This window comes from Oryctolagus cuniculus, chromosome 12, assembly GCF_964237555.1.
Source record: "Oryctolagus cuniculus chromosome 12, mOryCun1.1, whole genome shotgun sequence".
Lineage (NCBI taxonomy): Eukaryota > Metazoa > Chordata > Mammalia > Lagomorpha > Leporidae > Oryctolagus > Oryctolagus cuniculus.
Window position 1 is genome coordinate 61,488,133 of NC_091443.1, and position 288,358 is coordinate 61,776,490.

Genomic DNA, 288,358 nt, shown 5'->3' on the forward strand with positions numbered 1-288,358 from the left:
GACTCTGCCACCTTATTCTAGAAAACATTTTATCAAAGGCTTAAGGATGGGGAATGAACTAGTGAACTGATTGTTTCTCAAATTCAGTTTCTCAAGAAGATCTTACCAGTTTTGCATTAATATTAAGGCTGGGGCCAACATTACATTGCAGTGTGTTAGGCTGCTGCTTGTGACACTGGCATCCCATATTGGAAGGCTGGTTCACATCTTGGCTACTCTGCTTCCAATCCACCCGTCTGCTAAGGTGCCTGGGAAGTTGGCAAGGCAGCAGAAGATGAATCAAGTACTTGGGTCCCTGCCACCCACATGGGAGACCAGCATAGGGCTCCTGGCTCCTGAATTTGGCCTGGTCCAGACTTCACTGTTGAGGGCATTTGGGAAGTGTACCACTGGATGAAAGCCCTCTTTCTCATTATTTAATGGTTTTTTTTTTTAAAAAAAAGATTTATATATTTATTTGAAAGGCAAAGTCACAGAGAGGCAGAGGCAGAGAGAGAGGTCTTCTATCCGCTGGTTCACTCCCCTAGTGGCCTCAACAGCCAGAGCTGCACCGATCCAAAGCCAGGAGCCAGGAGCTTCTTCCAAGTCTCCCATGCGGGTGCATGGACCCAAGGACTTGGGCCATCTTCTACTGCTTTCCCAGATCATAGCAGAGAGCTGGATCGGAAGTAGAGATGCCGGGACTCAAACTGGCACCTACATGAAATGCCTTCATTGAGGTGGCAGCCCTACCGGCTACCTCATAGCACCAACCCCTATTTAATGTTAAAATTTAATAATTTTTTTTTCTGACAGGCAGAGTGGACAGTGAGAGAGAGACAGAGAGAAAGATCTTCCTTTGCCGTTGGTTCACCCTCCAATGGCCGCCGCGGCCGGCGCACTGTGCTGATCCGATGGCAGGAGCCAGGAGCCAGGTGCTTTTTTCCTGGTCTCCCATGGGGTGCAGGGCCCAAGCACTTGGGCCATCCTCCACTGCACTCTCTGGCAACAGCAGAGAGCTGGCCTGGAAGAGGGGCAACCGGGACAGAATCCGGCGCCCCAACCGGGACTAGAACCCGGTGTGCCAGCGCTGCTAGGCAGAGGATTAGCCTAGTGAGCCACGGCGCCGGAAAAATTTAATAATTTTAAAAAACATTTTGCCATAATCACTGCAAATGTAGACATTGTATACATATAGACTATCTTTTCTTGAAAACAAAGATATTAATATCACAAAGTGATTGATTCATGACAATGATCATAGCATGGGGAAAGAACAGTATGTTATTTACATGGTATGAGTTAATGAAGCACTATTTATAACTCTATACCAAATGATATAACATCCACATAATTTTTATACTCTCTATATATTAACTTCCACAAATAAGAGAAAGCATTTACGTTTATCTTTTTGAGATTGGCTTATTTCAGTTAGCACAATGATCTCCAGTTCTATCTATTTGTTGAAAGTATCAGGATTTCATTCTTTTTTTGACTAATATTACTTTAGGTATATATACCACATTTATATTATCCAGTCATCAGTTGATGGACATCTAGATTGATTCCATATCTTTGCTACTGTGAATTGAGTGGACATAAACATGGGACTGCAGGTAATTCTTTCATGTGCTGATTTCCTTTTCTTTGGATATATTACCAGGAGTGGGATACCTGGTTCATATGGTAGATCTATTTTGAGATTTCTGAGGAATTCCATACTGTTTTCTGTAATGCTTGTATCAATTTGCATTCCTACCAGAAGTGTATTAGAGTACCTTTTCTCCACAACCTCATCAGCGTTTGTGATTTTTTTATTTTAATGATAGCCATTCTAACTGGAGTGAGGTGATACCTCATTGTGGTTTTTATTTTCTTTTACTGAAGGCTAGTGATCCTGAGCATTTTGTCATGTGTCTGTTGGCCATTTGTACTTCATCCTTTGAAAAATGTATCCTTTGCCCATTTCTTAACTCGATTGTTTTGTCATTGTGGAGTTTCTTGAGCTCCTTATATACTCTGGTTATTAATCCTTTATCAGATGCGTAATTAGCAAATATTTTCTGCCATTCTGTTGGTTGCCTCTTCACCTTGTTGAGTGTTTCCTTTGCTGTGCAGAAGCTTCTTAGCTTGATTACTCCCATTTGTGTATTTTTGCTTTTATTGCCAGTGCTTCTGAGGTCTTACCCAAGAAGTCTTTGCCAAAGTTGATGTCTTCAAATGTTTCCCCTATGTTTTCCTCTAGGAGTTTGATGGTTTTAGGTTTTAAGTTTAGATCTTTAATCCATTTTGATTGGATTTTGTATAAGGTATAAGGTAGGGGTCTTGTTTCAAACTTCTGCATGTGGAAATCCAATTTTCCCAACACCATTTTTTGAAAAGACAGTTCTTTTTCTGGGGAGTGATTTTAGATCATTTGCAAAGGATCAGTTGATTGTAGAGGCGAGGATTAATTTCTGGGACTTTGTTCTGTTCCAGTGGTCTATATTTGTATTTTTATGCCTATATCAAGCTGTTTTGATTATAATAACAGCCTGGAGTATGTCTCAAAATCTCATATCATGATGCCTCTGGCTTTGTTTTTATTATTTATGATTGCATTGGCTATTCAATTTCTTTTGTGTTTCTGTATGAATTTAGGATTTTTAAAAAATTCCATGGTGAATTATCTTGGAATTTTCATTGGGATTGCATTGAATGTGTATGTTGTTGTGGATAGTATGGATGGACATTTTTATTATATTCTTCCAATCAATGAACATGAAATATTTTTCCATTTATGTGCATTCTTCTATTTCTTCCATTAGTGTTTTATAATTTTCATTGTAGAGAACTATCACATCTTGGTTAAATTTATCCCAAAGTATTTAAAACTCTTTTGTGTCTATTTTAAATGGGACTGATCTTACAAGTTCATTCTCAGCTAGAACATTGTTGGTGTATAAGAATGATGTTGATTTTTGTGTGTTGATTTATGAAAGATCTCTTGCTGTTTTTCCCTGTCACTCTGCCTTTCAAATAAATAAATACATTTTAAATTAAAATACAATAAGCTAAAAATAATAATGATTACAATGAGTCATTAAAGACTGTGGAAGACATTACAGTTTTTTTAGCTCAAAATATTTCTCATGTGTAGGACATAACAAAATTAAACTTACCAGGTGAATACTGATAATCTTCAAAATAAGCTCAAATAGCTATTCTATCTTTTTTCTTTCTTTCATCTATTCTTTTTTCTTTATTTCTTCCTTTTAAAGAATTATTACTTCATGATTTATTTCTTTAGAAGTTAAAGAGACAAACACAGAGAGATCTTCTGTCATTGGTTCACTTCCCAAATACCTGCAAAAGCCAGGACTAGATCAGGCTGATTCCAGGATCCAGGAGCTCCATCGTGGTCTCCCACATGGATGGCAGGGACTCAAGTACTTGCACTCTCACCTGATGCTCCCCAGGGTGTGCATTAGTAGGAACCTAAAACTAAAGGAAGGACTCAAACCCAGGCACTATAACAAAGAGTATGGTATCCTAGGAGACATCTTAACTGCCACACAAAAGTTTAGAGAGTGTGGTTAAATACACATGACATAACATTTACCATCTTAGCTATTTTAATTGTACAGTTCAATGGAATTAAGTACATTCAAGCTGTCAAGCACCCATAATCACCTACCATCTCCAGACTCTTTTTATCTTGCAAACTGAAATTGTACATCCTTTAAACAATAACTTCCCATTCTCTGTCTCCCCAGCTCCTGGCGACCTGCAGTCTACGTTTTATCTCTATGATTTAACTTCTCTAGGTATTTTAATAAGTAAAATCACACTGTATTTGTTCTTTGGTTACTGGCTTATTTCACTAAGCATTATGCCTTCAAGGTTCATCCATGGTGTAGCATGTGTCAGAATTTCCTTCTTTTTAAGACTCAATGATATTCGATATATTTATCAATGGACACTTGGGTTCCTTCCACATTTTGACTATCATGAATAATATTGCTATGAAAATTATTGTAAAAATACACATTTTCAAAGATTTATTTATTTACTTGAGAGGCAGTCACAGACAGAAAGAGGGAGAGACAGAGGGAGAGGTCTTCCATCTACTGATTCACTCCCCAAATGGCTGCAATGGCCAGAGCTGGGCTGATCCAAAGCCAGGAGCCAGGAGTTTTCTGGGTATTCCAAGTAGGTGCAGGGGCCCAAGCACTTGGGCCATCTTCCACTGCTTTCCCAGGCCATTAGAGCTGGAATGGAAGTGGAACAGCCAAGACTTGAACCAGCACCCATATGGGATGCCAGCGCCGCAGGTGGAGATTGAACCTACTATACCACAGTGCCAGCCCCACGCATATCTTTTTGAGACACTGCTTTTGATTCTTTTGAATCTATAACCAGAAATAGAATTGATGGATATGATAATTTTGTATTTCATGTACTGAGGAATTGCCATGTTGTTTTCTAACATGTTTCTAAAATGTGATCTCATATTAAGGAGGAATTCACTCTGAATTTGGATTTATAAAGGGCTGGTGAAAACGGAGTCTAGATGTTAGCAATTTACTGGTAATTCTAAGTTGGAAGAATTGTATGGCAATTAAAATCAACCTAATGAACAAAAGGTACTGAGGGTATGACATAATGAATAGTAGGTCTGGCATAGGGTCAGTGCTCTCTCCCTATTTGGAACTGTCCTGTGCATAGTGCCCTCTACCCCTGCTTTCCTTTCAGGTGTTCCCGAGGAGGCTCTGGGTGAGGAGCACTTGACAGAGCCTGGGGGGCTCTCCCAGGGAGGCATTTCCATGGGAGGGACCTGGAAATGGTTTGGAATCAATTCACTGTGGCTTGGTAGCCTGTGCTTTCACTGCAGGGAATCATTGCATTGGGCTTCCAGAATGCTACCCTGAGAAAAGTGGGCAGAGCCCTTTCTGAATTAAAAAATAAAAAGCAAGGGTCTGGAACACATCTTGTGTCCCCTGCCAGGAGGCGGAGTCTGTGGCGTGGTGGGCTTGCTTCCCATAGCTGCTAACAGAGCTTTCTGGGAAACGAGAGAACATGCTTGCCCAGACGTCACACTTGTCACTCTTCACTGGCTGACAGGGTGGGCCTCATGGTGCCTTTTTTTCGGGTTCTAGGCTTAGATTTTATTAATCGAATGTAACTTCCAGTTTCAGAAAATGAGGATGGGGTGGGAAAGGATGTGCTTCTAGAGGGTCTGTTTAGGGTGGAGAGGGGGGATACATATCAGGCTCCTTAGGCAGCAAATGGTTTTTTTTAAAACTATATTTTGATGGTTAAGTACAAATAATCCCGAAGCATGTGGATTAAATTTTCCAAGAAGCACACACGGATTTAAAAATCAGAAGAAAGATCTTGGTAATGTTAGTCTGGGGTTTTCTCAGACTCCAGATGCTTTGCTGTTCCTGGTGCCTAGTGGGTTTCCACGGTCAGACTCGGGATTTTGTGCTGGTGACTCAGAGGACGGTTGACTGAACAACTGCACGATGTACCTCTGCGAGGGGCCAAGTTACGCAGCTCAGACTGAAGAGTCTACTTGAGCTCGGATCACTCAGGTTGTCTTTCTGTGTCACCAGATACATCGTGACTCGGCCATTCTTACCTTCTTTATCGCCTGGCTCATCAACACCGTGCACACATCTCCACCTCCCCACTCAAAGGGCCGTGTGCAGATGGGGGAGAGCTCTTCCTCACCCTCCCCTGCTTCTCTCAAGTGACACGGTGAAGGAGGCATCACAGAAAGGAAGAGCACAGGCACTGGACTCCAACTGAGCACCATCACACACCAGTGTCCTCCCCGAGGCTCTGTGGCCTGAGTTGTTTCATGGTTTTATGCCGATTTAAAAATCGACATATATGAAGTTCCTAAAAGAACCTGGGTGTCTATGAGGTGCTTAAGAAGTGGAAGTTGGCCGGTGCCGCGGCTCAATAGGCTAATCCTCCACTTGCAGCACTGGCACACCAGGTTCTAGTCCTGGTCGGGGCGCCGGATTCTGTCCCGATTGCCCCTCTTCCAGTCCAGCTCTCTGCTGTGGCCCGGGAAGACAGTGGAGGATGGCCCAGGTGCTTGGGTCCTGCACCCCATGGGAGACCAGGAGAAGCACCTGGCTCTTGGCTTCGGATCTGTGTAGCTCCAGCCATCGCGGCCTTTTGGCGGGTGAACCAATGGAAGGAAGACCTTTCTCTCTGTCTCTCTCTCTCACTGTCCACTCTGCCTGTCAAAAAAGAAAAAAAAAAAGTAGAAGTTGGCAGTGGTAGGCAGCCTTTCTTTCAGTTTCTTTGTTCCTTTTCATGTGCTATTCCCTGCTTCCAGAGGCTTCCTGATCAAACCACTACCTTAGTGGTTTTTCAGTGGTCTTCCTTAGTGGTGTCTCAGTCCTCTGCATCACAGACCAGAATTATAGCATGGAAGGGTACATAAAAATGACCTTGGGTGCTTCTTAAAATTATTTATTTTCACTTATTTCCATTTTTTTAAAAAAAGAGACAAGACGGGCCGGCGCCTGGCTCACTAGGCTAATCCTCCACCTTGCGGCGCCGGCACACCGGGTTCTAGTCCCGGTCGGGGCGCCGGATTCTGTCCTGGTTGCCCCTCTTCCAGGCCAGCTCTCTGCTATGGCCAGGGATTGCAGTGGAGGATGGCCCAGGTGCTTGGGCCCTGCACCCCATGGGAGACCAGGAAAAGCACCTGGCTCCTGGCTCCTGCCATCGGATCAGCGCGGTGCGCCGGCTGCAGCGGCGGCCATTGGAGGGTGAACCAACGGCAAAGGAAGACCTTTCTCTCTCTGTCTCTCTCTCTCACTGTCCACTCTGCCTGTCAAAAAAAAAAAAAAAAAAGAGAGAGACAAGACTCACACAGAGTTTCTGTCTTCTAGTTTACTCCCCAGATGCCACGGCTGGTACAGGCCAAAGCCAGGAGCCTGGAACTGCATCCAGGTCTCCCATGAGTGGCAGGGACCCAAGTCCTTGAGCGTCATCTGCTGCCTCCCTGAGTGCACAGTAGCAGGAAGCTGGAATCTGAAACGGAGCCAGAACTTGAACACAGGCACTCCAACATGGCATGTGAGTGTCCCCAGCGACATCCCGCTGTGCAAAACAGCCACCCCTACCTTGACTGCTGTTGAAAAATGCGGACTCCTGGATCCCATGTCCAGGAGCTCTGGATTCCCCAGGTGGAGTGGGAGTCTGTCTTTCACAAGTGTTTCCAGTGATGCTGATGTGGGTCTGAGGTCTGCACTTTGCAAGCAGCAGACCTCCGAACCCTCGCCTTTGCAACCATGGGCAAGTTGCTCCCGCGCACAAGCGCATGTGGCCATGGATGATCATGGCTTAAATTTATAGCTCTGGTAACATTTTAGCACTCAATTATACAACAGGGTTGTATAACCAGAAAATAAATGAGTAACACTGTGTGCCTGGGTGTCAGTTTAGAAGGTGGTTTTCAGTAGGAAGAGGGGGCTGGCTGGTAGTCACAGTCCAGGGAATTCTTTAGTAGATCATACTACATCAGTGGCTGCTTTTCATTCCAGAGTCTGGTCCTCTTTAACAAACAGGCTTGAATGGGGGCCATTACTCTCAGACTTTGAAATAATCATTTAGAGAAATAATTCCCAAAGTATGGTCACCAGCCAGCAGGATCAGCAACACCAAGGAACTTGTTAAAAATGCAGTTTCCTTGGGGGTGGGCATTAGGCCCAGCAATTAAAACACTGCTCAGAATGCCTGCATTCCATAACAGAATCCCTGGGTTCAAGTGCTGACACTACTGATCCAGCGTCCTGCTAATATGCACCCTGGGAGGAAGCAGGTAATGGCTCAAGTGGTTGGGTCCCTGCCACCCACAAGGAAGACCTGGATGGAGTTCCTGACTCCTGTCTTTGGCCTGGCCTAACCCAAGCTGTTGTGGGCATTTGGGGAGTGAACCAGCAGATGGAAAATCTCTCTCTCTCTCTCTAATTTTCTTTCAAATAAATAAAAATAAATTAATTAAAAACTAAATTCTGGGACAGCTTCCCAGGCTTGCAGAAATAGAAACATTTGGGTTGAGCCCAGAGCTGTGTTTTAATAAAATGTCACAGTTGATTTTGTTGCATGTTAAAGTTTGAGAATTACGGGGCCGGTGCCATGGCTCACTTGGTCAATCCTCCACTGCAGCGCCAGCATCCCATATGGGCGCCAGGTTCTAGTCCTGGCTGTTCCTCTTCCAGTCCAGCTCTCTGCTGTGGCCCGGGAGTGCAGTGGAGCATAGCCCAAGTGCTTGGGCCCTGCACCCGCATGGGAGACTAGGAGGAAGCACCTGGCTCCTGGCTTCAGATCGGTGTAGTTCTGGCTGTCGCAGCAATTTGGTGGGGGGGTGAATCAACGGAAGGAAGACCTTTCTTTCTCTCTCTCTCGCACTAACTCTGTCTGTCAAAAAAAAAAATAAATAAATAAAGTTTGAGAATTACTAACTTGGCTGGCACTGTGGCTCACTTGGCTAATCCTCCACCTGCAGTGCTGGCACACCGGATTCTAGTCCCGGTCGGGGCACCGGATTCTGTCCCAGTTGCTCCTCTTCCAGTCCAGCTCTCTGCTGTGGCCTGGGAAGGCAGTGGAGGATGGCCCAAGTGCTTGGGCCCTGCACCCCATGGGAGACCAGGAGGAAGCACCTGGCTCCTGGCTTCAGACTGGCGCAGCGTGCTGGCCGTAGCGGCCATTTGGAGGGTGAATCAACGGAAGGAAGACCTTTCTGTCTCTCTCTCACTGTCTAACTGCCTGTCAAAAAAAAAAAAAAAAAAAAAAAAATTACTAACTTAGAAGAACAAAAGCATTCCTGTGAGCAAATATCTAAAGACTATCAGCATGTGAATATATAGGTAGTATTTAGAACTGTGACTGTTCAAAAATGTTAAAATAATTTATACTGTAAGTGGTATACACACACACACACACACACACACACACATGCACACACCCCACATACTGGTCTGTATGGAAATGTATCCTGGTCTGTATGGAAATGTATCCTGGATATACACAGGAGTACTCAGGAATTCCTGAAAAGTGAAACTGGAGTTGTGGTGAAGAGAGAGAGAATTTTTCTTTGCAATTATTTCTTTCTAAACTATTTGATATAATTCTGAACAGATATGTGTATATGTTGTTATGTTATTTGAAACTTCCAATTACTACAAATGAAATGAAAAACAACTAAAAAATACAGATACTTACCAGATTGCGAGGAGAAAACATACAAAGAAGCAAGTCTTAAAAGAAAAAAAAGATAACTCTACATAACAATATAAAACTTTGATATATTAACACACCACCCATACAAGTACATATAAAGCAAAGTGACTAAAAAATGTTCAGTTCCCTCACAATATTAATCAAGGACGTAAAAAGTGTCACAAATTACAACAGCAGTGCAAAGGAGGACATTGCTAAATATCCTATAAATTAAAGACAAAGAGAGGCAGGAAAGTTGACATCTTTTCATTTGATTATTGTTATAGCCCTTGCCTGTATTCCTGCTGAACGAAGTTACTTGACTTTTTACTTGTTGAGTTCTTTATTTAGTGGAGCATCAAGCCCTTGACTACAATGTAAATTTAACTATTTTCTCAAAAACTAAGAAAGGAGGAAGGAAGGAAGCAAGCAAGGAAGGAAGGAAGGAAGTGGGTGGAAGGGAGGAAGGGAAGTATCATTCTTAGAAATGTATCTATGAATGACATGGAGTCTGTTCTCTTTGTATTAATATCATAAAACATAATATCATAAAACACTAACAGCAAAAATTTTCTTAGGATGAGATGAAAAGAGATTACTTCCTAATTTGTTGATGAGGCCAGCCTAATCATGATATCAAAACCTGACAAAGATATTACCAAAATACTTATAGGCCAATTTCTCTCATAAGAACATGCAAAAATCATAAATAAAACATTACTAACACCAAGGCTAAAACATCTCTAAAGGATTTATTTCAGGAATACAAGTTTTGCAAAGAGTCCCAAAAAATCAGTTAAGTATAATTCACCACATTAACAGAAAAATGAGGAAAAGCATATGACTGTTCTCATAGATGCAGAGAAAGTATTGATAAAATGTAGCATTCCTTCATGAAAAACTTCATAAAGTAAGACTAGAAGTGACCTTCCTCAGTCTGAGAAATGAAGACTGTATTTGGAAAACCATCTCCAGATGTTGATTGATAACTGGGTAACCCAGTGCCAGAATCTGGAAGAATTTTACAATATTCAAAAAAACTTTACTTATGTTCATCTACTTGAAAGGCAGAGGAGTGGGGAGACACACACATACACACACACACACACACACACACACACACACACACAGAGAGAGAGAGAAAGAGAATTTCTGTCAGCTGGTTCACTCCTCAAATGCCCACAATAGCCTGATATGGGTTAGGCTGAAGATAAGACCTGGGAACTCCATCTGAGTCTCCCACGTGGGTGTCAAGGATCCAAATACTTGGGCCACCATCTGCTCTCTACAGAAATATTAGCAGGGAGCTGGATTGGAAGCAGAGCAACTGAGACTTAAACCAGGCACTAGGATATGGGATGCCAGCATCCCACAAGTGGGACATAACCCACTGCCCCACAATACCTGTCCTGACTTTTACTTTTTTTTTTTTTTTTTTTTGGAACAGGCAGAGTTAGAGAGAGAGAGACAGAGAGAAAGGTCTTCCTTCTGTTGGTTCACTCCGCAAATGGCCACTACAGCCGGCGCTGCGCCCATCCGAAGCCAGGAGCTAGGTGCTTCTCCTGGTCTCCCATGTGGGTGCAGGGCCCAAGCACTTGGGCCATCCTCCACTGCACTCCCGGGCCACAGCAGAGAGCTGGACAGGAAGAGGGGCAACCGGGACTAGAACCCGGCGCCCATATGGGATACTAGCGCAGCAAGGCAGAGGATTAACCAAGTGAGCCACGGTGCAGGCCCCATCTTTTACAGTTTTAAAGCCCAAGAAATGATTTGCTCTCATTAGAACAAATTTGGAATGAACGACTGGCTTTTTTTTTTTTTTCTCCTGTCTTTCAGAATCAAAATGCTCTAGGAATGAGCAACCTTCCCTTTCCTGTGAGAGCGCTTTTCCTTGAAGCAGCTGGCATTGCCCTGTTTCCCGTCTGAACCGTTTAAACTTTTTTCTGTACTCAGCAGAATAAAATAGTTTCAAGAAAGGACTGGGCAGGAAGTGGGGGGGGGGTGAATTTCATCCTGGGAGGTTTGATTCCCACAAGTGGGGCCCTGCGGTGGAGGCAGGCGGGAAGCGCTGGCGGCCGCGGGGACCCCGGTGCTTTATGAGCTCCATGTGTGCTGAGCACACGCGGGTCCCGCAGAGGGGCGGGGCCAGGTTCTGGTGACAGCCCGCTGCACACCGGCAAGCAGCTCCGCGTTGAGTGCGTCAGCTCATCGCCCACAGACGTGAGACCCGGCCGGAGAAGAAGACTCTGTCCACGCAAATAGATGGCAGGTGACTCGGTCAATTCACCTGGCTCTGAGCGGGGCCGAGTGTGAAGCATTCGCTCCGGAGACATCGGAATGGCACTCAGTTCATTGCAGGATGAGCAAACGGGGGCAGAGTGAGGCTTACAGGGAAACACTGATGTGGCCAAACAGGACACGTTTTTCTCAAGACTCAAAGTGAGGACGCAGCTCTGAAAAAGGAGCTTATCACAGGACCAGAACATTGTTTGGCCTTCCCCTGGGATGCGGGAAGACAATTCCAGGAGTGCATTCTATAAAATGAGTCCAAGAAGCCAAAAAGAATGTAGGTGAGATTAAAAACCAACCAACCAACCAATGACATTAAATTAAAAAGTGGTGCATGAGAGAAAAAAAAAGAGATGAGAAAAACTACAAACCTCGTAGTCATTATTCATGTTAGTTACTCAGAAAACATTTATTGAATATGTATTATGTGCCAAGCAGTGGAGGCAGGATTAACATGGTAAGAAGGGAGCCAGACATGTGGAGGGCAAACTTAAGATTCTCAAAAAGGCAAGAATAGGACCAAGGTGAAAATGGGAGAGGAGCTGATCAACTGAGAGTGTTAGATGCTTCTGGGGATAAAAACAAGAACATTGGGTGTGCAAACCGTGATCCAAGACAAAGACATTCCCTGAAATTTTAAAGGTAAACACAACTAAATATGACATATAAGTGGAGCTAGCTCCTCCATACAATTCAGGCAGAATCAATGAAAAAAAGAACCACCTCCAGCCATAACCAGAAATTTTAAAATTAAAAATGATTTTTTAAAACTGGCTCAAGCGTTCAAACAGGAGGAAAAATTATCTTCCTAGAAATAGCACCCAGGCTGACCGCAGACTGTTCCCTTGTCAAACAGCATTCCAGTAGAAAATGCAGCAAGATTGCTCAAGTTGTGAAGGTAAATGGTTGTAAATAAGTAGTTTATGCACAGCACAACTATGTATAAAATTACAAAATTTAAATATGTGAGAGTTTGGAAAATATCATGAAATACTATTATAAATATTCCAACTGACTGAGGGCTTAAGATATGGTAAGCAGCATCCAAATTCTGAACCAATGGAAAAACAGTCAGGAGTTAGACAGATGAGCCCAGATACTCTCCTTCTATTGTAGATAAAACTCACGTTGGAGGATGGGTCTTATCTGTAGATGACTGGATTTCCTAATTGAGCTTTGGTACCTGGCTGCCGTCCTCCTCAGTGTATCCACCATGTGAGCGTCTGTCCTGGTTAACATTTGGCACAGAGGTGCTGAGCACAGCAGGCGCTTCTTGGTCTAGAAATGATGGTGCAACTCCAAACATGTCTGGGTGTTACCCAGGTAAGACACGGCTCCTGTCCCACTCCTATGCAGCAAATGTGAATGAGGGCTTGGAAAAGGAGCCAGGAGTGTTCTCTGATGCCATCCAGAGTGGGGAAGAAGCACCCCCTTCTTCTTACTGCATCCACCCACACCTCCCATCACGGCCTCTCCCTGCCCCCCAACCCTTCCCCCAATAATGCAGCTGCCTCAGAAACTGGAAGTTAGGAAAATTGTGATATAGCAGATATGACTTTTATGCTCCCTCCCTATGCCAAGGAGGGGAAAAAAATCAGAAATAAAAACAAAATTGCATCATTCATGATATCATCATATATTAGCTAGAAGAGCTTGGTACTAGTTAAAATAGCAAAATACCACAAATGACTTGAACGAGTATATTCCAGAAATGTAAAAATCCTTAGACCTTAAAAATTATGCTTTTAAAATGTTTCTAACAACACAGGGAAATGCAGGACTCCTACTGAGATGTAGTACACATATTATAGCTAGGCTTCATCTCATATGCCAAGCCTCACCCCAGCCCTATGCATTTGGAGGCCACATCCCAGCTTCAAAGAAAGGAAGAGGAAGGCAGAGTGTGGACAAATGTTGATTTGGGCTGTGGTGGTGTGGGGTGGAGTGGGGATCTGGGGAGAGTACGGGGTGCTACCTGCCAAATACTTGCCATCTACTTTATGGGAGACTTTGAACTGTGTAAGAGGAATGCAAATTTTAAAGACAGATGAGAGGACGATTTACCAAAAGGTAAGTTGGTGTGGCCTCAGGGAGTCAGAAGGATGCATGCAAGAAGCCCCACTCATGGTTTAGACATAATTTTCCCCCTGCTTTCCTCCGGCTGCTGCCCCTTGTGATTCGAGAGCCAGGCTCCCTGGGCCTGAACCCCAGCTCTGCCACTTGCTAGGATGCGTTACTTAACTTCTCTGTGCCTCAGCTTCACCTTCCAAAGAAGTGGTGATGCTACAGTTTGAATATGATTTGGCTCCCAAATTCGTGTAGTAGTTCAGTCTCCAAAGTCAGATGTTAATGGCATCAAGAAGTGGAAACTTAATCTAATTATGGTGTTTCGGAGCAAGGCTTTTTTTTTTTTTTAACTTTTATTTAATGAATATAAATTTCCAAAGTACAGAATATGGATTACAATGGCTTCCCCCCCATAACGTCCCTCCCACCCGCAACCCTCCCCTTTCCTACTCCCTCTCCCCTTCCATTCACATCAAGATTCATTTTCGTTTCTCTTTATCTACAGAAGATCAGTTTAGCATACATTAAGTAAAGATTTCAACAGTTTGCTCCCACACAGAAACATAAAGTGAAAAATACTGTTTGAGTACTAGTTATAGCATTAAATCTCAATGTACAGCACACTAAGGACAAAGATCCTACATGAGGAGTAAGTGCACAGTGACTCCTGTTGTTGACTTAAACTGACACTCTTGTTTATGGCATCAGTAATCAACCTAGGCTCTTGTCATGAGCTGCCAACGCTATAGAAGCCCCCTGAGTTCACTGACTCTGATCATATTTAGACAAGGCCATGGTCAAAGTGGAAGTTCTTTCCTCCCTTCAGAGAAAGGTACCTCCTTCTTTGATGGCCCGTTCTTTCCACTGGGATCTCACTCGCGGAGATCTTTCATTTAGGTTTTTTTTTTTTTTTTTTTTTTTTCCCAGAGTGTCTCATGGGCTTTTCAGCCGGATCCGCATGCCTTAAGGGTTGATTCTGAGGCCAGAGTGCTGTTTAGGACATCTGCCATTCTATGGGTCTGCTGTGTATCTCACTTACCATGTTGGATCATTCTCTCCCTTTTTGATTCTATCAGCTAGTATTTGCAGACACTATTCTTGTTTATGTGATCCCTTTGGTTCTTAGTCCTATCGTTATGATCAATTGTGAACAGAAATTGATCACTGGGACTAGTGAGATGGCATTGGTACATGCCACCTTGATGGGATTGAATTGGAATCCCCTGGTATGTTTCTGACTCTACCATTTGAGGTAAGTCAGCTTGAGCATGTCCCGAATTGCACATCTCTTCCCTCTCTTTGCCTTTGCAAAGAGATTAGAGTAGGTCATTAGGGTGGAGCCCCATAATTGAATTTTTTTTTTTTTGACAGGCAGAATGGACAGTGAGAGAGAGAGAGAGAGACAGAGAGAAAGGTCTTCCTTTTGCCATTGGTTCACCCTCCAATGGCCGCCGCAGCCGGCGCATTATGCTGATCTGAAGCCAGGAGCCAGGTGCTTCTCCTGGTCTCCCATGCGGGTGCAGGGCCCAAGGAGTTGGGCCATCCTCCACTGCACTCCTGGACCATAGCAGAGAGCTGGCCTGGAAGAGGGGCAACCGGGACAGAATCTGGCGTCCTGACCAGGACTAGAACCCAGTGTGCCGGCGCCGCAAGGCAAAGGATTAGCCTATTGAGCCACAGCGCCGGCCGACCATAATTGAATCTTGATGACTTTCTAAAAAGAGACTACAGTTTGACAGAGACAGAAACAGGCAGGTGTGCCCTCTGTCTCTTTCCTTGTGACACCCTGTGCCAACTCACAACTCTGCCAGCAAGAACCATAGGCCAACTCAGTGGGGACTGCCTGATCTTGGACTATGATCCTCCAGAACCATGACCCCAAATAAACCTCTCCCCTTTGTAAAGACAGCCTCTCTCAGCTATCACCTTATAGCGACAAAAAGGTGACTATTATGGGTGATGGTCAAACCTAACTCATAAGGTCAGGACTCAGGCAGATGGGTCAAAATTAAATATATTGAAATACATAATGTGCCTAGGACAATACCCAACAAACAGGAAACCCCATTCGGGGTTTAGCCATTATTATTATTTGTAGTAGTATTGTGAACAAATCCTATTTTATAATGAGATAAAAAGAACAGGAAAGATAATGCAGAAGTGTGAATAGGTGTTTGCAAACATAGTGGCTAAAGTCTTAACTTTTTTATTTAATTGGAATGTAACTGTGTAAAACTATATAATTAAAACTATGCATGTGGGAAAATGTTTGAAAAGGATATCAAATATGGAAAGGCTCAACAGACTGAACTTATTATTTTAAAAATGATTCTCCTGTTTGTCTTTATTATTTTTAAATATGCATATTGATTAACCCCCTATGCCCTGTCCTGAGCCCTTACAAATAGCTCCATCTGCAGTAGGGGTCTGTTGTTTTGTTTGCTCAGCCATCTCTCTGCGCTTGTTCTTGGAAGAACATCCCCCTTGACTCAGCTGAGCCAATTGGAGCCCTTCTTTGGGGGAACTTTGGACTTGGGAGTAGATACTATGATTCAGTGTCTCTGTCTGGTGGTGGGAGGGTGGGATCATGGTTTGAGAGCACTGACATTCATGTAGAGTGAGTCTTTTCTAGTGAGAAAGTCTGATGCTTATACAGAGAGAAAAAGAAACACGTGAGCATTTTTAATATGTGTGAACATGAAAGGGAACTTCAAAAGGTTCATGAAAATGGAATGAAAAGATAAGTTTATTTTTGCACACACACACAAAAACCTGAAGTCCATACATAGTTTCTTCATAATTTCTTTCCATTAACTTTTTGAAGACCCCATGCATGTGTGAATTCCAAAATTTTTTCAATAAACATATCTTTTAATTCAATTTTTCCAAGGCATTTTTGAAGTATCCTCATACATATGTGTGCATGTGTGTGTATATATGTGTGATCTCTCGCTCTCTCCCCAGACAGATATGTATTAAAAAGTCAGTCCTCTGATACCATTTATATCATTGATCCTGTCTTTTCTTCTATCATTGCCCTTTCTGCAGTTTCATTGTTTGCCATTTTATTTATAGGGAAATCTCAGTATTATTCCAATAAATTTCCACTTCAACCTGAGATAGTTTGTGTTGATTGCAACCAGAAACCATAACTCATTCATTAATATGGTTTTATTAATAACAGCAAAAAAGAGGGAACAGTCTAAATGTACGAGAGTAGGGAATAGTTAAATCACAGCACAACATGATGAGAAATTATGCAGTCATGAAAACAGTCCTTTCAATGAGTATTTGAGAACTCATTCAGAATATTGTTTTTTTTTTTTAAAAAAAGATTTATTTATTTATTTGAAAGTCAGAGTTACACAGAAAGAGGAGAATGCAGAGAGAGAGAGGTCTTCCATCTTCTGGTTCACTCCCCAGTTGGCCACAACGGCCGGAGCTGCACCCATCCGAAGCCAGGAGCCAGAATCTTCTTCCGGGTCTCCCACGTGAGTGCAGGGGCCCAAGGACCTGGGCCATCCTCCACTGCCTTCCCAGGCCATAGCAGAGAGCTGGATCGGAAGTGGAGCAGCAGGGTCTCGAATCGGCACCCGTATGGGATGCCGGTGCTTCAGGCCAGGGTGTTAACCCACTGTGCCAGAGCGCCGGCCCCTCAGAATATTGTTATCTGAACAGAGAGAGACTAGTTGGCTCTGGAAGAAAGATGAGACTGCCCACAGTCCAGGAAAGACCCACCTCTGCCGAGGCTGTGAGGGCAGCTGAACTTGGCTTGTGAGGCACTGACCGGTGGACACTGTGCTTGAAACGGAGAAATAAGGAGGAAAATGGAATGTGGTGAAGATAGAAAGCGAGGCACTGATGGTCCTTGTGAGTGGTTTGAGTTTCATCGCAGAGCAGTGCAAAATCATTCAGGAGTTTTCAAGAAGAGCAGGAGCATGGGTGATGTGCGTTGTCCCTGTGAGGAGGGAACACGCTGAGATGGGCAAACATCAAAGCAGGGGAAATGACTAGGGAGGCTCACAGTTAGAAAAGAAACCTGGGCCATTTCATGCTAGTGCAGGGGGACCTTTCACCATTACGTTGGAACACAAGTGCAAGCCAGGACTCCCCTGGCAAGTGGGACAGATGCCCACCCCAGCTGTCAGAGCAGTCCAGTGAGAAACAGTGGGGACCTCGGTTAGAGTGGGAGGCTGGTAGCAGTTGTAGCCATGGGTGACTTGGGTTGAATCTCAGCCTTCCTTGTCTGCATTTGGTGTTATCTTCTGTTGCCTTTCATTCCTTTCCCTCACTGCATTTGCTAGGCAGCTTTTCCTGGAGATTTGAATAGTTCTGAGTCGATGGTCTCAAAATTGAGCATGCAGCAAAATCACCTGGTGGCTTTGTGGCTTTTCTTAATTTCTTTTTATTTATTTGAGAGGCAGAGAGAAACAGAGATACACACAGAGAGAAAGAAAGTACAGACAGACAGAAAGCTCCTGTCTGCTGCCTCACTTCCCAGATGCCTGCGATGGCAGAGGTTCGGCAGGGCTAGAGCCAGGAGCTGGGAGTGCAACCCAGGCCTCCCCTATGTGTGACAGGGACCCAGTCACTTGAACCATGACCTGCTGCCTCCCAGAGTCAGCATTGGTGAGAAGCTGGAACGAGGAGCTGGGGATGGAAGCCAGGCACTCTGATGTGCGATGCAGGCACGCTGACCAGTAGGACAAACGTCTGCTCTGTGGAGGCCTTGGTAAAACACAGGTTCCTGGGCCTCACCCCCTGGACCTTACAGTTGAGTAGTTCTGGACGTAGTCTAGGAATCTGCATGTCCAGCAAACGCCTGGGTGATGCAGGTGCCGCTGGTTTGGGGACATTTTGAGAACCACAGATTTAGCTGTGTGCTGGCCGTGAAGCCTGCTCAGGCTCTCAGTGCCAGCTTATACCTGGTTTCCAATGTGTGTGTTTCTCTGCCTCTTCTTGTGAGTTTCTGGGTTTTGCGTTTTGTATCTCTAAGATACCTCTGCTGTGTTATGTCCATGCATTCATAGCTTGCATACATGCGTCGCTTTTCGGCAATCAAGTCAGTAAAGCTATGACCATTTTTATCTGTTGCATTTTGGTTTAAATTATGTTTGGCTTCCTTATCTTATTTGCCTTTGTGGGGAATGGTGATGACTGTAGAGCTGCTCACTCCTAGATCATTCCTAGTCTCCCGTTTTCAATACCCACTTTAAAAATGACTACACTTTTCCTGGGGTGCCCAATCGCAGAGGAAGCTCACCTTGCCTTTGGACTGTCCCTTGAAGCTGCACTTGTCCTTTAGCCACAGTCCCTGAGGTCTTGGGCCCCCTCGGATAGGAGGAACCTCCTCAGACTCAGTGGCCCTCTGGTCCTGCCTTCCCATGGAGCCCTGCAGGTCCCTGGGCTGCACTGCTGTGCTCTGCGCATGACATTTCTCTGGCTGCTTTGTTTCAGAGTTTGCCACGTCTCTGTGGACTTTGAGTTAAACCTCTGGGTTTATCACTCATCAGTCCCATCAAGTCCACATAGGAAGACACAGCTCCTGAGAACAGTGTTGCCAGGGAGACGTTAGCCTAGAAATAGCATCCACTTTTCTCTGTAGTCTTTTCCTGTTCCTGCTTTCACAATCTTTCCCCTTTTTCACAGCTTCAGGGAAAGAGACGAAACAGCTGTGCTTTATGTTTCAAAACTGCAACTCACAATCAAAATGCAGTGATCCCAGCAGAACTCCTGTTCTCAGCACTTTTTGTTAGAGAAGTAGGCAAGGCTTATTCTTTTATTTTAATGTAACTTTGTGTGTTTTCAGTGCACAAGTAACACTTCTTTGTTGTCAAAATTCTGAAAGTTACAGAAAGCAAAATCAGTTGGCTATTTAGCCAACAGTCATCCAAGAAAAAAAAATAAGAGGTAACCATTTTAGCACTTGTAAGCCTTCTAATTCACATTTTAAGTTATTTATTTATTTAATTAATTTCAGAGGCACAGAGACAGGGTGGGGGGCAGACATCTGTATGTACTGGTTCACTTCCTGCAAATGGTCACAACAGCCAGGGCTGGGCCAGGCTGAAGCCAGGAGCCTGGAATCTATCCAGGCCTCCTATGTGGGTAGCCGGATCCAACTACTTGAGCTATTACCTTCTACCTCTCAGGGTTCGCATTATCAGGAGCATGGAATCAGGAGAATATCAGGGACTTGAACCCAGGAACTCCACTATGGGACCTAGGCATCCGAAATAGCATCTTAGCTACTACACCTGCCCCTAATGCAGTTTTGTTTTCATTTCCTTTTTGGCAGCAAAAATTTTCCTCCAAATAAAATCTTAGTCAGAAGCCCAAAATGTAAATAGAAGATGCTGCCTGGGTAGAAAGGAGGCAGGAGACTTGGGGCCCAGCTGCTCAACTTGACCCTTGCTTGCCACAAGAGAACCTCGGGCCCCTTTGCTGGATGCTTAGGCTCCCAAGGCCCAGGAGAAGACAGCTGCTCTGCGTGGTTCCTTTGCAAGGCTTAAGCACTGCGGCCAAGCTGCCACAGGCATTCCAGGCTTAGCACTGAGGATGCTGGGGGATTGGATCAGGTGCTATTTTTGAGTCAATGGACCTTTCAACCTCCACCGATTTCATCTTTTCCTAGAGCCCAGTCGTCTTCACTCTGAAGCAGAGGTGATACACCTGAGGCTCAAACACTCCCTGAAAAACATGCAGCACATCAGTATTCATAACGGTAAGTTGTGTTGGGTCCATGCAACACAGCTGGATTCAGAAATACAGTTGAAAACCTTGAATCGAACTAGTTAAGTGATTGACATGTTCAACACTGGGAAACAAAGGAGAACCCAACTTGGGCAGATTTTTCATTGCTTTTAAGCTCGCCCTGGGCATTTCTATCATATTTTTTTTTAATTCAGTGACAGCCCCAAAATTTGAATTGAAAATGTTGTCTAACATCTAATGTTCTAACCACCAGCAATATGAAATAATTGCATTACATGTACACCTGACTTCAGAATAAAAAATTGAAGGAAATGGCGCTGATTTCTTACCAAGATTATGCTGGTTCCCCCCATTTTTCCAGTAGGTCATAAACATATTGCTGAGTAGTTATTTTTCTAAAATTTTGTTAATTTCACGGACACTGATAGTCCTGAGTGAGCCGGGATCAGCTCTCTCTGCTCCCTGAGCTGTGGTCCCCCTAGTGGTTCCACAGCGATTTCTCCTCCAAATGCTTAGGGCGCTGCACCAGCGCCTGCCAGCTGGTCGCTCCATTATTGTGTGTGTCATAGCAAGTTCTGCATCTCTTTGAAATCAGTTGATTTCAGGGCTTTTTATTCCACAATGACAGAGGGCCCCTTGTGCAGAGGAACAGTAGGTAATTAAAATTCTTCATTTCCTCTTGTTCGCCGCCTGCTCTCTGCAGATGAATCCTTTCCATGTTTGGGCAGAGACAGTGCTGTGAGGTCAGGCATGCAGAAACGTGAAGAGAGCCCGGCCAGGGCACAGCACCTCCAATGGATGGTCTCAGAGCACACCTCTGAACACCTGCACCAAAGTGCTTACGCTGTAAGATAACCCAGCACTCCTCTTCATGTCTCGAAGCAGTTTGGATGTACCTTAGCAGTCCCAGAGCCCCAGGAATTTATTCTGTGCAAGTGTAGACTAGCCCACTGAGTGCTGGACCCCTTTTTCTATGTAATGTTGGTGCTGAGCAGTAAGTCTTGCACACAGTATACGTTTAATAAACCTCGAATGACTAAATCAGTGATAGGCATGGGTGTGCATATGGCATCCCATATCAACTCTAGTTTCATAGGGCAAATTCATTATTAGCACCCCTTTCCTCCAGAATTGCTGAAGCCTTGGGAATCCTCCTGGAAGAGATGAACATTGTGTTTAATAACAGAGTATTCCTAACTGTCCCCTTCTTGGGGATCAGGAGGAAATTCTCTAGGTATAGAACATGCAGCTCATAGGCTATAATATTGTTTGTGTCAATTTAGCATACAGACCTGTCCACAGTAGAGAGATGTGAGGATGTAGATTCTGCTCATTTGGGATTGTAACGGACAGCTTCACAACCTGGCCCATGCACAGCGGGGTGTGCTACCACTGAGGGGCTGATATCCACAAAAGCTTTCAGAGCCTCTGCCAGGGATGCTGTAAAGGAATTCAGCACAGGAGTTAGCCCGGAATTGGTTGTAGTCTATTGTCCCCTATAACTCTAATGATATAGGAGTCTGTGATTCTTATCCTAAACTTTAGAATGTTCTGGTCTCATGGGCTGATTTTCATTATTTTGGTTTGAAATTTTTTTTTATTTAAGTGGAAGTGGGGCTACATTTTGGCACAGGTAAAGCCACTGCCTGCAATGCTGACATCCCATGTGGGCACCAGTTCAAGTCCCGGCTGATCCATTTTTGATCTGGGTTTCTGCTAATGTTCCTGGGAAAACATTGGAAGATGGCCCTGCTACCTATCTGGGAGACCCTGAAGAAGCTTCTGGCTTCTGGCTTTGATCTGGCCAGCCCTGGCCGTTGTGACTACCCGGGTAATGAACCAGTGGATGGAAGATCTCTTTCTCTTTTTCTCCCTCTCTCTGTAACTCTACCTTTATAATGAATAAAATAAATCTTTAAAAATAAAAAAAATGAAATAATTTAACTGGAGGGCTATGGATCATTGCAACTGAGCAGAAGCCTCTGATTCAGTCTCCCCTAAGAAAAATGTTCCCTTGTTGTGCTTGAATATCTCATGTGTCCTCCTACAACTCCAAAACCCTCTTCCTACCCCTTAACATCCCTCTCTTCTTCTGTTCCATCGTATGGATCTCAAATCATTGCCAGGGGTTGCTTTTCCCAGATGAGATGCTGCACTCCTGAGTTGACACAGTTCTTCCCCAAATGCTCTTGCTGCAGCCGCTTCTGTATCTCTGACATTGTCTCGATCATCTGCTCCAAACTGTGGGGAGCAACTGGGAGCAACTTGGACTAGACTAAGTTACTGGAATTAAGACTTATTCTATGCATCTGCTTTCCCACAATATGGCGCTGAGAAGGGAAACAGCTTCTACACAGCTGCCTCCAGTTCAACCAATAAACAGCAGGACCTGCTCCTGATTGGAGGAGGGCAGCGTACTCGGCGTGTGGGTAGCAGAGTTGGGATTGGTGGAAGAGGACTATAAAGGAGGAGAGAGACAACATGCACCAGGAACATCTAAGGGGAACATCTATCTGAAGGAACACCTGTGCAGCCCCCGAGAGAGCCGGCCGGCGGTGTGCCGCTCCCCCGCGGAAGTGGGGAATGTGGCAGGGGGAACCGCCCTTCCACAGAGGTGGAAGGGACGGTAGCCAACCCGGGAAGGACCAGCAGCCAACCCGGGAAGGACCAGCAGCCAACCCGGGAAGAACCAGCAGCAAACCCGGGGAGGGCCGAGCAGACAAAAGAACAGTGCAGGGTTTGGTGTCGTTCCTCCACGAAGACGGGGAGCGACACAAACCAACTCCCTGCCAACATAGAATCAGTGTGGGTAAGACAAGAAGTGCCTAGCGTGGATACGAATAGAAAGAATACCCCCTACTATCAGATAACTTGGTTCCCCAGCTGCCCGTCCACAGCACTCCCTGCATCTTTTGATAGAGCTCTTCCCTCTGATTGGATATCTTTGTTCTTGTTCTTTGCAGTCTGGGAAGCAATCTGAACTAGAAAACTAGTGGAAGGTAGCACCCTGTACTCTCTTCAAATGCCAATCCAGCCTTGTATGTCCTGACATTTTTTTTGTCTTCCTAGGATGAGTTCCTTCCCCATCTTCCTGGGAGGATGGTTGATTAGTCATTGTGTCCTGGCCACTTGGGCCAGCTGGGAGTCTGAGCCCTGGGGGTCAGCTAGCAGTCCTGACAGAGCCAATTTCTGGTTCTGCTCTTCCCAAGGACTTACAAGGCCATCCGTGTAAAGAGACCTCAGCTGAACAGGCTCAGTGCCACTGTGATGTGGCTGCATTTGTAGTGAATCTATGTGTCACATAGGCACTGACTGATGTAACTATCAGTGTGTATATACACACACATATTTGACAGGCAAGTGTCTGTAGCTGAACTGAGCTGTATATGCATATGAAGAGAATTGGTGGAGGGGGGAGTTGGAAGCTGCTGAAATGTTGCTCCCGAGCTAAGTGCTCACGCTGCATCTCTTGTGTGGGTGGGGCAGCACACGGACTCAAGCTCTGCCACGATGGACTCACCCGGAGTTAGAGAGCCTCACAGGCTGTTAGGAGAAGTAGATGTAAAGTGCCTGGCCACTCAGCAAGGCCCAGAGTCATTCCCTGCTAAATTGAAGTGACTACTGGTGGTTGCAGTAATTAGCTACAAACTGTGTAAGTGCTTTAAGCGCTTTTTAATTACATGATTTAAAATGTATAATGTCAAGTGGAAAATAACACTAATATAGCAGGATCTTCTATCCAAATTTTCACTGTTTTTGGTGAGGAGGTTAGGGAGAAGATTGTCCCAGTTTTCATTCAGAACTGAAAAATAATCATCTTGGAGCAGATTTTCCCATCACTTGAATGGTCTTAATATGAAGATTTAAGGTCCAGAATTCCCAGTGGGAATGTTGGAATTACGTTGTCCTTTAAAATATTTTTACTTATTTATTTTTATTAGTTTGAACAGCACACACATACACACACACAGAGATAGATGGATGGATGGATAGATAGATAGATAGATAGATCTCTCGCAAATGCCCACAATAACCAGGGTTAGGCCGGGCCCAGTCCAGGAGACTGAACTCAATCTGAAACTCCCACTTGGGTGCAGAGACCCAACTACTTGGGCCATCATCTGCTGTCTCCCCTGGTGTCCATTAGCAAGAAGCTGGAACTGGAAGCAAGCTGGGACTCAAGCCTGGGCTCTGTGGTATGGGCTGTGGGCATCCCAAGCAGCGTCTTTTTTTTTTTTTTTTTTTAATTTATTTATTTATTTATTTTTTTTTGACAGGCAGAGTGGACAGTGAGAGAGAGAGACAGAGAGAAAGGTCTTCCTTTGCCGTTGGTTCACCCTCCAATGGCCGCCGCGGCCGGCGCGCTGCGGCCGGCGCACCGCGCTGATCCGATGGCAGGAGCCAGGAGCCAGGTGCTTTTTTCCTGGTCTCCCATGGGGTGCAGGGCCCAAGCACCTGGGCCATCCTCCACTGCACTCCCTGGCCACAGCAGAGGGCTGGCCTGGAAGAAGGGCAACCGGGACAGAATCCGGCGCCCCGACCGGGACTAGAACCCGGTGTGCCGGCGCCGCTAGGCGGAGGATTAGCCTAGTGAGCCGCGGCGCCGGCCTACCAAGCAGCGTCTTAACCGCTGCTCCAAATGCCCACCACCTACTGCCTTGGCCCTTTGGAGTGCATGGACAGGAGAAAAAGCATTGCCTGAATTTGCAGAGCGAGTCCTTGGGGAGGAGATGGACCAACTGGCACAAGGAGACAGGATCTCTGGAACAGATGTACCTGAAAGAGTCACAGTCCCATTCAAGTGCACCACTGAGGTGACCCTTGGCTAAGGGTCCTTTGAAATAAATTTGTCCTAGAGTGACAGGGAGATGGGATTATTGGATGAGTCTGCTCTGGCCTAGTGACTGCCTAGCCTTCCAAAACCCAGTTGGGCAATCAGCAGTTTAATATTCTTTGCTTAAGAAACTTAGATGCAGCCCGATCACAATAGCTAAGATGTGGAATCAATCCAAATGCCCATCAAGTGAAGACTGGCTAAAGAAATTATGGAATATGTACACCATGGAAAAAAAATCCTGACCTTTGCAACAAAATGAATGAAACTGGAAAACATCATGCTTAGTGAAATAAGCCAGTCTCAAAAGGACAAATATCATATGTTCTCTCTGATCTGTGATAACTAGTAGACCACCTAAAAGGTAATCTATAGAATTGAGATGCAATGACTTTGAATAGCCCTCGTCTCGATTATTGAGGAACAGTTTTTTTAGTATTATTTGCTGAACTCTTTACTTAGTATAGAGTTAATCATATGTGTATAAAGTTAATTGAAATTAAATCTTAGTAAAAAAATATGAATCGGAATAGGAGAGGGTGGAGGAAGAGGGGTAGGAGTGTGGATGGGAGGGCAAGTACAGTGGGAAGAATCACTGTGTTCCTAAAGTTGTACTTATGAAATGCATGAAGTTTGTACTCCTTAAATAAAAGGTTTCTGTGGTGGGGGTGGGGAAAGAAACCTTGAGCTTGGTAGCGTCTGTGCATAACAAGACTCAAAACAGTTCCCCAGAATTCCTCTCTGATCTGTATCCATAACATCCTTTCAGTCTTCTCTTTTTTGTTCCCAACACCCGGGTTTCAGCAAGCAAGGCCATGTGACTTTATTGCTCTTAGCACTAACTTCTATCTCAGTATTTCAAGAAAACATATTTGCTGACAATTGATCGTACCTTGTATAAGAAATAGACTAGGAAAACATACTTTTGCTCACTTCCATTGTAAAGACACTAATTCTGTTTTGAGAGATTATTTCAGTTCCAACAGTGCTAAATCTTACTTACCTAAGAACATGAATTTTTCTTAGCATGTACTTTAGAATGACATGAAAATTACTTGGTTCTTAAAAATAGCTTTAAATGATGATTTATTGGATCAAGGAGTAATTTGGTGCTATTTCTTTGGGGGCAGAAAACAGTGTATTTTAAAGACCTGAGCTACAAGTACAATTAGCCTACTTTCAGAAATCACAGTCATGCTCACTTCTAGCTTGTGGATCATCACATTTGTCTTCCGATCCATTTGAAATACCCCTCAAAACAATGACGAATAGAACTCATTATAACTTAGGGAACACATGTCATGCCAAGCTAATAATAACAGGATCTATGACAATGGCATTGAAAAGTATTCCTGCTGTCATCAGTTCATGGTTTACATAGGACTTGGGCTCCAGGGTGTTTTGAAATGACAGTTAAGCTAAGGAACTCTCTTTCCTTCCCTCCCTCCCTCCCTCCCCCCTCCTCCACCTCCCTCCCTCCCTCCCTCCTTCCCTTCCTTCCTTCCTCCCTTCCTTCCTTCCTTCCTTCTGCCTTCCTGTCTTGCTCTGTTTGCTTTCTTAAAATCAGAGAACGAGAGTATTCCATCTGCTGATTCAGTTCCTAAAGCCCACTTGTGCTGGGTCAGGGCTGCACCTGGGAGAGAGTAACTCAATCCAGTTCCTCCATGTTGGTGGCAGGAACCCAATTACTTTAGCATTCACTAGCATTGAAGAAAGTGGGGTCAGGGAACAGAAGCAGGAGGCAAGCTCAGGTACTCTCCAGTGTGGAACACGAGCATCTTAACCACTAGGCTAAGAATTAAAGCAAAAGCTAAAAATCCATGCGGGAGTTTTAAGGGTCTGTAGATAATCTCTCTTTCTTCCTCTCCAGAGTTTGGCAGCAAGTGAGAGGCATATCTAGGATTTATAAAAGTGAAGATTTAAAAATAAGCCAACTTTATTACCCAACAAGCTGATCGAGCAGTGCTTCTTGAAATCTGTGGCCGAGTGGACTTGCGGATACATCACCCAAGTATTACACCTTGAGGAGCAGTTGTGAGCAGAGCTGCCCAGCTGCAGGCCTCCCTCGAACAGGCAGGCTCCTTACCACAGGGCAGGGAGCAAACGGAATGCACTCTGCCTGTATGCAAAGCCGAAAGGATGAAGGAAAGCGGCTGACTGGGACACAGAGGGCTCCTTCTATAATTTCAAATAACTCACTCTGGCAGCAAAATGAGTGCAGAAGAGCCCAGACACTACTCTGCTCTTCACTCTGCTCCATGTGTTAGTTCTAGAGTTTGATTAGCACATAGATTTACAACTTGCACTAAATTCCATCAGATCTTTCACCAGCCAAGCTCAAAATATTTTTTTTACTTTGTACAATATTTAAAAAAAAATCTTCACACCTTTTTTCTTCTTCCTGAATGTGGTGGCGTTTTAATTGAGGGGAATCAATTTGTTTATTTTTTATTAAAATCTATAGTTTCTGGGACCGATGCAGTGGTATGGCAGGTAAAGCTGCCACCTGCAGTGCTGGCATCCCACATGGATGCCGGTTCTATCCTGGCTGCTTCACTTCCCATCTAGCTCTCTGCTACGGCCTGGGACATCAGTAGAAGATGGCCCAGGTCCTTGGCCCCTGCACCTGCATGTGAGGCCCAAAAGAAGCTCCTGACTTGGGATCTGCCCAGCTCTGGCCATTGTAGCCATCTGGGGAGTGAACCAGCAGATGGAAGATTTCTCTCTCTGTCTCTCTGTCTCTCCTTCTCTCTTTGTGTAATTCTGACTTTCAAGAAAATAAATAAATATTGAAAAAAAAGCCTCTAGTTTCTTTTACATTCTAGAAGCTGAAAGTATTTGTTTAGACACATTAACCCTCCAAGAACACAAAACTCCCCTCAATGATGTTCTTCCAATCAGAAGTTTCACTTTGCTCTAATAAGTGTGAGTGCTCTAATAAGCCGGCCCCAAAAATGTATTTCTTTTTCTAAAGGTGTATTTAATTTATTTGAAAGGCAGATTTACAGAGAGAGAGAGAGAGATGGAAAGACAGAGAAATCGTCCATCCTCTGGTTTATTCCCCAAATGGCTACAAAGATAGATTGAGGCCAGGAGCCAGGAGCTTCTCCCAGGTCTCCCACGTGGGTGCAAGGGCCCAAGCACTGGGGTTGTCCTCCACTGCTTTTCCAAGTTAAAGCAGAGAGCTGGTTAGGAAGAGGAGCAACTGAGACTTGAATGGGCACCCATATGGAATGCTCATGTTGGAGGCAGTGGCTTTACCTTCTATGCTACAATGACAAAATTTTAAAAAGTACATGATGCTATTTGTTTTGTTAAAGAATTTTCAGGTATAAATGCAACCAGAGGGGCCGGCGCTGTGACGTAGTGAACACCTGTACTCTGAACGTAGCTTCGTGGGACAGTGGTTTTATTTATTTATTTTTAAGCTGTATTTATTTATTTGAAAGCAGAGTTACAGAGTAGGAGAAGGAGAGACAGAAAGAGATCTTCTGTCTGCTGGTTCACTCCCCAAATGGCCACAACAACCAGGACTAGATCAGGCTGAAGACAGGAGCCTGGAGCTTCTTCCAGGTCTCCCATGTGGGTGCAGGGGCCCAAGGACCCTTTGCTCCCCTCCTTTTAGCAGGGAGCTGGATCAGAAGTGGAGCAGCCGGGACTCAAACCGGTGCTAATATGGAATGCCAACGCTGCAGGCTGAGGCTTAACTCGCTGTGCCACAGGGCCGGCCCCAGGACAATGGGTTTTAGAAGCCAAAGACATTGCATGTGGGGGCTGGTGTTGTGGTACAGTGGATTAAGCAACCCCTGGGAAAGCAGAGGAAGATGGCCCAAGTACTTGGGCCCCTGCTATCCATGTGGGAGACCCGGATGAAACATCAGGTTCCTGGTTTCAGCCTGGCCCAGTACTGGCTGTTGCAGCTGTCTGGGGAAGATGGACAATCTCTCTGTCTCTCCTTCTGTCTGTCACTTTGCCTTTCAAATAAAAAATAATAATTTAAAAAAATTTTGCATGTTATGACCAATTAGTGAAAGAATGGTACATACATGCATATCTTGATATTGAAAAGACTGGAGCGAAATGCAAGATATCTGCTCATCCCCACTTCCCCTCTGCTGCATCATTCACACCCATGAAATCTCTCCTTTGATTGCATTATCATTTTAAGTGCACAGCTCAAAGGCAGAAGTTTGCTGAATTGTGTCCTATTGTCCAAATTCTAAATATATTCAATTATTTAGTGCAGAAGTGGTTTCCAAACCTTCCTCTTCATCCATATCATGTGAGGGATTTTTTTTTTTTTTTGGGACAGGCAGAGTTAGACAGTGAGAGAGAGAGAGAAACAGAGAGAGAAAGGTCTTTCTTCCATTGGTTCACCCACCAAATGGCTGCCACGGCCGGCACACTGCGCCAATCCAAAGCCAGGAGCCAGATGCTTCCTCCTGGAATCCCTTGCGGGTGCAGGGCCCAAGCACTTGGGCCATCCTCCACTGCACTCCTGGGACACAGCAGAGAGCTGGACCGGAAGAGGAGCAACCGGGACAGAAGTGGTGCCCCAACCAGGACTAGAACCCCGGGTGCTGGCGCCGCAGGTGGAGAATTAGCCTGGTGAGCCACAGCACTGGCCAAGGGATTTTAAAATATGTATCCTTGCCAGTGAATCAGGCTCTCTGAGGGTGGAGTCTGGAAATGTCTGTCTGGAGAGCTCTCCCTGTGGTTCTGACATCCCTGTTTCTGGGCCAGCTGCAGGTGAAGTGAGCCAGATCCTCATGTTTTTGTATTCTTAATACAGAAAAGGGAGGACCCCAGATAAATCTGGAATGAGATCGTGCAGCAGCTGTTCCAAATAATAATTTCTGAGTTAAAATCTTTGTGCAAAGAAAGCTGGCCTGGGGTGTGGATGCTGAGAACAAGAGGATGAGTTAATTACTCCAGGTGGTGGTGCTGTGGGAAGTAGAAGTACGGGAGAGATTAGCCGGGTCCTCCCTTTGGCTAAATGGCTCTTTGACACTTTTATCACTTTATGTCTCGACAAGAGCAACAGCATCCAGTGTTCTCCATTTGTTTCTCCAGGCAAAAATATTGAATTGCTAAAAACATTTTCCTGGCCGGCGCCGCGGCTCACTAGGCTAATCCTCCGCCTAGCGGCGCCGGCACACCAGGTTCTAGTCCTGGTCGGGGCGCCGGATTCTGTCCCGGTTGCCCCTCTTCCAGGCCAGCTCTCTGCTGTGGCCAGGGAGTGCAGTGGAGGATGGCCCAAGTCCTTGGGCCCTGCACCCCATGGGAGACCAGGATAAGCACCTGGCTCCTGCCATCGGATCAGCACGGTGCGCCGGCCGCGGCGGTCATTGGAGGGTGAACCAACGGCAAAAGGAAGACCTTTCTGTCTCTCTCTCTCACTGTCCACTCTGCCTGTCAAAAAAAATTTTTTTTCTTAAAAATTCTTCTTTTTTTAAAAAAAATTACCTGTTTTATTTGAAAGAATTACAGAGAAAGAGAGAGCAAGCACTCTTCCATTCCACTGGTTCACTCCCCAAATGACCGCAATGGCCGGAGCTGAGCTGATCTGAAGCCAGGAGCCAGGAGCTTCTTCTGAGTCTCCTATGCGGGTGCGGGGCCCAAGCACTTGGGCTATCTTCCACTGCTTTCCCAGACCACAAGAGAGAGCTGGACTGGAAGAGGAGCAGCTGGGACCAGAATCTGGCGCCCATATGGGATGCTGGCACCGCAGGCGGAGGATTAACCAAGTGAGCCACAGCGCCGGCCCCATGAGCCTTTCTTTCCAAGAGCACTGAGTCCTGCTCTAAGTGACCCCGGTTTTCTTACCAGTGTCCTGGGCCTACCTTGCCACACCTGTGCAATGTGTGGAATGCACCTTATGTGGGGAGCAACTCGGACTAGACTAAGTTACTGGAATTAAGACTTATTCTATGCATCTGCTTTCCCACAATATGGCGCTGAGAAGGGAAACAGCTTCTACACAGCTGCCTCCAGTTCAACCAATAAACTGTAGGACCTGCTCCTGATTGGAGGAGAGCAGCGTACTCGGCGTGTGGGCAGCCGAGTTGGGATTGGCGGAAGAGGACTATAAAGGAGGAGAGAGACAACATGCACCAAGAACATCTATCTGAAGGAACACCTGTGCAGCCCCCGAGAGAGCCGGCCGGCGGTGTGCCGCTCCCCCGTGGAAGTGGGGAAAGTGGCTAGGGGGAACCGCCCTTCCATGGAGGTGGAAGGGACGGTAGCCAACCCGGGAAGAACCAGCAGCAAACCCGGGGAGGGCCGAGCAGACAAAAGAACAGCGCAGGGTCCTATGTCGTTCCTCCACGAAGACGGGGAGCGACACCTCACAACAGATCTAGTCCCGAGTTAATCCCCAGTTCCATAATCCCAACTCAGAAACAGCTGCCAATCTAGAACTGACCCAGACTCTCCTCAGAATCCTTCAGGGGAACTCAAACTGTACAAAAGACATTTCATTTTCCTTCTTGTTGCGTGGTATATGACACTGTGCTCCCTCATTTGCAGTGTGCTCCCTCACTATAGATCTGATCTGTCAGCTTATAAATTGATGCCTGGTGGCCTTTGTTGATTAAGTTTTAACAAACACTTGGGAAGAATGCCATAAATTAATTCTTAGAGGTTACTTTCTGATCATATTAGCTTTACTTCATTGTTAAACAGTTCCTGTTTATTCACTGAAAATTCTCCAGATGAATCTGAATGGTTTTGACCTTGTGTGACCAAGAACATCTCCCCCTTAATATCTTATATCGCATAAAAGCCAAGGTTTCCTGAGTCCTAGGAGTTTTGATTCCATATGATTAATTCTCAGCATGTGTGAGTAGGAATATAGAAACATAGGTATTGAAGATAAAATGGAAAAGGCACTATGGCAGACTGAGACAGAGTGACAGACAGCTGGTGGCCCAATGCAGATCATATCTTTTTCTTTTATATAGATTTTATTTATTTATTTGAGAGTTAGAGTTACAGACAGTGAGAGGGAGAGACAGAGAGAAAGGTCTCCCTTCTGTTGGTTCACTCCTCAAATGGCTGCAGTGGCCGGAGCTGCGCCCATCTGAAGCCAGGAGCCAGGCACTTCTTCCTGGTCTCTCTCATGGGTGCAGGGGCACAAGGACTTGGGCCATCTTCTACTGCTTTCCCAGGCCATAGCAGAGAGCTGGATTGGAAGAGGGGCAGCCAGGACTAGAACCAGCACCCATATGGGATGCTGGTGTTGCAGACAGAGGATTAACCTGGTGCACCATGGCACTGGCCCCGATCATATTCTTTTGATTGTCTTCCCTTTAGAAATGTCTTCCTATATCATTAAGATCACATTTTCTGTGCTGCTTAAACATCACCCATGTGGATTCTAGAATTCAGAAATGAAATGGTGGAGAAGGCTTATGCATTTGGGACCTCAGCCAAGGTGGCACAAAATCTAGGAGCAGTGATGGCTGGGAACAAATAGGATTAGCCTATTGAGCCACGGTGCCAGCTAAAATATATTTCTTTAAAATAATACAATTTGGAGAGCAGAGAGGAAGAGTGGATAGGAGGACCCCCGGAGACTTGGTTTTTAGCTTGTCTGGCAATTGATGCTGACTGCTGGGACATCTGCTGTAGCTTTAGGCCAGTACACCTACATGGGGACACTTTAGCTGGACTGTGCTCCCTCCTAGCATGGTGGCTTCACACTCTTTGCCTGGAAAATTAGAGCACCAAAAGGCAGGATCTCAAGAAGTCTAGTTGTGAGCTGCGTTGCCTTTGGTGACTTAGCTTAGGGTATAGCATCACTTCCACTGTGCTCTGCGGGTCCTCCAATCACATGTCCTTCCACGTTCCAGGGAAGCTACATAGAGCTCACTTCTCAGTGGAAAGTGTATCAAAGAATTTGTAGGCATGTTTTAAAACTGTCACAAGTAATAAAATGCATTCTCTCTCTCTCTCTCTCTCTCTCTCAAGCTCTTCTCTCCTCCTCTCTTCCCCCCATCCTCACCTCCCCACATCTGTCTTCCTGTATAAACATCTCAGTGCTATCTACAATGCTTTTATGTAATGGTATAGTGGTATAAATATAGGGATTCTTTCTGGAACACATTTCTTGTTTGGGGACACACCAGATTTGGGGTACTTTTATATTTGGATACAACAAAACAGCTTACTGAAAAAAGAATTCTGTCAAAGAGTTGAGTTCATTTCATACTAACTAACTGAGTTAGGACACAACTGAGAAAGTTGTGTCCTATAGAGAAATCTGAGCAATGGCTTGGACATCCATTGTGAGGCCCTGCAATGCACTTTCAGCTGGGCATTGCGATTGTGTCTGGGAAAAATGAAAGTTGCTCTTTACTGTTAGAAAAGCACCAGAGAAGATTGAAAGCACTTGCTTATCAGTAACTCTGCCACTTTGAGCCAACAGCCTCTGGGCAGTGGGAGATTACTGAAGGATAGGACCTTATTAGTGGTTTCAGATTTGAATTATACAAGAAATTAAAGGAGAAAGATAATTAGATGTCAGCACTGATAATAATTCAGGCTAATTGTTTCTGCTAGTCCAAATATATTTATAGGGGCCAGCGCTGTAGCATAGCGGGTAAAGCTGCCACCTTCAATGCTGGTATTCCGTATGGGTGCCAGTTCAAGTCCTGGCTGTTCCACTTCCGATCCAGCTCTCTGCTATGGCCTGGGAAAGCAGTAGAGGATGGCCCAAGTACTTGGAACCCTGTACCTGCATGGGAGACCCAGAAGAAGCTCTTGGCTCCTGGCTTCAGATAGGCACAGCTCCGGCCTTTGCAGCCAATTGGGGAGTGAACTATCGGATAGAAAACCTCTCTCTCTCTCTCTCTCTCTCTACCTCTACCTCTACCTCTCCTTCTCTCTCTGTGTAACTCTGACTTTCAAATAAATAAATAAATAAATCTTTAAAAAATATATATTTATAATACCAGTAAAGACAAAAAGGGGAGAAATAGTCAATGAGGCTTCCAGGGTGTTCTCATAGGAGTATCTACTTTATGTCAAAGGAAATTTTATTGGTCTTCATTCAAAAACATTTGAAACAAGACAGGCTTTTGAATCTTAAACATAAGGCTAAGCATTATTATGGGGGGGGGGGATAGACTTTTGTTTTCACAAAGATAACCAAATCATTTCCTTCTGGAAAACAACCCAGACATGATCAGATATAAGATATTTGTTTTTTTTTTCCTTTATAATTTCTTGTTAGTTTTAATTGCTCACAAGATGGACATAACAATTGAGTTTTTATTTTAATTGAGTTTTTTTATTTTTTTATTTTATTATTATTATTTTTTTTTTTGACAGGCAGAGTGGATAGTGAGAGAGAGAGAGACAGGGAGAAAGGTCTTCCTTTACCGTTGGTTCACACTCCAGTGGCCGCCGCAGCCAGCGCGCTGCGGCAGGCGCACTGCACTGATCCGATGGCAGGAGCCAGGTACTTATCCTGGTCTCCCATGGGGTGCAGGGCCCAAGTACTTGGGCCATCCTCCACTGCACTCCCTGGCCACAGCAGAGAGCTGGCCTGGAAGAGGGGCAACCGGGACAGAGGGACAGAATCCGGCGCCTCGACCGGGACTAGAACCCGGTGTGCCGGCGCCGCAAGGCGGAGGATTAGCTTAGTGAGCCACGGCGACGGCTTAATTGAGTTTTTTTTTTTTTTTTAAAGATTGATTTATTTATTTGAAAGGCAGAGTTACAGAGAGTAGCCACAGTGGCCAGAGCTGTGCAATCTGAAGCCAGGAGCCTGGAGCTTCTTCCGGGTCTCCCACATGGGTGCAGGGGACCCAAGGACTTGGGCCATCTTCTACTGCTTTCCCAGGCCATAGCAGAGAGCCGGATCAGAAGTGGAGCATCGGGGACTTGAATCTACACCCATATGGGATGCCTACACTGCAGGTAGTGGCTTTACCTGCTACACCATAGCTTAATTGAGTTTTAATTGCTCACGAGGTAGACATCACGGCTCACCAAAGTCCCTAGTGGGATGGCAGTCACACAATGCGGTGTGCCATCACAACATTGCCTGTAAAGATTTTCTATCATTGGATCCAGACAGAGAGAATGTCATCTTCCTTAAAATGCAGCTTTGAGATTTTTGAACTCATACAATTTATTTGTAGCAAGGTACAAAACATGGCATAATACTTTATTTTTCATGATCACGATTATCTTCTTCAACATAAATGCTTGGAACTAATAAAATATGAAGCTGCTGTTAATGAATTAGGTAGCTTTTAGTATTTTCTGGCTGTGGGTTACCATGCCTACCATTTAAAATAAGCCTGTTCTCCTAGCATTTTATATGGATCAAGAAAAGGGACTATTTGTAGTTTGAATTGGACGAATATGAATGCAAAGTCAGTTATTCACATCTTCCTATATAAAATAAAACAAGACGGGGCTGGTGCAGTGGCAAAGCGGGTAAGGCCGCCACCTGCAGTGCCGGCATCCCATGTGGGCACCGATTCAAGTCCTGGCTGCTCCACTTCTGATCCAGCTCTCTGCTACAGCCTGGAAAAGCAGTAGAAGATGGCCCAAATCCTTGGGCCCCTGCACCCATGTGGGAGACCCAGAAGAAGCTCCTGGCTCCTGGCTTTGGATTTGCGCAGCTCTGGCCATTGCTGCCATCTGGGGAGTGAACCAGCAGATGGAAGACCTCTGTCTCTGTCTCTGTCTCTCTCTCTCTCTCTCTCTCTCTGCCTCTCCTTCTCTCTCTGTATAATTCCAACTTTCAAATAAATAAATAAATAAATATTTTTAAACAATAAAACAGGACAAAGATTACCCTTAACTTTATGATGTGTTTAACACCTCAAAGAAACACAAGATAATGCCTTAAAATTATCTACCTGATGTTTACTCATGTAACAGTTGATTTCATGTATGAATCTAAGTATGTTTACATATTCTATTTTTGCACTAGAATGTAACATGAGAGAGTAAATACAAAATTATTAAGGTAGACATTTGCTGTCTGGGTTGCTCAACACGTGTTCCCCTTCTTCTCAGTTCCCCAGTTGTTTGGGTATCTCCTTTTTACCTCCTTGTGTTCAGAGGATGCTAACCTTACTGCCAGCTGCCAGGATGAGTCTAGATAGTATTTTTCTTTTTTAAAGATTTATTTATTTACTTGAAAGTCAGAGTTGCACAGAGAGAGAAGGAGAGGCAGAGACAGAGAGAGAGAAAGAGAGAGAGAAAAGTCTTCCATTTGTTTGCTCACTCCCTAGATGGCCACAACGGCTGGAGCTGCACCAATCTGAAGCCAGGAGCCAGGAGCTTCTTCCATGTCTCCCACATGGGTGCAGGGGCCCAGCAGCTTGGGTCATCTTCTACTGCTTTCCCAGGCCATAGCAAAGAGCTGGATCAGAAGTGGAGCAGCTGGGATTTGAACCAACAACTATGTAGGATGACAGCACGGCAGGTGGTGGCTTTACCCGCTATGCCACAGCGCCGGCCCTTAGATAGTCTTAAATTATGGTGGTCAGCCTCTCCTGGCCACAGTGAAAGTGGTCACAGGACCGGCCTTGATTCAAGTAGAGAAATAAACTGTACCTCTTGATGGGGGAGTGGCAAAGTCATTTGCCAGTGAGCACATGGAATTGATGACATTGCCATGACCATCATTGGAAATATAGTGTGCCACACAGTCCCACTGAACACTTCATGAGAGTATGACATGAATGAGGCAAAAATGTGCATTATCTTAACCCACTGAAACTTTGGGGTTATAGTAGTTATTTAATCCTATGACACATAATATTGAAATCAATTGAGTGGAAAACCCTCTTGTCTCCTAGATTCACCGTAATTATTCTTCACAGCTGGAATAGGAAGTAGCATTTTCTCTTAAAATAAGTAAAACTTTATTTCAAACAGAATGTTTAGTCCTAGGTGGAAGGAAGTATCTCCTATATCCCCTCTCAAGGATATTTATTGGACCAAGTTCCAGCCAACAAGGTGAAGGTATCTCTGGATACTGTGGTTCTGTTCTACTCTGTTCTATCCATTCATTCCACAAGTAACTACTGAACACTCAGGGAACTTGTGACAGGGCTCCATAGAGAAACTGATCAGAAGCCAGTGTTGTAAATGGTGTGGGGGAATGTTGATGGATGAATTTGGAAATATGTATGCTGGAGCCAGATCAGGCTTGGATTTTGGGCCATGTATATGTTGAACACTAAATTTATGTGTCTCCTTCTTCTGAACACTTAAGGGCTTGCTCCATCGCAGCCACCAAGGTACCACTTGACTTTTCTTACACCCTGTCAGGCCCGCTGATGTCTTACTCTGAGAGTCTGTATGCTTCTCCTTTGCCATTGCATACAGCTTAGCCAGTCAGCCACGCATACCTGGAGTTTCTGCCTCCTCTGCTTCGTCTGCACTTGGAGAAATCCCAGGATGAAGAACACGGGATCTGGGATCCAGAAAAGTTGTCAAAGAGGCAAAATGATGCAACTCTAAGAACAGGGATTTTTTTTTTTTTTTGACCAATATAAAACAGGTAGAGCTAAGCAGATAGATTATCTCCTCTTTCTTCAGCTGAGGGACTGCCTCCAAGACAGATCTTCCTTGCAGTTCTGTATGTTGGAGATATGGATACACATTGAATCCTTGGAAAACAAATGGCTTGGCTGGACAGTTAGAGACAAGGAAGCCCAGGCGAGAGACATATGATTAGATCCAAGAGAATGGGCACAAAGGTATGTGAGGGGCAAAAGACACTCAGTGACCGGGAGGACTGATGGTCTGTCCCAGGGATGTCAGCCAGACTCTGTGCTCAGCTACCCCTGAGCGTTCATAAAGGGCCCATGAGTAGGGCAGGCTTGGTATTAAGCATAGACTATGCATTGACCCAACAATGAGTATTCTTCATGGTGGGTGGATTCTGTCCACACTTTTCTGTACATGTATTTTACTTTAATTTCTTTTAAAAGTTTACTTTCAAAATAAGTAAGCAATCTAAAGTTTAAAAAAAGAGTGTCAGGTCCTTAATAAATACTTAATAACTGGTATCAATTATCTTAGCCTGGGTTCCCTGGAAAACAGAATTCGAGACAGATGCTCATGCGGTAAGCCATTACTGGTGAGGACAATCCCAGGGAACAAAGCATGATGGAAGAGATCAGTGAGGCAGAAGTGGGGTGAGCATATGGGCATGCATACTGTACTGCTGAAGGCTAGCCTGCTGGCAGGGGAGACCTCCATGTGGCGTTTTCCTCAGGGATTGTACCAGTCACCTGGTAGAAGGTTGCATTACACTCTGTCTTTTTTTTTTTGACAGGAAGAGTGGACAGTGAGAGAGAGAGAAAGGTCTTCCTTTTTGCCATTGGTTCACCCTCCAATGGCCACCACAGCCGGTGCGCTGCAGCCGGTGCACCGCGCTGATCCGAAGCCAGGAACCAGGTGCTTCTCCTGGTCTCCCATGCAGGTGCTAGGCCCAAGCACTTGGGCCATCCTCCACTGCACTCCCTGGCCACAGCAGAGAGCTGGCCTGGAAGAGGGGCAACCGGGACAATCCGACGCCCAGACCGGGGCTAGAACTCGGTGTGCCGGCGCCGCAAGGCGGAGGATTAGCCTAGTGAGCTGCGACACTCTGTCTTGAAGGGAACACTGACTTTGCATGGACGTTTGCCTTTTCTGCCCACAGTCTCTTCACCAGCTCCCCAAGAGAAGGTTCACAAAACGGCTCATCTATCACATTGCCTTTTCATAAAAAGGACCCATTTTATGGTCCAGGCGGTGTGAAATTACATGTGTGATCACAATGTGCACATCTCCAGGTGCTGCTTGGCACGCACCCTCTTGAAGCTGTCCCTGCGGAAGACTCTGATCAATGCCAGCTGGGCCCAGCATCCCGCAGGTTGAAGAGCTGATCTCCAGCACCCTCTCTGCATTGGTATGTTGTATTTGTGTTATCAACCGGTTCAGGGCATTCTCCAGTTCCCATTTTCATTGCTGTTTTGATGCCTTAATATTTAGAATTGTATTGCTTCAATTCCAGACTCAAATATTTGGGGATTTGTAAAGTTGTCTTCTTAGTGATTCCTCGTTTAATTCTGCTTTAGTTACAGGACATGCTGTATGATTTCAACCTTCTCATGTGATGAGACTGCCTTTAGGCTTTGCTGTAAGGTCAACTGTTTTTTTTTTTTTTAAAGAAAGCTTTTATTTAGTAAATACAAATTTCATAGGTACAGCTTTAGGAATATAGCGGTTCTTCCCCCCATACCCACCCTCCCACCCCCACTCCCATCCCACCTCTTACTCCCTCTCCCATCCCATTCTTCATTAAGATTCATTTTTAATTACCTTTATATACAGAAGGCCAACTCTATACTAAGTAAATATTTTAACAGTTTGCACTCACAGAGACACACAACATGTAAAGTACTGTTTGAAGACAAGTTTTACCATTAATTCGCATAGTACAACACATTAAGGACAGAGATCCTACTTCCAGAGATGGGGAGTAAGTGCACAGTGACTCTTGTTGTTGATTCAACAATTGGCACTCTTATTTATGACGTCAGTGATCACCCAAGGTTCTTGTCATGAGCTGCCAAGGCTATGGAAGCCTTTTGAGTCCACGAACTCTGTCAGTGTTTAGAGAGGGCCATAATCAAAGTGGAAGTTCTTTCCTCTCTTCAGATAAAAGTATAAGGTCAACTTTTATAAGTGATATGTGTGCTTGAAAAAATATATTCTGAAGTTTTAGGGAGTGGTGATGTATGTATATCCATTAAGTCAAATTTATAAACTACATTTTATAATCTTGTATATGTCTACTGATTTTTGACTGCTTATTATATTATTTCATGAGAGATGCATCTTAAAATCTTCTGTGATTTTAGCTTTACTGATTTCTCATGTAATTTGTTGGATTATTTATTTACTTATTTTGAGACCAAAAATAAGCATTTAAGATTGTTATAGCGTTATGCTGTCTTGACCCTTTTATCATTATGAAATGTTCCTATTATCTCTATAATATTTCTTGCACTTTTAGCTATTTTTTTAAACAGAGATTATTTTTTAAAAATATTATATCTGTTTGCGTTACACACACAGAGAGAAGTAGAGGCAGAGAGAGAGAGAAAGAGAAAGAGAGAGAGAGAGAGAAAGACAGGTCTTCCACCCACTGGTTCACTCCCCAATTGGCTGCAACCTCCAGAGCTATGCTGATCTGAAGCCAGGAGCCAGGAGCTTCTTCTGGGTCTCCCACATGAGTGCAGGGGCCCAGGAACTTGGGCCATTTTCTATTTATTTATTTATTTATTTGACAGGCAGAGTGGACAGTGAGAGAGAGAGAGACAGAGAGAAAGGTCTTCCTTTCACCGTTGGTTCACCCTCCAATGGCCGCCGCAGCCGGCGCGCTGTGGCTGGCGCATCGCGTTGATTCGAAGCCAGGAGCCAGGTGTTTCTCCTGGTCTCCCATGGGGTACAGGACCCAAGGACTTGGGCCATCCTCCCCTGCACTCCCAGGCCACAGCAGAGAGCTGGCCTGGAAGAGGGGCAACCGAGACAGAATCTGGCGCCCTGACCGGGACTAGAACTCAGTGTGCTGGTGCCGCAAGGCAGAGGATTAGCCTATTGAGCCATGGCGCCGGCCTACTTGGGCCATTTTCTACTGCTTTCCCAGGCCATAGCAGAGAGCTGGATGGGAAGTGGAGCAGCCAGGACTCGAATCGGCACCCATATGGGATGCCAACACTGCAGGTGGTGGCTTTACCTACTACGACACAGCCCCGGTCCCTGATAGCTATTTTTCTGATACTAATATTGCTACTCGGCTATCTTATGATTTAACATGTTGTTTTGCATTTTTGTTTTGTTTTATATTTATTTTATTTTACAGAGAGAGAGAGAGAGAGAGAGAGAGAGAGAGGAGAAAGAGAGAGAGAGGTCTTCCATCTGCCGGTTCACTCCCCAAATGGCCCTCAGGGCTGGAGCTGGGCGGATCCGAAGCCAGGAGCCAGGAGCTTCTTCCGGGTATCCCACACAGGTGCATCTTTTAGATGGTAGTTACATAATATTTGATTATTTCTTTACTGATTACCCTAATTATGGAAATGAGCAACCTTGATTCATTACTATAAATTAGATACTTCACTACTTGCATGATGATGGAAGAAACTTAGAGTTCTTTAATTCAGTCCCCACCCCAACTCCAAATTCTTTCCATATTTCAAATTTCATAACACATCACTATTATGTTCTGAACAGTCAGTACTTCTCTAGTTTCTCACATATTCACCCTTTCCAATAGTACTCTTCATTCTTGTTGTACTATTGGACTTCATTTACTTTTTTTCTCTGCCATCATTTTCTTTTTACCTGAAGACATTTTTTTAAATATTTCTTTTGATGTGGATCTGCTGGAAACAATTTATATAATTTTTTATTTAATTGAAAACATCTTTATTTTGAATTCAGTTCTTAAGGATATTTCCACTGCATATAAAATTCTAAATTTGCTCTTATTTAAAATATGTTAAAGATACTATTTCATTATTTTCTTGTTTCCATTATTTCTCCTGAAATGTCAGTTTATGATTTTTTTCTCGAACTTCTTTTACAATTTTATTTTATCTTTTGTTTTCAATTTGTTTTACTACAATTTTCCTAAATTGTGATTTTCTTTGTTTATCCTGTTTGGTGTTAGTCTTGAATCAGTGCTTGTTTTGTTAAAAAATTCTTTGCTGGATTTTTTTTTTTTTTTTTGCCTCCGTTCTTATTTTCTCATGGTCTCCATGTTATAGTCCAATGACTACATTTACAATGTTAGACTTTTTCATCTTTTCTGGATATCTGTCATGCTTTAAAAAAGCCTTTCTTTTTCCTGTGCTTCAGTTTTGTTGTTTGCTTATTTATTTTTAAAGGAAAAACGGCAGCAGAATACCCTAGGTCAACACTGATGAAGAGCAGGCACCTCATTCTGTTTGTTTTTTAAAGGCTTTTTGCCGATGCCCCATAAGACTAGCACCTTCTCTGACTCTCTTTGATGGAGGCAGTATCACTGAGAATATGTATTATCCAACCTCTTGGTTGGGGATGAATTCAGATTCATTGAATGGCAAATAATTTACTTTAAGGCATTTTGTACTTACTGTGCAAATTTATGGGTAAGCTTTTTGTTTGTAACAATGGTTAGGGAGGTGAGAGCATTACTGACTTTTGGACTGGGGCTAGGGTTACCATGTATTCTACGATGCAGGGGACAGGACAGTCTTTTATAGGGATCAAGTTATACTTGCACCTCTTGAACTCATTCCAGCGGTTATTCGTGCAGGTGATGGACCTACTGGCCAACAATGATCTGATCCCATACCCTGATTCCTTTTTATGTATGAACCTTACATTTTTTGCATTGTTTAGAGATTGAAATTCTCACAGAAAGAATATTATGTTTCATTTGTTTAGAACTTTATGAGGAGCTAGTCACAATTTTGGAAAATCACATCAACTACTTTTCTCATGGTATTTGCATTGCTTATGCAACTCCTATTTTATTACTACAACACATAGTCCGCATATGTATTTAAGAGGATTCTCCGCATTAATGCAAGCACCTGATAACCTCATTGGTTTGAAACGTGAAATTATTTTGTTATGTTGCATTTCTTTTATTTCTTTAAAGCTAAAGAATTCCTGTACATGTTGATTTAAAAATTATGTCTGCAAGTACATGATCGTACTAATTTCAGCTTAAGATAATCATAATTGTGTGTCAGGATTTTTGTTATAAAAAGAGGTCTGGAATCCGGTAGGTTGAGATCAACTCTGGTAAAATCCTATTTGTGAAGATTGATTTCAATACATAGGACTCAGCATAAGAAAACCCTTTTAATATCATTATTTCTTATTTTTATTTTAAAACATTACTTCCATTACATAAAGCGGTTTCAAGTGCGATCAAGAGTCGATTGCTCTCGCCTGGAACATCTGCCCTGGGTTGGAAGTGCTCTGCATTCGAGGCCGGACCGGAACCTTGGCGCTCTGCAATGTTGGTTTCCGGCGGGCTCTTTAGAGCGCTGAACGGCTTTGGGCCCAAGGACCATGAGAGGGCCCGAGCCGGGTCCGGAACCTACGATGGAGGGAGACGTGCTGGATACACTAGAGGCGTTGGGGTGAGTGTTGTTGGGGGACATTTTCCCCCGGAAAACCTAACCTCTCCCACCGCTTGGCTGCCGCAGCCTCCTACCCGCGGGCCTCCGCAAAGCCTGGACTGCGGGTTGTAGGCCTCTCTCCCCGCCTCGCTCCCTCCGGCGCCGACGGAGTTAAGCAGAAGGCGGGAGAGAAATCCGTTTTGGGGGTGGAGCAAGGCCGGAGAGCTGGGTCGCGTGGCCCCCTCTTCCAGACTCCTGGCCTCGAAACCCTGCAGCCGGGAAGGCGCCGAGCGGCCCGCCCAGCTTCGGTCCCCGAGCGAGCCCACGGCGGCGGGGGTTACTTAGAATAAAGTGTGGCGGCCCCCAGGGCGGTGCTGGGTCCGAACGGCGGGCTTGGACTATTGTCGCCTGCGGTGTGCCACTCGCGCCGTTCTTGAGGCTCGGGATTTAGTTTAGGAGGGAGCCCATTTCGTCGTCTCGTTAGTGCGTGTTTGCGTGCTAGGCTGGGAGGAAAGCGTTCGCAGATGACTGTTAGCTTACATGGTCGGGGGCGGGTACCTAGAGTCGACTGCTGTTCACAGTCGTTGAGGACTGGGGTGGGAGATGGGGGTGCCGTTTAGACTTCCAGATGCGGGGATCCATATCTGCAACACAGTCTCCCCTCAGCCTCCTCACGGACTTTGTACTTATCCCGGAGTATTTTGTGCTGCCAATTTATTTGTCTCTGAACTTCCTCGTCTTGTTCAAGTCAGCTCTTAGAAATCAGGTACCTTGGTTGTTAGTGATATTTCCAGCAACACCTTAGAACCGGCTCTCACCACTGCAAATGACTAGTAGCTGAATAAATAACCTTGTAGATGATTGTGGCAATTAATTGCTGTAATATACCTCAAGTATTTCGTGTTGGCCTACTATACAATACGTTTACAAATGTTAGCTGCTATTACGATTGTTATTAGATGTTAAGGTTTAGTAAATGCACTTTTCCCGCTTTTTACCTCTTGATGAGATAAGGCATTAAAGATTGTGAATTTTTTCCTTTAAACTTAGCATTTTTAGTGATTTGATTTTTTTTAAACTTTGTAATTCGCATGACAATGAGAAATGACTTACCACCGATATGAACTAGTTAAATTTATTCAAGAGTTTATAGTTATTGCTTTCTTGCAGAAGTGAAAGTTGATGGGGGAAGTTAAATGTTTACTGTTAAATCAATGAGTAGGGCCAGTGCTGTGGTGCCGCCGGTTAAAGCCCTGGCCTGCAGTATCCCATATGGGCTCTGGTTCCAGTCCTGGCTGCTCCACTTCCCATCCAGCTCCCTGTTAATGTACCTGGGAAAGCAGCAGAGGATGGCCCAAGACCTTGGGCTCCTACATCCACGTGGGTGACCCGGAAGAAGCTCCTGGCTTCTGATAGCCCCAGCTGCAGTGTTGCAGCCGTTTGAGGAGTGAACCAGCAAATGGAAGACCTCTTTCTCTTTCTCTTCCTGTCTCTGCCTCTGTGTAACTCTGTCTTTCAAATAAACGAAGTAAAATTGTAAAAATCTCAATGAGAAGCACTATTGGACATGGAGGAAAGATAGCAGAGAAACCATCCTTGGGCTGCTGGTGCGGGGTCAATATTTCACTTGCAGCCAAACCTGTGCCTCGCCGTATCATTTGGGTCTTATTTTTTTGATTAGTTTCCTTACAAGTGTGGAGAGAGGTTTAAGAGTTCAAATGGTTTGAAGTCAAATTTGTACTTAAATCATAGTGCCATCACTTAATTATCTTCTGATCCTATAGAATTAGAATAATAATCACTTTAAAGCACTATAAATACTAAATGAGTTACAGATATATATGCTAAGCACCATGCCTGCCCTGCTACTTAAGTAGGTGGTTGTCCTAACATTGTTAAGTCCTAATTTCTGTACCTGCAAAATGGGTATTTCACTCTTCATGAAATACAGCCAGAAAATTCAGAGAGAAAAATAAAAGCAAATGGTCTTAAAGCACTTGCAAAGGTGCATAACAGAGGCTCATAACATAACTCATAGTTGAAATGCAAGTTAAAACTATACTGAACTACCGGATGGTCACAAATCCAGGATTGATAACTTTGGTGAGCTATGGGAGGGGGGTACTCCCTTATTTTGATGTTACAGTCCTGTGGAGGAAAATTTAAGTATATCTAATAAAGTTACATTTCCATTTGCCTTTTACTCAGGAATCCTACTTCTAGGAATATCTCAGACACACACTGACAAAAAAGTTGCCAAACTGTAATAGCACACATTGGAAACAACCCAAATATCCTTTACTAGAGGCTGATTAAAAAAAATATGGTCAATGAAGACAGTTGAGTAACTCCAAATACTGGATAGGTAAATTAGAACATGTATGTGTTGCCTTTTTAAATTTTATTTTTAAAGAAATTTATTAATACATTAGATTTTCAGGTCACAGTAAATGTATGATAATTACTACAATGGAGTTATCAATTCTCATGTTGATGTGTTATTTTAATACAAAGACAACAGATTCTTTGTAGTTCTTAAATACAGTTCTGAGAATATAACGATACTTTCTCCCTTCATCCTCCCTTTCTTTTCATCTTTCCTTTCTTAATTTTTGAGATAACATTTTGGTTTACATTATAGTCAGAGGCTTAATGCTCCACTAAATAATGAATTCAACAACTGAAAAGCAAAAAGACCCTAGTCAGCTGGAGTATAGGCAAGGGCTATAAGCAGTAATCAGATGAAAATATGGAATTCCACTCATATACAGTAAATTTAAAAATAATCACAGATTTTTTTTAAAGATTTATTTATTTTACTTGAAACTCAAGAGTTACAGAGAGAGAGGAGAGGCAGGGAGAGAGAGAAAGAGGTCTTCCATCCGATGGTTCACTGCCCAAATGGCCGCCATGGCCGGAGCTGTGCCGATTTGAAGCCAGGAGCCAGGACTTCTTCCAGGTCTCCCACGCAGGTGCAGGGGCCCAAGGACTTGGGCCATCCTCTACTGCTATCCAGGCCACAGTAGAGAGTGGGATTGGAAGGAGAGCAGCTGGGACTAGAACCGGCGCCCATATGGGATGCCGGCGCTTCAGGCCAGAGCGTTAACCCGCTGTGCCACAGCGCTGGCCCCGTATTCACAGATCATTAACACTGTAGTAGTAGATCTTTTTTTAGGAGATTTATTTTTATTTATTTGAAAGGCAGATTAACAGAGGAAGAGAGAGAAATTTTCTATTGTCTGGTTCACTCCTCATATGGCTGCAGTGGCTGGGGCTGGGCCAGGCCAAAGCTAGGAGCCAGGAACTTTATCCAGGTCTCCCACGTGGGTGCAGGGGTCCAAGGACTTGGACCATCTTCTGCTGCTTTCCCAGGTTCATTAGCAGGAAGCTGGATTGGAAGTGGAGCAGCTGAGACTTCAGCTGGCACCCATAGTCACAGGTGGTGGCTTACCCCATTTTGCCTCAATGCCAGTCCCCAATATATCATTCTTAGACCTTGGTTTGACAAAGATATACGACAAAGCTTCACAAAACTATAATTGCAGCAGTACTGTTACATACACAGGCATTTCTTGCCTTTTTTTTTTTTTGTCTATTTTTTTAAATTTTAGTGCCCACAAATAAGGGACAACATATGGTATTTGTCTTTCTGTGTCCTGGTTATTTCACTAAGTGTGATGTCCTCCAGTTGCATCCTTTTTGATGCAAGTAGTAGAATTTCATTCTTTTTTTAATAGTGGAATAATACTCCATTGTGGGGTTGTGAGTGTGTACATACCACATTTTCTTAATCCATTTATGTGATGATGATGGACACTGTGGATGATTCCATGTTTTGGCAGTTGTGAGCACTGTTACTATAAACATTGTGGTACAGGTATCTCTTTGATACAACACGTTAATGTCTTTTGGCTAAATACCCAAAAGTGGGGTTGCTTGAGATATGTTGTCTATTTCTAGTTTTTAAAAAAATCTCCTGGACTGGCTTTGTGGTGTAGCGGGTAAAGCTCTTGCTTGCAAGGTTCCAGTCCTGGCTGCTCCATTTCCAATCCAGCTGTCTGCTAATGACCTGGGAAAAGCCGCGGAAGATGGTCAGCCACTTGGGCCCCTGCCACCCATGTGGGAGACTCGGATGAAGGTCCTGGCTCCTGGCTTCTGGCTTTAGCCTGGCTCAACTCTGGCTGTTGTGGCCACTTGAGAAGTGAGCTAGAGTCTGGAAGATATCTCTCTCTGTCTTTCCCTCTCTTTCTGTAACTCTGACTTTCAAATAAATAAATTAAAAAAAAAAAAGTTCATACTGTTTTCCACAATAGCTACGTTAATTTACATTCCCACCAGCAGTGTATAGGAGTTCCCCTTTCTCCACATCCTTGCCAGCTTTTGTAACCACATGGGAAGGAATTATACTTCCTTACTGGAATGCATTGTTTTTCTAGATGTTTTTAAAGTTTCTATGTGGAAGGAAGTAGTATTTATATATTTTTATGGGGTCCAGTGCAATGTTTCAATGCATATAGCAGCATAAACCACTTTTTTGTGTGTGTTTGTGAGCTCCTCTCTTTTGGTCTTTTTATTATTATTATTATTAAATATTTAAAAGGCAGGGTGATGTGGGGGAGGGAAGGAAGGAAAAGGAGAGAGAGAGATCTTCCATATGCTGGGTCACTTGTGCTGGACCAGCCTGAAGCTAAGAGCCAAGAACTCCTCCTGGGTCTCCCATGTGAGTGGCAGGGACTCAAGTACTTGAACCATCATCTTCTAGCCTCCCAGGTGCACATTAGCAGGAAGCTGTATCTAAAGTGGAGTAGCCAGGATTCAAACCAGTCTCTCTAGTATGGGATGCAGGCATCCCAAGTGGGCAGCTTACTCTACTCTGCCACAAAATCTACCCTTCTTCAGTTCTTTGAACAGTGTGTAATACCTTATTGTGAACTATAGTGACTCCGCTGTGCTGTGGAACACTAGAACTCGTTTCCTACTGTTTGGTATTTTTTTTTTTTTTTTTTGACAGGCAGAGTGGACAGTGAGAGAGAGAGACAGAGAGAAAGGTCTTCCTTTGCCGTTGGTTCACCCTCCAATGGCCGCCGCGGCCGGCGCGCTGCGGCCGGCGCACCGCGCTGATCGATGGCAGGAGCCAGGAGCCAGGTGCTTTTCCTGGTCTCCCATGGGGTGCAGGGCCCAAGCACCTGGGCCATCCTCCACTGCACTCCCTGGCCACAGCAGAGAGCTGGCCTGGAAGAGGGGCAACCGGGACAGAATCCGGCGCCCCAACCGGGACTAGAACCCGGTGTGCCGGCGCCGCAAGGTGGAGGATTAGCCTAGTGAGCCGCGGCGCCGGCCTACTGTTTGGTATTGTTATCTATCCTTCCTCACCCCACTTCGTCTTCTTACCAGACTCTGGTAATTACTGTTTAAGTTCAGATCATATGAAAGAGGGCGTATTGTGTTTGTCCTTCTGCAGCTGACTTATTTCATTTACCAAAATGACCTCCAGTTCCATCTGTTTTTTGGCAGTTCTCAGGATTTCCTCCTTTTTATGCTCAAATAATATTCCATTGTGTGTAAATACCACCTTTTCTTTATCCATTTGTCCATTGATGGACATTAAAAGTTGATATTATGAATAGTGCTGCAATGAACATGGGGGTACAGGTTTTCTCTGTATATACACCCAGAAGTGGGATAGATGGTCATATTGTAGATCTAATTTTAGATTTTTTGAGAAATGTCCATACTGTTCTCCATAATGACTGTATTGGTTTGTATTCCCACCAGCATTGTATAAAGGTTTCCTTTTCTCTACATCCTTCATTCTAACTGGAGTAAGAAGATAGCCCATTGTGATTTTTGATAGCTAGTGATACTGAGCTTTTTTCATGTATTTGTTGGCCATGTGTATTTCTGCTTTTGAGAAATCTCTATTCAGAATCTTTGATTTTTGTTGAGTTTGTGTACCCTCTATATTCTAGATATTAATGCTTTGTCAGATAAGTATCTTGCAAAAAGTATTCTCTATTCCATCAGTTGTCTCTTTACTGTGTTGATTGTTTGCTGTGCAGAAGCTTCTTAATTTGATACAATTCCATTTGTCTAGTTTTACTTTTGATGCCTGTGCTTTTGGGGTCCTATCCAAAAAATTATTGCTGAGGCCAAAAACTTTTGGGTCGATGGTCCATTTTGAGTTGATTTTTGTGCAGTGTGAGAGGTGGGAGGAGCACATCTTCTGCACATAGGTATCTAATTTCCCCAGCCCTGTTTATTAAATTGACTGTCCTTCAGTGAATGTTTTGGGTGCCTTTGTTGAGAATTAGTTGAGAATTGTTGAGAAATAGTTGAATTAGATGCTTAGATTCATGTATGGGGTCTCTGTTCTATTGGTCAGTGTGTCTTTTTTGGTGCCCTTACTGTTCTGTTTTGGTTAGCTCTGTAGTATGTCTTAAAATCAGGTACTACGATGCCTTCAGCTTTTTTCTTTCTGGTTAAGATTGGTTTGACAGTTAAGATACTTTTCTGTTTCCCTGTGAATTTTAGGATTGTTTCCAGTTCTGTGAAAGATGTCATTGCTATTTGGATGAGGATTGTGTAATTGCTTTGGGTGGTATGGACGTTTTAGTAATATTAACTCTTGGGACTGGCATTGTCGCACAGCAGGTTAAGCTGGTACTTGGGATGCCCACATCCCTTATTGGAATGTCTGGTTTGAGTTTTGGCTACTCTGCGCTTCAGGTCCAGTTACCTGCTGTTGTACATCCTGGGAGATAGCAGATGATGGCTTAAATATTTGGGTCCCTCTCACCCATGTGGGAGACACAGATGGAGCTCCTTGCCTTGGTCTGATCCAGCCCTAGCTGTTGCAGGCTTTTGGGAAGACTCAGTGGATGGAAGATCTTCTCTTTGTCTCCTTCCCTCCCTCCCTCCCTCTCTTTTTCTCTCTCCCCCTCCCTTCTTCCCTCCCTCCCTTCCTTCCTCTCTCTCCTTCCCTCCCTCTCTCTCTCTCTCCCTCCTTTCCTCCCTCCTCCTCTCTCTCCCTCTGTCATTTCGTGTGTGTGTGTGTGTGTGTGTTGCTCTGCCTTTCAAACAAATAAATGATGAAACTTTTAAAACATTTTTTGAATCCATGAACATGGGAAATGTTTCTGTTTTTTTCTATGTCTTCACTTTCTTTCATTACTGGTTTGTATCTTTTATTGTAGAGGCCTTTCACGTCCCTGGTTAAATTTATTACAAGGTATTTTATTTTTTTGTAGCTATCGTGCTACCATATTGAATAGGACATCCTTGTTTGGTTCTAGTTCCTAAATACTTTCAACTTTCTGCCATTCACTATGATGTTGGTTGTGGGTTTGTCATATATAGGCATTATTATTTTGAGGTATGTTCCCTCTATACACATAATTTTTTCCAGATTTTTATGAATGAATACTAAATTTTATCAAATGCTTTTTTCTGTGTCTGTTGAGGTATTCATATGATTCTTGTCCTTTGTTCTTTTGATACTATGCATTATGTTTACTGATTTGTGTATCCCTTCAAGCTTGCATAAATCTCATTTAATAATGGTGAATGATTTTTTTGATGTTTTATTGAATTTGATTTGCTAGTGTTTTGTTAAGAATTTTTGCATATATGTGTTCGCTGGGTGTATTGGTCAGTATTTTTCTTTCTGATGTGTCCGTGTCTGGTTCTAGAATCAAGATAATGATGCTTCATTGAATGAGTTTGAAAGGGTTCCTTCCCTTTCAAGGTTTTGAAATGGATTGGGAATTCGTATTAATTTTTCCTTAACAGTTAGGAGACTTTAACTTCTGATTCAGTCTAATTACTCATTTTTGGTCTGTTCAGATTTGTTGTCTTCATTCATCTTTAGTAAATAATGTGTATCCAAATACGTACATATTTCTTCCAGGTATTTTAGTTAGTTGATGTGTAAGTTGTTCATAGTAAATCCTAATGGTTCTTTATATTTCTGTGTTATCAGTTGTATCTCTTGTTTCATCTCTGCTGTCGAGTCACTTTTTTTTTTTTTTTTTTTTTTTTTTTTTAGCTTAGGGAAAGGTTTGTTGGGTTTGCTTATCTTTTCACAAAAAAAAAAAAAACACCAGCTTTTCAGTTCATTGACCTTTTGTATTGTATTTTTCTCTATTTTATTTATCTCTCTTTGTTATTTCCTTTTACTAAGTTTGGATTTGATTTGTTCTTGCTTTCATAAGTCCTCGAGATATGCTGTTAGGTTGTTTGTTATCTTTATATTTTTTTGATACAGGCACATGTTGCTATAAACTTTCCTTTTAGTGCTGCTTTTGCTGTATCCCCTAATTGTCTTGTCTTTAGCTCAAGGAATTTTATCTTACCTCATGATTTCTTCAGTAAGTTACTGTTCATTCAGAAGCGTATTATTCAGTCTACATGTAGATATATACTTTCTGAAGCTTATTTTTAATAATTTCAGGTTTTGTTCATTGTGGTTAGAAAGGATACATGATAAGATTTTGATTTCTTTGACTTTCTTGATAATTGTTTTGTGGCCTTAATATAATGGTCCATCCTAGAAAAATGTTGCATGCACTAATAAAAAGAGTATATATTCTACATGTAGTTGTTTCATGGAATGTTCTGAAACTGGTAGGTCCATTCATTCTGTGGTATAGTTTAACTTAGTTTAACTCTGATGTTTGTTGATTTTTTTTTTTTGGGCTGGATAATTTGTCCATTGGGTGAAAGTGGGGTGTTGAAGTCTCCCACTGTTATTATTCTGGAGCTTAACTTTCCTGTTCATCTAATATTTCTTTTATAAAATTGGATATACTGAAATTAGTTGTATTATTTTGTAATTATTATATCTTCTTGTTGAATTAATCTCTTGATCATTATATGATGACGTTATTTGTCTTTTTAAGTTTCTGTGTTAAAGTCTATTTTGTCTGATAAAAGTATAGCTATTCTTGCTCACTTTTGATTTATGTTTTCCATCCATTTACTTTTAGTCTATGTCTGTCATTTTTTAATTGAATTTATTTATTTGAAAGGCAGAATTAGATATAGAGAGGGAACCCACAGGTTCACTCTCCAAATGGCCACAACATCCGGGGCTGGCCAAAACCAGGAGCTGGGTACTTCAACCAGGTGTCCCCTGTGGGTGGCAGGGACCCAAGTACTTGGGTCATCTTTGCTTTCTCAGGCCATTAGCAGGGAATAGGAACAGAAGTGGAGCAGCCAGGACTTGAACCAGTGCCCAATGTGATGCTCAAGTTGCAGGTGTCAGCCACAACACTGGCCCCCTATGTGTGTCTTCACTAGTGAAGTTGGATGTTTATGTTCAGCCAGTCTGGATCTTTTGTTTGGGGAATTTAGTCCATTTACCTTCAAGGCTATTATAGAGTAATGACTTAATTATTATTTTTAATAATATTAAATAATGACTTAAATCCTACCATTTTAAAGTTATTTCTTCTGCTGATTTCAAATATTCTTTTTCTGGTGAATTTTATACTTTCATTTGATGCATGATAGTTTTTTATCTTCCTTTGTTTCTCTATACAGGACTTACTTAAGCATCTTTGTAAGGCAAGTCTGGTGATGATGAATTCTCTTAGTTTTTGCTTGTTTTGGAAAATCTTTATCCTTGATTTATGAAGGAGAGCTTTACTGGGTATAGTATTCTTTTCCTTTAGAACTTGGAGCATAAACTTGGATTTCCTCTGTCCTATAATGTTACTGCTGAGAAATCTTCGAGTCATCTAATTCCCCTTAAGTGTGACTTGGTGCTTTTCTCATGCAAATTTTAGAATTATGTTTGTGCTATCCTTTATGAGAATTTAACTATATAGTGCTTTATTGTGATACCTATTCAGAATCCAAAGGGTCTCCTGTGCTTGGATGACCAGATCTTTCTTAATAGTGGGGAAATGTTCAGTTATTACTTCATTGAATAAGTTTATTGCTTATTGTGTTTATTCTTCCTCTGAAATTTCCAAAATTCATGTATTTATACATTTACTGGTATTATGAGGTTGTGCATTCATTCTGGGGTTTGATCTGATCTAGGACCTGTCTTCAAATTCAGATATTCTTTATTTTGTTTGATTTAGTCTTGTTTTTCAGGAGGCTATCAACTCTTTGTTTGAACTGTTGAACTAAGATTTCTTCTTGGTTCTTTTCAAAGATTATGTCTCTTTGTTAATTTTCTCATTCTTATGCTTTAATTTCCTAATTTCTTTTAATTATCTGTCTATTCTCTTATTGTATCTTTGAATATGGTTATAATCATTCTTTTGAAGTCTGATCAGTCAACCTCCTTTTCTTAGGAGTCTGATACTAAAGCATGATTGTGTTCCCTTGGGGCAAATCATGTTGCCTTGTTTCTTTGTTCTTGTGCTCCTATGTTGACTTGCATATCCAGCAGATTAGTTGTCTCTTGCTGTCATACAGTAACTTTTGTGAATTGAAGGCTGTTTCCTGAAAGTGTATCTTTAGAAGTCAGTTTGATACGTTACTTTGGCTTCAGTTCCAGCTGAACACTGAATTGTCTCCATATGTCTTCCATGATAATCAGTGGTAGCAGCAGTAAGTGTGTGGGAGACTGCTTTCGGTCCCAGCAGAGGTTGGTGGATTCCAGTGGCTTGGGTTGGGCCATGCTTGGCTCTAAGTCTGGGGTGGCTGTGCACAGCTGAATCTCTGAGTTTGTGCACTACACAGTCTCTGGAAACCAGGGATGGGGATATACAGGGCTGCCATTTCTTAGGGAAGTTTGGATTCTGACAGTGACTCCTTTCTCCAGATGACATTGTACTCCTGCATCCTGTGCTCTGGAGCTTGCAGGGAAGACAATGTGAGTTCCTTCTCTGAAGCAAGCTACTTTGTGTATACCAGGTGGCTCCCCTTGCTGGGCTCCAAGCCCCTGTAGATTCCTCCTGTAGCTAAAATTGCCAGCATTCAGCATCTGGGGAGGTGGAATCTGCTGGAAATCTCGTTGACACTTTCCGCTGAAATGAGGATTCTACCCAGCTGTTTGGCCCAGATTTCAGTTGCCTGTGCTGCCACCCGAGTTCTGTGTCCTATGAAGTTTCTCTGTCTCTCTTGCTGAATTCTGGTATCCTCCCTCAGGCACTCACCTCAAAATGCAGTTACTTGCTTCTTTGATTCTTCTCTGTTGGCACTTGGAGAATCATCTGGATTATATTTTAAATATAAAAAGTGATTCATTGTTCCATATTGGACTAGTTGAATAATTTGTCTCCCATGTGTGTTCAACTGAAAAATTTGTCCCTGGATATTTGTATTAATACAAAAAGTCAAGAGTATATTAGTTAACAGGAAATTGTCCTGATATCTGTAGTAAAAAGAATTGAAAGCATTATTCCAAATCAGTTGTTTGCGTAAAACTTCATCAAATATGCAATAGTTGTAATTAACTCACCTCTTGGTCTTGCACTTGGCTTTATATTTGCTCTAATAGGACTTGATGTTTTGGGTGTACATGCCAAGAGATGACACAAAACAGAAGTTGGGATCATTGTGGTTAGCCTGGGGACATTAGCCATGTGGTTAGCCTGGAAACCAAGCAGAGGCTAAATGATATTTGCAGCCCATGAATCAGGGTGAATGGTTAGAACCACACTGAACTAAGAGTTGCAAAATATGTAGCTAAATTTTGCCAGAACAATGGCCAACAATTTCCAAATAACCAGTAATTAATTGATCGGTAGTATGCACAATAAAACCTGTATTTCTTTCTTTAGAGTGTGGCTGCAATGATAGTGTATCTTGAAATGAACATCTATCCATTGGGAGAGATGGAATGAAAAATTTTTGAAAAGCTACTAAAAAAATTCAAATTTGACTCAGAGGGTTTGATCATAATTGAGGAATCTGACCCATACTAAAATCTCAACAATGACAACTCATTGGCCACTGTTCAAAAAATAAATAAGTTGTTAGAGGGAAAAAAAAAAAACATTGTTCCAATGATCCAAAAAAACCTGTTCAGTGGTTTTATTGTTAGTTAATAATGCTGGATTTCATCTTTTGAAATTGTATATAATTTATATCATTTTATATAAAATAGAATCATGGAAATGTAATTAGAAACAAAAATTTTCATTTTAACAGAAAATTGTAGATATAGAAGTAAAACAAAAACAAGTGAACACTCTAATTCTAAATTCTACTCAGAAATAGCAGTTTGAACTCTAGATACTTTTTCTCTTAAAAAAAGCATTGAAACAGTGACTAGCATTTAGTACCAGATTGTATACTCTGAAAAGCATTAAAAGGAACCAAGACTTCTTGGAGAAATGCGTGATTACAGGTCTGGGGGAGGAGTATTTTGTCATAGGAAAAAAGAAATGATTTCAAAGAATATTGGGAATAAGTCAGAAGACTCTCTGGCCAACATGAATTAGCTCCTACTAAACAGAGATACTGAGTAATTTGAGTATCAGAAGAATAGTAACTCTGGATTAAAATACATTGCAGATGTTAAACATCTATGAGTTTATAGTGTTTTGTAAAAGCTCAGTTACAGAACAATAAAATTGGTATCTTGGGCAATTAAAATAATATGTAAAGTTTTGAAAATTTAAGGTTCTAGTCACATATATTTGCAGAAGTACTTGAAAGTATGAAATTATTAAATGATTTAGTTTAAAAATGATCTCCGCCGGTGCCGCGACTCACTAGGCTAATCCTCCACCTGCGGCGCCGGCACTCCGGGTTCTAGTTCCGGTTGGGGCGCCGGATTCTATCCCGGTTGCTCCTCTTCCAGCCCAGCTCTCTGCTGTGGCCTGGGAGTGCAGGGAAGGATGGCCCAAGTGCTTGGGCCCTGTACCCGCATGGGAGACCAGGAGGAAGCACCTGGCTCCTGGCTTCGGAACAGCGTAACACGCCGGCTGTAGCGGCCACTTGGGGGGTGAACCAACGGAAAAAGGAAGACCTTTCTCTCTGTCTCTCTCTCTCTCTCACTGTCTAATTCTGCCTATCCGAAAAGAAAAAAAAAGATCTCAGGCTCTATTCAGCTTTAATTTTTTAAAGTTATAAACTTGCAGCTATACCTTTTCCACTGTAGTTCTTATTCTTATAACTAAAATGGAGATATTAGACTTTCTTTCTCATTATACTTTCTGTTATTTATAGTATTTTCTTAAAATGGGTGGTTTTACTATAAAATGTGGTGATGTAGAAAAGAAGTTAAATGTTGATTAGAAGAGGTCTCAGAGATTTCTGTAAAAGGCCGCCTGGTTCGACTGAAGGCTTTTCTGGCCATTTTACCTTTCTTTCAGCTACTCATCTCTGCATAGACAGTCTGAAAAGTAATATGTTTATTAGCTTTGTTCCAGCAACGTTTTATTTACAAAAGCAGCAAGTGTTGATACACAGAGTATTGGAGGAGTTTCTTGTTTTTTTAACTTTCATGTCTTCTTTTGTAGGTATAAGGGACCACTGTTAGAAGAGCAAATCCTTACCAAAGCAGCAGAGGCTGGACTGTCTTCCCCTGAATTTTCAGAGCTATGTGTTTGGTTAGGCTCTCAGATAAAGTCGTTATGCAACTTGGAAGAAAGTATCACTTCAGCTGGTATTGCCATTATGTTTTCTTACCTTTTGGTTTTATGATGAAATGAACTAATATCTCATAATATAATTTTACTGTGTGCACTGTACAAAGAAAATCACTAATATTATCAAGAACTTTAGTATGAGATATTAATATCTTTTTGATTAATTTTATATGAATTCAAAATGGATTCTTAAATTTGCTATAAAAATATAAGCAATTACTATTTATCTGCTGTCTTAACTTTAGTATTATCCTTAGAAAAAACAGAGCTGCATTAGCTTATTTATTATTTTTTAAAAGATTTGTTTGTTTGAAATGCAAATGACAGAGATGGACAAGGAGAGATATCTTCCATCTCGTGGTTCACTCCCCAAATGCCTGCAACAGCCAGAGCTGGGCCAGGTTGAAGTCAGAAATCAGGAATTCCCTCTGAGTCTCTATATGGGTGGTAGTAACCATGTAGTTGGGCCATAATCTGTTGCTTCTTTTGCACATAAACAGGAAGTTGGGTTGGAAAATAGAGGCAAGACTCTAGGCACTCTGATAAGGCATGCAGTAGTCCCAAGCCTTGACTTAACCCACAGCACCACAATATCTGTCCCTGTACTTATTTAAAAATTAAATTTTTGGCCGGCGCCGCGGCTCACTAGGCTAATCCTCCGCCTTGCGGCGCTGGCACACCGGGTTCAAGTCCCGGTCGGGGCACCGGATTCTGTCCCGGTTGCCCCTCTTCCAGGCCAGCTCTCTGCTGTGGCCAGGGAGTGCAGTGGAGGATGGCCCAAGTGCTTGGGCCCTGCACCCGATGGGAGATCAGGAGAAGCACCTGGCTCCTGCCTTCGGATCAGCGCGGTGCACCGGCCGTAGCGCGCTGGCCGCGGTGGCCATTGGAGGGTGAACCAATGGCAAAGGAAGACCTTTCTCTCTGTCTCTCTCTCTGTCTACTCTGCCTGTCAAAAAATTAAACAAACAAAAAAAAAAAATTAAATTTTTGACTGCTGCTTATTTTGAATTGAAGTTCTTTATAAATATATATACTTGCTAATTTAAGTTTTATTCCCAGGTCCTTAATTTAGCGCATGGATTCATATAGAAATACCTTTATAAAAAACTTCTGTACTAGCTCATACAGTTTGTGTAGTTCATCACCATCTCAGTAACAAAGTCCTTGTGAGTCTTTGATTGAGTTTAAGATAGTATGATAAGTGAAGAATTATTGAGTGTTGCTAGGGGGTAACAAAAGGGAAAACTACCATTATTTTTAAAATTATTATTTTGCCAAATCTAACAACTTACTTGAAGCAGAGTAAAATAATCTAAATTCAAAACATATGATACAAATTCCTATATAATTATATTATGAAATGAAAAGCAGTGAAGCTTAATTAGATAATTGTACTTACTATGTGAATGCAAAGAAATGCAACAGAAAAGAATCAGCCAAATAATTGTGGGCATAAACTTTTAATATTTCAGTGGCTAACATGAAAATTTTCTGATGTACCTGATTTTATGTACAGTCCATTGGAAGAAGCATGTCAGGGATTTAAATATAAAAATATTTAAAGTTTCATGTTTAGATATTTCTTAAATGGATATCTATTTTCTTAAGTTTAAAAATACTTTATGTCGAAACAATTTGATTGCCTTTCCCTAAATTTTGTGTTCCTACATCTAAGGATTAGATGTGAAAGTGAAAACTTAGAACTCAATGTAAAATTGAAATCAACTAGTAGTGTATTTGATAGTATCAGATTATATGTAAGTTTTCAGTAAATGTTTTATGATTTATCTTTTTAAAGGACGAGATGATTTGGAGAGCTTCCAGCTTGAGATAAGTGGTTTTCTAAAAGAAATGGCATGTCCGTATTCTGTACTTGTGTCAGGAGATATTAAAGATCGTTTAAAAAACAAGGACGACTGTTTGAAACTTCTGTGTAAGTTGTCTTTCCTTGTACATTTAAATGCATGTATTTAATATGTTTTTTGTTATTACAAGTAGGATTTATGCAGTTTCATTAGTGCAGCATTAGACACTTTATTCAAAAGGTTTTAATATTTGAACTAAAATTTGAAGGTGTTTATATATACACATATATATAGTATAAATTCTTTAAATAAATTTCTTTTTATGTGTGCTTTATTTGGCCAGTATAGAATATCCTGTGTTTGTGATTTATAATTGTACTTTAGTATTTTTTCCTTAGCCTGGTTCATATCTTGGCATTTATAACTGTATGGTTACAGTTGGTGACCTCAAAAGTCCTATTCAGTTTTAAGATCTGAAATTAGGCTTCCAAGATTATTAGATCTTGTTACTATTGTTAGGAACTGAATTTGTTCAAAATAATTTATTGATTACCTACTCTTGAACTGCTCTAGCACTAGCAGTTTATCAGTTAAAAAGAAACAGAATACAATTTGTGCCTTCAGTGCTCTCTGGTATGGCCTGTTTTTATCAGAGGATATGGAGTGTAGATAAACCTATATTCAAACAGTTACTGTAAATAATAGTTTTGTGTTGGGTCTCTTCAAAATGTTTATTTTATGCTATTTTTTAAGTTCTATAAGCAATAGATATTTTAAATATTTATTTGAAAGGCAGCGATATGGGGAGAGAGAAAGAGAAAGAGAGGGAGGAAGAGAGAGAGCGAGAGAGAGATCTACCATCCATCCGCTGGTTCATACCTTAGATGGCCACAACGGCCAGAGCTAGGCCAAACCTCAGGCAGGAGCCAGGAGCTTTTTCCAGGTCTCCTATGTGGGTGCAGGGGCCCAAGTACTTGGGTCATCTTCCGTGGCTTTCCCAGGTGCATTAGGAGGGAGCTGGATTGGAAGTGGAGCAGCCGGGACTTGACCCAGCGTCCATATAGGCTGCTGACCCTGCAGGTGGAGGCTTAACCTTCTATGCCACAGCACTGGCCCCAAAATAATTTTTTAAGATCTCTTTTTGAAGATTCTGGCAGTTCAGTTGAGCCTTTTGTAAGATCCATGCAATGTATTCTTCCTGGGTTCTAGCATTAGTACAGTTTTTTTCCTAGATAGAGATGTTGGCATTTGAATTACTTTGTGGCAGTTGAGAGGGAATAACAATAATGTGCGTCTTCCCCAGTGTTTGCTCTATTTCCATCTTCCTTCCATTTGGTGGGAGTTGCTGATTTAAAGAACCACTGTTATTAATGGGAGGTCGCAGTAACCTTTAGGTTTGATGGACAGAAAGGAAGCTATGAAGCACTGGCCTGGAGTAGCTTATGTCCTCTTAATGTCAGTCAGTGAGACCTATGTAATCCATCATGTTTTCCTTTTTGTCTTAGCTACTAAGAAGCTAAGTGATACAGGTTTCTGGTACAAATAAAAATAAAAGAGAAGAAGTAAGAAAAATTTGTATAGTTCTTTCTGATCATAAAAATGATACCTGGGCTTATGATGATGGGGAGTTAGTGTTTATGGGTACATAGTTTCAGTAGGGAAGAATGAATAAGCTCTGCAGATGTATGGTGGTGATGGTTGCACAATAGTACAAGTTGTTTTTTTTTTTTTTTTTAAAGATTTATTTGAAAAGCAGAGTTGCAAAGAGAGAGAGGGAGAGAGAGAGAGAGAGAGGTCTTCCATCTGCTGGTTCACTCCCCAGATGGCCGCAATGGCTGGAGCTGTGCCGATCTGAAGCCAGGAGCCAGGAGCTTCTTCCGGGTCTCCCACATGGGTGCAGGGGCCCAAGCACTTGGGCCATTTTCTACTGCTGTCCCAGGCCATAACAGAGAGCTGGATTGGAAGTGGAGCAGCCATATGGTATGCCAGCACTGCAGGCAGTGGCTTTACCTAATATGCCACAGTGCCGGGCCCACAGGTGTTCTTAATGCCAGAGGATTGTACACTTTAAAAAGGTTACAGTGGTTAATTTTATATGTTTAAAAGTTACCTGCTCATCACTGAAGTTCTGGAAAGTTAGGTGAAATTGTAAAGAATAAAATCATTAATAATCTTACTTCCCAGTGAGGATTGTAAATAACCTTTGAGATATATTCTTTTCTTTCTTTCTTTTTTTTTTTTTTTTTTTTTAATTTTTTGACAGGCAGAGTGGACAGTGAGAGAGAGAGACAGAGAGAAAGTCTTCCTTTGCCGTTGGTTCACCCCACAATGGCTGCTGCGGCCGCGCAACGTGGCTGGTGCACCGTGCTGATCCGAAGCCAGGAGCCAGGTGCTTCTCCTGGTCTCCCATGCAGGTGCAGGGCCCAAGCACTTTGGGCCATCCTCCACTGCACTCACGGGCCATAGCAGAGAGCTGGCCTGGAAGAGGGGCAACTGGGACAGAATCCAGCACCCCAACCGGGACTAGAACCCGGTGTGCCGGCGCCGCAAGGCGGAGGATTAGCCTAGTGAGCCGTGGCGCCGGCCGAGATATATTCTTTTTCCCCCGTGTTCTCCTTTCTCTCTCTCTCTCTCTCTCTCTCTGTCTGTCTCTCTCTCTCTCTCAAGAAAGGTTGAGGTCCTGTTACAGATGTGGTTCATTCTCCTCCCCTTTAATGTATTGTTCTCTTTTCCCCAACATAAATATTTTTTGAAAAAATAGTTTATGTTGTCTACATTACATTATATTTATTGGCATAATTTTTTTTTTTGACAGGCAGAGTGGACAATGAGAGAGAGAGACAGAGAGAGGCATAATGTTTTATTTAATAGATTGCAAATTTGGAGGCATTTGAATTTTTTTGTTTTAAAATTCTTTTATTTGTGATTACTCTTTATTTTTTTATTTATTTTTTTTAAAGATTTATTTATTTGAAAGTCAGAGTAAAACACAGAGAGGAGAGGCAGAGAAAGAGAGAGAGGTCTTCCATCGATGGTTCACCCAAATTGGCCAGAGCTGTGCTGATCTGAAGCCAGGAGCAGGAGCTTCTTCTGGGTCTCCCACATGGGTGCAGTGACCCAAGGACTTGGGCCATCTTCCACTGCTTTCCCAGGCCATAGCAGAGAGCTAGATCGGAAGTGGAGCAGCCGACTCTCAAATTGGCGCCCAGATGGGATGCCGGCGCTTCAGGTCAGCACATTAACCTGCTGTACCACAGCACCAGCCCTGCTTACTCTTAGACAGTGACTTTCAACATTTAAAAAAATCTCATCTAGATATTGCCCTGTTTTGTTCCAGAAAAGTTAAACTGTTTCACAGTCTTACCAGCATCTTTAGTTTAAATATTTCCATCATAACCATAGCTAATTGTTTTAATCATATTATAAGCTACTGATGATTCTTCTTAGATATGGTTGTAACATGTATGAAATAAAAAGAAGCAAATTCCTTACTATGTAACAGATTTTACAAATCAAGAAGAAAAATATGAAAACCCCTTGGAAAAATTATTCTAGTACTTAATATGTGAAGTTCATTTTACAGGAAAAAATTTTTTAAATTGTTTCCAACATGAAAAGATGCAGTATCAACCAATATTAAAATGACAGGATACCATTTCTCACTTCAGATCTACTGGTTCAGAATCTCTGGGGGTCCTGCCATCTACATTTTTGACAATCAGTTGAAACTTTTGTATGTTTGTGTGTTTTTGTGATTTTAACTAAACATGCCAAAATAAAACCCCTAATGGTTAAAATAAAGAAAAAAAAGAAAAGGGGAAAACAAACCTTAATGGTTTACTTATTGTAAGGAAAAGTTAATTTAAAACAAGACTATGACCATCAAAGGTTTTTGGGTAATTTTCTTAAATTGAATGGATTGAATGTTGTGGAGAAAGTAGTGGGACTTGTTAATAGCCTAGGGCAATCTTGATTCAAATTACTCTGCTTATGGATCACATAGAGTTATTTCTTATCTCATACCCTGAGTGCTCTGTACATGTGAGAGAGATATTTTGTCAGAGTCTTACACATTCTAAACTTGTTGATTTGCTGGTGAGTCTGATCTACTGGGCTGAGGATAGGTGCTCTCTTATTTGGGTTTGTGTCCCATTGTCACCATAGTACCTGATTCAGAGCAGGCCCTTGGTAAATGTGGATTTACTGAAAGAGCAATCTAGATAATTTAAAATTAATTCAAATAGAACTGAAACAAGCTAATATGAAATCAAGGGGAGTAAGTCATTCTTCTTTGGCCTGATAGTATTAAATAAATTCATTTTAGTTTTTAAAACTTTTTTTTAATTTCTATTGCCCAACTTGTACTTGTTTATCTGTTTCCAAATAAGCTTTAGACTAACTCTGTTTTGATAAAGTACATGAAAGTGAAGCTGCTGTGTTGAGATCCTGGATCCTAGACTGCCTAAATCAGTACTTCACTCTTTTGAGGTTGGAAACTATCAGGCCAGCACTGTGACATATTGGGTAAATATTTTTAAGTACATGTGCAATGCTGGCATCCTGTATGGGTGCTAGTTTGAGTCCTGGATGCTCTACTTCCCACCTACCTCCCTGCTATGGCTTGGGGAAGCAGTGGAAGATGGCCTAAGTCCAATTCCTCTTAATTGCATGTAATGCTGGCTTCAGATTGGCCTAGATCCTGCCATTTTGTCCATTTGAGGAGTGAACTTGCAGATGGAAGACCTCTCCCTCTCTCTGTGTCTCTGTCTCTCTCTCTCTAATTCTGCCTTTCCAATAAAGAAATAATTCTTTTGAAAAAAGAAAGCAAGCAGCCATTTAAAATACAGTATGAATGCATTCACAGGAGTAGCTATTTCATATTGTATTAGCTCTTTCCTCCCTTCATTTTATTTTGAAGTTTATGGTTTCTATTCTATAACTATTGACATTGTTATTTGTAAGTTGATAGTATTCTTGATATTATTGATATTTATTTTAAGTGACTTATTTCAATAAAATATCTTAAATTCTTATGCATGTATTAATATTTTTCCTCTTTTTTTATTACAGTATTTTTAAGTACAGAACTTCAAGCTTTACAGATATTACAGAACAAGAAACATAAAAATTCTCAATTAGATAAAAATAGTGAAATCTGTCAGGAAGTTCAAGCTATGTGTGATACCCTTGGTGTACCCAAGTCACCCACTTCTGACATTCCACTTATGCTAAACCAAGTGGAATCAAAGGTACTATATTTTTCTTATTTTTTATTTTCTCCCTAATTAAATTAACTGTTAACATATAAATGCTATGTAAGTATTAATAATGAAAATATTCCCTTTAACTATAAGGTCCATATTCCATTTCTAGAAAAAAATTATTTCCATATAAACTAAATTTTGGCTTTAGCCTTAATAAGCATGTAACTGTAGGAATGTAATATTCAGGAATAGTTCTTAGTGAATACACTTAGACATTGCCAGAGTTCTCCATGATAAAGATCACTTTGCAAATTTCAGGATTGCTTTCGTAATTAGAGTTGTAATACAGTATAGTGAAAAAAGTAGAGGTATCCTACAAAGTCAAAAAGCAAGCTAAATGCTATTTATTTGCTTATTGTATATTTTTTCTAACATTTTATTTATTTGAGAGATGGAGACAAGAGGTGCTTCCAATTGCTAGTCTACTTCAAGCTGAACCTAGCCAAAATTGGGAGCCAGGAACCCAGTCCAGGTCTCAGGTACGGGTGGTGGGAATCCAGTTATTTGAGCCATCATGTGCCTCCCAGTGTCTATATTTGCAGGAAGCTAGAGTCAGGAGCCAGGTTTTGAACCCAGGTATTCTGATACGAGATATTGTCATTTTAACTGCTAGGCCAAACTTCTACCCCTAAAATTTATTTTAATGGATATTGTTAATAGTATTGCAGTGTGATTAATTTGACAGTGAGCAAGCACAGGTTTTTTTGTTATTTAAAATGGTGTGTGTTTTATAGTGAATGAATGAATAAGTACTCTTAGAGTAGTTATAAACAACCACAGCTTATACCTCATTCATGTTACTTTATAATGTCCCTCTTGGCCAAATATTTACCTTAAAGGACTTCCTACTCCTTTCAATTCCTGTCAAAAGTAAAACTTTCTGTATTTTCTTTCTTCTAGTTGTGGTATATTCAGGAGACACTTTTTCACCACTGAGGGAAAACATACTTTGTAGCTTGAAGCTGTTCAGATGTGTAAAGAAATCATAGTAATATTAACAGCAGATATTTAGCATTACTTTTCAGAATGTTTGCATGCAATGACTCCTTTCATTCTCACATTACCCATATGAGGTAGGCATTGTTATTATCTGTAACAACCATGTAAGGAAACTGATGTACTGAAATATTTAATAACAAATAAGTTTCTAAGTAGTTGGCGACCTTGGCCAGCGCCGCGGTTCTAGTCCCGGTCGGGGTGCTGGATTCTGTCCCAGTTGCCCCTCTTCCAGGCCAGCTCTCTGCTGTGGCCTGGGAGTGCAGTGGAGGATGGCCCAAGTGCTTGGGCCCTGCACCTGCATGGGAGACCAGGAGAAGCACCTGGCTCCTGCCATGGTGGGATCAGCGCGGTGCGCCGGCCGCAGTGCGCTGGCCACGGCGGCCATTGGAGGGTGAACCAACGGCAAAAGGAAGACCTTTCTCTGTCTCTCTCTCACACTGTCCACTCTGCCTGTCAAAAAAAAAAAAAAAAAATGTTTACAAAACATGGAATTAAAAGATAAAAAAAAAAAAAGTAGTTGGCGACCTGAGGTTTGAACCCACACAGGCACCTTGCAGAGTTTGTGCTCTTAACTCATTCTATAGCAAGTACTTATCTAATGTTGACTCTTTAGAAGTGGAGCTGAGCAAGATTACATGTAATACACTGTACCTATGTATTCAAAATTCCTCTTAATTGCACATAACACTTTAGTAACGCATGAAATAACATAAAATGGGAGATACCCAAATAACTGGGAAGTCTACAGAAATGGTGTTTTGTTTTTGTTTGTTTTAAAGATTTAATTTCTTTTTGAAAGGCCGAGTTAGAGACATAGAAAGAGAGAGGGAGAGACAGAGAGAGGTCTTCCATATGCTGGTTCACTCCTAAAATGGCTGTAGCAGCGAGGGCTGGGCCAGGCCAAAGCCTGGAGCTTCTGCTAGGTCTCCCACATGGGTGCACTACTCCTCCACTGCTTTTCTAGGTGCATTAGCAGGAAGCTGGATCAGAAGTGAAGCATGTTTTATGGAAATAAATAATTCCATAAAATATATATAGACATTGTATCAGTAATTATATCATTATTTTAGAGGTACATTGGCTATGAAGCTAACCAAGAATAAGCTTTGGGGCCTTTCATTTGTACAGGTTCTTTCTAAGCTAATTTTAAAAAATAGGTTTCTTGAGATACGATTTGTGTGCCATAAAATTTACCCATTTTAAGTGTGTGATTCAATGAATTTTAGTATATTTAGAGTTGTACAGTCATCACAAAAATGTAGTTTTAGAACATTTCTGTTATTCTGAAAAAAAAACCTTATGTCCATTTACAATCGCTCCTCAGCACTGCCCCAGCTTCTCAGCTGAGTTTGAATTACTGTGTTTAAAGAATATCCTCAATGCTAAATAAGCTTAATGTTCCTCAGAATCTGAACTATTCATGATTGTTTGCTCTGACTACCTTAAAACCAAAAAATTAAGTATTTCATTGGGCTTTGAAATGATTTTTTTAGCGAGTGAAGGATTCTTCAGTTAGGAGGGTAGCTCATTCATTTTCTTCAGGATACATTGCTTTTATTGGAATGACTCCTGGTACTGCTAAAGGAAAGATAAATGCCCAGTGTTTTGTTTACCAAAGTAAAAATGTGTCAGGTTATTTAAATTGGTGGATTTGCAAATGTAATAAAAATTTGTATGTAGTGATTATAATTGAGAGGGAAGTTTCTGCTGTGTTTCTTTGAACAGTGAAGCCAGAATAATTACATTTGGCATATGTATGTAATATTTATTGGAGAAAGAGCAATATGTTTGTCAAAGGTTTTAGTGTCTCATTTGAGAATTTACCAGGAAGTAAGAGATGTCATTTTAAGAAGAAACTCCCAAATTATTTGACTTAACACAAGAGATTCCCAATAGTAGAATCTTTTAATAGGTGCTTCTTAGGTTGTCTGTGTATTCTTGGAAAGGAGGTGTTCTGTAGCTTGAATTAATAAAAGTAATACTTCTTTGTAGAAGATACTCTGCCCTGTAGTGATATTTTTTTCCTGCTGTGGGAAGATATATTTTAATTATTTTGCTTGAACATTTTAGTTACTCTCTAGTGTTCAAAACAGTACTTCAGGCCGGCGCCGCGGCTCACTAGGCTAATCCTCCACCTTGCGGCACCGGCACACCGGGTTCTAGTCCCGGTTGAGGCGCCAGATTCTGTCCCGGTTGCCCCTCTTCCAATCCAGCTCTCTGCTGTGGCCAGGGAGTGCAGTGGAGGATGGCCCAAGTCCTTGGGCCCTGCACCCCATGGGAGACCAGGGTAAGTACCTGGCTCCTGCCATGGGATCAACGCGGTGCGCCAGCCGCAGCGTGCCAGCTGTGGCAGCCATTGGAGGGTGAACCAATGGCAAAGGAAGACCTTTCTCTCTGTCTCTCTCTCATTATCCACTCTGCCTGTCAAAAAAAAAAAAAAAAAAAAAAAAAAAAAAAAAAAAAACCAAAAAACAAAAACACAGTACTCAAACAAGAATAATATAATTGCTTTAACTTAAATCTATATGTTTTCACAATCTTTGATATTTACTTTCAGGTAAAGGATATTCTCTCTAAAGTCCAGAAAAATCATGTGGGGAAACCACTGCTGAAAATTGATTTAAATCCAGAACAGGCGGTAAATACTCCTTTCTTAATAGTTGTGATTAAATTAGTGGTTGTGGCTGGCTTATGTGAATGGATATTCAGATTTTACAATGTGTAACATGCATGTATCATTCTGGAGAATTAAGCTGAACTGATATGTAGAATACTACATTGTAACCTTTTTTTCAATGATTATTTATTAGTTAGAAACACCTGGTCGAGAATATTTATAGTGCCCAACATGTTAATGCAGTTCTGATTTGAAAGGATAATGCCTCAAAACCAACAAGATGAGAAATTACTGATACTTTCCTTCTTATTGGTCCAGACTAGTTAATAAGTAAATATTTTACTTAACATGTTTGAAAATAAGGCAGACTCTACCAGTAGCAGAGTCTGTGTCTGATGTCTTCTGGATATCCTACCTGTTCTTTTAAATACTCAGTTCTTTAAAGAATTTACTGTAATGTCTCATGAGATGAGAAAATGGTCAAGTTTACCACTATTTTTAAATTTAGTTTCTGTGCAGAATGATGGAATCTAAAGTTTAGGATTTTTGTTCTCAAATTCTTTAGGAAAAACTGGAAAGAATCAATGATGCCCTTTCCTGTGAATATGAATGCCGCCGGCGAATGTTAATGAAACGATTAGATGTGACAGTGCAGTCCTTCGGGTGGTCTGATAGAGCAAAGGTAAGGCTGTTTCTCCATTTGTGTCCTGTAGGTGGTAGCCTCTGACAGCTCTTCAGGCCCTCTTATCTGCAATTATGTAACTGCCACATTCGCACTTTATTATCTCTGAACCAGATAACTAGGCCAGCTGCTGGTCTTATATAATGATTCCAGTCATGTGTGAATCCTTGTTTGCAAATAATTTTTCCCCAGTTTTTCACATTTCTTTTAAACTCATAGATGTTGTAATTTGTATCCGGATATTCATAGAAGAAGGGGCATTGTTTGAGATAAGTGAGATAGATACAATGAGCAACCAATCAACAAAGCAGGGTATGGGAATGGGAACTGATAATACTGGTGTTTGTACAGGTCTTCTTAAAAGTGGCTAAAGGCTGGGGAAGTGTGGAGTCTGTTCTAATTGAAGAGGGGTTGGGGTTAGGGGTTAGGAGTTAGCGGCATTCCTAAATGTGAGTGTCTTCAGGTAGCTTTCCAGAGAGTTAGCTCCCATTTTATGCCTTTAATATAGGCTCATGCTTGGTCTGGGATCTGCCTTGCTCCATCCTGCATCATAGCCTGGAGTCTGTCCAGGCAGTGAGTAGACTTCCCTTCTTACAGAGATTACTGTTCTGGGCTCCTTGATGTTCAGTGTCTGAAAAATCATTGGTTTGCCTGGGTTGTCTAGTTTTTTTGTTGTTTCAAATGGGAGGATAAATCTGATACCTATTGTTCTATCGTGTCTGCAAGGAGAAATGCAGGTATTACCACATTTTTTTTTTTTAGATCAAATGGATACCTCTTCTGCTTTTTTGGTTGGGGTCACTTAGGTAGTGCTGTGGTTTGGATATGATTTGTCTCCCAAAGTTTCAAGTGCTGGAACCTTAGCCCCTCTGTGGCACTGTTGAGGTGGTGCAATGTTGAAGAGGTGGGTGTTAATGGAAGATGATTAGGTCTTGGGAACTGGATGGAGTAATGCTAGTTTTGAGGAGCGGGGTGGTCTTGCAGGAGGGAATTAGTTCTCAGGAGATCGGGTTGTTATATTGGGTCCAGCACACTTGATTCCTCTTTAAGCCAGCTTCTTTCCTTTGTGCTTCTCTGCCATGTTGTGACACAGCCAGGGAGGTCCTTGTCAAGGTGTTGTGCCATGTTCTTGATAATCCCAGCCACCAAAATCATGAGCCAAGTAACCTCTTTATGAGTTACCCACTCTCAGGTATTTGAATACAGCAAGACAAAACTGATGAATCCCTGCAGCTTCTTTCAGCTCATGCCTGGAACTTCCAAGATGCTTCTTGTCGCTCCCCTACTCGCGGAGGAACGACACCGGACCCTGCGCTGTTCTTTTTACCTGGCCCTTCCTGGGTTTGCTGCCGACCAGACCCTGCGCTGGTCTCTTTCCCTGGCCCTTCCCGGGTTTGCTGCCCCCCCCCCCCCCCCCGCCTCTGCGGAGGGGCGGCACCCCCGCCGCTTTCCCCGCTTCTGCTTCCGTGGAGGAGCGGCACACTGCCGGCCGGCTCTCTCAGGGGTTGCTCAGATGTTCCTCAGATGTTCCTGGTGCATGTTGTCTCTCTCCTCCTTTATAGTCCTCTTCCACCAATCCCAACTCTCCTGGTGTTGTCTCCCCATGCGCTGAGCACGCTGCTCTCCTCCAATCAGGAGCAGGATCAGCTCCTGCAGCTTGTCAGTCGAATTGGTGAGGCAGCTGTGTGGAAGTTGTTTATTCTCTCTCAGCACCATATGGTGGGAGATCAGATGCATAGAATTAGTTTTAGCAGTTCCAGTAATTTAGTCTAGTCTCGGTTGCTCCCCACACTTCTCTTATAGGTCTGGGTTTTTTACTTATTTTTTTAAAAAGATTTATTGATTGATTTGAAAGTCAGAGTTATACAAAGAGAGGAAGAGACATAGAGACACACACATAGAGAAAGAGAGAGGGGGAGAGAGAAGGAGAGACATCTTCCATCCTCTGGTTCACTTCCCAAATGGCTGCAATGGCCAGGCCTAGGCCAGGCTGAAGCCAGGAGTCACGAGTTTCTTCTAGGTCTCCCACATGGATGCAGGGGCCAAGCACTTGGGCCATCTTCTGCTGCTTTCCCAGGCGCATTACAGGGAGCTGGATAGGAAGTGGAGCAGCCTGGATTTGAATTTGCACCTAAATGGGATGCTGTTGGCGGCAGCTTTACTGACTAGACCACAGCACTGGCCCCTAGGCCTGGGTTCTTAATGTTGACTCTACTATGGTGCCTCCATTCTCTTCTTGGCTCTCATGGTCTCTTTCCAAATAAGCAATATTATATTCGTTTCCTATAACTGTTGTAATAAATTACCGCAAACTTAGCTTAAAGAATACATATTTATCACCTATGTTTCTGGAGGTCAGCAGTCCTAATCTGAAGGCATTGGCAGGATTGCATTCCTCTCAGATACTACAGGGAGAATCCATTTTCTTGAGTTTCCTGACTTCTTGATACCACCTGCATATTTTGGCCCTCAGACTATTGTTTTCAAAGATAGTCACATAATGGAATTTTTTTAAAAGATTTATTTTATTTATTTGAAAGACAGAGTTATAGAGAGAGGTAGAGACAGAGAGAAAGGTTTTCCATCTGCTGGTGCACTCCCCAGATGGCCACAACAGCCAGAGCTGTGCTGATCTGAAGCCAGGAGCCAGGAGCTTCTTCTGGGTCTCCCACATGAGTGCAGGGGCCCAAGGACTTGGGCCATCTTCTACTGCTATCCCAGGCCATAGCAGAGAATGGGATCGAAGAGGAGCAGCTGGGACTAGGACCGGTGCCCATATGGGATGCTGGTGCTTCAGGCCAGAGCTTTATCCCGCTGTGCCACAACACTGGCCCTGCACATGATAGAATTTTCCAGTCTTTTTGTCTCTGCTTCTGTTGTCATATTTCTTCCTGTCTCTGGCATTCTTCTGTCTCCCTATTATAAAAATCTTGGTGATTATATTGGACTCATCCAGATAACAGGTTAATCTTTCCATCTCAACATGCTTAGTTTAATACATATGCATCTACAGATAACACTCATGAGTTCTGGGGTTATGATGTAGGAGAGATAACACTCATGGGTTCTGGGGTTATGATGTAGATAGATATCTTTGGTCATCTTTCAATCTACAGAGGGCTCATCTTTCTTTTAATTGAATTTTATTTTTTTCTTGCATCGTACTTCCACAATATGATGTATGATACGCTGTCTACTTCTAGGGTGAGTGTTTGGCCTAGTACCTAGTGGTTAAGATGGTTGTGTCTCATATCATAGTGATTGAGTTCATGTCCCAACTCTGTTTCTGAATCTGCCTTCCTGCTAATGCACCTCATAGGAAGCAGCAGGTGTTGGCTCAAGTAGTCAGGGCTCTGCCACTTAGGTTGGAGACCTGGATTGAATTCCAGGTTCCTGGCTTTTGCCTGGCCCCCTTGTTATTATTGTTGGCTTGTGGAGAGTGAAGCAGTGAATGTGAGCATGTGTTTTTTCTCTTTCTCTTGCATTATCTCTGTCTTTGAAAAATAAGAAAAAGATTTTCAAAAGATTAAAAACTGGGTGTTCTAATGAGTTCTCCATTTCTGTATCCCCCCCCCCCCAGTAACTTGCATTCCTCTCCCTTCTCTATTTTTTAAAAAGATTTATTTATTTATTTGAAAGGCAGAATTACAGAGAGAGAGAGAGAGAGAGAGAGAGAGAGAGAGTCTTCCATCCTCTGGTTCATTCTCCAAATGGCCACAAAGGCTGGAACTGGGCCGATCTGAAGCCAGGAGCCTGGAGCCTCTTCCGGGTCTCCATGTGGTTGCAGGGGCCTAAGGACTTGGGCCATCCTCCACTGCTTTCCTAGGCCATAGCAGAGAGCTGGACTGGAAGTGGAGCAACCGGCACTTCAACTGGCACCCATGTGGGGATGTTGGTACTGCAGGCAGCGGCTTTACATACTACGCCACAGTGATGGGCCCTGGTAATGTTCTTATGAAAGAAAGGAATTCAGGAATATAAGACACGTTGTGAGAGGTAACGGCACTGAAATTGTCTTAGTATACTAACAACGATGTTTTCAATGTTGACTTTAAGATTACAGAGAGATCCAAAACAAATGAGTTTTGACATGCTCTATTTAACATTTAGTGTCATGAATTGATAGACATGTTGCTCTGAAAGTAGACTTGAACAGGGGCTTTGAGGAAAATATGCATTCAAAATACAGTTCAAAATATTTTGATATTTTGTCATCTTTTCATCTTGGTCTTTTTTCAACATTTTTTGTCCTTTTTTACTTAGTCTGGAAGATTGTGTAAAATATTACTTTAGACTATTTGTAACTCAATTTTGGCCTTTTTTGGGAGGGATACTCTGCTTTCTTGTTAAAGTCAGTATATCTTTATCATTTTTCCCTTATTGTCATCCTAGAAAATGTCTTGTTGAGTGCTTGTCATCAAATATTATTTTACAGAAGTTTAAATCTTTGCATATATTTTATCATATAGGTAGATATACACTATTGCTAGACATTGCGGTTTCCTCTAACTTTGTTGGTTTCACTCTTTAATGAAACCTTTGGCATCAAGTAGAATTTCTTGATTAAAAAATAAATATGATTTTTAAGGCTTTTGACTGGGACACAAACTCCAGAGTTTTCTGTCAGAAAGATTATATACCTATTTGTACCTATTTGTTAGTAAGGTTAATAATCTAATTTATTATTTTGCTAATATTGAGATGATAATGTAAGTATAATTTTATAGTTTGACTTTTTCCACTAAATATATTGTGACCATTGCCTTGTAACTCTAAATACTTTATTATACCTTTTTAAAAATTGGTCTTATTTTTTGAGATATAATTCATATAACATAAAATTTCAAAGTGTCTAATTTAGTCATTTTTAGTATATTTGCTATGTTGTAAAATCCTTACAACTACCTAATTCCAGAATGTTTCTGTCACCCCAAAATGAAATATACCTCCATTACCAGTCCTTGCCAACACTGTTCCATTCTCTGGAAACTATTTCTATAATCAGTCTACTTTCTTTCTGTGAATTTACCTGTTCTGGACGCTTCATGTAATTGGAATCATGCAGTGTATGCCTTTTTGTGTCCAGCTTTTTTCAGGTACCATAATGCTTTCAAGGTGTATCCATGTTGTAGCATAAAATCACTTCATTCGTTTCAGTTTCCTTCTTATGACTGCATTATATTTTATCATTTAGTGATGTTCATAATTTACTTAACTCTTCTTTTATACATTTTTCTATATTAACTAACACCAAAAATGTTTATGTGTAATTTTTACCTTTGAAACCATAGGTTTATGGTGGATTTCTGAAAGGAAATTTACTGTGTAATGGGTTAGTACTTTTTTTTTTTTTTTAATTTATTTATTTGCAACACAGAGTTACAGAGGGAGAGAGAGAGGAAGAGACAGACAATTCTTCCATCTGCTGATTCACTCCCCAGATGACAGGTCAAAGCCAGGAGTTTCGTTGGGGTCTCCCACATGGGTTTTAGGGGCCCAAGGACTTGGGCCATCTGTGCTTCCTTCCCAGGCATATTAGCTGGAAACTGGATTGGAAGTAAAGCAGCTGGGACACAAACTTGCACCCATATGGGATGCTGGCATTTCAGACTGCAACTTTGCCTGCTACACCACAGTGCCAGCCCCCGGGTCTTACTCTTAATACTCTTAATCTCTATTGCCAAATTGTTTTCAGGAAAGTTTGTATGAATTTACATTCCTACCAGTAGAATAAATGAAATTTTGTCTCATTTTAGTCTTTTTAATATTTATTTAGAATATTATCAATTTTCTTGATAAAAGACTTCTTTTAAATTGTGTATTCTTATTATTGATAAAGTTGAACTTTTTTCACAAGCTTATTAGTCATTTAAATATTCTCTTTTTTTGAAACTTCTATTTGTGTTTTGTCTTTTTCCTGTTGAGTCTTCCTGTTTTCTTTTTAATTGAGTTTCTTATATGTTAAGGAAATTTTTGGTTGCTTTATTTGTTAAAAATATTTTTTCTAATTGTCTTTTGATTTTGCTTTATCTTTTAATGTATAAAAATTTAATCTTTATAATGAGTTAAATTTTTTTATTTAACGTAAAACTTAAGACAACCTTTGATTCTCGTTGGAATTTCCTGTGTATGTAATGTGCTTTATGATAATTGTTGTATTTTTACAAATAACTCCAGCTTCATTTTAAAAAATATTATTTCTCCTTTGTTGATTTGGGATACCTTCTTTGTTAATTGTATCTGTACATTTATGAGATTCTGAGTCTCAGTTGCCAGTTTTGTTTCGTCTGTGTTTTTCTTCTCCCAAGTTCTTGTGACTTAGACTAGAGTAAGGCAGTGTATTGTTCTCTATGCACTTGTGTTTAGGAGTCAAGCAGGCAAAGCTGGATTTCTTCTTTGTATTTTGGTGAAGTAACATCAGCCTTCAGGCCTCATTTTTTTCCCCCTTTCTGTAGAAGGGAATAATAAAAATTAGTAATTCTAAAAGGATGATTTGAGGATTAAATAAATAATGCCTGCCAAGTGAACGATATTTCAACACATTGAATAAGTGCTCAATAAGTATTAGCAGTTAAGACAATGAGATAATTTCATATTTTTAAAAAAAAAAAAATTTATTTATGGGGCCGGCGCCGTGGCTCACTTGGTTAATCCTCTGCCTGCTGCGCCGACATCCCATTTGGGCACCGGGTTCTAGTCCTGGTTGCTCCTCTTCCAGGCCAGCTCTCTGCTGTGGCCCAGGAGGGCAGTGGAGGATGGCCCAAGTGCTTGGGCCCCTGTACCTGCATGGAAGACTGAGAGGAAGCTCCTGGCTCCTGGCTTCAGATTGACACAGCACCGTCCGTAGCAGCCATTTGGTGAGTGAACCAACGGAAGGAAGACCTTTCTGTCTATTTATTTATTTGACAGGCAGAGTTACAGAGAAGCAGAGGCAAAGAGAGAGTGGTCTTCTATCTACTGGTTCACTCCCCAAGTTTCTGGAGCTGAGCTGATCCTAAGCTAGGAGCCTGGAACAACTTCTGGGTCTCCCATGCAGTTGCAGGTGCCCAAGGACTTGGGCCATCTCTTAGTAATTTCCCAGGCCATAGCAGAAAGCTGGATCAGAAGTGGGGCATCCAGGCTTCAAACCAGCGCCCATGTGGAATGCTGGCACTGCGGGCAGCGGCTTAACTTACTAAGCCACAGTGCTGGCTCCAGTAATTTCAGAAATTTGGTGTTTTTAACCATTTATTCCAGTTTTCCTTTTGTTTTTACAAGGTGTACTGATATTTCATTTTAAAAGTCTTCCATATGTTTTAGTTAACACTATTTTTAGATGTTTTGTGTGTTTAAGATTTATTTATTTATAAGGTAGAGTTACAGAGGGGCAGAGGCAAAGAGAAATCTTACATCCGCTGGTTTACTCCTGAAATGGCCGCAACGGCTGGAGCTGGGGGCTGATCTGAATGAAGGCAGGAGCCAGGAGCCTCTTCCAGGTCTCCTGTGCGGGTTCAGGGGCCCAAGCACTTCGACCACCTTCCATTGCTTTCCCTGGCCATAGCAGAGAGTTGGATTGGAAGTGGAGCCAGCTGGGTCTCGAAGTGGCCCCCATATGGAGTTGCCAGCACTGCAGGCGGCAGTTTTACCCATGTACCACAGCGCCAGCCCAATGTTGAGTGTTTTTAAGATAAGAATAGAATCTTTTTGTGTCACATTTTTAAATGAGTTATTGCTGGTAGTAATGTATTCTTTCAGCTTGTTGGTCTATTTTTTTTCATTCTACATATAAATTATCTGATTATTTAGATGTTGTTGCTCTTTTCTGTTACCTTGCTTGTGCACTTTTTTCTTTCTGGAGACTGATTGTTATTGCCATTTCATTAAAATTTACTTCTCCTTTTTTGTCATTTAGGTAAAAACAGATGATATAGCAAGAATTTACCAACCCAAGCGTTATGCTTTGTCACCCAAGACAACAGTTACTTTGGCACATCTACTTGCTGCTCGTGAAGATCTGTCCAAGATTATCAGGACAAGTAGTGGTACCAGCCGTGAGAAGACGGCATGTGCCATTAATAAGGTTAGTTTTTCTTTTAGCACACTGGAGAATGAATTTACATTACCCTCATCTCATGATTTTACAGATTCTGATCCATTTTTTCTTTTATTTCATGGTGAATTTATAGAAAAGAGAATGGCGGAGAGTCTTCACTTCACTTAGTTATAGTTTGTGTTCATTTGAATATCATATTCATGAATTAAATAAAAGGTTATAGCATCTTTTACTGCCTTCCTAGGCCACAGCAGGGAGCTGGATCGGAAGTGGAGCAGCTGAGTCTCGAACTTGTGCCCATATGGGATGCTAGTGCTTCAGGCCAGGGCATTAACCCACTGCACCACAGTGCCGGCCCCGGGATTCAGATATTTTTAAAACACTGTCTCACTCAGTGGATTTTGAATAGAATACCCTGCCAGAGGATGGTTATTTTTTTTTTTTTAATTTTATAAAGGGAACAAATTTCCTATATATCGTTTTAAGAGCATAATGATACTATTTCCCTCCCATACTCCCTCTCCCCCTCCTTTTCTTTTTTTTTTTTAAGATTTATTTTTATTATTTATTTGAAAGAGTTACACAGAGCGCGTGCGCGTGAGAGAGAGAGGTCTTCCATCCAATGGTTCACTCCCAATTGGCTGCAGCAGCCTGAGCTGCACCAGTCTGAAGCCAGGAGCTTCTTCCGGGTCTCCCATGTAGGTGCAGGGGCCCAAGAACTTGGGCCATACTCTACTGCTTTCCCAGGCCATAGCAGGGAGCTGGATTGGAAGTGGAGCAACCAGGTCTCTAACTGGTGCCCCTATGGGATGCTGGTGCTTCAGGCCAGGGTGTTAACCTGCTGCACCACAGTGCTTGCACCCTTACTTTTAGTTTAATTTGTACAATGGCATACTTTTTTTTTTATTTTTAAAGATTTATTTATTTGAAAGGCAGAGTTACAGAGAGGCAGACAGAGAGAGAGAGAGAGAAAGTCTTTCATCTGCTGGTTCGCTCCCTAGATGGCCACAATGGCCAGAGCTGCGCTGATGCAAAGCCAGGAGCCAGGAGCTTCTTCCGGGTCTCCCGCGCAGGTGTGGGGCCCAAGGACTTGGGCCATCTTCCACTGCTTTCCCAGGCCATAGCAGAGAGCTGGATCGGAAGTGGAGCAGCTGGGACTAGAACCGGTGCCCATATGGGATGCCAGCACTGCAGGTGGCAGCATTACCTGCAGTGCCTCAGTGCTGGCCCTGTACTTTGAATTTACTTTATAATCACGAGCTTAATCCTCCCCTAATTAAATAATTTAACTAGTAGACAGTAGAAAAACTACTCTTCTTCAAGAAAAGACAAGGGCTGTAAACAATAATCACATCTCAGAATTTTGCTCATATGATTACTTTTTTTGTATATTAGTATAAATCAGGGAAAACATGATACTTGTCTTTCTGGGACTGGTTTATTTCACTAAGCATAATGATCTCCAGTTACATCCATTTTGTTGTGAAAGACAGGATTTCATTCAGTTTGCTAATTTTTGCTAAATTAGGCATCATGAATATTTGCTGCTATGCTTCTGATTTGGATCAACCCCCTTTATCTTCTGCATGAATTCTGTCTTTAAATATGTTACTTAATATCTTGCATGGGTTATAATATAAATCTGTGGCTACTAGATTGAGAGTTTTATTTCTGATGTGACACTGCCCATTTCTTTTCTGAATTTATAATTTACAGTCTGATTATCTGAGGGTAATCTTAGCATCAGCTCTTGGAGTAGCATCTCTACGTGCCCACCTACGTAACTTGTGTGGTGGAGTGATCACTGAGACTAGCAACCAAGAAAAGCTATTTTTTTTTATGGCTTTGGTTATGAGACATTATTGCTGGCATTAAAAGAATATTTATATACTTTGAAGCATGTCCCACAGTGAGTATGTTGTACTTTTTGTTTTTTTTATATGACCTACATTCCTAAACATAGCTTTGATCAGAGGATCAATGGAAGTAGAATCCAGTAGATTGATAGGTCATTTTAGTTGTGGCAATGTTTTGCCTCCTTTCTTGAAATGGACCAACAAGAAGTTAGCTTTGGCTTCTCGGCTGTCTATCTTTCCCTCTGTTCATGAAGTATATGGTAGTTCCTTTCTGCAGTTTGGGGACTTAAGCTCTTCCATCTTTATTCTCAAAGTATTATAAAACATGGTTAGGAAGTACAGAAATTCTTTATTTTCTTTGTGCAGTTTAGGACCAGAAGTGTTTTGGAATTTGGATTTTTTTTTCAGATTCTGGAATATTGCCATACATATCTTAGGATAAGCTCCAGAAATGTAAACACTGAACTCATTCATGTTTCTTACACATTTTATATACATAGCCTGAAAGTAGTTTTGAGCCATATTTTTAGTGTGCTTGTATTTTGATTGAGAACAATCATCCGAGGTCAGTTATGGAATTTTCTACTTTTGAGGTTATGTTGGCTCTCAAAAAGTTGGATTTTGGAGCATTTTGGATTTTTAGATTAGGAATACTTGACCATGTGGCCAGTGCTGTGGCTCAGCAGCTTAATACCTTGGCCTGAAGTGCAGGCATCCCATATGGGCACCAATAGGAGACCCAGCTGCTCCACTTCCGATCGTGCTCTCTGCTGTGGCCTGGGAAAGCAGTGGAAGATGATTCAATCCTTGGGCCCCTGCACTGATATGGGTGACCTGAAAGAAGCTCCTGGCTCCTGCCTTCAGATTGGCACAGCTCAGGCCATTGCAGTCAATTGGGGAATGAACCATCAGATGGAAGACCTTTCTCTTTTTCTCTCTCTCTGCCTCTCCTCTCTCTCTGCGTAATCCTGACTTTCAAATAAATAAATAAATCTTAAAAAAAAAAAAAAAAGGAATACTTGACCTATAATAGTATAATAATTGAATCATTATTCAGTGTAAGTGAGTTTAAATTTCTAGAAAGAAAAGTATAGTTAATTTCTTATTTTGGACAGGAATAGTTAATTGAAAATTCTTATCTCTCTTCAGTGATAAGAATGATAACCTGGGATTAGTTACTAAATTCAACTCTAACCTCATTACATCCACATTACACATACTTCAAACTTTTGAAATAAAGTATGCTTAGAGGTATAATCTTTTATTGGATAGTATCATATCAATGGCATTGGAAAATAGAGTTGTTAGATAAATGGATATGAAGTTAATATAGGGTATATAGTTTATATATGCTGAAAATGTTTTCACTATGTAATTTTTTTAGTGTGATGGGTACTACATTTGTTATAGAATTTGCTAAATAAATTTAAATGAGAGAAGGTTAACAAGGGGCCTGCACTGGAGTCCAGCAGGTTAAGCCACCATCTGCAATGCTGGCATGCCATATAGGCATTGGTTCCAGTCCTGGCTGCTCCACTTCCAATCCAGCTCCCTGTTAATGTGCCTGGGAGAACAACGGAAAATGGTCCAAGTTCTTGGGCCCATTCACCTGTGTGGAAGACCTGGAAGAAACTCCTGGCCCAGCCTTGGCCATTGTGGCTGTTAGGGGAGTGAACCAGCAGATGGGAGATTTCTGTCTATCCCTCTCTCTCTCTCTGTAATTCTGCCTTTCAAACAAATACAAATAAATCTTAAAATAAAATTAACATGTCCTTAAGCTTTAGAAATACTCCCCTAGATTGTTTTAAAATAGTACCACATTTGAGGAATTTGTCATACATAATTTATTTTTCCAGTATTTGTGCTGCCATGTCTGATCCATTCTTGTCCTTAAATATTTGGCTTTTTTCTTTGTTAGAAACAATAACTAATGTCATTTGAAACCTTTATGTAAATTTTAACTTTTAAAATATTAGAAACTGAAAGAAAGTGTTTCTTCACACAGGTGCTGATGGGAAGGGTGCCTGACAGAGGAGGACGGCCGAATGAAATTGAACCACCACCACCTGAAATGCCCCCTTGGCAAAAGAGACAAGAAGGGGGCGGAAGGGGTGGTTGGGGTGGTGGTGGTGGTGGAGGTGGTGGTAGAGGAGGCGGTGGGGGTGGAAGAGGTGGCTGGGGAGGTGGTGGAGGTTGGGGAGGCGGTGGAGGAGGGGGTGGAGGGTGGGGGGGAGGAGGAGGTGGGGGAGGAGGTGGTAGAGGTGGTTTCCAAGGCAGGGGAGATTATGGTGGGAGGGGAGATTATGGTGGAAGAGGAGGCTATGGTGGAAGAGGGGGCTATGGTGGAAGAGGGTATGGAGATCCATATGGAGGAGGTGGTGGTGGAGGATATAGAAGGTACTAAAAACTACATGAATTAGATAGCAGTGCTTACTTTCTTGTTAGATATATTAGGCATAGTATTCTAAGTAACATACTTGAATATCATCTTTGAAGTGAACACGAGGTTAGACTCCCTGATAATATTGTTGAATTTGGTTAATATGTAAGAACATTGTTTTATACTACCAGTTGATCTCTCAATGATTTTTTTCCATATTCTATGTATCCTTGAGCATGTTATATCTTTTTAAAAAAAAGAAAAGAAAAAAAATTTTTAAGTGTAAATATTTATTACCATCAAATTTGGAAATGGAAAGTATTTTATTGTCATGATTGAATTTAGACTGTTACCTGTATTTTGTTGAGGTTTGAAACACATGAAAGACCCTGCCTGTAATGAAAAGGAATATAGACTCTTGCCTCATCTGTATTCCTGTGGATGTCTTTTATATTTGCTAATTCTATTTTGCAAAATAAGGAAAGGGACAGATTGATAATTGTGTTCAGTAAGTGGTAGTTGTGGTTTGTGTTTTCTTTTACAGTATGAGACTCTTTCCAGTTTTCTGTTAAAATTCCACTAATTGAAGCCCAAGTCTACCTTTTTTATTTTATTCTTTTCTGACTTATTTATTTGACAGTTAGAGAGATACAGAGAGAGCGTTCATCTGCTGGTTCACTTTACAGATGCCTGCAACTGCCAGGACTGGACTCAGCTGGGCTGGGCCATAGCCAGGAGCTGGGAATGCAGAACTGGTTTTCCACATGGGTGACAGGAACTCAACTACTTGAGTAACTGCTGCCTTCCAGCAGGAGGCTGGAGTCAGTCTGGAACTAAAAGTTGGACCCAGGTACTCTGATGTGGAGTCTGATTGTATGGACATCCTAACCACTAGGCTAATTGTCTGCCGACCCCCACTTCCCAAATCTGCTTTTTAACATGTATATTTGATTTATTTTTCAATTAGATTTGAAACCTTGGTAATTTTATCTGACTGAAAGAGTGAAGCTAAAGAATGAAGTGGGGCAAGTGTTTGGCTCATGCCTGCATCCCGTAGAACCTGGCTCAAGTCTTGGTTCCGCTTTCAATACAGCTTCCTGCTAATGTGCATCCCAGAGACAGCAGGTGATGGCTCAAGTACTTTGCTGCATGCCACCCACAAGGGAGACTCAGATTGGGATCTGTGCTCCTGGTAGGGCAGCTCAGGCTGTTCCAGGTATTTGGAGAATGAACTGTCAGACAGGAGGTTGTGTGCTCTCTCTCTGCCTTTCAAGTAGAAGCAAAAATAAAACAATTTTTTGAATTAAAAGATTGATGTCAAAATTACTTTGAAAGGACAAAGACATGTACCAATTTTATATGATGGTATGAAAAATATTCCTGTAAACTGGCCTCTTCATCATTAGTTTGGACATCTGAATATTACAAGTCAGGCCGAGCTGTTTTACACAGGATTTAGGCAATAATTTACAGCTTCCATAGAGCAGGGGTAAGGCTGTTCTGATTCACAGTTAGATTTGGGAACCACAGGGATGTGGAATGGCCATAGGTGGTTTGGTGGTTGAAGCGAAGGATACAACTTGTGAATTCCAGTCATGACACCAGGCCAATGGTGCTGAAATTACCTTAGCTAGCTTTCAAGGATTGATTAGTCCTCATTTGTCAGGAATAAGGTACTTGCCCCTTCTCTGTTTCATAAACTACAAATACAATTTATTGAAAATTAATAGAGGGCCTACTTTGAATGTTTTAAGAGGTAGGCCAAGTAGTGTTTTTTTCTCCTAGTCTAGAGGGTTAGAGAAAAAGAACTGGTCACAGAAATTTGTTTCAATCCCACTGTAAAATCTATGTCAGACTGGGCTCCTGGTCAACACATATGCATAATAACTTCTTGTGATATAACCAACTCCTCAGATAAAAGAATGAATTGTTACTAGAGGACAGATTGTGGCAGGAGTTTTTGTTGTTGTTTTTTTTTTTTTTTTTTTTTTGACAGGCAGAGTGGACAGTGAGAGAGAGAGAGAGACAGAGAGAAAGATCTTCCTTTGCTGCCGGTTCACCCTCCAATGGCCCGCCACGGCCGGCGCGCTGCGGCCGGTGCACCGTGCTGATCCGATGGCAGGAGCCAGGTGCTTTTCCTGGTCTCCCATGGGGTGCAGGGCCCAAGCACTTGGGCCATCCTCCACTGCACTCCCTGGCCACAGCAGAGAGCTGGCCTGGAAGAGGGGCAACAGGGACAGAATGCGGCGCCCTGACCGGGACTAGAACCCGGTGTGCCGGCACCGCAAGGCGGAGGATTAGCCTAGTGAGCTGCAGCGCCGGCCTGTTTTGTTTTACAGTTGAACTCTGTGGTGGAATCTTAAAATGTTAAAATTTTAAAGGTAAATGTTATGTATGCTTCAGTCTTAGACATGTGATTTTCAAGCCAACCATTTAAAGGAGTGGTGTTAACGATAGAAAAACATAAAATTATTTGGTTATTTGTAAACAGGTGTATTTGTGTTTATATTTAATGAAAAGAATTTTATGTGATAGTTGAAGAAAAAGCCTTTCCATAATTAAGAAAGCAACTTTTTCAGTAGCTATGAACTCTGCAAAAAACTTTTAAAAATACGTAAGTGTAAGACTACATCAGTAAAATATTTTAAGAGTTACTATGTAAAAAAAGAGTTCATCTAAAACTTCTACATTTCTGCTTTATTTCCTTTTTGGGGCATTTGTTGCTGATATAAAAAGAATTTACAACTACTTTCAGCTTCTTTGCCACAAGTTTAAATACCACCACAAGGTAAATACGGCAGCAACATTAGTTTATCAGTTTTATAAGATTTCTTTGTATTTTCATAGGAATGTTGTTTGGGTTATCTACTTCAATCACTATAGATTTGCTTCTGCAATCTTGTTGGAACTAGACCCACTCCTGTTTACACATTTCTATAAACCTCATTTGAATGAAAACCTAAATTGTTGAGATGCTAATAACATTCTTTCCTCTAAGGTAGGGTTTTCCTAATAATTTTCTTTCAGTAAAAATTTCTTTTGTAGGACACTTTGCTGAGCAATATCTGGAATGTCCTTAAAGTGATTTGGGACCTTAATGTGAAAGGCATAATGTGAAAATGTTTTATAAATTGAGTGTACTATATAAATGTGTAATATAAAGATGGCACTTTACTGCTTCTCAAATCTAACACTTTACCCAGTACCTCCTTCTTTATTCTTTTTGTCTGGTTCTCAGTTTCATCTTTTATCCTTTTACCTCATTTTCTTTCCTTCTCCTTGTTTGTGTATTCCCTGAAACCCCGTTAGTACATACAGGCAGCATCTTACTGAGAAGTTTGGGATTAAAATAGTAAATAACCTTTGTTCATTGCCATATAAAGAATGTACAGACACAAAAGCATGTACAGAATACTTCAAAAATTCATGGAGGAAATTGGAATTAAAAGAAATACGTTTATAGTGATACAAAAAATTTGAAATCCATGCATTGAGGGATTCTTTGAAAAGTCCATAACAATGCACACTATGAAAAATAGAGACCCTCGTGTACATGGATTCAAAATTTTTCCACAAACAATCTGTTAATTTCACTTTCCACAGACTTTTTGAAGTATTCTCCTATATCCTGTCTATACATGATCACTTCATTATTACTCTTGAACTCTCATTAAAAGGGAAAGTAGGCATTTGCATTGAACCTATTTCCTTGTGTTCTACAAATTAGGGAAAACTTGCCTCATTAAAACAGAAGAAAAAAAATGTTAAACTGAAAACATTTTATTACCTGTAATTGTGACAAAAAGAGGACAACCTTAAAAAGGTATGCTGCAAAAAAATGTTCTGAGCAATAATACCACCTATACCTTGTAAGCAGCACAGGGTAGATATTTTGGGATGCAGAATCGGGGTGAATATAGGGCAGTTTAATCTTCTTTAGGGTCAGGTTGTCATTATGACTTCATTGTTGTATGTGAAGTATTAATTGCCAAAATGGTAGACCCCTATCAAAATGTACCAGAATGTGTTCCACAGTGGATATTGAAAAATCACCCCCAGATCCTCTTCATTTGTCTGTTTATTTAAAAAAAAATTGAGGATAAAGGGGATTCTGTGGTTATCTTTAATTACCGTCAATAATCATAACCAAAAATGAATTGGCTGTATTTCGATCAGTACACTAGACTGAACCATCTTCTGCTAGTTTTAAACAAAGCTGCAAGATGTCTCTTCACTTGCTAATTTGGTCAGAGGGAACTGGAATTAAAGATGAAAGCCACAGAAAAAATGACAATTTCAAGTCAGTCTTTAGTGTTTACAGACTTAACATTTGGAAGTCACTCTAGGCATTATGAACAAGATGGGAAAAGGCTGAATATTTCTGTACTGTTAACTTTATGTTGTAAAAAGATGTGTAAAACTATAACTGTATAGTTTAGCTACTCTGCTTCTCCTTCTAAGAAACTCAGTTTGGTTAACAGAATATGGAAGTTGTCTCAATTGTGGATTATAGTACAAATCCAGGTGAATTATCTACATATTCATGAAGTAGAAGACACGCAAGACATACTGTAGGCATCCTAATGACTTTTTATCATATAAATATTACACAAAGAAAACTTACACTAAGTATCAAAAAAACTTTACAATCTGTACATTTTTTCTTGCAGTTCGTTTACAGCATTCATCTTTAGACAAATTCACAAATGATCAATAAAAAAAGGAAGTCCATTAACAAAATGACAGATGACATCACTATTAAAATAAGATTTGTCCTTGTTTTTGGCAGAGAAATATTTACCCAAACTTAAGTCAGAGGGAGACACAAATTTACATTCTTGGCTTGATAACAAAAAACTTCTTTCACATTATTTCTTAGATTCCACTAAGTCTCTAGATCAACATAAATAATAATAATTTATCCACTATACTTCTTCAGCCCTTGCTAAACTTCAAAATCTGTTACTAAACTACTGCCTCTTACTCATTTTAGTGATGCATTTTGCAGTGCTTGAGACTTTTTAGCCATACTAATTTCACTAATGGGACTTTGGAATTCCTATAGGTTACTTACATAAAATTAATCTGGGGCCCTTCTTTTGGATGGAGAATAAAATGAATGAAGAAATGTGTATTCTATGATTATGTTTAAAAGTGACTGACTGTACCCTCTTCGGTCCATATTAGAGGAAAATAATAATAGTGGAGAATATGAAATATTAAAATTTGTCATAAACTCATGTTTTCTGTATAAAGCAAATAACAAAGTGCTAGTATAAGTTTATATATAAAGTGGTGAATCTTGTTTTGGGGATTTCTAAGTTTGGATTTAGAAAAGGATACACTGGTGTGTAAAATGCTTCTTTAAAATGTAAGAATCACTACAAAGTAGTTCTGTATACTAAAACTCAGTACAAAGAGATAAACAAATGGAAACTAGTCTTTCATCAAAGAAACTTATTCAGTGGTCTGAACCCTCCAAGTAAGCAACACGATATAATATGCTTTGTATTCTTACAAGAATTTGGTGCTGTTGGCTTTGGCTTGGAATTTTTAACTAAGATTATATTCTTGGCAATTGGTCAACTTGTTTTTTAATTAAAAGTCAGCCCAGTACCAGACTTTCCAAGTAAGAAGGCTAAGTCCTACTAGAAAGAAAATGGTCAGATGATTTTTTTTTTAGAGAACTAAAATGAGTTTTTGAATAACTGCACAGGCAACCGAAAGAACCAGTTTATCATTAACCTTTGTAACAGAAAACTGTTGACTGTTACTGTGATTTTGCTAAATGATATAATTTTACAATGTGATTCCTCCATCTTATAAGAACTGAACTTTGTGAATTTGTGTAAATGACTAAAAGTTGTTCAATTCATTTTCACATTTTCTAAAGAAACAAAATTTCAAGCCATATGCATGCCTGATATTGTATGTACACATATTATATACATTTGTACATGTATCAGCTATTATTTAAGCCACTGATTCAATTAGCTTATTTCTAAACAGTATTGATAGTGAGGGTAGTTTAAGCACAAATTTTGTTTGAAAAGAGAACTTCAAAGAGTTTACTTAAGAAACAAAAGAAAAAGATGGAACATGAAGAATTAAACATTCTTTACAGACTTTCTTTAAAAGAGGCATAAATTTCCTAATTCTATCCACTGCAGAATAAGGACAAACATGTTTGTAGTATGTTTACTTTACTAATTGGCTAGTAGTATATGAGATGATAACAGCTATGTTTTCAGGTCATTAATTTGATTACTTATTTTACAGTAACTTTTAGACTACAACTGTGAATTGATTTGCAATTGGATAATGTCGTGTTGCTTAATAGGCCCCTAGAACGTTTGGCTTTGTTTCTAGAGGTTCACTTCTAGGTAGATATGCTCAGGTGTGTGAATGTATTGAGGAAGGTAGGGAAAAGGGGCTAACTGATTAGATCTGAGGTAGTAAAGTAGGAACCAGTTTTACAGAGAATGCTGGGATTTAGGGGACATGAATCTCGTGGAATAGGAATACTTTTTCATTATAAGCAAGCTTTGGATGGAAGAAAGTAAATCTCAGTTCACAGAAAACCTTGGGGAGGAAGCAAATTCATTTTCCAGAGATTTTAGTTTTGAGAAAGAATCTACCAGGCAGCCACATGAGATGGTCAGTGCCTTCTCAAAAGCTACATCATGTTTCATCACACTTTTGATGTTAGTCCCAGAAAGGTGGTTTGTAGTAAGAACACCTGAAGTGTTGCTTCCTTCCACTTTCCCCTTTGAGTCACCTGTACATTGAGTCTTTTAGGTTTGTGGGGGGACAGTAACTGGCTTTTGCTTTTTACAGTAAGTCTTAAAAGACAGTCAATGTCAGGTGTCCTGGGTCTCTCGGTGTAGGAAGTGAGATGCAGTGTACCCATTTACAGGTTTGTGTCCCTTGAGCTTCTGGGCTAAGAACAATCACTCTGCTCCATCTGAGCTAAGACATGACTGCTTTTTTCAAGCTGCAGGGATTCTATTTTCTTCTGTGCGTACTTCAGTTGGATCTTTAGAGCATCGTTATCTGCTTTCAGGGTATTGATTTCCTAAAGGAAAAAGAGAATGAAGTATGTTAATAAAGCAGCAACGAATAGCAAATCAGTTACATCAGGGAGTATCCTACTTGATTGGCATCTCCTATTCACTGTGGTGAAGAATTAAAAACTGTTTTCAAGACAGTTATTTTGCTGTGAAAAATAAGCAAACAAGTTAAATACCAAGTGAGCATGTGCAGACAGTTTTTGTTGTCCTATCAAATGTGAGGTGCCGGCAGGCAGAATAAATCATTCCTGGGCAGTCGGTGGGTAAGAACAAAACCTCTGTTATATAACAGATGGTCTTCTTGCCTTGGGAGAAACAGTGTCTCTGAGCCATGAAAGCACTGATTGAGAATTCTGTAATAGCTGTTTTTGTTCATTTGATCTTAAGTTTTCTGTTCCCAAGTCATTGAAACTCACTTCTTTTTGGTGAGAAAGATAGGAATTTTATCCAATCCCTAAAACTGGAGTTTGGTTGATCTGATTTGCAGAGATTTAATTATAGATCCATCAGTGGATTTCCATTCTGTTGATTTTCTGGTTCCAGAGTTCTTATACTATGATGATTACCCTGAAATAATGTATAGGCAATGTCTAAATAATTGGTAATACAATGGGTTGTTTCTCAACCTGAACTACCTAATTAGTTACTAGGTAATATATTAGCTACTAGGTCATGTCAAGTACCTGCTATGTGAGAGTGTTGTTAGATGATTAGACTGTAACCTTCACAGATATCTTGATTGTAGACTCAATATCTCAGTTCTCCTCAATATCTCTTCCTCCTTATATATATAGTATCATACCGGAGATTGGAACCCAGATATGTCCAACCCTAAGAGCCTTTAGTTACTTTTTCTTTGTCCCATGCTGATTCAGCAGTATGCATATACTCAATGTGCTGAATTAATACTTTAGTATTTATGTATTACATATTATTTTAAATACTGTTGAATCAGAGATAAATCATTTTAAGAATTTTACTGAGAAATTGGGACACATTGTTCCTCTAAAATGTACACAGTGAATTCTGGACCTTTAGGTCTGTTTGACAGATATATGTAAAGAGACAGCTGGGAGGCTGAAAAGATTTACTGGGTCTGGTGTTACTGGGTAAGAATTACTCTTGGCCTAACTCATCTGAAATTTTTCAGCCACCCAGTTTTCACAGCTTTGTTGCCAACTACATTGTTCCTTTTCAAAAGTATGTAAAATTCAAGATTTGAAGCAAATCTTAGCATGATATCCCAGCCCTATATTTTACAGAGGACAAATAGGCCTTAAGAGTTTACAACTGGCATAAGAGTGAGCTGGGGCTAGAAATAGAAATATTTACCTCTAAGTACAAGGTATTTCTTACTCTATTGAGTTCATTTTTCAAGGCTTCCTTCATTGTTCTTAAGAGTTGCATTTGGCAGTTTCTACAAAAGGACTTTGTGTAATCCATGATTTGCTACTTTCTGATTGACTTGATTCTTTGAAGCAAATCTTAAAAATACTTTTTCCTTCATCCAGAAAACCTGTTGCTCCTTTTTCATATATCCTTCTAATATGTTCTTTGTTCCAGGTACCAAATGAAGGATTTCACTGTTGTCATCTAACTTTTTTCAGATGTTTCTCTAATTCAATTCCTGGGAGTCTGACAGAGAAGATACAATGATGAGGGCAACACAAGGAATCTTGAGGTTCTTGTGGGCCATTTCATTTTGTAGTCTGTAGAATTGCATACAGAATTTTAGCCAAGGGGATGTTGATTTTATGTTTGCACTGCTAGGCCTCCAAGAACACAATACAAACTTTGATGTTTTGGAAAAAAGGCAGACAGGCATTTGTCCCATTTAAGCAAAGAGTAACTTGAAACTAACATGTCCTTGTTTCTTTGTCTCTAAAATGACTTATCAGTAATTGCTAAGAAATTATTAGTCCACAACAAAAGGTCTAAGCTAGGCTTCATGTAAGCTGTTTTTTCTACTCTTAACAGAAAAGAAGTGCATTAAAAATTGACCCTACAGATTTGAGTATTTAGACAACTACCTGTAGTTCATGGATGAAAGCTGCTCACTCTTCTGCTCCCATCTTCTACTTGGCTATCTTTTCTTCTTCATCTTTTTCTCTCAAACCTTGGCACCATATTCCCCAACTCATTCTTTTCTTGATACATTTTGTTTTGTCTTTTGAAATGCCTCCATATGATACCTAATCATTGTAAGCCTATCAAAAAAGAGGCTTTTTGGTGCCTTAGTTGTTACTGCTTTATAAACCATGCTGTATTCAACTGTACATTTGGTTGCTACTGTTGGTTTAGCTGCTCTTAGAACTTAAAAAATAAAAAAGGACATTTCAAACAGTACATGGAAAAGTGAAATTCAAAGTTTATTTTGGTGCAGAACAGTTTAAAATCGATGCTTGTGAGGGATCTTCAAAAGGTATGTAGATATTATGTATTACGGAAAACCTATGCATGGATTTCCAAATTTTTGCATCAAAATTAACTTTTTAATGCCATTATTTTATAGACCTGCTGGAAATACCCTGTATATGCATAGAAGATGAGTACATTCCCTGAAATGTTAGGTAAGAGACCCCTCATTTATAAAAAGGGGGTTATTTCCAGTGATGAGCCACAAAAATTGACTGTTTATCTTTTTAAATTTTTTTCATTAACATGTTATATTCGACATTCTTAATGAGAAAATGTGCAGTTGTCAGAATTGTCAGCATGTGTATAGCGTGAACTGATAAAATCAGAATTAGCATTTTAATTTCCTTTTTTTTTTTACGTTTGAATCCTACCAGCTATTCTCTTTTGAACAGTATTTATGCAATATTTATTATGAAATAGTTGTCCCAACTGTCCCCTGGGGGATACTAGACCCTAGTACCTCTGTGTGACTGTATTTCACTACCTCATACTTAAGATCCCTGTATTCCTCCTCCCTCAACCCTTCCCAATCTATAGTAATCCCTATTCTAAATTCAGACTGATTAGTGTATATGATATTTGACTTTCTATTTCTGGCTTATTTTATTAAGCATAATAACCTTTAGTTCTATTTTACTGCAAATCATAGATTTTCATTTTTTTATGACAAAATATTCCATTATTTGCTTAGACAACATTTTATTTATCTGGTCATCCACAGATGGACACCTAGATTAATTCCCTTTCCTGGATATTGTGAAAAGTGCTGTTGAACATGGGAGTGAAAGCATCTCCTTAATATTCTGCTTTTGTTTTCTTCAGATACATATCCAGAAGTGGGAGAGTTTTTTTTTAGGGTTTTGAAGACCCTACGTACCCTATAAAGTCTGTACTAATTTATATTCCTGTAAACAGTATGTAAGTTTTCTTCGCTGCACAACCTCACATGCATTTGTTATTTTGCTTAACAGTCATTCTAATGAATGAAATGGCACCTTACTGTTTTGATTTACATTTCCTCTATGGCTAGTGTTATTGAGCATTTCCTCATGTTTGTTGGATATTTGTGTTTACTCTGTGAAATGTCCATTCAGATCCTCCACCCAAGTCTTTACTGGGTTATTTAGTTGTTAAATTCTTTCAGTTGTTTATATATAGTCTGGACAGTCTGGCACATGAATACTTTACAAATATTTTTTCCCATTCTGTCAGTTGTCTTTTCACTGTTGTTTCCTTTGGGGTACAGACGCTTGTTAGCTTGATATAATCCCATTTGTCTTTAGTTTTTTGCTTAAGCTTTTGGGATGTTATGCAAAAAAAAAATCATTGCCTCTACCAGGGGTGGGAAACATTTTTTCTGCCAAGGCCCACTGGATATTTATAACATCATTTGGAAGCCATACGGAATTGTCAGCTTAAAAATTAGCCTGCCATAGAGTTTATTGAATTTCAAGTTGTGCTTGCAGTGTCTTGGCAAGGCAAGACATTCCCCACCCCTGGCCTATACCAAAGTAAGTATTTTTCCTACTTTTTTTTTTTTTTTTTTTTTTTTGGTAGTAGTTTCATAGTTTCAGGTCTTGCATTTGGATCTGTGGTCCATTTTGAGTTAATCTGTATGCAGCATGAGAGGGTGTGTGTGTGTGTGTGTGTTGGGGCAAATTCCAATATGCTGTATGTGAGTATCCAGTCTTCCCTGCACCATTCATTGAAGAGAGTGCTCTTTCTTCAGTGTGTATTTCTGGTGCCTGTGTCAGATATCAGTTGGCTGTAGATACTTAGATTCATTTCTAGGGTCTCTATTCTATTGGTATGTATCTGATTTTATGCCAGAACCATGCTGTTTTTGTGTTGAAATCACGTTTTGTGAGGGTTCCATGTGCAGCAGCTAGGGCTAGGCCAGGCTGAAGCCAGGAACTCCATCCTCCTGATCTCCCACATTGGTGGCCAGAACCCAAGTGCTATGGCCATCATCCTTGCTCTCAGGGGCATTAGCAAGAAGATGGCATCCCATGTGAGTGCGAGTCCCAGCTTTTCCGCTTCACTCTAACTTCCTGCTAATATGCCTGAAGAAAGCAGTATTAGATGGCGTAAGTCCTTGGACACCTAATACTCTTGTGGGAGACCAGGATGACTCCTGGCTTCAGCCTGGCCCAAACCTGGCTATTGCAACCATTTGGGGAGTGAACCAGTGGATGGAAGTTTTGTGTCTTCTGTCTCTTCCTCTCTCTCTTTTTTTTCAAACAAATTCTAATAAAGAAGATGTATGGAGTATCTGGGACTAGAACCAGGCACTCCAAAATGGGATGTGGGCATCCTAAGTAGTAGCTTATCCTGCTGAGCCACAGTGCCTGCTCTTATCCTTCATTCTTTTGATGTGATGTATTATGTTTATTCATTTGTATACATTGAGCCATCCTTGGGTTAAATCTCACTTAATCATGATGATATATTTTGAGATATTACTAGATGTGACTTGATAATATTTTGTTGAGAATTTTTGCATATATGTTCATCAGAAATATTGGTCTGCAGTTTTTCATTATTGTGTCTGGTTGATTTGGAGTTGAATCATATAGTGGACTCATACAATGCTAGAAGGGTTCCCTCCCTTTCAACTTTTTGGAGTATCTTGAGAATTATTCATGTTAGCTTTTCATTGAAAGTTTGGTAGAGTTCACCAGTGGAGACATGAGTCCTGGGCTTTTGACTATAAATTTAATCTCAGGTTTTATATGTCTTGGTTAGTTTCTGTTGTATGTATCCAGAAATGTTCCCATTTCTTCTAGAGTTTCTCATTTGTTGACACATACCTGTTCATAATGGACCCTCTGACCCTTAGTATTGGCATTGGTTGTAATACCTCCTTTTTGACCCCTCTGATTTTGAGTCAGCTCCCTTTTTTATTGGTTAGTCTAATTTAAAGTTCATTAATTTTATCACTTTAAAAGAACCCTTAATTTCATTCATCTTTTTATTTATTTTTGGTCTCATATCATTCCTGCTCTGAAATTTATTATTTCCTGCTACTAATCTTGGGTTTGCTTTGTTCTTGCTTTTCTAGGTCACTGAGATGCACTGTTATCTTTTTTTTTTTTTTAATGTAAACGCTTACTATTAACCTTCCTCTTAGTACTGCTTTTTGGTTTTCCCTTTTTAATTTCTTCATTTATCCATTATTCATTCAGAAGCATAGTTTCCATGTATTTCTATATTTACTACAGTTTCTTCTGTTGTTGGTTTCTGATTTCTGTATTCATTATCAGAAGATACATGATATTTTTTTTTTTAGTTTATTGAGACTTATTTTTCTGCCCAATACATGGTCTATCCTAGAGAATATTCTTGCTGGAGAAAAGAATGTATATTCTGCAGCTACTGGATGAAATGTTTTGTAAATGTTTGTTGCGTCCATTTGGTCTACATAATAATTTAATTCATTTTTTTTTCCTGGGCCTAGATAATCTGTTGATGCAAGTAGGGTCACTGTTACTGTATTACTGCTCATCTCTCCTGTTACAGCTAATATTATTTGTTTTATAAAATTGGTTTCTCTGGCATTGCCTATAAATTTATAATTTTCATATCTTCTTGAATTGATTCCTTGATATATTAGCCTTTATCTCTCTTTACAGTTTTTGTCTTAAAGTCTGTTTTCTCTATATAACTACTTAGGCTTACACTTTTGGTTTCTATTTGCATAGACCATCTTTTTTTTTTTTTTCTGCCTATGTGGTGAAGAGAGGTTTCTTGTAGGTACATATTGCTGGGTTTCTTTTTTTCAGCTTGTATGTTTTAATTGGGAAATTTACTCCATTTTATTTTAGTTTCAGTCCTGTCATTTAAAAAAATTATTGTGTTTGGGTATCTGTTGTTCTTTTTCTAGTGGATCTTAGACATTCAGAGTTTTCATGATGGCCATTATCTTTGTTTCTGTATATAGGACTCACTTAAGCATCTTTTCTAAGACTGATTTGTTGATGATGAATTTTGTTTTTGCTTGTCTTCTAAGTCTTAATTTCTCCTTCATTTGTGGAGGAGAACTTTGGTGAGTATAGTATTTTTGGTTGGTAGATTTTTTTTCTTTCAAAATAACATTCCATTTCCTCCTGGCCTATAAGGTTTGTGCTGAGAACTGTGCTGCCCATCTAATGGTGTGACTGCTGTTGCAGATTTTATAGTTCTGTGTTGTACTTCTGAAAGTTTAAATATTTTCTGGCCCTGTCTTTTTGAGTCCTGTGTACTCACAGGACTGTACTGGGTTATTCATTTCCTTCTTTTTCATGTATTAAGTTTTCTATGCCCTACTCTTCTCTTTGCCCTTACAGTCCCCATAATTCATGTATCTGGTAGTTCAATGGTGTCCCAAAGGCCATTTTCCTTTTTTTTTTTCCGGCTGGGGGAGTCTGGAATATTTCAAAAGACTTATCTTCAGGTTTACTCCTAATTTTGTTTGATCCATTGTGCTGTTGAGCCTTTGTCAACTATATTTTTGAATTCTTCACTTCTAAGATATGAGAATTTCATCATGTATTTTTAAAAAGAAAACATATCAATAGTGTTGTTAACTTTTTGTACTGTATTGAATTTCTTTGAGTATCCTGAGTATCATTCTCTTAAATTCATTTAAAGTCTTTTGTCACTATCATGTTCTCATTCCTTGCTTTTTCCATACTTCCTGTAATTTGTTGTAAAAGGCTTTTTCCTGAAGATGTATCTTTGCATGTTGGTTTGGCAGGCCATTCTGGCTTTGGTTCCTGAGCTGGATATTGTAGTATGGTAATGGCAGTGCCAGTGTTGGGTGCTCTTCTCATCCCCAGCAGGGGTGTGTAGGTCTCAGTAGCATACCATGGAACATGATCCAAGGTTGCCAGGCGACACTAGCCGAGAGTGCTGGAGGGCCGCTTATGTATCTGCATTAGCAGGATCAGGGTCAAGGTAGCACTGGCCCAAGTTCTGACAGGGGCACATGGGTACCCATGCTGCCAGATCCAAGTTTCTGTGCAATGTCTTGGCACTCTCTACCTCCTCTATTCCCAAGTAGACAATTATTTGTGCTATTCTGCCTGAGGATGAGGGAGGAATGGATTGACTAGTCCTGTGACCACCTAGGCCACAAAGCTAGATCATACCTAATAAGCAACTGCTTTGCAGGTCAAGGCCACTTCAACAAACTACAAGTGATGCTTGCCCAGATACATGTTCAATTGCCAGGAGTCATGGGTATTCACTTGGGACCAGAGAAGTTGGAGAGGTTCTGTCTGCGGGCACTGGCCTGGGGACTGTTGATGTCTGCCTATTGATGTTTCTACCAGTTCCAAGATGGAATCCTGTGCTCACTTTGGTGCCCTAGTCCCCTGTCCAAGCTGGGGTAGTCTATGGTGATGGTAGCCCCTTGGCTACTAAGCTCAATAACATCTGAGTCTCCCAGTCCTGGGTAGTGATGGAGGCTGAAACAAAACCCTCAAAACACAAAGTCTTTACCTGATGCTGAGGCAGATCTAGAGGCTGTGTGTCAGAGCACTGGCTTAGGATAGGGCTCTCTCTGCAGCAGGCCTGGGCTGAACTTCAAGACAAAATCCTAGTCTCCCTTTCTCATCCCACTCCTAGTGGCTGGAGTCCTGCTTAGCTGTCAAGAGGTTGGATGTGGGGTAGTGGAGCAGTCCCTCGGTCTACCTGGCTAAGGGGGATTCAGATGCGTATAGTGCAGGTATTGGCCTGAGGAAGGGGGCCCTGTCCGGCTCTAGGTTTCACCACAGCAGGCCTGGCACTTGGTTTCAAGTCAAGAGAAGTGTGTGTCTGTACCCTGGTCTACATGGATCTGGGCTTGGAGTAGAGTGGGCAGCTCTCTACTTCTGCCTTCCTCAATGCATCTTTCCTTCTTACATTAAATCCAGGCACTGTGACCACAATGCCTTCTTGTGAAGGTAACTTGATGTGTGAATAGCTATTCAGACTGAAAATATACAGGTGACCTATAGAAACTGGTTACTCTCATTAGCCTATGGGCACTAGCATGGTGATAGGGAGTCCTGTATATCCTCTACTTCTTGGGTAATGTAGACCATGGCCCTCACTGAATTCTTTGTGAGAAAGCCAGTTTTCATTCCTCCTACTTTTTGCTTTAACCTGCTAGTAATTAAACTGATTTGAATTTTCAGAATTTCCAGTTCACATGCTCTTCCCTGTTTAGGTTTAGCCCTCTGTCTCTAAGGAAATCTGAAGAAAAGAAAAAGAAGAGGGTACCTGTTCCAGCTCTTGGTAGGTTGGAAGTCTTAGTCGCCGTAGTTCCTCCTTGGATTTTATGAGGGATTCTTTATTCTCCCACTTGACAAAAGCCCTCTTTCTGACCAAGACTGGGCTGGGGCATGGAGATGTGGGACTGGGAAGCACATACAGAGTATCCTGCGCTGTCTTCCTTGGAGAAGACAGCACAAAGGGCCCAGAAGGACCCTCACTCCCACTCCAAGGCAACGCTTCCGTCTGGGTGGCCTTGTGGGCAACAGTCCTTTTCAGTCGCACAGAAATCTTCTGTGAGGACACTCCCATCAGCATGATGGTTCGATCCTTGCTCTCCTCGCTGTGCTCTAAAACCTCCCCATTGGGAAATGCGAAGGGTCCTTCCTCAGGTGCTGTGGGAAAATGCATGACACTTTAGTATTCCAACTCAGAAAAGCAGAGACTTCCTTGTTAGGGGACTTCCATGGTTCTAAAGAGGACACATTTGGAGGTACGCAATTGAGGGGTGAACAGAAGGTGGAATTCAAGGTCTCTGTGGCCAAGCCATGGCCACTTTCCACCCTGAGTAAAGGGCATCTTTTTCTGTGTGACAGAGGTTTAGAGGTTTCTGATCCTGCTGGTAAGTGGAAGCAGGGTCATTACAGTAATGTTCCACACGTAATTTGAGTGGCTGCTACACTTTGGAAGTGTACACATGCTCTCCAGCAGCTGGTACCTACTCTGTAGGACCCAGTGGTCACAGCTTCACTGAGAAGAAAGGTTTAACTCTGTGGATGTGTCTCTCAGAATACTGATGGGAAAAGAATTAATGCATTACTCTGATTTCTTTCTTACACCAACTCTTCTGCCCAGGACCCAGCCTAGTAATTTTCTGGAAAAGCAGATTATAAGCATATGTATCTGGGGCGGGTGGTAGGCTTTAAGGTAAACCACAGACTGTGTAAGTTCACAGTTTTTCCAAGACTAACTGGTAATTATTGGCTCTTTGAGAAGTCTTTCTCAAAGTTTGGGAAACAAAATGATTATATAAGATAAAAATTTTTAAATTCAGTCGGTGCCGCGGCTCACTAGGCTAATCCTCCGCCTGTGGCGCTGGCACCCCAGGTTCTAGTCCTGGTTGGGGCGCCGGATTCTGTCCCGGCTGCTCCTGCTGTGGCCCGGGAAGGCAGTGGAGGATGGCCCAAGTGCTTGGGCCCTGCACCCACATGAGGGACCAGGAGGAAGCTCCTGGCTTTGGATCGGCGCAGCACGCCAGCTGTAGCAGCCATTTGGGGGGTGAACCAACAGAAGGAAGACCTTTCTCTCTAACTCTGCCTGTCAAACAAACAAAAATTTTTAAATTCATTTGTATTTTTGTATTAAAGTGTATTTTTCCCCTAAATTTTCTATAGTTAATAGAATCAAAATGGCTTTTTTGAAAAGTTCTGTAATGGGCATTTGTAACCTAATATATATGCTAGCTGTTCAAACACTGGAACTGCTATAAGGATCCTAGTTTAATTTATCCCATTATAAACATTCAATATTTATCCAAGTGAGTCTCAAAATTCTAAGTATACTGTTATTTAAGTACTATAATATTTAAATTGTGCTAATCACCATAAAATAGTTATCTTTTATTTTACCTTTTTTGGGAGAAAAATGAAGAAGGCAAATGAAAAGCAACAGAGCATGCCCTTAGAATTGCAGGAGACCACAGTGTTAGAACAAATCATGAGGTAATCTCTTCTACTGCAAAACATCACGCTTCACTTTCCGAGGTGAACATTCCCAGTGCCTACTTACCGTGGAGAAGATCTTTGGCTCCCAGTGAGCAAAGGTTGGACACTGGCCCCACAGAAATGCTGTTCTCTGTGGGAGCTGCTGGGTTCTTAGCTCGCTTTTTGCACTCAAACACGACTAGATCTTTGCATTGTTTGTGGCAGTTCATCCCACAGTCTGTGGACAAGACAACTTTGGTTAGGAAGTCTGTTTTTCTCCATGGGGTACTTTTGTCACATGTCTATGTTCTGCAGTGAGGACACCTAACACTGCTAATGACTGGCATTCCCACTTGCTAAACCTTGTATCTCCATCTTTACAAAGCCCTTGTCGGAGTTCCAGAATCAAAAGCAGCATCCTGTTCTCTAGGAGGGAACAGATGGTGTCCTGATCATCTGGCCTACTCTAGGAGTTCCTCTGGAAGCTGTCAGCTTTTAGATCTTAATCTTTCTTCTCGGCAGTAAAAGGTCTCCTCTGGTACACTCTTGAATTGTCTCACAGGAAGGACAATTATTTCCCAAAATATCTACTGGTACAAGGAGAGCTGACAAACACTTTTGGTAAAGGCTTTTTTGGTTTATCTTTTGTCCAGGAGTGATTGTGTTCTTCTAACTGGGAATCCAATGATTATTCAAGAGTAGCCGTTTCTATTTCCAGAGCAACCAAGGCAGAGAGAGGATCTTTTTTCTGCCAAGAGCCATTTGGATATTTATAACATTTGTGGTCCATACAAAATTATTAACCTTCTATAGATTGATGGATTTTGAGTCCTGCCTGAGGTTGCCTTAGCAGGTCCAGACCAAATGATTTTGCCAACCTTATATGGCCTGTGGGCTGGACATTCCCCACCCTGAAAAGGAACTGTGTAACTGGTCACCCAAGCACTGCTGTCTTCCATGGGGTGACAGTCTCTCTCAGGGTGCTGTAGGGAAGCCAGGTAGGGATGAGCCTTAGGGCTGTGCTGAGAAGTTGTGAACTGTTGAACTTCTATGCGTCAAAAAAAAAAAAAAAAAAAAAAAAAAAAGAGGAGAGCACCAGGGCAAAAAACACAAAAGTTGTATCTTACCTTTACATCGATATCCTTGTTTGATCACTCCCCAGAGCTATGAGACAAACAGAATTTATCACACATTATTTCCATGCATTCCACTCTAGCTCAAGTAAGGAGGAAAACTAGCTCATCTCTTAAGTCTTGTCCCTCCTGACCTTGAATTAAAAACAGAAAAAGTTTCTGCTGATCAGAATCAAATGTTGTCAAGAAGCTCACTGTAGAAGGTTTATTTCCCAGGCCGGGAATGAATGAATCATAGGACAGATAGAATCCATAGTGGGAAACAATTATGCACGGTCCTGGTTGGGGAGGAAACCACTGGTCAAGGATGGAAAAAGTGGTACAGAACACAGATCACCTCTTAAAACAGTTCCTTTTGTAAGGAAGAGGAAAGTACCCCATTTCTTCTAACAGTTGAAATAGCATATGAACATAATACTTCCATTTCTGTACCATTTATCCCAGGACCCATATGCCAGGGAGGAAAAACAAATCAGGAAGTAGTGAGACAAGATGAGTGCCACTGAAAAACCATGCACGTGAGGACAGTTAGTCCAGGTGTTGGGGCTTATGAGGTCTGTGCCCGTCTTACTCATTGCAGCTGGCCCCAAGTTCAACCCTGAAGCACTCTAGGAAGAACTTACAAATCCAGCACAGTTGTCACAGAAAGTGGGCTTCAGGTAGGTGGTCTCTTGAAAATTGTGAGGAAAGCCCAGACCCAGCTTGGAGTAGATTGAACTGGCCCTCATGAAGTAGGCTGTGATCTCGTCTCTGCTGATGAGGCCTTCCCTGCCAGTGAGACAGGCAAGGATGTTAGGAAGACTGGAAGGTGGCTTCCAGCCTTGGAGACTTGGCTTTGGTATTCAACGTTAAGTAGTTGCATTGCATGTATTACCAGATCATTACTTCCACACACACTCCTTTGTGTCGGGGTGCAGACTAGCATATAGTAAGTAGGTAAGGCAGTATTACTCATTATTAACTCTAACCAGAGTTAGGTTTTCCTAACTAATTTAACCATTGACTACAAGATTTGCAATGATGTAAAATATGTATATAGGGAAGAAAATGCTTTATGGTAGTTTCTGACATCAGACAGTATATGACCTGAACCCACACATCATACATTTGACTTTCCATAGAGAATTAAGATAGAACTTTGAGGAAACTAAATATACAACTTATTGAATATTAGGAATTTTCCATAATTTGCAAGGACAAAGGGAAAAAGGAAGACTTTCTCATAATCATTAGTCGTCAGTTCTGAGGTATTTAAAAAAACATGCAAAGTTCCTGGCTTATTGTCCAAACTAATGGCAGAGAAGCCTCCATTGGCTTCCTCTTTGCACTCCAATACTGAGTAATCACAGCAGCCGCAAGCAGAAGTCTGCCAGTTCTGGCGGCACACGCAGAAGCGTGTTCTCCCCAGTGCGCTCATCACTGCGCGTCCCACACACAACCCTCACCTGTCTCTATCCATCACACAGAAGGAAAACGGAAAGCTGGCAGCAATCTTCTCAAACTCTTCCTGAGAAATGTACCCATCCTGGTCGTGATCATAGTTCTTGAAGACAGACTGTGAAAAGAAGTTTTTTTGGGATTACTAACCAGAAACCAATCCTTTCTGCCAGCAGCCAAAGGACAAAGGAGCTGGGGCATACAGATAAAAGCCTCTTAATAGCTGAGCAAGGAGAACAAAGAAACATTTTTTTTTTTTTGGACAGGCAGAGTTAGCGCGAGAGAGAGACAGAGAGAAAGGTCTTCCTTTTTCCGTTGGTTCATCCCCCAAGTGGCTGCTACGGATGGCGTGTTGAAGCCAGGAGCCAGGTGCTTCCTCCTGGTCTCCCATGCGGGTGTAAGGCCCAAGCACTTGGGCCATCCTCCACTGCACTCCCGGGCCACAGCAGAGACCTGGACTGGAAGAGGAGCAACTGGGACAGAACCAGTGCCCTGACTGGGACTAGAAGCCAACGCTGCAGGTGGAGGATTAGCCTAGTGAGCTGCAGTGCCGGCCAGAGACATGTTTCTTAAGCTAAGGCAAAGATGCTTTGATGGTACCAGCATCTGCAGTGTGGCCATGTACTTTCAATGCCATTATCTTATCAGCTACACTTTGACCTGGGCTACTGTGGCCTCCAAGTTCATTGCACAATGGAATGTTCTTTCATTACTCAAATTTCTCCTCTGAGAAGCGACTGAGCATCCTAGCTGGAAGTGCTTTCTCTTCTCTTGGATCAGATCGTTCTGCTCTGTCTTCCATTGTTACATGAGCATGGCCCGTAAGGATAAATGCAGAGAAGTATGAAAGTATGCACCTCCTCCCCAGCATTTAGCACAGAGAGCTGAACCAAGCAGAGCCAAATTCTCATTTTTAGATTGAGCTGCTTACTATCCTTACTCAACTGTTTCCAACACATCTCTGCCCCCAAACTAGGTCTTTGAAGAGAGGCGTATTTGCTCCTGTGTGAGGCCAAAGTATGTTAACAAAATATAACTTCTGAAGTTCTCCAGCTACAATATGAGAAATAAGTGGCTCCCTATACTCACAGAAGAACAAGTTTCAAGGTTCTCACCTTTATGTTCCCACTCTTGCTCCCTCTCCCCACATACAAAACTAAGCCAGGCAGTAGCTTGCTTATCTAAAAGTCAGCTGTACTTACATCCACCATCCTCTGGACGTGTTTGCTAATGGTCTTTGGGTCAGGTTTGGGAGATACTCCAGAGGCCCAGTCCACTACTACTGGAGGCTTTGAAGGTGTCAGTGGCTAAAACGAAATATTGAGCAAAATCCTCATTACTAAAATGCAGTATTACAAATACAGCTCCTTCCTTTCTCACTGCCTGGCAGTTCCTAGACAAGCTGTACTGTGTGCAGTGGCAAGGAACAGAAGCCCGCACGTAACTGGCATCTGTCATCATCTTGACTAACACGGTACCGTGCTTCACATTACCTTCACTATCTCTGTATCTACCTCATCTCCTACTTCCCATCATTCAACATTCTCAGCTCCCTCTCCATTAACCCCGTTCTCAGAACTTTGAACAAAGAGTAATGTACATCATTTAAAATTCCTCTGTTCTCGGGACACTTTTAGAAGAGAGATGGATGAGGAAAAAACTAGCTGAAAGGCAAGAAGACATACAAGGAAAACAGTCTCAAGCCTGGATAAGCTGAGACAGAACCTATTCCTAAATATTTCAAACTTGGCCTTTCTTTTCAAGAAACAGGAGAAGGTATGTTTTCCACTGAAATGCCTTTACCTCTCTGAACACGGAATGTACCAGATATTTTCAGTGATCATTTTTACAACACGAAGATAGAATTTGTCTGTATACAGGCAATGAAGTTTAGCTACCTCAGCCCAGTTGGACTTCTTATGTGGGGGCAACTCTCTTGGGTATCACTTGTTTTGGGTGGGGAAGCTTCCTTGAGAGACTAAAAGAATTTCACTTTTCTGTAGGAGGTGGGACCACGTGACCTTGAAGGTCCTATTTGTACAGTGCCAGGACTGTATGTTATTTTTAAGACTTCCCAACCTAGGAGGTCAGAAAACAGCACATGGCTCTCTCTGGCCAGAGCACTACAGGATACTGAGGCTTTTCTGTCAAGTGGTCAGTCTTCAGTACAACCTCTGAGTGAAATGTGTGCTGCTGTCATCATTAGTGAATCGTAGGAATATTGTGTGGGGATGCTCTTTGAAGGAGTGGTGCCACTCCACTCCACAATACCACTGCTGACCACATCGTTCTGAACGCTGCTGTAGCACACTAGTCTTCAGCTCAGCTGGAGCACAAGCAGAAGTGATTCCTCACACACGTTAGGAAGCTTTCTCTGTCCCAGCACAAAGTTGGGCACATAGTAGAAACAATATGCTTATTACATGGAACTAAAAGTATATTCCTTAATAAACTTGAAAGCAGCTGGAAAAGCACTTGTTAACTGCATGAGCCTTAATGTGAAAAACTCACCGGGGCTCGGTGGTTTCTTGGTTCCCGGGCATAGGAAAGTTCATAGATTTCATCTTCGGTGTAGTAGAGATCCAAGGATAACTGCAGATCAAAGAACAGGGTTATTGCAGGATGCTGTGTATCTTTGCCGGGGCTGATGTATTTCTTCCTCTTCAGTAGTTTCATTTAGGCTCCTGTTTGTTTTTAAAATTTACAGTACTTACTGCAGTAGGACAAGCGTTAATTCTTTCTTGTTAGAATGTTTTTAAATTTTGTAGAAGTTCCAGGATGCCCTCTTTTTCAACTGTGACTTAATTCCTAAGCCTCAATCAAGAGCTTAGGCCACAGGCCTTTCCTGTCCAGATGACCCACACCTCACTTCTCTCTCAAAGTAGACAGATAATCTGAAAGGATGGTTTGCAGTGCCTGATATTCTAAAAATCTATACATCTTAGAATTTAAAATTTTGGGAGACGTGTGTTAGAAATAACTTTGTTTTTAACCTTGAGTCTTTGGACAGGATTTAGGCGGTCCAGAGCTCCTTGAAATTGCATGTGCCATTTTAAATACATGGCTTATATTTACTTTTCTGGGCAGAGGGTTCACAGCCTTCATTCATCACAGGATTTGTGATATAAAAAAAAGTCAAGATGCAGTACATCCCTTTTTTTTAAAAAAAAAAAATATATATATATATATATATATATATATATATATATATATATATATATATAAAAATGCCTGAGGCAGAGACCTGCCAATAACCTGGCTAATTAGCAAAAGGGCTAAAATCAGGTATTAGCAAGATGGGAAATTGAGACTGCAAGAGGCTCCAATCATTATTCCATTTGGCAGAAGAAAGTCGAGTTAAAAACTGTCTAATTTTAGAACTGAAAAAGAAGTTAGAATCACCCTAGAGACTTGTCCCCATGAATTTACAGAGGAGGAAACAGCTGTGGAGAGTTAGGATGAACTACAGAATGGCAGGACCAAAGGGAACTCCTCTGATCTCACCTCAAACCAAAAATGCAAATCCTGGCCTACAGCACAGACAAGTGTTCACCTACCCGTAGCTTGAGCATCTCTGTGAAAGGGGTTAAAGCCAGTGCTGGCAGACCCGATAAGAAACCAAAACCATTTTGTTATGCACTGCTTTGCTCCACCCCCTCCCTTTTTTTTCTTCAAATAACAGCACATTGTCTCCATCTGTTATCAACCTTGTAGTCACTTCACTTCATAAAATTTTCTGAGGATTAACGCAGCTACTCTTTGGTAAGGTGTATAGAATGGCACCCACCCACAGCACCTGACACACAGAAAGTGCTTGGTAGTCATTATCCAGTGTGAACCTACAGTTAGCAGGTGTACCAAGTCCTTGTTGGCGTCCAAGGGCGGGGCCACCTCTTGAAGCTGGACCAGTTCATTGATGTGATTGTAAAGGGCCAGCAGCTTGTGGACATTGACCTTCCCATCTTCCAGATAGTCGGGCATAGCTTCATACAGGGAGATGAGGTCCTTGAGGTGCACCCCCAGGATGGGGATCTTGAAATGGGTGCACTCGCCATAGGCTCGCCGGTAGTTGTCATAGTTTCTGCAGGAGGACAGTAGCTCAGTCATCTCACCCAGAACCTGCAAAGTACAACAGACCGATCACAGTCAGTCTCTGGCAGGCTGTGTTGTCTGTAATGGCCACCTTGCTTACTACCATCCCTCATTGTGCCTAATGTGTCAGGCACAGGGTTATGCATCAAAAAGGTGAAGGCTATGACTCATGTTTACAAACCTGAGACAAACTTTACATTTTACTACATAGCTTAAATTTTTAACAGGTTTCATTTCTTAGGCTTAAGACTTTTAAGAATAATGTAAGCTCCTAATACACATGGGGTGATGGTTGTGGCACAGCACATTAAACCACTGTCTGTGAGGTCTTTATCCCCGATCAGAGTGCCTGTTCCAGTCCTGGCTGCTCCGCTTCCAATACAGCTTTCTGCTGATGCTCCTGAAAAAAGCAGAAGATGGCTCAAGTATTTGGACCCCTGCCATCCACATGGCAGACCCAGATGGAGTTCTGGGCTCCTGGCTTTGGCCCAGCTGTCGCTGCTGTAGGCATTTGGGAAGTGAACCATCAGGCAGGAAATCTCCCCTCCCTCTCTGACACTCTGCCTTTCAAATAAGGAAATGATCTTTTAAAAAACTTAAAAAGGTATTGAGTAAAACGTATCCCTCTAACCCCAAGCCATGCAGTTCCCTTACCTAGTGTCTTCTCAAGGCCTCCAGTGGCACTGCATTTGAAATGTGATGTCAGAAGGGTTGACTGTTGCCGGCATGGCGGCAAACCTTGTGTTTTAGGGGTGGGGCTTCAGGAGTCTCTCACACGTTCTCATTCTCTATGAAGTGCTCTGTGGGCTTTATCTCAGCATTCTCAAAACAGGCCTATGAGCACATGACACTTCATCCCTAGACTTCTGAAACCCTGAACTAGATAGAGACAATGAATAGACGAATTCCAAGCAAGGGACACAAGAGAGGATAAGGTAGAAGCCCCAGAAGGTTCTTTATTAGAGCTCATACCCCGCCTCAGTGCTGGAAGTGGAAACTGCTGCTCACCAGCACAGAAAGGGAGTGGCCAAATTATTATTATTTTTTCGGGGGGGGGGGGGACAGACAGGCAGAGTTAGAGACAGAGACAGAGAGAAAGGTCTTCCTTCCGTTGGTTCACTCCCCAAATGGCCGCCACAGCCGGCGCGCTGTGCCGATCCGGAGCCAGGTGCTTCCTCCTGGTCTCCCATGGGGTGCAGGGCCCAGGCACTTGGGCCATCCTCCACTGCACTCCCGGGCCACAGCAGCGAGCTGGACTGGAAGAGGGGCAACCGGGACAGAATCTGGCGCCCCAACCAGGTCTAGAACCTGCGGTGCCAGCGTTGCAGGTGGAGGATTAGCCTAGTGAGCCGCGCCGGCCAAATCTGGTGTTCTTTTCAAACTTTCTTGGTCCGAGTCAGGAAGCAGTTCACAAAGCCCCACTCCCTGTGTGTGGTGATGTGAAAGACTATGCTAATCATGTCAGTGCACAAAATAACCATTTCAGATCCTGGCCCTGAAATTCATTAAGTAAAAGGATGGCCTACAAGGTGCCAATTCTGCACATTAAAGAACTTGAGGTTTTGGAGTCAGAGCTCCTGAGTCACCTTGACATGGCCAGAGAGCCTCCTCACAGATGCCTGGCAGGCAGTAGAGGTGAGCGTCCGGTACAGACATACTCAGAAGAGCTAGCAGCATAAATGACAGGTATTTCTATTCCTCGGAGAAGGTAAAATCAACTACTTCGGAGACCCTTGCTTTAACCATGGCATTACTAATCAACTATACCAATGAGCCTGTGGGTCAGGTAGCCCTAGATGGGGAAGACCACTGCAGGGGACCCCGTGCTGAGGAGGAACAAGCTCTGATTGGAAAGCTAAACGACAAGAAGGCATATTGGTCTGTGACTGACTCCCTCTGTCGCCTCTGAGACATGGACAGTCTCCGTTCTACCTGGCAGCAGCAGGACTGTTGGAGAATTAAAAGGAAGTTAACGATCCCACTTTGATGCAACCATTGGAGGTGGCGGCTTCCCTAGAGGCCCACATTATGACAACAGGGATAATCACTACCAAGTGATTCTCCAAATGGAGGCTAAACACCTGGTAAAAATGGTTAGGGGCAACGAGGCTCAGGTATCTGTCCCTAGGGAGAAAGATGCCCTCCATGCTGGCTTGGGAAGACTAGGATATGAGGATAGTAGGGTCCCCTTACATGAGATGAAAATGCTCCGAGAGCTACATTTATATTGTCAGTATGTTGCAGTTGTTCATGACAGCCCTAAGGCATAAAAAATTCAAAAAAATTAATAATGTAGGATAATATATACGGCACTTAAGGAAACCATTCTTCCAGAAAACATTGCAAAATGGCTTCTGAAGAACACTTCTTTATCTCAGAAGATTCCACTAATCGAATGCTATTCTTCAAGCATTCCGCATTGCCCGGTTTTGAACACCCCACTGTAGATCTACCTGCAAGCTGCACTATGGCCCCCCGAGCCACTATTCCTTCTGGGAAAACACTCTGGAGCAAGGGAGTTGGTGTTAAAGATGGCGTATTGCAGGCTCGTAGGAAAGAGGCACATGCTGTTTCAACAGGCCCAGCAGGAGCAGGTGCAGTGACACTGCCTGAGGCCAGAAAGCATCACAGTCTCAAATGTACAACTGCTCCATGCTGGGGGTTTCCTTGGGGTTGAGAAATGCTCTCTGCGTTGCCCCTCAAGGACAGAATGCTGGTGCCCTGGGCCTGGGAGTGCTGCTGAGGGCCCCCAAAAGACAGTAGCACTGACCTTATTGATTTCATGTGGGACATGCGAGCTGGTCTCCTTGAGTCTGGAGATGGAGCTGTGACACAGCCCACCTATCACAGCCATCAGCGTATTGAAGTTCTGTAGTTGGTGGAGCTTCTGTGACAGAACAGACAACAGAGTTGTCGCATACGTCAGTGACAGTGGGAGCTCCCAGGCTGTGTGCCGAAGGCTAGTGATGAGGTGCTATGCTTTCCTGTCCACTGCCCCGCTTTCTGCTTAATTTCCAAACCAGTGGGTCCCCAGTGTGGTGAGGTGGCGGTCCTCTCGCTTTGTTGCAGCTGGCCTGTGGGTCACCACCGTGAGAATCACAGGTGTTTGAGGAACACGAGTACTTCTGGACCCAAACCCAGACATTCGGATTCCATGGATCTGAGGTTGGGGTTTGAACTCTGTGCTTTTATTTTATTAATTTTTGAAAATTTGTGTCCTTTTAATACTCCTTTAGTTATTATCAGACCAGATGGTCCATGTACTAAATGTTAAGAAACACTGGTCTAGCTATTCAGAGTAGGAAGAGTATCATTAACAGTAATCTTATTTTTCTTAAATTTGCGAGACTGTAATTTCTCAGGGTGAGGACTTCATCGAATTCTGTTTCCAATGCCAGTACCTACATCAGACAGTGACTGGGGCGAGGAAGATACAATCTCGGGAATTTCAAGTGTGGGTTTTAATGCCTGTTTTCTCTCTTATCAAATGCTTAAACTCTGGCCCTCCAATATGAAATCTAGCCATTCAGCACAGCCTGGGCCTCGAGCTCTTTTAGGACAACCTAGCTGGGCCAGTTCCAGGCAAACTGAGAACTATTTTCCTCTTTGCCACCTGGGTCAGATTTAGGAAAATGTCAGCATCTTCTGACAGATGTTAAAGGTCCAGACAGACCCAAAACTATCCTGGTCCCCCGAGACAGCCTGTGTGGCCCTCTCCATGTTGTCCTTGTATGGAAAAACAGAGAAGTCGCCACATCTAGATCTGAGGACAGATGAAAACACACAAACCTCACCTGGCTCAGGGGGATGAACAGTTCAAAACGATAGCTTGGGCTGGGGTGTGGTGGGGGTCAGGGTGGGGTACTTTATCTCATACCCCAGGCCGAAGGTATAATGCACTCACCTGAGCCACCTGTATGAACTTGATGAACACCTCTGCTCGGAGCTGCGGGGTGGGCCGGCTGAGAACCATCAGCTGCACCCACTGGGAGATGCCGTTGCACAGGGCAATGGACCGCTCCATGGTGGGGTTCTCCTTCACACAGCTATTTACAAGGTAATTTTGATAGTCCGAGAACTGCGGGGGGTGGGGGGAAACAACCGTCAGGACTGGGCTCTGGGATTCCAGGAGGTCAGAGGGCAAGCCCACCTGGCCAACAGGAATGGTGGGAGCAGAATCTTATCTCCACCCACAGCCCGGTCTTCCTCCTTCACAAGCATTAGACCTGAGTGGGTATGTGCACACCCTGCTTAATGTAAACACTGCATCTGAGTACATGTTGATACTGCCTCTTCTAAATTCTAGAGAATACAGTATAGAAGGAAAAATGCCAGTGTAACCTCCAATTCTGCTGAAATTAAGGAGGAAAACGATCATTCCCCTGACAAAACCAAATCTGTTTCCCTGTTATTGTGAAAATGTGATAAAAAAAAAAAAAAAACCTGCCCTGTTTAGAGCATGGAGTTGTTACGAAGATGAAAGAATGCGTAAAAGCACTAACTTTTCGGAGTGCTAGTTAAATGCAAGGCAGTGCTAATGGGATAATTAGCAGCCTCATGCCAAAACAAGCCTGTGCGGATTTCCTTCTTGCCAACTTGACAGAGGCCACGTGGGGGGGTACGGGAAACGGTCAGCCATGTAGCTGGTGACCACAGTTCCCCGACTTGACAATGGCATTGACTGGTCGACAGTGAATCAGCCTATGTGGAACTGGAAGTGTCCTAGAAGATCTGGCTTATGTGGTGACTGCAGCGATAGTGGCCCTGTCACAGAGCCCCTTCTGTGCCCAGAATAGAGTGGGCCCGTGTGACAAGGGGAAGCCACGCAGCTTTGAAGGGAAGGAGTGATGAGGATTTGCCACGCTGTCTTTCCACGCCTGCTGAGACTGGAATTTGCAGCACCCAGGTCCGCTGCTGCCCATGTTAGATGCATAAAGTGAGTAAACGCCACGGAGATTGTGGGGGCAGAGGGAAGTCCTGAGCATAGTCCGCCTTAGTCCTGCCTGCATTTACAGCAGTAAATACACCAACGGGGAGACCTAACCTGATTAACAGCTGCAAGCTCACTGCGCCCCTCCCGACTGCTAACCCCTGATGGACAGAGCAAATACAAGCGGAACCCAAGTCACTCCTTGAGAGAAAGGCAGAAGGGACCGGTAAAGCTGTCTTCCACTTCCAAGAGAAAGCTGCCATGACTCATTCCAATGAATGCATTTATATACCCCCCCCGCCCCCCCACACACACCTCAGCGCCACTGTAAATACAATATTGAATCCACTTGGTTTTCCAAAGAATTATCCCAGTAATCTCACCCCTCCCCCTACAGGTCTCAGAATAAACCAGCAAACATCAATTCAGAGCAGAGAGGACTGTCCATCCAGCCTTAGGTTAGAAAGAAAATAGCTGTTTGGGAAAACAGTTTAGATGTAACAATTCTACAGCAGTCTCCTAGAAGGGACCCTTGTCACTCAGACTAGTATTTCCTTTACAAACAGAACACTACCTAACACTCCTCCACCCCACGACTGGCTCCCACGCCGGGTTGAGTGCCCTGCTTTCTCACCGCTACCTCTGCTGGTTGGTGAGAGCGCCAGCATCTAGCCTGGGCCTGGTGGAGTTCAGATGTCCCGTGTGACAGGTGGCTCTTTTCAGTGGCTCTCAGCCCTGCCTGGCACCCTGTCCAGTGACACAAGAGGCACTGCCCAATGGAAAGATTCCACATGGAGCTTCCCAGTGCAGGCCTGGGGTTCTGTCTGAGGGGTCTTGGGGGCCAGAGCAGCTTAAGGGTTGGACACTTCTAAGCGGCTGTGGGGAAACAGGAGTGAAGTCAACACCGGGGGTGAAACTATGAAGTGACTTCCGGAACCTGTCTCGAAGCTGCCCTTCCAGATACAGCCGGGCTCAATAGACTGGTGCTGAGTGACACAGAGACTGGCAGTCCCAGCCCCAGCACCGACTGTGACCAGCCACGCTGACCTTGCTCCAGTCTCCTCTGGGCCTCCATCCCCTCCCCTGGGGAGCACAGGTCAGAAATGCATTCACCACTGAGGGGGTCTCCACGTCCAGGAGGCCCAAGCAGCGCTGCGTCAGGGAGTTAGGAACGTCCCAGGCTGGACGAGGAGATGCAGTCTTACGTAGGGATTTCCAAGCACCATTAGGAAACTACTCTGAATGAATTCAAAGTCTTGTAGGACGTAGTCCCCTTTTTGTTTGGTTTCCGGGGAAGATTCTGGAAACTTTTCTGACGATGCTGGGGTGGAGCAGGGATGCGTCTATGTGCTCACTCACGGATGTCTGTGGTGTGTGCAGGCTGTCACGTGTGCCTGCAGGCCACGCAAGCCAGGGGTGGGGCAGTAGAAGGGGGATGTGGAGGGTGGGAGTCAGGACGGCACTGACTGTCCAGGTGACGTGATATTTGAGGGGAATGTGGCCAGCACTGGGGAGGCCCCCAGGGGCAGCAGGTGGAGGGGCTATTGGCTGCCTCTGCCTATTTCCATAAATGCCCCAGGGAGTTTTCCGCGCCCCTTGGGTACATACGGATATCCTGCGGAAGGACTTGAACTCAAGGTAGGTGAGGTGCTCAGACAGCTCTTCCGGCTCCAGGTGGTCGAACAGCAGGGACACCTTCCGTTTCTTGCTGGTGTTTGACTTTATCCGTTGAGTAAGTTTCCTGGACCAGTCACGGGCATTGCTTTTGTGGATAAACGTGAGAGGGGGAAAAGAACAAATCGAAATTGCCTTTTGCAAAGAAATCCATTAATGTTTCCCAGAAGAATAGACGAAGCACCATTAGCTAGCTGGCCTTGGCTAAAACATCGCATTCTCAGACTTTCCCCAAATCAGTTATTTTCTACAGCAGCAACCAGCCCATTGAGCCCTTTGAAGGGACCACGGGGAACAGGAAAAAATGAGCTGACTTTTAAGGCAGCAGCAGGAGTGGGAATCTTGCCTGGCAGAATCTCTGCATCCTATGTCGGAGGTTCTGAGTCCAGTACTAGGCTGTAGTTCCCAATGTGGGGTTCCTAATACAGATCCTGAGAGGCTGCAATGACGGCTCAAGTGAGTGGACTCCTGCCACCCACGAAGAGGCCTGGGTTGAGTTCCAAGCTCCTGGCTTTGGTCTGGCCCACCCTAGTCATTGTGGGCATGTGGGGAGTGAACCAGTGCATAGGAGCATTCTCTCTCCCTCCGTCTCAAATTTTTTATTTTTAAATTTTAAAGATGAAATTTAAAAACAATATTTTTAAAATATTTATTTATTTATTTGAGAGGCAGAGTTATAGAGAGAGAGAGAGACAGACAGACAGAGAGAGGTCCTCCATCTGCTGGTTCACTCCCCAAATGGCCACATTGGCCAGGGCTGGGAAGCCAGGAACCAGGAGCTTGCGGGTCTCCCATGTAGATGCAGGGGCCCGAGGACTTGGGCCATCTTCCACTGCTTTCCCAGGCACATCCGCAGGGAGCTGGATTAGAAGAGGAGCAGCTGGGACATGAACCAGCCATTTGTATAGAATGCCGGCACCAAAGGCAGAGACTTAGCTTACTACACCACAGTGCTGGCCTCCATTTGTTTGTTTGTTTGTTTTTAAACTCTGGTGGAAAGCACCAGTCCATTTCCTGGCCTGTGGTCCTGGCTCTTGGAGTGTCTGTCTGCTCAGTCCGTGCCCTGGGAGTGATTCTTCACCCTCACGAGCGAAGTGGGGCCTCTCTCTGATAGGACAGTTTTCAGGACAGAAGAGCTCAGAGAACCAAGGAGAGAAGACACCAAGCCGCAGGGACAGAGGTGTGGCATCTTCTGCAAATGTCCCCAGCCACTGACAGGAGCAAGGAAGCCCAGCTGACCCCCAAGAGTCCTATCCCCACCCCTGTATTACCTAGCAACCAACCCAGGTGTTTCCTACTCCTGTTCAATTTCCCATCTAAGGAAGCCAAGGGAAGCAGCCCAGTGTTGAAAGGCAGCCGTCTGCAGGTGTGCATTTCTCAAAGAGGGGTTCCTGGGAAACTAACCTCTTGATAAAAGGGTTCTCTGACCTAGGGTGTTTGGGAAACGCGTGGAAATTCTTCCTTGGCCGGGAAACTACATTACAGACTCTGAGACATTACAAAGAAGAATTTAGCTCATTCTTCCTCAGGTATGTGACCGGGTAACACCCCCACCCCCCCAGGACTAACTCCTGGAGGACTGCCTACGAGGCTGCCGTGGGGCCCGGGAACCAGGATGGAACCTTCTCCAGTTCTTCCTCTGGAAAATGAAAGTGCTACTCTGAAAATCTCTGGGGGCTTTCAAGTTGTGTAATTCTCCCAGCTGACAGGACTGCCTGGGGCCACGCAGGGTCACCCTGCAGTCATTTCTAGGTCACAGAACACATTGTGTCCTGGAGGGGCCTGGCTGTCTGGCTCCTGCTCTGCCACTGTGCCCGGATGAACCCATTTCCCAGCCAGGAAGCTCAGGCTGCTGGATGAGACGACCCCGAGAATATGCTGCAGGTCTCGGAGGCTGCCCCGACACACACAGAAGCTGCACTGTGAAAACCTGGGCTTTTATGAGTGCACGCCTATTCCCCAAAGTTTAAAAAGACATTCGTGTTCCAGGGTGGGCCGATCTCATAAAGAAGAAATCCAAGGAGAATTAGGATATATTCCTGAGATCCCTTCCAACCCTGGAAGCCCAGCATCTCCCACAGACCTCAGTGGATGCCACAACCCCTCTGCTCGAGGCTTTTTCCCCTCCCCAGCAGCCCCCAGCCCTCTGCAAGTTCAGAGGCGACTGCTGGCAGCAGCAGCTAGAGCAGCAGTTCAGTGGCTGCGCTTAGTTTCTTATGATCTGGACACATTTCAGGCAGGAGCACGCTCCCGGGTTTCCTTTCCACTGGGCTCTACTTTCTTCTGCTCTTGGCTATGAGTCACCTGTGGTGGCCTTATCACCACAGAGCTCCTGGCTTTCTACGTTCCTCTCTGGGGAGGCCACGTGCACCTGCCCCTCCTCTCCAAGGGGTTCAGTCAGAAGCTTTGCGATGCAGCCCAGATTGCATTTCAGGAGGGAGGCGGGGCTTCCCAAGAGCAGTGGCAACCTTGACACTCACATCTGAGTTGTGTCAATCAGGCGGCAGTGGAGATCCTCTCCGCGAGCTTTCGCCAGCTCCTGAAACTCCTCCATGGTGTGTGTCAGGCTGGCGTCCATTTTAAACATGATCCAGAATTCTGTTATCCAGTACCTGGAAGGAGGCAGAGAGAAAACGTGGTCCAGAATGGAGGCCGGTGACGCAGAGGATGCTGGGGAGGTTCCCAGGGGGACGTGCTACTCTGCAGAGGACTCCGCGGGATGGGAGCTGAGCTGTCCTAGGGCCTCAGGGGGCAGAGGAGCAAAGCAACCGTCCCTCCACACACAGGAGGCTCTGATGGCATGAGGCGCTGCGACGAAGACACAGGCACCGGCACCCGCAGGGAACTAGACAAGCCAGCTGTCCCAGAACGGGACAGATGCACCCGCAGATGAAGCTTTATCTTTTAGAAGCTTTATTTTTTAGAATGTTACAGGGCCACTAAAAGAATGTTTACAAAATGTCTTCAATATGTAGACAAGATGCTTATGTTACCAAGCAAAAATGATAGAATATAAAACTATATACTTGCTTCTAGTCCCGGTCGGGGTGCCGGATTCTGTCCCGGTTGCCCCTCTTCCAGGCCAGCTCTCTGCTGTGGCCAGGGAGTGCAGTGGAGGATGGCCCAAGTCCTTGGGCCCTGCACCCCATGGGAGACCAGGAGAAGTACCTGGCTCCTGCCATTGGAGGGTGAACCAACGGCAAAGGAAGACCTTTCTCTCTCTCTCTCTCTCACTGTCCACTCTGCCTGTGGAAAAAAAAAAAAAAAGAAAAAAGAAAAAGAAAAAAGAAAAAAAAACTATATACTTGCATGTATTTGGATCTCAACTTTGAAAAATCTGCAAGGAAAGTTGGAGTGACTACTGTTTTCTGCGTTTTTAAAATGTTCTGCAAGGAATTATATTTTTCTTATAGTTAGGACAAAAAATAAAATAACTAAGACTGCCTCACTTTCTGCATCTCCTTCCCTTGGGACATTTGATACCAAAGTGCTCTAAGACTGAGCAAAACACTGGTATAGAATATTAAGCTCGGTGCAAGGTGGAAAATCACTGGGCTCTGCAGAGGACTTCCGGGCACTAAGGAGCGCCCTTCGCAGTCTGTCCGGAGGCGCTCTCTGGTGGAGAAATGGAGAAGCGGGGAAGGCAGGGAGGTGCAGGAGAGAGCTAGCACCCAGCTGCTTAGGCCCTCACCTCACTGCCCCCCCCCCCCCGCCCCGTGCAAGCAGAAACCTCACCTTACAAAATAGCAGATCTTCAGGCAAAGCCCGGGTGAGTTCTTCGCCAAGGCATCCTTATAGGTGCGGCTGTGGTCAAGGGAAATGGAAGCTCCTGCTGCAGACACCCTGGAAGCATTTGCCGCAACTACCCCAGGACTAACATTTCCAGAAAATTGAGAATTAGCTTTCTGGCCACAGGGTCAAAACCAACTGGATGTGTGCAGCTGGGTGCTTACCCCTAGAAGAGGTGAGGGAGCTGGTGGAGGGACGCCACAGCATCCCCCCGGCAGCAGGGGACCTAGGAGGGTCTCCGCCAGGTGACACGTTCACCCCCCAATGGCCGCTATGGCAGGTGCACCGCGCTGATCTGAAGCCAGGAGCCAGATGCTTCTCCTGGTCTCCCATGGGGTGCAGGGCCCAAGCACTTGGGCCATCCTCCACTGCACTCCCTGGCCACAGCAGAGAGCTAGACTGGAACAGGAGCAACCGGGACAGAATCCGGCACCCCAACCGGGACTAGAACCTGGTGTGCCGGCGTCGCAGGTGGAGGATTAGCCTAGTGAGCCGTGGCGTGGGCCAAGAGCAGCCTCTTGAAAATGCTTTCCAGGGTGCAGCTTCGATGCAGTGGTTAAGCCACTGCTTGGGAGGCCCACATCCCATATCAGAGTACCTGGGTTCAAATCCTGGCTCTGCTTTGGTTCCAGTTTCTGGGAAATAGCAGAGGATGGCCCTGCCACCCATGTAGGAGACCCAGATTGGGTTCCTAGCTCTTGGCTTTGTCCTGACCAACCCAGGGATTTGGGACATGAACCAGCAGATGGGAGATGTCCATCTGTCTGTCTACCTTTCAAAAAATTAAAAAAAAAAGTGTTAACAAAAACGCTTCCTGTGAAGGGTAATGTATTCAGTGAATTACAAGAAACGCAGACACCTATGAGCATGATCTTTAAGAACAATGTGAAAATTATAATCTGCACACCCAGAGCATGCTGGCAGTTGACTTTCTACACTGTGACGGCAGTCAGGCAAGGCCACACGAATAATCCTAAGCGCAATGGGAGATCCCCCTGAGGGTCCTTATTCTGAATGTGCCAAGAAGATACAAGAATAGCAACATCTCAGCTACACTGACTAAAAAATTATAGTTGGATTTTCAAGAATAGCAAGATCTCATCAAATCTGCGTATCTTTAGAGAGATATGGAAGGAATATTCATTTACTTTGAGAGTCAAAGAAATCCAATCCAACTATGAGCCTGGGTAGCCCCTGCTTCTGTCAACACAGTGAGGAAGCCAGCGGGTGGGCAGACCCTCCTTCCGCTGCTGAAAACGTGCCCTGGGTTCACTGCTGGTCAGGCTCAGTGGATGTCAGCTGGGTCCATGGGAGGAATCTAGTGAGCAACAGGGTAGAACCGGCAGTTGCCTGCGGTGGGCGTGGTCTTTTGCTGGTATTCTAACCCTTGAAAAAGTTAAAATGAAGATAGTCAATCTCATAGCCCTGATTTTTTTTACTAGAAAGGAGTCTGTCATTTTATATTTCTGTGACGTTTAAGATCATGTTAAAGTTTCTCCCTTGAAACTTTAGAGAGAAATATGCAACTCAGTGCTTTGCACTTGTGGTTTTATATCGAAACATTATTAGTTTTATACCTGGCATTGGAATAGCAAAGATAATGCTAGCTTTATTGTTTATAACTTTATTAGAGTCACAAAAATTATTTCAAACTCAGTGAGGCATCTAAGTATTTAAAAATAACCTAAAATGTAAATTACATTATCTTAGTTTAAGAGTATTGGAAATATTTAATTAACATTATTCGAATTAACCAAATATTTTTTAAAATCCCTTAAAAATGCATGCTGAAACATGCCACACTGAGAAAGAGTAACGCTTGCAAAGAAACCCTACAGAACTGTGCCTGTACAACCTGTAAGTTTAATAAAGTGATTTCCCATTTAATAAATGAAGTCTTAATAGATTTATTGCCTATAAGTTTTATCCTTAAGATCAGAAGCAAAACAAAACAAAAAGGCCCAAAACCTCATGCCCCCACAGGAAGCCCTGTTGATGCCTGCCTGCCTCGGGTTACAACAAGCAGAAGTGAGAAGTCGGTGCTGTGACACTGCCCCATGCCGAGAGAGTGCACCACATCAAAGCAGAGATCCGCGCATTAAGACACATTCTACATCCCCCTGGGGCTCTATATGTTTTATTATTTGACTTGGTCAAATTCTTATCTGAGAATGAATTTTGATTCCTTTTTAAAGGGGAAGGCACCAAAACTATACTTCTTTAAATCAACATGTTGGCTTTCTACTGTGGACATTTCCTTCCTCCTCGTGTCCCCTTCTTTCCCCCAAATGCCCACTCTGACCGCGCACATGGGCTGCATGTGGCACAGTGCCATCTGTATAAATCCAGCCCGCCTACACTGGAGTGCGAAGCCGGGGGGTGGGGGTAGAGGGGGCCTTGCTGATGCCTTTGGGAGAGCAGAAGCCTCCTGAGGGCATCAGGACCCCCACGCCATGGGCCCCTTCCTCACTTCAGGAGCTGAAACAAACCCTGGGCAGGTGCAGGCTCAGGTCTGTGCTGACCTGGAGTGAACCCAAGGTTTGCTGGAGGCCTCACGCCCTCCTTTTTCTTCCCCTCACTGCTGCCTGCTCCTGGGGCCAGGAAGAGCTATGTAGTTCTGAATGCATTTCTCAGACACCTGAACTATTCAAAGCACGCTTTACATCTCTCTCTTTTGATGATGGAAAAGCAGGAAACCATTGGAGCCTACTTAACCAAACATTCAATTACTTCCAGGTCAGACAGCAGGAAAACTAAGCGCAAAAGAAAAAAATCACTTGGCCATCAATGTTCAAGCTGGTTGTCCATTCTGGGCGGTCTCATTTCAGATTCCTTCTTGGAATCCCTTGCCTGCCCTCAAGTTGTTCTCAACCTCAGCAGAGTCTAGATGTCCCACCAAGTTCCGGTAGTTATAGAAAGAGCAGCCCAGCGGTCTGCCCCCACGGTAACACAGCACTAAATGCACCCTACCAAGGGACAGCCACTAGGCTTAAGTCTAGAGACACACAACAAACAGGATGGTGCCTGGCCTTGGAGGGACACACAGCCTGGCGGAGGAGATGACAGAGAAATGGGTGAGAGACAACACAGTATGTGAACTATTAATATGTGTTAATACATATATAGTAAAACCAACTTTTCTTGAAGCAATTTACAATCTAATGAATGTTTTAGTACTTGTGCATCTTTTTGATGACTACCAAAGTTCAAACCACGGTAGCCAGATACAAACCCTCTGTGACAGTCATCTCCGAACACCACAGCGTGTGGGTATGACGTCACAAAGACCCGGGGAGATACGTGTGGTCAGCCAACACAATCACACTGCTTCATGCACGCTGTGGCCAGAACAAACTTCTCCAAAGTGGATGGCGCCCAAGGGGAGACACACACTGACATCGGTGACACAAAGCTACAGTCATAGCAGTTACACCGATTTTTCAACCAAGAACATGGTCTTAGAGCACCAGAAGTATTTGTAAATGGGAAGAGGGCTGGCAAAGGCAGGAGAGGCTTCCCAGAGGGGTCCTGAATGAGCCTGCGAGGCAAAGGCAGGGATGGGCACAGAAGTGCCAGAGGCCCTGTTTCTGATGTGCTGAGAAGGTCACTGTGGAGGGGAAGGGGTCCCGGGAGCTGCAGGGTGAGGCGGGAGGACTCCCTGGGCTCAGACCCAGGATGGTCTCCCCCACCTCCACCCCAAGGAATAGGACACCGACCCTGTGGTTTGCAGAGGCACCAATCCAGTGGCCACCCCAACTGCTTTCAGGAAAAGCACTTCAGGGGTGGGTGATGAATGGGAGCAGACCACAGATGAGCTCAGTGTGGAAGAGAGGCTCGGGGCAGGCACTGGAATCAAGGCGGTGGCATGGGAACGCAGAGGAGGGAACAGGAGGGGTCATTGGGAAGCAGAAACCCAGGACCGGGAGGCAGACGCTGCAGGGGTGAAGAGCAGAGAGGAGTCAAGCGCATTTCTGGTGTTCCTGGGTCAGGCAACTGCATCTGTGATGACCCCGAGGACATTTGGCAAACTGAAAATGAAAATACGGGTCTCCACGCAGCGCCGATGAGGCGGCAGCTGGGGACAGAAGTGCTGAGCTAATGCACCCATCGAGGTACGTGAGCAGATTAAGACCAAGGTGTCAGCAGGACCCACTAGTCCAAATCTTTAAGGAGTGGCTTCAGTTACAGAGCCAAAGGCTTGAAAGAGTGGTGGTGGAAATCCTGGTGAAAGAAATCCCAGGAGGTGGAGCTGAGGGAGAAGAAAACCAGGCCGGCCTCCCTGAACGCCTGGTGCTTCGAGAAAAGCCCAGGTGAGCAGCCAGGAGGAGGAAGCGCAGGGCAGGCAGGAGGACGGCGTGATGCCCAGGGCACTGGGAGGCCAACGGGAAGGGAAACAAGCTGTCAGCTGGGCGTGGCAACGCCTAGGTCAAGGTGACATCAGAGGAAAGTCTGAGTACCCCGGCCAGGGCCACAGTAAAGCAGTGCGTAGGCAGAGAGACTGAGATGGTGAGCGCAGACTATTTTAAGAAAATTTCACATCAAAGTTCTACCCTGACAATGGAATGAAGGGGAGGGCAGGGCTGTTGGCTTTTAGGTGGGGGAGACCTGCCTGTGTTTTAGGCCAAGGGCAGTGCCATAGCTTCCAAGGAGCAAGCAGACAGCCCTGGTGGAAGAAGAGTCTCTGAGGGGCGGGGCGGGGTGGGGCGGGGGGCATGGCAACAGTGTTAGCAAGTGGGCAGGACGGGAGGGATCGGTGCTGCCCCCTGAGCCTCAGGTGGCAAACGGCCTCACCCCACCTAGAGCAGCCTTCCACCCTCGCCAGCAAGCACTTTCTCCACGCCACTCACTCCACATCCTGCAGGAAGGTCAAACACCAGCGGGGGCTGCCTGGTGTGTAGACAATGGCTCACACACACCTCACGCCCCACTCTGGTTGAGGTGAACCAATCAAAATAAAAGCGTTCTTCCAACCTCAAGCTGCTTTCGGAACGCCTCCCACACGGGGATGGCCAGTCACCACGCTAAAGGATATAGGGCGATGACTTTCTGGAGCAGGTCCGCAGAGGAGATGATAATCCGGTGCATGGTCAGCATGACTTGCAGCAGCTGGTTGCTCCGACACAGGTTTCCATCCGCATCTGAAGACAGGAAGAGCAGCAGCATGGGTCAGGCCCCGAGAGAAAGTACCCGGCATGCCTGGGGGCGGGCAGCTGGGCAGGCTGGTTCTTCCGACCCAAGGCTTTTCTCACGGCCCAAGAACCACACGGCCTCAGCTCTGCTTTCCTGGGCCTCCTGCTTCTTCCCTCCCCACCCCCCAACACACGCGTCCATTCTGATGCTCATTAACCAGTTAGCCACCACGGTGGTGAAAATCCCGGGAAACAGACCAAACCCGCGTCAGCACACTGGGGTATCTGGAAAGCAGAAGCAGATCCAGGTTTTGTGGGGCCCTGAAGTCCTGGTATTCAGTGGAGGGTTAGGGTCAGGGAGTGACCTCTTTAGGAACATAGCAGAAAAAGTGACCATGTTGATAAATTTCAGTGAAAATATCTTGCTTTTATAAATGTAACAAAACACGAGACCACAGGAATACATTCCAGGGCCCTCCCCTGGCGTCACAAGAGGCCAGTGTGAGTGAGGAGGCTGAGACGGGAGCGTCCCTGGGTGTGTGGTTAGGAAGGCTGAAGACTGTTGCTGGGCTGTGTGCTATCCACATGACGTGCACCAAACAGCGCTGTCACCTAGGCTCTCCAAACCTCGGATGCTACCAAAGAATACGACGCGTGCTGTACACTGCCGTTGGGGTTAAAGATTCCCCTTGCAGTGGTTTTCTTTCTTTTTATTTTTTAAAGATTTATTTATTTATTTGAAAGTTACACAGAGAGAGAAGGAGAGGCAGAGGCAGAGAGAGAGAAAGAGAGAGAGGTCTTCCATCTGCCGGTCTACTCCCCAACTGGACACAACGGCCGGAGCCAGGCCGATCCGAAGCCAAGAGCCAGGTGCTTCCTCCTGGTCTCCCACGCAGGCACAGGGGCCCAAGGACTTGGGCCATCCTCCACTGTCCTCCCAGGCCACAGCAGAGAGCTGGACCGGAAATGGAGCAGCCTGGACCTGAACTGGCACCCACATGGGATGCCAGCACCGCAGGCGGTGGCCCCATCTGCTACACCACAGTGCCGGCCCCTGGAGTGGTTTCCAATTGTTCCCAGCATTTATCACTTGCATGCCAGGGGCTGGACAGGTTACTCTCTGTGCCTCTCGGGGAATCCCACCATGCAGGCACCCTCCCCTGCCAGCTGCCTGCCCGTAGGGTCCAGGCACCGGTAAGCATCACGATGGGACGCGACAGGAGTCAGGACAGGCCTCTCCCACTCCCCTGCTCTGCCGTGCCATGTGTCTGGTTGGCTCTGTCATGGCTTCAGTTCTCCCTGGGATGGAGGACTACTGATGTCCTTTGACCTGCCGGCCCTATGGGTGGTAACGACTTCCGACTGTTGACAGTCTCTGGGCACAGCATCTCTGAAGGCCACTCTCATCTCTGTCATAGTCCCTTCATTTACAGAACAATCAGTGAATTCTGTTTCCTGCCTGGGAAGAGAGTCAAAAGAAAAGAACATGCAGGAATTGCCTTATCACCTGTATTGCTCTTTAAAATACATTATACAGGAGCCTGCACTGTGGTGTAGCAGGTAAAGCCACCGCCTGCAGTGCTGGTGTCCCATATGGGCACCGGTTCTATTCCTGGCTGCTCCTCTTCCGATCCAGCTCTCCGCTATAGCCTGGGAAAGCAGTAGAAGATGGCCCAAGTCCTTGGGCCCCTGCACCCACATGGGAGACCTGGAGGAAGCTCCTGGCTCCCGGCTTGGAATTGGCACAGTTCCAGTGATTGTGGCCATTTGGGGAATGAACCAGTGGATGGAAGACCTTGCTCTCTCTGCCTCTCCTCTCTGTGTAACTCTGACTTTCAAATATATAAATAAATCTTATTAAAAATAAAATATATAATACAAAAGGGATTAACATTTTCATTCTGTTTCAAGTGTACCCAATGACAAACAAGGGACAGTTATCTGAATCTCCTCAAATGATGACCTACGTGAGGGTGCAGTCTCACATTGCCTACCCCACCAGATGGATGGCACTCTCTCCCTCACTGCCTGTGCTCCTCCGTGGCACGTGCGTGCACCTCACAGAGGCTGGCGCCTCCTCTGTGCTCTGGGTCTCCCCACCTTGACCTTGCACTTGCCCACTTTCTCTCTTGCAATATCAATTGTCCTCTTCCTCTATTTACTCTCACTGGCATTACATTAAGCCCCCATTTCTCCTAATTAAAGCAAAATGAATTAAAACAGAACCCCAAATCCCCATCCTCTGTAGCTACCTTTTGATTTCTCTGTTCTTTTTGGCAAAACTCCACTGTCAGCAAGTTTTCACCTCCCATCTACTTTTCAATTGTCCCATTCTGATCCTGTCACCACAACAGCAAATCTTTGACCTTCGAGGTTCCCGATCAGCTCCACGTCGGCAAATCCAACTCTGGCTGCCCCTCTGTCCTCACCTCACTCTATGACTCAGCTGCCTGCAGCCCAGCACACCCCAGGGTGACAACTCCCTTTTCTGGAACACGCGCTTCTCTTGGCGTCCACAGCATCACACTCTCTCAGCTTCCCAGGCTCCTGTCTCTTCCTCTGCACGGCTCTTAAATGTCAGTGTGCTCAGTGGCTCAGTCCTCCCACTTCTTCTAACATTTTTTAGAACTTAGGACTTCTTAAATTTTTTTCAAATTAACTTTTTTTCTATGAGAACTCAATCTAGCCCCCTTGGCTAAAATACCATCCATACACTGACATCTGCCCAACTCATAGCCTTGTCCACTAAATTACCATCTCTAGCTGCCTACTTGGCAAATCCCCTTGGATGTTTGAGTTCAACTGTAACTCAGACTAGCAAAACTCTTGACCTCTCTGTCTCCCTGGTTCATTCCTCCTCCTATTAGCTCCAAAAACAGCATAGCCAACCAGCCTCTCGGTTACCCAAACCAAAAACACAGTAGTCATCCATCAGTTCTCACTTTCCCTTACATCGAAGTCATCAGAAAGCTGTGGCTCTATTTTCAAAAATCTATTTCAAGCTTGTTCATTTCTCTATCCTTGCTGTTATCCTCGCTGAAGCCACTAAGACACAATGACCTAACAGGCTCCCCTGCTTCACCTACAGCCCACTGTCCACCCAACAGCTAGGAGGGAGGTCCTAAACCCCCACCTCATGCCATGCACTTCAGAGACTGTAATGGATTCCATCATAATCAGAATAAAATAAATTCCTTACTGTGTGTCCTGGTCTGTTTTAACACTGCCAAGTTAATCTCATACCATATGAAGGTACATTAAAAAGTTCATGAAAATGGAATTAAAAGGGGCCAGCATTGTAGCACAGAGGGTTAAGCTGCTGCTTGCAATGCTAGCATCCCCAGTTTGAGCCCCAACTGCTCCATTTCAGAACCAGCTCCCTGCTAATGCACCCGGGAAAGCAGCAGAGGATGGCCTGAGTACCTGGGTCACTGCCACCCATGTGGGAGACCTGGATGGAGTGCCAGGCTCCTGGCTTTGACCTGCCCCAGCCCCAACTGTTGAGGCCATTTGGGGAGTGAACCAGTGATGCAAGATCTCTCTCTCTCTCTTTCACTCTCTGTGTCACTCTGCCTTTCAAACAAATAAAATAAATCTAAAAAAATGAAATTAAAAGTAATTTTATTGTAGTGCAAAAATTTTGAAAGCCATGCATGTAATGGACCTTTAAGAAGTTCATGAAAGCCGGCGCTGCGGCTCAATAGGCTAATCCTCCACCTTGAGGTGCCGGCACACCGGGTTCTAGTCCCGGTCGGGGCACCGGATTCTGTCCCGGTTGCCCCTCTTCCAGGCCAGCTCTCTGCTGTGGCCAGGGAGTGCAGTGGAGGATGGCCCAAGTGCTTGGGCCCTGCACCCCATGGGAGACCAGGAGAAGCACCTGGCTCCTGCCTTTGGATAGGCGTGGTGCGCCGGCCGCAGCGCGCCGGCCGTGGCGGCCATTGGAGGGTGAACCAATGGCAAAAGGAAGACCTTTCTCTCTGTCTCTCTCTCTCACTGTCCACTCTGCCTGTCAAAAAGAAGTTCATGAAAAACACATAAGAAAAACAATATGTGGATCTCAAAAGCTGCACCAAAATAAACTTAATTTCTCATCCATTTTTCTGTGAGATTTTGGAAGTACCTCACATTGCTCCTCTCCACACCTTTATTTATTCCTCAGACACCCTAAGCTTATTCCTTACTCATGGCCTACCTCCTTAGTGCTCATTCATGTCACTTAGGTCTCAGGTTCAATGTCACATCCTCAGAAAGATCTTCCTGAAATTTCCTAACATAGCCAGTACCCTGCCCGAGTTTTCCCATGGTATATATGATCTGAAATTATCTGGCTCACCTACTGATTTCTTAAAAATTTTCTGAATGTCCAATAGAATCCAAGCTTCTTGAGACTTGAGTTTTGTCCATTTTCCCAACAACCAAATCTCCAGAGTCTAGAACAATGCTTACACAATGCGGACACCCATCACACACTGGCTGGGTTCAGGAGTGGACTGTAGCCAATAGGAAACCTGAACTTTCAATCTTCTGAGGTCACTGAGCTGGCTTTTGTAACTATCTGATGGATGATACAAAATATATGTACTGTTTTCTTCTTGGCCACAGTTTGTTAAAGAGACTCAAAGTCACAGTTCGGTAAGTCGTTTTTATGAGGTCTTAACCTAACTAGGTTACAGTTTTGTGGCTCTTTCAGGAATTCTTCTAAACTGATACATTAGTGAGTGAGGGTTAATATTGCTTTCTCAGACTGGCACTGTGGCGTAGAGGGTAAAGTTGCCACCTGCAGTGCTGGCATCTCATATGAGCATGGGTTCAAGTCCCGGCTGCTCCACTTCCGATCCAGCTCTCTGCTATGGCCTGGGAAAGCAGCAGCAGCAGGCCCAAGTCCTTGGGCTCCCGTACCCACACGGGAGACCCAGAAGAAGCTTCTGGCTTCAGATCGCTGTAGCTCTGCCTGTTGTGGCTATCTGGGGAGTGAACCAGCGGGTGAAAGACCTCTCTCTCTCTCTGCCTCTGCCTCTCTGTAACTCTGCCTTTCAAATAAATAAATAAATAAATAAATCTTTTAAAAAATATTGTTTTCTCTGTGTCTTCTGGGCCACATACTTTCTGTAATAGTAATCTCTTGCCACAAGAGTCCTGAATGACAAACACCCGAACCTCAGTAACTTATAACAGTAGCCACTTCTTTTTGCTCTAGCATCTGAGTTGGCTGGAGGTCAGCGGATAGATGCTGACCCCCGCTGAGGGTCCTCCCCTCCCCCACGTGGCCAAAGGGGGTAGATTCTTCTTAGGGCTACAGCACAACACAGAAGAGCACCTGGAAATATCCAAGGCCCTTTAAGCATAAGCTTAGGACTGGCACTGCCGTCTCTTCTGCCTCCTTCTCTTGGCCGAAGTCAGTCACCCAGCTGAACCTACACTCCCAGGGCAGGTGACAAGTATATGAAGAAATGCTCAACATCACTAGTCATCAGAGAACTGCAAACTCAAACCACAGCGAGCTACCACCGCACCGGAGTTAGAACGGCTTAGGTCAAAGGGACAACAGCAATAAAATGCTGGTGAGCATGCAAAGAAAGGGGAACTCTCAGGCACTGTCGGTGGGAATGTAAATTATCACAGCCATTACAGAAACTGTAGGGAGACCTCAGAAAACCAGAACTAGAACGACCGTATGATCCAGTAATTTCGCTGCTCGGCCTATCCCCAAAGGAACGGAAATCACTATGTCCAAGAGACACAGTGCAGCGGTATTCACACCACCCCACTGCAGAGTCAACCCAGCCGTGCACTCACAGCAGAATGGACTTTAAAAATGTGCTATATACACATAACAGAATATTATTCAGCCATTAAAAGGACGAAACCTTGTTCTCCATGGCATCATGGGTAAGCGGGGGCAGTATGTTGAGTGAGGCAACAGGACAAACACTACCTGCTATCAATTGCATGCAGAAGTTTGAACACTCCTGAACACAGTGTGAAACGCAGGAGGCACAGTGGAATCTACCTGCAGGGTATGCATCCACATGTTCCCCTGAGCCATGGAAACAGGCCCAGATGTATTCAGTGACAGCACATGAGGGCTGGCTAGCATTTTCTCACAGATGCTCATGCAGATATGAAGAACGGGGGATTAGAAGTATCCTCAGAGAGAGCAAAACCACATCACACTGGGGAGGATTCAAGGAACTGAAAGTTTTGCCATGGAGCCTCGAGGACACAGGAGCGCTGGCTCTCAGCGGCCAGTGCTGTGCTGTGCTGTGCTGCAGTGGGTTACCTTGCTGCCCTCAATCCGGCATCCCACACGAGCACAGGTTCTGATCCAGGGGCCTGCTAGTGCATCTGGGAAAGTGGTGGAAGATGGAGCAAGCGCTCTGGTCCCTTCCACCCATCGGGGAGACCTGGATGGAACCCTGGGCTCCTGGCCATGGCAGCCATCAGGGCAGAGAACTAGCAAGTGGAAGATCTCTCTCGGCATCTCTCTCTCTCTCTCTCTGTAACTGGGCCAGTCAAATAAACAAATAACTTTTTTCAAAAAAGAACTGTATGTCAATATTTGAAATATGATTTGTGGGAGAACATCTAGACTTGTTCCATGAGGCCACAAAAAGCAGCATCAGAGTGAACAGACAGAAATCACAGGGAATATGGAAGGGTGGGGCCGAACATTCTAACCAGGAGGCCTGTCCGACCTAGGAAAAAATCCCATCACAGAGGCATTCAAGGGGACACTGGAGGGTGACATTGCATCACACTGCCATGGACACAGCGGCTGTCACTTACTGGAGCCTCACTACATGGCGGGGCTGTGGCAAGCACTTCAACGACCTTATTTCTCATCCTCACAACCCTGCAACACTGGCATCGTTCACAATTTACAGCCAAGGAAATGAAAACCTAGGGAGATGACGTCATTTGTTCTAGGGCTGAGTGACAACAGCTTTGTGAAACAGCTTGGATCTGGCCCCATGCCTGCTGGATTCTCGAACCCTGGCTCTTCCCACTCTACCTGGTTGTCCTGCAGAGTCACTGGTCAGGACAAGTATTACATGGGAGTGTGAGGAGCATCTGGCCCAGTGGTTAAGACACCTGCATCCCATATTAGGGTGCCCGAGTTCCAGACCTGCTCCATGCCAGGTTCCAGCTTCCTGCTAATGCGTACCCTGGAATGCAGCAGCTGATGGCCCAAGTAACTGAGTTCCTGCCACCCAGAGGGAGACCTGGATTGGATTCCTATCCCAGCCACTGGGGTCATTTGGAGAGTGAACCAGTGGATGGGACTGCCTAGCTCTCTTTCTCCTCCCTGCATCTTAAATTACAATAAAGGTACCAGGGTCAATGTTGAGGTACAGCAGGTCAAGCCACTGCTTGCAACACCTGCATCCCATGTTGGAGTTCTGGCTACTCTGCTTCCTGCTAATGAGCCTGGGAAGGCAGAAGATGGCTCAAATGCTTGGACCCTCTGCCACTCCCGTGGGAGACCCGGATGAAGCTCCTACCTAATGGCTTTGGCCTGCCCCAGCCTCGGCTGTTGCAGCCATCTGGGGGAGTGAACCAGTGGAGGGACGATCTCTAGCTCTTCACCTTTCAAATAAATATTTTAAAAAAGTTGTATAAAAGTACTTCATGGGAAGCTAAAGTAGGTGTGCTTGAAGAACGCTTCCTACCCTCATGGCTACAAACCTAAGGGAGGCCAGCAGAATACTGTGAGGGAGCCAAGGCACATTTGGCAGAATGATTTCCGTATTCTGGTGATTTCTCAAAGACTCTTGTAAGCCTTGGTTGACTGATGGTGAATCTTGAAATTCGCCTTTGAGTTAGGAACACAGGGTGCCATGCCCAATTCGCAGTCACACTCACGCTCACGCCTCACTCTTACCTGGCACCTCTTCTTCCACAGAGTTTCAGCGCCAGGCCCACACCACAGCTTGTTAATCCTCACATGTTCTCTGTGGGGCTGAGTGCTGGCAATGGTGAGGCCAGGAGGGGATGACTCACTCAGCAGAGGGAGGCGGCGATGGGGTGAGGGAGTGAGCAGAGACAAACACTCGCTCCCCACCCGGCCCAGAACTCCATTTCTTCTCCCTCCCTGACCCTCCTTTTTCAACCGGACAATGGCCTGGTGTAGCAACCTGCCCCCATTCCTACCATCTTCTCTCCCCAAGAAGACCTTCACCTCTCAGTGACCTTGTCAAGGAGGCTGTTCCCTCCTGCCCTCATCCCATTCAGCATGCACTTCTTCCTTTTGAGAGGAAGGGCCTCCCTGTGAGAAGCAGATTTTCAAAGTGAGTCCTCGAGGGGGCTCTGCCTCCCAGGCTGCTAGATTTTATTTGGATATAATTGCTGTAAGCTGATTTAAATATGTCAATGAAGAATTTCATTTTGTTTTCATCTTTAGGCTTTTAAAAATGCAGGTGTCATACTGAAAATTCTAATAAGTGAAGTGTGCAATGCATGATAAAATATGCCTGTTTTATTACCACCTGCCTCCCCTGACACTCTCAGGGAAAGACTTCTTTAAAGGTCTGAAATCTCAGTGCGGTACACCGCCACCTGACGTGGGGGATACCCAACGTGGCTGCAGAAGTCGTCCAATCAAAGACTCATCCAACCTGTGGACCATCTGGTCAACAAAGCAAACGAAAGCCAAGTGACTTCTGAAGAATCAGTTGTCTATGAGCCAAGAGCTCCTTTTCCACCATTAGTGCCAGTGCTGGCAGTAGCTATGCCTTATGCAATCACAAAATCTATGCTGAAAAAGACTTTAGCTGTCTTTTATCTCCACTTTCTAAAACAAATGATTTCTTCCTTAAAGCAACACAGGTGAGTACTTGCATCCTTCCGATGACAGACTATGCATCCCACTCTGGCCCTCCCCCGCCCCACTCTGCACAGTAGCTTTTCATTCTCTTTCAGTTTTAAATGAATACTGATCGTGCATCTATCCTGAGGAAAGCACTGGTCTAGGTCCTAAAGGAGACCTGTCATGGAGGAACTTACTGATCCAGCTTGGGAATAAGACACACACTCCAGACACTGGAAACCCATGGAGACCATGGTAATGGTAGTAGGTTTAAGAGAAGAGTGAGATCCTACCCAGTTGTGGTTCAGGAAGAGTCTCAGAACATCTGTGGAGAGAAGCCTGGAACTTCAGGACTGCAGCGACCACCTGGTCCTGCTCGGCCTGGAAAGCAGCCCACAGACTCTTGTCCTCCCCTCCTTGGCTCTGTCTTCAACAGACTGCTTGCCCCTGCTATTCCCTGGTGCTTGGAAACCTCTGAGAGCAAATGGGCAAAAGGCTGCCTTCCAGACCCTGTTTCTTGCAGACAACAGGTGGAGCCAGGGGCTGGTGTTGTGTGCAGCGAGCTAAGCTGCTGCCTGTGACGCTGGCATCCCATACTGGCACGCTGGTTCAAGTCCAGGATGCTCTGTTTCTGATCCAGCTCCCTGCGAATGTGCCTGGAAAGGCAGTGGAAGACAGCCCACGTACTTGGGCCCCTGCCACCTACATGAGAGATCTGGATGGAGTTCCAGCCTCCTGACTTCAGCTTGGCCCAAAGCCGACTGGTCTGGCCATTTGGAAAACGAATCTGCAAATGAAAGATCTCTCTCTCTCTCTCTCTCTCCCTCCCTCCCTCCCTCCCTCCCTCCCTCTCTCTCAAAAACAAATAATTTTCTTCTTAAGAGGGTGGGGATGACTACCCTGTGATAAAGCTTTGTCTGGGGGATGAGCTGCAAAACGTCCAGGAAACAGGAGAAGTGTCCGACACCAGACAGAAACTGCAGGACACAGTCTCATCCCTTCTGCTTTGGTTTCTCTCGATGCATGATGAGATTTTGAGTGTACTGACAGCAGAATATCAGGAAGTGGTATACTGAGGGGAAGTAGGCTGTCAGCTTACACACATGGGAAATGATGGATGTGTTGCACACTAGGGACCGGAATGCCACCCTGGGAAAGCCGGGGTCAGCAAACCCCGACCACAGGGCTGGAACGAGAGCCTATGCAGGACACAGCTGCGAGCAGAGGTCAGTGTCTCCAGCAACCAGGGAACATGCATTCTGGGAGATCCTGACAGACTCCTAAGAATTCGGAATGTAAAATGATGCGATTACTCTTCCAAAGAGATAAAACCTACCGGACAGCAAGATGCTCGCATTCGCTGGATCCTGCCTGGAGACTGTTCGGCAACTGGGAAGCTGCAAAGTAGCTCACTGGTGGTTTGCTGCTGCTGTTCGCTGTTAGTTTTTGCTTTGGTGCCCACGGTTGCATGGGGGGCAGGAAGTGCACGCGAAGGAAGAACATGCTGAAGCATGCTTTGAACTCACACTCCACCTGCTCCCTGAGCAGCTGAGAACGTAAGGCCAATGCCGCCTGGTCTCCTCTTGTCCTCAGCCCCCGGGCCTGAAAGGGCAGCTGGGGAGAGACCCTTGCAGACAGCTCCCGGGGAAGAATGGGCCACCTCCAACACACACAGGCCACTGCTGCAGGTCTCACCAGCAGACCTGCGCGCCCCTTTGGGTTCCTTCCTGACTGGACTCTGGGCTCCCCAGGCACTCCACAGCCCACCTGACTCTGAGCCTCACTCCTCATCTCCTGCCCCGTGGGCCCTGCCTGGTGACTCAGTGGACAATTAATCCAGATCCACAGATTCCTCTGGAGGAGAGAAGGACTCCAGGGGCGAATCTCTCAGGGACACTGGCATTAGAGCAGTGATTTCTTGAAACGGGTAGTGTTCTAACCCAATGGCAAAAACTTCAGGGTAAGGTGAGACTTTCAGAGGGGTGGAGCCCAATTCCTTGCACAGCTGGTGCTGTTCTTGTTCCCTGTGGGACAATCTGGCATGTTACACCCAGGCCCAAGGGGCTTGGGCCTGGCACTCTGTGAGAAATGCAAATCTAGTTAGAATACTGTCTATTTCCTGGCATTACACAGTGTCTATCAATTTACAGATCTCTGTCTCTGTTACAGTGAGCTTTGAGTTATTTATTTGCACTGCTTCTGACACGGACAATACACAAGCCTCAATTTCACCATGACCCGCAATTTCAGACTTCTGCAAGGTCTTAGAGCAGAGTCGTACCAAGGTGGAGACAAGGCTGCAAAGTTCCCCCTTTCCCCTCTCCCTCCCAGGTCTGACCACGAGGCCTGGATACTGGTCTGGAAAACACTTGGGGAAGGCAAAGAACCTGCGTTTCCTCCCTCCCGCCTATGGATGTGTATTTGCTGTCCTACTGGGCCAGAGCGGTACAGAAGGAGTGAGGGCCAGGCCTTTCAAGCTGCATCTTGCCCAGGCTCCAGGTCCACAGAGGCTGCTGCAGACATGCACGAAATGAGCACGTGCCCCAGAAACCAGCCCTGAAGCCAGACAGCGGCCACTGAACTATACTCTTCTCTGCAGGCGAGAACACCTGATAACAACAGGTCACCTGCACACGGCACACTCACCACTGGTGGGTGCACAACTCTGTGCAGCAGCAGGGGTCTGGGCTCCATTTTAAAGATGGAGACACCAGGGCCAACGCTGTGGCTCACTTGGTTAATCCTCCGCCTGTGGTGCTGGCATCCCATATGGGTGCCGGGTTCTAGTCCCGGTTGCTCCTCTTCCAGTCCAGCTCTCTGCTGTGGCCTGGGAGGGCAGTGGAGGATGGCCCAAGTGCTTGGGCCCTGCACCCACATGGGAGACCAGGAGGAAGTGCCTGGCTCCTGGCTTCAGATCAGCGTAGCTCTGGCCATAGCGGCCATTTTGGGGGTGAACCAATGGCAGGAAGATCTTTCTCTCTGTTTCTCTCTCACTGTGTAACTATCTGTCAGAAAAAAAAAAAAAAAAGAAAGAAAGAAAAAAAAAAAAGATGGAGACACTGAGGCAACCTGCCTTGGCCACGGTCACAGCCCTGGTAACTGGAAGCACCCGGGCAAAAGGACCCTCTGGATTGCTGCCCAGGGCTCTTTCCTTGGCACCTCCTTCTCCATGGGGATTGGATGGTGGAAAGAGCCTACTGTTGGCTGTAACGGGGCTAGAAGGCTAAACCCTGTCTACACCTCTCCTTCTCTTTTCTTCCCAAGAGGTCCTGCACACAGAACCATCCAGCCTGTCCATACTGTAACTATGGTCCATGCTCTACACTGTCCTGAAGATCTGAACCCTTGGCCCACCACTTCTAATGGCTTCAACATAAGACAACTATTATTGGCACGACTGGGCTGGGACAACAAGAATCCAGAGGGCCCATGAGCCAGTAGCCAGAGGGTGAAAACACCAAGTTCCCCGAGAGTTCCCAGTGCCCTTCGGGCTCATCTGTCCCTCCTCCTGCAGGCCAACCAGATGTCCACAGGAACGTACTTCCCTGGGAATGGCTTTCCTTCTGAGGCGTGAAGCTCTATGTAAAGAATGACCTAGATTTTTTGGATGAGTGACTGCAATCTATAAATGTCTAACCAAGTGCATGAATCGCCTAAAGTGAGAAAGAGCTGTTAGCTGCACTGGCTGTGCTGGGCCAGCCAGCTGGCCTTCCTTGGGGATCGCTGCCTTGTTCTGCACCAGTCACATCCGAAGAATCAGAAGTCTGCAAAGTGGTGAGCGAAGCTGTCCCCTTTCATTCTGCAAACTGGACACAGGTCTGCGGGTGCGGCTGGAAGGGTGGGGCCAGGCATGACAGGCAAGGGCAGGGAGGACTCACCACAGGTCCAAGGCAGCCCCAGGGAGTTGAGTCTGGACTTCAGACTCTCAGAGCCATGGTCAGAATGTCTGGGTGGCTACTTCTCCTGGCACCCATCAGCTTCCTTGGTGAGCATTGAACTATCGGGCTGGGTACTTATGCTGTGTTTGATTCTCTGGTGAGCTGCCACTTGCCACCATGGCACCAAAGGCACATGCCTAGCAGGAGGAGGAGGAGTGGCAGGACACTGACCCAGTTTCCCAGAAGGATAGAGAGAGCGGCCAGCAGGTGGCTGGGAGGGAGGCCAGCAAAGGGCCAGTGTTCCCAAAGACAAAGAGGCACAAAAAAGGCAGGAAACAAATCTGGGACAATACTCTCACCTTGCTCATGGGAACACATTCCTATCACTGTGTCCTCACCTGCTAAGTTCTGGGGCTTTCTGGCCTATTTGGGGGCAGGCCAATAGGTACTAAGAAGCAACTTGGGGGGAACTTCCCAACTACTTACAGAGCAAAATAGTTAAGGCCCATCTGAGAATAACTAGTTAGCCATGACCTCAGCCGTCTTCAGAAAATTTTTCCCAATGTAGAACTTGTTCCTATCAGATCTACGAGCCCAGATCACAGATAACCTCATTCCAGTGCACGACAGAATTGCTGTAATCAGGTTATGCTGATATAAAATCTCAGTAAGCTCTGTCCAAAAACATCATCAAGTCACCATGCACAGAAGAAACTGAACAAAGACTTTTGTTATCAGATAGAAATGGTTCTGAAAGTCTCCCCTTCTCTAGTTGTCATTAGGATTCTCTTGTGCCTGACTGAAGATATTAAAGTGCTTAGTAAACCAGAAAACTCTATGACAATGTCGAATTTGGTCTCCTCTCTCTCGCTGCATTTAAACAGGATCTTATTTTTTTCTATCTCTGATTCTATTAGTCCTTGGCTATTCCTGACCAGCACTGTGATTTTGTCATCACTGTCCACTGTGGTTTGTCACAGCCACACCATGTGTACCAATGTAATCAGAACTGGTTAATCCTTCCAGCTTGGTCTCACTCCATGGCAGGTGGCTGATGGCCTTCCATGTTTCCTTTCAATCCTAAGGTTTTTGTTTTTGTTTGTTTGCTTGTTTGTTTTAAGGCAGGGAGAAATACACAGAGTTCCCATGTGCTGATGCCTTTCCTAAATACCCACAACAGCCAGGGCTTGGCAAAGCCGAAGCCAGGAGCCTAGAACTCAATCCAGTTTTCCCACAGGAGTGGCAGGGAACCAAGTACTTGAGCCATCATCTGCTGCCTTCCAGGGTGTGCACTGGCAGGAAGCTGACATGGGAAGAGCTGAGACTTGAACCTGGCACAGGCATCTCACACGGCATCCTCACCGCACTCTCAAGACAAAAGGGCTTCTTGGAGTTTACAGAAGTACTAGCGAGACATCTGCATGAGGGCCCCAGGGAACACCTCAGCGAGACGACTGCCCAGCCGCACAAGTGGGTGAGGCGTCGCTTAGGATCTGAAGGAAAGAAGAAAACGACCTCTACTAAGCAGCCCAAAGCCAACAAAAAATGTGTTTCGAAACACCCAAAGCCATGAGCTGATGTGTCGCTATCTTACAAACACAGCCAAAAGTGAATAACAATGAGTTTCAAAGAACGACACTCACGATGTGGTTACCAGTTGGAACTGACCAGAAGTATCTGGAATGGTTGGAAGAAACGCAGCACGTCCCGACATGGGCTACCTTCTTGCTAATATACCGGAACCACTTCCTGTGTGTGAGGCTTTGTTCCAAGACAGGCTTTCCACGCATGCGCCCGGTGAGCTGGGTGCTGTTAGTTCTACCTGAGAGGTGAACCTCAGTCAAGGGTGTAAGGTAACTTGCCCGAGTTTACAGGGCTAGAAAGCGGCAGGCCTGGGATTCAAACCAAGGGTGCCCTGCCCTGGGTAGGTGCTCATCATTTCTGTGCTCATGTGCACAAAGAGAGCTTGGCCATGTCCTGCCCCCGTCCCTGCCCCCACCGCCACCTCTCTCACCCCGGCCCCTAGCAGAGTGCTAACCATAGATCAGTCAAGATAAGAAAACAGCCTTGGTATCTTTGGGGGAGAACAAGGTCCTGAACTGGGTGCAAACCACGGTGCTGTCTGCTGACTTGTGGGTCCCTGCTATCTAGGCTGCCTGACAGCGGTCACGTAGGCCCAGGAAACGCGCACCAGGCTGCTGAAGTCCTAACGACCTACATTTACCAGTGTTTCACGGATGGCCACTCTCTGCTCCCGTGTTATCTCATCTGAGCTCCACGGCGGCTCTGTGAGATGGACGCTGTTCTCATGACTTCCAGGTAAGGAAACAGGGTGAGGGCACCTGGCCTGCCTGACGTCACACATCTGAGGGGCGAGCGCCGTGCGGGGACCTGAGTGCCAGTCCCTGCCCTTTCGTCCATGACCCACTGCCTCTCGGCCCCGCAGTGGTGAGGGTGAGAAGCGCATCCCCTGCTTCAGCACTCGTGGAGTTCGGGAGCGAGCCCACAGGCTAACCGGGAGTACTGGCAGCAGCGACCGCCCCCACACACGGGAACCGGGTGGGCTGGCCCACGTGACAGGTCCTCTAAGGTTACAAGGACTCTGCATGGCACACATCTTCTCAGGAGCAAAATAACTGGTCAATGCCCACAGCGAGGAAGCGCCAGGAAGCGGCTCCCCTTCATTATCATTATTATTACTTAATTCTTTTTATGTGAAAGGTAGAGAGACAGATCTTCTATCTACTGGTTCACTCATCAAATGCCTATAACAGTGAGCACTGGGACAGGCCAAAGCCAGGAGCCAGGACCTCCATTTGGGTCTTCCATGTGGGTGGCAGGATCCAAGTACTTTAGCCATCACCTGCTGTCTTCCAGGGCGCACCCTAGCAGGCAGCTGGATGAGAAGTGGAGGCGGCAGGCCTGGAAGCAGGCTCTCTGATGTGGGCACCACCGTGCCCGATGCCTGCCTAAGGACTACAAATGACTGTCCCTACTATTTTTTGCCGTTCTGCTTCTAAGGTATTTTTTAAAAGATTTATTTTATTTGAAAGTTGGAGTTAACAGAGACAGAGGGAAAGAAAGAGAGATCTTCATCCACTGGTTCACTCCAGAGACAGCTGCAATGGCTGGGCCAAGCTGAAGCCAGGAGCTTCTTCTGAGTCTTCCAAGTGGGTGGCAGGGGCCCAAACACTTGGCCCATCTTCTGCTGCTTTTCCCAGACCATTAGCAGGGAGCCGGACCAGAAGTGGAGCAGCTGGGACTCAAACTGCCATACACATGGGGCGCCACCATCATAGGTGCTGGCTTTACCCTCTATGCCACAACACCAGCCCTGGTTTTAAAGCAGTGATTGTCCTGCATTGCCCTTGCAGTGGGAATCCTTCGAGTGCCTACTTCCTGCCAATTTCCTGCAGTCTCTAGAGCCGTACCAGAGACACCACACTGGGGCCATCTTCTTCATCTACAGAGAACACACATCAACTAGAAACTGCCAATGAACACTATGCAGTGACTGGGCACTAAATACCAAGGGAAGAGTTAAACACCTTTGACGGGAGAAGTACTCAAGATTTGTTTCCCTAGGATCTACAGATGGGAGGTGACAGGAAATTAATAGTTTTTAAGAGAAAAGGATAAAAACAGGAGACAAGAGACTCTAAGGACAAAGCAGGAACTAAGAGTTAGCCTGTTCTTTTCATCTCCTGATGTCTTGCAGATGCAGGCAGAGCAGCCCTTAGCCACCTGACAACCCCAGGAGTCTGAGAGTCCCAGAGATCTTAAAGGATCCTGAATCTTAGGGCCACTGTGCACTAGAACCAGATTCTAGTAAGAACAACTTCGTGGCCAGCGCTGTGGCACAGCAGGTTAAAGCCCTGGCCTGAAGAGCTAGCAGCCCATATGGATGCCGGTTCTAGTCCTGGCTGCTCCACTTCCAATCCAGCTCTCTGCTATGGCCTGGGAAAATAGTAGAAGATGGCCCAAGTCCTTGGGCCCCTGCACCCATGTGGGAGACCTGGAAGAAGCTCCTGGCTCCTGGCTTAGGATTGGTGCAGCTCCAGCCGTTGTGGCCATCTGGGGAGCGAACCAGTGGATGGAAGACCTCTCTCTCTGTCTCTACCTCTAACTCTGTCTTTCAAATAAAAAAAATAAATCTTTAAAAAAAAAAACAACAACTTAGATTAAAGTTCAAAAAGGCTTGCTTTCTTAAGCTTCTCATTTTAACTCGTCCACTACACATTGATATTTCTCAGGCTTGAAAAGCTAAGCGGCCATGTTTGAAGAAGCCAACATCCCAAGGTGCTGTGGGATCCAGAGGTTTGACTCAAAGATTTTGCAAACTTGCGGTGTCCTGCTCAATTGTTCAACAACTGCTGGGTTTATCCTTGGAAGTCTGCTCTGAGCTGAGTCAGGCAGAGCAGGGCTCTAGGCAGTGGTGAGGGCCGTGCAACCAACCCCCTGTATGGGCACTGGGAAAACCACCAAACCACCCTGACTTGTATTTGCCTTTCCCGCTACACTTTGCAAAGTACCTGCACCTGCCTACTATCTGCCTATCACAGCGACCTTAGGAGGAGGGCAGGGAAACAGCCACCTTAAAGACAAGAAAGGCACAAAGACAGGCTGATATTCAGCATGTCCACGTGGCACTGTTCCATGGGCCATATTAAATTTTGAATAGCACTTTGGATAAGCCGCTGGCCCACGGACAGTATGACCACCAGAGGCCGAGCTGGAGCTCCAGGCTTGGATTTTCTCCATCATACATCCAACATCCTTTGCTCAAAGAGCGCTATGGTGGCTGTTGGAGGAGTTGCAAACATGACGAGGAGCCTTGTCCCCACGTCAGAAAGCTACTGGCAATGATAAGGTATGGAATACACTCGGGCACGCAGAAAGGAATCAGCACAACACGGAGGCAGCATGAAGGAAGAGAAGGCCAGATCTGCCCACCTGCGGCACAAGTGTGGCACTTGGGGTGGGGTCAGACTCTGACACGCTAAGACGGGGCTAGGGTTGTGAGACGACAAAGTTAAAAGCATATTTGGGAATTGGAAGGCACTGGCAGGTGGGTACTACCTCCAGGTGTGGAAATGTTGATCAGGGTCCTAGTTTTGGGGACCACACACATTAAATTGGGGAGCTGCCCTTCCTCTGATTGTTGCCTTAAAACCACAAAAGCAGGTGGTCCCTGGACAGAGGAGAGCAGCACCGTCTTGCCTGGCATTCTGTGGAAAGCACCTGCTGCTGTGTTTATGCTCAAAGGCTCTTCTCTAGGCTGATCATTTCTGAAGACCCTTTAGCCTTATTTTGATGTCTACTTGCACACGTTTCCCTAACTGCTCAGCCTCCGCAGAGACAGGATCTCCATGGAAAGGCTGTGGAGTGAATGTGCGTGTTCAGGCAAGCACACTTACTGCTACAGCAAGCTCACACCTGAGTGTGCAACAAAGGGAGGCTTTTCCTGACCTCCCCGATCTTTTCAGGAAGCTCAGTGCTGTGCAGTTCTTCTTCCTCTCCCACTTGAGCCCTATCGCACCTTTGGCCCTCCATTTCCTTCCCTGCTTCCTTTAGAAGCCGTGGACCCACAAGGCAAAGACATCCAGTATGATGAAGGAGCTGTGAGTCCAGGCTTCCCAAACCTGTCACAGGGATCCTGGACCTCTCACTCACTTGTGGAGCAAATTCAGACCCCCACAATATTTCAAAAGTCAGCAAGGCTTTGGCTTCCCCTGCCTGGCTAAGGATTGCATCACAGTGGGTACAGACGGTCGTTTCACCTTCTGCGCCTCATACACACCTGCCGGCACATCTGCCCCTGGTGCGTGCAAGGGACTGAAGCCAAATGACAGCCCTGCAGCCAGGCAAAGCAGGCGAGAGCGGACTGTAAAGGAGGTGGGGACTTCGGTGCTTCCCCCACTGGGGCTGTTTTCTTCCCTTTCTCTCCACCTTTCAGCACAAGAAGACACCTGATCTCTAGGCAGACAACAGGAAAGGTCTACCTAGGTTAAGAGCTCGGAAACTTCGAAACAAGCCATATTTGCATACTCATCTTCATTATGAGAACAGATAACATCATGGAAAGAGAAAATTCATAACAGGTAAAATTTGGGGCTTTAGTGGGTGAATGTTTTTCTTTCTAGTGAAGAGCCCTTAAGGCTAACTGTTCACCCTATGGAGAGTTTCAGGGAAAGAATTAATGTTCTATTTTTTTTTTTTAAGATTTATTTGTTTGTTTGAAAGGCAGAGTTACTGAGAGACGGGGAGAGACTGCTTTTTCTATAGAATGAGCATGTCCAAGACTTCCTGAGTAGCTTAAGAACAAAACAAAACAACAAATAAACCAAAAACCTAAAACAGATTCCAACACCTTATCTCACACCTACTGCATCAAGATATCCAGGGACATAGCATAGAGTATGCATTCCTAAAAGCTACCCAGGAATGCAGTCACCAGTTGAGTTTGATAAGACTGATTTACACATTTTATTCACTCCTTGTCATGGGGTGGGTCTATGAGCTACTAAGTGACCTCTCTTATTTCAGAAGTCTTTCAGCTGTTTTCAGGACTAGACGCAAAGGAAGTAGTTAAGACGTGGGGCATTTGGTGCCAGAATTTCTGCCTCCTTGGTGGGGCTTAGTTACTTCTAATTTAAAAGGCACCACCAGAAGCACATGAGAAACCAGTCTGGTGCAAGCCAGAGGGCACTGACCCCAGGTAATTCACCTGGGCCACGGGGAAGTTCCTATTTTGTGTGAGCATAAAAAGAAGTGTCAGAGACATGGACTGCCAGGTACTCTCTCCTATTCTTTGCCGTGTGCATCCACTTCGTTAATGGTATCTATTAATATGTAGAAGTTTAACTTTTATGAAGTCCACTTTATTAAATACATGATTTATGATTATTCCTTTAAATACATAATGTATGGTTACCCTTTATGTCCTACCTGTATGTCCAAGCTTGCAAAAATATTCTAACTTTCCTTCTAGAAGCCTTATTGTTTCAGCTTTATATTCAGTGTACAGTTATTTCAGGTTTTCAGGTAACTTGATTCATCTCAAGGCATTTTTTTGTGTATGGTGTGAGAGAGAGGCTAGTTGTTTTTGTTTTACTTTTTTGACATGGATGCAATTCGTTCCATCACCCTTTGTTGAAAGCACAATCCTTTCCCTATTGACTTGATTTGGTGCCTGTGTTGATCAGTTCACCATAAATGTGAGTTTTTGAATACATTTGTTAATACCTACTGTTCCGGGCTGGCACTGTGGCTCAATAGGCTAATCCTCCGCCTGTGGCGCTGGCACACCGGGTTCTAGTCCCAGTCAGGGCGCCGGATTCTGTCCCAGTTGCTCCTCTTCCTGTCTAGCTCTCTGCTGTGGCCCGGGAAGGTCCTTGGGCCCTGCACCCGCATGGGAGACCAGGAGAAACACCTGGCTCCTGGCTTCGGATCAACGCAGTGCGCCAGCCGCAGCACGCTGGCCGCGGTGGTCATTGAGGGGTGAACCAACGGAAAAGTAAGACTTTTCTGTCTCTCTCTTACTGTCCACTCTGCCTGTCAAAAAAAAACAAAAAAAAAAACAAAAAAAAAAAACAAAAAAAAACTACTGTTCCACCGTTCTATTCTTGTGTGTTTACAACCTAGTCTTGACTGACCTAATCTTACAGCAAACCTTGAGAATAAGTAGTATAACATGTCCAACTTCATCTTTTTTCCCAAAGAGCTGAGATTCCTTTCATTTCCATACATCTCAGTTCTATCACATGGAATCAGGTCCCGTTGTTCTTTCTCAGGCACTGCCCTGCCCTGACTTCACTGGTCCTTTTTCCTTTTTCAGTGTCCAACATGGTACCAAGCGTATTTTGTGAATTTTTCTCTTGGTACATCTTATTTTTCAGTTCTAGAATTTCCACTTGGTTCCTTGTATTGTTTTTGTTTCTCTGCTGAGGTTACCCATCTGTTCATCTTACATTAAGCCCTCCAGCATACTTATAATAGCTGTTTTAAATTCCCTGTCTACTAATTCTAACATTTGTTTCATCTCTGAGTTTATTTCTATTGGGCATTTTCCTTCTGGTTGTGGGGCACATTTTCTTGCTTTTTTATGTCCTGTAATTTTTCAGTACATGCTAGGCATTGTGTAAATAATATTAATAATTTGGATTATGCTCTTTTACAGCAGCATTTAATTTACTGAAGCCTTAGACTGATCCTGTGCAGGCTTGGATTTGGGCTTTGTAAAGGTGAGACAAAAGCAGCTTGGCATAATGGGTAAAGCTGCCTTCTGCAGCAGTGCCAGCATCCCATGTGGGTGCTGGTTCGAGACCTAGCTGCTTCCCTTCTGACCCAGGTCCCTGCTGCTGGCCTGGGAAAGCAGTGGAAGACGGCTCAAGTGCTTGGGCCCCTGTACCAATGTGAAAGATGCAGAGGAAGCTCCTGGCTCTGGATCGGCCCAGCTCTGGTAGTTGCGGCCATTTGAGGATTGATCCAGCAGATGGAAGATCTCTCTTTCTGTCTCTGCCTCTCTATCTTTCTGTAACTCTGCCTTGTAAATAAAATATATAAATCATTTTATTCTAGGGCTAGAGAACTCCTATGCTGTGGTCCTTCTCACCTGAATGCTCAAAGTGTAACACGGCTCCATCCAGAGTAGGAGATCCTATTTGACTCACAGACCCCAGGAACTAGTTAGTGTCATGAAGTCTCACCACAGCCACACATAATTTAATCTCTGGCGCTCTCTTCTCCTACTGCACAAATCCCAGCCATCATGGAACTAGATACAACCTCTGTTTCCTCTCAAGGCAAGATGCTGTTCCCTGGGATCTAGTTCCATGCACCACAGTGTGTAAAGGGCTCCCAGGCAGAAAATAAAGATAAGTTCTGAATTCACCTTGTATCTTTTTGCTTTATCCACTATCACAAGTCAATCCAGTTTTTCAAAATCTGGAAGTAGTTGCATCACACGTTTTTCCAGTTTTGTAACCCCAGCAACTTTTTTGACACAGTCATTCCAACCAGGTGTCTCCACCTTCTATCTCCATATTGTGATTTTTGGATCCCATGGCAGGTGCATTATCAAGCTGAGGGAGTGATGGGCTAAGAATCAACAACCGTATAGAAACCACAATCACCATCCATTTTCTTAGCATCTACCATGAAATGAATGAAATTATTTTACATCAATTCTTTCTAACTTTCCAGTAAGTTTACCTGCTTCACAACAACCTACAGAAGTAGGTCTAACTTTCATGGTGACAGAAACTAAGTTTCAGAAACCTACTCAGGAAACAAAGTTACTACGTGCCAGCATTAGAAGGATGGCATTTCTCCCTTCACATGGAAAGTCTCCTTCTGTTAGTGAAATCTCAGATTATTCTAACTTATTGAGAACACACATGACACTGCCAGCTCATATGGAATTTACAATCTAATAAAATCTATAGGTATTTCTCACAAGAACTATACTTGGTCCAGTTGTCCCCTTGTCCAGAACATTCAGGAAGCAACATTCTTAAACTTAAGTGTGAGACTTCATGCTTCTTACCCGAGTTCTTTGCCTTCCACGACTGATTTTCTTGTGTCTCTAATCTACTTATTTCCAGCAGCACATCTAACAAAAACAGACCGTGTTTCAATCTGATGAGAATGTCCACAGCCAGTGTAGGCAGTCACACCTACAGAATGACACCTGCTCGCGCTCCTATCTACATGATACGTTTCATACGGCTGTTAACCAGCTTTTAGTCTATTTATCTGGACGTGGTATAGCCTGTATCAGTGTCTGCCCACCTAACATTCGCTGAGCATTCACTTTCTGCCTATCTAGCAGCCCATCAGGACCCACTCGACTTCTCTCAGGCTCCCCTCCTAGGATTCTCCAACCCAACTTCCACTCCACTTCGAGGTCTCAGGAGGCCTGGCCACATGTGCTGGAGAACCGACACCCTCCAGCAGCAGCCCTCGGGGACTGACAGCACAGAGTAAATACACCCCTTCCCGTGGGTGGGAGAGTTCTGAAGAGTCTCCCACCCTGACTCCCAGAGAACAGCCCCCTTGATGGCGCGCCCTTCATAAGTGTCCTTCCCAACACCCCGATCAGTTCACTTAGCATCACTCAAGGCCTCGTCTCAGGATCTGCTTCTGGAGAAAGCCAAACTAGAACAAGTGTAATACTTAATTTTCACCCACATTAAAGTAGCCTTGCACATTCTTCACTGTTATTAGACATTCCTCAGATGAGAAGGCTGCAGTAATTTGCCTGAAGCCAACATTTGGTAAAGGACGGAGTCCAGATTAGAATAAAAACCACAATGCCACACAGCCTCCCACTGCAATGTGGCCACAGCCTTGCTGAGAGCAGGCTGTGCCAAGGCCACGGCATTTCCCTGATGAGAGGCAGGTGTGTGGGTGTGGGATGGGCCGGGGAGGAGAGCAGTACACTCTCTCCCTTAACTCCACCTTAATCACAATGCCTGGCTCTGATGGTGGGATTGAAGATGAACTGTGTGTGTGTGTGTACGTGCGTGCGTGTGTGTGTGTGTGTAATAAGTTATTGCAATGCTGAGTGTGTGTGTGTGTGTGTGTAATAAGTTATTGCAATGCTGAGCCACCAACCCATTTTCAACTTTTACCTTCCTATCCCCCCTTGAAAACAGACATAACCACTGTTATGTCTAGAAAATTAAGCACTAGATTCCTGCGAATTTTCTGTCATTCTTAATCATTATTTTTCTTAGGTTTGAGGAACTTTTTCTTTTTGCTATTTTATTATGAAAAGTAACAAGGATGCAAACAACGCAAGGGACCTCCAGGTACTCCCCCAGTGTTAACAACGGCCACTTGGAATCCATTCATACCACATTCATTTCACCTTCCATATTATTCTTCATTCACGTGAAAGGCAGAGTGCCAGAGAGAAAGGAGGGATGAGAGAGACACTGAGAGAGCTTCTATCCGCTGTTACATGCCCCCAAGTGCCCACCACAGCTGAAGCCAAGAGCCAGAACTCATCCAGGTCTCTCACATGGGTGGTAGGGACCCAGGTCTTTGGGCCATGATATGCTGCCTCCCAGGTGCACTTGAAGGAAGCCTCTCTGACAGGGGATGCAGGCATCCTATCAGCGGCTTAACCTGCTGGGCCACCATGCCTGCCCCACCCCCTCTCATTTTATCTTAAAGCAAATCTCAAGCATGCCTTTTCACCAGTAACTATCGCAGGACATGCTTTTTAAAATAAGAAACAAACTACTTCACTATTAGCACACATAAAACAAAACAAACAGTGATTCCTTAATAGCATCAAGTAGCCGGTCAGTGTCCAAATTTCCAAATACATAAAATTACATAACACAATGGGACTATGGACACATGTTTATGTCTACATAAACCTATGTCTACATGGCCCTGTGACTAGCTGAAACATCTCCTAAGCCTCTTAAAGCACAGGGTCCTTCTCCATCTTTTTTGCTTCTATTTGAAGGGTGCACTTTCTCAGCTAACTAAAGCCAAGTCCACCTCAGGCCCACATGGCAGTCACTGCCAATGTCACAGGGCTCTGAGCCACCGGGGATGGGGGGACTAGGGGAAGCACTGCCAAAGTGTGGGGAGCTCTTCTTCTGGGCCCGTCAGGTGCGCTGGAGTTAACTGCCGAGACCAAGTGCTCCTCCTTGGCCATAACAGAAGACAGAGCCCAGTGGCCAGCAGCTAGCTTCTGGGGAACAGCACCTGGGGAGCTGGGGTGACTCCCTGCCTGACCTGAGCTGCTGGCATTGAAGGTGAACGGTGAGCCCCCAGGGCAGGTTTCCAGGAATGGGAGGAGGAAGAGGAAGGGAACATAAGTCCACATGCATCTGGAAGCAAACAAGTATCTGCAACACAAACCCAAACACTTAACTACTCATCTGATTGAAGGGTGCTCCGTAGGCTGTAACTACATTCTAATGAGAAACTCCTAAGACAGCTCTGCCACATGTCTTGGCTTCCTGATTGCTCTGTGTTCCCACCTAAAATGAGGCTACTCACAGATTTCAAAAAGTCCTAGACCACAGTTCAACTGCATTGGGGAGGAGATGGGGGGACAGACACAGCCCCCTTTGCTCGTCCACCCAGAAGCGTTCACTCTCTGGGTTAAGGGTGTACCACTCACAGTTCTCACACGGCTTCATCCCCACTGCCTTGCCCTGGTGATTCTATTCTCTCCTCCACTATAATACTGGCAACCTCTGCTTCCCTCTCCCGCCTCTGCCTCCTCCTTGTGTCCATTTTAACTCGTCACGGGGCTTCCTCCCAACATACCTCCATCAGGGCAGCATCTTCTGCTTGAACATTGTAGCAAGGACCTCAGCAACTGCCCCAGGACCTCTGAATGCCCTGGTGGTGGTGGCAACTACAGGAGCTAACACAGGCCCCTTACCAGCTCCCTGAACAAGTCAGGAAGAAGAGTTTCCCTTAGGAAGGCAGACATTCGGCACAGTGCTTGGGATGTCCACTCCCCGTGTCAGACAGAGTGCCTGGCCCTGAGTCCTGCTTCCACTCCTGATCCCAACCAACTTCCTGCCAGTGCACATCGGGCAAGGCAGCAGGGAATGGCTCAGGTACCACCCACGTGGGAGAGCCTGATGCAGTTCCAGGCTCCTGGCTTCAGCCTGGCCCAGCCCCAGCTGCTTCTGGCATGTGGGGACTGCACCAGTAGGTGGGAGATCTCCGTCTTTCTGTCTCTTTGTCTGCCTTGGAAATAAAATCAATAAATAAGCAGTCAGGAACAGAAAGACAAGAACACTTCTTTAAAAATTGTTTTTGTTTCTAAAGAAAAGCTTCTTTCCAACAAAACCATCTCACCTTCACTACACACAACAGAAGCTCATAGCTAGAATTTTAAGAGAGTAGAAGTAGCTTTTTTCTCAGTTTCCTTCCATTAGTACAGACAATTAGTCATGGCCAGTGTAGTCAGCACTTAGCACTGGAAAGAACTGAGTATTCTCATAGTGCCCTTAATTCCTCATTAGCATTACTTCAGTTGCCAAGCAACCTTCGCTTTTACATATGACATTTGAAGGAGTTAACACCAGAAACATTTTTTTTTTTTAAATCAGTTCTAGGATGGAACAGCAACCCTGTGTGCTAGCATACCTTTGTAAATTCTCACGTTGACTACAATGTCGTAACTGTTTCAAATGCACATTATTGAAAGCAAAGGGTTAATTACAGTGATTGATATCAAAAAGTTAAGACGATTATGGTTCATGTAAGAATCCACAGAAGAGAATCCAGCTAGAAACCACCAAGAATGGTGACTGGGCTTCTCTTGTTATTGGGTGGCAGAACAGGTGACTGTAACTTTTTTCTTCTCACTAGTCTGTATTTCCTGTTTTCTATAGTGAACATGAATAATTTTAAAAGTTATTAAAATTCAAAAAGTAAGTATAAGAATTGAATGGCAGATATTCATAAAAGAACTTATAAAATAGTGGGAATTCAATTACACTGTGTGATAATGATAGAAGCACTGTGTTGCTCATAGGAAACACTCAAAAGTTTAGCTATCACTAAGATAATATTTTAAAAGTTTATGTAAGGGGCTGGTGCTGTAGTGTGGCGGGTAAAGCTGTTGCCTGCAGTGCTGGCATCCCATATAGGCACCAGTTCTAGTCCTGGCCGATCCTCTTCTGATCCAGCTCTCTGCTATGGCCTGGGAAACCAGTAGAAGAGGGCCCAAGTTCTTGGGCCCCTGCACCCACATGGGAGACATAGAAGAAGCTCCTGGCTCCTGGCTTCAGACAGGCATAGTTTGGGCCATTGTGACCATTTGAGGAGTGAACCAGCGGATGGAAGATAGATCTCTTTCTCTCTGCCTGTGCCTCTACCTCTTTGTAACTCTGGCCACCAAATAAATAAATCTTTTTAAAAAAAAGTCTATGTAAGTAACCATTTTTATAATTGTCTGTTTTACCACAATGGAAAAAATTCTATGTAAAAACAATGGATACAATTGATATTAATAATTTAGAAAGCAAAGATTTAAATTTGGTTGGGTTTCTAAGTCTTCACCTTAAGGATACTGACTCAAACAGATCAAAAACACTTTCTAAAACACATCAATTCTCAAGAGATTTAGTTCAAGTTCACATTCAATATCACCATTGAGACCTCATTATAATTTCTCTTAGAAATTTTTAGTCTCAGAAAGCATTTCAACAGGGGCAGGTGTTGTGGTACAGTGGGTTAAGCCTCCACTTGCAATTCTGGCATCCCACTGGAGGGAAGGTTTGAGTCTCAGCTGCAGCTCTGTTAAGGTGCCTGGGAAAGCAGATAATGACCCAAGAAGCTTGTTGCTATGGATTTGCTCTGAGAGGAGGAGTGCAGTGGGGGAAAAAGGCACGGAGTCATCACACAGACCCCTGGAGTTGGGTGAAAGCAGGCCAGAGGCGAGCAGCCCACAGACTCGTTTATTTCAGTTGGTACAGCAGCTTATATAGCCGAGGCAGCTAATCTGGTCAAGGGGCGGTTTATGCCCTAACCAATCACAGCCTGTTGCCAGGCAGGCTCTGTTGCCAGTGGCCATCTTGGCATGGCCTTTTCATTCCACCACATTTCCCCCTTTTTGTTTATTTTTGAGCAACGGGAGGCATGATTCTTGGCCATACCATTGTTGACCCCAGTGACTCTGTGCCTCTGCCCCCACCCCACCATGCTCCTCCTCTCAGAACAAATCCACAGCAACAGTAGCTGGGCCCCTGCCCCCCTATAAGGTATACCTGGATTAAGTTCCTGGCCCCCCGTTTTGAGCAGGCTTACACTTGGCTATTACAGCCATTTGGAAAATGAACCAGTAGGTGGAAGATCAATCAATCAATCAATCTCTCTCTCTCTCTCTCTCTCTCCCTCTCCCTCTCCCTCTGCCTCCTATCAGTCTGCTTTTCAAATAAACAAATAAATGTATCTTTAAAAAGAAAGTCATCTCAACAGTATCATATCTAGGGGAAATAAGACTCTGACTCACAAAATAATCTATCTAAGCACAGGGATTTTAAGCCAGTGGCAATTTCAGAAACAAAGCTGGAGTTTTTTAAACTTCAGAATTAATAAAAGGTAAAGTGGACAAATTGAACTAGCTAAAAATGTAAAATTTCCATATACTATGAAACTAGCTAAAAAACAGAAACAAGATTAGAGCAAAACATGCCTATAGCATGTGATATTTAAAGAGGTAACAGGTTTTTCTTTTTAAATAATGAAATCTTTTTATGAATCTCCAACAAAAGCATTAAGCAGCAAATATTAAATAGGCAAAAGATATGACCAGTTTGTAAGATGAGACAGTTAGCATAGAAACTTAGGAAAACACACTCCAATAAGAGCTTGGTAATACAAGAGGGTATTTCCAAAAGTTCACAGGAAAATGAAATTAAAAGTTCATTTTGAGACAAAAATATTTTGAAATGCAGTTCCTTCAGAATACACATTTTCCATGAGCTTTCTGAAGTTTGCTCATCCATGAGTAGTGCTTGTTCGCAAGTGGTGGCAAATCAAGGCAAATGATCCCACATATGGCCTCAATAACAGAGAGCGCACCAAATACTTGTGAAGAACAAAAGTTCATGTGATCGATTTGGTGGGTTAGAACCATGAGACAGTTTAATCCTGGAAGATTTTGAGAGTGCATTAAAAAACACAAACTCAGAGCACGAACTTCAACTCCAGAACAAGAATCTTAGAGTTTTCATTTTTAACTCCCACTGTCATTTCCTGAAGAAAACTCAGCCTCACTAATATTCGATTTCCTTTCTTTAGGGCACATGCTTCCTTTTTTTTTTTTTTTTTAAGACTTTATTTATTTGAGAGGTAGAGTTACAGACAGTGAGAGGGAGAGACAGAGAGAAAGGTCTTCCGTCTGCTGGTTCACTCCCCAAATGGCTGCAAAGCCAGAGCTGAGCAGATCAGCAGCCAGGAGCTTCTTCCATGGGTGCAGGGGCCCAAACACTTGGGCCATCTTCCAATAATTTCCCAGGCCACAGCAGAGAGCTGGATCAGAAGAGGAGCAGCTGGGACTAGAACTGGTTCCCATATGGGATGCCAGCACCACAGGGGGAGGATTAACCTACTGTGCCATGGCGCCGGCCCCAGTTCCTTTTCTTTGAAGAACCCATGAAGATTTTGTTTTATAAGATACATAGGTGAAAGCAGCAGAATTATGGTAAAACTATTACTTTGTCCTCATTCAAGGATAGCAAATTAAATTCCCCACTTTCAGGCTTCACTACCATCTCAACACTTGGCTGTGTGAGCATGCTCTGTCCCTGGAAGCCAGGAGTGAGCAGGTACATGTTTAACAACGGGCTCTCCAGGGGAGGGAGTGAGGAGGAAGCCCTCACAAGTAGCTGCCTCCCGAGGTATTCATACACCCAGCACAGGCAATGCCAAGCTCCTGGCACGACTTCTCTGAATGAGGAGCTGGGAAGGGGCGCATGGTAGCATCTCTTCACCTACTGTAGGTACAGCAGACAGAACTCAAAAACAACAAGACAATGTGGTGCTGTATTAGGAAATGATGATATCTGAGCACTTCTTACCTTGGTTTTCAACATATTTAATTTTTAAAGGATTTATTTATGTATTTGAAAGTCAGAGTTGCAAAAAGAGAGAGAGAGACAGAATCTTCCATCTGCTGGTTCACTCCCCAGATAGCTACAGCAGCCAGCAGTGAGCCAGCTTGAAGCTAGGAGCCAAAAGCTTCGTCCAGGTCTCCCAAGTGAATGTCAGGGGTCCCAACACTTGGTCCATCTTCCATTGCTTTTCCCAGGCCATTAGCAGGGAGCTAGATCAGAAGCAGAGCAGCCAGGACATGGACTGGCACCCATCTGGGGTACTGGCATTGTAGGTGGCAGCTTTCTGCTATGCCACAACACTGGCCCCAATATATATTTAATTTTTGATGATGGTTATGTTTAAAAGTAGCTTGCAAAATTCGTGAAAATTCAAGAATAGGTTCTTGGGAGCTAGTGCAAGCCACTCCAAACCTGGCTAGAGATAATGAAATAACACTTCTATTCTCACATTTTTCTCTCTCTACGAAGAAACAAAAATAAGACATACACCCCCTTACTCCCCTAGGTGTCTTCAGCACATGACACATTACTTTTGCCCTCTGATTTTATGACTCTCTCACATTGGATTTACACCGTATGCAGGATCAGGGGCAAATTAAAACACAGGGCCGGCTGGCACAGTGGCTCACTAGGCTAATCCTCTGCCTGCTGCGCCAGCACCCTGGGTTCTAGTCCCGGTTGGGGCACCGGTTCTGTCCCGGTTGCTCCTCTTCCAGTCCAGCTCTTTGCTGTGGCCCGGGAGTGCAGTGGAGGATGGCCAAAGTCCCATGGGTCTCCCGCATGGGGGACCAGGAGGAAGCACCTGGCTCCTGGCTTCAGATCGGCACAGTGTACCAGCCTCAGCGTGCCGGCTGTAGCGGCCACTTTGGGGGTGAACCAACAGAAAAAGGAAGACCTTTCTCTCTGTCTCTCTCTCACTGTCTAACTCTGCCTGTCAAAAACAAAACAAAACAAAACAAAAACACAGGGCCCCTTGTTCAATGATCATTATGTCTCAAGACTGTGACAGCATTCAACCAGGGCCAGGGCCCTGTGCGTCCTCACAGGCGACACATGCGTGAAGCTGGCCGTGCCTACACTCTTGTTCTTATCCTGCCAGCCACTCTAAGGCAACCCACCTAGGTAACAGCCCAAACTCACCGCCACTGCAGAGCAAAGGATACCATCCAGCAGTTGTAACCGCTTCAGGCTGGGGGTAGCACCTGCACTTCAAATGACCTCCGGGGTCTCAGGGTCAATTACTGCTATTTCTTTCAATTATCAAACAGACTAGGCTTGCCTATGCTGGGTCCTAATGTATTTTCTTTTTCTTTTTCTTTTCTTTCTTTCTTTTTTTGACAGGCAGAGTGGACAGTGAGAGAGAGAGAGAGAGAGAGAGAGAGAGAAAGGTCTTCCTTTGCCATTGGTTCACCCTCCAATGGCCGCCAGGGCTGGTGCACTGTGGCCAGCGCACCACACTGATCCGAAGGCAGGAGCCAGGTGCTTCTCCTGGTCTCCCATGGGGTGCAGGGCTCAAGCACTTGGGCCATCCTCCACTGCACTCCCGGGCCATAGCAGAGAGCTGGACTGGAAGAAGGGCAACCGGGACAGAATCCGGTGCCCTGACCGGGACTAGAACCTGATGTGCCAGCGCCGCTAGGCGGAGGATTAGCCTGTTGAGCCGTGGTGCCGGCCGTCCTAATGTATTTTCACCATGGACTTAACTTTCATGTCAACACATCATTTTACAAGGCCCACCGGCAAAGCACTAGGAAACACCTCTCTAATTCCTTCCTAGCTTTGCCACTATGTAGAGACCTCGGACCCAGGAGGATGGAGCTCCATTAGGGAGCACTGCCTTACGACACCACTGGAAACTGTTCTGAGCATTGCATAAAGGTGGAAACGGACGCTACGACTGTTGACTTCGAGTGCAAAGAAACAGATCGTAGTGCAACAGACATCCACCTTCTGTTCGTTTCCATGGCCACAAGCCAGGCTGAGCGCTCTGCAGGGAGTTCACTGCAGCTGAGAACAGACAGAAATGCAGGAAAATCTGAGAGAAGTGGTTGCAAACTGGCTCCTGGGCAGGACTGCTCTCCCTATAGGCCCGACAGGATTACCTTCTCTAAAACATGGGTGGGGAGCCCTTTTTCTGCCAGGGCCGTTTGGATATTTCTAACAACATTCGTGAGCCATGCAAAATCATCAATTTCAACATCAGCCTGCTATAGATTTGTTGAATTCAAGCCCTTCCTGCAGCTGCCTTGGCAAGGCCAGTCCATGTGAATTCCCAGGCCTTGTGTGGTCCGTGGTCTGGATGGTCACAGCCCCCGCAGCAGCATGCAGAGGCTGGCTTCCCCACACACTGCTCCAGCTCATAGAGTTGAAAAACCCAGGTGCTCCATTGCTTCTGCAGCACTCTGCGCCCATCTGGTGTCCCTCGAGAGCCTGTGGCATTGCCGTCTGCGGGAGGCCCAGCAAGCCGCTGGCTGACACTACTCTGCATCGCTCCACGGGCCCCTCCACCCCCATCGTGACTGTGGGCTCAATGCAAAAGTCAGGGTGACCAGGAGTCGTCTGCACACTGAACCCACCCCCACCAACGAGTGCTCGTGGTACACTGGAGGGTCTCTCACATGCTCTCTCTCTCTCTCTCATGCATTAAAAGTCATCTCTTGGGATGTATTTACTGAACAAAACTTCCTGGAGTTCTTGACACATTTTAAGCCTTTTACGACTGCCTCAGCTCTCCACTGCAGAAGGAGATGTGCTACAAACGGTGCTACAAAGGAGAGCAGAGAAGAGCAAATGGATCTCCCATCTCCTCCCTCCTTGGGCCCGGCAGCAACGCTAACTCCCACTCACCAGAGGGCAGATGCACCTGCCTGGGGCCCCGGCTGAAGCCAGCTGTCAAAGCACGCAGCACAGGGCTCCGCAGGTCACAGCATCCTCTTTACTTAACACTAACTCCCTCCACAGGACCAAGAGCAGCCAGGCCTGGGAGCTGCTCTGATGGGGGTGCCCCAATGACCATCCTTTCCATGGCAAATCTTGTGCTGTGGCTCCCAGTGACTGGCGCTCCACCAGGGAGGCTGCCAGGACAGCTCCTGCCCAAAGGGCCGGTTGTCAGCGGCGGGTAAGGTTGCTGCCTCCTTCCCGGCACCACCTGACTTTGGGCCTTGGAGTCTTGTGTTCTTAGAACTAAGCACCCAGTGCTGTAAGGCTCCTGAGTCTGTTCTTGCGCTCCTGCTGCCTTCTGGGCACCTTGCTTGCTTGCCCTCACAGACTTGAAGTTGCTCAGTGCTGAGAACCACCCCGGTCTCCCTCTGCCATGGTTCCAACAAGCATGTTTGCCTTCCCTGGACCTGAGTTTAGGAACAGGTATATTTACCCCTAATGAACTTTAACATCCCAACTGTTCTGTGATGGGGAAAACACCCCCATGGGTCTGGGGGGTATTTCTAGCTTTGGAGGTCTTTCGGCAGCACTCATACAATACACACGGTCATTTGTTCACTTGGCTCCAGAGAGAATTTCAGGCAGACACCTGGCACAGAGACGGGGGAAATAACTATTTCTAACAACGAAGGGGATTACATTTCTAATCTGGGGAGACCCAGCCTGCAGAAGGAAGGGCACGGGAGGCAGGCCTGTCGTGAGTACATGCAGGTCTCCTGCGCGCAGGAGAGCCTGTGTTAGGACAGAGACCTGTGCTTGCTCCAGCTCGGGTTGCAGGTGGCTGCTAGGGGCAGTTGAGGGAGAACATGAGCAGCGTGGCTTCTGTTTAGTCCGGTGGCCTGGGGCAAGTTGTTTCAATTCTCAGAGGCTCGGTTTACTTTCCTGTTTGTCCAGTGCAGATAAGAACACCCAACCTGCCTATTTCAGACTTATTGTACTGAAGAAAATCAATACGTATGAAATTCCAAGGTAAAAAATTAGCAGCAGTCCATAAATACAGGGTGCTGGGATGTCTTGCCCTCCGCACTGACGGGTACGATAAGATACTGGGTCTCCACCTGCATCCCCCCTGGGGGCAAGAAGGATGCTTGTGGAGCTGCTTCCCGGGGCACCTGCTGCCTGCTCCTTCTGAGGCCACTGGACGCTGTCTGGCACTGAGAGAGGGCAAAGACACTCCGAATTCCGACCTTTGAAGCGTTCCATCTGGTCCCCAGTGCCGGCAGTCCCCTCACAGTGTGAAAGACCTTTGGAAAGCCCAGAAGATCTCATAGGTTTTCCCTACCACTGGAACAGATGGTGCGATTCACATGTGTTTGACATAACTGTACCAGGTTGTGACGCTCTGCCTCATTAGCTTAGCTGAAGAGTGGATTAGCCAGCAACACTGCTCTCAGAACGCTAAGCATGACCTCCGATTAAAACAGAAAGTGGGAGTGTGTTCCTTCATGGACTCAAGACTCAAGTTTCTACCCACTGAGCTGTAACCCCGCATGCGGCACTGACAGGCTTGCTGAGAGCTTCTAGTGCACCTGGGACTCGTGGGTGCAGCTCCCCATCCTGAAAAGCACTGTCCTAATGCCTTCTTCCCAGAACAGCGTGGGTGGCAACTAGAGGTTAATAATGTTAAAAGACAGCCATCCGCAGGACTCCTACATGTCCTCGATGCTTTCCACAGTATGCAGACTAATGCCTACAAATGTGAAGCCCACTACTGCCAGAAAACCCCGCTGCAAGTCAGGCACCCTCTCCAGAAGTGTCCGACAGATTCTCGAGGATGATGAAAGCACTCTGTTCACGCTGTCCAGCAACAGCTAGCCTCTCGTGGCCGCCGAGCACAGGGAGCAGGCCTGGTGGGGCACAGGGATTAAATTTTACACTTGCCGTAACTTTCATTCATTGAAGTGTATATAAAAACAGCCATACTACTGGACAGTGCAGCTCCAGCCAATCCAAACCTCCTTCAGGCCTCTGCATGGTGAGGCGGAAAAGCCAGTAGCAAGTAAATTAACTAGTTAATTAGTCTATACCTTCAGTACAGTCTTTTCCTTTTTTTTTTTTTCCAAGTTGATGGGAGGAGTAGCTAAAATCAAGTCTGGGGGCTGGTGCTGTGGGGTAGTGGGTAAAGCCACTGCCTGTGGCACTGACATCCCATATGGGTGCCAGTTTGAGTTCCGGCTGCTCCACTTCTGGCTACCTGCTAATGTGCCTGAGAAAGAAGCAAAAGACGGCCTGAGCACTTGGGCCTCTGCACTCATGTGGGAGACCTGGAGGAAGCTCCTGGCTCCTGGCTCCAGTCTGGCCCAGCCCGGGCCGTTGTGCTATTTGGGGAGTGAACCAGCAGATGGAAGTCCTCTCTCTCTCTGCCTCTGCCTCTCTGTAAAACTGCCTTTCAAATAAATAATCTTTTAAAAAAATGAGAAGACATCTAAACTCACTAACAAAAAGCAAAGCTGACTATATTATTCTTTTTCTGGATCAGAAGTGGAGTAGCCAGGACTCGAACCTGCGTTCATGTGGGATAAGCGCCACAGGAGGTGGCTTGAGCTGCTGCACCATAATGCCAGTCCCTAAATGGCAATATCTAGAGCAACACTTTTCTAGAGACATCTGGGAAAATGACGAGCAAGGGGAGAGTCAAGTGGAGCATTAGTCCCTCTCTGTGTGTCCTCGGATCACCTCAGCAGGATCCTCCGCAGCACCAGCACACAGTGGCTGTGGGTCATTCTTTGTCTTAAGGTCTCCTGCTGCTCCGGGACCCACCCACCCTGCAGCGCAGTCACCCCAGGCACAGGCTAACCAATCGTCAAAGGAAAGAGTCACACATGAGAGCAAGAGCAGGGTTCCAATCCCAGCCAGAAGGTGCTGTCTTCCATTCCCTTCGGGCATTGCGTGTCTTTTCTCCTTTGCCTCCTTCTTGAGAATTCTGTGAGAGGACACTCCACACTACACAATACACACAACCCTGAGATCTTACCTTCCTGCAGGATTCCCACGGCCCAAGAAAAACGAGCACAAATGGAGGCTGTTCTCCTTGATCCGCGCCCTCACCCACGCTGGACGTCTCAGCGTCTACACGGTAATGGAGAACTTACTTCTTACCTTCCCTGTACACCCTCACTATCACCACTCTGTGCTTTGCACACATGTTTTCCCCAACAGTGCACTCCTCAGGTATTGCAATTTCCACTGGGACACATGGATTCTCCTGGTGCATTGGCCAGCACAGTGTCAGATGCCATTAGGGGTTTAATCAGTGCTTCTTGGTAATGGATAAAAGACCATTAGATGCGATGGGATTTTAAGTTTTTTTTTTTTTGTTTTTTTTTGGTTCAACATATTGCAGACAAGAAATGTAGCACTGCTCTTGTAGGATTTGTTCAGGGTAGTGGATTAGGCTTGGTGATTGTGGGGAAGGACTTCAGTATACACTTTTCTTGCTGAAAAACCGTCATCAGCTCAGCCCTAGTTGTATGATTAGCACAGGAGGAAGGGAAGGTGTGATAAACACATTTCAGGTCCGGGTTTTCTCAAGAGTTAAAACAGAGACTACAAATCCTTTTGCTGAGCCAGTTGCAGTGTTCTGTGATGGCCGGGAAATGCGACTACCACAAACGGGGTCAGGAACCTTGCTGTTCACTCAGGCTGGGAAGCAGGTGCACAAGAAGACCGTGACGAACTAAGTGTTCCTCACCGGCCCGGCTGCTCTGGCCCGCGTCTTCCAGCTCATCTCCCTGTGTGTTTACCCTTGAAGGCTGTTTTGAAACTGAAAGCCTTTCATTCTGCTCCCACTTTAGTCCTTAACAAAAGCTTAGAGTGCAAATAGGGGAAACAATACTAAGCTAGTAATAAAAAAAAAGTCTCTCTCTTCTCCAAGTTAAAAAGTCTACAACAAACAGCACTTCAGATTCTCTAAGAGGGGTTCCTGTATCAGCTGCAGCAGCATCACCCGGGAACCTGGCAGATGCAAACCCTTGGGCCCCGCCTCCCAGACCTATCAAGCAGAACCTTTGGGGTGGGGCCTGGTAATCTGTATTATGGGTGGGGGGGGAGAACCTTTGTGTGATCTGATGCACTAGCATTTGAGAACCATTGCTTTAAACCAATGTTGACATGGCTTGAACTAGTCAACGTACTAAAGCACATGAAGTAAGTATCCCCAAGACTGGAAGTCTTCCCCATTCCTAAAACCAAGCACCCAACACATCCAGCACTGAACCGTCCCGAGGCTGATCTAAGAGAGCTCTTAAGACCCGGGGTCTCACCAGGCCTCCTGCAGGCCACAGGGCCTGGGGTGGGCTGGTGCCTCTGAGCTGAGCCAGAGGCTCATCTGCATCACGCGAGAAGAGAAACACACAGGGGGACACAGGAAACATCATGCTGGAAATCCTTGAACTCAAAGGTTTCTTTGCAATCCATCAATTTTAATTTCTTTTTGGAGAGGAGCATGTATTTTGTAATTTTCAATCATTTCACAAATAATCAAAAGAAAGACGGTGCTGATGAAATGAAAGAAAAATCATTTCAGATATTCGCTTATCAGCTGCACCCGCTGACCTAGTGAGTGTAGACAATTCACACGCATATTTCCCAGCTCTTCGCTCCTTCATCAAAAGGCTTATTAACCGGCATCCTCTAGTCATGGGCATTCTTGCTCTCCTCCTCCACCCCAAGCACCCGCTACATTGTAAGGGGCTTTACTGAAACTTTGTCTGAATGATGTGAAGACTTTCACATTTCTGTTTGATACCAGCGTTCGCTCCCATAGCATTATCTTTACAAAGCCACAAGAACACAAGGACAGAAAAGTGTCCAAGCACCAGACGCACAGCATCATTTTCTGATCTTTTTCGTCACAACACAAACCTCCAGCCTAAGAAAAAGGGAAATGCACACTCCGCTCAGAACTTTTCTCACTTTAAATTGCACCTCTCATCACGACCTATTACACCCACATCGTCATGTGCCACGAGCAGTGCAGACTGCCTCCAACAGCTCAAAGGCTCACAAGCTATTTTTAAAGCACTTTTTAAGGAAGAACAAAGTAATGTGGCAGTTTTTAGGTATGCGGGCAATTAGCCAACTCACCAAAAGATTGAATGCAGCTGTCAATGAGATCGTCCAGGCTGGCTCCTTTGGCTAAGTGTCCCAGAGAAACCATCATTCGGAACTGGGTGATCTGGGCCAGGCTGGGATGGGAAGGGAGAGGGCTGCTGGCTGGTGGCTTCGCCTCTAGTCTCGCTTTTGGGCCAGCTCTGCAGCCATGGGAAGGTTTCCTGGGGAAAGAGAGAAGGCAGTGAGGGCCAGCGGAGCCGCAACTCCCCAATCCAAAGGCAGACTGGAGAGGAAAGGAGCGCAGATAAGACAATTAATCCCGGGAGCTGGGCTGATGGAAGACATACCCCTCCCACTTGGCCAATGCACCAAACGGACTGGTTGTCTGTTAAAGAGACATCTCCCCAGCAAATGACAAGGTGAGATTGCAGGCTCGCCTGTCGGGCTTCAACCTGGCATTCCGATTGCTCGGTCCTGCTGTCTCCTGGTTCCCCAAGAGGAGAAGCAGAGGAGGGGGTGTGTGTTGGCAGTCCTTAGCTTCTAGCAATAACTTTTTATTTTAGCTGCCAGGCCACCAACTTAAAATCTCGAGAACTATTTCAGTTGGTCTCATCTTCAACTAAATTCACTCATTTTGAGCAAGACCAGACATTCCACAGAAGGTCAGGCAGCCTTGGAAGCATCTTCAAGGACCTTGGGAACGAAGTCAAAGACTCAAGAGCCATGTTCACAGAGTGAGGTTTAGGTTAAGCTGGGGGTGTTTAGAGTTTAACTTAGTCCTGCCTTTCTTACACATCTCAGTTGCTTTTCAGATCCCGTTTTTCATTCTCGATAATGCAGGTAAGTCATAATGAGTCATTTTATCACTAAATGGCATTCTATCAAATCCTTACTTGGCTCCTTAACAATTAAAAAAGCAAGCAAAGCTATGAGAACTCTGTTCCAGAATTAAATGTAAAAGGACAAGTTTGGGTCTAGAAATGGCTTTGGAGCCCAGGGGGCCTTCACCACTCACGTTTAGCTTTATCTTTGGTCAGGATCTCACTGGTACAAGTCACTTTGCAAAATGACTTCTGAAGGTTAAGTATTTCATTTTCTTCTCTATTAAAACAAGTACATGCACATATACACCGATACATATCTACATCTTTGAAGGCTTCACAGTGATGGATGCTGTTGCTGGTAACTGCTTGGAACAGATAGTTTCATTCTCCTCTCCCTACTGTGGCTTTGGCTATTTAAAAATTTACTACCAAGGAAGGGGAGGGGGGAGAAAATATACTCTATATGCAGATGTTAGCTATTCACTACATAGTGTGATAAACACAGAATGTCATCAGTTAATCAGCTCAGTGCTTAGTCTCTGAACAAGACATTGTGGACAGACCAGAGGGGAGCATAGTGAGTCTTATGAAAGCACTTTGTCAACTATAAAACGTGCTCAGTATACATCTGCTGTTATTATAGAAAGGCAATCCAGAAGTTCCTTAATAGAAAAAACAAGTTAAAGGGCCAGACACTGGGCACATGTGGGTTTTGGGACATCAGACTGCTAAAACCCAAGTTTCCTGAATTATGGGCCACTCAGCACATGGCCATTCTCAGGCAGGGAGCAGCTCCTGGGTTTCTGTTTCTAACGCCTTCCAGGGCGCTGGCCTGTAGCGGCCCCTGAGCTCTGCTCCAGCCTGGGGCAGGACCAATGAAATCCAACCAACAACCGTCACTGGGCCTCTGTGAATGCAAGGCAGTGATTCCTGAAAGATCAAGCTGATAGCCCAAGACTCAGCTGGGTTTCTGGCCCTTACGAGATCTCTGCCCAGGCCCTGGGATAGCCCCATGATCAGATCAGCATCTGAGAACAAAAGAGGAATGGCCACCATGAATTGAGCACCCACACTACAGCAGGCCACGTGCTGGGCACTGGCATCATCTTCAAAGCCTGCAGCCCGGAAAGCCGTGGTCTCCATTCCATGATGTTGAAATGAGCTCAAAGAGGCTCAGTGACACAGTCAAGGCTGCACAACTCCTGTGCATCTGATCTGGGACTGTCCCCAGTGCCTTTATGGCTCGATTCCTTTAATAAACTTACTATGCCTAGAACTGGGCACAGCAAGTAGAGTCCCACACAGAGGATAAAAGGTCAGCTCCACTGAAAACCCAAGTCAATCCCTCAGCAGCACAGCGACCACACCTCCTGCAAGTCACCAGGACTGCTGTGGGGACCCCAGGGCCCCCCAGAGTCCTCGGGCTCACCTTCCAAACCCCTCTCCTCAAGCTGGGCAGGACCAGGCTTGGAAGGGCAACCTGACTGGCCACTGGGAAAAAGACCAGAAGCCAGCCTCCTGTGCCCTGTGCCATAGCCCTCGGTGGGCCACCTTGCCCACCTGCACACACAGGCCCGCCTGGCCGGAGCTGCAGGTTACTCAGCTCTCTGCCCTAGCTGCCGCTTTCTCAGCAGTAAGCTCTCCACTCAAGACAGAGTAACGTTATTCCTAGTACGAGTTTCTGTTTCTCTCACGTTTTCCATGACCCTTCTCCCTAGACCCTGCAGAAGAGGTGACAACTCGTAGAAGCTGCATCTGCAGACAGAACTCTTCCTGTGGGGGCTGGGGACACGGCTGGAGGTCAAAAAGAAAAAAAAACATTTGCTCTCTTGGCTGGTGGTATCCAGTATTCAAGGCCCTGAGCCGTCCCTCTCCTGGAGTCTAGCCGTGCTGCTTAGTGTCACCAGGAAGAGGACCGGCCTTGGTTTAAAAGGCAGAGTCAGACACTTTTACCAGAACCAGAAGGGGCTGAGGCAGATCAGGTATTAAGGACAAACCTGAGCATTCAGGGTAGAACAACAGAAAGAAGAGAGCGATAAAGACGCAGGCTGGGGAATACGGAGGCCACAGAGACTCAGCAGGCTTGGACATGAGAATCAGAGAAGAGAAAATTTTAAAAAACCTAACTGCCCCCTAAGAAGTCTACGAAGACGGGCATTATTTGGTTCATAGCCTAGGAAACTGGGCTCTTACTGCATTCTTACTGGTGTCCGTGTGGAAAACCTTGAAATTGCTGTCTCTTCCATGACACCGTGGTAGACAAGGATTTTAAAAATGCTTACAGGCAGAACTGAGGGTGTTTTCACAACCCAAAGGAGAAAAGACCTCTATGTCTGAAAAAGCATATTTTCAAGGGATAGGAACCAAATCCTTCCTGGCTGGCCTCTCTTCTTGTGAATTAAAAACAAAAAAACCAAAACCAAAATCCTCGAGAGAAATGCATTCACTTGAAACGTCCCCGGAGCCTAAAACGTGGCCAGACTCCGTGGGTTTGCAGACAGCTAAACCCGAGCGGACTAAGGGGAGAGCCTCTCTATGCAGGCACAGGTGCCGGAGGCCAGGGCCCTGCTTCAGGCTGAGCTGGCGAAGCGCGGCTTCCACAGCTGTCTCTGCTAGGGACGGTGACTTTTATTGGCATCCAGTGAGGATTTCTTCCAGTCTCGTCCTCTCCGCCACTCTCCCGCATAGCGCACTCACTCTAGTGCAAAGCACAGGACTGCACGCTCAGGACACGACTTGGTGGGGGGGGGGTGGTGGTGAGCGGCAGGGAGGTGCAGCACCCAAGCCTCCTGCCTCTACCGGGTATGGCTGGGCAGGCCGGTACTGGTATGTCACATCAGCCTACGGGAACCAGGCGACGAGCGAGCCGCAGGCCAGGGTCAGGCGGCTGCCTAGGCGCCTGCCTGCTTCTGGTCCTTTGGGGACAAACTCAAAGTTGCCTGCTCCCTCCCCGCCGGTTTCTCCTGCTAAGACCCTCCGAAAACATCTCTGCAGATTCACAGTGGGGTAGGGGGAGGGAGGAGCGCAGGTTCCCACTCAGAAGGTTCTACAGTTCGCTGACCCACGGCTCCGGAAACTTTGCTGGGGCAAGGGGATCAAGTGGGGCCACCTGCCCTTGATCGCCACTAGCGGGGTCGGCCGTCCGGGCAAGGCCGGGAGAGCGCGCCAGGTGGCGCTGCCGGGGCCCGGCACGCGCGCGCTCGCAGCAGGTGCAGGGGGCACGGAAAGTCGGCGAGTGGGAGCCCTGGGGTGCATGGCGGGAGGGTCTGGGAGAGGAGATCGGCGAGCGGGCGCGGGTAGGTGAAGGGCTCGGATCTCGCAACTCTGGGTCCCGCCAAGTGACCTGTGCCGCGCCGCCTCCACGGCCCCAGCGCTCTCCGCCACCCCCCTTCAGACGCGTCCGTCCCCCCGCGCGCTTCTCGCCCGACTTCAGCCGAGACCCGGCTCCCGCCGACCCCCACCCCAGGCCAGCGACTTCCTTCCAGGCAGGAGCCCCGTCAGCCGCCGCCAGGGCATCACGGAGCGGATCGCAGGGGGCCGCCCGCGCAGTTGCCCCTACCCAGGCGCTCCGAGGGCCGCCACCGCCGCCGCGCGTACTCACCGCGGAGCCTCTCTCGCCTTGCCCAGCGTGCCCATGGCCACGGCTCGCGCTCCAAGAGCCGGTCACCTGGTGCGGCGGGACGGGCTCGGCGGGGTGCGGCGCATCGGGCCTCTCCCACGGGCCCTCGCCGCCCCCGGCCGCCGCTCTCCGAGCCGGGCGAGCCGGAGCGAGGCGCACCCGCAGGCACAAACTTTGTGCGAGCGCGCCCCCTTCGCGCGCGCGCTCCCTGGCCGGGCGCACCACCTGACGGGCGCCGACGCTGCGGCTGGGGGAAGCGCCGGGCGCCCTGCAGCTCCGCGCCGGCACCTGCCCCCTCGCTGCGCGGCGCCCACAGCTGCGCCTCCTGCAGTTCTCTCCTCCCCCTGCCTGCCCCAAGCTCTCCCCGCCGAAGGGTTCAGTCCAGCCCGAGCCGGAGAGGGGTGGTTCCCCTGATCCCACCAAGCCGTGGGCTGAGAAAACGGGCCTCACCTCGGGGCCCTGGTGGGACCCGCTCGCGCCCGCAGGCCCCTCTCGCAGTTAGCCATCAGAACGCGGGGTCGTGGTCGGGGTAAGGAAATCAGGCACTATATGGAGGTGCCTTAACCTGCGCATTTGGCTTTCCCATGGCAGTGAGCAAAACTGGGCTGAAGAGGCGTGCGGGGAGCCTTGACGGCGGGCGGCGGGGGTGGAGGTGCGCCCGGAGGCCCGATGCACATCGGGAGGCAGATGCCTGGCACCTGAGGGCAGAGGAGGAGGGGTAGGGGCGGCGGGGACAGCTCGCTTCCAGTATTGGGGCGCCCGGCAGACCTGGCCGCGAGCGGAGGCCTGCCCTGCCTCTGTGGTCCGAGCGAGGGTGGTGATAACCCGACTGACTGCGTGGTGCAAAGTGCTCCGTATGTGTTATCTCATTGAACTCCATTCTCCCCAAGACAAAGATGTCGATGTGAAAGAGATGAGAACATTACGGTTTAGGGAATAAGATGCCTCACATCACACAAGTGGTAAACAGCAGAGACACGAATGACTTGGGCAGCTCCTGACTCCGTGTAATCACTGGAGGACCGTCCTAATTATAACACTCATTATCGCCGTCGCGCGGCTCCTGGCTCTAGCCGCGGTAGCCTACCGTGGCCTCGCCAGCCAGTCTATTTCACTTAGGTGTTTCCTTATTCGCCACCTTGTCCTAAACAGAGACTTGAGGATAACTTACAATAATACATAGCCCGCAAAAGGAAATGTGTGAAATAAAAAAAAAAAAAAAGGCACACAAATGGAACCATAATGAACATCCTTTGGGGGGGACCCAGTGAAGTCCACTACACTTGCTATAAATGGGGACCAAAATTTGTCTCCTGGTTTCCTAGCAGTAGAATTCAAAGGGGAGTCCTTGTCGAAAAATTTAGTTAATATCACATGCAAGACTAACAGAGACTACTCACAAGAAAATCCACTCTGCTTGATAGCAGGAGAGTTTCTCTGGTATATCTTCTTGAACACTGGGTAGTATAAACGGCCAAGGTCACAGTCACAGCCACATAGAGGGAAGAAGCAGGTGTGTATTTGATAAATATTAAACAATGACGCTCTTCCCCGCTCATGGGCTCTGAGGCACAAAAAGTTTCAGGGCTACCTATTACAGCCCCTCCCTCAGGGAAACCTAAAACCACCAACCCTGTGGTTGCATGGGGATGGTGACGACTCCTATTTGTATCCCTGTCCAACGAGTTCCCAATTCTCCTGTCTGCAGTCTTTGTAGAGGAGACCTCTAATTACCAGGTGAACAATTACCTTCCCCTGAGCTCCCCACCCCAGAGTCTGAAAGCTAAGAGGCTACTTCCAAAAGTTCATGGAGGATGGAGTGGAAAGATGAGTTGATCTCCAGGGCAGGCACTGAGGCACAGCAGGTTAAGCTGCCACCTGGAATGCCTGCATCCCTGAGCAGAGGGCAAGGGATGGAGTTTTGCTTCTGCTTCTGATCTAGTTTCCTGCTAATGCGCGTCCTGGGAGGAAGCAGAGGGTGGCTCTAGTACTTGGGTCCCTGCCACCCAGGTGGGAGACACTGATGGAGCTCCTGGCTCCTGGCTTCAACCTGGCCCAGTCCTGGCTGTTCTGAAAATGCGGTGAGTGAAACAACACAGGGAAGATCTTTCTGTTTTTTTTTTTCTTTATGTCACTCTGTTTTTTGAATAAACTAAAAAATAATAAGCATTTTTTAAAAGTTAAGTTTATTTTGGGGCAAAAATTTTTGAAATCCATGCAAAAATTTTTTATGTGTGTTTTCCATGAACTTTTTGAAGACGTCTCATGTCGCTCCCTGTCTTCGTGGAGGAACGACACAGGACCCTGCGCTGTTCTTTCGTCTGCTCGGCCCTTCCCGGGTTTGCTGCTGGTTCTTCCCGGGTTGGCTACCGTCCCTTCCACCTCCGTGGAAGGGCGGTTCCCCCTAGCCACTTTCCCCACTTCCGCGGGGGAGTGGCACACTGCCGGCCGGCTCTCTCGGGGGCTGCACAGGTGTTCCTTCAGATAGATGTTCCTCTTAGATGTTCCGGGTGCATGTTGTCTCTCTCTTCCTTTATAGTCCTCTTCCACCAATCCCAACTCTGCTACCCACACGCCGAGTATGCTGCTCTCCTCCAATCAGGAGTAAGTCCTACAGTTTATTGGTTGAACTGGAGGCAGCTGTGTAGAAGCTGTTTCTCCCTTCTCAGCGCCATATTGTGGGAGAGCAGATGCATAGAATAAGTCTTAATTCCAGTAACTTAGTCTAGTCCGAGTTGCTCCCCACAGTCTCATATGAATGGATTTCAAGCAAAAAAAAAAAAATTCCCTTTTAATTCCATTTTCCAGGAACATGTTAAAGTGTACTCAGGTTACACTTTATATTGTCAGACAATATCCACCACCCCTTCCTGTGCTTTGTAACTAATCTATACATTATTTGAGGTCAAGATCAGGTCTGCTCCTTTTGCTTCCACGGAACACCCCCTTTGGGCACTACTCTTGGAACATTACCAATGAATTGCTGTTGATTTGATTTCACAACATGGAAAATGGTGACTTCAAAGAAGAAAAATTAGATCTTTCCAGATTACTTCTAGAGACAGTGTGCAAGTTTTCCTTTTAAGTCCCCTGTTGACAGCATAGATAAGCCTGCTGGTATGTACCCTGTAGCTTTTGTGGGATTTCCTTGGGGTTATCTGCAGTCTCTGCATGTCCCTTTTTCTTCACCCTTGATAATAGAGCCCCTTGTGTTCCATTCACTGCAAGAGTCTTTGGACAGTGCAGGCCTTGAATATGACAGGGGAATAGTCCAGACTTCTACTGTATATGAATGTGTATACATGTCACATATGTAAATATACATTTATATAAGTACATAATTATAGTGATGTGTAAGTATGTGTCTTGGTATGCAAGTAGGCAGTATATATACATAATAGTAAACAAGCAGACACACCTATACATCTGAAGTCCATTATGTTTATAAGTAGAAGAAACTGAGGTTATTAATTCATTAAGAAGTGAGTCTTGGGGCCAGCACCGTGGCTCACTTGGTTAATCCTCTGCCTGCGGCGCCAGCATCCCATATGGGCACTGGGTTCTAGTCCCAGCTGCCCCTCTTCTAGTCCAGCTCTCTGCTGTGGCCCAGGAGGGCAGTGGAGGATGGCCCAAGTCCTTGGGCCCTGCATCCACATGGGAGACCAGGAAGAAGCACCTGGCTCCTGGCTTCCGTTTGGCGCAGCACTGGCCATAGCGGCCATTTGGGGAGTGAACCAATGGAAGGAAGACCTTTCTCTCTGTCTCTGTCTCTCTCTCTCTCACTGTGTATTACTCTACCTGTCAAATAAAAAAAAAGTGAGTCTTGGGTGCAGGTGCTGTGGTGCAGTAAGCTAAGCCTCCACCTATGGTGCCGGCATCCCATATAGGTGTTGGGGCATGTCCCGGCTGCTCTTCTCCCAATCCAGCTCTCTGCTACAGCTTGGGAAAGCAGCAAAAGATGATCCAAGTACTTGGGCCCCTGCACCTGCATGGAGGATCCAGAAGATGCTCCTGGCTTCAGATCAGCCCAGCTCCAGCCGTTGCAGCCATTTGGGGAGTGAACCAGCAGATGAAAGGCCTCTCTCTGTCTCTCCCTCTAACTCTACCTCTCAAATAAATAAATAAAATCTTAAAAAAAAAAAACCCTGAGTCTTGTCCAGTTTTTTAAAAGAAGAGGCCTGCGTATTCCCAGCAAGCTTCTTCCTTTTGAGCTTCCTGAGAACTCTGACTTCACTTGCTGTGGCTCTGTGCTGGGTCCACCTGAACTCTGGTGAAGCTCTGGCTGCTCCTGCCTGAGCCATCAGTCATCCCTGAGCAGCTACAAAATCAGAAGGGGGCTGGCTGTCTTCCTCTGCCATGCGCTTAGTTTCCCAAGTACCTCTGACCTCAACAATAACGTTCTCTTGTTTCCTTTTTTTTTTTTTTTCCAAAAGGCATTTATTTGAGAGGCAGAGTTACAGAGAGAGGGAGAGACAGGGAGAGATCTTCCATCTGCTTGGATCATTCCCTGAATGCCTGCAACCAGAAGCTCAGAACACCGTTCAGGTCAAGCACTCCAGCAGGGGTGCAGGGGTTCAAGCACTCCAGCCACCTTCCATTGCTTTCCTCGGCTCATTAGCATGGAGCTGGCTTGGAAGTGGAGCAACTGGGACTTGAACCAGCACTCGTATTGGATGCCAGTGTCACAGACAGTGACAACCCACTGCACCGCAATTGCAGTCCCAGTTCTTTTCTTGCACCATTATCTTATCCTCTCTTCTGTTTGGCTGCCTTCCTTCTTTCCTTCCTTCCTTCCTTCCTTCCTTCCTTCCTTCCTTCCTTCCTTCCTTCCTTCCTTCCTTCCTTCCTTCTTATAGAGAGAGGCAACTCCTGTGTCACTCCCCAAATACCCACAAGAGATGGAGAGGCTGAAGCCAGGAACTCAATTCAGGTCTCCCACATGGGTAGTTCAACTACTTGAACCATCAACACTGCCTCCCATGGTCTACGTTAGCAGGAAATTGGAATTAGGAGCCAGAGCTAGGAATTGAACCTGGGTACTCAGATGTGGGCTGTGAGCCTCCTAACCAACATCCTAACTGTTAAGCCAAATGCCCACCCCTGCTTCTCCTTCCCTTTTTTTTTTTGAAAGTTTATTTATTTATTCAAGAGGCAGAGTTACACAGAGAAAGAGAGAAAGCTCTTCCATTTTCTGGTTCACTCCCCAGATGACTGCAACAGCTGGAGCTAGGCTGATCCAAAGCCAGGAGCCAGGAGCCAGCAGCTTCTTCCTGGTTTCCAACATTGGTGCAGGGACCCAAGGACTTGGGCCGTCCTCTGGTGTTTTCCAGGCCATTAACAGGGAGCTGGATAGCAACTGGAACATCTGGGACAAAAAACAGCACCCATATGGGATGCCAGTGCCACAAGCAGAGGCTTACCCTACTATGTGACAATGCCAGCCCCTCTCCTTCCTTTATAATAGATAATCAGGGGCCAGGGATGTGGTATAACTGGTAAAGTTGCAGGCTATAGTACCAGCATCCCATATGGGCACTGATTTGAGTCCTGGTTGCTTCACTTCCAATCCGGCTCTCTGCCACGGTATGGGAAAGCAGTAAGATATGACCCAAGTCCTTGGGTCCCTGCACCCGCATGAGAGATCTAGAATAAGCTCCTTGCTGTTGGCTTTGATCTGCCCAGCTCCAGCTGTTGCGGCCATCTGGGGAGTGAACCATTGGATGGAAGACCTCTCTCTCTCTCTTCCTCTGCCTGTCTAACACTGCCTTTGAAATAAATAAATAAATAAATAAATCTTTTTTTAAAAAAATAGATGACAGTGTCTCTGTAGCAGCTGGTCGGGGACCATCAAGACTTCTTCTGCCCACTCATTAATTGAAGTCATTTCTTTGGTATCTTTGTCATTTATTTCTTCTCTCAATCAAGGGCTCTTAATAATGTCTGTAGACATTTCAGTAGGATTTGTGGTAATGGGGTTGCTATATGTGAGGTCTCTGACATGCCTAAACGTTTGTGTATTTTTTCTGGCGGAAAGATATTTAGTTTTCATCAGATTTTCCAAGTGATCAATTACTCAAATTAGGTGTTTTCATTCCCTCCCACAGCTTCAACAGGGCACACATGACTTGCCAGTCTGAATATCCATCCTCGACGCCTACCATCCAGACACACTGTCCCACCTGCTACCTCCCTTCCTTGTCCCCTAGGGTTGCCTCTCCTTCCGTAACACCACACGAGGGGCTGGGCCCCTGGTCCAGTCTAAGAGCCTTGGGACTAGCCTTCCTGATTATAGCACCTCCTTTTCTCGGATGCTTCTGTCATGTGACTTTTACAGTTACCTGATTGCATCATTTCTCTGCTTTCAGGCCGCCGAGAAATCCCCAGGAGCCTACAGAATAACGTGCAAGCTCCTTCACATCGTGCACCTTCGCCAGTGGACCTCGCCTATCCAACCACATCCTCCCTGGCCTCCCAGGCACCAGACCTCTCCGGCTGCACCGTGGTTACTCCCGCAATGGTTAGCCCTACTGCGCCCTTTCAAGCCTGGATATTTTTGCTTTCCTTCTGCTCCCCATGTCTTTACTTGGGAAAACACACCACGGCAGTCAAACCACGTTCATCTAAACCACCCACAGGGCACACAGGGCTGAGGGTTCCAAATGGGCCTCTCAGAATTGACCCGATGACTGGGTGTAGTGGGAGAGCCAGCTGGCTATCATAACCTCCACTGCCTAGCCTAACATTTACTCATCCGTCCGAGATCTGTTTTACTGGACGTCTCCTTGGTGTGAGATGCTGTTCCTCCACTAGGAATCTGGTAGAAGACAGGCAAGACGACCATTCACATGAGCTCATGCATCTAGCGGACAGCAAGATCAACAAACACGCATGTAATAAACATGCCAGGAACTGCCGCTTCAGAGCGGGATTCCCCAGATGGTGTCCCAGTTGAGGCTTCTACACAGACCTGTCAAGACAGAGCTACCACCTTTAGCTCTACCCAGTTTCCAGGGAAAGGAAAGAGACAAGGAGAGTGAGAAGGGGGAGGGGTGTGGCCCCATCTCCGCTCTCTGGCTGAGTGCTGCTCCTGTTCCTGAGATGGCGAGATGGCCTCCTTATTTTCATTATTGTGACTGGCTGTCCTCACAACAGTGCACTAAACACACGCAAACTCCGCTGTGGCTCAGCTTGGCCTCAGGCTGCGAGAAGTGGCTTCTCTTGCCCTCGTGCCTTTAGATGTGGGGCTGTGGTCACAGTCTTGCTGTTCCTTCGTCCTTGGTGCCTTCTCTGAGAGTGTGTCTGCAGACTCTTCTGAACAGTGCTTTCTCTCCCTGAAGCACCCCCAGGGTTCTCCAAGGGGAATTTTAGGAATGTCGTACAAGTTGTATTTTGAGCTAGATCAGCCTCAACATAGACCCTGGGTGCAAAATCCCATTCTTGTTTTGAGCCAAGTCACAGTTACTGATATTAGAGCCCATATTTTCATTCACATTGGCCTGAATAGGCCCTCGAAATCTGGGCACGTTTGCTCCTGCTGTTGTTTTTAAGGGTGCTAACTCAACAACAACAAAGAAGAACCTGTTCTGTTATCCCCTGGCTTTTCCTTGTGCGAGGGAAGTTCTTGGATGGCTTTGAGCAGAGGAGGGGAGGGATAGGATTTCTTCTCTATCAGGGTCCCTCAGGCCGCAGAGAGGGAAGGGTGGGAGGTTCTGGGAAGAAGGGATCCTCAAAGCCAGGTCTGCCAGCTCTGTGGCTCTCCAGCTGCTGTGAACATTACTGCCCAGGAAGGAAGCCGTCCAGTACCACGACCCAGCCAGAAGCACCTTTGTGCTCGCTGTAAAACTCAAACACAGCTGCAGAGAACAACATTTACCCTTGCCCCGGGCTTCATTTTGACCTTTCAAATGTGTTCTTTTTCTATGGCATTTACACAGAGTTCGGTGGGTAAGTGCTTGGGCCATTCTGATCCCATTTCATAGTGCCTGCTTCAAGTCCCGGACCTCCACTTCCAATCCAGCTTCCTGCTGATGTGCACCCAGAGTGGCAGCAGGTAAAGGCTCAAGTGCGTGGGTCCCTGCCACCCCTGTGGGAGACCCAGGTGGAGTTCCACGTGCTTGGCTGCAGCACGGCCCAGCCCTGGCTGTTGTGGACATTTGCAGAGTAAACCAGTAGATGGGAGATTTCTCTCCTTTTCTGTCTCTCTGCTTTTTAGAGAAACAAGATATTGAAATAAAAAAAGTTCAAAAAGGCTGGTCAGAACCCACCAAATGGATCCATTATTGGACTTTGATCATAGTTGATCGAATATCAGTTCATGATAACTACTCTCATGGTAACACCAGATGTGGATCATTGCTTCCGGAAAAGGGAATGGCGTGGCTCTGAGTAGGGGGACTCTTACTTTTTATTGTTCCCCCTTTATGGTTTTTATTTTTGCTTTATTTGCATACCTCTGTTCCATGGATAAATGCTCTTTTGAATGATTCTGGCACAGAACTTCTTGCTTTCTGATGCTGACCTGAATGAGTTCAAAAACGAGGAGCTGGGGCCAGCAAAGGTCAGTTGGAGGTGAACCTCCTTCCTTCGAGTTTATCAAACAGTATCTTTTTCCCCCAGATGTCTGCGTGACAGAATGGCAGGGTGGTTAAACGTGTAAGCTTTGGTGCTAGATTGAGTTTGAACCTCACCCCTAACGCTTCTTGGTAATGTGACTCCAAACACGTGAACACATTCTCTAAGCCTGTTTGTAAAAGCGGGTGCAAACAAGGCCTATCTCATAGATCTTCACCAATGATTCCGCAGCCTGACCTAGGCCTGCATGCAGCATGCACTGAAGACAGTGTTTTGGGTGCATCCTCTGTGCCAGGTGCTGGGCCACCAGCCTGCTTGTGTCAGTAGCCTCCTTACGTGCCACTCAGTCACACCCAAGGGGCCACTGCCCAGGTCTTGGTTGGTGAGGGGCCTGCTTCTCCGGGAAAGGGAAGTCTAGGCGGAGATGCAAGGGTGAGACGCAGAGCCAGCTGCACAGCAGCGGGGCAGAGGGGAGGAGGTGTTTGGTGGAAAGGACTGTGCACAGGTGAGGATGAGCAGAGCGGAGAGCTCTGCTGAACACAGCACTCAGGATTCTCCCCACCCCAACGTCGAAGGTTCTCAAGTCTAACTTGATTCTGCTGTGTGCATAGAGTCTGAGAGGTTCCACTCCTTGAAGAGTCCCCTGAGAACTCCTTAAGTCCCTCAGTCCACACTGGATACGATTCAGTTAACACTGCTCCCCAAGTCTGCCTTTGGGTGCTTGAAATGAATGCTGCTGCGCTCATTAAAATTCAACACTGGGCCTCTTTTCAGAAGGTTGGCAATGCAATCTCGAGAGCAATCATTTAAAGGCTAAAACCAGTTTCATAATGCACTACTATTTTTAAAACTCCTATTGTACACCCAGCACCTTTCTGCATTAGTACTACTTAATACTGTAACACCTACAAAGATACATGGGTAAAAGCTGGATAAAAACCAGTTCATAGAAAGATTCAAATGGCTGGGACCAGTCAAAGGATGTGGTTTCTGGGTAAAAAAAAAAAAAGCCTGTTTAATTAAATATGCATTCAAAAAAGTACTGTGATAAGCACAGTACTGAAATGAAAGCCCTTGAGTATAATAACTTACATGTGAGTAGTGGAGATAAATCATTGCAAATTAATGTGGGTGAGTATCTCAAACTGGGGTCATCTGCAGGCACATTCCTTAAGGTCTGAGAGAAATTGTTTTTCCTTTGAAAAATTGCTTTTCCTTATACTTAATTCATACTTAGCGAAATATAAAGTAGTCCATTTCTGATATAAGCTACAAACATTGCACATTTGACTTTGACCATGGAGTTCTGATACTCCCTCCTACTACCCTGTATCAAGCACAGTCCTCCACATCCCACACAGGACTTAAACATCTTTTTATTCCATCTGATTCTTTGTCATGGGAACAGGGAGTGCAAGTCTCATGGGCAGAGAGCAGTCTTAAGATCATATAGCTTGGGATAGAATAATCTGTCCTCTGCAAGCCTCTCCCTTTGGCTTTTGAAGTGGGACGGAGACTCGCTTAGCCAGACTAAGGATGTGTGTCTCATCAAGTGCACTCCCCGTGAAGACGGAGTTTATGTTTCACAAATAATAAACTCACACACAAGAGGGCATCATAAAAAATGGAAATACATTGGTTGAAAAACAAAGCTGGGGGCTGGCAGGCTGGCACTGTGGCACAGTGGGTTAAAGCCCTGGCCTGAAGCGCCGGCATCCCATATGGCCGCCAGTTCTAGCCCCAGCTGCTCCTCTTCTAATCTATCTCTCTGCTATGGCCTGGGAAAGCAGTAGAAGATGGCCTAAATCCTTGGGCCCCTGCACCCATGTGGGAAACCTGGAAGAGGCTCCTGACTCCTGGCTTCAGATCGGAGACTTCTCTCTCTCTCTCTCTCTCTCTCTCTCTCTCTCTCTCTCTCTCTCCCCTCTGTAACTCTCTGCCTTTCAAATAAATAAATCTTAAAAAAAAGGACTGGTATATATCCGTGTTTTATTTGCAACTGACTCCAGCAGTCAGTTGGTGGCCATAATTTCCCAGTATCCATCCATAAGATTGGCAAATTCGCTATAAAATATAATGCTGTCCATTTTCCCCTGCACCTTGCATTAAAGGGAAAATACTCAACTGTGAGCAAAATGGGCAGCTGGAGAAATGAGCTTTATGGTTTCCCAGGGATAGACTGAGGCCTCATCCTTGACTAGTGAACCAAGGACTCAGCCTCACTGACTTTAATTAATCCGTACAAAAGCGTCGCCATATGTTGTGATAAATATAATCAGTGCCCATTTCCGTGTGATGTTCCTTTGCTCCCAGAGGAAGGTTACCTCATGCTGGATCTTAATTTGGTGACTGCAGGTGTGATCCTGCTGTCGTGTTAGGTGCGTTGACGTACTTTAGATTTGGGTTGGGGGTGTGAAGAAATCTGGGTTGCATTTATGAAGTGTGTGTGAAATAAACAAGTTATATATAATCAATGTTGTTCGTGGCTTTGAAAATCCTATTGAAACTCCAAGTGGCTGTGACTTCTGTCCTGTGCTAGCCACGGGAAGTAAACGGGTGGAGCAGGGAGGGGATGGAGGTGAGTTGGTGAGGGGTGGGAAGTGGGTGAGTTTATCTCTGGACCCTAATTCAGACTTCAAACCACAGCCAGGGCCACTTTTTGATATTCTCATGCCCCTTCTTCCATAAAAATAGATTTAAATATAAGTATCTTATGACTATATTGGCATAAAGATGAATAAAACCCAGACTGGGTTCATAATTATACAGTTGTTATTATTATATTCAGGTTTTTTTCTTCTGATTTTTTAAAAGTGAAAAGCAACATTTTGGGGGCCCCTCAGCACAGGGCTTGCTGGACAAGTCAGCCCCAGGAGTTAGAGGGTTGCTACTTCCTGAAGCAAACAGCTCTCTTCCTTGGTTCCGGGAGAGTTGGTAGCTCTGGCTATTAAAATGCTGGTGTAGTGGTTGGCACTGTGGTGCAGTGGGTTATGCTGCCATCTGTGACATCCCCACCAGTATCCCATATAATCACAGGCTTGGGCCTGCTCTTTCCAATCCCGCTCCCAACTAATGCACCTAGGAATGCAGCAAAAGATGGCCCTCATGCGTGGGTCCCTGCCACCTGTATGGGAAACACAGTGGATTTCCAAGCTCCTGGCGTCAGAAGGCTCAGCTCTGCCATTGCAAACATTTGGAAAGTGAACCAGCAGATGGAAAATCTCAATCTTTCTCTTTCTCTCTCTCACTCTCGCTCTCGCTCTCACTCTAGCTCTTGCTCTGTGTGTGTGTCTCCCTCTCTCTGTCACTCTTTCAGATAAATAAAATAAATCTTTTTAAAAAATTTTAAATGAGAAGAAAATAAGTGAACTTAGAGGAAGAGCATCTTCCTGTCCCTTTTGGACAAGCAGTAAGGGAAGATTACCACCGGGAAGCAGTTGCTGGGGTGGGGAGCGATGGGGAGGGATGGCGAGTAAAGGCTTGCCTAGGGAGGAGAGACGAATACAGGGTCCTCTTTAGACCGATACTGCAATGATGGTCACATGTCACTAAACATTCATCCAAACTACGGAAGGCACAGCACCAAGGGCGAACCCTAATGGTGATGTGTCATTGCGGGTTCATCAGTGGGAACAACTGTACCATGCTGGAGGGGGCATTGCTAACGGGAGGCTGTTGGGGGGCAGGGTTTGGGAAGTCTCTGTACCTTCTGCTCAATTTTGCTTTGAACCTAAAACTGCTTTAAACACTAAAATCTATTTTAAAACAAGAACAAAACAATGAAGAAATTAAGGACCAAAAGATTATTCAAGGTCAGAGGATCTAGCATGGAGGGGCCAAAAAAGTAGTACTTACTGTCAGCATAGTAACTAAGAAGTACTTTTTCTGTGTCAGCCCCATGTAAGATTGAACTTGGGGCTATTTATACCCAGAGGCCCAGACAGAAAGGACTTGACAACCCTAGGGCTACTGAGCAAAGTCGACTTGACATTGGGCAAAATTGGTAGGAGGCAAAAACAAGCAAAGAAAACGCTGACTTACATGTTAAGTTATGCTCAACTAGATTCTACGATCACATAGAATGGTTCTTTTCTTTTTAAACCTTTTTCTCTGTAGTTTCTGTTTTCACCAAAGTTCCTCATGAGGATTATATGAGCCCAACTATTGAGCACTTCCTATATTTTAATCACTGTGCCAAGAAATAAGTAAACAAGATTTCACTTCAAACTCACAACAACTGTAGGATGACTTACCATTATTTTCCCGACTAAACAGATGGAAAATTAAGGCTTAGAAAGGTTAAGAAATTCACACAAGAATATATAACTACTGAGAAGGGAAGCTGGAGCCCAAGCTTATTGCCACTCTACTACCTGACTGAAAACAGTAGCGTGTGTTGGTTATTATCCAGTATGAAGTGCTGGGTGCGGTAAGGGAGATTAAGTCACCAGCTTCAACTATACTCATATTGCTGATGTCTCGGTGAAGTGCTAATCTTTTAGCTGTCTTAACAACTGCACACGACAGACGTATGCATCACAGCAGTCGGAGCGTTGGTCTAGTTCCCTGGCCGAGCTCAAGTTAGAACAGTCCTAAGATGACTTAGTCTCCGGCTGATTGAGAAGAAGCCTGAGACTGCTGGCACTACTTCAAGTTTTCACTTTCAAGTTGTTTGAAAAGTGAAAGCACAAGTGTTGTGAAGGAGCTATTAATAAGTCGGCAAGGGCCATGTCACCTTAACATAGTAGTTCTCCATACACTGTCGACTCAAGGTTCTTGGGTTCACTTGCAAATAGAAGTTGTCGAGAGGCCAACATGCAACCCGGACGAGGTTGACCCAGGGCTATGCTCAAACACAAGGAAGACAACATGGCAGGAAGAGGTTCTGCCCTCTGGATCAACGAAGGGAGTTGAGCAGGGGTTTTTGCCGGTGGAGAGGGGCGGTGGCTTCCCCTTGGCCCAAGGCACTGCAGATTGCACCCAGCATGGAGGTATGTGCAGACATCCTTCCTTCTTTTGCACAAAATACACTCAAAACGGCAGTGTTGCTCACTACTCTCACCACAGGAAGGTTATCTATCGGTTCCGTAGAGCTATTCTGAGCATGTGTATAGAGGGAATAAGACCCTAACAGGGCAATAGGAGGTCTTCTGCATTTAAGGTCTGCAAATCCCTTGCTCCCGATTGGTTTGGAGCTGGGGCTGGAGAGGCAGGTCAGGAAATGGGTACATGTCAGGTCTCAAGGGTCTTGCTTTGGTGACCCTGTTTCCACCCTGTCGCAGTCTGAAGGTACCCTACTTCATGAAAGAGTGGCTGTGTCTTGATTTCCTTAACAGAGGGGGCCAGAAACATGGTTCTTGCTACAATCTCTTCTCCTGATTCCTTTTTTTGAGGTCCTTCCCTTTAGGAAGTGATGAGTTATTAGGTCAAGTGATCCAAGCATCATTCATTAGGTTCTTTTAACTACAAACCAAGAAGTTCTACTTACCCAGTTATTTTTGTAATAGATTTTAGCTTATTATTATGCTTTGTGTCATCTCAGGACTGAACCCTCAGTAACCTTGTGCTCTAATCTCAGAGTTTACTTTCAATAGGTGTGAATATTTTTCTGAACTGCAGATATAAATTCAGACATTTGGTCTGACCTGGTCAAATTAGCAGCTAAGAATAATCTTGAATTTTCTCCTCTTTGGATGATTTTATCCTGTCCTTCAAGTTCCCAGCCTAGACCCTTCTTCCGTGGATTATCCCAGAAACCTGGTGTTCTTGGGATCTTCCTGTGTTGTTACTCTACACGGCCTGCTTACTGCTTCCTATGCAGACATGGGCAACGAAGGAAAAGGCCCCTCACTCGCTCTCAACAGAGTGCAAATCATACTCTAGGAAGCTCCCTGCCTCAGCACTGCCACTTCTCTTCCCTTGAAAGGCTCACAAGTGACATACAGACTGCCCGTCATCACTCTGCCAACGGTGTCGCAGTTTTCTTTTTACTCGTTTGGAGCATTTGCGTGCCGCTTTTTATTCTATTTTCTATGTGATGTGGATGCTACTGCTTCTGGCAACCTCGAGAGTGTACCCTGTCTTTACAAATACTGCTGTATGCGAAGGAAGGATCACACTGTAACCATCCAGGCATGTCTACAAAACAGACGGTAGGGACCTAAGGAAATACAAGGAAAAGCAGGCAAGAGAGATTTGCCTACTTTTTAGCGTTGCTAAAAAGAAGCAGGATAGGCCCAGGTTCCTGAAAAATTATCTAACTGTGTCTCACCCTACTTCTTCCTCTAGTGAAAGATTGTGTTCCTCTACTAAGACCGATACTTTTTTCTCTAGAGACTTGGAGGCAGGAAGTTGAGTTGCTGGAGATTAACAACTGTCCTAATATTCTGTGTGTGAACACTCTTCTAAGGCCATGGATATCCCAGACCTGGGATGGGTTTCCAGGAGCCAGGACCGGCTAGTGAATCAGACTGAATGCCCAATGTTGTTGGCAGATGCAGCTGTTTCCAAACAGTAAGTCATTGTCAAGTGACATGAATGAGACCAGAGCTAAAGAAAACTAAGGTTTCAAGAGATTGTCTAAAACAAACGTGCTTTCAGCCTCTGGTATTCAGAGTTTCACCCCTCTCTGAACTGAAACTGCTCGTTTTTCAGGGAGAAAGCGCATAAAACCGTGCTGGCTGGGGTCCAGACAGCCTCGGACATTGATTGGCAGGTCAGGGGCCATGCAGAGACACCTAGTGCACGTTGCTGGGCATGGAGTCCATCTGGAAGGGACAAGAGTGGCATCCCTGTCCCACCCTACTAGCATTTATTCTCAGCCTGTTCTTCCTGAGGGGCATGGCTGTTGTTACAGGTAGACATCAAGCGAAGACAGTGGTTATCATCGCTGCAACAGGAAACGGAACTCAAGGACACGGTTGCCAGTTTACCAGGTCCCTTATGCCTCACATCTTTTTTTTTTTTTTTTGACTCTTTTTGAAACCAGAGCAGTCTAGGTGCTTTTAATGGAGCTTTTTTTTAAATTTAAAGTTTTTTAAAAAATTTATTTGAAAGAGTCACACACAGAGAGAAGGAGAGGCAGAAGGAGAGAGAGAGAGAGAGAGAGAGAGAGGTCTTCCATCTGCTGGTTCACTCCCCAGGTGGCTGCAACAGCGGGAGCTGCGCTGATCTGAAGCCAGGAGCCAGGAGCTTCCTCCAGGTTTCCCACACAGGTGTGGAGGACCAAGCACTTGGGCCCTCTTCTACTGCTTTCCCAGGCCATACATAGCAGAGAGCTGGATCGGAAGTGGAGCAGCCTGGACTAGAACTGGTGCCCATAGGGGATGCCAGCACTGCAGACAGCGGCTTTACCCACCATGCCACACTGCCAGCCCCTTTAATAGAGTTTTAATGATGATTTAAATCAACAGTGATCTGCAGGACACAGGAGGGTCTGGCCAGTTCTGGCATTGACCTTAAAAGTGAAACACGTCTCTTTACGGCTGGAGAGACACAGCATTCTGAGACCCCAAGATCCCTGCAGGTACCTAAAGATGGGCTGGTTTCCTGGAGGAGATTTAGGGTTAAGACAGTCCTTTAGAAACACGCTCATCTGAAGCTTCATAACTGGGAACTGTCCAGGACAAAGCTTTCAGGACAGACTTTCAGGGCAGGGAAGTGGGAAATCCCAAATCTTCCCAGATCTTTTCCAAGACTGGAGCGGGCCAGAGGCTGGGCCACCGAGGACATTCCATCACTGCTCTTCGTTTATCTTGCATGGGAGTCCTTCCCAAGGCACAGAGCTAAGACCATAGGGTGAGTCACTAACAAATTGAGAACTGCATCAGGTCTTTGAAAACCAGGTTGGCTTTCTGACCAAAAGAGCCTTGACTCTTTCTCAGAAAGATGATGTCACAGGAGGTAAAGCATCCATCCTTGCCTTTCCTCATCTCATTTCTGTTTCCTGGTTTCCTAACGGGTACTCTCTGTTTAGCCTTCATAATTGATCCACATTATGCAATCTGCTGGTTGATATGTTCCTTTTGTGCTGAGATATTTGATGTCATTACAAAAGGCAGAAAGTCACGTAATTTTTTAGAAGATGACCTACTGAAAACTTCCATATCTTAGACATCATCTCCATTGCCACCTTGTGCCTGATCTTGTAGGATAAAGAGGAAGTGACCACCTAGACCCCAAAGGGGGATTTTAAAGTAGGTGGGCCCTGAATATGTCTTTTAGGTTTTTTTTTTTTTTTTTTTTTTTTTTTTTTTTTTTTTTTTTGACAGGCAGAGTGGACAGTGAGAGAGACAGAGAGAGAAAGGTCTTCCTTTTGCCGCTGGTTCACCCTCCAATGGCCGCCGCTGCAGCCGGCGCACCGCGCTGATCCTGGCAGGAGCCAGGAGCCAGGTGCTTTTCCTGGTCTCCCATGGGGTGCAGGGCCCAAGCACCTGGGCCATCCTCCACTGCACTCCCTGGCCATAGCAGAGAGCTGGCCTGGAAGAGGGGCAACCGGGACAGAATCCGGCGCCCCAACCGGGACTAGAACCCGGTGTGCCGGCGCCGCAAGGTGGAGGATTAGCCTATTGAGCCACGGCGCCGGCTGTCTTTTAGGTTTTTAATCAAGGACTTGGAAATGCGAATTGCAAATATACATCTATTTTTACTTTGACTATGTCAACAGCCTTCCAAATTTCACAGCTCAGTTTTACAGTGAAAACAAAATCCTAAGACCATTGTTCGGGGAGGTGATGGGTTTCTAGAGGATTAAGGTGGTTTCAGAGGTCTGTGGCCGGCTCATCTCTCTCTTTTCAGGGGCTGCCCCAGGCGGGGATACCCTTAAACTAGTAGCAGGACCTGGAAAAAGGTCAGGAGTCATCCAACTTTTAGTCCTCTGCTTTTCCTCAGCATCTAAGTAAAAATTTAGTATGTAAGGTGTTGATTTAAGTATTTGTTTATTTGCTTAACAGGTCGCTCACATCTGAAACCCTGGCCTTGCCATTGGTACTCCCAGAGGGCAACATCTGGGATCACTTACACCAGCGTCATGATGCCCAAACACAATGCTCTTACATCAGTTAAGTGATGGACTACCACGTCCCTAATCCACACTCAGGACATTCAGACAGCAGTAATTCCAGAAGTATCAGATGAGGTTTGCTATTTTTAAATATATGTATGAAGAAAGGACTGATTAAGCCTAAACCTATGATTGTAGCTGCAAACGATTAGCCTGCCAAGAAGAAAACTACCTTTGAAGATTGACACACTTTTAAAACCACGGCTGCTATTAATTATAGATGAGTTTAGCAGAGGAGACTGGGTGGCACTCTTAAAGATCCAATTAGCCTGTGCCCTGGGAAGTTAAAAAACAGAACCTGTGTCACAAAATCCATATCCTTAAAGGTCTTCTGGAGACCAGGTTCTTCCCCCTCCCCCAAGTATGACATTGGCTTCCTTTACACAAGTTGGCCCAAACCTGAGGAGTTTCACTACATGTTGTAGAGTTCTGAGGCGTGGGGCTGCTGAACCACAACTTTCAGAGGGCCACCGAGGGGAGGCGGGGAGTCAGGTGTGGGGTTCCTGGTGTGAATCTGTTTGGGTGTGTATTTGGGTCTGTCTGTGTGTATGTGCATGCGGATGTGTGACACATTTTTCAGTGCTGAAGGGGTTTAAGGAAGCAGAGTCAGGACATTGAGCTAGGGGCATAGACATTCTTTATAAGGAAAAGGAGAAACAATCTCAGAATTGTGTGGTTAAGTAGCCACAAGCTAGAGAGGCTTCAGAGTACGAAAAACAAAGGGGAAAAAGAGGCCAGTGTAACCTCCTCATGAAAATGAAGATCTTTGGCAGAAGAAAATGTAGAACCCACCAGAATAGAATTTCTCAGACAGATGGTTGTTTCTTGGTTTGCTTTGGGAACAACTGAGTTTCAAGCTTTGTGTCTTGGAACAAGAAGTCAATATTGTGCTCCTGATTGTCAGTGACCACACAGAAACGTCACTGCAATCCAACCAGTTTTTAGTGAGTGCATGGACAGGATCCCTCTTCTCTTGGAGTGCTTAGTTCCGGTTACTGGAATCTTACTCATCCCATTGATCCTGGAGTCTTGCTTACCTCCTGGGAGGCAGAGTTTAAAATGACAAATGGGACAGCGCAGTTCTGCTTTCTCTTTGTCTCACACTGTAGTGCTCTGGGGATAAACGAATACTGTTCCAGAACAGATATTTTTGTGGGCATCAAATGTTCTTTGTCCACAAGGATGATCTGTTCCCCTATCATTTGGATTTTTCTACTTTGAGATATCTTTTTTTAAAGGTTTATTTTATTTACCTAAAAGAGTTACAGAGAGAGGTAGAGACAGAGACAGAGAGAGGTCCTCTATTGCTGGCTCACTCTCCAAATAGCTGCAACAGCCAGAGCTGAGCTGATCTGAAGCCAGGAGCCAGGAGCCTCCTGAGTCGCCTTTGTGGGTGCTGGGGCCCAAGGACCTCTACTGCCCTCTTAGGCCATAGCAGAGATCTAGATCGGAAGTGGAGCAGCTGGGACTAGAACTGGCACCCGCATGGGATGCCAGCACCGCAGGCCATGGCCTCAACTCGCCCTGCGCCACAGTGCTGGCCTCTTGATATACTGTTTTGCATTTCATAATTTCAGAGCCATTTCCTGATGTTAATGAACCCTCCTAATCAGTCTTTCTGTGTAGCTGCACCTCTCAACCCTAGAGCAGCCTCGATGACACTTGGGCAGGGCAAAAGGCTTTCTCACAAGGGCTCAGGAGCAAGGCGGCCAGGGACACAGGTCTCCAAGGAACTTTCTCTCTCAAGGATGCCAGGATTTGAATAGAGTGGACAGATGCTAAAATGATAGCATAGGAATTCACTGAACAATGACTTCTTCCCTCACTGTTCAAAGGACTGGAATTCCTATAGAACAGCCCTGTGGTTGTTAAGACATACAAAGTTGCTGTTAAAAAGCAACAATTTGGGGCCAACACTGTGGCACAGTAGATTAAGCCTCTGCCTGCAGCCCCAGTGCTGGTTCGAGTCCTGGCTGCTCCACTTCCGATCCAGCTCTGCTTGGCCTGGGAAGGCAGTAGAAGATGGCCCAAGTCCTTGGGCCCCTGCACCCAGGTGGGAGACCTGGAGGAAGCTCCTGGCATCCTGGCTTCAGATCGACTCAGCTCTGGCTGATGTGGACATTTGGGGAGTGAACCAGTGGATGGAAGACCTTTCTCTCTGTCTCTCCCTGTCTGTCTGTAACTCTGCCTCTCAAGTAAATAAAATCTCTCTCTCAAAAAAAAAAAAAAAAAAAAAAGTAAAAATTTAAGGTTAAAATAGGGCTACTAAAGTTACATAACAAGTACAGTAAGCCTAGAACTGGAATCTTGATAGTTTTTCTTCTAATTCAGTGTTCTTACAATTAATCAGGCTGCTTGATCCATAAACATTCTATCCTAACGAATGTGTGTGAATAATTAGTGAGCAGATTAACAACATCAACAGATAACTGTACCTCTTTGAAGAGGAGACTATGGCAGGAACCCAAGTGGAGGAGGGTTCTATGTACTAGTATTCCACCTGCTCTCTGTGTCTGCAATTTATAATAAGAAATTGGGGAGACACACACACACACACACACACACACAGAGGATGCTTCCACCTGCTAGTTCACACCCCAAATGCCCAGAATGGCCAGGACTAGGCTGAGGTGGAGTCAGGAGCCAGGACTGCAATCAAAATTCCCCACAGGGGTGGCAGGAACTCAGTTACTTGAGCCATCACTGCTGCCTCCCTGGGTCTGCAAAACCAGAGCCAGGAATCAAATCCAAGCTCTCAGCACTCTGCTGTGGGACACAGGTGTCTTAACTGGTAGGCTAAATACCTGCTCCCCTAGGAATGTTTTTCATAGCTATCATTCTGTCTATCATGCCTTCCCAGCCCCAAACACATTCCACTACTGGTTGACCTCAATTTGCATTCATGCCCGTGTTTACTGTGGAGGAGTAGTGCGAAGTTTGTTGTGGGAATAGAAGAAGATAAAAGCAGGAAGCTGAACGGAAGGGTCTGTGGTGTCTATTCTAGTTCTTGATAAAGAGCTGGACTTGACATTTGCTAGCTAGAGGTTGCTGGCCAGAAATTAAGGCATCAATTAAGAAAGATCCTGAGACTCTGAGAATATTCATGGCTGCTTCGGAATCAGAGACGAATATGACTCAGAATCACCTGCTTTGCTAAAGACGTAGCAGAGTTCTGCTGGACTGGGAATGGAAGTGACGGGCCATTTGGAGGTGACAGCTTGGCCTCGACATGCTTACTTACTCTTACAGCAGTGGCAAAGGTCACTCGGGGAGAGAGCTGGTGTGAGAGAAGGGATGGTGGAAGCCACAGATCAAGTGAAGGCTGTGGTGGGCGCCACCAAGGCTCTGTTAGAGACTCACAGGAGGACCTCTGAGGACTCTAAGGGAGACATTAGAGGCAGAACAAACAGGTGCACATGTGTCTGTACACGTGTTCCACTTAATATTGTGAACGTTGTCCTGTAAGTAGCTTTCTTCGGTGATATGTGTGGTTCCCAAATATCCCATATATATTAGGGATAGAATATTGATACAATCAGTTTTTTCTTTTGCTAGTACTCCCATGTTTGTTTTACAAAGCACAGTATGCTGAATCATATTCTTGAAGCTTTCACACGTTCATAATTATTTTCATAAGATAACTTAAAGAGGAATTGCTGGACCTAAAGGGTATAAGAATCATTCCAAGGAAGCTAAGATCGAAGTTTTGATTCTCAAGATTTTCCTTCTTTTTAGCCAGAAGACTCTTCCAGTAGAAGCTGGGAAGCAGAAGAACACGCTTGGGTCTTTTTCTGCCCCTGCTCCCCCTGTGCTGTCGGAGGCCCCGCGGAACCTCCAGGTCTCGGAGGCACAAACCACGGGGCGAGCTGCCCTTACTGATGTTCTCTTCTCCCGACCTGCTGGCTCTCAGTGGCTCTGGCTGAACTGCTGGCTGTCTAGACGGTCCTTTGGAGATCGCTATCTCTGGGTCCCTGCCACCCTCCCTTCCTAAATGGTCAGTAGGTAGTTGTTAATCTAAGATAGCAGCTGTTTCACAACACATCAGAAGCAGGAGGGAGCCTGCAGGTAAAGTTGAAAGGAAGAAACCAGTCCACACCCAGGCGAGGAAGATGACCCAGGAGCCTGGCTGTGGCGGATAAGTTTGGGGGAATTCCTGTGCCTTGGAAGTTGGGGAAGGTAGACAGTACATAATAAAAAATTACAATTTTAAATATACAAATGAATGTGAGAATATAAAACCCAACCTCCTCTTTAAGTAGATGAGAAAGTAGAACCTAGAGAAAGCAAAAGACTCACCCCAGGTCACTCAGCTACTTAGTGACAAGATCAGACCTGAGAAAGCTATACAGATGCTCTCCACTGTACTTGAAGCTCCCTTCCAACTCCATAAAGGGAAAAGGACAGAGAGAAGGAGACACTAGCACTGCAGACACAATTATGTGCCAGATAATGATCTAGAAGTCTTCCCTGTACTTTCTTGTTTCTCCTCTCTTGCTCCCATCAGGATGGGAGCCTCTTGCCAACTTGCACATGAGGACTTTGCCTCATCTCAGTCCTGGGTCCACAGGTACCCAATGCTGGTGACAACGCTGTGAGCCGAACTCAAACACTGACTCCAAACATGCTGTCCTTCCCCAACTTGGTTTTGTCTTACTGACTCAGAGAGCTACCTTGTGTGTAACTATCAGGTTGCAGAGAAGTCTGGAAGTATTTTTAGAACAAAAGAAAGTCCATGATGAATAGCAGCTGGAACCTGTTAACAGACAAGTCTAGATAGGATACAGACCCATCACTGTAGGACCAGAACAGGACCCCAAACCCTACCTTGAACATGTCCTTGGAAGTCCTTTCTTGGTGGGAAAGCTGATGCTACAGGAAATGATACAAAACATAAAGAAAAATCCTCTTCTTCATGTCTCATTCCTCTGGGAAATACCAGTACTGTTCCATTTTCTAATGTCCTCACTGACTGGAAACTTATTTTTCATAAGACTGTGAGGTTTAGGTCTTCAACCCCGTCATTCAGAAGACTTGGGCACCAACACTACAAGTGTGAGGATAGAATCTCTATAGAAGGAAACAGTGCCATGATTAGGGTGGGAGAATTCTGGGCCTTGTTCACCAAAGTTCAACTTTTATAAGTTCATAAATTATGGATTAGGGTTGTAAGCATAAGAGGACATTAGAAAAATTCTTAACTTCAGTTTAATAATTCTTACATTTATCAATGGGTTAGACTCATCATGAACAATGTTGAATGAGTCCTGAAGCCCACTGTAAGGCACCTTCAAAGTCTCTCCTAAAGGTGAATGTGGCTGGGCCACTGCTCTGCGTTTCCACCCTTCCAGCTACCAGATTCCAAGGCTGTTTCCCTTTGCCCTCGTCACATAGGGTAGATTTCATTTTTGGAAACCATGGGCTGTCACACCACTCTGCATGCCCTCCATTGCTTTCCCAAGCTGACACCTTCACCAAGGCCCAGGCTCTGTTGCCTTTCTGACAGCGTTCTCCACATACCACTCACTCTACCACCCTACCAGACTTTTTACAAAAATATTGATTTTCATTTATTTCAAAGGCAGAGTGACACAGAGAGAGGGAGAAAAAGACAGAAAGAGATCTGTCTATTGGTTCACTTCTCAAATGGCCCCAGCAGTTAGGGCTGGGCCTGGCTGAAGCCAGGAGCCAGGAATTCAATCTGGGTCTCTCACATGGGTGAGAGGGACCAAAGTAAACTCCATCTGGGTCTCCCATGTGGGTGCAGGGACCCAAATACTTGGACCATCTTCTACTGCCCTCCCATGTGCTTAATTAGGGACATGAACCAATACTCCCATATAGGATCAGGCATTGCAGGTGGCGGCCACAAGGCCAGCCCCCACCAAACTCCTGCTGTGAACAGATGAAGTTGTGAATAAAAAAGACCTGCAGTGCTGGCACATGAGAATAGTAACCGCAACCTCACTGCGTACTTTCCCTAAGCTCAACACACTGTCGCTCTTCTGTTCCGTCATTATGATTGTCACTGTGAGCTGCAATCTTGGATGATGCCTCTTGATTTTTCTGAACTGGTGATTCTGTTGAAATTTATACCTTTCTTGAAATTAGGGAAAGGATGGGGGATGGATTTGACTAACATTTCAATGCAGTGACTCTGAGAGAGTGAATGCCCGAGAGAAAGACTTTGCTGTCATGTTGCTGAGTTGAATGCAGAGCCTGTCTTAGTCAAGTTTCTTAACCCAGTAATGATGGTGCCTGCCTCCCAGGTTGCTAATAACATCATATAATTCATATAATTCATTACAAGTCATATAGCTCATTACAAGTTCTCAAAAGTGTCTAGTGCTATAATTGTTCTTGCGTGCCAGGTGCCACAGTAGGCTGGCTATTTTTATTCACAGCTTCATCTGCTCATGGCAACAGCTGGGTAGGGTGGTGTAGTGGACAGTGTTGATGGCTTACACGACAGTCAGCTACTGCTTCCTCCTTGGCAGAGTCCTGCCCGTGTTTTGGTGTCTGTCTTCCTCCCTATCACCTTGTCCTGAGGGGAGCTGAGTCCATTCTCAGCCACTTAGGTTCTCAGATGTAGACCGAATAGCCTGAATCAGCCATGTCATCTTTTCCCAATGGTTAGTTTGCAGGTTGTAGCCAGTGAGGCAGGAGGGAAGCCTGACTGGGTGGGAATCGGGGGAACAGAGCAGGTTTCCTCATTGATGAAAAGGAGCCAGGCAGGAAGATTCCTCTTCCTTGCTCTGACCTCGTGGTGTCTGCATGTTTGTCTGGCTTTGCGACAGCCGTAAAGGAAGCCAACACGGAGGGAGGAAGCCAGAGCCAAGCAAAGCAGAAGCAGGCCCTGGGTGTCTGGCATACATGTGCTCATACTTTCTGTTGTGTGCCATGGGCTTCCCGTGATTGTGAAAGCTCTTGAGTTACGTGTTTTCCATAACTGACAGCCAAAGACAACCTCCAAGCTAATCGAGTTCAGTATTTTGCTCCCTATTTCCCAGACAAGGAACTGAGCCTCCAAGGGACTTTCATTATTTACTCTTAAGCCCGACAGGTAGCGAGTAACCAAGCAGAGCAGAGTCTTGTACAGCCGTTGTGGCTTCCAGAGCCCAGGGCATCTTAAAGCAAATACTTGTTTAATAAGTAGACAGTGTCCCAGGGGCTCGGGACTCTAGCCCAGCTGTGTTACCCCCAGGGTAGACGGATAGTTCTGCTATGAGGTGCTCTGCCCCACGCCAAGCTTCAGCAGTTTTAATGACTCCAACTCAGCATGCATGCGGAGCCTCAGGAGCTTTTAAAAGCAAGAATAATTACCTAAAGTGGTTCTCATTTCTAGGGCATACTTCAACACACTCAGCTCCACGACAAGCAATGTTTGCTCTTTATTTAAATAACAGACTTAGATTTGGTAGTTACCACTTCTTAATGTCATCTCCTGTTAAGGAGGCAAGATCCATGCTGTAAATGCTGAGGATTCGCACAGCAAGCTGTGCTGAAGTGAGGTCAGGCTCTAGCTCTAATCCACGAGCCCCCTAACTAAAAGCCCTTGGAGGGAAGCTTCGATGGGCTGTACATGAACACAATCAAGTTGGGGTGGGAGGGAGAGGTCTCTTTCCTGAGGAGCCTAGGGCCTGTTTTGGTGTGTCTCTGACTTTTGTCAAGGGCAGCAGTATTAAAGTGTACCTTTAATTCCCCTGACAGCTAGCCAAGTGAAAAACACCTGCATGCTTGCAGAGGCATGGCTGGGTTCTTCTCCACCCCTGCCTCATACAGTTCTGCCAAGGTCAGCCCTCGCCGAACTTGCACCTGGGCACAACTTCAACGCCATGACCTTGACTGCTACGGCCAAACGATGGGGTAATGGGCCACTGGCCTAAGATTGTAACTGGACAATTGCCTTCTGCATTACCCACATGATGGCTAAATTGCTATTACACCCTCCTCTTGTTTTAAGGAATAGGAGGGATGCTAATAATAAGAGGGACAATTACTATTTCCTGATCACTTACCACATGCCCAGCTCTGTTTAAAACCTGCATGAGAATTATTATTTGAATTCTCACAAACCATGTTAGATAAACGGTCGCAACATATTTATTAGTATAACCTTTACAAGGATAATAGTAAATATATGGGGAAGGGAAAATATTTTTTTCCATCCTTCTTAACTGGGACACCGTGTAGCAGAAGATGAATTAACAAGAAAAAAAATACCCCAAAGGTTTGTTAACATATGAACCTCAAGTATACAAAGGAGAAATCCAGAGAAATGAGTATATATCTGGAGTAGATCTCAAAGGAAGCATTTAAACTTCAGGCTTAAACACCACCCTTCTCTGAAACAAACAGCCGGATGTGGAGAAGGCCTGGGGAAGAAAAGAGGGCCAGGAGCTGCGCCATGCAACCAAGGCAAGCTTTGCTGTTTAGACTGAAGTCCGCGACTTCTGCTCGAGTCACTCCCTCTTGGTTTATTCCCCCTCTCCTTGGTGTAGACAGGAAGACACCTTACAAATGGTGACTTTTCTCAACAAATTTTCAGTTACTCCTGTATCTATGTATCCTCAACAGTTTCTCAAATGAATTGGCTCAAAATAATCAGTATGCCAAAGGAACAGTCCAGGGGACTTTAAAAAGTTCAGGCAAAAAGGATGGAATTCAGAGATGTTCATTTTGGTGCAAAATTCTTTGAAATGCATGCATGGACTTTTCACAAAACTAATTTTCCATGAACTTTTCAAAGACCATTTGTAGGTGTGGCCTTCAAAATTATTTGCACCAAAATACACTTACCATTTAATTCCATCTTCAATGAACTTTCTGAAGTACCCCCGTCTTTGGGGTGGCATCCCCTGGTCTCCTGTAGTTACGTTTAGGTGTGGCGTAGTCTGTGATCCATGAGCTACTCTTACTATAGATGGTAAAACCAAGGCACAGAGGGGATAAATAACTCACTCAGGCTTTCACAGCTACGAAGTGGCGAAGTCAGAATTAAATCCTAGTATTCTGGGTCTAGAATCCAGCTTTAATCATCACCTTCTAGTGCCTTAATAGTCAAAATAGTTCATGAGGAGGAACAGATGGCTTGAAAATGGTAAACAGATGGTGAAGAGCAAAACAGTTTCTCAAGCTGGCTTCATTTCTCCCCCTTAGCTGTGCCTGGGAGGCAGCAGGACACGCGGGGAAGAGCTGCAGGGTGGGGTACCTACAGCCCAGCCTGGCTCTGCCCTGCTAGTTTTTAAGATCCACAGAGGAGAAGCATTTTGATATTTGGGCTAAAATGTAAGAATTTAGAGACTATGGAATATATACATATATAAGAATCACCAACGGACTCAAAGTCTTTTTTACCAAGCTCTTCGGGTGATTCTGATATAGGGGGTCTTTGGACCATGCTTGAAAACTAGCTGACCTTTTCTTTGCAATGTTTATTTATTTTCATCTGCTTAAAAAGCAGAACAACACACACACACACACACACACACACAGATCTTTCGTTGGCTGGTGCATTCCTCAAATGCCTGCAACAGCCAAGACCGGGCCAGACTGAAGTCAGGATCCCAAAACTCCCTCTAGGTCTCCCAAGCACTAAGATGTATTGGGAGGAAGCTGGATTGGAAGCAGTGTAGCTGCAACATGAACTGGCACTCCAACATGGGATGCCATGTGGGTGTCCCAAGCCACCACTTAATCCACTGTGCCCCCAGGCCTGCGTAACCATTGGATTTTGGGTTTTCTGTTCTTTACTTAATGTCAGCTGGTTGCTCGCGTTGGGGGCTGTGTTTCTGGCCTTTTTGTCTGCAGAGAGGCAGCAGGGTTGTGAGGACAGGCACTGGGTGATGAGGGGTTACCCACTACTCAACTTACAGCTGCATTCTCTCAAATGCAGCAGGATCAAAGGAGGCCCAACACAAGCGGCACAGACTGGGACAGCTGCCCAGGGAGTGCCCGTTCCTGGCAATTGTAGCCATGTTCTATTGTTAGGAGGTTGTCTCAAAAAGTCTGGAAAAGTTGTATACAAGATGAAAATATTTTATTGTAACAAAAGTTTTGGAACGCATGCATAATTTTTCCTATTGTTTATTTTCCATAAACCTCATACACATAGATTCCAAAAACCTTTTTTGTCTTTTAATTGCATTTTCCATGAACCTTAAAAATATCCCCATAGGTTTGAGTTAATAACATTGCAGAGAAAAGCTGGAAGCTAAAGCATGCAAGACTCACAAGTAATTCAAGTTATGAAAGTTACAACTCTTTTGTTTGTTTTGCTCAGGCCTTTCTTTTGAAGATTCTCCCCACGTTCTCCTAGATCTAGCGCACACGTGGAGTCCGTGCAGACGTGCGCCCCTCACGGCCAGTCTTTATTTGCACAGATGTTGCTGGGCTCTGCCTGCAGGTCCGCCTGCAGCCTCGGTGCCTCAGGCAGCCTCTGTCAACAGATTAAGGAAGTCTCAGGAGCTCCTTCTACACCGTCTGCACTGTATGCCTGCCCCTCTGAGAGCCAGCGTCATCTGGCGTCTGGTCACCACAAGGAGCAGAGAAATGAGGACGGACTTTATTGTTATCAAAGTGTGGCATCCTTACTGTTGGAGAATGAGGTTTTTCAGGAGTTCCCAACACAGGGCACCTTGGCCTTTGAGCAAAAGCAGGAGCAAGAAATCCACTCTCACCTTCCCCTTGCCCTTCCCCCCAAAGCAGGCTGTACAACCCAGGAAGGAAACCCTCTTTTTCCCTCCAAAACAGGTCATAAGGCCCTCAGTTTTGAGAGCCTTCCTTACATCCAGAGGAAAGGAGCATCCTTATCTGTAAGGACGCACGGACACAGCAAAGCGTCTGAACAGACAGGCTTTGCTGCATTCCCCTGACTTACTGCCAGTAGGTCATTCTGCCTCCAATCACGCTTTCCCACCACTGTCACTCTGCATCAGACTGCATAGGAATACGCACAGCCCTGGGTCTTCTGGTCTTCATTTCTGAAGGTTCCAATGCCATGTAAAACATATTACATTTGTGTGTTTTTTCTCCTGGTAATCCATTGTTAAAGAGGCCTCAATCACACATCCAAGATAGAAAAAAAGATATTTCTTTTCTCTTCCGTGTACAAATACAGAATACAGCTCACTAATATTGAGAGTGCAACAAGCAGTTTGAAAGAAAAGCCAAAGACTTAGTCATTCAACTAGGCAGTTAAGGATGTTGAAATTAATTTGCTAATAGAGGAAAAACAGCCTGAGGGTAGAAATCAGGTGCCATTCCACAGGACAAGGTTCACCTGCTTTTTTATGCGTGGGAATTATTTGTATCCCTGTCAGCTCTGCACAAGTCAATGTCTACCTGTATGAGCTGCAAAGTGGTTGAAGACAAAGAAAGGCACAGACCTCTATGGAATCTGCCAGCCATGCCCCAGACAATGTCCATCTTTCCATTGACAGAAAACCCAATACTCTTTTTGCCCATTTCAGCATTTTCTTTCCACAGTTTCCCCTAACCCTGCTATGTGCTTACATCTGCAGGAGTGCTAAGCAGCCTCTGTCGGAAATCATGGCAGGAAATACTTCATAGCATTCCTTTCCCTTCTTGCAACCTTGTTTTGGAGTGGAAAATTGGTTAACGTTTAGCATTAAATCTTCCTCTGGATGAAGAAATAATCAATAACGAGAAGCCAAAACAGCCCATGGGACAAACAGCCTTGCATTGACTAAGACTTGCACAGGGCAGCACACTTGCTTGGATTTTCCCGCCTCCTGCCTCTTGCCTCCATGGGCGTGCTCTGCCCCACTGGGCCCACCGAGACCTGGCACCAACAACCGGGACCCAGATGGTTGCTGTGTTCTGCCCGTCTCCACGTGGGAGACTAGAATATGCCATCCCAGCATATGAAGGACTTTTGAGCTGAAGACAGTTAAAAAGCAGCAGATGGAGACAAGCCCTCTGCTCTCTCTGTTGCCTGCCAGCGGGGCAGAGACGTACAAAGACAGATACCCTGCCCACCCTTCCCACCGTGGACAGCAGAGCTTAACCACTGTTAAATCAAACTAAGTTTGACTTGGGGATGCCTTCACACTGTGAGTCCCTACGTAACGAACTACAGCCCACCACGTACATCAACTAACTGAAGGTCCAATTTAGGAGTTGACTTTTGAAATAATGAGCTGAATCTCAGCCAATCACAGCAGCTGAGCTTCAGCCTGCTGCCTTTGACTTCCCACTTCTCTAAAAAATGTGTTGCTCTTTGTTGAAGATGCCAAATAAGTTAGAATTCAAGCTCACTTCTTTGAGACCCACTCATTGTCTGGGTGTCCCCCATGTGTATACTGAAATATACATGTTAATAAACTTCAGTTTGGTTTTCTCCTATTAATCTGTTTTCCCCCCTTCAGGGGCCAAGTCCAAGTAATAACCTTGGGAGTTAAAAAAAAAAAAAAAACCTACTGTTGTTTCCCTGCACTCAACACCCTACACTTCCTCAGGGAGTTCCATGAAAGGGGAACTTGCCCAGGGCATCCTTGCTTGTCCTGGGGTTCAAGGATGAAAATGGAGGCCCATTTAGAACTCATTTTGTAATCATTAACTTGGCCCAGCCTCTTAGGAAGGGAACAACACTGAAGCAGGGTGGGATTGCCAGAGGGCAAGCTGGTTTGCAGCCAGGGCATTCATGTTGGGGTGTGTGTGTGTGTGTGTGTGTGTATGTGTACAAAGACTTTCCTTTGTCCAACATTAGTCAGGATCTTCTGAATCTTTTTCTCATCTAGGCCTCACCCTTGGTCCCTGACCTGCCCTTGCAGACCTGTACAGTTTTAGTGACCCTGCCAAATCAGTTTAGCAAGAATCCTTCCATCCTCTGCATCTGATCACCTTGGAGAACTGGTCAAGTTCCTCATTCCCCGCCCTCAGGGATGGGCTGCCCAGTTGGTTTAGCAAGAACCCCCGCCCCTCATGTCTCCTCTTCTTCATTCTCTGTGCAAGGATCTGCTCCCTGGCCACACATTCCCACCTGGCCTTGTTGTATTCGAGTTGAGCCTCCTCTCCCTCACCCACTGCAGTACCCTTGACTCAATACCCTTGAGTAAAGTCTTGCCATTTTAGCAAGCAACTGAGTTACTTTTGTCTTTTTTTTTTTTTTTTTTTGACAGGCAGAGTGAACAGTGAGAGAGAGAGACAGAGAGAAAGGTCTTCCTTTTGCCGTTGGTTCACCCTCCAATGGCTGCCACGGCCGGTGCACTGCGCTGATCCAATGGCAGGAGCCAGGTGCTTATCCTGGTCTCCCATGGGGTGCAGGGCCCAAGTACTTGGGCCATCCTCCACTGCACTCCCTGGCCATAGCAGAGAGCTGGCCTGGAAGAGGGGCAACTGGGACAGAATCCGGCACCCCTACCGGGACTAGAACCTGGTGTGCCAGCGGCACAAGGCGGAGGATTAGCCTAGTGAGCCGCGGCTCCGGCTAGTTACTTTTGTCTTTAACAGTGCATGTGAGGACCTTTTCCAGGAGTGACATCTCTCCATGGGTGACACCAGGACAAAGGGTCTGGGAGGAAACAATATGGTAGCCCCTGCTCTCCTCGTCATTATCCTGGCTGTATAAGGAATTTACTTGTGCTTTCTCTTCTTCAGCTTTCTTATCTGTGCAAGGGAGATAATCATAGTAGCTATTGTATAACATTGTCAATCTGAGCTTATTAATATTAATAATATTATTATACATAATATGTATATGTATAATAATATTATTATACAACATACATTGACATTTATAAAGCCCTTATGTGCATTTCACATGCATTTGTTTTGTTATTATTTAAATGAGAGTGCTCATTATTTAAATTGTTATTCTTATCTTTTAACAAAAATACCCTTTTTGGGGTTGGCTCTGTGGCATAGCAGGTAGAGCTGCTGTCTGTGGAGCTGGCATCCCATATGGGTGCCAGTTCAAATCCCAGCTGCTTCACTTCTGATCCACCTCCCTGCTAATGTGCCTGGGAAAGCAGCAAAAGATTGCCCAAGTGCTTGGGTTCCTGCACCTACGTGGGAAATCCAAAAGAAGTTCCTAGCTCCTGGCTCCTGGCTTTGGATTGATCCAGCTCCTGCTGTTGAAGCCATTTGGGGAGTGAACCAGCAGATAGAAGTGCGTTCTTTCTCTCTTTCTGTAACTCTACATTTCAAATAAATAAATCTTTGAAAAAAAAAGTGCCATTTATAACCCAAGTAGCATGACATAAATGGTACAAAGGACATTGCCAGCAGCTAGGATGAGGACAGATCTGAATGAGGCATATTTTCTGTCCTGGATGGTTAATTTTGCTCTTTCTCCAACCAACAGACAGATAAAGAGGTGACAGCATGCTCGACTTCCCAGAAGGTGGCTCAAAAGTGCTCAGTGTTGGCCGTGTTGTTCTGACCTAAACAATGGAGTGCGGTGGCCCCTGCTCCGTGGCCCCATTTCTCAGGCGGCTGAGGGATGAAAGGAGCACACTGTGTATTTAGGACACATCTGCTGGAGACAGTAAGGGTGGCAAAGGAGGAAATGGGAGCATCTCCCAGGTGGTCCTCAGGGAAGTGCTGCTCCCCCTCCAGTTGTGAGCACCCTCCAGGAGAGATGCCAGGCCACCAAGGAAGTCGGATACCTGCCACCTGCAGCCGTGGGTCAGGGGAGAGCGTCTCTTCACCTTCAGCGCTGTTTCCTGGAAGAACTGCTCCGATAGCAAAGAAGGAACCTGAAGGAGGAGGACTTGTGCAGGAGAAAAGTCCCTGGGAGGTGTAGGCCATTTTGGCTCATGTGAGAAGGAAAACACAGCTTTGCAGGAAGCACCGAGGGTGATTAACCCTGAACCTTGTTTTGGCCACAAGTGAGGTCACAGACTTGCGAAAATGTCTGAAAAAGCTGCTTCTGGGAGCAGCCACAGCCGGGAAGCTCACGTGCTCCTCCAGTGTGTAGGGGAAGAAAACGAGTATCTTTTCTTCACTGATCTCAAAATTCATGGCTGAGACACCCTATAATAAAACACAGACTCACAGAGAAAAGCATACACATTCATTTATGCATTGAAAATTTCTGTGCATTTCTTTTAAGGATTTGTTTCATTTATTTGGAAGGTGGAGTTAAAGAGAGAGAGAGAGTGAAAGGGAGAGAGGGGGAGGGAGGGGGAGAGGGGGACGGGGGGAGAGAAGGAGAGAGGGAGGGGGAGAAGTGGAGAGAGGGAGAGAGGGAGAGGGGGAGGCAGGGGAGGGGGAGAGAAGGAGAGAGGGAGAGAGAGAGAGAGAGAGATCTTCTACCCATTGGTTCACTCCCTAAATGGCTGCCATGGCTAGTGCTGGGTCTGGCTGAAGCCAGGAGCCAAGAGCTTCTTCTGGGTCTCCCATGTAGGTGCAGGGGACCAAGGAGTTGGGCCATCCGCTGCTGCTTTCCCAGGCATGTTAGCAGGGAGCTGGATCAGAAGCGGAGCAGCCAGGACTCCCACTGGCACCCATATGGATGCCAGCGCAGCAGGCCACAGTCTAATCTGTTATGCCACCATGCCAGTCCCTATGTGTGTTCATTTTGTTTGAAAGCTAGGGGAAGAGAGAAAATGAGATCTGTTCCATTTGCTGGTTTACTTCCCAAATGCTAACAACAGGCAGGGCCAGGTCAGGTTGAAGCCAGGAGTCACTGACTCTGTCTCCCATATGGGTGACAGAGATCCAAGTACTTGAGCGTTACTTCCTTGCCTCCCAGGGCACACCTGAGCTGGAAGCTGGACTGGAAGTGGAAGAGCCAAGGCAGTCCAACATGTGGTGCCGGCATACCAAACAACAACTTAACCTTTTGCCAAACACCCGCCCCTTACACAGTTATTTAATATAAATTTTATGTGACAGAAGAACCTCCAAAAATAAAGATGCAAAGAAACAGGGGGAAATGTTGTATTTTTCTGCTCCAGATGGTGAAGAGTAGCAGTCACATAGGAATAGGATTGGACAAAGGAGTAAGACTTATAGCCAGTAAAGAGGGGGCTCAACAAGGCCTGCTCACCCGGATTCTTCTTGGCATCTCTGTGTCCCTGGCTCCCCCATCTCTGGGTACAGGGAAGACTTCTCTGGAATGAGAGTCTGATGACCTACTTGGGGCGAAAGTCAGTTGGATTTCCTGGTCTGCTTCAGGGGAAAAGGGGAATGAGAGAGTGTTAAATGCCAGAGTGTCCTACTGTGGGGTAGCATGTCCTGAACTGGATTATGGCATACATGTGCAATAAATTGGCCACTTAGGCCAATGAGTTTAATATAGATATAAAGGTGTGGCGTCAAGAAGAGTGAAACTTAATTCTTTCAAGGGAAGGTGCTTTATAATAAGATGTAAAAAAAAGTCATTTGAATAAGTACTCACACACTCACTGTGCAGTGGGTTTTAATTAGTTGGTTAATTAATGTGTGTGTAAAGGTTTTTGGAAGGCTAATAAGTTACTTTCCTTTTTTCCTTTATGCTGCCAGTCATTGCTCCCTGCAACCTCAGAGTGACCTTTCTGCTTTTTATAGAAGATGTTCATCTCCAGAAAGGCAGGGTTTCTCCCTGAAGAGTAAAGAAAGCTATTTTTGTGGAAAAAACCACAGATGAGGAACAGAGGGACAAATACCTCACTCCTAAAGCCACAGGTATAGCCCTATCAGGGGTACAGAACACCCAGACCATGGCTGTATCAGGCCTGCAACACCACTTGGTGTGGCCCTGCCAAACCAACCTCTGCAGGACTCAAAATTCAAGAAACGTGTAGCAGGCTACTTTTCAGGTCAACAGCTTCATATGGCCCGGGAATGATGTTATAAATATCCAAATAGCCCTTGGCAGAAAAAGAGTTCCCCATCCCCACCTGAGAAGTTGTGTGGGTGGAGAGAAAAAACAAAACTGAAGGCCACGTGGAGTTTCCGTCACTGGGAGGCTGGAGGCAGAGACTCGACTTCTAGGTTGATCAGCCCTCCTGAGGCCTGCTTTAGTTGGTTCAAGCTTCCTCTCTCCTTCCATGCTCCCTAATTTCTGCATGCCCAGAAATCTTACTGAGAACTAGTAATGCTTTCAGAAATTAGTTTGAATCTAAGAAACTGGGGACAGGGCAAGGTAGAATGAAAAAGAATTTTTGGTTAATTTTCTCTTGTTACTGGGTAGTCAAATGTTTTCCAAAAGTACTCCTCTGTGCAGTATTAATAAATAATGTGAGCAAAAAAGAGTTGATGGTAAAATGATTTTGAGGAATGCAGGGTGGCTATAAGTTAGACAGGTTTCTTGGTGGTAGGATTGCTCAGGGACTTCAATAAACTAATGTGCATTACAAATCCAATTGGGTTACATGTGAGCAGTAGTTCCAAACTTCTGCTGGTAGTATCAGCACACAGTAGTGGTGGAAGGGGTGTGACTTAAAACACACCAATTAGTTCTCAATCAGTTGATTTTACTACTTGGGAAGTTTCTTCCATTCTTTGTTCCAGAAACACAACGTGGACACCAGGGAGGAATGAAGGGAGAACCGAGACCCGGGTCCTACACTCTTCCTACTAGCCGTAACAAATAGAAGCAAGTTCCTGAGCTTCAACTCCATCATCTGTTAAACTGGGTAATGATGGCCTTCCTTTGTCTGCAAGACAATAGCTGAGACTATCAAGGGAGAGCTCTGAAGGAACAGAAACCCAAGTCAGTGCTGGTTGTGGGGAAACCAGCATGTGTGCATGTCGTAGGGGAGGCTGGGGAATTCCACACGTTATTGGGACAATCATTCCTGCAGAGCTGCCACTCTTTGTGCTTTTTATAAAGTTAATATAAGTGTGAATGCTTATGTTGTATAAGACGCTGTTTGAGCTGGTTCTAGAACTATGCTGAGATCCAGAGCAATCTTCTTGCAATAGTTGATTTTCCGCAATTGCTTGTGTTGGCTTCACACAGGGAGAGCAGACAAACGCCGAGCTCACTCTGGTTGCCTGGTCAAGCTCCACAAACTGGTCCTTTTCCCTGTTACTCATGGTCAGCAGTGCATCCTTTCCTTGTGAAATGAAGATGTGTGGCTTCTGGGACAAGGTTTTACTGCAGGGCATTTCTACCCATGATTCTATGAACTGAACTTCTTTCATTTAAGACCTGGTTTTTGTGATGACTTTCCCAAAGATAAGGGTTGGGCCTGGTTTGGGTCACGCCAAACCAGAGTAGCTTGAGACATTTTCAGACTGGGAGTCATCACCTTTGATTGTCTAAGAGTGATATCAAAACCGCACTGGAAAAGGATGTGTTTCCAGAGACATTAAAATCATCAGTTCTTGAAAGGGGTAGATCAAGACCAACAAACAGAAGTTGGGAGTCAAAGGCATGGCACACTGGCAAACCAGGACAAAAGTTATTGTAGCACAATGTGAATGATAATGTCACTGCTAGAAATTCCTGTGTGCCAGACACTATTGTATGCACCCAATGTAGGTCGACTCCTTTAAACCTCAAAATAGCATTACTGGGGTGTCTCATTATTGGTCTAATTCTTTGTGTGAGGAAAATAGCAAGTTTACATAGACTATTCTGGTTTTAGGAATAGCAAACAAATTCCCAAATGCACATATACACTAATTTGACTATACTAACCAGAGCTCTTGGATGACTTCTTAGCTCTAACTGATCAAATCCTGGAGTTAAAGTCAGCTAACTCATTGGCTAATCAAATTCTCTTAAGAAATTCAACCAGGCTCTATAAGGGCTAATCAAAGGGATGGGGACATCTGGCCCACAGGCCACACGTGGCCCACAGAGTGATTTGGTCTGGCCCTGCCAAGGCATCTACAGGCAGAACTTTAAATTCAATAAATCTGTAGCAGGCTAATTTTTAAGTCGATCATTTTGTACAGCCTATGGATGATGTTGTACATATTTAAATGGCCCTTGTCAGAAAAAAGTTTCTTGTACCTAGCAGGGATGAGGCAGCCACTAGATCACATGCAAAGAAGGCAGTAGGAGCTCATTTACAGAGGAGCCCATCAACTGAGCAGAGAAAACACGAGCCACGGGACCCTAAGCATTGGAAGCAATGGTTTAATTCCCCAACTCTGGGTCCAGCTGGGCCTGGGTTAGCATCTGGATGCTGTCGTTTGTGGACCTGGACTAATCCAGTATGGACAACTTAGTACTGCCTTGGGCTTTGTGTGTGTGTCTGTGCATGTATGCATGTGTGTTTGCATTTATATAGGAGTGGGAAGTCCTGTGCTTGGTGAAAGGAGCTAGCAGGTTGGTATGAAAAATAAAAATAGCAAATTTGAAATAATTACAAAATAATATGAGTATAAATCAAATAACACATGGCTCTTAATAGCCTAATGAGTCTTAAATGAAGATCTATGGGAACATTAAAAAACACCGACAGCAATAAGAGAAAACATATTTTCTGGCTTTAATCCCAACATTTCAAATTCAGACACTTTGAGGAGGGCAATGGTAAATATTTAGAAAACTCTTTGGAAAGTTTTATTTTTGCAGTCAAATTTTGGAGCCACCACTATGGAATGCAAATGCAGTTAGGATTTCTGGGGTGAGAGATGTCAAGTATGCCTTGACGAAAGGTTAAGAAGGTGCAAGGCAGAGAGACAAAACCCTGGGACCTTCCCGATGGGGAACAGGCAGGACAAATGCAGGGACTTTGCATTCTGTGTGTCATCTGAAAGGGGGCAGGAGTGGGGGATGAAATAAGGAGATAATGAAGCAGGGGCCGCAGGCCCATAGGGAGGCCCTCAGAGCAGAGCATCATGGTTACAGTTTGCATCTGCCCTTGCAGACTCGGGCATCATGGCCTACTTTTCAGCAGCCACTTGTGAGGTAGACATGGCTGTGCTCCTGCTGTCCCTGGTTGTAAAACCAGTTAGCCCACCTAGTCACCTCCAAGAGCGTCTCATTTCTGCTCCCAGTCTCCACTGCCCATGTGCCAAGGCAAAGCCAGCTTCAACTGCGAGGAAAGGAGGGCCGGCGCCGCTGCAGAGACCTCATTTCCACAGGGAAGTTCAGGTTCAGCTGGGTGAGTCAAGACACCTGGCAAAGCCAGTTCAGTGCCAGTGCAGCCTGGCCTCCGGGACGCCGGCAGTGCCGCGGAGTCACCTCTTGGATTTGTGCTACTGACATCTCTTTTACAAGGGGACAAGGAGTCTTAGCATAGACTAAGACCATATGAGAGACTATAAAGGAAAATTTACCATGTGTGTGTGCTCCATAAATGCCCACACTGAACCCAGAACTGCTGCTGCCCTTCCCTCCGGGAACCAGCAGCCTGGGTATTGATGGCATGCAGGGCTGTGTTCTCTGAGGCTCCGCCCTGCCTGGGGCCTGGCCTGCTTCACATTGCCTCCGGAAAGGGGCTCTCTCTTTGTGTCAACAAGAAGTCTGGAGATAGTCCAACTTTTGGCTTGTCAGGTCTAGCCTATCCTGAGTCCTTTGAGATTAAGCCCAGACATTTGACAAACTGAATCTAGTGAGAGTGAATCCTATAACAAATAAAGTGAAGCCTATAGCAAATCCTACGCACTTTGGGCTTCCTGAATAAGCATCTCTAAGCCTCAGGGAACTACATTTTTAACAAGCATCATTGGAGATTCGCATGGCCACTGTCCTTCATGGCCACTTAACGTGAAGGGTTTAAAGAATTTTCCCTTAGCAAGACTTTCATCATGGCATTTCCTGCTTTGTGGAGAAACATTCTTTGGGTAGAGGGGCCTTTCTAGGACTCATAACTCTCAGGTCACACTCTATGAGTAGACTGTAGGTAGGTTTCATATATTCAGCAGTAGGTTTCATATATTCAGATATCCCCCAACTCCAATGTTCAGGCATGATTGGAGGAATGGTGTGCTTTATTTTCATTATACTTCTCTCTCCTCACAAAGCTATGTAAAAAAAAAAAAAAAAAAAAAAAAAAACCACAGTAGTCCCAGAACCTAGAATCTCAGTGAGCCATACTGTTGCACTAGAAATGAAAGCAATGGTGCAGGCGTCCATCTTAGCAGTTAGGATGCTTGTACCCTCCATTGGGGAACCTGGGTTCAGCTACTAGCTCTGGCCTGACTCCAGCTTCCCACAAATGCAGACCCTGGGAGGTAGTGGTTGTGGCTCAAGTGATTGGGTCACATGGGAAACATAGATTTTGTTCCCAGCTCCTGGCTTCGGGCCCAGCCCCACCTTGGTCACTACAGGCTTTTGGAGAGTGAACCAGCATATGAAAGCTTGCACTCTCCCTCTCTCTCTCTCTCTCTCTCTCTCTCTCTGTTCCTTTCTTTCTGCCTCTCAAATAAATAAGAAAACAATCTTTAAAAATAAATGGAGGCAAGAACATTTGCTCCGTGAGCCTTTTTTCTCCCTCTGTGCACACCCAGATCTGGTGTCACTGCTAAGAGTCTGGGACTGGGTGTGTACACATGTGACTCACGGGAAGGACATGCCGCTGTCAGCAGCATCACTGTCCCACATTGGACTTTCAGTACTTCTACCAGGCCTCCTTTTTTTTTTTTTTTTTTTTAATCTTTTATTTAATGAATATAAATTTCCAAAGTACGACTCATGTGTTACAATGGCTTCCCCCCCATACCGTCCCTCCCACCCACAACCCTCCCCTTTCCCACTCCCTCTCCCCTTCCATTCACATCAAGATTCATTTTCGATTATCTTAATATACAGAAGATCAGCTTAGTATACATTAAGTAAGTATTTCAACAGTTTGCTCCCACACAGAAACATAAAGTGAAAAATAATAGATGATTTTTTTTAAATGATGATGAAATCAGATCAGACCTATTGTCATGTTTAATCCCAGTGAGAGTCAAGTTGGGAATTGATAATTTCTTTCTTTTTTTTTTTTTTTTTTTTTTTTACAGAAGATCAGTTTAGTGTACATTAAGTAAAGATTTCAGTCGTTTGCACCCCCATAGAAACACAAAGTGAAATATACTGTTTGAGTACTCGTTATAGCATTAAGCCTCAGTGTACAGCACGTTAAGGACAGAGATCCTACATGAGGAGTAAGTGCACAGTGACTCCTGTTGTTGACTTTACCAATTGACACTCCTGTTTATGGCATCAGTAATCTCCCTATGCACCAGTCATGAGTTTCCAAGGCTATGGAAGCCCCTTGAGTTCTCCGACTCTTATCTTGTTTAGACACGGTCATAGTCAAAGTGGAGGTTCTCTCCTCCCTTCAGAGAAAGGCACCTCCCTCTTTGAAGACCTGTTCTTTCCACTGGGATCTCACTCACAGAGATCTTTTTGCCAGAGTGTCTTGGCTTTCCATGCCTGAAATACTCTCATGGGCTTTTCAGCCAGATCCGAGTGACCAGGCCTCCTTTTGAATGAGCTGTACAGCTAAATGAGTCCACGTGGGTGCAATAGCCAGAGTCTGCTGGACATATCCATGGAATCAGCTTAGACGTGTGATGGATGCTATGAAAAGGGAGAGTGGTGTCCCAAGACTTCCATGGTAAGCCACGGAGAGTCTCACAGTGCCTGTTCAATGGGCTCAGCACAGAAGACCTCAGTCCAGGGAATCCACGACGTGCCGCAAATGCATCTGTCCATCCTGGTGCCACGAAGCAAAGGTCTTGTCTGTCTTGTTCACCTGGTGTCCTCGGCACCTGTCAAATGGCAGTTGCTCAGTCCACATGTGTTGGATGAGTGGATTGATTGCCCTCTATGGACTGAGTATGGTGGTAGACCAGAAGTATGACATGACTGATAACATGTGTGTTACCCTTCGAGAGTTTTTTGGCTAACAGTTGGGGGAAGGGGAGAATCCCTAACAGAATCCAGTTAAGAAATGTCTAAATGTCTTAGGGGAATCTCTGAGAAGGGAGCTAATTGTTCTGGGGGCTGCAGGTGAATCAGAGTTTTCTGCAGAAGGCAAACATGAAATGGGCATGTGAAACATTGAGCTATATATTAACCAAGCAGAAAGAGCTAGAGAGACTTCATGCTTTCCAAAATGAGTGGCGGATTGGCTCAGCTCCTAAAGCTTTTGAAGGGGATGGGTGGCAATGGGGGAAAGAACCAAGTGAGCCTGAGTTATTCTGCTGAGGAGCTTCATGGATAAAAGAAGGGTCAGAGAAATCTCTGAGGAGGAGGGCATAAGAGCGTGGGCAGCAAGATGCCACAGGGAGACCACTCCTGCCTGTGTTGATTGAGGTACCAACATGGAAGTTATCTGCTACCAAAAGGACTGTAAGACAGAACCCACCAGCTGCACGTGCTCTGCAGGTTCACATAAGAAACAACCCTAAGACCCTCTGTATATGTTTCTCAGTCCCCTTAGCCAGATCAAGGACTTTGCAGGGCGAGGAGGTCGTAAGTGTCTCCCTGTTTCCTATGGATGAGATAAAGTGTCCTCAGGAGAGAGATGAGGTGGAGCCATCTCAGATGGAACCATCTAGGGACAGGACAGATCTTATCTTGACAGGAAAATAAAAACTCCATAGCAAAGGGTAGAGGTGCACTGCCCAATGCCTGCGGGATAAGGAAGGAGTTGCAAAGATAGACACATTTTCAACAGGTCGATGGGGACTTCAGGATAAATGGGTCTACTGGTGCCCAGTTAAGAGTTGCAAAAGAGCTGCTTGAAAGTAGCCAAGTAACAGAGCAGATTACAGAATGGTGTGTGCTCAGACCCAGCGGGAGGGGAGGATGGGAAGTCATTCTTTACTGGGGATAGAATTTCAACTTTACAAGATGAAATTCTGTGGAGATGGATGGTGATGATAGCGGCACAACATTTGAAATTCACTTAATACTTCTGGAACTGTATACTTAAAAATGTAAATTTTAATGTCATGTTATGTGTATTTTTAACACAATTTAAAAATTGTACACTGCCAGCATCCCATATTGGAGTGCTGGTTCAAGTCCTGGCTGTTCTACTGATAATGCATCTAGAAAGGCAGCAAAAATGGTCCAGGTGCATGGGTCCCTGCCACCCATATGGGAGGCCCAGATGGAGTTCTTGGCTCCCAGCTTTGGCTTGGCCCTGCCCTAACCATAGTAGTTATTTGAGGAATGAACCAACGGATGGAGGATCTCATTCTCTCTGTTTCTCCCTCTCTCTCTGCCTTTGAAATAAATAAAATTAATCTTCAAAAAAATTGGAAAATAAAGTACTTCTCAAGGGGACAGTTCACCTACTCATATGCCAAGTCCAGGGAGCACAAAGCCCTTCAGTCAATCAGGTATTGTCCTGTACCCTGGTCCCTCCCCCACCTCCTCCACTTTAGACTCTTTTGATGTGGCAGGCAGGCACTGGGGAAGACTGAGACAGAGGTGAGGAGAGCCCAGGAGCCAACCCTCATTTCCCACTAGTGCTTCCAGTCCAAGGAGAGAGGGTTCGATACCAAGCTCAACCTCTTGGTTATTACACAGAACCAGACATTGTTGTGTCTGAAGCAAGAATGTTTTCATGGCTTAAAGGGATTCCAATGCCTTTCTATTACCTAGGAGTGAGCAGAAAAGCTACAACATCTATTAGGGTTTTTTTTTTGTTGTTGTTGTTTGTTTTTACAGGCAGAGTGGAGACAGAGAGAGAGAGAGAGAAAGAAAGGTCTTCCTTTGCCATTGGTTCACCCTCCAATGGCTGCCACGGCCGGCACGCTGCAGCCGGCACACCGCGCTGATCTGAAGGCAGGAGCCAGGTGCTTCTCCTGGTCTCCCATGGGGTGCAGGGCCCAAGCACTTGGGCCATCCTCCACTGCCTTCCCGGGCCACAGCAGAGAGCTGGCTTGGAAGAGGGGCAACTGGGACAGAATCCGGCGCCCCAACCAGCACTAGAACCCAGTGTGCCGGCACTGCAAGGCAGAGGATTAGCCTAGTGAGCCGCAGTGCTGGCCCTCCACTAGGGTTTTAATCTGGGGACAGGGACATTTACCCCCTGAAAAACAGTCAAGAAACAACGGTGGAGACAAACAGCTCAAGTATGTCATTAGCTGTACTTATTTAACATTATAGCTCTTGGCATGCAGTGAGTGCTCAATAAATGTCCTTTAACTGATTAATGTCAACGAGGTTGCGATGATTGCACCAAAACTCTCTACGTGGGGATGTAGGCGTCATGAGATCGGCACAATCACACTTAGAAGTAGTGGTTTGGGTTGCTGTGAGTCACTTCAGTGCTGTTCACTATCCGGCCTCACACAAGTCATGTTTACAGAGTGACATGAGTGACCCATGGCATTCTGATTGGGTCAGGGTATCCAGGAAGCCAGTGCCTGTAGCTGATGTCCCCTCATAGAAGACAACTAAAGACAAATAGCTTCTGTTTTCTGTCTCCATAGAAAACTCACAAAATTTGTTTTGCATCTCTCCACAAGGGAGGGTACAGACCTGCCTTAGAATCATCTGAAGTGTTGTGATTGATGGCAGATCAGCAGATAAGACCTTCTCCATGGTTTCCTCCTAAGGGATGTGGTGGGATGACTCATTCAGTCCATTCTGCCCTTTCTAAAGGGTTTACTTCTTTTTTTAAATTATTTATTTATTTACTTATTTATTTTTTGAAAGGCAGAGTGGACAGTGAGAGAGAGAGAGAGACAGAGAGAAAGGTCTTCCTTTTCTGTTGGTTCACCCACCAATGGCTGCTGCGGCCAGGGCACTGTGGCTGGCACACTGTATTGATCCGAAGGCAGGAGCCAGGTGCTTCTGCTGGTCTCCCATGGGGTGCACAGCCCAAGGACTTGGGCCATCCTCCACTGCACTCCCAGGCCACAGCAGAGAGCTGGACTGGAAGAGGGGAAACTGGGACAGAATCCTGCGCCCCGACCAGGACTAGAACCCGGTGTGCCGGTGCCGCAAGGTGGAGGATTAGCCTAGTGAGCCAGGGCACCGGCCTAAAGGGTTTACTTCTAAACTTCAGAGGCTGAAATCTAAAAGCTACATTTTCTGCACAGCCTGGGAGGCAGCAAGTGATGGCTCAAGTGGCTACGTCCCTGCCCTCCACAAGAGGCCTAGCTCTTGACTTCAGACGGGCCCAGTCCCACTGTTGTGGGAATTTGGGGAGTGAAATAGTGGATGGAAAAATCAGGAATCTTTCCTAACAGCTCAAATTTCGGCCCCCCAAATGATTCTATAAACCGTTCAGTACCCTGAAATAAACTCATTCTGCCCTACACTAGTTAGGAAAGATTCTGTTCTCTATCATGGGACCCCAGTGGATATGGTGTGGTGTGTGAAGAAAATGTAGAGAATCAGTAGAAATCAGTGTGTCTGATAAACACAGGGAGGGGTAGGTGCTACCGCACTCTCATTTAGGGGTAGTGGGTGACATCCATCTGTTTAATCACTTAGTCATCGATTCCATGTTTATTAAGGGCTTCCAAGCACCAGACATGGAGAGCAGCCAGTGATTCACTGGGGAAAATGACCAGTGGGATCCCCAAAGTCTTGGTGCTCAAAGTCTGCTGGATGATTCTCCTTTCTCTCCCCCAACCCCTCTTTTTGGCTAAGAACTTTGGGCCACGACTCCTTTCATTTAGTGGTCAGATGATTGAGTGGCTTCCTGAGAAGATGCAGAGTTTTAGCTCGTAGAGAGCTAAGAGTTGGGCATAAATCTTTACCCTTAACCCAAATCAGTCATAAACACCAGCGATTGAGTTTTTCCTGCAAGGCGTACCCGTAATTAACTAACAAATGCACCCTACAATTAATCTGTCATCTAATATCTGTGTTTACTCCCCACATTTGTAGAACAAGTTTCCAATATTTATGGACATGGTAAATTTATTTTCTTTTTTTTTAAGATTTTATTTATTTATTTGAGAGGTAGAGCCACAGACAGTGAGAGGGAGAGACAGAGAGAAAGGTCTTCCTTCCGTTGGTTCACTCCCCAAATGGCTGCAACGGCTGGAGCTGCGCCAATCCAAAGCCAGGAGCCAGGTGCTTCCTCCTGGTCCCCCATGTGGGTGCAGGGCCCAAGGAGTTGGGCCATCTTCTACTGCCTTCCCAGACCATAACAGAGAGCTGGACTAGAAGAAGAGGAACTGGGACTAGAACCCAGCACCTATATGGGATGCCGGCGCCGTAGGCGGAAGATTAACCAAGTGAGCCACGGCGCTGGAAATGTGGTAAATTTCCAAATTCTTCAACTCCAGGACCATCCTGTGCTCAGCAGCCACAAAGACGTGCTGCTCAGAACTTTCTTCGAGAGCCTGCTGTGAGCTGTGCTGTCAGTGGTAGATTCCGTTGAGATCTGCCTCAGCTTTGGCATGGAAGCCATACCTGGCTGGGCAGCCTTCGCCAGTGGATGAGCTCAGCAGAGTGAGCCTGGCATTCTCCTCCATGGGCGGTCTTTGCACCTGCACTTCCTGCCCAATTCTCCTTCCTTTCCTCTTTCTTTTCAGAGGTGCAAGAACTCTCTGTCACCATTGGGAGACCTTTGCTACCAGCTCCTGCTTTCTCTCCTCTTTCACTTTTCGCAGACTTTATGTCTGAAAAGTCTCTTGCATTTATAACTCCATCTTGGAGTCTATTTCCTGGAGAATTCAAGTGAACCATTGGGCAAAAAAAAAAAAAATCTTTTTTTTCTGAGAGGTTACCCACATATTTCTCACTTAGGAACATTTTGCTTTGTCTTCAGAAAATTACATATCTGCGAGTCAGAGAGAAATATTCCATCCCCGGGTTCATTTTCCAAATGTCTGCAACATCTGGGCTGGGCCAAGCTGAAGTCGGGAACTCCATCTGAGTCTCCCATGTGGGTGGTAGGGACTTACCTCTGAGCCAACACCTACTGACTTCCATGGTGCACATTAGCAGGAAGCTGGAATTGGCAGTAAGGCCAAGACTCAAATCCAGGACTTGAGCTCTGAGACTGGATGTGGGTATCTCAAGAAGCATCTTAACCCCTGTGCTAACCACCCACCCCATGCCTTTTGTTTCTGAATCAAAATATCTGTGTGTGCGCTTCTGGTTTCTGTTATTTAGGGCCACTTTAATCCCAGTAAGGAAGGAGGTGATGAGTAATCCTTGGAAGGGATGGATATAAGACAAGTAAATTAGGGAAGAAGTTGAATAACTGATACTTGGCTCATGAGTATTCCTGACCCTGGCACAGCTTTGGATGGTCCTTGGCTGCCTTTTCTGGTGTGGGAGCTTCCATGGTGACAAGCAGACAAGCACAGGTATGCAGCCTCACCTCTAGCAGGTGCTATTCTCATTATATGCATGAAGCACAGAAACCAACAGTCAAGTGGGAATGCCCTTCCCGGCCACTGTCCACTCGGCAAGCTGCTGAGTCTTCAAGGCCCAACTCTTCTATTTCACTTGTGAAGATTTTTCTGCTTTCCCAGGGTGCACCACTCCATCCTTCGGTATCCCTGTGCTGGCGTAAATGTGGTCCTCATGTTGCAGGGCATTGATACGAACACATGACTCCTTCCCATCTTGGTTATGAATCATTGGGGAGAAATAGTATCTACCTGAGAGATCTCAATACCTCCTTAAAGGTTTGGACCCAATGGTTAGTGGATGCCCAAATAAGTGTTGAGTGAGTAAAACACACATCCCAGTGTGGACGAGGCACTCCTGAACATCTTACCATGAAATTCCAGTTCCATTCTCAGCACAGGGCATTCCTGTGGCTCTGGTCGGTTCAGTGAATAGTGGCCCTCATTCACGGCCTGGTGAAGTGTGAAGAGCAAAAGGCAGGCACCGAATTGTGGCTCCCTACTGGCCTAGGAAATCTGGTTACCAGATCTTTGAAGATTTCCTGGCTCTATGACTCCAGGGTTCTGTGTCTGGGGACACATGTCCATGTCCTCCGCTAGCCCACGTGCTGCCAAGGGGGACTTGACTGAGCTGGAGATGGCGGTTCCCTCACTGTTGCATGAATGTTCTCCTGTAACTATTTGCTCAGTTTAGGGCAGGGAGAGGTTATTCTGTCTAGAGTAATCAGGGGGTAAGATTTGTGCTCAAATTTGAAGGAATATAAAGAGAAGGGGTCAAAATTTATTGGGCATCTACCATGCATGGTACTTTTACAATGTTATCTATTTTGATCTCTATGATTATCAGAGGTATACATATGATCCCCGATTTTTAAAGATGGGAAAATGAGACTCAGTAGTTGAAAAAGTTTCCATAGGTCAAATAGCTTATGAACTAACGAAGCTGGATTTGAAGCTGGAGAGGGTCAAGACTCCTGGTCATGTCTTCCTACTGCTATGCCCAGGCAGCAGGAGTCAAGGTACAGAACTGGAGATGCATGGACAGTGTCTGGAAACTAGAATATGGTCCAGGCAGAGGGTGGAAAGAACAGGGTGTTCAAAGGGGAACAGAGTGGGACAAGGCTGGTTTACAGACAGCCTGAATATTGACCAGTGACACTGGACTTGACACAAATATGCACCAGGGGATCATAGACAGTTTGGAGAAAAGATATGACTTACCTACAATCATCAAGGACGTTAACCTGGCTTTGGAGTAAAGGCTGGATTAAGTGGGGAAAGAGGAGGGACCTCCTAGAAGGCCTGTGGAGGTAGCTTTGTTCCTAGAGTCATTTGACATGCTATGCTCCACACATGAAAGACACAACAATGAAACAGAGACGGGTCCTGCCCTCAAGGAACTCCCTATCTCATAGAGGAGGTAAGTAGGGGCTGGCGCTGGCAACCCATACCAGTGCTGGTTCAAGTCCCGGCTGCTCTACTTCCCATCCAGCTCTCTGCTAGTGTGCCTGGGAGGGCAGTGAGGATGGCCCAAGTCCCTGGACCCCTGCACCAACACGGGAGACTCGGATGAAGTTCCTGGCTCCTGGCTTTGGCCTGGCCCAGCCCTGACCATTGTAGCCATTTGGAGAGCTAACCGGCAGATAGAGGTTAACCAGCAGATGGAAGAGTTAGCCCTCACTTGCTCTCTCTCTCTCTCTCTCTCTGCCTCTCCTTCTCTGTAGCTCTGACTTTCAAATAAATAAGTACATCTTTAGAAGAGATAAGTAACTGCAAGGAATATTGAACATGGGGTCTTGCATGAACAGATGGGAATGTTAAGGATAACAGCTAAATCCTTGTCTCTGTAGAATACTCCACTGGGTGAAATCTACTAGCTTTAGAAGAGGTCAGAAGTGAGTCCTTGGGTACCTCTGTACTAAACACGCAGACTCGTTCCTTCCCATTTGCTTGGCTGCCTGAATAGCTGCCTCTCCATATAAAAACTGGTGATAACTCAATGCCTTTTATCCCCCCTTTTTTAAGATTTCTCCTCCCTTTTCCATCCTAGTAATGGGCCAAAGTACGAGACTGCCAAGTCTTTACGCCAGCTCAGGTCAGGGGCTGGGCGCAGGGCAGGGGTGGTGGTGGGCAAAGCTTTCCTTTGCTTCCATCTTCCCCTGGAAGCACCCTCTTCGCCAGCCTCCTCCACTGTGGCCAGGATGCTTGAGACGTCCGGGTGCAGTTAGCTAATGAAGGACCGCAAACCCTTCTGCTTCGGGAGATGTTGTGGGGTTCTCATTTCTTTTTGACTTTGTCTACCCGACTGTTTGTTGCCTTAACAACAGTGTTACTTCGCAGATGAGACACACGTTATAGATCAACCATATCTTCAATCATCCACTGAGTACTTAAGCATCAGTCCTGGGATACTTCAGTAACAGTTCCAACAGTACATTCTTAGTTTTAAATGGGCCTGCTGGACCTACAGGCAGTCGAGGAACTAACACATTATTTTATTTTCTACTTTTTCCTTTTTGCTAATGATTTTGCATGTTTAGTCCTCTGCATTATGCCTAGGATTACTGCGAGTGGGGGAGCAGGAGGCAGAGTTATTTATCCACCAAAATTTTATAAAATGCCCCTGCCAGCCATCTTCTAGGGTCTTTCCTCTTTTGGATTCTCCCAGCAGTCCCACAAAAGATACCTTCACTGGGAAAGATCAGGGCCAACGCACCAAGCAGAGCAGCGGCTGGAACACTCGCTTCTCAACCAGCACCTGCATCCCACACGACAGCTGTCTGGGAGAAACCCCGTGGAGAGAGAGCTCTGAAAGAGAGAGGAGTTCCACACCAAAAACAAACCGCAGGTTGCTGCAAGGCTCTGGCCCGATTGCTGTCCTTGCCGCGTACTTTTCTTTGTTGGAAGCCTCTCGGGACCTGAGAAAGCCTGGGCTGTAACTGACACATCGCTCTTCTCCTCTACCTGGGTGAGCCCAGAAAAGGCAGGCGTGGCTCCCTCCACACTGTGCAGGCGGCTGCCTCAGACGCGGTTCTCCATGGACACCGCGTTTCTCCTCCTCCTCCTTCGCAGGCTGGTGAAGTCAAGGTAGACACAGGCTCTGAGAACCAGAAGGGCCTGTTCTGGCTCTGGTTCTCCCTCTTCCATTTTGCCTTTGTTTCTTCATGTTCTAAGAAAGGGCTGGGAAAGTGAGTTTACCATTTCACTTCGGGATTCTTTCATCACTTTATAGCATTCTCTTAACACTGCCTCTTTTTCTTTATTCAACCATAGCCTCACCTCGCCTCGCCTCGCCTCGCCTCGCCTCTCTTCTTCCCTCCTTTCCCCTCCCCTCCCCAGAAGAAGCTCCTGGCTTTGGATTGGCCCAGCTCCAGCCGTTGTGGCCATTAGGGGAGTGAACCACTGGGTAGAAGACCTCTTTCTCTGTCTCTCCCTTTCTCTCTCTCAGTAACTGTGCCTCTCAAATAAATAAATAAATCTTTACGAGAGAAAGGACTAAGGGAGAGTTTTCATAAAAGCCCAAACCTGGCCCCACTGAGCTCTAACTTCCTGTCTGAGGTGTGAGCTCTTGCCACCTTCCATGTTGTGACTCTCAAGTGAAGCATCGCAAGAGTGGAACCATGGCCGGCGCCGCGGCTCACTAGGCTAATCCTCCGCCTAGCGGCGCCGGCACACCGGGTTCTAGTCCGGGGTCGGGGCGCCGGATTCTGTCCCGGTTGCCCCTCTTCCAGGCCAGCTCTCTGCTGTGGCCAGGGAGTGCAGTGGAGGATGGTCCAAGTGCTTGGGCCCTGCACCCCATGGGAGACCAGGAGAAGTGCCTGGCTCCTGCCATTGGATCAGCGCAGTGCACCGGCCGCAGCGCGCTGGCTGCCAGGTGAACCAATGGCAAAGGAAGACCTTTCTCTCTGTCTCTCTCTCTCTCACTGTCCACTCTGCCTGTGAAAAAAAAAAAAAAAAAAGAGTGGAACCAATGCCAGCACCATGCCCGTCAGCCTCCCTAATTGTGAGCTAAATAAACCTTCGCTTAATAAGTAGCCTAAGTAGCCTATCTTGGGGATTTTGTTATGATGGGAAAAAAATAAATAATGCAGTAGCTAAAGGATGTATGGAAGTCTGGGTTTAAGTGAGGAGGACAGAGTCACCCATCTGGGCACACTAGAGGGATGCCCTTGCCAAAAATATTTGAAACATGAACAGTTAATTAATATTAACTGGCTTGTGTTAACTGCTGCCAGAATTCGTTATTTGACTCACGGTCTTGCCATAGTAGCTACAGATCAGACCTACTTCTGACCAGTTTGGGTTTTAGGTGAAGATCCTGGAAGATTAAGGAAGGAAATGAAGTGTCTCACAATCACCCATTGCTAGAAATGAAAGGATATGTAGGAAAATTTTATTCCAATCCTCATCACCTAAACTCCATAAAATGAAAAAAAACAAAAAAACAAAAAAACAAGGGACCTGGGGCAATGCTGTATTCTCTGAAGGCCTAAATTAGGACTCCTGTCTCTTTAAGTGGAATACAGGGAGTGGGAAGACAGGAGTGCATCTCCCTGGTGCAGGGCGGTGGAGAGCCAGGAGTTGCCACAGGCCCTTCATCACCTGGAGCCCCACCTTGGTGCCAGCTGCCTGTTCTTCCACCTGCCTGGCGGTGGGACTTCCTAACTGGTCTTCCTGCTTCTGTTCTTCCCTCTCTACAGCCTGTTTCTTACGTAGCTAGAGTCTCCTTACAAAAATGCAAATCAAGTTGTGTCACCTCCTGCAATAAGCTGTCCAGTGGTTTTCCATTGCACTAAGGATAGAATGCAATGTTCATCTGGCCTACAGAGCTCTCTGAAGACCTGGGTCCCAGCCACTCCACAGCCTCGCCTTGGATGACCTATTCCTGAGGAATGTGTGCCAGGCACAGTGCCTTTCCTCCTGGCCCTCAAGCATGAAGGGCATGTCCCCGACCCACGGACTTCGCCCTTGAACCCTTGGCTACTCTGACCTCGGCCCTGCAGGCAACTGCTTCCTTCTCATCCTCCAGGTCTCGACTCAGTGACTCCACTGCCACGATGTCTTCCTTGACCTCCTAATTTAAATTAACCTAGAAAATCACTCATAATCGCACTGCCCTATTTTGTTCTTCATGGTCCTTAGCATTTTCTACAATTGGTGTGTTTATTTAATACTTTAGGAAAGCATAGAGTAGTTTTATAACTGCATTATACATGGCTATAGCTGAGTCCATGGGTACCATAGTTCTTGGCATAGAGATTTGGAATAAGCAGTCTTGGTTGGTGTGCACCAACAATCAGACCTAACGCACCTTCCCAGCTGCCTGACACTGACGTGCTCCATCAGAGGGACCTGCCTTTCCTGTGAGTGCCTGTTTACCGCACAGGAAGTGCCAGTCCAGAACAACAGTGCCTTTGAGTGCTGAGAGCTTAGGGAGGTCTCATGCATAGCATGTAACGTCACATAAGAGGAGCCATGTGGTAAATAGCTTGCAAAGGTGGCCACCACCAATTCCTTGCCTCCCCTTACATGCATGTCGCCTCTTCTTGAAACTATCTGGCCATATGATTTGTTTGGTTAATCAACAGAAGCCAGCAGAAGTAATGTTCTAGGACTTCCAAGCCCAGGACTTCATAGAATGGGGACAGCATCTTTTTCCTCCATCCTGGAAGTCAGCTGTCATATAAGAAGCCTGGTGAGAATATAAGAACCTTGAAAATGTTATGCTTCAAGGAAGTACAAGTTATCTATGTAGAGAAACCCCATGGAAGAGCAGTGAGGCACCAGATATATGAATGAAACCTTGGCTGCACAGCCAATTAATGCAGCCTAGTGATTGACCCCATGCCACTTAAAGCAGAAGAACCAACCCACTGAGCCAAGACAACCTACAAAATCATGAGAAAGAAATCATTGATGTCTCAAGGCACAATAAATGTGGGGTGGTTTATTACACAGCACACACCTAATGTTAGGGCTATGGTTCATATAGAGTTTCATGTAGTTACAGCTGGAGGCTTGAAGAAGTTTTAAGCTTCTCCAGCTTTAATCTGCATGTAAACCATCAAAGCCCACTCTTGGAAGGCAGGTTCCAGTTCCAGAGTTCTGGGGTGGAGCCGAGATTCTGCATTTTGCACAAGCTCCTACGTGATGGCTTTATGCTGATGACAAAGTGCATGGGCTGCATTTTGAATAGGAAGGCTAATACCCAGCCTCCAGGAAGTCCCATACTTAACTCATCTCAGAAAACCCCAGGCTTTTCCCAAGTATGTTTGAGGAAATACTAGCTTGAAATAGAGGGCAAATAGGCTTGGGTTAAAACAACCTACTAGATTCCAATACTAGGCATTCACAACATATATTAGATAATTACAAGCTCTTAGAGCTCCTCCAGTGAAGAAACCTGGTTAATTCTATTTAGCACAGTATTTCCTGAATGTAATGACTAGACCTATTAATATCTCAAAGGACTATTAGTGTTTCTTAGGAACATGTGGAGAAATAAAACCATTTTTAAAAAGTCAATTTAGTAGGTTTCTCATTATGTCTCAGCAATTAATCATTACATCACATACTTTCATAATCCTTCCCTCCTTTTTTTTTTTTAAGATTTATTTATTTATGGGGCCGGTGCTGTGGTGCAGTGGGTTAACGCCCTTGGCCTGAAGTGCCAGCATCCCATATGGGCACCGGTTCTAGTCCCTGCTGCTCCACTTCCGATCCAGCTCTCTGCTATGGTCTGGGAAAGCAGTAGAAGATGGCCCAAGTCCTTGGGCCCCTGCACCCACATGGTAGACCAGGAAGAAGCTCCTGGCTCCTGGCTTCAGATTGGCGCAGCTCCGGCCGTTGCAGCCATCTCTCTTCTTCTCCTTCTCTCTCTGTGTAACTCAGGTAAATCAACAAATCTTTTAAAAAATTTATTTATTTATCTGAAAGGCAGAGTAACAAAGAAAGTTAGAGGCAGACAGAATTTTCCATCTGCCATCTCCTCAGTTGGCTGCAACAACCCAGGCTGGGCCAGGCTGAAGACAGGAGCCCAGAACTCCATCCAGGAGCCCAAGTACGTGGGCCCTCTTTACCGGTGTCTCAAGTGCATTATCAGGGAGCTGAAAGGGAAAAGGAACAGCCAGGACTCAAACCAGTGCTCTGATATGCAATGCTGGCATCCCAAGTGGTGACTGAACCCCCTGCAACAGAATGCTGGCCCTCTACTCACATCTAATAGAGAGGAACAGGCCCATGCCATCCCTGCTATAGCTCTTTCTATGCTTGGAATCCCCCTCCCTATCAAAGTGCCTGGGTTTCAGCTCTTACAGTTTCTCTTCCATTTCCCAGCATTTCATTGACCTTGGAGACATCCCTTGATATCGCCAAGTCTAAACATGTCCATTTAAAAAATGGAGATACTCCTAGTGTTGGGATGAGTATTAAATGAGTACATCTACGTGAAGCCCTTAGCACAAGGTCTGCAAGTCCTAATTACGCAATAAATGCCAGCTGCCACCACCGTTCTCAGGGTCTGAGCCCTGTCCCTTGTGGCTCCGAGTTTCCAGCACTTTGGCTGCTCCCGTCCCAGGGAGGCTGGGGAGGAGGGGCACGTGACTGATAGCAACGCGTCGAACGCCGCAGCCGGATTCGAGCTGCTATTCTTAGCTTCCTTCACACCCAGTCTTTTTCCTGGTGCTGCTGAGAAGCCTCAGAAAGTTCAGGCTAAAGTTAGCAGTCAGAATCTGTGTCTCTGAAAGTCCACCCACTCGTCATCTTTGGAAGCTGTTCTTTGGGGCTGATGCTGGGATTCCAAGGTAAGTGCTATTTTGACATTTTGATCATCTCTTTGCCGAAATAAGCCCGAGATGATCTCTCAGCAGTCAGACTGCCTGCCGGGAGGTTCTGCTTGGAAATCCATCTCAGAGTGGCATCACCTCTGCTGTCCATGCCTTTAGCCCAGAGACCACCTGCACATGGGTTGGAATTCTTTGCTTTTCTCATTCCTCATTTGCTTAGGAGAAAGCAGGCAGCTTCTCATCCATATTAAAAGCCTACAGCACTGTCTTACTGGCTGCTCTCCCTTGCCAGGCGTGGACCTCATGAAGAGCACCACCCTGAGGTCTCTGCTGCCACACCGAGTACTCAAGCTGCCCTTAGTTCTCTCTTCCCTGGCCTCAAAAGGAAGTACCTCTGGTCACAAGATGAACTTCCCCTTCCATAGGCTGGGAGAAAACCTGCTAGGCTTGGCTTGCCTTCAGGCCTGATCCATTTTCTCCTGTGTGTGGATACAGTGTGATTATTATTGTGCCTCTCTGTGCACCCAGAACTGGTCCTGCATGCAGGCTAGAACCAAGAGCCAGCCCAGATGACAGGAGCGGTTTTGATCTGTGTGCTGTACTTGAATGGACCCATTGACAGCAAGACTAGGACTTCTAGGGCTGGCCTTGTGGTACACAGCCTGTGATACTGGCATCCCCTATCAGAGTGCTGGTTCAAGTCCTGGCTGCTCCGCTTTGGAACCAGCTCCCTGCTAATGCACCTGGGAAGACAGCAGAGGATGGCCCCAGTATCTGGGCCCCTGCCACCCATGTGGGAAACCCTAGCTCCTGATTTCAGCCTGGCCCAGTTTGAGTCCTGACTGTTCTACTTTCTATTCAGTTCCCTGCTAAGGCAACTGGGAAAGCAGCAGAGATGGTCTATTGCTTAGCTCCCTGCCATCCATGTGGAAGACCCAAGCTTCAGCCTGGCCCAGCTCTGATCCTCCCAGCCAAGGGGAATGAATCAGTGGGAGGAAGATCTCTGTCTCTCCCTGTCACTGCACCTTGCAAATACATAAAATAATTCTTTTTTTTTAAAGACTATGTTTCCACCTAACTTAGAGATGCAAGAACAATAATAATAGCAGCTAAGAGTCTGGGTTACCAGTGTGCCAGGCACTGTGTTAAGCTTTATTTATGATCTTGTCCATTTGTGTTCTTCTTTCACAGGGATACCTCAGGGACTGAGGGTTAAGGTAGGTGATGTAATTTGTCCTAGGTCACAGAACTGCCCAGAGGGAGAGAAGAGATTCAAACCAGAACCTGGGAAGCTCTTGTCCATTACGTAGGAAAATTTTGCGTGGAAAATTGTCCCTGGCTGTTCTGAAGAATGACCCTGAGTTCTGGACCCTCCTGAGGGCATCTGGCCCATCTTCTTGTTCCTGGGTAGCTCAGCACACAGCCATTCCACGAAGACGCTGCACGTTTGCAAATAGCTGGGCATCATTCTGCAGCCAACCCTGGCTCCTTGACCCTTCAGCAGGAAGTTTCAGCCTGAAGTTTCTGACTTTTTCCATCTGGAAAAAAAATCTGTCTGCTGACACTCCACAGTGTGATTTTCTGTTTAGCTTCCCACGGGTAGGAAATGAATCCAGAGAACTTGCCACTTGAAACTGGAGTATGCATATGGTGCTAGTCTTAGGACTACCATGGAGCCAAAGAAAGTTTATTACCAGTCCCATGACAATGCTTACTTTGCTTATTATTATGAATTATAAAGCTAAAAGTGGCTTTGTTGTTTTTTAAATATTTATTTTAAAGGCAGAGAGAAAGAGAGAGCTCTTCCTTCATTGGTTTACTCCCTAAAAGGCCACAACAAACATTTTTGTCACAGACCAGATCTAGGAGCCTGGATCTCCATCCAAGTCTCCTTGGCAGGGACTCATTTAAGAGAGCCATCATCTGCTATATCTCAGGAGCTTTAGCAGGAGGCTGGATCAGATGTGGAGGCGGGACTGGAACCCAGGCACTATAATATGCCGGGGTCCCAACAGCAGGTTAACTCACTGCACTACAGTGCCTGCCCCTAGATTTTGCAAATAAAAATACAGAACACACAGTTAAATTTGGATTTCAGATACACAAAGAATAGCTTTTTAGTATGCAATATTTAGGAACGTCTACATTAAAATTATTCACTGTTTATCTAAAACTAAACTTAACTGGTTATACTTTATTTTATCTGGCAGCCACAGCATATTTGCAAGATTGCGTCTTAGTCAATGTCTCAGGATATTGTGGTATATCAAAAAAATGCCTTCTGTGAGTTGCGAGGGTGAACGATTGTGTGTGTGTGTGTGTGTGTGTGCATGCATGCATGTATGAAGGGTATTAAAGGGGTGGGGATGAGGAGGCACAAAAATTTCAATTATAGTATGAGAGAAGAATTTTTTCCCAATATATCAGGAGAAATTTACCCATAAGTTATAGACTGAAAGAAACTGCAGAAGAATTTATAAATGGAAGTTTTTTCTATGAGAAATTGAATTTTGGGATAAAATTATAAAGGGATACATACTTGTAAAATTTCAGACTATACAGAAAATTGTAAAGTGAAATGCAGAAGTATATCAGATCCTCCTTATCACCCTTAACAACCACTTTTATCTTTACCTTCTCTATCCTTCCAGAACTTTCTTGGGCATGGATTAACATGTGTATACATATGAATATATGTTTTAAAATTTATTTATTTATTTGAGAGCGAGAGAAAGAAAGAGAGAGAAAGAGAATGAGTACTCGCATCTACTGGTTCATTCCCCAAATGCCCACAATGGGAGCCAGTAACTCAATCCAGTTCTACCACATGAATGGCAAAAACATGATCACTACAGGATCACTACTTGGATTTGCATTAGCAGAAATCTGGAATCAGGAGCCAGAGCTAGGAGTCAAACCGAGATACTGTTATAGGACACAAATGTCCAAACTGGTGTCTTAACTGCTAGGCCAAATGCCCACCCCTACATACGAGTATTTTTAATTTCAAAACCAAAAGCAGCCGGCGCCGTGGCTCACTAGGCTAATCCTCCGCCTAGCGGCGCCGGCACACCGGGTTCTAGTCCCGGTTGGGGCGCCGGATTCTGTCCCGGTTGCCCCTCTTCCAGGCCAGCTCTCTGCTGTGGCCAGGGAGTGCAGTGGAGGATGGCCCAGGTGCTTGGGCCCTGCACCCCATGGGAGACCAGGAAAAGCACCTGGCTCCTGGCTCCTGCCATCGGATCAGCGCGGTGCGCTGGCCGCAGCGCGCCGGCCGCGGTGGCCATTGGAGGGTGAACCAACGGCAAAAGGAAGACCTTTCTCTCTGTCTCTCTCTCTCTCACTGTCCACTCTGCCTGTCAAAAAAAAAAAAAAAAAAAGCATATTTTACATGCTTCTGCAAGTTGTTTTTATTTTTGCTTACTAGTACTATATCTTAGCTTTTTATATATACACATATAGGTATATCTATCTCCTTCATTCTTTAGCAACTGTATGATAGTTTATTAAATGTTAGGGATATTTTCATTTATTATGAATTCAAGGAGCACTTAAAAGTGCCCTCTGTGTGCAGAGCTTTGAGTAAGTGTTTTCTTGTCATCATTGAATTTTCAGTTCCTTGTCAGTACGAGGTATCTATCAGCTCAAATAATATCTCAGAGGTCTTCCCTGTTCCCTGGGGAGCTTTGCTGCCCTGCCCCCTCACTTTTCTTAACAAATTGCCTGGTATTGTTTTCTTAATGCAGTTTATCTCCATCTGAAATGCTCTTATATATCAATTTGTTTGTCTATTTGTATCGGTCTCTTCCGATGGCAGGGACCTGGTCTCATTTATGGCTATTTCCCCGACAATGAAAACATTGCATCGTGAGGATGCAGAACATGAATGGACGAATGATCAGGGTGACATATTGTGGCCGGCCTGAAACAAACAAGGAATGGCAAATGGCATGTTTACTGAAAGTGGGAACAAATGGAATTCAAGCAGAGTGGTTTTTTTTTTTTAAAGATTTATTTATTTATTTGAAAGTCAGAGTTACACAGAGAGAAGGAGAGGCAGAGAGAGAGAGGGAGAGAGGGAGAGAGAGGTCTTCCGAAATCCACTGGTTCACTCCCCAAATGGTTGCAATGGCTGGAGTTGTGCCAATCCAAAGCCAGGAGCCAGGAGCCAGGAGCTTCTTCCTTGTCTCCCATGTGGGTACAGGGGCCCAAGGACTTGGGCCATCCTCCTCTGCTTTCACAGGCCATAGCAGAGAGCTGGACCAGAAGTGGAGCAGCAGGTCTCAAACCGATGCCCACATGGAATGCTGGCACTGCAGGCGGGAGCTTTAACCGCTACACCGCAGTGGCAGCTCTGGCAGAGTGTTTTTTGTTGTTGTTGTTGTTGTTTTTTGTTTTTTGGTTTTTTGTTTTTGTTTTGTTTTGTTTTGTTTTTTGTTTTTTGGACAGGCAGAGTTAGACAGTGAGAGAGAGAGACAGAGAGAAAGGTCTTCTTTTTCCGTTGGTTCACCCCCCAAATGGCTGCTACAGCCGGCATACTACACCAATCTGAAGCCAGGAGCCAGGTGTTTCCTCCTGGTCTCCCATGGGGTGCAGGGCCCAAGGACTTGGGCCATCCTCCACTGCACTCCCAGGCCACAGGCCACAGCAGAGAGCTGGACTGGAAGAAGAGCAACCGGGACAGAATCCGGCGCCCCAACTGGGACTAGAACCCGGGGTGCCGGTGCCGCAGGCAGAGGATTAGCCTAGTGAGCCGCGGCACTGGCCCAGCAGAGTGTTTTAAGAAGGGTAAAATCAATTGGGTGGGTGCCACTGAAGAGAGCAAATCACCTAGCACAGACAGGAAGGGAAGGCTTCCCGGGAGTGTGAATTTGATGTGGCAGTGTAAGAATGAGAATGACTGACAGGTAGGAACTGTGAGGAGCCAAGACTCAGAACACATGTAGACAGAGTTTGGAGGCGGGCAATTGCCTGGCATATCTGGGGAATGTTCTTAGCCACTATAGAGAGAACATAGGGTGTATGGGGGAAGGCAGCAGGGACTGTGGGAGGATTTGAATGCTGTACTGAGGGATTTGGATTTTTTTTATCCTAAGCATTGGGGAATTATTAAAGGCCTTTATGGTGGGGTCATATTGCCAGGAATGGAAAATATTTGCTGAAGAGAGAAATGCAGGCCAGGAAGAGATATCAAGAGAGAAGAGAAGGACCTGATCTAGATCAGGGGCCTGGGGTCAGCCAGATTGGAAGAAGTGGGCTTTCCAGAGGGGAAGGTTTAACTGTGTCTGACATCATTCATCAAAATCAGGAATTGGGGGCAGGCACTATGGCACAGTTAGTTGAAACAACTACAACTGATATGGAGCTTGTTTGAGTCCTGTCCAAATATCAGCTAATGTGCATCCTAGGTGGCAGAAGATAAGGACAAGTCCTTGGGTCCCAGCCATTCATGTGGGAGACCCTGATGGAGTTCCTGGCTCCTGGCTGGCCCTACCCTAGCTGTAGCAGACATTTAGGAAGTGAACCAGCAGATGGAAGACATTTCTCTCTCTTTCTCTTCTGTGTGTGTGTTTTATTTGAAAATGCTGCCTTTCAAATAAATAAAAATAATAAACCTTTTTTTTAAGTCAGGAGTTATCAAACCATGGCCATGGGTCAAATCTGGCTCAGTGCCTGTTTTTGTAAATAAGGTTTTATTTATTGGAAGTAGCCACATTCATTCTTTCACGTAGCATCTACAACTGCTCGGGTGTTCCACTGGCAGAGCTGACTACTTGTGACAGGGACCATGTGCCCACAAAGCCTGAACCATTTACTGCCCAGACCTCTACAGAAGAAGTCTGCCAGGCCCTATCAAGATTGGTGGTATCTAAGGCTCACACCCACCTCTTAGATGTTCAGGTCATTACCATGGCAGCAGAGAGCAAGGTCTGCCCCTGTGCTCTGAGAACCAAGGGCCACACTCTTCCCATCACCTGTCTGCTGTTCTGTCCTGAGCTTTATCCTCCATTCCAGTGAGTGAGGTGCTCCACGAGCTGCAAAGCTCACATGCCTTGAGGTACAGCCCTACAAGGTCAGAGTTCACCTTCCTCACACCCTTTCGTGGCCATTGCGGGGCCCTGTGGATTACCCCCTTCGCGACATTGCTCCCTCATCAGAGCTGCTTGACACCCCATCAGCCATCTGGCTTGGACTTCCTCCAAGGACAATTCAAAGTCTTTGGATTTTCCTTAGCAGAAAGAGAGCACAGTGACACGGCACCTTTGAGGGCACTGAGAGGGCTCTGGGCTTCGATATTCACATGCATGTGGAGCCCTATCTCAAATAGCCACAGCATGGGAAACCTCAGGTTCTCACAGATGGCCTGTAACCAGCATCCTGTTGCTAGGATACATATCATCGGATTGATGTTTCCAAGATCCTCATTGAAATCCCTTCGATTCTTGAGTCTTCAGACTGTGCCTTTAGGGTTTGTGTTTTAAATTGAGTCTGTGATAATGTCATATTAAATGGGTTGGCATTTTCATCAAGTTAAAAATTTACCAAAACATCATTCCTCCATTCGTGATAGTGATGCAGACTTTCCACTTTGGTGGATGGCCCGGCAGTTCCTCAGTTCAGTGCGCCGGGGGAAATGGGAGTTTCCTTGCTGACTTTTCTCAGCTTGTTTTTCCCCTTGACCTTGCTACTTGAAAATCATTGCTTGCCTATAAATAGCTCCTACTTATTTCTAAAGTCGAGACTTTGTTTGCAGGTTGTTTACTGGGATGTCATCAGCCAAAGTGCAGTGTCAGGCTGCTTGGGGTGGGGTGGGGGAAGCTAATTTCCTTTTGAAAATTGCAATTCTGAAAGCTGCACCTATTTTATCTCCGTCATCGATAGGAACCAAGGCACACGCAGCTTCATGCTGAGTGACATACCAGCAAGCTAAATGAAAATGATCCCACTTTTACAACTAAAAATACGAAACACTGGTGTGAACTGACCCAATGTAGCACACACAAAGTTAACTTTCAGGGTTCCTGAGCCATCACCCTTCAAGGAGAGGCGTGGGTGACACCCAATCAAGGAGAGCAAGCCATATGTGTTAAGATCTTCTTGAACAGAGGAAAGAAGCCATCTTTTCAAAAACTAGAAGTGACAAGGACAGACACTTCAATTTATAGACAATGAGTTGCAAGGGAACTGTTTCGTACACAGGCAGCTCCAGGTGTTGTGCTGTGGGACGTGTAGTTCTCTGCAGGATGAGTTTGCAGGGCCCCTCCCCCAGGCACACCGGACAATGTGTGTAGACCTTCTTGGTTGTCACAACTGGAAAGGGGAACACTGTTGGTATGGGGGCGGGTAGAGGCCAGGGATGCTGCCAAACATCCAAACGACACAGGACCGTTCCCCACAACTAGACCAATCCAGCCCTAAATGTTGATAGTGCCAACGCAGAGACGCCCAGGCCCTAGGGACTGGCTTCTCTACTGAAAATTCATGAACTTCCTGGGCAATGCCTGAGTGGCCAGTTAACTTCACAGAAATATTTGTAGTAAACTGTGCAGTTGGAACTCGTCACAGGGCTCAGTTAAAGGCATGCATGGGGGAGTCACGCAGGGGCGGAGGTGGGACTTCAGGAGCCCATGGGGAGACGGGAGGGAAAGCCTGGCAGAGCTGCAGAGGGCTGGGCTCTCCCATCGTGGAATCAGGGGCTGGGTTTGCGACGAGCTGGAAATAGTCAGCAGGGAGCACCAGCTCCTTGGTGGCAGGTGGAGTTTCTTGCAAGCACACAGATGCCTGCCTGTAGACCGGCCTTTGCTCACACTCTGGCTCATAACCTGGACCTCCCAGAGCACCTGCTCCTCCATGGGGCCGGGGAAGGACTCTTCTATCATTCCTGGTACTCCTGCCCATTACCTCCTTTCTACCTCCTTTCCATAGAAGCCTATAGGAAAGCAGCAACACGCTGTCCCTGGAGAGATCTGGGATATGGGGCCCTAGACAATGAAGACATTCTTTCCAACATTATACAAACTTACTGACACCATTCAAATTAATCACTACATGGCACTGCCTGTCTTCAGTATTCTTATACACTTAGGGATGCCAGTAATGATGTAATGATACATAATGATTCCAGTAATGATGTAATGATTTTTTTTTAAAAAAAGTGATTTTTATGAACTTTGAGAGATAATACTCCCTTTTGTTGGATCTGCAATTGTATACCCAGAAAAGTAGTTTCCAGAATAAAGGAATTAAAGACGTTGCTATCAATAAAAATACACAAAACCATCAGCTTTTCCCTTTACTACCAGATACACCTAAAATGATTGTAGAGAAGATATTCCATTCTCAGTAGCAATAACAATGAGAAGGTTTTATATACTGTTCTAAGATATGAAGGTTTAGAACTGTAAATGAATTGTCTTAAAATGAATGTAAAATTTACTTCAACTTTGAAGAGAACTTCAATAGATTTTTCCCTTTGGAATTGGATAAAATCATCTTAAATCTCATATAAAAGGACAAAGGTTGAAGAATAGCTAGAAAATGATGACTAAAGAGAAAGGCGGCTTATCCTGAATTGGATTTGCTCCCCCAGGTATCAAAACAACTTCTAATCATAAAATATGATGCTGAATTAGGAATAGAGACATGGGCCAGCACAGTGGAATAAAGACACCAAAAACCAGTCTCCGCATGTATGTAGATTTAATGCTCTACAAAAGTGATTCAATGAGAAAATGGAAGATTTTTTCAAAGTGTTTCTTTTGAATAAATATGAAATTAGAATCTATCTTATACCATATTAACAAATAAAACCAACCTTTTATGGATTCAAGATGTAAATGTAAAAAAGTAATACAACAAAAATGCGATGAAATCTAAAAAAAATTCATGAATAAATTAGGAAAAAACGCTCTTAACAGGAAAACCAGAGGCTATAAAAGAATGTATAATCTATGCATGCACACACACAAACACAACAGTGAAGTAAAAGGAAACCATAAATAACACCAGGAAACAAATGGTAAATATAGAAAATATCACTCTAAAATAGAAGACAGATTAAGATGTTGTCTGTAATATTTGAAGCGCTCTCATTACCTAGTAAAGAAAAAGACAAATCATCCAATAAAAACAAAGTAAAGGCTATGAAAAAGAAATCGACTAGGAAAAAAACTAAGATGGTAACAAATTCCTGGATTCTTTAACTTACTAGCACTCATGGAAGTGCACATTTCAAAGTATCAATGAGTTATCACTTTAGTCCTATCAGGCCAGAAAAACAAGTCTAAGAGCCAGACCACACACACACAAAATGCACAGCTATTCCTTTCCTGGGCTCACAGAAACCCAAGTCCAAACTATGGAGTTCTATCTGTAAATTTTATTGAAGCTTTGTAATGTTAAAAGAAATATGGAGACAAGTATTAATTAAGAGGGGGATAGATTTTAAAAAATGGGTCCCTCTTTAGCATACCATATTAAGTCACTTTAAAAAGAATAATTTTGGGACAGGTGTTTGGCATAGCACTTAAGCTGCCATTTGGTATACCCACATCCCATATTGGAGTGCCTGGTTCGAAACCCAGTTGTTCTGTTTCCAATTCACATTCAACAACCTACCCTTAGGCTGTGTATGAGTTTGCATGTGAGCAGGGAGAAAAATATGCAGAATACCAACCAGGTTTTCAGCACTGTGGAGGTTGAGGTTGGGGAGGAGGAGGCCAGCAGAAAAGAAAGAGAGGAAATATTTGCAATATTTCCCTCCCTGCAATGTCTATGATATGGTTAAATTATTCATTTCTTTAAAATTATATCTAGTGCATATTTTTTATATTGTGTATATATGTGTACCCATGTTAGCTAGATGAAAAAAGATAAATTAACACAAATAATGTTTCCCAAGTATGTTAACATTATCTCGAGTTTATACAGCTGTTTTCTTTAAAAGAATTCTTAATATTTTGATGTATGCCATTCATTTCATCTTCACAGCTTAACTGGCAATTGTGACCCTCAAAGGTCAAACCCCACAGGGCCCTGTGCCTGGTTGCAGTGATGGACATCTGGGTTAGGCTCCTGGAGCAGCCCCCTTTCCTCTCTGTATGAGTGTGCAGGGAGCTGGACTCTTGGGCTACGCTGCCTGCCGGGCTCCGGGCTTCTTCAGGCTCCTTTGTCACTTGCCTATCCTCCCAGATACAACTTATGATCCGAGATGAAAATGGAAACCTTGGGGCTTCACCCTGCTGTAGGTTTGGACCCCTTATAAGGCAAAGTGAAAAGAGAACAATCTGTCAGGGAATACCCAATGAATGACTTCCAGGGACTGACATAGCAAGAGCGCTGGTGAGAGAACCAGTTCTCGCAGTACGGGGTGCACTGCTCGGTACAGTAAGAGTGATGGGGCTCTTCCCTTCAAGGCCGTTGAAAACCATGGCTTTGGAGTCAAAGAGTCAGGGATTGCTGGAAATCTAGCAATTGTATCAGTTCTGAGAAAATCATTTAATTTTTCTGAGCTGGAAAACCAAATCTGCTCCAAGTAATCCTTATTAATGTGAGGATTAACTGAAACACTAACTATAAAAGTGTCTAACACTTGCCAGGCACATAGGAGGTACTAAGCCAGGGCACAGGGATGGAAACAGAGTACTGAAAACCCGTTACGATTGGGCTCTGCATCCCCCTAATTTCTCTCGTACTCCTCCTCACACTCTCTTGAAACATTTATGGAATCACTCTTAGACCAAAAATTGGGCTCTGGATATCTCATTGTCTAATGAAAAAGATCGCAAAGAAAACAAACCCTATACAGTATGTTAGAGGCTCTGACTCAAGCTATGTAACAGTCGTGTGGGAAAGGTGGCAGAATAACCTCACGTGTGTGCAGTAGCCAGGACGGACTCAACAGGAGAGGTATTTGCAGATTCTCCTTGCTGATGAGAGTATGGGGGAGTAAGCAGTGGGAATGTGCTGGTGTAAGCGCTTATAGACAGAAAAACAGATATATAAAAAAGTTAAAAGGTGAAAAGCCATGATATTTACGCATTTATATTTGGTATTTAAATTAACTGGGTTTAACACAGGATTTTGCACAATTGCTGTTGCCTTGTGTTAGCTACAGTGGTCTAGATCCAGTAATACTGAAGTCTGGAAATTCCAGCAGTCTATGAGGATAAAGAATAAGATATTTTGAAACCAGAACAGTGATAGCCAGCCTTCAGGGGGATGGCAGTGATCTCCACCTCCTGGCTTTCACACCATGCTTGGTGCCCTCCCACGATGTACCAGGGTTGGTGTGCGTGACCAACAGAATACAGTCGATGCGATGGCATGTCACTTTCAAGGTGAAGTGACATCATCTCTAGCCTCTGTCTTGGGTTCCTTTTCTCTCTTGGGTCACTCACTGCGGAGGAAGCTGGCTGTCTGGTTGTAAAGATAATTAGGCAAGCTCGAGGGAGGCCCATGTGGAGAACTAAGTCTGCCAGCAGCCATGGGAGTGAACTTGAAAGTATTTTCCCCACCAAGTCTCAGATGACTACAGCTCTGACTGACAGCTCAACTGCAACCTCATGAGACACTCTGAACCAGAACCACCTGCTGAGCTGCTCTTGGATTCCTGACATATAGAAGCTGTGAGATAATAGGCATTTGCTATTTTAAAGGATAACTTAGCATTCAGCAATACATAGTTGTTTCCAATTCTTTATCTTTCTCGGCATCAGTGCCCTTTTGCTGTATCTTTCTTGGCATCAATGACATTGAAGACTTTGCTACTAGAATTGGAATGTATGTCCCTGCCCCCTTATAATGAACTTAGTCACGTAACTTGCTTTGACTGATGGAATATGGGCAAAAGTGACATTATGTCTCTTACAACCTATCTGAGCCATAAGCTGTATCATGCATTTCTGTTCACCTTTCTGGGAGCTTCGTGCTCCATGAGAAAGAGCTGGTAGCTGCCCTGCTGGCTGAAGCCCCTTCAGCCTGGATCCAACAGGAGCATTCTTTAGCAGGGTCACTGTAGCCAAACTGAAGATTGACAGTCTTAGAATGAATTATGGCTGTTTTCAGCCACTGTGTTTAGGGTGGTTGTTATAAAGTATGAACGTGGAAATCAGTGATTGATGCGTTCCCTCTGGATGTGTCAGGAGAAAAAGAGACACAGGATGTGGTTGATGTGATGGGAAATCCATGTGTGACTGAATTTTCAAAGGCCTTGAGGGCCAAGTAACAGAGTTTAGAATTTATTGTGCAGGGCACAGATGACAGTTAATTTTAGGGACATTAAGGTGGCAGAGAATGAACAAGGGGTCAGCACTGTAGTGCAATGGGTTGGGCTGTGATGCTGGCATCCCATCTGAATACAGGTTTGAGTCCTAGCTGCATTGCTCCTGATCCAGCTCCCTGTTGGGAGGGCAGTGGAGAATGGCCCCCTGCCATGCACATGGGAGAACCAGATGGAGTTCTGGGCTCCTTGCTTCAGCTTGGCCCAGCCTTGGCTCTTGGAGCTGTTTGGAGAGTGAACCAGTGGATGGAGAATGGATTATAGAGGGCAAGGGAGGAGTCTATGTAGGGAAGTCTGCAAGATCCATTTGAGACATATAACAAGGACCCAATCTAGGACAGCGCGAATGGGGGGTAGATTTAACCTTGAGACTGTGTCCTGAGACAATAACTTGTCTTGTTGACCAAAGGAATGTGTAGGAGAGAGAGATTGTCCCACTGTCGGCTTATGCTTTTATTAAGTCAAGAAATTTAGTTGGAAGAGTTGGAAACTTGATTAAATTTCTAAGCAGATCCCATAATTCATTCCTGCTGAATCTAGGAAAGAGGTGCAAGTTAATGTATAGGATGTTGGGTAAATCTAACACCCAGATGCCTATCAGAGTACATCAGAGCCTAAAGTGGGTGTTTAAGGCTGCACCTGTTTCCAAGAGAACACTCCCTTTGCATCCATGTAGATAATTTTCCTTCCTGTACTTGAATCTACTCCAGCCATTTTCTCCAGTGTTGGGGAGTAAGAGCTGTGGATTTCTTGCTCTTTAGATGAACTCCCTTGATGAAGTTCACAGGTTGCCCTCTGGAAACTTGGTTGAAGCTAAGCCAATGGCTTCCTATTCCCTTTCTATCATTGAATCTGAACTGAGATGAGTATTCCAAGCAAGAGAAGTCTGGAAGATTTTCTTCTTAACTCTGAAGTTACAAGTTTGGCTAGTAAAATTTGGATCCAGCTGGTATTTTCCACACATTAACATATTCTCTGGGAAAAGTCTTGTGTTATTGCCTAAGATGGGGAGATGACATTGACTAATTGTGATGATGATTCTCACGTGTTGGTACAAAGATGTGTGTGTTTCTAGAAGCCTAATAAATACTTGTTGACATGCAATGTTAATCAGATGCAACTGGCTAGTTCATATCTGTCTGACAGAACCACAAGGGATACATGCTTGGGTGTGAAGATAGAGTCTGGGAAATTTGTAAATGAATCAGAGATTTTTTCGAATGTGAGAGACTTAGAGCCATGGGAGAGAATATCACGTCACTTTGATGTCTTAGGATTTAGTCACATACTTGTGATGTGGTGAAGGGTAGTGCATGGGCCCAGTGTCTCAGGTTTGTCACATGGAAAAACTGTTTCTTATAGAAATTTCCCTACTGATCTGTTGAGAGAATTAATCAGCTTTTGCAAAGAATGCACAAAGACTTTCGAAAACTGGAGAGTAGCTGGAAGATGCATTTATAACACCCATTTCTTCCAAATTAGGGGAGTTTGGCTTGGCTGGGGGCCTCTTTGGTGAATAAACTCTCAAGCTTGGGAGTGAAGAGATGAGGAACGATCTTTTTGATGTGGTGTCAAGTTTTACACCTAGTGATAAGATTCAGGACTTCTATCATCCAGGAGACTGGTATGACTTGAACAGAAGTTTGAGTGAGCAAGATGTTTACATTAAGACCCATGGTGGAACCACAAGCACCTGCTACCTTGAACATCACAAGGAAGATGGCTTTTGCAGTAATCTTTGGAAACAGTGCCGTTAAGTCAACAAGTGCTGCCAGAGTGTGCAATGGTTAAGACCTCACTGAGTCACATGCGCAGTAGCCTCAGTGATAAGGAGCCAGGGTCTGCTACTGCTGGATGTGGTTGCTCTGTGAGCTAAACACGGTATTTCTACTCACAAACCACAGACACTGGGACTCACTGGGTTTACAGATATTTTTGTCTGTTGCATTTTTTTTTTTTTTTGGTCTGGATCCAGGGGTGTTTGCCAGGGGACATCTTGCAGCATGTGAAAGCAGGAAAGACCCTTTGAAAGATTCTCACTTGGAAAATAACATATGGGGCCAGGGCAGTGAAGTGACTGCCTGAGATCATAGGGAAGTTTGTAGGCAAGTTGGAGCCCTGTAGCAGGTCTTCTAACACCCAGTCCATGATTATTTCCACTGTTTAACTGCTTTTGTTTTTCTTGACTCCTTGATATTGATCATATCCCACTCTGATGCCCAGAAAGAAGCCACCTGTCCCCTTTAAATGAAGAAGTAAGGAAAGTTGCTCTCAACCTTCTCTACACCCCAAAATGAGGTACCCTGGGGTCTCCCGGATTCCAGGCAGAGTGCTTGTCCATCTCCTTGGGCACTCTGATATTGGAATGCCAGCACTCCAAATGGCAGCCTAGCTACTGCAGCATAACACCTACACTGCTACTTGTCTTTCTGTGCCCAACTTAATTCATTTAACATACTGTCTGCCAGGTTCAACCAGGTTGTTGCAAATGACACGCCAAACTGTCTATTTGATAATAGAATTCTTCTTTCAAAAATTTCAGAGGTGAGGGGAGAGAGGGACGGAGAGACAGAGAAGGAGGAAAAGAGTGGGGGTGGGGGGGTGGGGGAGAGATCCTGTTTTGCTGGTTTACTTCTCAAATGCCCCCAAGAGTGGGGGCTGGAGTAGAGCAAACCCAAGAGCTGGGTATGCATGGGATGGTGGGAACCCAGTTACTTTGAGCCATTACTGTTTCTTCCCAGGGTCTCCATTGGCAAGAAGCTGGAGTTGGGAGCTGGAGCCTAGAACAAACCTAGGTTATCTGATGTGGAATGTGGCATCTTTACTAGGCTTAAATGCATGCTTCCTCATAATAGTCATCTCTTTTTAAAGATTGATTTTATTTATTCTAAAGGCAGAGTTACAAAGAGGGAGAGACAGAAAGAGAGAAATCTTTCATCTACTGGTTAACTCCCCAAATCGCCACAACAGCTGGGACTGGGGTTGGGCCAGGCTGAAGCCAGGAACCAGGAGCTTCTTCCAGATCTCCCATGTGGGTGCAAGTACCCAGAACCTTGGGCCATTTTCTGCTGCTTCCCCAGGCACATTAACAGGGAGCTTGTTTGGAAGCAGAACAGCCAGGACTTGAACCGGTGTCCATGTGGGATGTTGGCATTGCAGGCTATGGCTTAACTCACTATGCCACAACACTAATAACAGCCATCTTGATAAGTATCAACCTCCCCTAAATATTCTTAAATCAATTATGTCAGTTGTCAATTGCCACAATAATAGAGAGTAACAATCAATCACAAGCCTCAATGGCATATAATGGTGACTTTTTTCAGGGCTTAGGGTATCCACTGGGTCTGCTGTGAGATAGATTTGAGCCAATTTTATTCATCACCTAACCTCTATAAAATCATCCTGACTATTGGACCACAATGGTGCCTTGACTCTGAAAAGTCTGCTTATTTTTCCTTTCCTGATACACAACCACCTTGCTACATGGCCATGGGTGCTTTGGGGAAAGTTAAGAGGAAGAACTGTAATACGGCGCTGTTGCTACTTGGGCTGTGTGGCCGGGTCTTCACTCAAGGGTACCCAGTCTGCTTTCTTCGTTCCAGGGCTGTTGGGCCTGTGAACTGGCTCACATCTGGTCAGCGGCTGTTGTTTAGATTTCTAGCTTTGTAAATTGGCACAAACGTTCCGTCCGCTTAGTGCTCGTCACACTTCCTGTGGAGTCACATTTTGTATCTTGACGTCTTGGGACGTCTGGGACTTGAATCAAGCAGTGGGGACAGCAAAAGCTGGTGGGACTGTGTCTGGAGGAAGAGCAGCGAGTCCCCGCCACACAGAACATCTCCGGAGCCGAGCGCGGGCCCCTCGGGCAGGAGATGAACCTCAGGTGCTGGGGAGGAGGGCTGCTGCCACTGACAAGGGAGACCTGAGAGAGGTGGGGCCTGGAGGTGCCCGGCTCCACCGGGATTCACCCTCCTATCCCTGCACGTACGAGGCCACGTCTGCACTACCGCGTCCACAACCCTCCCCCGCTACGTGCTCAGAGAAAACATCCAATTGCTGGCAAAAGAGTAGACGAAGATAACCTGAAACTCTCCCACGACAAATTCTGAGAAAAGCCGACGAAATGTTTAAAGATTCTTTGAAATGGACGGCTGAGCCCGTTTAGAAAATTAAAAAGAAAAAAGGGAAATGGCTAAATCCCAGAAATACAGGGGGAACTGAGAGTCCGATCCGCAAGCCTGCAACTGCGGCTGTGGCTGCCCCGGGCGTCTGCGGAGGGCTCCTGCCACCATGGCTGAGGCGCTGAGGGCTTCGACGGTGAGGCGAAGAGCGGGCACCTGCCGGTGCGCAGCGGGAAGCGGAGGTTTCTGCAGAGGCCAAGGCCTCCAGAGGCTGGAGCCATCGAAGGAGCGGCCACGGTATGAAAAAGGAAAACTTCTCTGTTTCTGTACAGTTCTTGGTGGGAAAAAAGAAATCTGACCTGAGAAAACGAAACCATAGGCCTTTGCCTTGCACAGACTTGATGTCCAAATTTACGTAGCCTATGTGGCCCAGGATTCCAAAATGCACAATAACTTATATAAAACTGATAAATTGATAAACAGTGATACATATAATAATGCAAACAAAACAGTGACTATTTGGGAGATGCAATTTCAAGGTGGAATGAAAATGCGGAATAGGAAAGCGCTTACTGAATTTAAAATGTTCTCGTGTTCTATTGTTTATGAAGAAGTCAGAATCCTGGTTAAATTCAGATTTTGTTGACCAATCATGTGTGTAGAATCTTAAGGGTTATTTCAAAATATAAAAATAGAAAATATAACTTCAGAAGAAGGAAAAAGAGGAAATACAAACATAAGAAACCCAACAGAATTTAAGAAAAAAGAAGTAACAAAAATGATGGGTGACTGGAAAGCACAAAACAGAGCTATAGAAATTGATCTAAACGAATATATCAGCAATCATGACAAATGTAAATAGGCTGAATTCACCAAGCCAAATATAGTTTCAGATTGTATCAAAAAAGGAACCTTATAATCTAGAGTTATAATGATTTCAAAACACATGAGGAAAGTATAACATCACAAAAAAATTGAAAATAAATAATGGCCAAAGGTACCAGGAAAACACCAACACAGAGAAAGCTGAGTGGACCACACAAATATCAAATAAAACAGACTTGAAAACAGAAACATTAATATGGATGAAGACGATTACTAAATAGCAGTAGACAGGGACGATTGTTGAGGGAGAAATTACAGTCCTGAGCCAGTAAGTTTCGAGCAGAGGGGAGATCTCAATCTGTCTGTCTCTATCTCTCTTTCAAATAAATAAAATAAATAAATTTCAAAAGAAACTTAAAGAAAAACAAAACCCCAAATGGATGAAATGCATTGTCATGTAAAGATGTATAAACATCTGTGAAAATTCAGGGGCCAGTTACGATAGAAGTGTCTACTATATATCATGTCTGAAAACACAGAACAGTAGTTTGTGATAAAAATATAAGCTATAAAGGGGTAAATAAAAGCATTCATGGGAAATACAATTAAAATATAAATGTATTTTAATACAGTAGATGTTTGCAATCCATGTATAGTTTTTTCAAAATATCCATTTTCCATGTACTTTTTGAAGACCCCTCATATGAAATTACATGTCTCTGGGGAGGGAGAAGAGGAAAATGGGTGGTGGAGGAAATTAAGTAGGAACTGAACTGCTTAATTTCTAAAAAAATGAATAAATGGGGCCAGCGCTGTGGTACAGCAGGTTAAGCCCTGCTGCAGTGCCGGCATCCCATAGGAGCATCAGTTCAAGTCCTGGCTGCTCCACTTCCAGTCCAGCTCTCTCTCTGCTAATGCATCTAGGAAAGCAGCAGAGGATGGCCCTAGTTCTTGGGCCCCTGTACCCACGTGGGATATTTGGAAGAAGCTTCTAGCTCCTGGCTTTGGATCGACACAGCTCTGGCCATTGCAGACACTTGGGGAGTGAACCAGCCAATGAAAGACCTCGGTCTCTCTGTATCTACCTCTCTCTGTAACTCTGTCAAATAAATAAAATAAATCTTTAAAAAAATAAAGATAGCAAAATATCAACATGGTCAAATCTATCTAGTGGTAATTGTTATTGGGATAACCATGGGTAGCTGTTATGTAATTCTGGGACTTGTGTACGTTTGAAATATTTTGTATTTTAAAAATGCACAAAAAATAAATCATAACAAATTAGCCTACTATCCACTGAGTAACTCAGAGGTTAATCTCTGTTGATCATGGAAGGACAATTATAATTGGCTTTTCCTTATAAAATTTCAGAGTGACATATCTTGTGGGACCTGCATCTTTCAGTCTCAAAGTGTTGATCTGTTAGCATAGCAATTTGCAGTGAGAACTAACACTTCACCAGGGACATACAAAGTCTTGCTTGATGGACACGTTCTCAGTCTCAATGTGACATTGGCAGAGAGACCGGAAGAAGTTTTCCGAGTGAGCAGGGAATTAGACTCAGTGGTGCTGGTTAAGCTGTGGAAGGTTTAACAACAGACTGTGTAGGCCTCTGCGGCCAAGGATGGTCTTGGCAATGTGACTGGACATTCTCATGGTCCACCTGTGACGTTTCTCTCTCCTCTGAACAGAGTTGAATGAGCAGCCTACATCCGACTCTGGATCTCACTGTGCTGTGCACCTCCCACCCTGCATTCCTTCTAGAATCCCACAGCCATTTCCCAGGTTTCAGTGTTGGCACTTAGCGCAGAGAACTTGACATTTTCTGTTTCTGCGTCTGTCTCCCGAACCAGCCTGGTTGTTCCAGCAGAGGCAAGCACCAAATCATTTTAACTCGCTACTCTCCAACGTCTTCAATGCTTGCTGGCTGCTGATGCCTCCTAGCTCTCTTCCTCTGCTCATGGCAGGATTGTGCTTCCTGGTTCCCAGAAGCCACGTGACCACCTCTGGCCAGTGGGTTCTGTGTCCAGGTGATTTGTGTCAGCGCAGAGTCAGAGAAGTTAATTTCCATTGGAACACCCTCCATAATGCCTGGCTGTTCACTTGTCTTATCAGAAACGGCTGCGCCCTAGGCTGACAGTGATGATGGCTCTGTCAACCTAGGACCAGGGTGAGGAGGAAGAGGTTGGTGGGCATGTTACCAGCTGAGCATGGTGCACATATAGTAGGAGCACAAAACAGACTTTCTTGGCTCCAATCCCACTATGATATGGGGCTGTCTGTTATCATAACATAAGCAAGTTCATCCTGATTGCTACTGATTCCCAGGATCTAGCAAGGTGCTGGCATCTGTAGGTGCTTAAAGAATGTTTACAGAAACACTGTTTTAGTCCAGGAGAAAATGAAATGAAATAGTATTTGTAAAAGTACCAGGTACTTAATAGGCACTCATTAAACATTAATTAGGTTTAAAGGAGAGATCTATAGTTTAGAGTTATTTTTAAATATACACTTTAATTGTGTATGGAAAAGCCTATTGGAATGAAAATTAAATTATTAAGTTAGAAATAACCATCAAGGAAAAGAGGAATATCATTTATAGCCAAAGATAAAAAGTAACTAAGGAATGTATTTCTAAAACAGAATAGTTAGATCTGAAGTTAGCAAGCATCTCATCGTGCAGGGCAGGGCGGGGCTGGAGGATAACATTTGGAATCCTATCACAGGCTGTCTAATTTGTTTTGGAATTTCTCATTCAGCTCTTCACTGCCCTCTCCAGGTACTACAGGTTTTCCTAAGTGCGAGCGAGACTCATTTATTGTCAGCAGTGGGGGACTAGGGAAGCAGAGGAATGATGGGACATGCAATTTTGAAAAGTTTTCTTGGCTTCTGAAATGGTTGCTTCTCCGTGCGATAGCGGCACGGCAGCTGATAGGGCTTCTTAACAGCCGAACTCCAAGAAAAGCTAATTAACAAGTAAGTCAGCAGTCAGTGATGTTTTGAGTATGCGATAATGTTCTAAGACTTATAAAGGGTGTAAAAGATGAGTGAAGCTCTCCACCAGGAACTTAAGCCCATGGATAAACTTTGCACAAGAAGCAACTTGCAAACAGATAAGGGATTATAATTGATGGATATTGGGCACAGCCCAGCTTGCACATGTCAGCATGTGTGAACATGAATGCATTTCCTTTCTGGGTGGAGAATGATTTGTCTCCTGCCTAACTGTGCCAGGTGAAAGGCTGATGTATGTTGACGGGTAGTATTCACCCCACTTTTTTGTTCCAGGACTCAGGGTTGCCAGGTCCCAGAAGAATGGGAGTGGCACCTCAAACCTCAGAGACCCAGGGAGAAAGCAAGCCATAGACAGTAGGAGGAAATGGTAACGCCCACACCATAGACACTGAGAAGGAGAGAGTAAATATAATTAACTCGTGGTAGAAAGAAACAAATGAAAAATGAATTCAGCCACAGGCCAGAGGAGAAGTCAGTTAAAACCCAAATTTTGAGTCCCAACCTAGAAGAGTCTACCTTACTTGGTCCTTGCAGACATCCCAGCCCATCCCCCACCAGCCCATCCCCCACGGGCCCGTCCCCCACCAACCCTTTTCATCTTGGTGCACGCCTGCGCTCTCATCCCTGCTCCTCCTCAAGCACATCATGTTGTGTCCGAATTTCCCAATCAATGCACAAGGCACAGTCGCGGATGCAAAAGCAGAGGTTTATTTGTTACCAGCCGGCTGGGACCCCCTACTCACACACAGCCGTTTAGCCGCGCACAGGCAAAAGGCCCCCTTCCACGTACAAGAGAAGTTTTTATAGTCTCATATAAACAAGTATGCGTATCACCTTATACATAGGTTACCTTCTTATTCTATATAGGGCAAGGTATTAGGACCTAACATGTTTATTGGTTCATTTAAATGTAAAGGCTATATGTTATGTGGCAGGAAGGCCACGCAAAGGAGATGACACAGGGAGGAACTGGCGGGAAGCATTGGGCCATAAATTCCAGGGGAACTTACTTTCTTTGTTCTCAAGGACCCGGCCTGCCTTCTTCATGGTCCAGGGTGAGGCCTATCATGGCGTTACTGCAGGCAGGCAAGCAAGCCAGAGTATAGATGCGAAACCGGCATTTAGCAAGCTAGAGACTCCAACTCCTACAGTCAAGCTTCTGCCCTCCGGGGATTTTAGCACTTGGTTCTCCTTATGCCAAGAACTGTTTTTTTTTTTTTTTTTTTTTTTTTTAGTTTTCACAGTGGCTGGCTTCTCTTTTTTAAGGTCTTAGTTCACATTTCATTTTCTCAGAGAGATCTTGCCTGCCTTACACCACGTAGAAATGTTTGTTGAATAAATGAACTTGACAGAAAGAAGGAGCCCTGTCTTCCAATCCAGCTCTCTTCTATGGCCTGGGAAAGCAGTGGAGGATGGCCCAAGTCCTTGGGCCCCTGCACCCTCATGGGAGACCAGGAAGAAGCTCCTGGCCCCTGCGAAACAGCACAGCTCCAGCTGTTGTGGCCATTGGGGAATGAACCAGCGGAAGGAAGTCCTTTTTCTCTGTCTCTCCCTCTCACTGTCTGTAGCACTACTTCTCAAATAAATAAACTTAAAAAAAAAAAGCAAAATACTGTAAACTGATTGAATAGACTATGGAAGATCTACTCAGTGGAATATCATGTAGCTACAAACAAGAAGGATATCTGTAAGTACTTCCATGAGGTGATCAATAAAATGATCAGTGGATATAGGAAGGCGAATATAGTATTCTAACATTTATCTCCAGAACAGTAATATGACTTTTACATATTTGCTGATATTTAGAGCAGTACAAAATAAATGATTACATAAAGGAATAAGAAGGAAGAAGGGTAGAGAGGCTAGAGACAGAAGTCATTCTCTTCTAAATATACCTTATTTTGTAGATTAAAACCTTGGCACAATGTAAATGTTTTCATAAAAAAATAAAAATTAAAGAAGTAATTACCAAAATAGGAAACAAAGTTAAAATGAGACATTAAAACTTCAAACTATAGGGAGGAATGGAGGGCAAGTGTAGATTTTTTTAGATCAGTACTTTGTATCTTTTCTTCTTTGTTTCCTTCTTCCTTTATAATCAATATTATTATTTCAAAACAGCTTATACTGTAGAAGTATACATGTTTTTGTAAGCCTGATGATAACCACAAAGCAGAAATCTATTAAAATTCACACAGGAATAAAAAATAAGCAAGGACTCAAAACACACTATTATGAGTCTGGTTCTGTGGCCTCGTGGGTAAAACCGCCACCTGCAGCACTGGCATCCTGTACGGGTGCCAGTTCAAGTCCTGGTTGTTCCACTTCTGATCTAGCTCTCTGCTATGGCCTGGGAAAGCAGTGGAAGATGGTCCAAGTGCTTGGGCCCCTGCACCCACATGGGAGACCTGGAAGAAGCTCCTAGCTCCTGGGTTTGGATTGGCTCAGCTCTAGCTGTTGCGGCCATCTGAGGAGTGAACCAGTGGATGGAAGACCTCTCTCTTTCTCTCTCCCTCTGCCTCTACATCTCTGTAACTCTGCCTTTCAAATAAAGAAATAAATCTTTAAAAAAAAAACCCACACTACTACAGAAAATTGTTTTATCACAAAGGAAGATTGCAAGAGAGGGAAAAGAACTACAAGAAAATAAGTATCAAAATGGCAATAGTAAGACATTATCTCTGATTAGTTTTTGTAACTGTAATTGCATTAAATTCTCCAATTAAAAAATAGAGTAGCTGAATAGAAAATAAAAGACCCAACTGCATGTTGTTTACAAGAAACTCATTTCACCTCTAAGGATGCTTAGGCTGGAAATGAAAGGATGGAACAAGATATTCCAGGTAAATGCAACCTGACAAAAAGCTGGTGTGGCTATACTTACATGTGATTAAAAAAAGCTTTACATTCAAAGCAGTGAAAGACATAAGGAAGGGCATTACATAATGATAAAAGGGCCAATTCAGCAAGAGGAAATAATAATTGTAAATACATGTAAATAATAATTGTAAATAATTGTAAATACATTCAATATCAGAGCAAACAGTAAGTGAAGCAAATATTCACTCAAAGGAAGAGATAATTCAAATACAATAACAGTAGAGGGAGGGCTTTTAAGGTCTACTTTTGGCAATGGACAAACCATTCAGACAGAAAATCAACAAAGAAACAGCAAATTGCGCCCTAGACCAATTTGGACCTAATAGACATCTATAGAACATTCTATACAACAGCTGCAGGGCACACATTCTTCTCAAAAGACATGGAACATTCTCCAGGATAGAGCAGATGGCAGACCATAAAAACAAGTCTCAACAAATTAAGGATACTGAAATCATATTGAGTATCCTTTTTGACCATAGTGTGATAAATAAAACTATAATGTAGAGTCAAAATCAAAATGGAGTGAGTGTGGCTAAAAGCCAATTGCAGATCTCTTGCTTCTGTATATATTAGCTTTGCTTGCTAACAGCTAAGAGTGTATCTTGGGAAACTATATGGGCCCAAATTCCCAGGAACTAGGTGACCAAAATATGTTCTTCACTATTATCTTACAACCATTATCTTGGATCTGTTATTGGGTTTGTTATTGTTAACTGTTATCTTACAATCATATTCTGGTTTTCTTTTTATTGTTCACTGCATACCAGGGGTTCAGTTCAAAATTGTGAGCCCTAGTGGACAGAATACTATAAAAAGCTGTGTAATTTGCTGTTGGGGGCCACACTGTGGTAAAGAGTGTTGGTCCCGATTGGTGGCGGGATGGTCACTGGTTTTTATAATATTTTATTTTAGCTGATGAGTGAATGCAACACTTTGAAATATAAACATATCTCAAAATATAAATAACAGTTCAAAATATACAAATACATGGAAACTAAACAATTTACTCCTAAACTACTAGTGGATCAAGGGAGAAATTAGGAAGGAAGTTAAAACTTTTCTTGAAAAAAATAAAAATGGAGATGCAATATACCTAAACCTACAGAGTATAAGAAAAACAATACTAAGAGGAGAGTTTATTGCAATCAATGTCTTCTTCAGAAAAACAGAAAGATTTCAAGTGAACAACCTATTACTGCATTTCAAGGAACTAAGAAAACAAGAGCAAGTCCAACTCAAAATTAGTAGAAGGAAATAATAAAATTCAGGGAAGAAATAGATGAAATAGATGGTGCCGACACTATGGCACAGTGGGTTAACGCCCTGGCCTAAGCACTGGTATCCCATATGGGCGCCGGTTCTAGTCTGGCTGCTCCACTTCTGATCCAGCTCTCTGCTGTGGCCTGGGAAAGCAGTAGAAGACGGCCCAAGTCCTTGGGCACCTGCACCCACGTGGGAGACCTGGAAGAAGCTCCTGGCTCCCGGCTTCGGATTGGCACAGCTCTGGTTGTTGTGGCCATCTGGGGAGTGAACCAGTGGATGGAAGACATCTTTCTCTCTAACTCTCCCCTCTCTGTGTAACTCTGACTTTCAAATAAATAAATAAACCTTTAAAAAAAAAGAAAGAAAGAGTTGAAATAGAGACAACAATTAAAAAAATTAAACAAAGAGCTGCTTCTTCAAAAAGATAAATAAAATTGATAAATCCTTAAGCAGGCATGAAAGAGTGAAGACTAAAATAATTAAATAAAAAATCAACATTATAACTGATAGCACAGAATTCCAAATGATAATTAAAATTTACTGTGAATAATTATACACCAGAATATTTTATAACCTAGAAAAAATGGATAAATTCCTTGACATATATACCTTAAAGATTTATTTAATTGAATGACTGAGTCATGAAAAAATATAATAAGCATAGCAATAACAAGTACAAGACTCAATAATAAAAAGTCTCCTAACAAGAAAAGACCAGGACCAGATGGGTTCATTGCTGAATTCTGCCAAACATTTAAAGAACAACTAATACCAATTCTTCTTAAATTATTCCAAAGAATAGAACAGGAGAGAATTATTCCAAACTCATTCTATGAGGCCAGCACTTCTATGACACAAAACCAGACTAGACTACAACAACAAAAAGAAATGCTACATGACAATATTCTTGGTGAATATAAATCGAAAAATTCTCAACAGAAAACTAGCAAATGGTATTCAACAGCACAGCAACAAAAAAAAGTTCACCATGATCAACTGGAGTTCATCTCAGGGATGCAAGAATTGTTCAACATGTGCAAGTTAATCTACATGATGACCACATCAACAGACTAGAGAACAAAAAGCATATCATCATCTCAATACAGACAGAAGATGCACTTGATTAAATTTAGAATTCCTTTATGATGAAAAGTTTGAATAAATTATGTACCAAGGAAGGTCGTTGACATACTAAATGCCATATTTAAGAAGCAAACAGCTACCATATTGAATGGGGAATAGATGAAGGCATCCTCTCAAAGATCAAGAACACCCAAGAATGCCCACTCATCACTGCTGTTCAACATAGCCCTGAGGGTCCCAACCAGATCAATTAGGTAAGAGAAGTAAACAAACGGCATCCAAATTGGAAAGGAAGAAGTTGTCACTCTTTGCAGATGACACAGTATTACTTATGGATAACCCCAAAGACTCCCCAGAAATCTATTAGAACTTGTAAGCAAATTCAGCAAAGTTACAGGATACAAAAATCAGTAACATTGTTATACACCAATAATGAATGACCTGAAAAAGATATCAAGAAAACAATCTCATTTCTGAGTTTTTATTAAACTCTGATAATATATTTAACCAAAGAGGTGAAAGTTCTCCACGTTTAAAACTATAAACATAGATGAAACAAACTGAAAAGCATATAGGAAAATGTAAAGATATCCCTTGTCTTTATCATTGGCAATATCCCCTGTCAATATCATCAAAATATCCATATTACTCAAAGTGAATCACACATTTAATGCAACCCCTATTGAAATACTAATGAAAGTTTTTTACATAATTAGAAAAAAATTCTAAATTTCCTGTGGATCCACAGAAATCCAAATAGCCAAAGCAATTTTGAGCAAAAAGCATGCAGCGGCAGACATTATGTCACTTGACATTAAAATATACTATAAAGCTATTTAATTAAAACAGCATGGTATCAGCATAGGAACCAACACAGAGCAATGGAATAGAATAGAGATCCCAGAAATAAACACACATAGCCATAGCTGATTAGCCTTTTTTAAAGGATTTATTTATTCATTTGAGAGGTAGTTAGAGACAGAGAGAGAGACAGAGAGAAAGGTCTTCTACCTGCTGGTTCACTCCCCAAATGGTTGCAATGGCCAGAGCTGGGCAAATCTGAAGCCAGGAGCTTCTTCCAGGTCTCCCATGTGAGTTCAGGGGCACAAGCATTTGGGCCATCTTCTGCTGCTTTCCCAGGCTGACAGCAGAAAGCTGGATACAAAGAGGAGCAGCCGGGACACGAGCCATAGGCAGAGGCTTAGCCTTACTATGCCACAGTGTTGACCCTGCCAATTGGCTTTTGACAGTGGTGTTAAAAACATGCATTGGAAAAAGGACAGGTTTTTTTTTTCTTTTAATACGCAGTGCTGAGAAAACTGGATATTCCCACCCACAAGAATAAAACCAGACGGCTGTATCTTGCCATATACAAATTCAACTCCAAAGGAATTAAAGACCTAAATGTGAGACCTGAAATTATGAAACTGGAAGAAAACATGGAGAAACTTTTTAGGACGTTGGAATGGGCAAGGATTTTTTTTTTTGGATCAGACTCTCAAAGCACAGGAAACAAAAGCAAATACAGCGAAATAGGGTTTCATCAAACTAAAAACTTCCACACAGCAAAGGCAGCGATCGACAGAGTGAAGCGACAATCTATAGAGTGGGAGAAAAATATTTGCAAAGTATACATCTGACAAGGAGTTAATAATTGAACACTTAGGGAAATTAAACAACTCAACAGCAAAAATCAAAGAAATAGAAATCTACAAATAATGCAATTAAAAATAGGCACTAGACCTAAAGAAACACTTTCCAAAGGACAATAAACAAATGGCCAACTGATACATGACAAAATGTTCACCATCACTGCTGGTTAGGGAAATGAAAACTGTAGTGCGTTAGGACCTCATTCCAGTTAGATCGGCTATTATCACACAGATCAAAGATGAGAAGTGCTGGCAGGGCTGTGGAGAGAGTGTGCACACTGATGGTGGGAACATCAATTAGTACAGCCACTGTGGAAAACAGTAGGGAAGTTCCTCAAAACATTAGCAATAGAACACCACAAGACCCAAAGGCTCACTGCTGGGTGTATAGCCAAAGGAAATGAAATCAGTATGTGGAAGAGACATTTGCACTCCTATGTTCGCACTAGTCAAGGAGTGGAAGCAATCTAAATGTCCAATACCTGAAGAATGGATAACGAGCATGTTGTATATATATACATAATGGAATGCTATTAAGCCAAAAAAATTACGAAATTCTGTTATTTATGACAACATGGGTGGAATTGGGGCCATTATATTAAGTGAAATAAACCAGACGCAGAAAGCTAAGTATCACGTGATCTCACTCATATGATCAATTTTAAAAGGTTCTCCAGGAGTTGGTGTTGTAGTAGAGTGGGTTAACCTTAGGCTTGCTGTGCCAGCATCAACACTGGTTGAGTCCTGGCTGCCCCACCTCCAATCCAACTCCCTGCTAATGTGTCTGAGAAGATGGTCCAAGTTTGTGGGCCCCTGCAATCCACTTGGGAGACCTGGATAGAGTTCCAGGCTCCTGGCTTTGGCCTGGCCCAGCCCCAGCTGTTGCAGCTATTTGGGATGTGAAATAGTTGATGGAAACTCTCTCTCTCTCTCTCGCTCTGTAATCCTGCCTTCCAAATAAAAAAAAAAATCTTGAAACACACACACACACACACATATATATACACACACACACACACATATCTATACAAAAATAAAAATGACTTCATAGAAGTTGAGGGTAGGATGGTGATTACCACAGGGTGGGGAGAGTAGAGGAGAAGGAAAGATGAGGAAAGGATGGTTAACAGGGAGTAAGTTATAGTTTGATAAAAAGAAGTTCTGATATTCTATTACATAGTAGGATAATAATACACAGTGTTAAAGTGCTGCATTTTTTTTAAAAAAGCTAGGAGAAAGGATTTTGAATGTTTTCACCATAAAAAAACAATAAATTATGGCTATATTTATCCTGACTTGAACATCACACAAAGCATTCATATATCAAAACATCACATTGCATCCCATAAATATGCACAGTTTTATGTGTAAGTTAAAAAGAACTAGTTACATGACAGTATATCCTTAGTGTGGTAAACTATGAAACAAGCAATAGAAGCAGTGAATAAACAAAAAGCCCTTAATAATTGTACTATTTGCAATATCTGAAAAGATTATACATATTATAATATAAAGCTAAGAAATAATTAAAGAAATGAGAAATTACTGTTTTCCACAGAAGAGAAAAGGGATACAAAAATCACAGAAGCAACTTTTTATTTATTTATTTATTTACTTTTATTTAGTAAATATAAATTTTTAAAGTACAGTTAATGGATTACAATGGCTTCCCTCTCCCCTATAATTTCCCTCCCACTCACACCCCTCCCATCTCCCACTCCCTTTCCAATTCCATTCACATCAAGATTCATTTTCAATTATCTTTATATACAGATGATCAATTCAGTATATATTAAGTAAAGATTTTATCAGTTTGCACCCACACAGAAACACAAAGTGTAAAATACTGTTTCAGTACTAGTTATAGCATTACTTCACATTGGACAACACACTAAGGACAGATCCCACATGAGAAGTAAGCACACAGTGACTCCTGTTGTTGACTTAACAATTTGACACTCTTGTTTATGGCGTCAGTAATAAACATATGAACTCATGATGTATTTTTTAAAAAGTACTACTAGGAACCCACACTGTGGCACAGTGGATTAAAGCCACCGCCTGCAGCGCCAGCATTCCATACGGGCGCTGGTTCAAGTCCTGGCTGCTCCATTTCAGATCCAGCTCCCTGCTAATGTGCCTTGGAAAGCAGAAGATGGCCCAAGTCTTTGGGCCCCTCCACCCACGTGGGAGAAGCAGAAGAATCTCCTGGCCCCTGGCTTTGGATTGGCTCAGCTCCAGCTGTTGCAGCCATTTGGGAAGTGAACCAGGTGATGGAAGACCTCTCTGTTTCTGTCTCTCTGTCTCTGTCTCTCTCTCTTTCTCTACCTCTCTCTCTGTAACTCTTTCAAATAAATAAAATGAATCTTAAAAAAAGTTAATGTAATTTTTTAAAAATACCACTATATTTATCAGCTTTTCATTACTAGAGTGACATGTCTGAGACAACTAAATTTATGAGAAGAAAAGGCTCATTGAGCTCACGGTTTTGGGGGTTGAGGTGCAAGATTGAGTGGCCAGCTTGGTCTGGCTCCTGGCAAAGGTGGTGGATGGCATTTGTGGAGCACACACCGAGGAAGGATCACATGGCGACCTAGAAAGCAGGGAGGGTGGTTAGGCCCAAACTGAAGCTTTTATAACAACCTTCTCCTCTGAGTAGCACCTCCAAGGGCATGCTCCCATTGAACCAAGGACTCCTACCTTCTGAAAGTCCTACCACTTCCCAGTAGTTACACATCGGAGTTTGGGACACATTCAGCATCCCAACTAAAACCCAAACCATACCGCCTTCCGTCTGGGGCAGGGGTGGGTTATCCTTGAAAAGGTCAACCCAGCAGCCGTAAGCACCCCTAGTGCCCAGATCCTGACATTCAAATATCATTTTCTAGTTAAAGGAACCAGAGATTTTTGGAGCAATAGCTATTTCAGGTCTGAAGCCGAGTGGTGTAGAAGAGGAGCCTGTGTGTTGCAGTATTAGAATACAAGGAAGTTATTGAAGACTTTTAAGGCTGCATCAAAATTTCTCAAGATCCAACTTCAAGAGGTACCCATTGGTCAAAGATAGAGCAACGTGAGCATCAGAAAAGCTAATAATCACAATGAATTGAAACACATCATACATGTTAAGTCCTTGAATTCATAAAGGTTCCTAATTGGCCACCTTCAGAAGATGCTAGGGAGCCAACTCATTTGCCCGAAATACTCCTGAGCAGAGGACCCTTCCTTTCATGGGTCCATTGTATCTCAGGGTGCCCAATGTCAGTGAGAATCTTTTCCTCCCTACAGGAGTATTCCACCTAACAAATAAAGAAGAATAACAGAATTGAGATAGCATGATTTTGTAATCACACAATTGTAATTGTAATAGTGGATCTAGGTGCTGGCCATTGATGGCTGCTATCACTAAAAGGGACACGCGTACGTCCTGTATCTCCTCATGGATGCACGGATGCCAAAACACCAATGAAGAATTTGTGAAAAGCTTATATCTGAACAAAACCAAGCTTCTAGATCTTGCTTCAGCTTACACAGGAAGTTGAGCAGAGGAATGTATTAAACAAAAGAGAATACAACCAGTCAAATCCAGAAGGCGAGAAATTCTTTAGGACCAACAACTCAGTTTATTCAATAAAAACCTTTCAGGGAAAAAAGCACATAAATTAAGAGAGACTTGTCTGCCAAATGCAAACGTACCTTGTTTACATCCTGATTTGGACAAATCAAGTCACGAAATAAAAATTATGTGCACATCCAGTTAGTGTTCAGAGTTCTCTGGTAATTCCCTGAATGTGAACCAGATCAGATGATTTCAAAAGAATTACTGTTAATTGTTTGAGATGCAACACTGATCTTGCAGTTAGGCTTAAAAAGTGAGTTCTTATATTTATACACTTATAGTGAAATCTTCATGGATGAAAATAAGGTCTATGATTTGCTTTAGAATAATCTTGAGAGTGTGCAGGGTGTGGGGAGGAGGAGAAGGAGGACTTTAGAGGTAGACGGGGTTGAAGATGAAATAAGGTAACCATGAGTTAGACTGCTGTGCTGGGTGCTTACTGTGTTATAGTTTGCTATGTTGAGTATATCTGGACTTCACTTTTTAATACATAAATGCATTGAGACAATACATAGCACATAATAAGCTCTCAATAGATGATATTCATTAAATTATTATTAGTATTTTGTGACTCATCTCCATTTTTTTTTTTTTTTTTTTGGACAGGCAGAGTGGACAGTGAGAGAGAGAGACAGAGAGAAAGGTCTTCCTTTACCATTGGTTCACCCTTCAATGGCCGCTGCGGCCGTGATCCGAAGCCTGGAGCCAGGTGCTTTTCCTGGTCTCCCATGGGGTGCAGGGCCCAAGCACTTGGGCCATCCTCCACTGCACTCCCGGGCCACAGTAAAGAGCTGGACTGGAAGTGGGGCAACCGGGACAGAATCCGGTGCCCCGACCGGGACTAGAACCCGGTGTGCCGGCGCTGCAAGGCGGAGGATTAGCCTATTGAGCTGCGGTGCCGGCCTTCATCTCCATTTCTTAATATTGAACCCTTGGGTTTTTCTTAATTTCCTCCCCAACATTTGAGTCTCTCCTCTTCCTTTCTGGCCATGAGCCAAACCATTCTCCAACATTTCAGAAACTGAAATGACAGGTGCATTTTTGTGCTAGTATATTGAGCTGGTACTCTCTAAAATATTTACTCCTGCTCCTTTGGGTAATGTGCACTTTGACATCATGTGCTTCTTTTCTTTTCCCTTTTTTCTTTTTAAAAATTATCTGCATTGAGCAAGCCTTAAATTTATAGTTACAAAAAACAGTATTAATTTTATTTTGAATTACTCAGGAGCTCATGAGCTTTCCCAACCTACTCAAATATTAGCTCCTGACCAAAATCCTTTCCCAAGAGTTTCCCAGTTGAGGACCTGTGTGATAGAACCATTTGCACGTAGTATTTGTGCTATGGGTTGTTGACAGCTTAGTGAAATCCACACAGTCTGTATGCTGCTTGTGTAGACTTGAAAGATTTAGGTTTGGAAAGGAGAGTGTTCGATGCTCTGCAGGTTGTACACACCGCCATTAGGCTATTGGGCTGCTTCAGGGATGGTTTCTGTCTGGATTTGCCAGACTTTCCATTGGAGGAGAACTGCATAATCAGGAATAAACTTGCTGTGCCAAGTGTGAGCGAACTTCAACAAGTTCGTGGAAAATGGAATTATGCATTAAGCTGATGTTGGTGCAAAAATTTTTGAAATTCATGGATTTTTTTTTCATCCTATGCATTTTCCATGAACTTCTTCAAGACTCCTTTGTATGGATGGATTTCAAAAATGTTTGCACCAAAATAAGTCTTTAATTTCACTTTTCCATGACATTGTTGAATCTCCTTGTGTTATTATCTTCTCAATAGACAATACATTGTCATTTCAAAATGCAAAGAGTACACAAAAGCATGTAAGATGTGTCTTTTCCACCTCTGTTTTCCGGGCATCCTGTTTCTCTTCCTAAAGGCAACCAGTCAGATAGGAAGAGGACGAAAGATGGAAGAGAAGCAAACCACTAAAGGCCTTTATTGGGAAGACCCTCCCTGGAGATACCTGGGGCACTGGGAGATAGGACAAATCACCCTGTCTTGTGCATCTGAAATAATCTGTGTGTACAAAGAAGGGGGAGGTATTTCATTCAGCAGTGGCAGTTGATTTTATCCTCATTGTTCTAGATCTTACGTTTTGTCACTTTGTAGTATCTCTTGGTGATTGTTCTATATTAGTGCCTAGAGAAGTCCTTCATTTTTCTTTTTTGCAACTGTTCACTTTCCATTCTTGGCTGCAATATGTATATATATTTATATATTTTTATAAATATATATAATACTTATATATATTTATATATATATAAATATACTTGAAAGAGCAACAGAGAGAGAGAGAGAGAATATCTTCCATCCCATTCATTGGTCTACTTGCCACATGCCTGTAACAGCCAGGTCTGGGCCAGCCCAAAGCCAGAAGCCTGGAACTCCTTCTGGGTTTCCCACGTGAGTGGCAGGGGCCCAAACACGGGAGCCGTCATGTGCTCCCTACCAGATTCATTACCAGGGAGCTGGGTTGGAAGCAGAGCCAAACTGGAGCTCTGGTATGGGATGTGGGCATCTCAAGCAGGGATTTAACCCATTATACCACAGCACCCGCTCCACACCATGTTATAGTTAACCCATTCTTTACCGATGTGTGTTCCATTTTTCCATTTTGAGCACAGTATTTGGAAACTCATTCACCTAGGCCACAAAATAGATTTTCTTTTCTACAAAAAGCTCTGTCTGTGGCTCTGTATCTCGCTAAACTGTTTTAAACCCCCACCCCACATCAAACAAGCTCACGAGAGGATTCTCTCACAAGCCAATCCACTTATCTTTGAATAAGCAGCTCAGTGAGGACACACCCCTGTACTGTGGGTTTGGGTTGGTTTGCTTGGGGCATGTGTGTGTGTGTGTGTCGGGGTGGGTGGAGCAGGATGGGTAGTTCTTCATAATTGTTTGTCATGCTTGAATTCAGGTCCTCTTCCCTAGCCTGGACCAGAGCCCTCAAGCTTCTAACTGGAGTTTCTAGCACCGTGGCATCTTTCACACGTGCTACAAAAGCTTCAGCAGCCCTAAGCCATCAAAGGAAGAGTTTTCACAGGGGCTACTTGCAAATGGGGGCAAGCTGCTAAACAAAACAACTGCAAAAGCAGAAGAGGCCAGGGTATTTTTAAACCTCTTGCAAACCGGAGCAAGCCCAAATTTAACACTGGCTGGCTTTCTCATGTGGCTTTCTTTTACACTTACCTTCCTTTCAAAGGGATGCTTTTTTCTTCTCTGTGCTGAAATACACCGCCTTGATGGCAACTACTCAGCTCCAATAAACAGGGCAGGTTAACACTTGTAAGAGCTACACCCAAATAGCAAAGGAAGCTGTTACAATAAAACCACACCTCCTTCCCCTCCAGGTGACAAAGATAATCATACCAGCCTGGCCTCTAAGCTCCAGCAACAAGCAAGCTGAAGGGAAGGGCTGCTGGGTGGCAAAGCGGAGGCAGAACTCACCCACGCCTGCCCCGTTCCCCCACTCCCCTCTCTCCCTGCCTCTCTAGCTCTCACTTCCACCCAGATAGGGCCCAGAGCAGAAATGTGAAGGGAACTCTGCAGCATTTTCTCTCTCTAAAATACCTCCCAGGCACCTTAAACCTCTGCTTTTTCTCTTCTCAAGTTAGCTCCAATAGTTTAATAAAATACGTTTATACCACAGTATAAAAGATACTATAGGAACAAATATACTATAGATAATGAGTTTCATCCTGCCGGGGATATTGTCCCACTTAAACTTAATGACTGTGAGGGCACTGGGGGATTTCAGGTGTCAGTCATCCGGGAATGAGAGGTGTGAGCAGAGGGTATGTTCTGGATGCTGAAATCATATCATATGGGTGACTACTTATTCACAGCTGTCAACACTCCCAAATACACTTAAAACCTGCATAAAACACCCTTTCATTTTTAAATGACCCGTTTTCCCACACCTTTGCCCAAAAGCAAAGTGCCTTTGGCCTGAGTGAACCATGCACTTGTATGCGATGATCAAGGCCCAGGTGCTCTAGCCCAGCTACCCACTGCACGTTGGGGTAGCTCCAGTCTCCATTCCTGGAGGCTGAAGTAGTAATGAGGTCAGAAGCTTGGTGATACAACTAAATATAAAAATCTTCCTCCATTGTGCTCATTTGTTTATGCATATTCCCAATTTTATTTGGCTTAAAGCTTGATGTTACCTTTTAAGGTCTGATCTGGACTCAGATTAGGAGGGTGATCTGTGTCAGGCTGTGTGTTCTGGAATCCCCCATTTTGGGTCCGGACCGTGTGAGGCACATGCAGGCCCCACCCTGCTGATTAGTTTACAGAATAGACTTTTACCCCTGGGACTGAAGTCAAGGTTTGGAATGAGAAGGCACTCAACCCGTGAATGTATGCAAAGCAGCAAGAGGCTTAGAAAAACTCAGCGATTCCAAGTAAGCCGGCCTGCAGAACCTCTTGTGCTTCTTCCTCTACCTGGCCTCAAAGGCACTTTGTTGCAGCCTGACTTTCTGTAGCTGTCAAAACCCCAAATCTACAACTATTGGCTCAGTGATTAGACTCTGGGTTTTGGGGTCAGGAAGTTAGCTTGTGAGGGGGGTGGAGCCTTTCTGTGGCTGTCTGAGCAACTGTAGAATTGTTTGATCATTGTGGCTTTGTGTATGCTACCTTGCTGCACTGTCAGTGGCTATTGGTAGCCTACAAGTCATGGTTGGGGAACATTTAATTTGCCTCTTAAGAAAATGAGACTAAGTCATCTATTTGACATTCAGAGGGACAGCACCAAAGGCCAGATAAATATCTATGCAAAGGAAGGCACGAGGAGCCTAGGCCTTCATTATACTAGCTCCTCCCCAGGCTCTGGGAGACACTTCGGGCTTGTTTCAAAGACCAGGTTCTAACCCAAAAGAGAATGTGAGAGCCTCAGGAGACATCTGTGGACAGACCCCAGAGTGATGCCTCTGAATGCCACCGTTGCCCACCGGAAGTCTTACCTTTGCTCTTGAACTAGCCATTCCAACAGGAGAAAACATTTAGAGGAGAACGTTGTTCCTGGAGCACCACGCTAGGAGGGCTGCAAAGGAAGCCAAATCTCTTCTCAGGATGTCAGTCCATGCCTTCCCAATAGTGCACTAAAACCCAACAGTGAGCTAATAGGCACTCTTCTCCCTACATGACCCCATACTCTTACTTCCCTTACAGTCCATCCAGCATCCTCAGAGGTTTTCTGGTGTAAGGAAAGGTGTCTCAGAATCAGCATGTAAATACAGGTTATATTTAAGCAGGATACTCTGATAGTCTTATAAAAAGGATAGTGATAGGCTGGTGTTGTGGCATACTGGGTAAAGCCGTCACCTGCATCTCCAGCATCCCTTATGTGTGCTGATTCATGTCCCTGCTTCTCCACTTCAATCCAGCTCCTTGCTAATGGCCTGAGAAAAGCAGTGGAAGATGGTCCAAGTGTTTGGGCCCATGCCACCCACATGGGAGACCCAGATGAAGTTCTTGGCTCCTGGTTTCAACCTGGCTGTTGTGGCCATTTGGAGAGTGAACCAATGGATGGAAGATCTTGCTATCATTTCCTCTGTCTCTGTAACTCTGACTTTCAAATAAATAATAAATCTTTAAAAAGGAAAGAAAGAAAGAAAAGGACAGTGACACAGGGAAACAGGAAAGCAGGCTGCAGCATTCCAGGGAGGAGGATTGTGAGATGACCTATCCGCAGGACGGAGAAACCTGACCTCAGGGAACAGCACGGTATGATTCCCTGGGGAATTCTTCAGGCCTGCGTGAAGCAACGGAAATTCCTCTCTCACCCGTTAGCAAATTAGGGATTTCTAGGGTCATAAAGGAAAATCTATTCCTACAGGAACTGAAGGGAATTGATAGCATACTCTGCATGGCACTGGGAGACAGAAGCAGGATTTGAACAAAGAATTGCAACCTGGAGGATTGGGTTCAGGACTAGTGGCACCATTCAATGGAAGTGTGATGTGAACTACACATACACAAATGCAAATTTTGGGGGCCGGACACTGTGGCACAGAAGGTTAAAGCCCTGGCCTGCAGTGCCAGCATCCCATATGGGCACCGGTTCTAGTCCCAGCTGCTTCACTTCTGATCCAGCACCTGGGAAAGCAGTGGAGGATGGCCCAAGTCCTTGGGCCCTTGTACCCTGTACCCAAGGAAGACCTAGAAGAAGTAAATTCCTGGCGTCAGATCGGTTCAGCTCTGGCCATTGCGGCCATTTGGGGAGTGAGCCAGCAGATGGAAGACCTCTCTCTCTCTCTACCTCTCTCTGCAAATCTTTCAAATAAATAAATCTTTTTTAAAATTTTCAAATTTTCTAGCCATACTGAAAATGTAAAAAGAAACGGTACAATTAGATTAATATGTTTTGTTTAGACCAATCTATTCCAAAGATTACCATTTCAATACACAATCAATATAGATATTATCAATGCAATCTTTTACATGAATTTTAATGTTGAATTAATTGAAATTAGATAAAATTTTAAATTGAACCCCTCAGTTGCACTATCTACTGGCTAGTGCATATTGGACAGCATGGGTCTAGAAAAAGGGCTCTCGAATTGGGACTTTTTTAGCACTTTAAAGTTGGATCCATACAGTTAAGTTATGAGAATATATGTGTTTCATTGTAAAATGTGGTAGTGTGCGCTTGAGCAATCATTTGTGGGATGGCGGTGTCTAAGCTAGGGTGGAGAGACTGTGTACTTCAGGTGATTGTAAGAATATGAGAGAGAGCCAGAGCCCTTAGGGGCTGTCTTCATTCACTCAAGATATACTTGATTTTGCCTCAGTAAAAAACAACCACAAAATACTAGTGGCTCTACCCAACAAAAATTCAGTTCTCACTCATGCTACATGCCTAACCTGTGTTGATGAGAGTGGAGGGAGGAACTGGGGAGATGGGGTAGGGAGATGGTCTTAGTCCTTGGTCAATGACCCAACCCCCCCAGAGCAGCTGCTTGCTGAAATATGGTTGCTTGCCAAAGCAGAGCAACTCACAATTAAATGCTGGACCAGAAGTGACACCCAGCACTTCCCTTGTCGGCTAGAATGAGTCTCCTGGCCACATACGATCCCAGAATGTCCAGGACATGTAATCCTACAATGTGCCCAAAAGGCAGGCGGAGAGGTAGAAAACTTAGTGAACAAGATTGCTGATGATCCCGCTGTCATTTTTCCCTCTTGGTTTTGTGCAGTTAAATCACTCACACCTCCGGGAATCAGCATGGAATGCCATGCTGAGCTTCATTCAAGAATACAGGCCACATCTAGCATGTCAAGGAAATGCTGCTTGTGAATTTGTGCTTTTGTGGTGGGGGTGGGGGTGGGGGTGGGGTGGGGCCCAAAAAGACAAACTCTCAGATGAGATTCAATCAAGACAAAGACCTGGGGGAAGCACTGTTTTCTTTCTATCTCTGGCAAGAAACCAGGGATTCAGTTTCTCAACTGGTCTGAGAGAAGAGCAAAAATTTCTACACAGGTTATGGACATTGTTAAAAGAAAATAAACTCCAAGAGAGCACTTGTATTTGGGAAGCAAATTCGGGTAAGCATTAAACAATGTGAAAATAAACAAGACCAAATATTTTTTCAAAGAAAAGCTGAAAACATTAATAAGAGGAAAGGAGATTAAGATGGAAAATATCTCCTTATTTATGTTTTGAATCACAGAATCATCATTTTTGCCCCAGGAAGTCTTAACCTCAGTTTACATCACAGAAAATTAAGTGAAAGAGGTTAGCTGCATAACCTGAGATCAGTACACTGTAGGTCAGTGGCATCTTTCACATTAAGCTCTGGACCCCTAACCCCATGCTTAGTGCTTTTCTACTCTACTGGAAAGTTTGCATATTGGTTGAATCAAGATTGGGGCCTCATTATTATCTATATTTCTCTCCATTTCTAGCTCTTTTGTCAAGCTCTTTTTCTAATATTAATTGGAAAGGCAGGGTGATAGAGAAAGTGAGGTACAGACAGGAAAATCTTCCATCTGCTGGGGACACAAGGGACAAGCTGGCTCAGGCCAAAGCCAATAGCCCCAGAACCCCATCCAGGTCTCCCACATGAATGGCTAGGGCCCATGTACTTGGGCCATCTTCTGCTGCATTCCCAAGTGTGTTAGCAAGGAGCTGGGTCAGAAGCTGAGCAACTGGGACTGGAATCATCATTGCAATACAGGATGCCAAAGTTGCAGGCAGTAGCTTACACTGCGCACAATGCTGGTCCCTGTCTTCAAGTCTTGATGGACAAATTGAGGCATGAGCTTCATGAGATCAAGGACAACAAATCTTTCTTCTTAATTAACATTTCTCTTTTTGGACAAAAATAAAGATGAGCACCTCTTATGGGCACACTTGTGTCCCTGTAAAATTCATATATTGAAGCCCTAACTCCCAGCATAGCTCCATTTGACAATAAGGTCATCAAGAAAGTAATTAAGGTCAACCAAGGTCATTGGGGTAGGGTCCTACTCCCATAGGACTGGTGACTTTATAAGAAGAGGATGAGGGGCCGGTGTGGTGGTGCACTAGGTTAATCCTCCGTCTGCAGTGCCGGCATCCCATATGGGTGCCAGGTTCTAGTCCCAGTTGCTCCTCTTCCGGTATAGCTCTCTGCTGTGGCCTGGGATAGCAGTAGAAGATGGCCCAAGTGCTTGGGCCTCTGCACCCAAGTGGGAGACTGGGAAGAAGCTCCTGGCTCCTGGCTTCAGATCGGCGTAGCTCCGGCCGTTGCGGCCATCTGAGGAGTGAACCAATGGATGGAAGACCTTTCTCTCTGTCTCTCTCTCTAACTGTCTGTAACTCTACGTGTCAAATAAATAAATAAAAATCTTAAAAAATAAATAAATAAAAAATAAGAGGAGGATGAGACATCATAGAGTTTCCCTATGAATTGTACAGTTTCCCTATCTGCTCACTCATGGAGGAAAAGCCACGTAAGAACAGAGAGAAGAGGCAGCGCAATTCAGGAAGAGAAACCCACCAGAAACCAACTCTGACACCTTGCTCTTGGTATTCCTGCCCTCCAGAAATGTGAAAAAACACATTTCTGTTGTTTAAGCCACCTATTCTGTGATCTTTTGTTACAGCAGCCCAGGGTGACTAATACCAAATGCTCTCTAGTCATGCACAATGTCTTCCGAAGACCCAGTAAGCAGCATATTTCACCAATGTGTTCCACTGTAACTTGAATTCAGCCAGATTGGTATTTGTGATCGGTATCTACCAGGTTCTGAAGGGACATGAAACATGACAAGATACTGCCTCCAAGAAGTGTAGAAATGGAGACAGCAGAAATCACCCCTGCAAACGTCACTGTGGTCTCTAAGCAACCCGTAGGCTCAGGGAAAGTGAACTCTGACTGGGAAGCTGAGACATTTCCACGGAGGCCGCAGGAGTTGGGTAGGGTTCCTTCCTTTAAGTCTTCAATCCGGAGTTATCCTTTGATTTATCTGTATGCCATCCACACCCGCACATGCCATTTCCTAGTGCAGCCACCAAGGACATATTATATGCTAACTATGTGCGCAGCACTCACATAGTCTATTTCTTAGAAACTTAGAAAATACTGATTTTGTATCCTTGGGCCTACTTTGTGAACAGGAAAACAGGCTTCAGGTAATTTGCTAAGATGATAAGCTTCCTAGTGACTGAATGGGCATTTGAATCCAGATCTTTTTGACTGCCTCCAACTTCCCACCCCCCCAATACAGCATTTTGCAATGGTAAAGTGAAATATGCTGCTGTTAAATATCTCAGGTAAATGTTTCTCAAAGATCAGCTTGTTGGTTAACTTGACATTCCATTTTACCTACGGGGTTATTAGTTTTTTTTTTAAAAGATTTTATTTATTTATTTGAGAGGCAGAGTTACAGTGAGAGGGAGAGACAGAGAGAAAGGTCTTCCTTCCATTGGTTCACTGTCCAAATGGCCGCAACAGCCAGAGCTGTGCTGATCTGAAGTCAGGAGCCAGGTGCTTCTTCCTGGTCTCCCATGTGGGTGCAGAGGCCCAAGCATTTGGGCCATCTTCTACTGCTTTCTCAGGCCATAGCAGAGAGCTGGATCAGAAGAGGAGCAGCCAGGACTAGAACTGGTGCCCACATGGAATGCCAGCACTGCAGGTGGAGGAATAACCTACTGCTCCACAGCGCCAGCTCCTATTAGTTTATTTTAAAGTTAGATACTCTTGCTCTGTACATCAGAGATCACTGTGCATGTTTGCTACTCATATACCCCGAGTACCTTTTTCAGTGCCTGGCAATAAATGTTTCTTCAATAATAGTTGCTTTTAGGCTCATTAAAAATGCATACGGGCCAGCGCTGTGGCTCACTTGGTTAATCCTCCACCTGCGGTGCCGGCATCCCATATGGGCACCAGGTTCTAGTCCCGGTTGCTCCTCTTCCAATCTAGCTCTCTACTGTGGCCTGGGAAAGCAGTGGAGGATTGCCCAAGTCCTTGGGCCCTGCACCAACATGGGAGACCAGGAAGAAGCACCTGGCTCCTGGCTTCGGATTGGCGCAGCGCCGGCTGTTGCAGCCATTTGGGGAGTGAACCAATGGAAGGAAGACCTTTCTCTCTGTCTCTCTCTGTCTATATCTCTACCTGTCAAATAAAAAAAAAAAAAAAAAAACGCATACAAGCAGCAGCTTTTGGAACAATAGATACTAGTCCAATAGATCCCTTGAGGTGGTTGAAATGCAAAGGGGTAGAATGTTTGCAAATGGAGGCTGGTGAACAGGTTTTTTCAAGTTGATGGAATTTTTTGAATTTGTGGAATTAGAGGATTCAGGGGATGGTGTTTCCAGAAGCCCCTGGAAAATCAGCCCAGATAGAAAGGTGCATCCATGGGACTCAGAGGAGAAAGCTGATGTTAAGAACCAATGGAGCTGAAGATAAGAATAGAGAAGAAAAGTCTAGAAGATTTCCTGTGTGTCGGAGGCACACCTGTGCCCCACTGAGCTATCCTGCGGGACCCTTCCCCAGCTCCCAATTAGTCAGATCTGCTGTCCACCATTCTTTTCTCTGTGCCTGTGTTGACACTTTTTTCTCTCATTTAGACTTACCATCTCTGTGTACCCCATATTCCAAATTCTGTGAAGCCCTACCTGACGCCAACCCACAGATTTATCTCCCTCTGAATATTTATGATTTCACTACTAAACCAGTGATCTCTGCTTTTCAGATTATATGTATCAATCAGTAGAGCATTTTCAAGCATATGTTCTAACATATATATGTATTTATTAATTCTTTAAAATATATAACTATACCTGTTCTGAAACATTATTTAGTAATAAGAAAATTTTTGAAATGTGGGATGAAAAGTAAATAAACTCTATTTTTGGAAATAATTGCTAATTATAACATCATGATTTTATTAGCTTGTATCTCATCACTTGGTCACTTGGGGCATGGTTCATAGTTAATAATAGTTGATGTAAAGCTTTACTTCAAATGCTTTTTCCATTTTGATAATTTCAAAAATTTGTTGACACCTTGCAAGATCAAAACTGATGAAAAAGTTAAACCAGGGGACATACAAATATCAGCTCTGCTTGTATTTAATCTATTGTTATTTCCAATCCATGGATAATTTACAAAAACTTTTCATGGTATTTATCTGTTTTATATGAGCTATTTTATCTGGCTATTATTAATAAATTAACCCATTCAACTGGGGAGAGACAAGTGTGTCATAATTATTGGAAATCGAGCAGTCACTACCAGCTCTTCCTCCTTTTCCTCCTTGTGAAAGTTCCTCTTGTCTCTCAGAACACATGATTGGGTGACATCCCCTCCCGATGAAGATCCAGTGTCACAGCCCCTGTTGGAGAGTTTTGGTTCTATTTCTATCCTAAATTCCTTGGTTACCTATTGGTTTCCATTGTTCTGTTGCACATATGATCTTCCTTATCTTCTCAAATTTGCAAGCAAACCCTTTGAAAGCTGACTTGACCTTGATGTTTATCTCTGCAAATTGGTTGATTAGCCTTCCTCATTGTTCCATGTCAGCTTTTTCACGAAGCTTGAATCTAGGGGCAGCTAAGGTCCAACGGTTATTTGAGGGGTCAGCATTTCTACATGCAGTCTATGTGAACAAACCACATACTGAGTTGAGTTCCTACATCATCACAATTATTGTTTCTTTCTGAATTTTCTAGGTCACATCTCTTTTCAGGGAAGGCCATTCCCCTGTAAAAGCATCACGAAGCTCTCATCGTATAGCTTTTAATTAGAATGTTCTATTCTTGTCCTATTCAGCCTCCACTCCCTCCCCTTTCTCCTTTTCTTCCCCCATCTCCTTCTGCAGTACAGAATATCTCACCTGATGAAGTTGGCAAAAAACAAAACAAAATCCAAAACCTGGGGCATTTACACTTCTTTTGATATCTCTGGTACCATAAGGTAGCAATTCAGAAATAATACTCTCTATTCAGTCGATCTGCAAACAACATTTCTTTGTCCATGCCTCAGGATTAGCCCCTAGCTGAGAGCTGGTCTGATACGCTGACTGAGGGCAGGCTCATAGAAGCCCCTTGCTTTACAGGAAAGTGTCCATGATGACCGACAGGGCCTGAAAGAACCTGAATGGTGAAGTGGTGTTGGTCTTGTTCCGGTTCTTTCCATTCGTTGTGGTGTGTGAGTGTGGACAAGTCACTTCACTAGTCTGTACATCTCAAGACGGATAAAACTCCACCCACTTCCTAAGCTTGTTTTGAGGAATGTTGGGAAATGGCACAGTACACAGACTTCGGAAAAGCATAAAACATGACACAAATGCAGGGCCATGACAAATGACCGACCCATCATCTGAACATGTTCTCCATTCTTTCGCTCTAGTATCATGGCAATAGCAAGTACTTAAGTTCCTGTCTAGGAAGAGGCCAGAAGCACAGGAAGTTGCTCCTCTTCAGGTTAGTAGTGATTTAATGCGCAAGAAGTGTCAGTGGCAGCTCAGCCTGGCTTTTTAGGTAGAGAGAGGATGGGTGGGGATAAGGGTGGGGTTGTGAGCTGCCTAAATCTTTGTTTCCTTACGTATTCTTCATGCGTTAGCTCATTTTTCCCTGTTTCTGTATGCTCACTGATGTTGCAAATTGGCAGCCCTGGTTAAGAAAATGTCTTTATGCCAACCATACACTTCTCCACAAGGTTAATCCTTCATTCTTGCTAATTCAGCTGCATTGATTATTCCTAAACTAGGAATGAATTACGATGCTGGGGGAGAGAAGGACCAACAGATGAGAAGTAGGCCTTGTCCTCAAAGAGCCCCGGTCATAATTTTTGAGGTCCTTACACATTGAATGCGTATACCATATGCCTCTCACATTTTCTGTCAATTCCCTGATATATCTCTAAATACTGGACTCCTGCAAGTCAGGTGATCAGGTTGGATATGTCAGTTCAGATCTTAGAGTATGTGAAGGAGTCGGATTGATTCAGATACCCTGGGAATTAGATCTTGCTGATCGCCCCAATTCTTACTCTTCTACCTCTATGACACTCATATCGACCTCACTGAGAACTTCAAGAAATCCTCATTGCATCACTAATTTAGGAGACTATGAGGAAACAGATTAACAGGCAATGGCTCTCCAGGTTGGGATTCTGAAATTGTAGATTTGAGGATGGGGTTGCTGGAGTATGTCCAACTTGTATTCCTGTAGTGATTTATTTATAATATTTATGAGTAATTTCTCTTTTCCAAGCACTTATTCTAGTCTTGAAACAATCCTATGAAAAAGGCAGGGCAGTTATTATGTTTATTTTACCATAGAGAAATTGAGATCTGAATGAAGTAAATGAATATCTGTGGAATTCCCAAGTTATAATACTAAACAATTCACAGCTCAAAAATAATTCTGTTTTTTTTTTCTGTTATTTAAAGATTTATTTATTTGTTTGAAAGGCAGAGAGAGAAGGAGGGGGAGAGGGAGAGGGAGAGGTGAGGGGGAGGAGGAGAGTAAGAGAGAAAGGTAAGGAGGAGAGGGAGAAGGAGAGGGAGAGGAAGGGAGGGAAAGAGGGAGGGGGAGGGGGAGAGAGGTCACTTTCATCTGTTGTTTAACTTCCCAAATGGCTGCAACAGTCAGATCTGGGCCAGGCTGAAGCCAGGAACTCCATTGTGTACTCATGGATGTACACATGGATGGCAGGGGCCCAAGCACTCAGGCCGTCGTCCCCTACCTTCCCAGGTGCATCAGCAGGAATCTGGATCTAAAGTGGAGCAGTGGGAACTTGAGGCTGTGCTCTGATACAGGACGATAGCATCACTAGCAGTGCTTAACTTACTGAGCCACAGTGCTGGCCCCTCTGTGAGAGTTTTCTGCTTGTCATCATTTGTTGTCTGCGTTTCCTGCTGTCACTCCATGTCATGTCACATTATGACACGTCATAATTCTTTTCATTTTGTTTATTCACAAATATTTACAGAACACCCTTTTTAATGCATGGCAATGTTTAAAACTTTTGAAAAGTGTTTGTCCTCATCGACTTGGCTGGAACTCCATCTGGGTTTCCCACATGGGTGGTGGGAACCTGATCACCTGATCCATCCCTGCTGCCTCCCAGAGCTTGCATTAGTAGGAAGCTGGAATCAGGAGCCAGAATCAGGAATTGAATTCAGGTACTCCAATGTGGGATGAGGGCATCCTAGCCAGTGTCTTAACTGCTTGATCAAATTCCTGGTCCTGCCCAGCAGTGTTCTAAGTGGGGAGATGGACACTGTGTGCTCCTTGAGTTCCAGGAACTTGCAATCTACTGTCTGTGTTTCTATTGATGTTCTCAGCTCTTACTTTGCCTGCAGCAAAGGCACCTGCTCCTGATGGCACAGTTTAGGTTGCTCCCAGTGGTGGTGGACTCCTGGGTCCAGTAGTAATGATGAGTGTCCAGTGACAGTGGGGCCAGACGTGATGAGAGTAAGTATACAAATGGCAACAGCAAGCTTCATAGATGACATGACTTCCTGGTGTTTTCTGAGCCTGGTTCTCACATTTCCTGTCAATTCTCTAATGTACCCAAATATTTTCAAACATTTGTTTTTCTTTTTATGTTAGGTAATGGTAGTTTCTATTGAGTGTGACCAAGAAGCTTGATGTATTTTCTCAAGAAATTAAGTAAATTCTGTGAATTTATATATTAGTATATATTTGTATTAAATGAATATAATTTTATTACACATACATTCTGTGAAAATGCATATATATATAATTTCTTAAGAAAATATATCAGGGCTCTTGGACATACTCCACTATGAATAACCTCAAACCTGCCTCCATGAGCAGGTGCTTTGGCATGTAGTACAGTAGCTAAGTCACCTTCATCCCATGCCAGAGTGCCTTGTTCCAATCTTGACTACCCTGCTTTCTGCTAGTATGCACCCTGGGAGGCAGCAAATGATGCCTGAAGTATTTTTGTCATTCTACCCACAGGGGTAACAAGAATGGAGTATTTGGACTGTCTCAGCCCTGGCTGTTAATGCGCATTTGGGGAATTAACCAGCAAATGGGAGATATCTCTTCATCTGTCTGTCTGTTTCTTTGCCTCTCAAATAAATAAAGTTTCTGTTAAAATAAATAAATAAAGTTTCTGTTAAAAAAAAAAGAGTAGGTGTCTGCATGGGAGACCTAGAAGAAGTTCCTGGCTCCTGGCTTCAGGTCAGCACAGCTCTGGCCGTTGCGGCCATCTGGGGAGTGAACCAGTGGATGGAAGACCTCCCTGTCTCTCTGCCTCTGTCTGTAACTCTACCTCTCAAATAAATAAATAAAATCTTAACAAAAAAGAGCAGGTGTCTTGCTGAATCCAGGAGAATATATATGCATATTATCCATGTATCCACATAATTTCTGTGTACTCAAAAGTGTAAAAATACACGCAATTCAATTGTATCCCAAGGAAAGATTCCAACGTCAGCATTCAAAGTCCAGGTTTCCATGGCCACTCACACATAGAACTCTTCTCTGGGTTGCGATTCCGTGCTTTAGTCTCCAGTCCTCAACACTGTCCTCTTTGCCTCTGCCTGAACCTCAGTCTGAGTCTCCCATTCTGCACTCAGGGTAGACTCAGTTGTCTGAGTCAAGGTAGAAAGAGAAATGCTACTGAGAGCCGCAGTGGGCATTAAATGAATGGATATCCCTCTTCTTGATAGCAAACCCTGGTCCTAAACCCCATCCTTGGGCACGTATGCATTCTACTCCGTGCCAGGTACATCTGGCTGGAGCATGCCCATATGAAGAGAACCAGGGCCATCATGGGCGGCGAGAGCTTTGGGTCAGTGTGATACAATATGTGCATTCTGGTTTTCTTCTACAGTTTCTGGATTCTAACTCCCATAGCCCTTGTTACTTCCTAAATGACTATCTCTGTTAAAGTATTTGATCTTTTCTCCCTGGTTCTTGAAGCTGCTTTGCAACAGTTTCCGAGTGAGACATGAAAGTCTTCAGGGGCGGGGTGGGGTCTGTAGGCCTCAGAAAGCAAAAGTCTGCCCTGATCTGTCCTTTCCCTCCTTCTACCTGCTGTTTCCATCCCAGTGCAGGCCATACAATCTAGGATTTCTCTTCCCCACAAAAGCTCATTGAGACAAAAAAGAAACATGCTCTAATTGCCTGCCTTTCTTAGAGTTGGCTGTAAAGAAATTCTCTGACTTACCTTATCTGACCATGGATCATAAGGCTCCCATTTCCGAAGTGCTCCTGTCCTACAGGAAGGAGGATGCAGCAAGGAGAAGCCAAGAAGAATCTGAATACATGGGCTTTGCTGCGTTTCCCCACTCAGCTCCTCAGCATTGAATTTTATCCTTTTTGTCCAATCACTTTTCTATATGACTGTCCATGCTCCAATCATGCTTATGCAATGAAGTCTCCACACTAACCCAAAAGGACAGGGGTTAGAGACCTTCGGATGAGCACCTGGAGGCTTGCAGCACGGTGAGCAGAAACACATCATCCTCCTGCTCAGGCAGGGGCCAGCATTACAGTACACCAAGTTAAGCCACCACCTGCCACACTGGCATCCCCTGTGAACCCCAGTTTATATCCCTGCTGCTCCACTTCCTATCCAGCTTCCTGCTAATGCATCTAGGATGGGCTTGGGCCCCTGCCACTCATGTGGGAGACTCCAATGGAGTTACAGGCTCCTGGCTTCAACCTGGCCCAGCCCTGGCCATTTTGGCCATTTGGGGATTGAACCAGAGGAACCATGATCAATCAATCTCTCTCTCTCCTTCTCTCTCTGTAATTCTGCCTTCAAATAAATGAATAATCTTTAAAATATTCTGCATAATAAACTAATAAACCTAATTATTTCCCTGATTTCTATGAGACCCACAGAAAATTAACAGAGCCCCAAAAAGGGATTGTAGGAACCTTAATTTGTAGCTGAGTGGTCAGAAATTCCAGAGTCCAAGGCTTGTGCCTAGTGTCAGAAGTGGGGACGGTCTTGGGGTCTGAGCCATTAATCTGTGGGATGTTGATAGGGTCCAAATTGAGCTGACACTTTGTTGGGGTCAGCTGCAGAAGGTATTGCTTGATTCATGGTGGGGAGGAGACTCCGTGGATCTTGGGGTTGCAGAATTCTTCTGTGTTGATGGTATTGTGGAGGTATGGGAGAATTGAGCTTTGTTTTGCTTCTCCTTAATACCCAGAGTCAGTCCCTGGGAAAAGATTTTAACAAGAGAATCTCTTGGAAAAACCACACAATAAGGTAGGAGAGTAGTAGTTGCCACAAACCAAGGTGCATGGTCCATTTCAAAAAATGGTCCCAGATTTGAAGTAATCAAATTCTGGAATTTTCTGTGGATTCTCGAAAGTCATCTACTGACATCTACAGGTCTTGGGAAGGCTCCATCGGTTTCACGTCCCCACCCGGGGCTTGTACGTATACCCAGAATTTTTGCCTAAATTTATAAACAGAACTGACTTTTACTGAAGTTTCTGCATGATGGTCCTGTTATGCTAATCTATAGCAGCATTGCTTTTCTAAGTACTAGTGCCCAGATGTAGAGATGTAGATACTCTTATATAATTAATTTTAGAGACCAGTTTTTTTTTTTTTTTTCAGCTTTCCAGGAGATTCTAATGTGAGGCTAGGTTGGGAAACATTTATGTATAAGAACAAAAACATTAACTACCCCCCAAAAAATAACCTGTTCAGTCAAAGTTCAAGGTAAGGAAGGGGAGGGAGAGAAAAATCAGAGATCTTAAGCTGAGCATTTAAAAGGCAGAACAGCCCTTAAAAAGAGTATCTGTAAGTCGTGACTGCCTTACCGCAGGCGAGGCAGGAGCAGTGACTAGAGCCACTGGCTGTGCGGTTCTATAATAAGAAGAGCCTTTGCTTTCAACATCCACAAAGTGCCCAGCATGCTGCCTTGCTCTGAGAGACAGCTACTGAGATCACATCCCGGCTTCCCGTCTCTCTTTGTAGCAATCTTTTCCATTTGCTTTTGGAATACAATTAACTACTTGCCCCACGCAGTAAGCGTCCTATGCAGGTGTGTTCACCAGACAAGTACATGCAAACTGAACAGTTGCAGGAAGTCCTGGGCAGCTTCAGATGCGTGGAATTTAGAGCTAGAGTTCCTTTCCCTACCAGATCCCACCATCAAGGCAATGCCTGCATATGCATACAGAGATCTGTTTGTTTTGCTTTCTCTTTTTTTTTTTTTTATTGGGGTGGGAGATAAATATGCATGCACACACATGAACGCTGCAAATGTTCATGAATTCCCATCGAGAACAGAACTGCTTAAAAACTGTAATGCTCTTCATTGCCACCCTGGCTGAAGAGCAATTTTGTGGCATAATTATAACGCATTGCATAATTTGGATAAGCTTTTGTTCTCATTGTGATTATCCTCAGAGAGTTCTTTTCTCACCTCCCCCTTCCCACATTGACTGAATTAAGAATAACCAACGGTTAAATGCTGCTTTTCCTTCAAAGAATAAAAGTGATGCTTTAAGATGAAATGCATAAGAGGTGATGGGTGGGAGAGAAATTTTGGCTCATGACTCACCTCTTATTGTGGTAAGGTAAGTTTTCTTACTGTTCTTAGGAACTTTCTGCCTAGGATTTTACTAGGGTAGAGGAAAGTCAGAGAAAGATCTACAGGTATCAAAGCCCCAGAAAGAGGATCTTCGGTAGGTTTCTAATTTGTTCATACTCTTGGGCTGGTCACAGAGCTCCTGCCATTTTTCGCACCGTTAAAATGTCTTCAGGGCACTTAGAACAACTTTTAAAACAAACTCTTAAGTCCCAGCATTCTAGCATCTGGGAATACAAGGGTCCTGGAAGGCTCATGGAAAATGGAATGAAATGAAATGTATTCGCAGTGTGAAAGATTTTTAAATCCATGCACATTTATTTCCTAATACACATTTTCCATGAACTTTCTGCAGTAACCTCATCTAACACAGTAAGAAGATAAAAAAAAAAAGGTTTAAAATGACCAACTTTTTTGGGTACCTTGGAGAAATGAAAAATTCTGGTGTTTAACAATCACTATAAAGGATTTTAGGTTGATAATATTTCCAAATCCCCCAGAAAAGCTACTGATTTTTTCTATTACTGAAAGTGCCCAATTTTACTATCTGATTATGATTAATAGTCCTTAAAAATAAGAAGAGAGAAGGCAGTGAAATACACTGTCAGGGGCCAGCGTTGTGGTGTAGTGGGCTAAGCTGCTGCCTGTGACACCAGCACCCCATATTCGAATGCCAGGTTGAGTCCCGGCTGCCCTGCTTCCAGTCCAGCTCCCTGTTAATGCTTCTGGGAAAGCAGCAGATGATGGCCCAAGTGCCTGGGCTCCTACTACCCACATGTGAGACGCTGGCTTCAGCCTGACCTAGCCCCAGCTGCTATGGGAGTGAGCAGGCAGATAGAAGATCTCTCTCTCTCTCTGCTTCCTTCTCTAAGTCGCTCTTGCCTTTCAAACAAATTTTTTAAAAATCTTAAAAAGTATATACTGTCAATCATAAGACACCCTGGACTATGGGGCCTTGTTCAGCATGAGTAAGACTTGTGCATAAAGGACACCCAAAGCTTCTCTTTTTCTTACTGAGTACTGAATTTTGAGGAAGTTCTTTCCCCCCAGCTGATTATACCTAGGAGGTAAGCATAGAGATGCTAAAACAGTGGCAATATTTTAAAGGCAATTGGAATGTCAGTTCTAATGCTGTTCATTAGAAAACATCACAGTAACACATACATATGATAAAACACATCAGGATAAGCAAATTCAACATGACAAACAGTTTTATTTGATTTCTCCTTTCTCCTAGTTTCATTCTTTCAATGATTTGTAATTATAGCTGTTCCAATGGTAACTTCTATAACTAAACAAAGTGTTGATGGTTTGACATCTCAATTTCTTCACTTTGGACAATATTAACTCCTTTCCATGAAAGGTGAAAATTTAGATCATTTTCACTCTCTCCTAACCCCATGCCTTTTCCAATTTTTAATAGTAATGCTATTGATTTCATTCTTTGCCTCATTACTTCTGGAACCACAAATACTATCATTTGGTCTCTATCCCTTGCTCCGGGAAACCACAGCCTTCTTAAGTGACCTTACTCTATCCAATCTTCTGGCTTGGCCCTGGGCAGGATCTACTTGTTCCCCTCTCTTTGCTGTTCATCTGTGTTTGCCACTTCCTTCCTTCAATACACTATTTTTAAATGTCTTCATCTTTGAAGACATTAGCATTTAAAAGATGGCCATCCTTTTCACCACTCTTACGCCACACACACACACACACACACACACACAAACACGCAGCACCAAGGTTGAAGTTCTACATGTCGCTCTGGATCCCTTACAAAGTTCGCAGCACGATCTGTGTTGGTTCGAACTTCCTACCCAAACCCATCAACTTGTGGAGAGCAGATGTGACTGCTGCTTCTTTATCTTCCCACGGAAGTTCACGCAGACTGAATTCTGCACCAGAGTGTACTCCGTACATCCTGCTGACTAAAGTACCTCAAGCAACGCGCTCTCATCCCCCAAACTGCTGTTGACAATCTTGAAGTGACAGTCCTAAGACACAGTTTTGAAAGAAAATGAGATTCTTTCCAGCACTTGTGTGCACCTCCAGGGAGCGTTAATTAACTGCTAGCCAATGTGTCTCCACCAGCCCAGGAGAGTTAACACCTTCCTTGGCAATAAATCAAGTAGGCTGGCATTAAGTTTTTCAAGGATTAGATAGAGGCCAGGTGTCTACCACGCATTTACCACACATTTTTCTTCCTTTTCTGGATGAGGATTCTGTTCTATGTTGTGCAGTAAAAGGTCTGATGCTTCTTAGTTTCTGATTCATTTTTTTATCCCAGTAGAAGAAAGAGAGGAGAGGAATCAGAGAGGGGATTCTTGAGGGGGGTAATAGATTACGTGACCTTAGTATGGTTGTAGCCGTGCTCAGAGGGAAGGAGGCCTAGAAATCAGCTACAGAATCTCAAGAGATTTTCCAAAATCACCAAATAAAGGTTCAACTCAGCACAGTCCCGAACGTGCAAACAATGGCAGTCTCCTCATCTCGGCTCAGCAGAAAGTGTCCCGTTTCCTGATCCTGCAGATCACAACTGCTACTTCTAAGTCCTGAAAGGAAGCTGCCCCTCCTCTGCCCTCGTCATGTAACCCCTTGTTCTGTGGCCAGCCAGAATGGTGACATCCACTGCAACTCTGGATCAGCACTCCTGTGCTGGGCCGCTCCGGCTCCCTCTTAGAACAGTCTCCGTGCGGATGGGGCAGGAGGGGCTGGCTGCTGTGAGGCGGTGGAATTGACATATCACGGTGGTCTGCAGCCCCCACCCCACTTCCTTCCCCACCGTGTCTGCAAGCGATCCCAATGTACTGGGCAGATACTGGCTCTAGGTCATCTTGTAAAGTCTCCTGGCTTAGGGCAGGAGCGGGGGATCCGAGCAGGGCCTGCCGAGGGCTCAGGCAGTAAGACAAGTGTGTGTCACAAGGAAGGGACCGACTCTGTCAGCAGAGAGGGTCCTCTTCCTGGGCCCACAGCTGCCTATTCAGACGCAGCACCTCCCGGTAAGTGCCAGCGAAGGCTCAACGTGGGAGGGCGCGCGGTGCAGGCTCACCGCTCCCCAGGAAAGCTGAGCGCAGTCCCTGTAAGGAGGGCAGCCTCTGGCTGAGAGGGCAGGGAAGAGCTTCTAGCACATTCTAACTCGCCAAGCGCAGAGATGGAAATTGTGTTTATTGACTTTAATTCTGTCTGTCTGCTCTCATACTTGCCTGAAATACAAGCACAGCCGAGGAGGAGCCTGCCCTGACACGGGCTGCGCTACGCTTTCCGTCTCAAACCCTGCAGACCTCACGTCCGCGGGGAGGCCATTTCCCTCACGGCTGGCTGTCTCCTCCTGCGTCCGGGTGCTGTGAAAGGGGCCACTGGGAGGCCGTCGCCAGATCAATGCCCGTGGCTCTGCGCTCCTGGTTCCCACAGTGACTGCCCAGGGTGTCTTAAAAATAATCTTCTTTTCATGGGGAGTGGATTTGCAGGTCTGGAGTCTATAAAGCCAATTTTCATGTTGAATCCAACTGGAGCCCATCTCATTCATCAGCCAAGGCCTCAGGACACAAAGGAGCCTCGTTAAGAGCTGTTAATTAGCTATTAAGGGACCCGGACACTTCCAAGAGGTCATTATTCACACTGTGTGAGGCTAATACTTATTTAATTAGAACTATTCCTTTCCTGTCATAAATCCCTGGGGACAATGAATTCAGCTCAGAATTCAGCTCAGCTTAAAAGAAACCAATGGTTAATTCAAATTCTACTGATTTCTTATGGGACCAGTGTTTGAACAGCAGCTGCTGTTCTGCCGAGTTAGGCACAGTGAGGCTGGGGGCGAGCTGGAACTGGCACTTGGGGAGGGATACAAGTACGGAAGGTGGAGAACGTTCCCGGGACCCATGTGCGTGGGCTCCTTCAGCTCAATCGTCCCCCACTCACACGTCCTTTCTTTAGTTGTTTGAAACCCTCCATAAGAACTGGAGACCTATGGGATTGAGGTTGGAGAAAACTGGAAGGAGTGGGGCAGTAACACCACCCTAAAAGACACTCACGTGCTGTGTACACACACCTGACTGCAGGATCACCAGTCCTACAGGCAGGATTAACTGTGGCATTTAAAGAATAGTGTTCTAAATAACACTGGCTCACTGGCATCCCATACAGAGACCAGTTTGTGTCCCAGCTGCTCCACTTTTTTAAAGGTTTATTTATCGGAAAATTAGAGCTCCAAGGGGGGGGGGGGAGGAGGGGAGAGAGAGAGAGAGAGAGAGAATATCTTCCATTCACGATTCACTCCCTAAATGGCTGCAATAGCCAGGGCTGGGCCAGGCGGAAGCCAAGAGCCAGGAACTCCATTTGGGTCTTCCACGTGGGTGGCAGGGGCCCAAGCACTCAGGCCATCCTCCACGGCTTTCCCAGGGGCATTAGCAGGGAGCTGGATTGGAAGTGAGCAGCTGGGACTCAAACTGGTGCCCATATAGGATGCTGGCGCTGCAGGCAGTGGCTTAACCTGCTGTGCCATGGTTCCAGACCCCCACCGCCTGGCTGTTCCACTTCTGATTCAGCTCCCTGCTAATGCCTGGGAAAGCAGCAGAAGATGGCCCAAGTGCTTAGGCTCCTGCCACCCACATGAGAGACCTGGATGGAGCCCTTGGTTCCTGGCTTTGGCCTGGTCCAGCCCTGGTTGTTGCAGCCATTAGGAGAGTGAAACAGCAAATGAAAGATCTCTCCCTTGTTAACTCTGCCTTTCAAATAAATAAATAAATCTTTACAAAAAAAGGAAAGAAATCACCCAGTGTCATTTCCACTGACTTATATCAGTTAAAATATATGGCTAGGCTAGACTCAGGTGAGGGGAAACTGACTTCACCTCTCATTGTCTTCTTAGTAACAAAGAATGCATAGCTACTTCTAGTGTACCACGCAGAACTCACCACATGCAAATCCCACATTTTGTTGGTTGAATGACAGTTGTGTTGTGCTTCCAGATCAACATTCAAGATGAGAATGACGATTGCATTGTTCTGCAGATGCAGGAAATGTGATGAGGCCCAGCAGCAGTTGAAGATGTTTTCAGCTGTGAAAATCAGAGAACCCAAATCAAATCTGTTCCCATCCTATGAAATCTACTTGCATTTCAGGCAAGAGGTGGGGAATTGCCTCCGAGGTTGGCTGATCCAGTGCCTTAGGGGTGCCATGAAGCGGTATCTCATTATTCTCGTCTCTCTTCTTCAACAGACAGCTCTGGCTTCATCCCAAGCCTAGCTCCATCTCTTGTAACAGGATGGCTGCCCGCGGTAATTGTGGATACTTGCTTCTGTGTCCGCATTCAGTGAGAGACTACTCTGACTCTTAAGAGCAACAAAGAAGTTTTCAGAAGACCCTATCGAATCTCTCCTCTAATCTTGTTGGCAAGAATTGGCTGACATGCTCATTTCCAAACCAATGACAGCCAAGAGGAAAGGGATTATTCTTAAGCCAGTCTGCTTTACCCTGGACATAAGGGTAAAATCAGCCTTTCTGAGACTTGAGCTACGAGAAACACAAAACAGTCAGGGCTCTGCTAGTAAGAAGGAAGGTAACAATGGATTTTGAGTAGACAGCCAAGAATACTGCGTTAAAGAAACGTCTGTGGCATCAACTTATTTTCCCGAGAGAAGATGAAAATGTATTTATATTCATTTTTTGGAAGGGAGAGAGAGAGAGAGAGAAGTAGAGGAAGGGAGAGAGGGGGGGGAGGAGGGAGAAAGAGATGCTTCATCTACTGGTTCACTTCCCAAATGCTCACAACAGCAGCCAGGGTAGGGCAAGTCTTAAGCCAGCAGCCTAAATTAACTCAATCCTGGTGTCCCACCTGGGTGGCAGGGACCCAAACACTTGAGCCCTCACTGCTCTGAAATTGGAAGCAGAGCCAGGACTTGAGCCCGCATACTCCAGAAATGGGGTGCAGGTTTCTAAGTGGCATCTGGCAGTCACTATGGTAAATGTCTGTCCCCTGGATTCCTTTTAATTAAGGATTCAACTTAGGGAGAAGTTACTGTGGATTGAGCAACATTATGGAGATAATGGTTAGAGTCCTGTTTCTGTACTGCGAGAATAATTGTCGCCCTAACATCTCTGTTTTCCTTCCCTCAACCCAGGAGTCCAAGGGAACATTATGTACAGGATGCCAAGACCAGTCTGCAGCCTGAGTTTGAGAGCTTCAGAGTACACGCAGGGAGAGAGGCCCCCTGGGCAGACCCTAGGGCATTTCTGAAGAACAAGGGGAGGAGAGGATGGGGAGCACGGCAGAATTTCAAGGCAGAACATAAACATTTCTGAAAGCCCAGAATGTAAACTTTCGCAACTAGAACCATCTGGAGTAGGAGGGGTGGTGCTACAGAGCTGGGGCAGATTCCTCTGGGTGTTTCCTCCCCCACAGCATGTTTTTTAGAAGTGAAATCAGGCTAGGGAGACAGCACCAAGGCAGCATGGAAGGGGAAGTCCTCAAAGGCCACGCTGCAGCCCGGGGGTGCCTGTGCTGTGTGCTTGGTGGGGAAGGAGGTGTCAAGAGCAGCAGGCCCACCTACCTGATGGCATATTAGGTCATTAGCTGGTGGCCTCACCTCCTCCCCCTCTCCTCCTGCCTCTCTGAGTCACTTGCCCAGCCAGAGAACCAGTGATAATATCCCAAAGCCCAGGCTAGGCTCTGGGCCCGTTCACGTGTCAACCCAACGGGTGGCAGCTCCATCTCTCTCACTCCCACTGCTTCCCACCTCCTACAAACAAAGAGCCACGCCCACCCCTACTCCCCAGCACCGTTGGGCCCTTTGTGCTCTACAAGCATAAATGGAAATTAAAGTAGAAATAAGAGATGCTCTGGGGGTTTTCATCCAGCTATCATTCAGTGAGGATGTCTTTATGTTTATTACTTTTGCCAATGGGCCAATGTATGTGATGCCTTACAAGAAGTTAAAACTGGGAGACAGTTATGTTCTTCAAAAGGGAAAAACAAGCCCCAGATGTTTCAAGGAGCAGTTAAGAATCTCTAAACACTTTCAGAAATTTCCTCCAGCTTTGTCTCACTCTAGCCCAGGCAATCTAGAAAAAACGACTCTAAAATATTCACTTTAGAGAGCAGGCTTTCTTGTGCAGACAGTCAGCTGCGCATTGTATTGCAAACATCTGAGATAAGGTTTCACAGGTCTTGGGGAGGCATTCAACACAAAGCGAAAGCCAGATCTGGCTGAACTGTAACGACAGAGACGGAAATCTTTGTGTAGCAAGTGTCAGTTCGCGGCAGGCTGTCCACTCATGTCCTTTCTCTCCTTTACAAAAGCTGTAGGCTGGCATCCATATCCCATTTCACAGGAACAAAACCTGAGGTTCAGACAGGCGGTGCCAGACATATAGTAACCAAGTCAGTTCTAGTTCCCTGAGCCCCACCGACACGATAATATTATACACAACACCTGCATGAGGTGCCTTGATCACAAAAAGGGAGATGTGGGTTTCTGCCCCAGCTCTGCCCATCATTAACAGGGAGGTGCTGGGTGAATGCCACTTCTCTCCGGGTAAACAGTCTGGCTGGTTGGTTTCTGAAGGCAGAAACAGCTCTGAAAATTCAAGTCTGCTTTAGCTAGTTTGCATACTCATCTGGGTGCTTATTTAGCCCTATCCTGACCACTGGTTCTCTTGAAAGGGCGTGGCTGGGGCAGAACCTCAGGCAAATGTCCTGGGTGGAAGAGCCTCCTCAGACCTTCTTGGCTGGGTGAGCCACTGCTGGCCGCGCCTCCTTGGAACCAGCCACCAGAAATGCATTCTCGGGGTGAACCCTTTGAGGCTGTACTTTGGGAGGGCTTTCTGCTTTCAGATTGCCTACAGATTAAATAATAAGGGAGGTTTCTGTTGAGGTGTTATGAAGCTTTGCCCGTGTCCCTAACAAATGGCTTTGCTGTGCATGAAAGGCAACACATAAATGAGGTCACACTGGCGAGCCTTGGCTGTTTACTAACTCTGGGAGGTGGAGCCAGGGGGTGAAGCAAGTGGGTGAGATTCACCAACAGGCTTCTCAGAGACAATGGTTTTGCAAAAAGAAGGCAGGCAAGTTCCCTGCAAAGTAGGAGTGTGTCTAATATGGGAGGTGAAAAGTCGCCGGAGGCAGGGAAAGACGAAGTACAAACTCTGAGGACAATGAAGATGCTTGTTAATGTTGGGATTTGTAGAACATGGTAAGAGAGCAACTTGGGGGCTGCCGGATAAGGATGTGTGTACGTTTCATGTGCTTTCTTTTCTGCTGCAGAGAGTTACCTTGCGTGGAGCCTGCACTGAAATGGAAAGCAGGTGGCTGGATCTAGGCTCTGTGACAGAGGGCTGGGAGCTGGGGGAGGAAGGGTGGGTGCAGATGGGGCAGACAGATGAAGATCTTCCAGCTAGCTGAAGGACAGCTACCTTCTCTTACAAACATTTCCTCTCTTCTCCTCGTTACTTCCTCTTCGGTATTTACCCAACTCACTGCAGGAAACTCGCAAAAGATTTGCAGAACTCTGATTTTTTGCATTAATGGCAAGGAGGACAAGGCTGCGGCTCGGCAGCATTGCCCTTGTGGTTCATGGTCATTGGGGTGAAGACTTCACGCTGCCTGTGGCTATTCAGCAGGTCTTGGGGGACAGGGAGAGGACGTTTTTCTTTTTCTGTAGGGAATGCTTAGAAAATAAGAACTCAAAAGTCACCCTGGGTCCTGAACGCTCAGGCTTAGTGAGATTCCCTAGAAGCAGCCTGTTCTAAGGTAGCTGGAGTGAAAACCATGACCTTCTCGCCAATGCAGAATTTACAAGACTAAAACAAAAGCCACACTGACCAGCTAGTACAAAGGCGAGGTCAAAGCCAGCTTCGTGTAATCGGAAAGCCACAAGTTACGGGCGACGTCCTCTCGCGACACACAGGGATTTCCTGTAACGGCCTCCATTTCCAAGGGCTGCGGGCTCTGGAAGGATCCCTGTGGACAGCAACCCCGCAGAACCCCGGCGCCCTGCTGTTGAACGCTGTTCCTCTTTATATAGAACAACTGCCTCCCAGGAATTTCCACCCACAGGTTCTAATTCTGGAGCTACGCACAGAGAACCTATTTCCTGTTTCAGATGACAGCCCTTCTGATAGTGTATGACTGGCTTCTTGCCCCATTGTATCTTCCCTTCCTTCTCACAAAGTCGGTTTCCCAGGCTTGAATTTTCTCTGCATTTCTTCAGCCAAGGGTCTGTTCCTTCAGGCCCTTCTGGAGATGCCCTGCCTTGTCAGGTCCCACCTCAAGAGAATTGTCCACAGTGAATAAAATATCCTCTATGCGCTTGCCGGGTATTCAGGCCAGTGGGGTCATGGTTTCTCTCAAGCTGGCCATGGAATTGCTACAGTGGGTGGCTGGTCTCAAATCATCACATTAAATGAGAGAAACCAGACACAAAAGTGTCCAAACAGTATGAGTCCGTGTATGATGAAGTCAGGAAGAAGCCAAATAGATCCTCGTTGATGGGAATTTTGAAGGCCATTCCTCTGGGAAGCAGGAAGGGTGAAATCATTGGAAAGGTGGAGAGTTTTCTGGAAGCTGGAAATGGTCCTTGTTATGTTTGGGATGGAGGATCCACGGGTGTTCTGTTCTCAAAACTCATCACGCTGATCACCGATCTGTGTATTTTACGGTAGGTCAGGTATACTCCCCATAAAGAAAACTCAGATTTCTTCATACACCAAACCACCTGCGTTTCCTCAAAAGTTCTTTTCATTTGTTCAGCTTGTGGTATTTCCTTTTTATTATTTAGTAAATATAAATTTCCAAAGTACAGTTTATGGATTACATTGGCTTCCCCCCCACCAATAATTTCCCTCCCACTCGCACCTCTCCCATCTCCTGCTCCCTCTCCCATTCCATTCACATCAAGATTCATTTTCAATTATCTTTATATACAGAAGATCGATTCAGTGTATATTAAGTAAAGATTTCATCAGTTTGCACCCAGCTTGTGGTATTTCTAACAGAAGCGCCACAGATGTTTATCAAGAAGGGCAGCGGCCAGCCTTCTATTGTTAATCCATTAAATGTGCACAATTTGCCTTTTCTATCATGTGCCTCCATTTTTGCGATAAAAGAAAAATAAAGTACAAAACAAAATCTCAATCACAAGTAATGTTTCAGTGCCAATTACTTTCATAAAAATCCAATTCATCTCTGGTATTTTATTAAAATGTGACGATAAAGTGATTGGAAGAATATTGAGCTGAAATTTGACTGATGTGCAAAGTAGTACCTATCCAACAAATGTGAATTAAATAAAAGCCAATGAGAATAAATTTTTTCTTCATAGGTTCTGCAATGCTAAGAGTAGTTCTCTTTTAAAAGCTTATATTCCAAGACTCTTTCTTTTACTATTTTTTTACTCAGAAGTTGAACATTATCTCAAGCCATAAGGCAACAAGAAACTGAGGTTTTGCAGACAGCAGAAGCAATCCTCTTTTGAGTCGGGAGTTGTGAATATTTTCAAAGTGTATCACCCAAGTGACCCAAAAACAAGATTAAAAACAAATAAACAAAACAGAAAAACAAGGGATCTCCTTAATTTCCATGAGAAAAACGTAAGACAGATGCCAGAACAGAGGCCCTCTGTGATGTACCTAACAAGTACCCTTCAAAACTGTCAAAGCCATTGAAACCAAGGCAAGTTAAAGATACGGTCATGGCCAAGAGGATGCCTAGGCAGACATGAGGGCTAAATGTGCTGCCGTGGATGGGATCCTGCGACAGAAAAAGGGCACGGGGGCCAAACCAAGATCTGGTAGAACAAAAACTTTGCCAATAGCGATGTGTCCACCTCGGTTCCTTGGTTATAATAAGTGTGTCAGGTTAGCGTAAGATGGTAATGATAGGCCGGCGCCGCGGCTCACTAGGCTAATCCTCCACCTTGCGGCGCCGGCACACCGGGTTCTAGTTCTGGTCAGGGCGCTGGATTCTGTCCTGGTTGCCCCTCTTCCAGGCCAGCTCTCTGCTGTGGCCTGGGAGTGCAGTGGAGGATGGCCCAAGTGCTTGGGCCCTGCACCCCGTGGGAGACCAGGAGAAGCACCTGGCTCCTGCCTTCAGATCAGCGCGGTGCACCAGCCGCAGCGCGCCAGCCATGGCGGCCATTGGAGGGTGAACCAACGGCAAAAGGAAGACCTTTCTCTCTGTCTCTCTCTCACTGTCCACTCTGCCTGTCAAAAAAAAAAAAAAAAAAAAAAAGATGGTAATGATATGGGGGGTTGAGCCCAACCCCCTGCCCATTTCCCTGAGTCTTGATGAGGGCAGGTTTAGTCCCAGCCCAGGGAACCTGACTGTCACCAGGTCTGACACTGGAGGCTAAGAGTTTGAGATTTGATCCCTAAGGCGAATGCTGTACATTTTGGCCCATGCTTGTATGTCAGTCTTTTTGATATTCGCCCTTTCCTGGAGTGTGAAATGACATCTCATCTCGGTCTTAGTTCGCATTTTTTGGATGACAACGGATGCTCGCGGCCTTTCACGTATTTGTGGGCCTTTGTAGATTCTCTTCTTCAATGTTTTTTCTTCTGGGAATTGAGCTGCTTCTTCTGTCACTGGTTTCCAAGTTTGGAATCTGCTTCAGGCTCCATGTAAGCAGGCCAGGGGTCATGGGTTTCCTTTCAGACAACTGCTCGCAGCTTCTCCATCACCCATTTTTGATCTGTTCTGATGGTAAGTTGAAGCGTGCCCTTGCTGACATGCATGTGTTTTGCCCCTGGGAAAGCTGTATTCTGCTAACTCTCCATAGCATTCCTGGGCCTGCTCTCTTAGTCCCTCCAACTCTTGCTGCTCATTGTGATCATGGAACCCTTCTGATTTCTGACCTTACAGCACAGTCATCTTGCTATTTTTTCTTTTTAGGGAGCAGTTCCTATCATTCCTATTATTATTAGTTAATTAGTTAATTAGTTAATTAGTCTAGTTGTGTGATCACCTTTCTTACCATCACAATGACCTGTGATATGAGAGCTTTTGCCCATTTTTCAAAGGAAAATTTTTAATTTTTATTTATGGATTTGAAATATATACTAAAGACACTGTCATACTTTTCAAAACTTAAGTGTAAAGCTGGCATGTGACACTTTATTATTAAAGTTTGAGTTAGGCATTAAGGCTATATTAGGCATAAACAATAAAGGCAGAGAGAGAGAGAGAGAATGAGAAAGACAGAGAGATACCTACTATCCACTGGTTCACTCCCCGCAAATACCCGCAACAGCCAAGTGTGGGCCAGGCTGAAGTCAGGAGCTAGGGACTCCATCTAGGTCTCCCACATGAGTGGCAGGGACCCAAGTGCTTGAGCCATTACCTGTCACCTCCTGGGGTCTGCATTAACAGGAAGCCAGACTAGAAGTGGAGCTGGGACTCAAACTCAGATACTCAGGTAACGGATGCAGGCATCTAAACTGCTGAGGCAAAGGTCAACAGTAGCCCTTTTAAAGAGGACTAGCGCACCTGAGTGAAGGCTACATGGGAGTTCTTCCTACTAATATGCCAATTTTCTTCACTAAGACTGAAATTATATCAAAATAAGTTCATAAAGATCTCTGTGATTGAGATCCCAGTGGAAAGAACATCAAAGAAAGAGGTACCTTTCTCTGAAGGGAGGAGAGAACTTCCACTTTGACTATGGCTTTGTCTAAATAAGGTCAGAGTCTGTGAACTCAAGAGGCTTCCATAGCTTTGGTAGCTCATGACAAGAGCCTTGGATGATTACTGACCTCATAAATAAGAGTGTCAGTTGTTAAATCAACAACGGGAGTCACTGTGCAACTACTCCCCATGTAGGATCTCTGTCCTTAATGTGTTGTACTATGTGAATTAAAAGTAAAACTACTACTCAAACAGTACTCTATACTTTGCTTATCTGTGTGGGTGCAGTCTGTTGAAACCTTTATTTAGTATATACTAAATTGACCTTCTGTATAGAAAGATAATTGAAAATGAATCTTGATGTGAATGGGATGGGAGAGGGAGTGAGAGATGGGATGGTTGCGGGTGGGAGGAAGGTTATGGGGGGAAACGCTGCTATAATACAAAAGTTGTACTTTGGAAATTTATATTTATTAAATAAAAGTTAAAAATGATTTTAAAAAGTTCATAAAAAAGGAAGAAAACTGATTTGCAGGGTACTGGTGCTGGCCAACCCAATTATATTTGTGACTGCTATAAATAGAGGTACCCCAAACTTCATTTTATACTTTTGTCAAACCAATGGTTAAGAATTTTATATGATTATAATTGTAATGACCTGTGATTACTTTAAAACTTACTGTATATGGGGAGCTGGCACTGTGGTGTAGCTGGTAAAGCCGCCACCTGCAGTGCTGGCATCCCATATGGGCACCGGTTTGAGACCTGGCTGCTCCACTTCCGATCCAGCTCTCTGTTATGGCCTGGGAAAGCAGTAGAAGATGGCCCAAATGCTTGGGTCCCTGCACCCACATGGGAGACCCAGAAGAAGCTCCTGGCTCCTGGCTTCAGATTGGCGCAGCTCCAGCTGTTGTGGCTATCTAGGGAGTGAACCAGAGGATGGAAGACCTCTCTCTCTCTCTCTCTCTCTCTGTCTCTCTATCTGCCTCTCCTTCTCTCTCTAACTCTTACTGTCAAGTAAATAAATAAATCTTTAAAAAAAAGCTTACTGTATATGGATGAAGTGATCATCTTTCCATTTGATTATTGCTTATAGCCCTTGCCTATATTCCCGCTAAACTAGGATCTCTTTGCTTTTTATTTGTTGAGTTCTTGATTTGGTGGAACATTAAGTCCTTGACTTATGTAAATTAATAATGTTATATTAAAAATTAAAGAAAAAAAAGAAAGAGAGGGAGGGAGGGGGTAGGAATGGAATATCATTATATTCTTAGAGTTTTACCTATGAAACGTACTGAATCTGTTAACTAAAAAAAAGAGAGCTTCTAAGATGGCGGAGTAGGGAGGGAGCTTACTGCTATAGTCTAGAAGATAGTTTTAAAAACGTGGAAAGAGTACAGTCTCAGGGAAGAGGAAGAAAATAGCAGAGGAAACCTCACAAATTAGAGGGACACTGTGGACCTACGTGGATGGCGTGGACACCCACAACTCAGGGCCCCAGCAGCCAAGAGCCTACACACCTGCACTGGAGAGTGAGGTGAGACTAAATCGCAGCAGCCCAAGCCTCTGGTAATAAAGCTGCAGGAAGAGCCTAGAGGGAATCCAGCATGGTGCCCCATGGGTGATAGTGTACCTGCCAAACTAGAGGAGGAAAAAAAGAGAGGGACAGGTTTCTCTCTCCCTGATCACCTTACAACAGCGTCCTGTAACAAGCCAATAGAGAGGGCACCATTTTGGACATATGTAACAGCTGCGCCAGCTCGTGGACATCCAGGTTACTGGTAAGGGACATTGCTGGGGAATCTGAGCTTACACTGATGACTGCACAGATCATTTGTGTGGTCCATGGGGCAGAGCGGATGAATACACCCACTGGGGCTAGTGCCTAGGCACTGTCTCCTTTGAGGAAAGGAGCTCAGCTGAGCAGAATAAACTTCCCTCCTGATTTAAAAAAAAAGAGAGAGATTTGCCGTGCCAGACCTTGGTGTATCACCTTAGACACACCCTTCACCCTGGAGAACTGAATAGAGCTCCCTGGCCATGACCAGAAAAGATCTTCACCATGACACATTGTAATCAAACTCTCCACAGTAAAACATAAATAAAAGATTCTAAAATGTGCATGAGAGAAAAGCCAGATTACTTTCAGAGGATCTCCAATTAGACTCACAGCAGACTTCTCATCAGAAACCCTACAGGCTAGGAGAGAATGGCAAGGTATATTCTAAGTCTTAAGAGAAAAAAAACTGTCAACCCACAATACTATAGACTGCAAAGCTCTCATTTATGAATGAAGGTGAAATAAAGACTTTCCATACAAACAGAAATTGAAAGAATTTGTCACTACCCGTCCAGGGTCTGTTTAAGTTATCTATGTCTTCATGGCTCAATTTAGATAGGTTGTATGTGTCCAGGAACCTATCCATTTCTTCTAGGTTTCCCAGTTTGTTGACATATAGCTCTTTATAGTAATTTATGATCATTCTTTTTATTTCTGTGGTGTCTGTTGTTACATCCTTTTTAATTTCTAATTTTATTGATTTGGGTCTTCTCTCTCTTTTTTGGTTAATTGGGCCAATGGTGTGTCAATTTTTTTTTTTTTTTCAAAAAACCAGCTCTTTGTTTTGCTGATCTTTTGTGTGTTTTTTTTTTATTTAGTTTTGTTGATGTCTTCTCTAACTTTAATTATTTCTTTTCTCCTACTAGTCTTGGATTTGATTTGCTGTTGTTTTTCTAGATCCTTGAGATACATTGATAACTTATTTGGTGCCTTTCCAATTTTTTGAAGTAGGCAGCTATTGCTTGAAAGTTTATTAACTTTCCTCTTAACACTGCTTTTGCTGCATTCCATAGATTTGATATGTTGTATTGTCTTCATTTGTTTCAAGAAATTTTTTTATTTCTATTTTGATTGCTTCTATGACCCACTGTTCATTCAGGAGCATGTTGTTCAACTCCATGTGTTTGCATATGTTCTAGAGATTCCTGAGTTGCTGATTTCCAGCTTGATTCCATTGTGGTCCAAGAAGATGCATGGTATAATTTCAATTTTTTTTTTAATTTGCTGGGACTTGTTTTATGGCCTAGTATGTGGTCAATCCTAGAGAAATTTCCATGCACTGGAGAGAAGAATGTGTATTATGTAACTGTAGGATGAAAAGTTATGTAGATATCTGTTTGGTCCATCTGGTCTTTATTAACTCTACTGTTAATCAACAGAAATTGATAAATAAAGACCCTCCCAACAAAGAAAAGCCCAGGACTGGATGGCTTCACTGCTGAATTCTACCAGATATTTAAAGAAGAACTAATTTCAATTCTTCTTAAGTTATTCAATACAATTGAAAGAGAGGGAATCCTCCCAAATTCTATGAAGCCAGCATCACCTTAATTCCTAAACCTGAAAAAAATGCAACAGAGAAAGAGAATTACAGACCAATTTCCCTGATGAACAGAGATGCAAAAATCCTCAAAAAAATTCTAGTAAATTGAATCCAACAGCACATCAGGAAGATCATCATCCAGACCAAGTGGAATTTATCCCTGGTATGCAGGGATGGGTCAACATTTGCAAATCAATGTGATACATCACATTAACAAACTAAAGAACAAAAATCATATGATTATCTCAATAGATGCAGAGAAAGCATTTGATAAAATACAATACCCTTTCATGATGAAAAATCTAAGCAAATTGGATATAGAAGGAACATTTCTCAACACTATCAAGGCAATTTATGACAAACCCATAGCCAACATCCTATTGAATGGTGAAGAGTTGGAAGCATTCCCACTGAGATCCAGAACCAGACAAGGATGCCCAATCTCACCATTGCTATTCAGCATAGTCTTGGATATTTTAGTCAGAACCATTAGGCAAGAAAAAGAAATCAAAGGGATACAAACTGGGAAGGAAGAACTATCCCTATTTGTGGATGACATGATTCTATATATAGGGGATCCAAAAGATTCCACCAAGAGCTCATAGAAGAGTTTGGTAAAGTAGAAGAATATAAAATCAATGCACAAAAGTCAACAGCCTTTGTATACACAGACAATTCCAAGGCTGAGTTTGAGCCTTTAAGATCAATCCCATTCACAATAGTTATAAAAAATATCAAATACCTTGGAATAAATTTAACCAAGATGTCCAAGATCTCTATGATGAGAATTAAAAAACATTAAAGAAAGAACTAGAAGATGATACAAAACAATGGAAAAATCTTCCATGTTCATGGATTGGTAGAATCTATGTCATCAAAATGTCCATTCTCCCAAGAGCAATTTACAGATTCAATGTGATACAAACCAAAATACCAAAGACATTGATCTCAGAAATAAAAAAAATGATGCTGAAATTCATATGGAGGCACAGGAGACCTCAAAGAGTTAAAGCAATTTTATACAGCAAAAACAAATCCAGAGGCATCACAATACCAGATTTCAAGACATACTACAAGGAAGTTATAATCAGTATAATTTTATACTGGCATCAGTATAAAAACAGATGGATAGAGCAATGGAACAGAATAAAAATGTCAGAAATCAATTCGCACATCTACAACCAACTTATATTTGACCAAGGAGCTAAAACCAATCCCTGGAGCAAGGATAGTCTCTCAATAAATGGTGCAGAGAAAACTGGATTTCCACATGTAGAAGTATGAAACAAGACCCCTACCTTACACCTTACATAAAAATCCACTCAAAATGGATTAAAGATCTAAATCTATGACCCGACACCATTAAATTATTAGAGAACATTGGGGAAACCCTGAAAGACATTGGCACAGGCAAAGAGTTCTTGGAAAAGACCCCAGAAGCACAGGCAGTCAAAGCCAAAAGTAACAAATGGGATTACATCAAATTAAGAAGTTTCTGTACTGCAAAAGAAACACTCAGGAAAGTGAAGAGGCAACTGACAGAATGGGAGAAATTATTTGCAAACTATGTAACTGATAAAGGATTAGTAAGAAATATACAAAGAGATCAAGAGACTCCACAACAACAAAACAATCAAACCAGTTAAGAGGTGAGCAAAGGATTTAAACAGACATTTTTAAAAAGGGGAAACCCAAATGGCCAACAGACATGTTCAGGATCACTACCTGTCAGGAAAATGCAAATCAAAACCACAATGAAGTTTCACCTCACTACAGTTAGCATAGTTTTCATACAGAAATCAACAAACAACAAATACTGGCAAGGATGTTGAGAAAAGGGTACCCTCATCAACTGTTGGTGAGAATTTAAACTGGTAAAGCCACTATGAAAGACTATGAAGATACCTTAACAATCTGAATATAGATCTATCATATGATCCAGCCATTCTACTCCTGGGAATTTACCCAAGGGAAATGAAATCAGCAAATAAAAGAGTTATCTGTATCCCCATGCTTATTGCAGCTCAATTCACAATAGTTAAGACATGGAATCAACCCAAATGCCTGTCAATTGAAGACTGGATAAAGAAATTATGGGATATGTACACTATGGAATACTACACAGTGGCAAAAAAAATCAAATCTAGTCATTTGCAACAAAATGGATGAGTCTGGAAAACATCATACTTAGTAAAATAAGCTAGTCCCAAAGGGACAAATACTGTATCTGTGAGAACCAACAGAGCACCTCAAATGAAATCTGTAGAAGTGAAGTTGACACTTCGAGAAGGGTGACTTGAATTGCCCTTGTCTTTTCTGTCAAGGAACAGTTTTTTTGTTGTTGGATTATCTTTTTTCTTCATACAAATATGAAACACTTTATATTTGTTGAACTCTTTACCTAAAATAGAGTTAATCATATGTATAAAGTCAATTGAGGATGAACATCAGTAAAAAATAAGATTGGGAATGAGAGGGAGGGGGAAGTTGCAACTGTAAAGCTGTATAGTTCTGAATACAGTCCTATGGACTTACTTCTAAGGGTACAGTTTAAAAACTTATCATGGGACCTCAAATCTCATTAAACTGGGTGGTGAAAATGCCATCTAAGTGTTAAAGTGATCATATTGAGCATTAAAGTGAACATATAGATAGTATTAAGTGTTAAAATGATCATATAAATAGGATCACATGCCTGGTAATAACAGAATTATAAAGGAGAGAATGTTCCAACATGGGAAGCACTCTACACAGCAGATTCATAGAATGACAATCGCTTTAAGTAACACTCTGACCTCAGAATCAGCCCTTAAATCTTCCTGGTCTGGCTGAAAAGCCCGTGAAAGCATTTCAGGGACAGAAAACCAAGACACTGTGGCAAAAAATGCTCTAAATGAAGGATCTCTTTGAGTGAGACCCCAGTGGAAAGAAGTGGCCATCAAAGGAGGATGCACTTTTCTCTGAAGGGAGGAGAAAACTTCACTTCACTTATTGATCTGTCTAAATACTGACAGAGTCTTTGGATTCAAAAGGCTTCCATAGCCTAGGCAGTTCATGTCAAGAGCCTTGGGTGGTCACTGATGTCATATATAAGAGTATTGATTGCTAAATTAACAACAGGAGTCATTGTGTACTAACTCCCCATGCAGAACCTCTGTCCTCAATGAATTGTATATGAGAGTTAACTGTAAAACTAGTTCTCAGGTTTTTGTGTATGTGCATGTGTATACAAATTATTGAAATATTTACTTAGTATACAGTTGGTGTTCTGCATACAGTTAATTGAAAGTGAATCTTAATACAGAATGGGACTGGGAAGGGGAAAGGGAGGAAGAGGAGGAGGGATGGGAGTGTGAGTGGGAGGGCAGGTATGGTGGGAAGAATAACTATATTCCTAAAGTTGTACTTATGAAATTTGTATTCCTCAAAAAATAAATTAAAAAAACCTAAAAAACATAAAACAATTAATTTAAAAAGCTAGACACACCCATGGTTACTCCTGAGAAACAACCTGTGAACTATTCCTGCTGAGATCAGCTGCCTAGATTTCTGCTCTTCCCTGGCCAGAAGCTAGATCTGTTGGAGCAATCTCATCCTTACTTACCTGTGCTCAGTATCCTGCTTACAATGGTAAGAAACTGAGCATACCCAACGTCTCTGCTCTGGAGTCCCTCCTTTCTTCCATGGGTCTTAGGAGGAGAGGGGGTGGAAGGGCCATTTGCTGTTGTTCTTTCTGTCCCTCAAAGGTCTGTGTTTCTCATACAAAGACCACACACTTAATAAGGAAAAGATTCTGTTCTTGTTCCATCTGTATAACTAGGAAATCCACATTCAAACTGTCTTACTATGTCTGCTGTAGAAACAGCATAGCTCCTCTCTCTACACGGCTTCACTCAATAGAGATCTATGCTGCTCTGCTTGTGCAAATGAGCTGAGGAGGACTCAGGACAAGCGGTATGAGGGTGAGGGATGGCTCTTCTCCACAGAGTTACTCAGGGAGCTAGGCTAACAGAGGCCCTGCCACCTGTCCTGACACCAGCAACTCCCTCAGTGGAAGAGAAGTGGGGAGACATTACCCTCGCTTTTCTCAGCTGTGGTTCTAAAGCATCACACGTGACTTCCACTCACATCTCCGTGGCCTGCGCCAGTCACCAGGCTCTAACTGGAGGGCGGTTCAAGAATGCTCTCAAGGCCATAGACCACGTGGTAAGCTTTGCTACTACCTCTGCCTGCTCCAGCACCATTCTCTGGCCACTTCCTTCCTCCACTGTCATTTAACTAGTTATGATATTCTGTTTAATGTCTGCCCTCCTGCTACACATGGGGCTTTTCAAAAATTATTTTTTCAACTTTTATTTCAGAGGCAGAGAGAGACCACAGATAGACAAAGCCCCCACCTGGGTTCCTGTCTGAGTATTAGAGAGAATTAATGATCGACTCCCCAAATTCTTATAATGGCTAGGGCTGGGCTGGGCTGAACCCAAGAGCTGGGAACTCAATCCAGGTCTCCCACATAGGTGGCAGGGACACAGGTGCTTGAGCCATCACGTACTGCCTCTGAGGGTATGCATTAGCAGGAAGCTGGAATCAGGAGTGGAGTTGGGACAACTCCAAGTACCCTGATATGGGACGTATGGGTCCTAACTGGCATCTTAACTACTGGAGCAAACACCTGCCCCTGAGACGTAGAAGTATTGAGAAGTTGGGTCTGCATCTTTTTTTATTCGCCATTGATTTGTTTTTTCACAGGTGAGGTTTTATTAGTTGAGAATCAGTATACACACATCTAAATTTACACAAAATTCTTAACATATGCACCAAACATCTAGAAAGCCATGTGATTATTTTTAAAACAATTTTTCCAGTTATTTTCTTGCTTCCAATTTGGAAGCAAGTTTGCTTTAAGAGGATTTCAAATACTAATACCCTCAAGTGTTGACATACTGTTACATAAGTCCTACTGATTCAATTTAACATCCCACACGCTACATGAAAATTCAAAATTTCCATCTTTCACAAAACATTAACAAAATGATTAGGAAAATGGAACTTCCATGACCAAAGACTAATATTACAGTGTGCACACAATTCTGACAGAGGAGCCATCAAGGAGTGGTTTTCTTTAGGAAGCAGTTTTAAATGACATGGGAGCAGAAGTAACTGAAAATGTTTTGGCCATATTAAACATACAACCATACCACCCTGAATGAGCCAGATCTGGGAAGCCACACGCGGTTGAGCCTGGTTAGGGGAGACTATGGGATTCCTGACATTAAGCAAGGTATCTGGCAGAGTAGCCCAATAGAACTGTGACTTTTGCTGCCATCTGGTGTCAGTATCCCTATATTACAGGAGCAGTTTAAAATGTTGAGACTGAAAGGACAACTTCGATTCTTTAAAAAAACTTATTTGACAGAGGGTGAGATAGATAAAAAGTAGGTAGGTAGGTAGGTAGGTAGGAAGGAAGGAAGGTAGGTAGGTAGGTAGGTAGGAAGGTAGGTAGGTAGGTAGGTAGATAGGTAGATAGATAGAGTTTCCACCTGGTGGTTCAACCCCTAAATACCTTAAGGACTACTAGCTGAGACAGGAGCCAGCAACAATGCAGGTCTCTGACATGGGTGGCAGGAACCTATCCCAGGGTCTGCATTAGCAGGAATCTGGAGTCAGGAGCTAAGCCAGGTATTGAACTCAGGTGCTGAGATATGGGACCCAAATATCTTAAGCACTAGGTTAAATTCCTACCCATTCAAGCTTATTTTTTTGGGGGGGGGGGGAGGGTAGGGGTGGCAGGAGGGAACGATGCACATAGGAGTATAGGGAAGTAGAACAGAGGGTTAGAAAAGGAAAGATTTTCCCGAATTCCCGTTGGGAGTCCTCTAGAGTGAGAGTCTTTGGGTGTCGTATGGATAGTTGTTCTGTCAGAACTGGGATGGAGCCCTTCCCCAGTCTCCTGTCAAAGTGCCCTGGGTTTCAGAGTTGTTAGAGGTTAAAATGACATGGCAAATGCAATGTGAAAATCAATCCAGAACTAAGTTACTTAAAAACTGGTGTCCGGGTCAACTTCAACTTTAAGCTGTCCATGCTCAGCCCGGGGAACAGAACACAGTTAAAGCTGCAGACCTTGGATTTCCTTGTCTAGTTCATCGTTTTTTCAGGGCTCAGGTTCAAGTGGCTTTGGTGAAAAATACAAACATCTAAGGAGCAAAGCTTTGTTAGGGCAGATGCTGTGGCACCGTGGGTAAGGCACCATGCTGGTGTTCCATATTGGAGCTCTGGTTTCAACCCTGGCTGCTCTGCTTGCTTCCAATCCAGCTCCCTCCTAACACACCCGGGAAAGTGGCAGAAGATGGCTCAAGTGCTTGGGGGCCTTGCCACCCATGTGGAAGACTGGGATGGAGTTGCTGGCTCTCGGCTTCAGCCTGTCCCAGCCCGGCCGTTGTCGCCATTTAGGGGGGAAGTGAACCAGTGGATGAAAGATCTCTTTCTATGTTGCTCTTTCAAATAAACAAAATAAATCTTAAAAAAAAATTACCTGGCCCCCCACCTTGGGATTTCTGGGAAGTGCTGGAGCCAGCTCCAGCTGCCGACTGCTGGGTTGAGGACAGCGGATGACTCTGGGGGCAGAGGAAGGGTTTTAAAGAGCAGAGCTTAATAGAAGGCAATAGCTGGAGACAGGAAAAATTGCAGAAGAGTAATGGGAGGAGTGCATTAGTGAGGTTTCTGCACTGTCACCCTTCACCCGAGGCTCCAGGCTCTTCCCTGTAAGTGGCTCCCAGATCTCCGGACCCATTATCTCCCCAGGACGCCCCATTATGTGCTCAGTCAGGTGGAAACCACGGTGCCCTGCTGCTGGCCACCAAGGAAAACAACATTTCCCAGAAAATAAGCAGCAAGACAGAACTCAAACAAGCAAGAAAGCCAGCTTTGGATGCGAAATTGCTTTGTTTATGAGGAAATGAAGGTGCAAATGGCTTAGGCTTGTTTGGTGATAAATAAAGATTTACAAATAGATACATATGAATACACATATATGTATACACATATATATGTATAGGTATGTGAATATATATAACCTGCAAATCTTGTTTATTAGGAATCATAAAGGAAAAGCTATCCCAGAAAGTTCAGTGATGTGAAGGTGGTTTTGGAATCAGGAGCAGCAATTATAAATTTTAAATGGATAATAATTAATACCAGGGCAGGTGTTTAGCCA

At 44.6% G+C, this 288,358-nt stretch overlaps 2 protein-coding genes and 1 long non-coding RNA gene across 4 annotated transcripts; 2 read left to right on the top strand and 1 right to left on the bottom strand.

Annotated features, from left to right (window-relative positions):
* Positions 1-43,042: 43,042 nt before the first annotated feature.
* Positions 43,043-83,630, top strand: FAM98B (family with sequence similarity 98 member B). 2 transcript variants are annotated; one of them, XR_011380847.1, is made up of 9 exons: positions 43,043-43,272; positions 56,676-56,821; positions 58,603-58,737; positions 63,680-63,858; positions 67,430-67,510; positions 68,055-68,171; positions 76,063-76,230; positions 80,065-81,289; positions 81,407-81,748. XR_011380847.1 is itself a non-coding variant. In XM_008269228.4 (8 exons), exons 1-8 carry the CDS (start codon positions 43,202-43,204, stop codon positions 80,461-80,463), a joined length of 1,296 nt encoding a protein of 431 aa, XP_008267450.3. In that variant the 5' UTR covers positions 43,043-43,201; the 3' UTR covers positions 80,464-83,630. The 2 variants fall into 2 exon arrangements, 1 of the variants encoding a protein (XP_008267450.3); XM_008269228.4 differs by having other exon boundaries at positions 80,065-83,630.
* Positions 83,631-84,499: 869 nt separating this feature from the next.
* RASGRP1 (RAS guanyl releasing protein 1) lies at positions 84,500-161,933 on the bottom strand. Its single transcript, XM_002717988.5, has 17 exons — positions 161,757-161,933; positions 157,365-157,552; positions 119,952-120,057; positions 114,866-114,928; positions 113,611-113,742; positions 111,065-111,218; positions 108,431-108,604; positions 107,297-107,413; positions 104,278-104,553; positions 102,946-103,026; positions 101,637-101,741; positions 100,443-100,552; positions 99,621-99,765; positions 98,992-99,028; positions 97,950-98,102; positions 96,171-96,556; positions 84,500-87,514 (listed from the first exon to the last, which is right to left on the bottom strand). The coding sequence occupies exons 1-17, from the start codon at positions 161,789-161,791 to the stop codon at positions 87,380-87,382; spliced, it is 2,397 nt and encodes a 798-aa protein (XP_002718034.1). The 5' UTR covers positions 161,792-161,933; the 3' UTR covers positions 84,500-87,379.
* Positions 161,934-272,851: 110,918 nt separating this feature from the next.
* LOC138844547 (uncharacterized) lies at positions 272,852-281,643 on the top strand. Its single transcript, XR_011380481.1, has 2 exons — positions 272,852-273,335; positions 280,742-281,643. It is a non-coding gene; the product is annotated as an uncharacterized lncRNA (long non-coding RNA).
* Positions 281,644-288,358: the final 6,715 nt, after the last annotated feature.

What these genes read in the sequence shown, in the direction of transcription:
- FAM98B (XM_008269228.4), top strand. Translation starts at nt 43,202, where the DNA reads ATGAGAGGGCCCGAGCCGGGTCCGGAACCTACGATGGAGGGAGACGTG. An exon ending in GATACACTAGAGGCGTTGGG is followed by an intron (nt 43,273 to 56,675) that starts GTGAGTGTTGTT and finishes CTTCTTTTGTAG; the next exon opens with GTATAAGGGACCACTGTTAG. An exon ending in CGGCATGTGCCATTAATAAG is followed by an intron (nt 76,231 to 80,064) that starts GTTAGTTTTTCT and finishes TTCTTCACACAG; the next exon opens with GTGCTGATGGGAAGGGTGCC.
- RASGRP1 (XM_002717988.5), bottom strand. Translation starts at nt 161,791, where the DNA reads ATGGGCACGCTGGGCAAGGCGAGAGAGGCTCCGCG. An exon ending in ACTTGGTACACCTGCTAACT is followed by an intron (nt 103,027 to 104,277) that starts GTAGGTTCACAC and finishes TTTGATCTGCAG; the next exon opens with TTATCCTTGGATCTCTACTA. An exon ending in CCTACCAAGAGCTGGAACAG is followed by an intron (nt 87,515 to 96,170) that starts GTACCCTCTTCT and finishes TTTTTCCTTTAG; the next exon opens with GAAATCAATACCCTGAAAGC.